The sequence below is a fragment of the Blastomyces dermatitidis genome, assembly GCF_000003525.1.
Source record: "Blastomyces dermatitidis ER-3 genomic scaffold supercont1.7, whole genome shotgun sequence".
NCBI lineage: Eukaryota > Fungi > Ascomycota > Eurotiomycetes > Onygenales > Ajellomycetaceae > Blastomyces > Blastomyces dermatitidis.
The window spans coordinates 1,716,250-1,968,184 of NW_025544780.1; the positions used below are offsets into that span (position 1 = coordinate 1,716,250).

The 251,935-nt window shown below is 39.1% G+C and overlaps 44 protein-coding genes across 50 annotated transcripts; 24 read left to right on the forward strand and 20 right to left on the reverse strand.

Moving 5' to 3' along the window:
• Positions 1-104,671: 104,671 nt before the first annotated feature.
• Positions 104,672-105,025, forward strand: BDCG_06781 (TAM domain methyltransferase; the record flags this gene model as incomplete). The annotated part of the gene is made up of 1 exon (XM_045422531.1): positions 104,672-105,025. The coding sequence occupies one exon, from the start codon at positions 104,672-104,674 to the stop codon at positions 105,023-105,025; it is 354 nt and encodes a 117-aa protein (XP_045278155.1).
• A 2,274-nt stretch (positions 105,026-107,299) lies between these two features.
• On the forward strand, positions 107,300-109,153 carry BDCG_06782 (vesicle-associated membrane protein 4). The gene is made up of 3 exons (XM_045422532.1): positions 107,300-107,730; positions 108,030-108,261; positions 108,390-109,153. The coding sequence occupies exons 1-3, from the start codon at positions 107,623-107,625 to the stop codon at positions 108,404-108,406; spliced, it is 357 nt and encodes a 118-aa protein (XP_045278156.1). The 5' UTR covers positions 107,300-107,622; the 3' UTR covers positions 108,407-109,153.
• A 416-nt stretch (positions 109,154-109,569) lies between these two features.
• On the forward strand, positions 109,570-112,536 carry BDCG_06783 (protein Arg-6, mitochondrial; the record flags this gene model as incomplete). The annotated part of the gene is made up of 3 exons (XM_045422533.1): positions 109,570-112,026; positions 112,121-112,361; positions 112,481-112,536. The coding sequence occupies 3 exons, from the start codon at positions 109,570-109,572 to the stop codon at positions 112,534-112,536; spliced, it is 2,754 nt and encodes a 917-aa protein (XP_045278157.1).
• A 1,555-nt stretch (positions 112,537-114,091) lies between these two features.
• Positions 114,092-117,059, forward strand: BDCG_06784 (Rad21/Rec8 N terminal domain-containing protein; the record flags this gene model as incomplete). The annotated part of the gene is made up of 7 exons (XM_045422534.1): positions 114,092-114,110; positions 114,331-114,367; positions 114,521-114,661; positions 114,749-114,883; positions 114,988-115,474; positions 115,536-116,135; positions 116,220-117,059. The coding sequence occupies 7 exons, from the start codon at positions 114,092-114,094 to the stop codon at positions 117,057-117,059; spliced, it is 2,259 nt and encodes a 752-aa protein (XP_045278158.1).
• A 501-nt stretch (positions 117,060-117,560) lies between these two features.
• Positions 117,561-120,117, reverse strand: BDCG_06785 (glucose 1-dehydrogenase). The gene is made up of 7 exons (XM_045422535.1): positions 119,799-120,117; positions 119,563-119,743; positions 119,336-119,424; positions 118,736-119,275; positions 118,454-118,637; positions 117,862-118,312; positions 117,561-117,786 (listed from the first exon to the last, which is right to left on the reverse strand). The coding sequence occupies exons 3-6, from the start codon at positions 119,380-119,382 to the stop codon at positions 118,256-118,258; spliced, it is 828 nt and encodes a 275-aa protein (XP_045278159.1). The 5' UTR covers positions 119,383-119,424; positions 119,563-119,743; positions 119,799-120,117; the 3' UTR covers positions 117,561-117,786; positions 117,862-118,255.
• BDCG_06786 (glutamine synthetase) lies at positions 119,560-122,173 on the forward strand. The gene is made up of 5 exons (XM_045422536.1): positions 119,560-120,525; positions 120,597-120,853; positions 120,906-120,958; positions 121,055-121,744; positions 121,843-122,173. Exons 1-5 carry the CDS (start codon positions 120,099-120,101, stop codon positions 121,871-121,873), a joined length of 1,458 nt encoding a protein of 485 aa, XP_045278160.1. The 5' UTR covers positions 119,560-120,098; the 3' UTR covers positions 121,874-122,173.
• A 611-nt stretch (positions 122,174-122,784) lies between these two features.
• Positions 122,785-123,240, forward strand: BDCG_17388 (uncharacterized protein; the record flags this gene model as incomplete). The annotated part of the gene is made up of 2 exons (XM_045426519.1): positions 122,785-122,795; positions 122,904-123,240. 2 exons carry the CDS (start codon positions 122,785-122,787, stop codon positions 123,238-123,240), a joined length of 348 nt encoding a protein of 115 aa, XP_045281830.1.
• A 104-nt stretch (positions 123,241-123,344) lies between these two features.
• On the forward strand, positions 123,345-124,448 carry BDCG_17389 (uncharacterized protein; the record flags this gene model as incomplete). The annotated part of the gene is made up of 1 exon (XM_045426520.1): positions 123,345-124,448. The coding sequence occupies one exon, from the start codon at positions 123,345-123,347 to the stop codon at positions 124,446-124,448; it is 1,104 nt and encodes a 367-aa protein (XP_045281831.1).
• Positions 124,365-128,992, reverse strand: BDCG_06789 (the record flags this gene model as incomplete). 2 transcript variants are annotated; one of them, XM_045422539.1, is made up of 6 exons in its annotated part: positions 124,365-126,951; positions 127,086-127,380; positions 127,484-127,804; positions 127,877-128,102; positions 128,172-128,368; positions 128,485-128,992. In XM_045422539.1, 6 exons carry the CDS (start codon positions 128,551-128,553, stop codon positions 126,923-126,925), a joined length of 1,137 nt encoding a protein of 378 aa, XP_045281832.1. The 2 variants fall into 2 exon arrangements, with proteins under 2 accessions (XP_045281832.1, XP_045278162.1); XM_045422538.1 differs by having other exon boundaries at positions 126,923-126,951; positions 127,877-128,368; positions 128,485-128,553.
• On the forward strand, positions 124,761-125,311 carry BDCG_06788 (uncharacterized protein; the record flags this gene model as incomplete). Its single annotated transcript, XM_045422537.1, has 2 exons — positions 124,761-124,770; positions 124,819-125,311. 2 exons carry the CDS (start codon positions 124,761-124,763, stop codon positions 125,265-125,267), a joined length of 459 nt encoding a protein of 152 aa, XP_045278161.1. The 3' UTR covers positions 125,268-125,311.
• A 622-nt stretch (positions 128,993-129,614) lies between the features above and the next one.
• Positions 129,615-132,475, forward strand: BDCG_06790. Of its 2 annotated transcripts, XM_045422541.1 has the most exons (2): positions 129,850-130,051; positions 130,150-132,466. In XM_045422541.1, exon 2 carries the CDS (start codon positions 130,491-130,493, stop codon positions 132,231-132,233), a length of 1,743 nt encoding a protein of 580 aa, XP_045281833.1. In that variant the 5' UTR covers positions 129,850-130,051; positions 130,150-130,490; the 3' UTR covers positions 132,234-132,466. The 2 variants fall into 2 exon arrangements, with proteins under 2 accessions (XP_045278163.1, XP_045281833.1); XM_045422540.1 differs by having other exon boundaries at positions 129,615-132,475.
• On the reverse strand, positions 132,200-136,630 carry BDCG_06791 (DNA repair ATPase SMC5). The gene is made up of 6 exons (XM_045422542.1): positions 136,017-136,630; positions 134,977-135,888; positions 134,020-134,910; positions 133,887-133,959; positions 133,710-133,837; positions 132,200-133,656 (listed from the first exon to the last, which is right to left on the reverse strand). The coding sequence occupies exons 1-6, from the start codon at positions 136,542-136,544 to the stop codon at positions 132,490-132,492; spliced, it is 3,699 nt and encodes a 1,232-aa protein (XP_045278164.1). The 5' UTR covers positions 136,545-136,630; the 3' UTR covers positions 132,200-132,489.
• Positions 136,631-137,924: 1,294 nt separating this feature from the next.
• Positions 137,925-140,326, forward strand: BDCG_17390 (uncharacterized protein; the record flags this gene model as incomplete). The annotated part of the gene is made up of 5 exons (XM_045426521.1): positions 137,925-138,230; positions 138,423-138,968; positions 139,006-139,314; positions 139,558-139,788; positions 140,015-140,326. The coding sequence occupies 5 exons, from the start codon at positions 137,925-137,927 to the stop codon at positions 140,291-140,293; spliced, it is 1,671 nt and encodes a 556-aa protein (XP_045281834.1). The 3' UTR covers positions 140,294-140,326.
• A 23-nt stretch (positions 140,327-140,349) lies between these two features.
• Positions 140,350-141,046, forward strand: BDCG_17391 (uncharacterized protein; the record flags this gene model as incomplete). The annotated part of the gene is made up of 1 exon (XM_045426522.1): positions 140,350-141,046. The coding sequence occupies one exon, from the start codon at positions 140,350-140,352 to the stop codon at positions 140,641-140,643; it is 294 nt and encodes a 97-aa protein (XP_045281835.1). The 3' UTR covers positions 140,644-141,046.
• BDCG_06793 (uncharacterized protein) lies at positions 140,563-145,881 on the reverse strand. The gene is made up of 3 exons (XM_045422543.1): positions 143,388-145,881; positions 142,227-143,192; positions 140,563-142,090 (listed from the first exon to the last, which is right to left on the reverse strand). The coding sequence occupies exons 1-3, from the start codon at positions 143,556-143,558 to the stop codon at positions 141,764-141,766; spliced, it is 1,464 nt and encodes a 487-aa protein (XP_045278165.1). The 5' UTR covers positions 143,559-145,881; the 3' UTR covers positions 140,563-141,763.
• Positions 145,457-150,301, forward strand: BDCG_06794. 2 transcript variants are annotated; one of them, XM_045422545.1, is made up of 3 exons: positions 145,457-146,503; positions 146,616-147,746; positions 147,840-150,301. In XM_045422545.1, exons 1-3 carry the CDS (start codon positions 146,183-146,185, stop codon positions 149,766-149,768), a joined length of 3,381 nt encoding a protein of 1,126 aa, XP_045281836.1. In that variant the 5' UTR covers positions 145,457-146,182; the 3' UTR covers positions 149,769-150,301. The 2 variants fall into 2 exon arrangements, with proteins under 2 accessions (XP_045281836.1, XP_045278166.1); XM_045422544.1 differs by having other exon boundaries at positions 145,475-146,503; positions 146,616-150,109.
• A 1,113-nt stretch (positions 150,302-151,414) lies between these two features.
• On the reverse strand, positions 151,415-152,960 carry BDCG_06796 (uncharacterized protein). The gene is made up of 3 exons (XM_045422546.1): positions 152,558-152,960; positions 152,290-152,479; positions 151,415-152,045 (listed from the first exon to the last, which is right to left on the reverse strand). Exons 1-2 carry the CDS (start codon positions 152,678-152,680, stop codon positions 152,303-152,305), a joined length of 300 nt encoding a protein of 99 aa, XP_045278167.1. The 5' UTR covers positions 152,681-152,960; the 3' UTR covers positions 151,415-152,045; positions 152,290-152,302.
• A 138-nt stretch (positions 152,961-153,098) lies between these two features.
• Positions 153,099-155,223, forward strand: BDCG_06797 (2,3-bisphosphoglycerate-dependent phosphoglycerate mutase). The gene is made up of 4 exons (XM_045422547.1): positions 153,099-153,492; positions 153,603-153,857; positions 153,934-154,155; positions 154,287-155,223. The coding sequence occupies exons 1-4, from the start codon at positions 153,311-153,313 to the stop codon at positions 154,351-154,353; spliced, it is 726 nt and encodes a 241-aa protein (XP_045278168.1). The 5' UTR covers positions 153,099-153,310; the 3' UTR covers positions 154,354-155,223.
• BDCG_06798 (uncharacterized protein) lies at positions 153,158-155,255 on the reverse strand. The gene has a single exon (XM_045422548.1). It carries the CDS (start codon positions 155,014-155,016, stop codon positions 154,579-154,581), a length of 438 nt encoding a protein of 145 aa, XP_045278169.1. The 5' UTR covers positions 155,017-155,255; the 3' UTR covers positions 153,158-154,578.
• A 36-nt stretch (positions 155,256-155,291) lies between these two features.
• Positions 155,292-160,730, reverse strand: BDCG_06799. Of its 2 annotated transcripts, XM_045422550.1 has the most exons (6): positions 159,483-160,730; positions 159,075-159,195; positions 158,914-158,954; positions 158,394-158,823; positions 156,863-158,312; positions 155,355-156,794 (listed from the first exon to the last, which is right to left on the reverse strand). In XM_045422550.1, exons 1-6 carry the CDS (start codon positions 159,517-159,519, stop codon positions 156,777-156,779), a joined length of 2,097 nt encoding a protein of 698 aa, XP_045281837.1. In that variant the 5' UTR covers positions 159,520-160,730; the 3' UTR covers positions 155,355-156,776. The 2 variants fall into 2 exon arrangements, with proteins under 2 accessions (XP_045278170.1, XP_045281837.1); XM_045422549.1 differs by having other exon boundaries at positions 155,292-158,312; positions 159,483-160,647.
• Positions 160,731-165,742: 5,012 nt separating this feature from the next.
• BDCG_06802 (uncharacterized protein) lies at positions 165,743-166,078 on the reverse strand (the record flags this gene model as incomplete). Its single annotated transcript, XM_045422551.1, has 1 exon — positions 165,743-166,078. One exon carries the CDS (start codon positions 166,076-166,078, stop codon positions 165,743-165,745), a length of 336 nt encoding a protein of 111 aa, XP_045278171.1.
• Positions 166,079-167,520: 1,442 nt separating this feature from the next.
• On the reverse strand, positions 167,521-169,687 carry BDCG_06803 (ATP-dependent RNA helicase SUB2; the record flags this gene model as incomplete). Its single annotated transcript, XM_045422552.1, has 5 exons — positions 167,521-167,566; positions 167,633-167,890; positions 167,956-168,316; positions 168,383-168,793; positions 169,432-169,687. The coding sequence occupies 5 exons, from the start codon at positions 169,685-169,687 to the stop codon at positions 167,521-167,523; spliced, it is 1,332 nt and encodes a 443-aa protein (XP_045278172.1).
• Positions 169,688-170,143: 456 nt separating this feature from the next.
• BDCG_06804 (RNAse P Rpr2/Rpp21 subunit domain-containing protein) lies at positions 170,144-171,712 on the forward strand. Its single transcript, XM_045422553.1, has one exon. It carries the CDS (start codon positions 170,188-170,190, stop codon positions 170,869-170,871), a length of 684 nt encoding a protein of 227 aa, XP_045278173.1. The 5' UTR covers positions 170,144-170,187; the 3' UTR covers positions 170,872-171,712.
• Positions 171,114-174,561, reverse strand: BDCG_06805 (uncharacterized protein). The gene is made up of 2 exons (XM_045422554.1): positions 173,603-174,561; positions 171,114-173,418 (listed from the first exon to the last, which is right to left on the reverse strand). The coding sequence occupies exons 1-2, from the start codon at positions 173,885-173,887 to the stop codon at positions 173,188-173,190; spliced, it is 516 nt and encodes a 171-aa protein (XP_045278174.1). The 5' UTR covers positions 173,888-174,561; the 3' UTR covers positions 171,114-173,187.
• Positions 174,562-175,945: 1,384 nt separating this feature from the next.
• Positions 175,946-176,938, forward strand: BDCG_06806 (uncharacterized protein; the record flags this gene model as incomplete). Its single annotated transcript, XM_045422555.1, has 1 exon — positions 175,946-176,938. The coding sequence occupies one exon, from the start codon at positions 175,946-175,948 to the stop codon at positions 176,936-176,938; it is 993 nt and encodes a 330-aa protein (XP_045278175.1).
• A 1,006-nt stretch (positions 176,939-177,944) lies between these two features.
• Positions 177,945-182,156, reverse strand: BDCG_06807 (NEK protein kinase). Its single transcript, XM_045422556.1, has 4 exons — positions 181,769-182,156; positions 181,655-181,707; positions 181,176-181,590; positions 177,945-181,116 (listed from the first exon to the last, which is right to left on the reverse strand). Exons 1-4 carry the CDS (start codon positions 181,818-181,820, stop codon positions 179,468-179,470), a joined length of 2,169 nt encoding a protein of 722 aa, XP_045278176.1. The 5' UTR covers positions 181,821-182,156; the 3' UTR covers positions 177,945-179,467.
• Positions 182,157-183,480: 1,324 nt separating this feature from the next.
• On the forward strand, positions 183,481-186,395 carry BDCG_06808. Of its 2 annotated transcripts, XM_045422557.1 has the most exons (3): positions 183,481-183,792; positions 183,917-184,002; positions 184,074-186,395. In XM_045422557.1, exons 1-3 carry the CDS (start codon positions 183,559-183,561, stop codon positions 185,821-185,823), a joined length of 2,070 nt encoding a protein of 689 aa, XP_045281838.1. In that variant the 5' UTR covers positions 183,481-183,558; the 3' UTR covers positions 185,824-186,395. The 2 variants fall into 2 exon arrangements, with proteins under 2 accessions (XP_045281838.1, XP_045281839.1); XM_045422558.1 differs by lacking the exon at positions 183,917-184,002.
• A 74-nt stretch (positions 186,396-186,469) lies between these two features.
• Positions 186,470-189,820, reverse strand: BDCG_06809 (C2H2 finger domain-containing protein). The gene is made up of 2 exons (XM_045422559.1): positions 188,162-189,820; positions 186,470-188,100 (listed from the first exon to the last, which is right to left on the reverse strand). The coding sequence occupies exons 1-2, from the start codon at positions 188,433-188,435 to the stop codon at positions 187,334-187,336; spliced, it is 1,041 nt and encodes a 346-aa protein (XP_045278177.1). The 5' UTR covers positions 188,436-189,820; the 3' UTR covers positions 186,470-187,333.
• A 1,233-nt stretch (positions 189,821-191,053) lies between these two features.
• On the forward strand, positions 191,054-191,537 carry BDCG_17392 (uncharacterized protein). Its single transcript, XM_045426523.1, has one exon. It carries the CDS (start codon positions 191,163-191,165, stop codon positions 191,472-191,474), a length of 312 nt encoding a protein of 103 aa, XP_045281840.1. The 5' UTR covers positions 191,054-191,162; the 3' UTR covers positions 191,475-191,537.
• Positions 191,538-200,174: 8,637 nt separating this feature from the next.
• Positions 200,175-200,550, forward strand: BDCG_06810 (uncharacterized protein; the record flags this gene model as incomplete). Its single annotated transcript, XM_045422560.1, has 2 exons — positions 200,175-200,345; positions 200,413-200,550. The coding sequence occupies 2 exons, from the start codon at positions 200,175-200,177 to the stop codon at positions 200,548-200,550; spliced, it is 309 nt and encodes a 102-aa protein (XP_045278178.1).
• Positions 200,551-201,993: 1,443 nt separating this feature from the next.
• BDCG_06811 (uncharacterized protein) lies at positions 201,994-203,866 on the reverse strand. The gene has a single exon (XM_045422561.1). It carries the CDS (start codon positions 203,712-203,714, stop codon positions 203,229-203,231), a length of 486 nt encoding a protein of 161 aa, XP_045278179.1. The 5' UTR covers positions 203,715-203,866; the 3' UTR covers positions 201,994-203,228.
• Positions 203,867-203,968: 102 nt separating this feature from the next.
• Positions 203,969-204,581, reverse strand: BDCG_17393 (uncharacterized protein). Its single transcript, XM_045426524.1, has one exon. It carries the CDS (start codon positions 204,534-204,536, stop codon positions 204,312-204,314), a length of 225 nt encoding a protein of 74 aa, XP_045281841.1. The 5' UTR covers positions 204,537-204,581; the 3' UTR covers positions 203,969-204,311.
• Positions 204,246-207,916, forward strand: BDCG_06812. Of its 2 annotated transcripts, XM_045422562.1 has the most exons (8): positions 204,246-204,894; positions 205,009-205,063; positions 205,121-205,220; positions 205,283-205,400; positions 205,494-206,437; positions 206,507-206,598; positions 206,662-206,948; positions 207,009-207,916. In XM_045422562.1, the coding sequence occupies exons 1-8, from the start codon at positions 204,726-204,728 to the stop codon at positions 207,332-207,334; spliced, it is 2,091 nt and encodes a 696-aa protein (XP_045281842.1). In that variant the 5' UTR covers positions 204,246-204,725; the 3' UTR covers positions 207,335-207,916. The 2 variants fall into 2 exon arrangements, with proteins under 2 accessions (XP_045281842.1, XP_045281843.1); XM_045422563.1 differs by lacking the exon at positions 205,009-205,063 and having other exon boundaries at positions 207,009-207,846.
• Positions 207,917-208,461: 545 nt separating this feature from the next.
• BDCG_06813 (nascent polypeptide-associated complex subunit beta) lies at positions 208,462-209,289 on the forward strand (the record flags this gene model as incomplete). Its single annotated transcript, XM_045422564.1, has 3 exons — positions 208,462-208,507; positions 208,774-208,944; positions 209,039-209,289. The coding sequence occupies 3 exons, from the start codon at positions 208,462-208,464 to the stop codon at positions 209,287-209,289; spliced, it is 468 nt and encodes a 155-aa protein (XP_045278180.1).
• BDCG_06815 (uncharacterized protein) lies at positions 209,224-212,641 on the reverse strand. Its single transcript, XM_045422565.1, has 2 exons — positions 212,320-212,641; positions 209,224-212,135 (listed from the first exon to the last, which is right to left on the reverse strand). Exons 1-2 carry the CDS (start codon positions 212,400-212,402, stop codon positions 210,959-210,961), a joined length of 1,260 nt encoding a protein of 419 aa, XP_045278181.1. The 5' UTR covers positions 212,403-212,641; the 3' UTR covers positions 209,224-210,958.
• Positions 212,642-223,332: 10,691 nt separating this feature from the next.
• On the reverse strand, positions 223,333-224,823 carry BDCG_06816 (uncharacterized protein). The gene is made up of 3 exons (XM_045422566.1): positions 224,704-224,823; positions 224,334-224,555; positions 223,333-224,247 (listed from the first exon to the last, which is right to left on the reverse strand). The coding sequence occupies exon 3, from the start codon at positions 224,096-224,098 to the stop codon at positions 223,562-223,564; it is 537 nt and encodes a 178-aa protein (XP_045278182.1). The 5' UTR covers positions 224,099-224,247; positions 224,334-224,555; positions 224,704-224,823; the 3' UTR covers positions 223,333-223,561.
• A 141-nt stretch (positions 224,824-224,964) lies between these two features.
• BDCG_06817 (short-chain dehydrogenase/reductase) lies at positions 224,965-227,527 on the reverse strand. Its single transcript, XM_045422567.1, has 2 exons — positions 226,652-227,527; positions 224,965-226,530 (listed from the first exon to the last, which is right to left on the reverse strand). Exons 1-2 carry the CDS (start codon positions 227,013-227,015, stop codon positions 225,647-225,649), a joined length of 1,248 nt encoding a protein of 415 aa, XP_045278183.1. The 5' UTR covers positions 227,016-227,527; the 3' UTR covers positions 224,965-225,646.
• Positions 227,528-227,541: 14 nt separating this feature from the next.
• BDCG_06818 (metalloreductase) lies at positions 227,542-231,021 on the reverse strand. The gene is made up of 2 exons (XM_045422568.1): positions 230,030-231,021; positions 227,542-229,960 (listed from the first exon to the last, which is right to left on the reverse strand). Exons 1-2 carry the CDS (start codon positions 230,185-230,187, stop codon positions 227,899-227,901), a joined length of 2,220 nt encoding a protein of 739 aa, XP_045278184.1. The 5' UTR covers positions 230,188-231,021; the 3' UTR covers positions 227,542-227,898.
• BDCG_06819 (copper transporter) lies at positions 230,604-232,684 on the forward strand. The gene is made up of 2 exons (XM_045422569.1): positions 230,604-232,277; positions 232,380-232,684. The coding sequence occupies exons 1-2, from the start codon at positions 231,817-231,819 to the stop codon at positions 232,489-232,491; spliced, it is 573 nt and encodes a 190-aa protein (XP_045278185.1). The 5' UTR covers positions 230,604-231,816; the 3' UTR covers positions 232,492-232,684.
• An 801-nt stretch (positions 232,685-233,485) lies between these two features.
• Positions 233,486-235,354, forward strand: BDCG_06820 (expression library immunization antigen 1). Its single transcript, XM_045422570.1, has 3 exons — positions 233,486-234,333; positions 234,474-234,939; positions 235,048-235,354. The coding sequence occupies exons 2-3, from the start codon at positions 234,517-234,519 to the stop codon at positions 235,315-235,317; spliced, it is 693 nt and encodes a 230-aa protein (XP_045278186.1). The 5' UTR covers positions 233,486-234,333; positions 234,474-234,516; the 3' UTR covers positions 235,318-235,354.
• A 298-nt stretch (positions 235,355-235,652) lies between these two features.
• BDCG_06821 (acyl-protein thioesterase 1) lies at positions 235,653-237,552 on the forward strand. Its single transcript, XM_045422571.1, has 6 exons — positions 235,653-235,881; positions 236,010-236,021; positions 236,169-236,259; positions 236,376-236,429; positions 236,529-236,914; positions 237,008-237,552. Exons 1-6 carry the CDS (start codon positions 235,805-235,807, stop codon positions 237,111-237,113), a joined length of 726 nt encoding a protein of 241 aa, XP_045278187.1. The 5' UTR covers positions 235,653-235,804; the 3' UTR covers positions 237,114-237,552.
• Positions 237,553-237,569: 17 nt separating this feature from the next.
• BDCG_06822 (uncharacterized protein) lies at positions 237,570-239,065 on the forward strand. Its single transcript, XM_045422572.1, has 3 exons — positions 237,570-237,696; positions 237,770-238,132; positions 238,256-239,065. The coding sequence occupies exons 1-3, from the start codon at positions 237,685-237,687 to the stop codon at positions 238,352-238,354; spliced, it is 474 nt and encodes a 157-aa protein (XP_045278188.1). The 5' UTR covers positions 237,570-237,684; the 3' UTR covers positions 238,355-239,065.
• BDCG_06823 (AGC/NDR/NDR-UNCLASSIFIED protein kinase) lies at positions 238,775-243,449 on the reverse strand. The gene is made up of 3 exons (XM_045422573.1): positions 242,309-243,449; positions 240,912-242,226; positions 238,775-240,830 (listed from the first exon to the last, which is right to left on the reverse strand). The coding sequence occupies exons 1-3, from the start codon at positions 242,883-242,885 to the stop codon at positions 240,740-240,742; spliced, it is 1,983 nt and encodes a 660-aa protein (XP_045278189.1). The 5' UTR covers positions 242,886-243,449; the 3' UTR covers positions 238,775-240,739.
• A 3,810-nt stretch (positions 243,450-247,259) lies between these two features.
• BDCG_17394 (uncharacterized protein) lies at positions 247,260-247,514 on the reverse strand (the record flags this gene model as incomplete). The annotated part of the gene is made up of 2 exons (XM_045426525.1): positions 247,260-247,360; positions 247,394-247,514. 2 exons carry the CDS (start codon positions 247,512-247,514, stop codon positions 247,260-247,262), a joined length of 222 nt encoding a protein of 73 aa, XP_045281844.1.
• Between the last annotated feature and the right edge of the window lie 4,421 nt (positions 247,515-251,935).

Here is a 251,935-nt window from a genome sequence, read left to right on the forward strand (position 1 = left end):
CCTGCAGCAGTCTTAACTGAACTTGAGAAAATATTCTGACTCTAATTCATCTTAAGTAAGATCAGATTATTCTCAGTCATTTTCATTAATATAGTTAAGAAGTGATATATTCTCTTTCTCTGAATCTGAATCTGATAAGTATTGAAAGAGAGTTCTCATAAAAGCTTGATATTTTTTCTTAAAAGAGTTTGCTGTATATGATTCATTCTGAAACTTATATTCTAAGATTGAAAGTTTTGCTACACTTCTTGTTTTAGTATAGTTAAAAGCTTTAAAAACTTCTTTTTCTTATACTTCTTCAAGAAATTTATTCTAGCAGTCTGTTTTAGCTTTTTTAATATCTGAAAAATATTCATTTCTGACAGCTTTGAACTCTTTATCAGAAATTATATCATTCTTTCAATCTCTTCTAACAGTAGTCAATTGTTTTCTTTTAGATGTGATATTCTTATTTTATCAAGGTTTTGAATACTCAGAAGAATTTTCTCTTTGAAATATTATCTTTAACACTTATCAGAATAATAGATGTAATGAGCTTCACTCTATTCTCAAGCATTTCATTTGAGATATCTTGATCAGAATTTCAATACAGCTCACTCTATCTTTCAGATTTTAACAGTTTTATACTTTCTTCAACTGTCTTTCAGTCAGCTTTTTCAAAGTTAAACTGATTAGAGAGAAGAGGATTTTCACTCATTTATTTCTCACTTAGTTCAATATTAAATTGAATAATCTCATGATCTGATTCTGATGTCTCATTTGAATTAATAAATCAGTTTACAAGTCTTTTTTCTATTAAATTTTGTGATATAAAGATTAGATCTATAATAGATTTCTGTTTCATATCTTTTCTAAAGAATGTTTGTTGATCAGACTTGTTAACTAAATCTAATGAATGTTCAAAGATTTATTCAATCAGATTATCAACTTTTACTGCTCTTTTACATTCTGAATTTCATCAGAGATGATATGAATTGAAATCTTCTGTAATTATAGAGTTTCTTAATGAAGTTATGTTTAGAAATTCTCTATTAATTGTTCAGATATTATTATTTTTCTTCAATGACTTTTCATTATAGATATTTATGAGCTGTATAGTATTAAACTCATTCTCTTTATCTATAATATCACTCATCAGAATATCAGAGTCAGACATAATATTAAATCTTAGATTAAATTAATATCTTAATCTCTTTCTTTCATAGATCACTACTCTTGACTTTATCTCAGACTTTTGAGATAAAAAGCAGTAGTAGCTTGAATGAGAAATAACATATTTTTACTCAGCATCAAAATTCAGCTTCTGAAGCAGTATAAAATTAACTTTTTATTCAAATGTAATTTGAAGATAAGAATAAATGCAATTTGAGTTTCTATTCAAATTATTTTGAATAAATGTGATTTTTGAAGAGTTTTTAAACTTTTTTTATTGTTTTTATTGTATATTCATACTAACAGAGAGTAGAGTAGAATCTAATCACTATTATCAGATAGTAGATTATAACTATTCTGAAAAGTAGAAATCTCAACTGCTTGTATTATATCTAGTTTATTATCAGAGTCATTTCTCAATTCTCTAATCTTAACAGAAGTTTAAGAATTCAAATTCTATTTACATTTAGCTGGAGAATTAGAGTTTGAACAAACTATTGAGCTCATCTGATCTGTGCTAAAGTCTCATTGATAAGAGATAAGAACCACGAACTCGCTCGATTTTTCGAATAAGAACCCGCCGATAGATCCATCGAAAAGCCCTCGATCATACGAGCATTCTGACCCCATCGCCGACCGCATACCCTGTGTGGTGGTGGAGTTATCCAGCCAAACGTGAACCGGACGTTGTTTGAAACTCCTGTGTGGGAGTATCCCCCGTTCTCCTCTACCACACCACAACCCCGGGCCAAAGTGCCATACAAATTGTAAGGTGAAGAGACCTAGCCATATGCACCAATCTTCTCGATTTTGAAAGATCCCTGATCTGTAGTTGTGGAGATATCTGAGGAGCGACCTCCACGAAAACCCTGTCCATCTTTGATGTTTCAAAACATCAACACCAAGTCCCACTGTTGTACCGCCCTTCCTAATCTGGCCCATCCCCGGCAGAAAAATACAAAAAGATACCTCAGTGATAATATCAAGCACATAATCAACAGTCACTTCTGAAGTGCAATCTCTGCAGTCTGTCTTCAGTGTATCTGAACATCAACACCAAGTCTCGCCCTTGTATCACTTCTCTCAATCTGGCTCATTCTCAACAGAAAAGTATAAAAAGATATCTCAGCAACTGTACTCAATACATAATCAGCAGACATGACAACTATAAAATCAGTATACTTCAAGATCTGACTGAGTCTTTGATCTCTGCACAGTGAGATATATTAAATCTAGTTTTAATATCTCAATATTCAATAGATTCTGTAAGGAATTGAGAACAGCAACACTAGGTTTCTATTGAATTTAAGAATTAACTCTATATTGATATAATCATTGACAAAGTCTTCTATTTTGAGATATAAATAACCAGTTTCTCTACATCTCACTGACAATATTTATATTATTATATAGAAACAGACTTATATTCTCTATAATATCAAGACTCTGAAGAGGGAAAGTCTTGATAGAAGATATATAGTAGTGCATATCTTAGCAGTTTCTATCTCATTCTTCTGCAGCAGTTAATACAAAAAAAAGATTTTAGAAATAGTTTTTTACTTCTCTTAAAAAAGTAAGATGTTTTTCTCTGAGTTTTACACAATATTCTTACAAAGAATTAAAAACAGAGTTATTTTCTGTCATAATTTCATATTCTTTTAAGTAAGAATTACTTTTTCAGTGGCTGAAGAGCTTTCATTAATACTTAATTCTTTTTTATACTCTTTATTAACTGATTTGAGTTGTACATCTGTTGTGTAAGAAGAATTGAATAATTTAGAATAAAATTGAATAGTTTTAATCAATTTCTCTTTAAAAAATTGATTTATTTTTTGTCAGTTTTTCTCTCAAAAACTGTCATATCATCTGATTTACTATCAATTGATATCATACTTTTTCTCACTGTATCTCAAGAAAGAGATTGTAAAGATTTTATTGATTTATCTTAAAGATCAATTTTAGTTTATTAGATTCTCTTCAAAAATCTAATCTAGTTACTGAACTAGTGTGAAAAAAATCAGGTGTTTTATACATAAAAGTCTGTGATTCTTCTTTTGAAATAGTCTGATCAACTTTTCAATTGAAAACAGATTTAGAAATCTCTTAATTGAAACAGTCTGATCAACTTTTCAATTCAAAAGAGTTTAATAAATATCTCAATTGAATTAGTCTGATCAACTTTTCATTGAGTAAGAACAATGAGTTCAAAAGTACACTCAGTTAATGTGAAAAAAGATGCTTTCTCAAATACTATTCCTGAGATTGAAATTCTGAAGAGAAGAAAGAAAGAAGAGATAGAGAAATAACAAGTTCTTGAAATACAGGAACTTGAAAAAGCAAGTAAAATTCTTGAAAAGCAGTATCTGAGTGAGATAAATGAAGAAGTTCTGTTAATTCTTCATACTCAGGCTAGATAACTACAGAAAGTGATCAAGTTCAAACTTGGAATTTCAAACACAGTTCAGAAAACTTTGAAAATTTCTAATACAATCACTGACTCTTCAGTTTGCTCTTCTTTCTTTTCTACTTCTTCTTCTTCTTCTTCTTTGAATCAGAAGAAAACATATACTCAAGCAGCTGAATCTGCTGTCTCTAAACCTGCTGTCTCTAAACCTGCTGTCTCAAAACCTGCTCAAAATCCTGAGAAAACTGAGAAGAATACTGCTCATGCCTCTATTCATAGAAAAGTGAAAAAGAAAATGCAAAAAGAGAAAAACTTTCAAATCTTCAGAAATAGAAGACTTATTCTCAAAGTCTCAAACCAGAACATTCTGCAAAGAAACAAGCTAAACTCAAATCTCATTTTCAGAATTAGAAATGAAATTAATCAGCAGTTTTTTTCTCAGTTGATGACTGATATTGAAGTTCAAAAACCAGTTATAGCTTCAATTGAATCATCATTCTTTGAAAACTTCATCATTCTGACTACAATGCCTGAATTCAGTACTGAATTCCTTATTCAGAATGAGAATCTCTGAAAGTCAGCAGTAGAATCTTTGTTAAACACAATAATTCTATCTGAAAGAGATGAAAAGTGAAGCAAATTCATTCTTCATGATATTTCAGTTAAAATTTTTGACTGTGAAGAAGAAATGCTACTTCTCAAAAATGAATTGAAAGAATATAACTCTATTCAACTGAGAAAGAAGTCTGTATGACTAAATTCAATTGAGTTCAGACAAAGCAGAAGAAATGCCTCTGTTCTAGTATATATAAAAACACTTGAATAGTCAAAGATCTCTGAAGTAAGAGTAGCAGGTTTGAAAATAAGAGTTCATGAATACAAAGACTCAAGGATGAATCTCAAAGCTCAAACACAGTGTTCAAACTGTCAAAGATATAAACACTTTACAATCTCATGTTTTAGAGACTCAAAATGTGCATTCTGTGCCAGAGATCACAAAACTAGTGAGTATAAATGTGAAACATGCTTAAAAAGAGATGAAATTTGTCAACATACTCTGCTTAAGTGCTCTAATTGCAAAGAAAAACATGCATCTAGCTCAAAAGAATGTATATTTACTTCTAGAACTCAAAAGAACTGAAGAAAAGATGAAGCTCAAAGTCAATCTAGAACTGAAGAGAAGAGTCAAGTCAGTAAACTCACAACTGCAAGCTCAAAAAGAAGAAACTCTCAACTATCTAAGTCTTCAAACTTCAACTCTTCAGCTAAATGTAAATAGAACTTGAATTCTCAAACTTCTGTTAAGATTAGAGAATTGAGAAATGACTCTGATGATAAATTAGATATAATGTAAGCAGTTGAGATTTCTACTTTTCAGAACAGTTATAATCTACTATCTGATGATAGTGATTAGATTCTACTCTACTCTCTTTTAGTATGAATATACAACAAAAACAACAAAAAAAGTTTAAAAACTCTTCAAAAATCACATTTATTCAAAATAATGTGAATAGAAACTCAAATTGTATTTATTCTTGTCTTCAAATTGTATTTGAATAAAAAGTTGATTTTATACTGCTTCAGAAGCTGAATTTTGATACTGAGCAAAAATATGTTATTTCTCATTCAAGCTACTACTGCTTTTTACCTCAAAAGTCTGAGATAAAGTCAAGAGTAGTGATCTATGAAAGAAAGAGATCAAGATATCAATTTAATCTAAGATTTGATATCATGTCTGACCCTGATATTCTGGTGGGTGATATTATAGATAAAGAAAATGAGTTTGATACTATACAGCTCATAAATATCTATAATGAAAAGTCATTGAAGAAAAATAACAATATCTGAACAATTGATAGAGAATTTCTGAACATAACTCTATCAAGAAACTCTATAATTGCAGGAGATTTCAATGCACATCATCTCTGATGAAATTCAGAATGCAAGAGAGCAGTGAGAGCTGATAATCTGATTGAATGAATCTTTGAGTATTCAATAGATTTGGTTAATAAGTCTGATCAACAAACATTCTTTAGAAAAGACATGAAACAGAAGTCTATTATAGATCTAATCTTCATGTCACAAAATCTAATGAAAAGAAGACTTGTAAACTGGTTTATTGATTCAAATGAGACATCAGAATCAGATCATGAGATTATTCAATTTGATATTGAACTGAGTGAAATATAAATGAGTGAAAATCCTCTTCTCTCTAATCAGTATAACTTTGAAAAAGCTGATTGAAAAGCAGTTGAAGAAAGCATAAAACTGCTAAAATCTGAAAGACAGAATGAGCTATATTGAAATCCTAGTCAAGATATCTTAAATGAAATGCTTGAGAATAGAGTGAAGCTTATTACATCTATTATTCTAACAAGTGTTAGAGATAATATTTCAAAAAGAAAATCTTCTGAGTATTCAAAACCTTGATGAAATGAGAATATCTCATCTAAAAGGAAAGAATTAGCTACTGCTAGAAGAGATTGAAAAAATGATGTAATATCTGATGAAGAGTTCAAAGCTGTCAGAAATGAATATTTTTCAGATATCAAAAGAGCTAAAACAGACTGCTGAAATAAATTTCTTGAAGAAGTATAAGAGAAGGAAATTTTTAAAGCTTTTAACTATACTAAAATAAGAAGTGTAGTAAAACTTTCAGTCTTAGAATATGAGTTTCAGAATGAATCATATACAGCAAACTCTTTTGAGAAAAAATGTCAAGCTTTTATAAGAATTCTCTTTCAGAACTCATCAGACTCAGATTCAGATTCAGAGAAAGAGAATATATCACTTCTCAACTACATTAATGAAAATGACTGAGAATGGCCTGATCTTACACAAGATGAATTAGAGTCAGCTATCTTCTTAAGTTCTGTTAAAACTGCTGCCGGTCCTGATTCAATTAATACTTAATTATTCAAAATACATATTCCTACTTAAAGAATGAATATTTTAAGCTCTTTTTCAATCTCTTGAACAATGAATATCATTCTGAATGCTGAAGAGAAGTCACTGAAGTGATTCTTGCAAAATCTAATAGAAAAACTTCAATTTCTAAGTCATATAGAGTAATATCTCTATTGAACTGTTTAGAAAAGGTTTTAGAAAAGATAATAGCTACTTGACTATCTTTTATAAGCTCTATAGATGATTCTCTTTTATTCAGTGAATAAATGAGAGATAGAAAACAGGTGTTCTGCGATTAACACTATTCTCTCAGTTGTTCATGATATTCAAATAGCAAAGCATGAGGATCTGGTCTCAACTGCAGTTTTTATTGATATAAAGAAAGCATTTGATCATGTTTCAAAGTCAAAGTTAATTCAGACATTGAAGATATTAAAACTGTCACTTTCTCTAATAAAATGAGTTAACTGTTTTATATCTAAAAGAATTATACAACTCTTCTTTGATGAAATGAAACAAGACAAGACTGAGATAAAAATAGAAGTATCACAGAGATCTTCAATCTCACTCATTTTATTTGCAATATACACTGCATATCTATTCAAAAATAGAATTATGAGAATAGTGTGATCTCTGAGTTATATGAATGATATTGATCTAGTCTACAGCTCAAAAACTATCAAAGAGAATTTGAAAGTAATTAAAGAAGCTGCAAAGAAAATCTTTGTTAGAGCAGATATCAATCAAATTCAATTTAATATGAATAAAACTGAGTTAATTCATTTCTTTTCTAGACTCAATGAGAAAGAACTATCTCTAACTCTTTTAAATAGAGAGATTAAACCCAGTGTAAATGTCAAATGATTAGAAGTATGGTTAAACTCCAAGTTGAATTTTAAATATCACATTCAACAAAGAACTGTCAAGGCAGAAAGACTATTGAACAACATAATCAGACTATCAAATACAGAGAGAGATCTATTCTTCCAGGCTATGAGACAGTTATATATAGCCTGTATTACATCAGTAGCTGATTATGAAGTTCAAGTTTGATGAAATAATCAAGAGAATTTCACTGAACTCTTTCAAAGTCTGCAAAACAGAGTCTTGAGAAGAATTCTGAAAGCATTCAAATCATCTCCTATTAAAGTAATGAAAATTGAAGCTTCAATTTCTTCTTCTGCTATTAGATTTGAAAAGGCCTGTATGAACTATGCTCTGAGAGTTGTAAAGATGAGCTTAAATCATATAATCAGAGAAAGAGTCTCTTCTTCATTTCCATCAATTAACTCTGGAAATGAACTGGATTGGAATAGATTTCTTAATTGAAATGAAAATAATTCTTTAAAGAAAATGTCTTCTCAACTGTACAGACTATGCTCTCTGATTAAAAATCAATTTTCTTCTTTAAATGTTGAAAAAGTTGATCATGAGAAGTTATCTCTCTGGAGAGAAAAGCTTGAATCTCTTATAGACTTACAAATAAGTGAACTATTAAAAGAGAAAGAATATGAACAGCATTTGAAGAGAATTTCTACAATCAATATAAAAGACTCTATTCTGATTTATTCAGATGACTCAAAAAATAAGAACTTGAATAGATTAGACACAGGCATTGCTTATACTGAAGATAATATTAATTTTATCTCAGATTTCTGAAATCTAGACTCTGAATGTGAAGTCTTTGATGCTGAACTATTTGCAATAGTGAAAGCTTTCAAACTCATTGAAATAAAATCTCATAAAAGAGGAAATTGTTTGAAAGAGGCATGAATATTCTCTGATAGTCAAGCTGCTTTAAAAAGACTTAGAAATAGTCAGATTCATAATGATCAAATGAATCTTGAACTGATCTTAAACTCTGTTTTGAAAATTCAAAAGAGAAGAATATCAAAGCTGATAATTCATCTACACTGAGTTCCTGCTCACATGAATATTCATGGTAATGAATTGGCTGATTCAGCTGTAAAAAAGGGTGCAGAATTAAGCAGATCTATTCAAAAAATTATGTCCTGGTCTTTTATAAAGAGAAAAATAAAAGAATCTTGTTTAGACAAGTGAAATGAAAGCTGGCAGAAACAAAAGAAGAGTATACATTATTCAAGATTTGAAACAAAACCCAAGTGAAAATCTTATTCAATTAAATGTAAAAAGAAAATATTCTCATCTATAATACAGCTGAAACTAGGACATGACTATTTCAAATCTTATATACAAAGATTTGATGATAGATTTGACTCAATAGAATGCTCATTCTGCAATACAAATAAGAATCCTGAGTATATTGTAATACACTGTGCATTATACAATAGTCTCAGAGTCAGATTGAAAGAGAAGTATGATCTAAATCAATTAAATATGAGATTCTTATTCTCAACTGAGACAGGAATTAAATACTTAATAGACTTTCTATCAGAAACTCAAGCAGCTACAAGAAAATGACTAAATTCAGAATTATCTGAGTATGAAGAGGAGGAAATTAATCAGATATAGTCTGTTAAAACAGCTATACACTCTCTTTTAATAATTTGTTTTATTATAGTCTCTCTTTACTTTATCTTTTTCTTTATCTTTTTCTTTCAATTTCTTTCTATCTATTTATTTAATGTGTCTATCTTTGAGACTGTGTTCTTTTTCTCTTTTCTTTTGTCATGATATTGTCAAATGGTTTCAAAGTATCAAAAGATGTTAAAACACTGCAATTTGTAAACAGTTTTTGTATTCTGGGCTGAAATTTTCTGATTTTGCATATCTGAAATTGATGAATGTATAATAGTTAACTTTACAGACATAGAAAAAACCCTGAGAACTAAAGTTCTCAGGTAGATGTCATAGTCTCTGACTGTATACATCTATAATTGAAGAATAATAATAATAATAATAATTAGAGTTTGAAGATTTAAATAGTTAAGAGTTTCTTCTTTTTGAGCTTACAGTTGTGAGTTTACTAGCTTGACTATTCTCTTCAGTTTTAGATTTGCTTTGACCTTTATCTTTTCTTCAGTTCTTTTAAGTTCTTGAAGTAAATATACATTCTTTTGAGCTAGATGTATGTTTTTCTTTGCAGTTAGAGCATTTAAGCAGAGTGTGTTAACATATTTCATCTCTTTTTGAGCATGTTTCACATTCATGCTCACTAGTTTTGTGATCTCTGGCACAGAATGCACATTTTGAGTCTCTGAAACAGAAGATTGTAAAGTGTTCATATCTTTAACAGTTTAAACACTGTGTTTGAGCTTTGAGATTCATTCTTAAGTCTTTGTATTAATGAACTCTCATTTTCAAATCTGCTACTCTTACTTTAGACATTCTTGATTATTCAAGTATCTTTGTATATACTAGAACAGAGGCATTTCTTCTGCTTTATCTGAACTCAATTAAATTTAGTTATACAGGCTCTTTTCTCAGTTGAATAGAGTTGTATTCTTCTAATTCATTTTTGAGAAGTAGCATTTCTTCTTCACAGTCAAAAATTTCAACTGAAATATTATAAAGAATGAATTTGTCTCACTTTTCATCTCTCTCAGATAGAATTTTTGTGTTTAACAAAGATGTAAGAAATCCCGCTTCTCACGGATTCTTTACCTCTATTTCTATCTCTCATATAATTAATAGGGCTAGCGGCCCTTGACTACATACAACTATATAGACTGAAGTTCATGAATACTATTCATAACTCAGCTTGAATACTATTATACATTTGATCTCTACATTTTATCTTTCTACTGTGAATACTTCTAGTAGTTAATAGTACATATCACATCAAGCTGCAAACACCTGAATAATCACCTGTGAGCACTTATTCTTACATTTCAAGCTCAGTCAGTCAGCAACTGTCTGTTATAACTGAAAGAACTAGAAACTCACATACTTCAATCTCTGCAAACTCTACTACAGACACTCAGAAGCAGTCACTCAAACTATGAATAACTCTTATAAAAGAAGTCTCAGAGAACTTATTAATTACTCACAGAACATCATTCTCTGCATCTGTGACAGAGAAACTCTTCAAATTCATAAATGAATCAATCTCAGTAAAGAATATTCTTGAGCATCTTTTACAGAATCAAGCTATTTTTCTATAAGAAATGCTTACTGTCTGCAAACATTCTTGAACTGAGTCTCTAGATATAATCTTTAGAGATACTTACAAACTGAAAAGAAACTTTCTTAAGCTGTAATTACTTAAGATCATCTATTAAATCACAATCTATAAAAGCTTTTACAAGTTTGTATTTGAAATTGACTTATAAGTCTGACTGTGTGATATAAAAGATGAAGAAGCTGTTATCTATACAATGACAGATCTCTATTACACTGAAGTCAAGAACTGACTGAATTATCTAGAGAATGATTATAAGAGATTCTGCTGATCTGTTCTTAAGATTTATCTAGAGAATAAGTTAAGAAACTCTGTAAGCTGAACAGAGAACATCTGAACTGTGATTATTAATATTAGAAAAAAAGATGAGAAATCTGATAAAGACTACTTACAGCACTTTATAAAATTATAATATGAATTGAGATCTGTGAAAACAGAGTTCTGAAATAAGACCTGAATAATAATATTTATAAAGAGACTGAATAAAGATATGTAGAATAAGCTCATTGAGTAAGACTCTAAGCTCTTGACTCTGAAGAAACTGATAACTCTTATTCACTACTTACAGATCACTGTGAGAGTCACAGACTCACAGAGAGTGAATCATTGACTGATCTTATAAGAACTAGAACAACAGAGAACAGATTTATCAGAAAAAGATAATAAGATATAGAGAGATTTACATCTGACTACTGAGTAGAGAGAGAGAGCTTTACAAGCTCTTATAAATAGAGTGTATAATAGAAAGATTAAGAAAAAGAGACTCTGCTTTATCTGTTCTAAACTAGAACATCTCTGTATAAACTGTTCAGATAAATTAAAATAGAAATTTAAGAAGTCATGAACAGAGTTAGTAATAGTCTTCTTAAAAGTCTTAAAACTGATATCTGAATCTGTTACTTCTCTGATAAAAATACTTACTTACAGAGAGAGACTGCACTACAGTACTACTGTCTCACAAGTATAAGAAGTATTAATGAACTCAGAATCTCAGATCACTGTGATGTCTCTAAAGCTCACAGAGTAAATAAGCTGAAAGATGAAAACTGAGAATCTGCTCTTATAATAAGCAGAGTATAAGAACTCAGATCTGAGAACTGAGAGACTTATAAGAGTTATCTTTGAATTATAAGATCTCTCTGAAATCTGAAGAAGATTTGTAGAAACTTGTAAGAAATCCCGCTCCTCGCAGATTCTTTACCTCTATTTCTATCTCTCATGTAATCAATAGAGCTAGCAGCCCTTGGCTACACACAACTATATAGACTGAAGTTCATGAATACTATTTACAACTCAGCTTGAATACTATTATACATTTGATCTCTACATTTTATCTTTCTATTGCAAATACTTCTAGTAGTTAACAGTACATATCACATCAAGCTGCAAACACCTGAATAATTGCCTGTAAGCACTTATTCTTACATTTCAAGCTCAGTCAGTCAGCAACTGCCTGTTATGACTGAAAGAACTAGAAACTTGCATGCTTCAACCTCTGTGAATTCTACTGCAGACACTCAGAAGCAGCCACCTGAACTATGAATAACTCTCATAAAAGAAGTCTCAGAGAACTTATCAATCACTCACAGAACATCATTCTCTGCATCTGTGACAGAGAAACTCTCTGAACTCATGAATAAATCAATCTCAGTGAAGAACATTCTTGAGCATCTCTCACAGAATCAAGCTATTTTTCTACAAGAAATGCTTACTGTCTGCAAACACTCTTGAATCAAGTCTCTAGACATGATCTTCAGAGATACTTATAAACTGAAAAGAAACTTTCTTAAGCTATAATCACTTAAGGTCACTTATTGAATCACAATCTATAAAAGCTTTTGCAAGTTTGTATTTGAAATTGACTCACAAGTCTGACTGTGTGATATGAAAGATAAAGAAGCTGTCATCTACACAATGACAGACCTCTATTACACTGAAGCTAAGAACTGGCTGAACTATCTAGAAAATAATCATAAGAGATTCTGCTGATTCATTCTCAAGATCTATATAGAGAACAAGTTGAAGAACTTTATAAGCTGAACAGAGAACATCTGAGCTATAATCATCAATATTAGAAAAAGAGATGAGAAATCTGATAAAAACTACTTACAGTGCTTCATGAAATTGTGATATGAATTGAGATCTGTGAAAACAGAACTCTGAAACAAGACCTGAATGATGATATTCATAAAGAGACTGAATAAAGATATACAGAATAAGCTTATTAAGTAAGACTCTAAGTTTTTAACTCTGAAGAAACTGATGACTCTTATTCATCACTTACAGATCACTGTAAGAGTCACAGATCTGCAGAGAGCAGATCACTGACTGATCTTACAAGAATTAGAATAACAGAGAACAGATTTATCAGAAAACAATGATAAGATACAGAGAGATTTATATCTAACTACTGAGTAGAGAGAAAGAGCTTCATAAGCTTCTGTGAACAGAGTGTATAATAGAAAGATTAAGAAAAAGAGACTCTGTTTCATCTATTCTAAATCAGAACATCTTCATACAAACTATCTGAATAAATTAAAATAGAAATTTAAGAAGTTGTGAACAGAGTCAGTAACAGTCTTCTTAAGAGCTCTGAAGCTGATATCTGAATCTGTTACTTTCTCAATGAAAATACTTACTCATAGAGAGAGACTGCACTGCAGTACTAGTACTCTGCAAGCATGAAAAGCATTGATGAACTCAGAATCCCAGATCACTGTGATGTCTCTAAAGCTTGCAGAGTAAATGAGCTGAAAGATAAAGACTGAAAACCTGCTCTTATAATAAGCAGAACATGAGAACTCAGATCTAAGAGCTGAGAGACTTACAAGAGTCATCTTTGAATTACAAGATCTTTCTGAAATCTGAAGAAGATTTACAGAAACTATGATTGTCATGAACATTGCAGATAATATATACTTAGAACTTATATAACTTTAAAGACATAATCTGCATATAGCTGTCTGTGAGTCAGGTTTATACTTCTGATCAGTGTTGATAGACTCACTTACAGAGATAAAATCAGTTGATGCTGTAGAGTTAATTAGAGAAGACAAGCTCATCTATATAATGACTTTATAAGTGTCTGAGAATCTCACAGTCATGAAAACTGAGCTTCAGATATCAGAGAAATACTGAGATCTTACAGAGATATTCAGCTCAGCAAAGACAGCTGAGATTTCTTCTCACTATGAGAAGAATCTTATAATAGATTTAATAGAAGAGCAGAAACTCTTCTGAGAATCAATCTATAAGCTCTTTCACTATGAGACAGAGATCTTACAGATCTATGTGAAGAAGAATCTGAAGAATGACTTTATTCAATCTTCACAGACCTTCACAGAAGCCTCTGTGATATTTATAAAGAAGAAGAATAAAGATCTCAGATTGTGTGTAGATTACTGTAATCTGAACTTCAAGATAATAAAGAGTCACTACTCTCTATCTCTGATTAAGAATGTGATCAACTGTCTTATAAGAGCTGTTATATTCACACAACTGAATATGATTAATACATATACACAGCTGTGAATACAGTCTGAGAATGAATAAAAGACTGTCTTTAGAACTGCACTGAGATTATTTAAATATTTAGTAATGTCTTTTGATCTGACTAATACTCTCACAGCATTTCAGTCTTTCATTAATAAAACACTTCATGTATATCTGAATATCTTCATAATAATATATCTGAATAATGTGATGATATACTTCACAAAGAAGAAAGAATATACTGAGTATATGCAAAGTATATTAAAGATCTTAGATGAGACAGAACTGTATATTAAGCTTATAAAGTACAACTTCAGTGTCTGCTGAATTAATTTTCTAGAATATATAATCACTGCAGATGATATTCAGATGAAATCTTTATAAATTGAGACTATTCTATCATGATCAGAGTTAACTAGTATTCATGAGATTCAGATCTTTCTGAGCTTTGTAAATTTCTATAGACAGTTTATCTTTATATTCATGAGAATCTTCTTGACTCTTACAGATATACTGAAGAGTGAAAATAAGAAGAAGTTATTCTATGAATAGAGAATGAAAAGATTATTAAGAAGAGAGAACTGTGAGAACTTTCTTATCTTAGAAGCTTATAAGGTCTTTGCAAGGTTAAAACAGATATTCACAGACACAGTGATACTGTTTCACTTTGATCTCTTGCTCTTAATCAGATTAAAGATAGATATCTCTTTCTTTACAATTTCAGAAATAGTCTCATAACTACAGTCAAATGAGAACTGGGTTTCAGTGATCTTTTTCTCACAGAAGATGTAACTTGTGAAGATTAACTATGATATTTATGATCAGAAGCTTCTTATAATAGTGAAATTCTTTCATCACTGATATCACTACTTTGAGAACCTCATGACAGTGATTACTGTTAGAACTGATTATGATAGCTTATAACAGTTTACTTTAATTAAGAAACTCTCACAGTAGCAGATTTACTGAGCTCAGAGACTGAGTGAGTTCTGATTCAAGATAGAACATATCAAGAGAACTAGGAACTCAGTGAATAAACTCTCTCACAGATCAGACTATATTAAGAAGATCAGAGTGACAGATACAGAGAGACTAGAGAAGGCAGAAAAGCTTTGCAGAATACTCAGACTGAGTGTTATAAAGAGATTGACTGAAGAGTCTCTCAATTCTCTGTGAGAGAAGAGAAAAGAGAGAGAGAAGAAGTCTGTATAACTACTCTCTACAACACTGAGAGTCAATACTCTGAAAATCTCTGTGAGAATTCTTGAAGAGAGTATCTATAATCTGAAGAGTTTGCAGACTTTGAGAAGCATTACAGAAGACCTGATATAAGAGAAAACAGAGTATAAGTCTTTACAAGATCTTCTATTCAGATTGTCTGAACTGTAACTGAAGAATGAATATACTCAGCATATTTAAAAACTACTTATAACAGAGATCAATCCTGCAGAAATAAAGAATTGAAGAGACTTAAATAATCTCTTATAAAGAAAGAGCTGAATTTATGTATCTATGAATAAGTTTTTATACATAGAACTTATTAAAAGATATCATGACTCTTCTCTAGCAGATCATTTTACAGACACTAGAACTCATGAGTTACTTATAAGAAAATACTTCTGACTGAAGATGCAAGAACTTGTGAAGAAGATAGTGAATTCTTACACTGTTTATCAGAATTTATGAGTAGTGCAGTTCAGATCATATGAAGAACTTACTTCTCTATCTATTTCATAAAAACCTTGAGAATAGCTAGAAATAAATGCTCTTGTAAGTCTCTCTGAAAGCAAGAATATATATAATATCTACTTTGACAGTGTGCTGATGATAGTGAATTACTTTATTAAGATGACACACTTTATACTCATCTGCAAGAACTTGAAGTCAAAGAATTTGACTTATATCTTTATTCACAATGTGATTCAGTTGCATGAGTTGTCTGTAAACATTATCTTAGATAGAAGATTAATCTTCATAGAAGAGTTCTAGTCTGATCTGATAACTATACTGAAGATCTTATAAGATCTAAACACAGCTTTTCATTAACAGACAGATGATCAGATAGAATATCTGATGAGTATATTAAAACAGTATCTGCAGTACTTTGTCAATTACAATTAGAATGACTGAATACATTGATTATCACTTACAGAGTTTATATACAATAACTTAAAGCATGTCAGCACAGATAAAACCTTCTTTGAGATGCTTACTGAGACTTATTCATGAATAATCTTGATGAACCTGCGAGAGTACACTATAGAGTGTGATAATACCTGTGAATGAGCTGAGAGAATTCAGAAGATTTAGAAGAAAGCCTGTAAATTCTTGAGAAAGACTTAAGAGTATTAGAAGAGATACTATAACTTTAAGTATATTATAAAAAGTTTCAAGAAAGATAATAGAGTCTGACTGAGTCTAGAAAACATTATTATACAGAGATCTAGTAAGAAGCTGAATCTCTTACAGACAGAGTCTTATAAGATTATAAAGAAAGTTAGCTCACAGTTCTATAGATTGAAACTGTTATCTGAGTTACAGATATACAATATTTTTCATATCTCTTTACTCTGTGAATATAAGAAATTCTTAGAAGAGAACTCTGTGATTCATCACTCTGTTTATAAAGTACTAGAGAGTGAAAGAGAATATCAGATTAAAGAAATTATTAACTCAGAGAAGTGAGATTATAAGCTCTGATTCAAGGTTCAGTGATAAGAATATTCTGATAAGATAAATAAGTTCACTTGAGAATTATCTGAGCAGATAAGATATCTGTAGAAGCTGAGATATGACTTTTATACTGTGAATTCTGATAAGTCAGAATGATACAGTCTTTGCTAAGAACTTGATTATAACAAAGATATTAACACTGTCATTTGTAAATTCTAGTCTATAAGATAATGAGTTTCTACTGAGATGAACAGTCTGCAGTGTATACAAGAGAAGAAGAAATCATATTCTTATTAAAGTTAAAAAATAAGAAAAATAAACAGAGCTGTGAACACAATTTAGAGATTAATAAAGAAAAAATAAAGAAAACTCATACTTATATTCTCAATATCTGTGACACTCAATTCTCTCACAACTATCAATTTTCTTCTTCAAAGAAGCAGAAAGTATCATGTCTGTGATACAGATAATTGTTGTATTTAGTGTGAAGACTGTCAGAAATGCACAGACTTCAGAAGAGCTGAACATCAGAGTATACATAGTTATAACAGAGTCTTGAAGACTGATTATCTGTGTATGTGATTAGATATCTCTTATAAAGCTGTGTTCACTCTCTCAGTTGTACTGAAGTATTCAGCCTGAAAATAATTAAGATACAGAGAGAGAGCTCATCTATTCAGATTAACTTCTGTCATGAATTCATGACATTTGTATTACCTTAATTATTCAGATTTTACAGGTATCTGAGAACTCATCTCTCATTGACAATGAGATTGTGAAAATGCACCGCGGCATGAGGATCATTGATAGAAAATCTAGACATATTTGCATATGCCTGGTCAGAGATTGTGCAGGCAGAAAGAGAGTGATTATAGATCTGCAGAGTCATAGAAGACACTGATAACACTAAGAGCTTTGTAAGAACTGTCAGCTAGAGTCTGTAAGAAACTACTTATAAGAAGACTTACAGTAAAGAGAGAAACTGCACTACTTGAAGTCAGAAACTGATCTGAAGAAGAAATGAAATAAGCTGCTGATCTGAAGATTAGATGTGATGATAAGACTGAGAGAGATAAAGACACAGTTATAAACAGCAGCATCTCTGCTTCATCAGCTAGTAAAAAGTGATCAGAGAAGTCACAGAGACACTCACAAGAAGCTTAACAGTAGTCAGATATTATTTACAAAGATATTGAAATTGAAAAAATTTTTTATTCTTGAGAAGTTCTTGAATTAATATACAGATATTGTCAGGAATACTCTCTCTCTATTATCTGAGTGAAAACACTTTGCAGATGAATGAGAATACTCACAGTTTATGAGAATAAAAGCTATTACAGAAAAAGAGAAAAGAAGATAAAGTTCTACAGACAGATCTGAGATATTTATACTACTCTAGAGAGATTTGCTTACACTGTGAATAATTCTGCAGAACAGTCAGATCACTTTAATAAATAAAAGTGATTATGAATTATAGATCTGAATCTTTCTATATAACTATAAAGAGTGATTGCAGACTGTGAACATCTTGATTCTACAATTCTACAAAGTTGATGAAAGAATAGAAAATTCCTCACAATTCTACAGTGTTAAAGAACAATAATTTATAAGAATGAGTGAAAGATTAACTTATAAATATTTCTCTTTAATAAGAATAATCTTATAGAGAGTGATTCATCTGTGAGATGAATCTGTATAATGATTATATAAGAATCTTGTGAAAATAGTTGAGAGTTAACTGAAATTCTTCTGTATAAAAGATATGAGATAAATCTGTATAATAGTCAGAGAAGAATCTGTAGATTATAAAGAATCTTGTGAAATAAGAAACTGAGTGACAGACTCTTTTCTCTTTGTGATAACAAGGAATTTTTCCTCACTGAGGTTTTTATAGATGTGAAGAGTTTTTAGTGAGTATTACTTCAGTGCTGAGCTGATTCTATGAAGTCACTCAGTGAAAGGCTTCGCAGATAAAGTCTTAGAGAGAGAGAAGTATATAAGAAATCTCACTTCTTACAGATTCTTTATCTCTATTTCTATCTCTTGCATAATTAATAGAGCTAGCAGCCCTTAGCTACACACAACTATATAGACTGGAGTTCATGAATACTATTTACAACTCAGCTTGAATGCTATTATATATTTAATCTCTACATTTTATCTTTCTACTGTGAATACTTCTAGTAGTTAACAGTACATATCACGCCAAGCTGTAAACACCCGAATAATCGCCTGCGAGCACTTATTCTTACAAAACTATGATTATTATAAATATTACAGATAACATATACTTAGAACTTGTATAACTTCAAAGACATAATTTATACATAGCTGTTTACAAGTCAGGTTTATACTTTCAATCAGTGTTAATAGACTCACTTATGAGAATAGAATCAGTTAATGCTGTAGAGTTAATTAGAGAAGACAAGCTTATCTATATAATAACTTTACAAGTGTCTGAGAATCTCACAGTCATGAAAACTGAGCTTCAGATATCAGAGAAATACTGAGATCTTACAGAGATATTCAGCTCAGTAAAGACAGCTGAGCTTTCTTCTTATTATGAGAAGAATCTGATAATAGATTTGATAGAAGAGTAGAAATTCTTCTAAGAATCAATCTATAAACTCTTTTATTATAAGACAGAGGTCTTGCAGATCTATATAAAGAAGAATCTGAAGAATGATTTCATTCAATCTTCACAGATCTTCACAAGAGTCTCTGTGATATTTATAAAGAAGAAGAATGAAGATCTCAGATTATATATAGATTATTATAATCTGAACTTTAAAATAATAAAGAGCTGCTACTCTCTGTCTCTGATTAAGAATGTAATTAACTGTCTCACAGAAGCTGTCATATTCACACAACTGAATGTAATTAATATATATATATAGCTATAAATACAGTCTGAGAATGAATAAAAGACTGTCTTTAGAACTGCACTGAAATTATTTAAATATCTAGTAATGTCTTTTAATCTGACTAATATCTCTGTAGTATTTCAGTCTTTTATTAATAAAATACTTCATATATATCTGAATGTCTTCATAATAATATATCTGAATAATGTAATAGTGTACTTTACAAAGAAGAAAGAACACACTGAGTATATATAAAGTATATTAAAGATCTTAGATAAGACAGAACTGTATATTAAGCTTATAAAGTATAACTTCAGTGTCTGCTGAATTAATTTTCTAAAATATATAATTATTACAGATGATATTCAGATGAAATTTTTATAAGTTAAGACTATTCTATTATGATCAGAGTTAACTAGTATTCATGAGATTCAGATCTTTCTGAGCTTTGTGAATTTCTATAGATAATTTATTTTTATATTCATAAGAATCTTCTTAACTCTTACAGACATACTGAAGAGTGAAAATAAGAAGAAGTTATTTCATAAATAAAGAATGAAAAGATTATTGAGAAGAAAGAACTGTAAGAACTTTCTTATCTCAGAAGCTTATAGAGTCTTTATAAGATTGAAACAGATATTTATAAATACAGTGATACTGTTTTACTTTAATCTCTTACTCTTAATCAGATTAAAGACAGATATCTTCTTCTTTACAATTTCAGAAATAGTCTTATAACTATAGTTAAATGAGAACTGAGTTTCAGTGATCTTTTTCTCATAGAAGATGTAACTTACAGAGATTAACTATAACATTTATAATCAGAAGCTTCTTATAATAGTGAAATTCTTTCATCACTGATATTACTACTTTGAGAATCTCATGACAGTGATTACTGTTAGAACTGATCATAATAGCTTATAATAGTTTACTTCAATTAAGAAACTCTCATAGTAATAGATTTACTGAGCTCAGAGACTGAGTGAGTTCTGATTCAAGATAGAATATATCAAGAGAACTAAGAACTCAGTGAATAAACTCTCTCACAGATCAGACTATATTAAGAAGATCAGAGTGACAGATATAGAGAGACTAGAGAAGGCAGAAAAGCTTTACAGAATGCTCAGACTGAGTGTTGTAAAGAGATTGACTAAAGAGTCTCTCAATTCTCTGTAAGAGAAGAAGAGAGAGAGAGAAAAGAAGTCTGTATAACTACTCTCTATAACACTGAGAGTTAACACTCTGAGAATCTCTGTAAGAATTCTTGAAGAGAGTATCTATAATCTGAAGAGTTTGCAGACTTTGAGAAGCATTATGAAAGATCTGATATAAGAAGAAACAGAGTATAAGTCTTTATAAGATCTTCTATTCAGATTATCTGAACTGCAACTGAAGAATGAATATACTCAGTATATTCAGAAACTGCTTATAACAGAGATCAATTCTGCAGAAATAAAGAATTGAAGAGACTTAAATAATCTCTTATAAAGAGAGAGTTAGATTTATATACTTATAAATGAGTTTCTATGTATAGAACTTATTAAAAGATATTATAACTCTTCTGTAGTGAGTTATTTTACAGATACTAGAACTCATAAGTTACTTATAAGAAAATACTTCTAACTGAAGATATGAGAACTTGTGAAGAAGATAGTGAATTCTTGTACTATTTATCAGAGTTCATGAGTAGTGCAGTTCAGACTATATGAAGAACTTACTTCTCTACTTATCTCACAGAAATCTTGAAAACAGCTAGAAATGAATACTCTTATAAGTCTCTCTGAAAGTAAGAATATATATAATACCTGCTTTGATAGTGTGCTGATGATAGTGAATCACTTTATCAAGATAACACACTTTATATTCACTTACAAGAACTTGAAGTTAAAGAATTTGACTTATATCTTTATCTGTGATATAATTCAGTTGCATGAATTATCTGTGAACATTGTCTCAGATAGAAGATTAATCTTCATAGAAGAGTTCTAATCTAATCTGATAACTATACTGAAGATCTTATAAGATCTAAGCACAGTCTTTCATTAATAGACAGATAATCAGATAGAATATCTGATGAGTATATTAGAACAGTATCTATGATGCTTTATTAATTACAATCATAATGACTGAGTGCATTGATTATCACTTATAGAGTTTGTATATAACAACTCAAAGTATGTCAGTACAGATAAAACTCTCTTTGAAATACTTACTAAGACTTATTCACAGATAATCTTGATGAATCTGTGAGAGTATACTATAGAGTATGATGATGCTTATGAACAGACTGAGAGAATTCAGAAGATTCAGAAGAAAGCTCATGAATTCTTAAGAAAGACTCAAGAGTATTAGAAGAGATACTATGACTTCAAGTATATTATAAAGAGTTTTAAGAAAGATAAGAGAGTCTAACTGAGTCTAGAAAACATTATTATATAAAGATCTAGTAAGAAGCTGAATCTCTTGCAGATAGAGTCTTATAAGATTATAAAGAAAGTTAACTTACAGTTCTACAGATTGAAACTGTTATCTGAGTTATAGATATATAATATTTTTCATATCTCTTTACTCTGTGAATATAAGAAATTCTTAGAAGAGAACTCTGTGACTTATTACTCTGTTTATAAAGTACTAAAGAGTGAAAGAGAATATCAGGTTAAAGAAATTATTGACTCAGAGAAGTGAGATTATGAGCTCTGATTCAAGATTCAGTGATAAGAGTATTCTGACAAGATGAATAAGTTCACTTGAGAATTATTCAGATAGATAAGATATCTGTAGAAGCTGAGACATAACTTTCATATCATGAATTCTGATAAGTCAGAATAACACAGTCTTTGCTAAGAATCTGATTGTATTCTGAGAGCATTCAAATCATCTTCTATTAAAGCAATGGAAATTGAAGCTTCAATTCCTTCTTCTGCTATTAGATTTGAAAAGACCTGTATGAACTATGCTCTGAGAGTTGAAAAGATAAGCTTAAATTATATAATCAGAGAAAGAGTCTCTTCTTCATTTTCATCAATTAACTCTGGAAATGAACTGAATTGAAATAGATTTCTTGATTGAAATGAAAATAATTCTTCAAAGAAAATGCCTTCTCAACTGTACAGACTATGCTCTCTGATTAAAAATCAATTTTCTTCTTTAAATGTTGAAAAAGTTGATCATGAGAAGTTATCTCTCTGAAGAGAAAAGCTTGAATCTCTTATAGACTTACAAATAAGTGAACTATTAAAAGAGAAAGAATATGAACAGCATTTGAAGAGAATTTCTACAATCAATATAAAAGACTCTATTCTGGTTTATTCAGATGACTCAAAAAATGAGAACTTGAATAGATTAGGCGCAGGCATTGCTTATACTGAAGATAATATTAATTTTATCTCAGATTTCTGAAATCTAGGCTCTGAATGTGAAGTCTTTGATGCTGAACTATTTGCAATAGTGAAAGCTTTCAAACTCATTGAAATAAAATCTTATAAAAGAGAAAATTGTTTGAAAGAGATATGAATATTCTCTGATAGTCAAGCTGCTTTAAAAAGACTTAGAAATAGTCAGATTCATAATAGTCAAATGAATCTTGAACTGATCTTAAACTCTGTTTTGAAAATTCAAAAGAGAAGAATATCAAAGCTGATAATTCATCTGCACTGAGTTCCTGCTCACATGAATATTCATGGTAATGAATTGGCTGATTCAGCTGCAAAAAAGAATGCAGAATTAAGCAGATCTATTTAAAAAATTATATTCTAGTCTTTTATAAAGAGAAAAATAAAAGAATCTTGTTTAGACAAGTGAAATGAAAGCTGGCAGAAACAAAAGAAGAGTATACATTATTCAAGATTTGAAACAAAATCCAAGTGAAAATCTTGTTCAATTAAATGTAAAAAGAAAATATTCTCATCTATAATACAGCTGAAACTAGAACATGACTATTTCAAATCTTATATACAAAGATTTGATGATAGATTTGACTCAATAGAATACTCATTCTGCAATACAAATGAGAATTCTGAGTATATTATAATGCACTGTGTATTATACAATAGTCTCAGAGTCAGATTGAAAGAGAAGTATAATCTAAATCAATTAAATATAAGATTCTTATTCTCAACTGAGACAGGAATTAAATACTTAATAGACTTTCTATCAGAAACTCAAGCAGCTATAAGAAAATGACTAAATTCAGAATTATCTGAATATAAAGAGAAGAAAATCAATCAGATATAGTCTGTTAAAACAGCTATATACTATCTTTTAATAATTTGTTTTATTACAGTCTTTCTTTATTTTATCTTTTTCTTTCAATTTCTTTCTGTCTATCTATTTAATGTGTCTATCTTTAAGACTGTGTTCTCTTTTCCTTTGTTATGATATTGTCAAATGATTTCAAAGTATCAGACAATGTTAAAACACTGCAATTTGTAAACAGTTTTTGTATTCTGAGCTGAAATTTTCTGATTTTGCATATCTAAAATTGATGAATGTATAATAGTTAACTTTACAGATATAGGAAAAACCCTGAGAACTAAAAGTTCTCAGATAGATGTTATAGTCTCTGACTACATACATCTATAATTGAAGAATAATAATAATAATAATAAGAACCTGATTGTGATAAAGATATTAACACTGTTATTTATAAGCTCTAGTCTAGACTGGCCGCCGGAACCATGAATTTCACATTTGATCTCATTTGGTCTGGTCTCATACATTTCTTGGCGTAAGTCCTATCAGAACCAAGCCTTAAAAAAATCTGAAAATGAATCATTTCTGAGAGAAATGATGTGAAAAATGACCAGATTTAATTCAAGAACAGTGAAATGAGAGTAATTTTCCAGAATAAACTGTGAAAGATGATCATTCTTTTAAAATCAGAATGAGACTGAGACTGAAGATCAAAATCAGTCTCATTCAGTTCATTCAGTGATTGCTTATATAATCAGAATTTGGTAATGATTATTGATAATGCTCATGAAACAACTAAATATATTCTTGTATAAGTTTATTCTTTACTTTCTCATAAAAACTACACTTCTCTGATATACTGTGATCAGAGGTATTAAACTGTCTGATAATTTCATGTTTTACAATCATGAGTTTCTTGATTGTTTCTCCTTGTAATTGTTCTCAGTGATAGTGATAAATATCTCAACTTGAGTTGAACTTTTACTTCATTTTCACCTCTGTCAATGAAATTATCAGAATATCATGTGTCATCAGTGCAACAGTTGAATATATACTCTCAACAATTTTTCATAACTCTAGAATTGATTTAACATATAAATTCATCAGATTATCTTGAAGATAGCAGTCAAATTAAGTTTTATAAGTATATAGTTTTGTCTGATTTTCAGTTGTAATCAATGTATATAAGTTCTATTTCAAAGTTAGTATTATAGTTCTATATGATATGAAGTGTTATCAAAGATTGTTACTTACTAGAGAATTGTATTTCACTGTCTCTACATCTTGAACATCTGCTTGTTCAAATCTCTAATAGTTAGCATTGTAGTAGTCTCAGACTAATTTGATATATGAGTCTTATTTCTTCTCTGTTCAATCTTGAGAAGTGTAGATGTTAACTTAATGAGAGAGATCTAGTAGAGCTGCTACAGCATAGTACTCTGTAAAAGATTGTTCTATTTTACTGTAGTAATATGCCAGTTTATTTCTTATAGCAATAATAGCCTGCACTATAGCATCATTTCAGACTGAATTTCTTTTTAAGTGATTCAACTGCTTCTCAAGATGAGTAAATAAACTATTATACACTCATCAGACTGACTGCAGTATTGATGTACAAGTGATTGAGACTGTCTTTGTTATCTTATAAAACTGAAACAGTAAATCAATCACATATTTCAACTGAGTTCACTTCATATCAGAAAGTTTCAATATCTGAATCTTTTTCTGATCAGAGTGTTGTACTTAATAATCAATTATCTGATGCAATCAAAGAGTCTGAACAGTCATCTTATATATTGAACTTTATCATATTCTAACATTCTGTATCATATTCAGTGATGTGACTGATTTATTTATTTATTGAATATTATGAAATTATTGTTGTTGTTTAGAAGAGATACAAATCACATTAACAATGTTTCAAATCTATGATATTTAAATTATTAATCAATCTATTCAAAATTAATAGTAGTATTATCAAAAAGTGTTATCAAAAAGTAATATTAAAAAGTGTTATCAAAAAACATTATCTTTTGTAAAGTGAATATAAAAGTTACTTGAGTAATTACTTTCATCTTATTCTCATTTCAAGAATCAGTCATCTTATTATTCTTTATCTCAATGTTAAGATTCTTTATCAGTGTTTGCATCACAAGTTGAATCATATAAGCAATGCAGAGAATATGACCTTGTTTATCATTTCAGAAATACAAAGTTAATTTTTACTTCAAGCTCTTTATTATAGTGTAGTTATTTACAGTATTATCAGTTATAATTATAAGAAGACTGAAACTAATATCTCAATAGTCATTTTTAATCACAGTCATTAATATCTCTGTTATATAATTCTCAGTATAACTACTGATCAATGATTCAAATTCAATTAATATCTCTCAATAAGTTCAGTTCTCATCAATGTAATAACATGTAACTCTTATAAATGCAAGATTATTTATACTAGTTCATGCATTCACTGTGAGAGACACTCTTCAATGATTCTTCAACTCTGATTCTAGATATTGTATATTGACTTTGTAGTATATCTTGAGATTGAACTGAAGACAGAATTGATGTAGAATATGAAGATTTGAATTAAGTATTTAAAGAAGTGTTCAGAATTCAGAGTTTTTAATTGATTGAAGAGAAAGATTCAGAGATATACACATGTGAAGTAATTATTCACAGAAGTTATCAGATAAGAGTTATGAAATCAGAGTATTAATACAGAGTCATTTTCACATGATTTTCTTCAAATTAGAAAGTTAGTATTATTAAAAATCATTATCTGATAGAGTAACTTATCAGCTCAGTAGTAATTTTCTGATTATTTTTCTTTTATTGTCTGTATTCTGATGACTTCAGATGTCAGAAAATTTCTTCAGAGTTATGATCAGTTTATGATAAATGTTTCTGAATAAAGTTATAGTAATTGTAGTAGAGAGATGACTCTTCAGTAATCTACAATGCAATCTATTGATAATTATTTCATAGTTCATCTTGATATTTATGTTGAGTTTTTCATAAATTTTATGACCTGGAATCAGATGTGAAGAATGAAGTGATTATTCATTATAATTAAAAGAGAGTATTCTGTGTTGAATTGTAAATAACATAGACTTTGTGATTCACAGTGATTTCTTGAAGAGTTTATGAATCTTCAATAGAAATAAAAGAAGTGAAAGAAGTGAATTCAGAAGATATGATAATAATTTAAGAAAGATGATAATTTATTTTCAATAACTAATCACTGATGTGTGTAAGAAGAATTAATATAAGAGAAAATAATCTTGTTTCTTAACTTAGTTATAATTTTAGTACTAACTCAGATTGAATATCATTGATGTATAAAAGTAAACAAACAATCTTGATTAATCTCTGTCATATTTCTTGAAATATATTAATATTATGAAAGAGAGTGTTACTAAATTGTGTTATCAGATGATATCATTAAAAATATATTAATATTGTGAATATCAATGTTGAAAAAATGTTGATACTTATACATTATAGTGATTTGTGAATCATGATAGTTAAATATATATATATATATATATATTGTTTCTGACTTGATTACAACTTGTATAATAATTTTTAAAAACTCAAAATATCTGAGATAATAATCATCTCAAAATCTCTCTTCACTGCCTTCTCAGAGAAGAGTTCTCACTGCTTTCTCTCAGCCAGGTCAACCTGCATCTCAAAATCCTGCATTTTCTAGTCTGCTGTCTTGAGTTTCATCTCAGCAGTAAGCAGATTAGCATGCTCAAAGAGCAGAGCTGTCTTCTCAATATTCTGAATCATGAAGCATATTCAAGATCTGAACAAGGCCTTAATTCTCTTCTTCTCTGCCAGCTTCTGCTAATCAATTAGAGAACAGAAGTATTATTAAAAATTATTATCTCTTAATAAATAAAAAACTTATCAGTTTTAATTTCTTTATCTCTCACTTTAATACTCTCTCAATCTTCTTCTGCTGCTGCTTATTTACAGTAACACTCTTCTTCTCTCTCTCTCTCTTTATCTTGATCTTAAATCATTCTCAGAACTTCTTCTAATTCTATTACTACTATATGAGACTCTTCACTATCTTCTTCTTCAATCTCTTACAGACAGTGTTATCTACATTATTTCTATACTTAGTTCAGTCTAAATCTATCAGAAGTGTTACTTAAAATTATTATTATTCTGCTTTCTTACAGAGCCTCTTCAAGGCATTATAATATATCTTACAATCTGTCTTCTCTCACTTGAATATCTTCTTCTTCTCTCTCTTCAATCTGTGACAGCGCTCACGCGCCTTGGTGATTCACAGAACCGCAGAATATTTGAAGAGAGATGACATGATTAGTTTCAGTGAGTATTAAAGAGAGATAAAGACAGAAGAGACAGTCAGAAATAATATAATAATAATAATGATGAGAATAATGATGATGATGATAATAATGATAATAATAATAATGATGGTAATAATAATGATAATAGTGATAATGATAATAATAATAATAATGATGATGATGATGATGAAAGAGAAAGTGCATTGAAATATATTACTGACTTATCAAATATAAAGAGACTCAAAGAAAATATTAACAGCTTTCAGCAATGTACAGAAACAGCTACAGTGTTATATAGTAATATCATCTTTATTCAATACATGCACTGTTGATATTCTTTGTATACAGTTATCATATAATCTGTATCAGAGATACATACAGAAAACAGATCTTTATTACTAGAATAAATGATTGCAGCAATTCTCTATTTTCATATTATAAAGATAAGTTATTCTTATTTCTTTCTTCTCTCTTTTCTCTTCTTCAATCAATCAATAATTCCAAGCTGATATGAAAACTATTAAAACACTCTCAGAAATTCTCAAATTGAAGAGTATAGACTAATTAAATTTCAAATGTAGAAGAAATCAAATTATCTTCTACAGATTCAATTACTCATTTTGTCTCAAATAAAACAGCAGTTGTGTTTCTTCCTCCTCTCAATCAAATGAAACATGGCCTGTGAAAAGCAAGTATCATGTCAGACTATAATGACTAACACAGTCTCAGCATGCAGAGCTGTATATACACAGTACATGCTGAACTGAGAGACTGCATGAGTTGTAAACTGATAGTAGCATCTCAGAGAGAACTGTGCAGCGTGAGAAAGCTGTAACTCTCAGTTATATGCACAGAGAGTGAATCACTGTAGTAAGTGCATATGCATTGAAGTAACACTTTTTAATAATACTCAGTCTCTGATATGATGAAAATAGAGTCTCTTCATGAGATCTGTTTCTATCAGAAGTCAGAGAATCTTATATTTTTCAAGATCATCTTCACACATCTGTCACACTCCCGGCCGCGCCAAGGCCCTGTTGCGGTTCCACACGGCTCATTGCTTCCATGCGGATGATTTCATCCTGTCTGAACTGGTTTCCAATCACTCTATGACATCATTCAGATGTATCATAGAAAGATCTGATTGATGAATATGAGAACCTCACTTTTATATGAGGTCAGCAGATTACTCTTTCTTGATAATAAGGCGCCGCTGAGGTATCACTCTAACTATTCTCACTCATGGAATGAGAGGAGGATATTCACTCATTGTCTATATAGAATAGCTAGATACTGACTCCTCATCAAAGAAGCTAGCAATTTATCTTTTTCTTCTACTGAAATATATATGAGAGTTACTGCATGCCTTATACAATCTTCTTAGTATACTAAGTATCATATCTGTGATATTCTCACAATAACCTTGTAGCCTATGAGCTCACTATTCAAGTAAGATAGTCAAGCTCATTCATACAGCTTCTTAAACAACTACTTCTATGTGATGCTGCTGACTAGTCATCACTTCAGCTCTGTTACATTATAATTCAAATTACTTAACCTGATTACATGTTTGAATCAGTTGAGCTCTAACAGACTGATATGACCTCATGCACCTGTACTGAGACTGACTCAACCTCACTCTCTGAGAAAAACACTATATCATTCTCTAAAGTATGTACATCTCTATCTCAGCAGAAATCTGAGATTTCTGAACTCACTGCACATTTTGACATGAGCTTTTCAATTACTCTGCCATCATCACAGTCTCTACATACCTACATCTATCATGAAGATAGAGAGATTAAGATTGAAGATTCTCTGAGATATAAGAAAAACATCTTATCTGAATTTCACAGCTTTATCTATATTCTTGAACAGAAATTCCGCCTTAATCTGAGCTAGTATAATACTCATGAGGTATAAGTAATATACACTGTCAACCTTCTTGAAGGTATCTCTGTAACTACTTGAATCATTAAGAAGAGAGAGCTTGAGTGTATCAATACTGCTGTGACTTGAGAAGAATTCAAGAACTTTCTACTGAATCAAATTAAAGATTACTGTAATCACAGCTTCACAGCAGTGCAGTGATTCAACTCATTATATCAATAAAATAATAAGAATTCTTTCAATTTCAATACAAGATTTGAAGAATATTGAGAGAAACTGACTGATGATTTGAATCAATTAAAAACACAGCTTTATCTCATAAAGCTGACTCACAAGGTGTGAATAATAATATTATAATATCAGAGTTCATCAATCAATCACACTGAGCTTGTCAATCTGGCTTCTCAGATCTATTTGAATAATCAATTCTCTGAGAAAAAGATTAATAAGATCTCTTCTAAGTAATCAATGACAGAATCTAAACAGTGCTGTGACAGCTTCAGTGTGAAGAAAGTAAAGAAGAATTCTAAATATTCTGATTCTTCACTCACTGTAAAGAAATGTTAAAAAAGATTTAACAAAGATCTCTATTTCAACTGCAGAGCTGATGATCACTATATTAGTGATTGTAAGAAGCTGAAGAAGGAAAGAAACTGAGAAGACATCTTCTCAAAGTTGACTTCTCTTCTGACAAACATATCCGCAGAAGATAAAGAAGAGAAAGACAAGAATTGATAATTCTCATATCTCTGAGTTCATGTTATAATCACAATGTATACCTCAAATGAGAAGATATCAGTGAGATGCCTACTTAACTTTAGAGTGAATATTAACTTCATATTCTATTCCTTTTCTTTGATGAAGAATTGAAAGAAGATAGATTCATCAGATTATGTGAAATTTACTGATGAAATAAAATATCACTGTTTTAGCATAATTCAAGTGAAGTGTGTGATCACAGACTCAGAAGAAATCTTCAAGAAGAGCAGTCTGCTTCTTCACACAGTTAATATTATAAATAAGAACATCATTCTAGGTCTTTTGTAATTGAGAGAAAACAATCCTCTCATTGACTGAGTCACTCAGGTGTGATGATACTGTCTCACTGATGAAGAGACAGTAATAGAGAAATCTGAAGAGTTTCATTGAAAGAATCTTGAGAAAAAGATTGAGTTGATATACTGTGTAGCAGGTGATTGAGACTTAGAAACAGATGAAGAAGTCATCACTCTTACTGCAAGATTAGCAGCAGTATTCATCATTGAAGACAGACATATATAATATCTCTTTACAGATTTTAAGAATGTCTTTTTGAAAAGAGAAGCAGTGAAGTTTTCTGATATCAAGATATGATATAAGATTTGTCTTGAAGACAGTGCAACAGCACTGTACAGGCCTCTTTACAACTTGTCTGTAAAGGAGTTGAATATTCTGTGTAAATATCTTGAAGAAGTGTAATCAAAGAACTGAATACATTCATCAAAGAGTTCAGCAGAGACATCTATACTCTTTATGTCTAAGAAGAATGATAGACTACATCTATGTGTAGACTACAGAGGCCTCAACAAGATGACAGTTAAGAATTGCTATTCATTATCATTGATTGACAAGATAATCAATCAATTATCTGAAGCAAAGATATTCTCAAAGATTGATATACAGAATATCTATCATAGAATCAGGGTTAATGAAGACAATGTTTGAAAAACAGTCTTTCATATCAAGTACAGTAATTTTGAATATCTTGTTTTATCTTTTGATCTCTGTAATGCTTCAGTCATCTTTCAGACCTATATAAATGAGACACTGCAGGGCCTTGTCAATGTCTTCTGCATAGTATATCTGAACAACATTCTAATCTTCTCAAAAACAGAGAAAGAACACAATACCCATGTTTAAGAAGTATTAAGTCACTTGAGACAGTATCAACTCTATGCAAACACTGAAAAATACTCATTCTACATGCAGGAGATTGATTTCTTAGATTATATTATTGAGATGAATGGCATTTCAATGAACAGAAGCTGAGTCTCTGTCATTGAGAACTGACCAGCGCTGCAGACATATTACAAGATGCAGATGTTTCTAGAATTTGTGAATTTCTACAGATAATTCATCTATACATATTCACAGATTACTGCCTCTCTTACAGATCTGTTGAAGAGAAGTGTGAAAGACAGAAGAATAAAACTATTTATTCTCACTCAAGACACTGTGCAGGTGTTTACAGAATTAAAACAAGCTTTCACAGATGCTATGATACTGAATCACTTTAACTCTGACTTATTCAGTCAGTGTGAGACTGATGTATCTGAGAATGAGATCTGTGAAATCTTTTCACAGTTGACACTGAAGACCTTTCAATATTGAAAGAATCAGAGAATAATCATTTCTGAAGAAACAGACAATGAATTGTCTGTGAGAGAAGGCTTTTTCACAGAGTCTATAAGATACTGTGAATAAAGATCAGTGATCTTCTTCTTCAAGAAGTTATCACTCATACAGAGAAGATATGATACTCATGATCAGAAGATGTTAGCAATTGTCAAATTCTTTAAGATCTGATGATATTATCTTTAGAGTAGTAAGTACTCAGTGTAAGTTCTCACTGATCATGCAAATCTGCATTACTTCTTGACAATAAAGAGCTTGACAGAACATCAAGCCAGGTGAGTGAAGCTGCTTTCAGAGTATGATTTCTATATCTGATATTATTCAGATTAGCTTAACCCTGCTGACATGCTGTCTAGATGGCCTGATTATAATATTGTTAATATAGAGAAGAATTCTACAAAAGAATCTCTGTCATCACTGCAGAAGAAGCTGGCTGCAGAGAGTTGAAGTTCTCTAAAGCTCAGAAACAGTGTCAGAGAGACAGCTGCATGACTCAGTATAGAAGGTGAAAGAGAACTCAGATCTCTGTGAAGAACTGACACTGAAGATCATAAGCTTCTCATATCATATCTTGCAATCATTGAATTGACAAAGAATAAAACAGTTTACAATCTTTCAATCTGACTACTTTTGAAATTCATTGATAAGTTATAGAAGAAGAATGTCTCTACTGCAGCTCAAATTCAGAAGTTGAAGAAGAAAGAATTCAGTTTGAACTTGAAAGAGACAGATTTTGAGCAGGGTGATGCTGCTAAGGAATCAAGTCACTGATAACTAGAAGAATATGAACTTCTACTGCTGAATGATTCAGTCTTTGTCCCTTGTAGCAGGGCGGTGTGTCAGAAGTTATTAAGAATTCATTATAATGATTTCCATGCAGGGCACTTCAGATTAGAGAAGACTGAGAAGCTTCTAAAATATAAATACACTTAAGACAAGCTTCAGACAGATATCAAAGAGTATATTGAGACTTACAATGTCTGTCAAAGAATAAAGGTTCTGCAGTATAAGCAATATGATGAGTTAGTATCACTGTCTGTTTCAAAGAGCTCATGACAGAATCTATTGATGAATTTCATAGTTAATCTGTCAAAGTCAATAAGAGTCAAAGAATATGACTTAATTTTGATCATTGTTGACTGCTTCATGAAGATAATCAGATATATTTCTACTTATAAAAAGATTAAAGCCTCTGAATTGACTGATCTATTTTTAGATATTATCATTTATAATCACAGTGCTCTGAAATCATTGATAACAGATTAAGAATTTCTCTTTATCAGCAAGTACTGATCAGCTTTTTACTATCATTTTATAATAAGATATCTTCTCAGTACTGCATTTCATCTGCAGACTGATGATCAGACTGAACATTAGAATCAGATACTAGAACAGCATCTTTAAGTATTCTGTTCATATTATTAGAATGATTAGCTTAAACATCTTCTGACTACTGAATTCATATATAATAATACAAAGAATGCAATCTTAAAGATATCTTCTTTCTATACTTATTATAAATATAATTCTTTATTACTCAGTGACATTGCAGACAATGTTTCAAAGAAGAGAATAGACAGTCAGAATATTAAACAGATACAGAGAATGAAGTATCTCTCAGTGTCAGAAGTAAAAGTGAGATTGAAACTTTTAAACAAAATTCATAAGAAGACAGTGAAAAGCATTCACTGTGCTCAGAAGTAATAGATGAAATACTATAATTGAAAATATCTTCTAATGAAGTTCTCAATAGAGAATCAAGTGCTACTTTCAGCAAAGAATATCAAGATAATAAGACTGTGTAAGAAGCTCAGTGAGTGATGACTAGAATCTTTCTCAGTAACAAGAGTGATGAGTAAGCAGATATATGAGTTGAAATTACTCACAGAATTGAAATCAATTTATTCTGTTTTTTATATTTTCTATTTAAAGCTCTATAAGTAATGTTCTGAGATGAAGCTGTCTCAGCTGAATGATATCAAGATTGAGAGTGATACTGAATATCTTGTGAAGAAAATATTGAATAAGTGAATATATTATAACAAGCTTCAATATCTTATGAAATGAGAAGAATATTTATTATCAGAGAATTTGTGAGAACTGCTTGAGCATTTGAAAAATGCTGAGAAAGAGATTACAAGCTATGAGATAGCTAGTAGAGACTGCTCTGTTACATATCAGAGATATTGAATAAGAAATACTGCTTAAGACTTCTCATTTTTCTCAAAGAGTTTTTTAGAGATAATCTCACAGTAATGAGCTGATATCTTATAGACTCTGTAGCACTCTTCTTCTATTTTCTTTCAAAGGATTTTTTAGAAGTTTAATGAGACTACACAAGTGTAAAAATTCTGAAGCAGTTAGAGAAAAGAGATATTTAAAATCAATAAAAAAGATTAATATTAATTGACTCATGAGCTACTGCTAACCTAATGAGGCTGCAGCCTGCTGAAAAAGTAAAAAGAGAGAATTTCAGAGTCTACTTATCAATAATTACACTCTCATCAAACTCATTCTTCACTGTTGAAGTCTCTGACACTGATATCTTTATCTGCTGAGAAATTAGTACTGTGATACTGCAGAGAAGCATACTGCAGAAGAGTATAAGAGATACTGAAAGTATCAACTTATAAAGTATCTCAGTCATCTGCTTCAACTGAAGTGAGATTCTCTTCAATCAGTGATTAATCTCTGTAATACTTTTAACAGCAGTGTCAGCTAATCTCTTCTTAAGATTAGTCATTCTGAGGTGTTTTTTTATCTTGAAGACTCATGCTTTCATCTTCTTTTACAGATGAGTAAGAGAGACCTCTTCAGCCTTGATAGAATCTGTCAACACTTGAAGCTCTGAGATTCTCACTCTGTACTGCTTGAGCATCTGAGCTTCTTGTCAGAGCTGATATAATACCTTCTTGTAGAGTAGATAATACTTACAGAGAGATAGAAGTTATTGTTACAGATATAACAGAAACAATAAGAGTGAGAGAAGAAGTGAGTGCATAGAATTTCTCTCTTCTTCAGCTGCTTAACATAGTGTAGATAAGTAGTAGTACTGATCAGAGGCTGCACTGAAGCCTTCTTACAGAGAGAAGATGAAGAAATCATGAAATTCTGTGAACTCAACTCAGCAGCATTCTGAGCAGGGCTCAGGCATGCCACAGAAGAGGAACTACAGATTGAGCTTCTCAGAGTCACTGTTTCTGAAATCAAGCTCTCTCTGAGTTCCTCTCTGAATGATCACATGAGGTCATATGCCACTGTATTGACTGAAAGGGGTGGCAGCATCACAATGGTGATGAAGAGAGCAGAGAACAGACTAAACATGAATAAACTGACTGACAGAAGAGACAACATCTCACTGTAAGACACAGTGACTATCACTGCAGCTGCAAAAGAAGCAGAAGAAGAAGAAGATGTGACAATGAGAGTGATGCTTCTGCAGCTCATTGATGCCACTGTCTTCATCTTCAATCTGGCTTTCTTGACAGTCACAGAGGCCACCACTGCATCATGAAGACATTTACTCACTAGAAAATGTCAGAATAAGTCCTCTACTGTTCTTCAAGAATGATACTCTCATACACTCACTATTACAGATGAGAGAGAGAGAGAGAAAAAAGTGTCATGAGAAAGAGAAATCTTTTCAAAAAAATCCTGTTACTACTGTTAACTTTGTCTCTAAAATACACTACTTTTGCAGAGAATTTCATATATAGAATGAAATATATTGAAAGATCTGCAAGTCACTTATTAATTACATTTTTCATCTTTTAAATCAATATATAAGAAACTCACTTATCACATGTTTAATTTGAATGAAGATGAGAAAAGAAAGATCTATACAGTCAGCAGAAAAACTCATCTATTTCTTTGTATCACATGCAGCACATGTGCTGTCAATTGATTGACAACTGTTGCTATACAACAAAGATAATTTCTAATTCAGTAATCTTGAGAGCATAGAGACTATGCTCTTAAAGAGAAGAGCATTATCACACTTTCAGCTGTATTAAGACTCTGTTACAGTTTCACACAGCTCATCACTTTCATACAGATAATTTCATCTCATCTGAACTAGTTTTCAATCACTCTATGACATCATTCAGATGTATCATAGAAAGATTCAATTGATAAATATGAGAACCTCACTTTTATATGAGATCAGTAGATTACTCTTTCTTGATAATAAGATACTGCTGAGGTATCACTTCAGCTATTCTTACTCATGAAATGAGAGAAGAGTATTCACTCATTGTCTATATAGAATAGCTAGATGCTGGCTCCTTATCAAAGAAGTCAGTGATTTATCTTTTTCTTCTACTGAAATATATACAAGAGTTACTGTGTGTCTCATACAATCTTCTTAGTATACTAAGTATCATATCTGTGATATTCTTGCAATAACCTTGTAGCCTACAAGCTTGCTATTCAAGCAAGATAGTCAAGCTCACTCATACAGCTTCTCAAACAACTACTTCTATGTGATGTCACTGACTAGTCATCGCTTCGGCTCCGCCATGTTACAACATCTTATTCATGAAATCAATGAGAGAAATCATCAATTTCAGTGTTCTATTCTTGATATTATTCAAGTGACAGCAGAGTTCACCCTGGTCACACTTTTTAAGTATATGTTTTCTAATTATTCACATTTATATAGATATATACTGATTATTTATTAGATAGTATTAAGACAATAATCTATTACAGCTGTGTTACTCTCACTGTAAGAGATACACAGTTAGTGATGAATATTATAAAGACTCTGAGAAGTAAGTATTTTGAGAATACTGCAGCTCTGTGATCTTGATTTTTTTTGTTTTTATTTTTTATTTTTTTCTTTTTCTTTTCTTTTTTTTATTTTATTTTTCTTTCTCTTTCTGTCTCTTTTTTTCTTTCTCTTCTTTTTTTCTTTCTCTTTTTTTTTTTTTTGTTGTGATTTTTTCTTATTGTTTTATTTTTTATTTTTTTGTTATTTTTTGTATTTTATATTTTTTTTTTAATTAAAATGATATTGATTATAATCTGTATTCAGAAAAGTAATGATATTTAATAACACTCTTTATTGAATTTTCAACAAATGAGTACTATATTATGATATTATGTAAGTGAGAAATAATTTCATAATCTCATTTAATGCTATTTTCAATAATGAGATCAGAATGAAAATGTAACTAAGAATTTAAATATATTCTTTATCTAAGACTAGATTTTTATTTGAAAAGTGAATCTGAAATCTTTAATATTTGAAATAATAGAATTTAAGATCAATATAATGAACACAAATTATAATCAGAAGTAATACTTTTAGATAATATAATAACTGTAAAGTTTGATTCTGATCTCAGATATAATCATATGATCAGTCTACTCTAGTCTATAAGATAATAAGTTTCTACTGAGATGAACAGTCTGCAGTGTATACAAGAGAAGAAGAAATCATGCTCTCATTAAAGCTAAAAAAAAAAAAAAAAAAAAAAAAAAATAAGAAAACAAACAGGTCTGTGAACATAATTTAGAGATTAATAAAGAAAAAATAAAGAAAATTCACACTTACATTCTTAACATCTGTAACACTCAATCTCTTTATAACTATCAATTTCTCTCTTCAAAGAAGTAGAAAGTATTATATCTACAGTACAGACAATTATTGTATTTAATATAAAGACTGTTAGAAATGCACAGACTTCAGAGAAGCTGAACATCAGAGTATATATAGTCACAGCAGAGTCTTGAGAGCTGACTGTCTGCATATGTGATCAGATATCTCTCATGAAACTGTGTTCACTTTCTCAGTTATACTGAAGTATTCAGTCTAAAAATAATTAAGATATGAAGAGAGAGCTTATCTATTCAGATTAACTTCTATTATAAATTTATAGCATTCTGTAAGAAATCCCGCTCCTCGCGGATTCTTTACCCCTATTTCTATCTCTCATGTAATCAATAGGGCTAGCGGCTCTTGACTACACACAACTATATAGACTGGAGTTTGTGAATACTATTCATAACTCAGCTTGAATACTATTATACATTTAACTTCTACATTTTATCTTTCTACTGTGAATACTTCTAGTAGTTAACAGTACATATCACATCAAGCTGCAAATACTTAAATAATTGTCTGTGAGCACTTATTCTTACATTTCAAGCTCAGTCAGTCAGCAATCACCTGTTATAACTGAAAGAACTAGAAACTTGTATACTCTCATCTCTGTGAACTCTACTGCAGACACTCAGAAGCAGCCATCTGAATCATGAATAACTCTCATGAAAGAAGTCTCAGAGAACTTATCAATCACTTACAGAACATCATTCTCTGCATCTGTGATAAAGAAACTCTCTGAACTTATGAATAAATCAATCTCAGTGAAGAACATTCTTGAGCATCTTTCACAGAATCAAGCTATTTTTCTACAAGAAATGCTTACTGTCTGCAAGCACTCTCAAACTGAGTCTCTAGACATAATCTTCAGAGACACTCATGAATTGAAAAGAAACTTTCTCAAGTTATAATCACTTAAGATCATCTATTGAATCACAATCTATAAAAGCTTTTACAAGTTTGTATTTGAAATTGACTTACAAGCCTAGCTATATGACATGAAAGATGAAGAAGCTGTCATCTATATAATGACAGACCTCTATTACACTGAAGTCAAGAACTGACTGAATCATCTAGAGAATGATCATGAGAGATCTCAATGATCTGTTCTCAAGACCTATCTAGAGAATAAGTTGAGAGACTCTGTGAGCTGAATAGAGAACATCTGAGCTGCAATCATCAATATTAGAAAAAGAGGTGAGAAATCTGATAAAGACTACTTACAGTGCTTTATAAAATTGTGATATGAATTGAGATCTGTGAAAACAGAGCTCTGAAACAAGATCTGAATGATAATATTTGTGAAAAAGCTGAATAAAAATATGTAGAACAAGCTCATTGAGCAAGACTCTAAGCTCTTGACTCTGAAGAAACTAATGACTCTCATTCATTACTTACAGATCACTGTGAGAGTCACAGATCTATGAAGAGCAGATCACTGACTGATCTCATGAGAGTCAGAATAACAGAGAACAGATTTGCTGAGAAAAGATGATAAGACACAGAGAGATTCATGTCTGACTGCTGAGTAGAGAGAGAGAGCTTTATAAGCTTCTATGAATAGAGTGTATAATAGAGAGATTAAGAAAAAAAGACTCTGCTTTATCTATTCTAAACTAGAATATCTCTGTGTAAACTATCTGAATAAATTAAAATAGAAATTTGAGAAGTTATGAACAGAGTCAGTAACAGTCTTCTTAAGAGTCTTGAAGCTGATACCTGAATCTGTTGCTTCTCTGATGAAAATGCTTGCTTATAGAGAGAGACTGTATCACAGTACTGCTGCTCTGCAAGCATGAGAAGTATTAATGAACTCAGAATCTCAGATCACTGTAGTGTTTCTAAAGCTCACAGAGTGAATGAGCTGAAAGATGAAGACTGAAAACCTGCTTTTATAATAAGCAGAATGTGAGAACTCAGATCTGAGAGCTGAGAGACTTATAAGAGTTACTTTTGAATTGCAAGATCTCTCTGAAATCTGGAGAAGATTTGCAGAAACTGTGATTATCACAGACATCACAGATGATATGTATTTGAAACTTATATAACTTTAAAGACACAATCTGCATATAGCTGTCTGTGAGTCAGATTTATACTTCTGATCAGTGTTGACAGACTCACTCACAGAGATAGAAGCAGTTGATGCTGCAGAGTTAATTAGAGAAGACAAGCCTATTTATATAATGACTTTGTAAGTGTCTGAGAATCTCACAGTCATGAAAACTGAGCTTCAGATACTAGAGAAATACTGAGATCTTACAGAGATGTTCAGTTCAGCTAAGACAGCTGAGCTTTCTTCTCACTGTAAGAAGAATCTAGTAATAGATTTGATAGAAGAATAGAAACTCTTCTGAGAATCAATCTATAAGCTCTCTCATCATGAGACAGAGGTCTTGCAGACCTATATAAAGAAGAATCTGAAGAATAACTTCATTTAATCTTCACAGGCCTTCATGAAAGTCTCTGTGATATTTATGAAGAAGAAGAATGAAGATCTCAGATTGTATGTAGACTACTATGATCTGAACTTCAAGATAATAAAGAGTCACTATTCTCTGTCTCTGATTGAGAATGTGATCAACTGTCTCATGAAAGCTGTTATATTCACACAACTGAATGTGATCAATGCATATACATGGCTGTGAATACAGTCTAAGAATGAATGAAAGACTGTCTTTAGAACTGCACTGAGACTGTTTAAATATCTAGTGATGTCTTTTAGTCTGACTAATACTTCTGTAGCATTTCAGTCTTTTATCAATAAAACACTTCACATATATCTGAATGTCTTCATAATAATATATCTGAATGATGTGATGATATACTCTGTGAAGAAGGAAGAACACACTGAGCATGTGTGAAGTGTGTTGAAGGTCTTAGATAAGACAGAACTGTATATTAAGCTTATAAAGTGCAACTTCAGTGTCTGTCAGATTAATTTCCTAGAATATATAATCACTGCAGATGATATTCAGATGAAATCTTTGTGAGTTGAGACTATTCTATCATGACTGAAGTTAACTAGTATTCATGAGATTCAGATCTTTCTGAGCTTTGTGAATTTCTATAGATGATTTATCTTTGTATTTATGAGAATCTTCTTGACTCTTACAGACATACTGAAGAGTGAAAATAAGAAGAAGTCATTCTGTGAATGAAGAATGAAAAGATTATTAAGAAGAAAGAACTGTAAGAACTTTCTTATCTCAGAAGCTTATGAGATTTTTGTAAGATTGAAACAGATATTCACAGATACAGTGATGCTGTTTCACTTTGATTTCTTACTCTTAATCAGATTGAAGACAGATATCTTCTTCTTTGTAATTTCAGAAATAGTCTCATAACTACAGTCAAATGAGAACTGAGTTTCAGTGACCTTTTTCTTGTGAAAGATGCAACCTGCAGAGATTAACTATGACATTTATAATCAGAAGCTTCTTATGATAGTAGAATTCTTCTGTCACTAATATCACTACTTTGAGAGCCTTATAACAGTGATTACTGTTAGAACTGATCATAATAGCTTACAACAGTTTACTTCAATTAAGAAACTCTCACAGTGACAGATTCACTGAGCTCAGAGACTGAGTGAGTTCTGATTCAAGATAGAATATATTAAGAAAACTAAGAACTCAGTGAATAAATCCTCTCACAGGTCAGACTATGTTAAGAAGGCCAGAATGACAGACACAGAGAGACTAGAGAAGACAGAAAAGCTTCATAAAATGCTCAGACTAAGTGTTGTGAAGAGATTGACTGAAGAGTCTCTCAATTCTCTATGAGAGAAGAGAGAAAAGAGAGAAAAGAAGCCTGCATAACTACTCTCTATAACACTGAGAGTTAACACTCTGAGAATCTCTGTGAGAATTCTTGAAGAGAGTACTTATAACCTGAAGAGTTTGCAGACTTTGAGAAGTGCTGTGAAAGATCTGATATAAGAGAAAACAGAGTATAAGTCTTTACAAGATCTTCTATTCAGATTGTCTAAACTGCAACTGAAGAATGAATATACTCAGTATATTCAGAAACTGCTTATAACAGAAATTAATTCTGCAGAAATAAAGAATTGAAGAAACTTAAATAATCTCTTATGAAGAGAGGGCTGGATTTATATATCTGTGAATGAGTTTCTATATATAGAACTTATTAAAAGGCATTATAACTCTTCTCTAGCAGGTTATTTTACAGACACTAGAACTCATGAGTTACTTGCAAGAAAATACTTCTGACTGAAGATATAAGAACTTATAAAGAAGATAGTGAATTTTTATACTGTTTATCAGAATTTGCAGATAGTGCAGTTCAGGTTATATGAAGAACTTACTTCTCTATTCATCTCACAGAAACCTTGAGAACAGCTAGAAATGAATACTCTTATAAGTCTCTCTGAAAACAAGAATATATATAATGCCTGCTTTGACAGTGTACTGATAATAGTGAATTACTTCATTAAGATAACACACTTTATACTCACCTGCAAGGACTTGAAGTCAAAGAATTTGACTCATATCTTTATTCACAATATAGTCTGATTGCATGAATTGTCTGTGAATATTATCTCAGACAGAGAATCAATCTTTGTAGAAGAGTTCTGATCTAATCTGATAACTATACTGAAGATCTTATGAGATCTAAGTATAACTTTTTATCAACAGACAGATGATCAGATAGAATATCTGATAAGTATATTAAAACAGTATCTGTGATACTTTATCAATTACAATCAGAATGACTGAGTGTATTGATTATCACTTACAGAGTTCATATATAACAACTTAAAGCATGTCAGTACAGATAAAATTCTCTTTAAGATACTCACTAAGACTCATCTGTGAATAATCTTGATGAACTCATAAGAGTACACTATAGAGTGTGATGATGCCTGTGAACAGGCTGAGAGAATTCAGAAGATCTGAGAGAAAGTCTGTGAATTCTTGAGAAAGGCTCAAGAGTATCAGAAGAGATACTATAACTTCAAGCATATTATAAAGAGTTTCAAGAAAGATGATAGAGTCTGACTAAGTCTAGAAAACATTATTATGTGAAGATCTAGTAAGAAGCTGAATCTCTTGTGAACAGAGTCTTATAAGATTATGAAGAAAGTTAGCTCACAGTTCTACAGATTGAAACTGTCATCTGAGTTGTAGATGTACAATATTTTTTATGTCTCTTTACTCTGTGAATATAAGAAATTTTTAGAAGAGAATTCTGTGACTTATCATTCTATTCACAAAGCACTAGAGAGTGAAAGAGAATATCAGATCAAAGAAATTATTGACTCAGAGAAGTGAGATCATGAGCTCTGATTCAAGATTCAGTGATAAGAATATTCTGATAAGATGAATAAGTTCACTTAAGAATTATCTGAGCAGATAAGATATCTACAGAAGCTGAGATATAACTTTCATACTGTGAATTCTGATAAGTCAGAATGATGTGATCTTTGCTAAGAACCTGATTATGATAAAGATATTAACACTGTTATTTATGAACTCTAGTCTACAAGATGATAAATTTCTACTGAGATGAACAGTCTGTGATATACATAAGAGAAGAAGAAAACATATTCTCATTAAAGCTAAAAAACAAGAAAATAAACAGAGCTGTGAATACAATTTAGAGATTAATAAAGAAAAAATAAAGAAAACTCACACTTATATCATCAATATTCATAACACTTAACTTTCTCACAACTATCAATTTCTCTTTTCAAAGAAGCAGAGAGTATTATATCTGTGATACAGACAATTGTTACATTTGATATGAAGACTGTCAGAAATGCACAGACTTCAGAAGAGCTGAACATCAGAGTGTGTACAGTTGTGACAGAGTCTTGAAGACTGATCATCTGCACATGTGATCAGATATCTCTTGTGAAGCTGTGTTTACTCTCTCAGTTATACTGAAGTATTCAGCTCAGAAATAATAAGAATGTGAAGAGAGAGCTCATCTGTTCAGGTCAACTTTCATCATGAATTCATAACATTTGCATTGTCTTGATTATCTGGATTTTATGAGTACTTGAGAACTTATCTCTCATTGACAATGAGATTGTAGAAATGCACTGCAGTGTGAGAATCATTGATAGAGAACCTAGATATATTTATATATACCTGGTCAGAGATTGTGCAGGCAGAGAGAGAGTGATTGTAGACTTATAAGACTGTAGAAGACACTGACAATATCAGAAGCTTTGCAAGAACTGTTAGCTAGAGTCTGTAAGGAATTACTTATGAGAAGACTTACAGCAAAGAGAGGAACTGTACTGCTTGAAGCCAGAGACTGATCTGAGAGAGGCAGAGGGTTGATCACTGGCCTGAAGATTGAATGTGATGATGAAGCTGAGAGAAGTGAAGATGTGATTGTAAGTAGCAGTATCTCTGCTTCATCAGTCAGTAAAAAGTGATCAGAGAAGTTACAGAAACACTCATAAGAAGCTCAGCAGTGATCAGACATTGTTTATAAAGAGATTAAAATTGAAAAAATTTTTATTCTTGAGAAGTTCTTGAATTAATACACAGATATTGTCAGAAACACTCTCTCTCTATTATCTGAGTGAAAACACTTCATGAATGAATGAGAATACTCACAGTTTGTGAGAATGAGAGCTGTTACAGAAAAAGAGAAAAGAAACTGAGATTCTGTGAACAGATCTGAAATATTTATACTACTTTAGAGAGGTTTGCTTACACTGTGAATGATCTCACAGAACAGTCAGATCACTCTAGTAAATAAGAGTGATTATGAATTACAGGCCTGAATCTTTCTATATGACTACAAAGAGTGATTACAGACTGCAGATATCTTGATTCTATAATTCTACAGAGTTAATAAAAGAATGAAAAATTTCTCACAATTCTACAGTGTCAAAGAGCAATGATTTGTAAGAATGAATGAAAGATCAACTCATAAATATTTCTCTTTAATAAGAGTGATCTCACAGAGAGTGATTCATCTGTGAGATGAATCTGTATAATGATCACACAAGAATCTTGTGAAAATGATTGAGAGTCAACTGAAACTCTTCTATATGAAAGATACAAGATGAATCTGTGTGATAGTCAGAGAAGAATCTGTAGATTATAAAGAATCTTGCAGAATAAGAAACTGAGTAACAGACTCTTTTCTCTTTGTGATAACAAGGGATTTTTCCTCACTGAGGTTTTTTATAGATGTGAAGAGTTTTTAGTGAGTATCACTGCAGTGCTGAGCTGACTATGAAGTCACTCAGTGAAAGGCTTCACAGATGAAGTCTTAGAGAGAGAGGAATATGTAAGAAATTCTGCTTCTTGCAGATTCTTTATCTCTATTTCTATCTCTTGTATAATCAATAGAGCTAGCAGCCCTTGGCTACACATAACTATATAGACTGGAGTTCACGAATACTATTTACAACTCAGCTTGAATGCTATTATATATTTAACCTCTACATTTTATCTTCCTATCATGAATACTTCTAGTAGTTAACAGTACATATCACGCCAAGCTGCAAACACCTGAATAATCGCCTGCGAGCACTTATTCTTACACATTCACATTGCCTTGATTACTCAGATTTTATAGATATCTGAGAACTCATCTCTTATTAATAATGAGATTGTGAAAATGCACTGCAGTGTAAGAATCATTGATAGAAAACCTAGACATATTTGCATATATCTGATCAGAGATTGTATAAGTAGAAAAAGAGTGATTATAGACCTGCAGAGCTGTAGAAGACACTGATAACATTAAAAGTTTTATAAGAACTATTAGCTAGAGTCTGTAAGAAATTACTTATAAGAAGACTTACAGTAAAGAAGAAGACTGTACTGCTTGAAATCAGAGACTGATCTGAGAAAGATATAGAGTTAACTGCTGATCTGAAGATCAGATGCAGTGACAGAGCTGAGAGAAGTAAAGATACAGTTGTAAGTGACAGTATTTCTACTTTATCAGCTGATAAAAAACAATCAGAGAAGTTGTAGAAACATTCATAAGAAGCTCAGCAGCAGTCAGACATTATTTATAAAGATGTTAAAATTGAAAAATTTTTTATTCTTGAGAAGTTCTTGAATTAATATACAGATATTATTATAAACACTCTCTCTCTATTATCTGAGTGAAAACTCTTCATGAATAAATGAGAATACTCACAGTTTATGAGAATGAAAGCTGTTACAGAAAAAGAGAAAAGAAGATAAAGTTTTATAAACAGATCTGAGATATTTATACTACTCTAGAGAGATTTACTTATACTGTGAGTGATTCTGTGAAATAGTCAGATCACTCTAGTAAACAAGAGTGATTATAAATCACAGATCTGAATCTTTCTATATAACTATAAAGAGTGATTATAGACTACAGATATCTTAATTCTACAATTCTACAGAGTTGATAAAAGAATAGAAAATTTCTCATAATTCTACAGTGTCAAAGAATAATGATTTATAAGAATAAGTAAAAGATTAACTTATAAATACTTCTCTTTGATAAGAGTGATCTCATAGAGAGTGATTTATCTGTGAGATAAATCTGTGTGATGATTACATAAGAATCTTGTAAAAATAATTAAGAGTTAACTGAAACTCTTCTATATAAAAGATATAAGATGAATCTGTGTAATAGTCAGAGAAGAATCTATAGATCACAAAGAATCTTACAGAATAAGAAACTAAGTGACAGACTCTTTTCTCTTTATAATAATAAGAGATTTTTCCTCACTGAGATTTTTTATAGATGTGAAGAGTTTTTAGTGAGTATCACTGCAGTGCTGAGCTGATTCTATAAAGTCACTTAGTGAAAGACTTTGCAGATGAAGTCTTAGAGAGAAAGAAGTATGTAAGAAATTTCACTTCTCACAGATTCTTTATCTCTATTTCTATCTCTTATGTAATCAATAGAGCTAGCAGCTCTTGACTATATATAACTATATAGACTGAAGTTCATGAATACTATTCATAACTCAGCTTAAATGCTATTATACATTTGATTTCTATATTTTATCTTTCTACTGTGAATACTTCTAGTAGTTAACAGTATATATCACATCAAGCTGCAAACACCCGAATAATCACCTGTGAGCACTTATTCTTACAAAAGATTCTACTGCTAATTTTCAGAGATTCTCATTCTGAATAAGGAATTCTGCACTGAATTCAGGCATTGTAGTCAGAATGATAGAGTTTTAAAGAAGAATGACTCAATTGAAGCTATAACTGATTTTTGAACTTTAATATCAGTTATTAACTGAGAAAAGAACTGCTGATTAATTTCATTTCTGATTCTGAAAATGAGATTTAAATTTAGCTTGTTTCTTTGCAAGATGTTCTGATTTAAGACTTTGAGAATAAGTCTTCTATTTCTGAAGATTTGAAAGTTTTTCTTCTTTTGTATTTTTTTCTTTACTTTTCTATCAATAGAAGTATGAGCATTATTCTTCTCAGTTTTCTCAGGATTTTGAGTATGTTTTGAGATAGCAGGTTTAGAGATAGCAGATTCAGCTGCTTGAGCATATATTTTCTTCTGATTCAAAGAAGAAGAAGTAGAAAAGAAGAAAGAAGAGCAAGATAAGAAGTCAGTGATTGTACTAGAAATTTTCAATGTTTTTTGAACTGTGTTTGAAATTCTGAGTTTGAACTTGATCATCTTCTGTAGTTGTCTATTCTGAGTATGAAGAATTAACAGAACTTCTTCATTTATCTCACTCAGACACTACTTTTCAAGAATCTTGCTTGCTTTTTCAAGTTTCTGTATTTCAAGAACTTGTTATTTCTCTATTTCTTCTTTCTTTCTTCTCTTCAGAATTTCAATCTCAGAAATAGTATTTGAGAAAGCATCTTTTATCACATTAACTAAGTGTATTTTTGAACTCATTTTTCTCACTCAATGAAAAGTTGATCAGACTGTTTCAATTGAGATATGTATTAAACTCTTTTGAAAAGTTGGTCAGACTTTTTCAATTAAGAGGTTTCTAAGTCTGTTTTCAATTGAAAAGTTGGTTAAACTGTTTTAAAAGAAGAATAAAAGACTTTTGTATATAAAATACCTGATTTTTTTCACACTAGTTCAGTAACTAGATTAGATTTTTGAAGAGAATCTAATAAACTAAAATTGATTTTTGAGATAAATCAATAAAATCTTTATAATCTCTTTCTTAAGATACAGTGAGGAAAAGTATGATATCAATTAATAATAAATCAGATAATATAACAGTTTTTAAGAGAAAAACTGATAAAAAATAAATTAATTTTTTGCAGAGAAATTGATTAAAACTATTCAATTTTATTCTAAATCATTCAATTCTTCTCACACAACAAGTATACAACTCAAATCAGTTAATAAAGAGTGTAAAAAAGAATTAAGTATTAATGAAAGCTCTTCAGTCACTGAAAAAGTAATTCTTACTTAAAAGAATATGAAATTATAATAGAAAACAGCTCTGATTTTAATTCTTTGTAAGAATATTATATAAAACTCAGAGAAAAACATCTTACTTTTTCAAGAGAAGTAAAAAACTATTTCTAAGATCTTTTTTTTTACATTAACTGCTGCAGAAGAATGAGATAGAAACTGCTAAGATATATACTACTATATACTCTCTATCAAGACTTTCTCTCTTCAGAGTCTTGATATTATAGAGAATATAAGTCTGTTTCTATATAATAATATAAATATTGTCAGCAGGATGTAGAGAAACTGATTATTTATATCTTAAAATAGAAGACTTTGTCAATGATTATATCAATATAGAGTTAATTCTCAAATTTAATAGAAATCTAGTGTTGCTGTTCTCAATTTCTTACAGAATCTATTGAATATTGAGATATTAAAATTATATTTAATATATCTCACTGAGCAGAGATCAAAGGCTCAGTCAGATCTTGAAATATACTGATTTTATAGTTATTATATCTACTGATTATGTATTAAATACAGTTACTGAGATATCTTTTTATACTTTTCTGTTGAAGATGAGCCAGATTGAGAGGAAAGATATGAGAGTGAGACTTGATGTTAATGTCTAGATACACTGAAGACAGACTGCAGAGATTGCACTTCAGAAGTGACTGTTAATTATATGCTTAATATTATCACTGAGATATCTTTTTGTATTTTTCTGCTGAGAATGAGCCAGATTAGAAAGAATGATATGAGAGTGAGACTTGGCATTGATGTTTTGAAACATCAAAGATGAACAGGGTTTTTATGAAGATTGCTTCTCAGATATCTTCACAACTACAGATCAGAGGTCTTTCAAAATCAAGAAGATTGATGTATATGACTAGATCTCTTCACCTTACAATTTGTATGGCAATTTGGCCCGGGGTTGTGATGTGGTAGGGGAGAATGAGGGATAATCTCACACAGGAGTTTTGAACACTGTCTGGTTCATGTTTGGCTGAATAACTCCACCACCACACAGGGTATGCAGTCGGCGATGGGGTCAAAATGCTCATATGATCAAGGGCTTTTCGATGAATCTATTGGCGGGTTCTTATTCGAAAAATCGAGCGAGTTCGTGGTGGAGCGGTTTGAGTTAGTATAATGTAGATAAGTAATAATATCAGTCAGAGATTACACTGAAGCCTTCTTACAGAGAGAAGATAAAGAAACTGTGAGATTCTGTGAACTTAACTTAGTAGTATTCTGAGCAGAGCTCAGATATGCTGTAGAAGAAGAACTACAGATTAAGCTTCTCAGAGTTACTATCTCTGAAATTAAGCTCTTCTCAGATTTCTCTCTAAATGATTACATGAGATTATATATTACTGTGTTAACTGAGAGAGAGAGTAATATTACAACAGTGACAGAGAGAGCAGAGAAAGAATCAGACATAAATAAACTGATTAGTAGAAGAAATAACATCTCACTACAAGACACAGCAACTACTACTACAGCTGTAAGAAAAGCAGAAGAAGAAGAAGAAGATGTAATAATAAGAGCAGTACTCTCATGATCTGTTAACACTGCTGTCTCTGTCTTTAACTAAGCTTTTTTGCCCCGGTGGCCGAATGGTTAATGCGGCCACCTGGTAGCGCCTTGGCTTGGGAAACCAAGGCGCGTGGGTTCGAAACCCACAGGGAATACATTAAATCCGGAACTCAAGCACCTCAGATTTCTAATAAATACAGAGGTGTACAAATCGCTCCAATGAATCGCTCTATGTTCCTGGGCTGGGAAGTTATTATCGCATGTATCTAATTGTCACTTCTTTGTATTTTTCTATGTTCTTGTTATCTTGGCGTGGTCTCAACACCTGTATTTCCTCCTGTATAACCAACACTTGACCTGTATTTAACATCACGCAAGGACTCATCATAAGCTCCGCTTGCATATGAGTATAATGGAAGAATAATAATAAAATAATACTAAGCTTTTTTAATAGTTATGAAGATTATAGCTGTATTATGAAGATATTTACTTACTAGAAAATGTCAGAATAAGTTCTTTATTATTCTTTAAGAATAATACTCTCATACACTTACTATTGCAATTGAGAGAAGAGAAAAGAAAAATATATTATAAAGAGAAGAGATCTTTTCAAAAAATTCTATTACTACTATTAGCTTTGTCTCTAAAATACATCACTTTTATAGAGAATTTTATATATAGAACAGAATATAATGAGAGATCTGTAAGTTACTTATTAACTATGTTTTTCACATTTCAAATTAATATATAAGAAACTCACTTATCATATGTTTAATTTGAATAAAGATGAGTAAAGAAAGATCTATACAGTCAGCAGAAAAACTTATCTATTTCTTTGTATTATACACAGTATATGTACTGTTAATTGATTAATAACTGTTACTATATAACAAAGATAACTCTCAATCAGATAATCTTGAGAGTATTAAGACTATACTTTTAAAGAGAAGAGTATTATCACACTTCTAACTGTATTAAAACTCTGTTACAGTTTCACACAGCTCATTGCTTTCATGCAGATAATTTCATTTATTTCACAGACTGTCTGAACACTCTATAATATTATTCAGATATATTATAGAAAGATCTGATTAATAAATATAAAAATCTCACTTCTATATAAGATTAACAGATTACTCTTTCTTAATAATAAAACACTGCTGAGATATTACTCTGACTATTCTCACTCATGAAATAAGAGAAGAGTATTCACTTATTATCTATATAGAATAGCTAGATACTGACTTCTTATTAAAGAAGTCAGTGATTTGTTTTTCTTCTACTGAAATATATACAAGAGTTACTACATATCTTATATAATCTTCTTAGTATACTAAGTATTATATCTGTGATATTCTCATAATAACTCTGTAGTCTATGAGCTCACTATTTAAGTAAGATAGTTAAGCTCACTTATACAGCTTCTTAAACAACTATCTCTATATAACACTGCTGACTAGCCACTGCTTCAGTTTCATCACATTATATAAAAGCTCTAATAGTTGAAGTTTATAAAGATACTCTGATTAATATAGAGATTTAAATATTTACAGTTAGAAAAGCTCTGAAGATATCTTAATAAATATAGAGTCTTATCAGTCTGCTATCTTTATAGTAGTTTATTCATTTATTTTACTATTTCTTTATTTTCTTATTCTTTAAAATTCTTGTTAGTTCTTCATGAAATCTTTGATAAAAGACACTACTATTTTTATATGTAATATTTCTTCTCTAGTTACAGAACTACTCTGCTGAGTGGCAAATATCTGCTTAGTCAAGCAGCAGCTAAGAAAGATATTAGATTTTCTCTGCAGATTAATCACTTCTGTCTAAGTAAGATATTCACTGATTACTTAGTAAATATCTATCGCATATAAAAAGCTGTATAATAGATAGATCTCAATAATACAATTAACTACTATATTATATTATCTTCCTTTGCAATCTCATGTTTTAGAGACTCAAAATGTGCATTCTGTGCCAGAGATCACAAAACTAGTGAGTATAAATGTGAAATGTGCTCAAAAAGAGGTGAAATATGTCAACACACTCTGCTTAAGTGCTCTAATTGCAAAGAAAAACATGTATCTAGCTCAAAAGAATGTATGTTTGCTTCTAGAACTCAAAAGAACTGAAGAAAAGATGAAGCTCAAAGTCAATCTAGAACTGAAGAGAAGAGTCAAGTCAGTAGACTTACAACTGCAAGCTCAAAAAGAAGAAACTCTCAACTATTTAAATCTTCAAACTTCAATTTCTCAGCTAAATATAAACAGAATTTGAATTCTCAAACTTCTGTTAAGATTAGAGAATTGAGAAATGACTCTGATAATAAACTAGATATAATGCAAGCAGTTGAGATCTCTACTTTTCAAAATAGTTATAATCTACTATCTGATAATAGTAACTAGATTCTACTCTATCTCTACTCTCTTTTAATATGAATATACAATAAAAACAATAAAAAAAGTTTAAAAACTCTTCAAAAATTACATTTATTCAAAATAATATGAATAGAAACTCAAATTGTATTTATTCTTATCTTCAAATTGCATTTGAATAAAAAGTTGATTTTATACTACTTCAGGAATCAAATTTTGATGCTGAGCAAAATTACATCATTTCTCATTCAAGCTACTACTGCTTTCTATCTCAAAAGTCTGAGATAAAGTCAAGAGTAGTGATCTATGAAAGAAAGAGATCAAGATATCAATTTAATCTAAGATTTAATATCATGTCTGATGTGATTCAAAGGTTGCTTAAGCCAGCGTATGATTACAGGCATACGCCGGCTTCTTATATATTGTAATATTGTACGCTAATTTAATTAGCAGCCGCTATGACCCCTTTACACTTGTACGCGTACACTAGTAGTTCGGAAGCAGCTGTGTTATTATCTGATGATTGTATGTTCTTTCAAACCACATTCTCTCTCATCAGATTCAGTCACACTTACATGATTATGTTGTACACTCTAGCTTCATGTGAATTAACTCATCACTAGTGTTTCATGATTATGTAATCTATCTCTGATTCAGCTAGTGTTCTGTATACACTCTCACAAAGAAACTTTCACTATATTACATCACTCATTCACTAACTTTTTTCATTCTTCAATCATCTTCTTCATTTCATCATTATCAAATGCTATTATCATTCAAGATTTCTATCTCTTCTTCTGTTCAACTCTTTCTATCTGTTTATCTATCACATTGTATGCATTTCTGGCAATGACCTCTCATTCTCATAACAAGTATTATCATAGTGCTCATACCAGGCAGTTCATTAGCAGTGAGTGTAACACATTGTGAAACATATATGATCAGAACTTGTTTATCTTCTAATAATTATCAGAACAACATATTATTATGAATAATAACACATCTTCTTCATCTTCTTATACACTCTTGACTGTTTCTTCTTCTCAGCAGGTTTCTGATTGTGTTTCCTGACATAATTTTATATAAATACAGATGCTGATATGTTTGTTTTTATTCATATAGAATTATCACATATTAACAGATCTGCATTCACTGATAATAGTGAATCTCATGTTGAATCATTGATTGAGAACTTGAAGAACATGATAATAAAGAAATTGCTTATGTTATGTATGACTGAGTCTTCAGTATTTCTTTCTATCTCTTCTATCACTTCTTTCCCTGCTGCTCTCTCTCAATCTTCTACACTTGTCTCTGTGTCTGATTCTCCCGCTCCTGCTACCTCTGTTCCTGCAACCTCTACTTCTGCTACTTCTGATTTTATCATCTCTGTCTTTCTTACTAGCTCTCTCTGTTTCAAGAAGATGTTGTATAGACTTAGTGAATCATATTTCTCAGTGTGTACACTCTCACTCTTCTTACTGATCTCTAGAACAATTTATTATATAAAGACTGTGTATAACATGACTATCTGAAGCTCAGTCACAGATGTCAATTATTACATTCATTTTAAATATTTATAATAAGATAATTATTTATTTATATCAGAGAATCATCTTTCTCTTTAACAGTATTAAGATTATAAGTCTTTTTCTTTTTCATCTTTTCTTTCTAACACTGATTTTTCTGTTCTTAGAAGAAATTATTATGAGTTTTACTGTGTATGAAGTTATGATATTCACAGATATTAAGAAACTTTTTACAACTGTAAAGTTCAATATTACAGAGACATTCACTCTGATGAATTTCTTCAGAATGATAGATCTGTATCAGTCTATTCTCTGATATCTATTATTCAACTTCATGATGCAGACAAAAGATATTCATGTTTTCAGAAATAGAAATACAGATGTCATACTCTTTTACATCTGTGAGTGTGAGACTTATATGTCTTATCTGAGATGTTGTTGTGAGAATGAGCTGTTTGCATGCTGTGTTCTACTTTCTGCATTTCTCTGTATCTCTCTCTCTCTTTCTGAGAAGCCTTGTGTGTGTTGCAATTGCATGTACAACTCTAAGGCCAGTGAGTATTCATTCAGTAACTGTTCTTATCTCTGATTTTGTAATTTTTATATGCTAATAATGATTCTTAGTTGCTCTGATATCAGAGGTCATTCTGATCAAAGATGACAATGTCACTGAGACTACTTTCTTCTGTCTTTAAGCTTCTTCTGTCACTTTCTCTCCCTTCTCTGCAGGGAAGGTTGTGTATATATCAGATTATAAGTGTTCAGCTCTGAGTGACTCTCACTATCATTTATTCAGTTCTGTATCTTCTTCTTCTTCTGTTTCTTCCATCTTCATTCTCTCTGCTCTGACTTCTAGTTCTGCGGGTCTCATGCTCTTCTTCAATTTCTCTACATATACATGTACATATTTCTATATTGACATTTCAGTCAATCTTGCAATAAATGACATTAATGTCATACACAGAGCAGTAGAGAAATCAGAGACATGCATAGTATTGTTATAAGAGTGACTTACAGCTCTTGAATCTCTTGCAGATCTCAAGTTTTGAGATTTCCTTTGTTTTTAATGTTTTTTAAGTGATGTGATGTTAAAAATAGATTAAACATGTGATATATGAAAATGAATAAGATGTGTATGATAACATTTATCTTTTTACAGCTGATTCTTACAGTTGATGACTAATTCATTATCTCTTTTCTTACACTTTTTCTTTATCTGCTAGTCACTACTCTTATGTGATCTCTATATAATACAGTGTTCAGTGACTAGGTTCAGCAGCTTTCATCTTTTGTGATTCTGTCTTGTGTATTATACTGTCTCTCTTCACTCACTCAGATCACTACAGTGAATGACTTATTAAAACTAATCTCACTCAATCTCTGAGCATTCTCAGAGATTGAGATAGCTTAGTCTCACATGTCTGTGAATGTTTCAGATAGTTCATTCTCTGTGATCTGCAATTGAACTAATATAAACAGTTGAATTCAACTCTGAATTTCTTTTTCTTCTGTGATCTGATTCATGTACAAGTCTGCTACTTTGAGATCACTCTTTATCACATTGTGTCTGCTGTCTGCAGTGTGTTATTGTACAATCAGTTACAGTCTCATTACTTATTGAAGTGTGATATTTACCTGATTTCTTCATTGCTTCTCATTCTTTTCTTATAATTGTGAAAAGATCAGAATAAGTGAGATTATCTGATTTATAAGTGTCTATAATTTCTCTTACTTTGTGAGACTTTTTAATTATAAGCTTCTTCTTTTTCAACACTGATAATAGTGCTGTGAATAATTATAATTTACTCAGATCTTATATCTTTACTTTTATAAGTTATAAACTATTGACTAAGTTGTGTAAGATCTGTCTCTCTGATTCTTTCAATACATACATTCTCAGAGAATGTGATTTAAGTATCTTATATGACTCAAATTATCTAGATTGAAACTTCTCAGAATTCTCATTATATACAAGAACTTACATTTTCTGTAAGAAATCCCGCTCCTCGCGGATTCTTTACCCCTATTCCTATCTCTCGTGTAATCAATAGGGCTAGCGGCCCTTGACTACACACAACTATATAGACTGAAGTTCATGAATACTATTCATAACTCAGCTTGAATGCTATTATACATTTGATCTCTATATTTATCTTTCTACTGTGAACACTTCTAGTAGTTAACAGTACATATCACACTGAGCTGCAAACACTTAAATAATCATCTGTAAGCACTTATTCTTACATTTCAAGCTCAGTCAGTCAGCAACCGCCTGTTATGACTGAAAGAACTAGAAACTCACATGCTTCAATCCCTGCAAACCCTACTGCAGGCACTCAGAAGCAGTCATCTGAACCATGAATAATCTCTGTGAAAGAAGTCTCAGAGAACTTATCAATCACTCATGAGACATCATTCTCTGCATCTGTGACAAAGAAACTCTCTGAACTTACAAATGAATCAATCTCAGTGAAGAACATTCTTGAGTATCTTCTGCAGAATCAAGCTATTTTTCTACAAGAAATGCTTACTGTCTGTAAACACTCTTGAATCAAGTCTCTAGACATGATCTTCAGAGACACCTGCAAACTGAAAAGAAACTTCCTCAAGCTGTAACTACTTAAGGTCATCTATCAAATCACAATCTATAAAAGCTTTTACAAGTTTGTATTTGAAATTGACTTACAAGCCCAGCTGTGTGACATGGAAGATGAAGAAGCTGTCATCTATATAATGACAGGCCTCTATTACACTGAAGTCAAGAACTGGCTGAATTATCTAAGAAATGATCATGAGAGATTCTGATGATCTGTTCTCAAGATCTATCTAGAGAATAAGTTGAGAGACTCTGCAAGCTGAACAGAGAACATCTGAACTGTAATCATCAATATTAGAAAAAGAGGCAAGAAATCTGATGAAGACTACTCACAGTGCTTCATAGAATTGTGATGTGAATTGAGATCTGTGAAAACAGAGCTCTGAAATAAGACCTGAATGATGATATTTGTAAAGAGACTGAATAAAGACATGTAGAACAAGCTCATTGAGCAAGACTCTAAGCTCTTGACTCTGAAGAAACTAATGACTCTCATTCATCACTTACAGATCACTGTGAGAGTCACAGACCTGTGAAGAGCAGATCATCAACTGACTCTGCAAGGGCTAGAACAATAGAGAACAGATTTATCAGAAAAAGATGACAAGACACAGAGAGATTCATGTCTGACTACTGAGTAGAAAGAAAGAGCTTCACAAGCTTCTATGAACAGAGTGTATAACAGAGAGACTAAGAAAAAGAGACTCTGCTTTATCTATTCTAAATCAGAACATCTCTGTACAAACTGTCTGAATAAATCAAAATAGGAATTTGAGAAGTTGTGAACAGAGTCAGTAACAGTCTTCTTAAGAGTCTTGAAGCTGATACCTGAATCTGTTACTCTTTTAATGAAAATGCTTGCTCACAGAGAGAGACTGCACTGCAGTACTGCTGTCTCACAAGTATGAGAAGTATTGATGAACTTAGGATCTCAGGTCACTGTGATGTCTCTAAAGCTCATGAAGTGAATGAGCTGAAAGATGAAGACTGAGAACCTGCTCTTATAATAAGCAGAGTATGAGAACTCAGATCTGAGAGCTAAGAGACTTACAAGAGTCATCTTTGAATTGTAAGATCTCTCTGAAATCTGGAGAAGATTTACAGAAACTGTAATTATCACAGACATCACAGATGACATGTATTTAAGACTTGTATAACTTCAAAGACACAATTCACACATAGCTGTCTGCAAGTCAGGTTTATACTTTCAATCAGTGTTGACAGACTCACTTATGAAGATAGAAGCAGTTGATGCTGCAGAGTTGATTAGAGAAGATAAGCTCATCTATATAATGACTTTACAAGTGTCTGAGAATCTTGCAGTTATGAAAACTGAGCTTCAGATATCAGAGAAATACTGAGATCTTACAGAGATATTCAGCTCAGCTAAGACAGCTGAGCTTTCTTCTCACTGTGAGAAGAATCTGATAATAGATTTGATAGAAGAGTAGAAACTCTTCTGAGAACTAATCTATAAGCTCTCTCATCACAAGACAGAGATCTTGTGAATCTATGTGAAGAAGAATCTGAAGAATGACTTCATCTGATCTTCACAGATCTCTGCAGAAGCCTCTGTGATGTTCATGAAGAAGAAGAATGAAGATCTCAGATTGTGTATAGACTACTGTGATCTGAACTTCAAGATAATAAAGAGCTGCTACTCTCTGTCTCTGATTGAGAATGTAATTAACTGTCTCACAGAAGCTGTCATATTCACATAACTGAATGTGATCAATGTATATACACAGCTGTAAATACAGTCTAAGAATGAATAAAAGACTATCTTTAGAACTGCACTGAGATTGTTTGAATATCTAGTGATGTCTTTTAATCTGACTAATATCTCTGCAGCATTTCAGTCTTTTATCAATAAAATACTTTGTACATATCTGAATGTCTTCATAGTAATATATCTGAATGATGTGATAATGTACTTTATGAAGAAGAAAGAACACACTGAGTATGTGTGAAGTGTGTTGAAGGTCTTAGATAAGACAGAACTGTATATTAAGCTTGTAAAGTGTAACTTCAGTACTCACTGAATTAATTTCCTAGAATATATAATCACTGTAAATGATATTCAGATGAAATCTTTATGAATTGAGACTATTCTATCATAGTCAGAGTCAACTAGTATTCATGAGATTCAGATCTTTCTGAGCTTTGTGAATTTCTATAGACAGTTTATCTTTATATTTATGAGAATCTTCTTGATTCTTACAGACATACTGAAGAGTGAAAATAAGAAGAAGTCATTCTATGAACAGAGAATGAAAAGATTATTGAGAAGAGAGAACTGTAAGAACTTTCTTATCTCAGAAGCTCACAGGGCCTTTACAAGATTGAAATAGATATTCATGAATGCAGTGATACTGTTTCACTTTGATCTCTTACTCTTAATCAGATTGAAGACAGATGTCTTCTTCTTTACAATTTCAGAAATAGTCTTATAACTACAGTTAAATGAGAACTGGGTTTCAGTGATCTTTTTCTCACAGAAGATGCAACTCACAGAGATCAACTATGATATTCATGATCAGAAGCTTCTCACAATAGTGAAATTCTTTCATCACTGATATTACTACTTTAAGAGCCTTGTGACAGTGATTACTGTTAGAACTGATCATGACAGCTTATAATAGTTTACTTCAATCAAGAAACTCTCACAGTGATAGATTCACTGAGCTCAGAGACTGAGTAGGTTCTGATTCAAGATAGAATATATTAAGAGAACTAAGAACTCAGCAGACAGACTCTCTCACAGGCCAGACTATATTAAGAAGATCAGGACAACAGATATAGAGAGACTAGAGAAGATAGAAAAGCTTTACAGAATGCTTAAACTGAGTGTTATGAAGAGATTGACTGAAGAGTCTCTCAATCCCCTGTGAGAGAAGAGAGAGAAGAGAGAAGAGAAGTCTGTACAACTACTCTTTATAACACTGAGAGTTAACACTCTGAAGATCTCTGTGAGAATTCTTGAAGAGAGTATCTATAATCTGAAGAATTTACAGACTTTAAGAAGCACTGTGAAAGACCTGATATAAGAGAAAACAGAGTATAAGTCTTCATAAGATCTTCTATTCAGATTGTCTGAACTGTAACTGAAGAATGAATATGCTCAGTATATTCAGAAACTGCTCACAGCAGAGATCAATCCTGCAGAAATAAAGAATTGAAGAGACTTAAATAATCTCTTATAAAGAGAGAGCTGAATTTATGTGTCTGTGAATAAGTTTCTATGTGTAGAACTTATTAAAAGATATTATGACTCTTCTCTAGCAGATTATTTTGCAGACACTAGAACTCATGAGTTACTCATAAGAAAATACTTCTGATCAAAGATATGAGAACTTGTGAAGAAGATAGTGAATTCTTATGCTATTTATCAGGATTCGCAGGTAGTGCAGTCCAGATTATATGAAGAACTTACTCCTCTACTCATCTTATGAAAACCTTGAGAACAGCTAGAAATGAATGTCCATGTAAGCCTTTCTAAAAGCAAGAACATATATAATGCCTGCTTTGACAGTGTGCTGATGATAGTGAATTACTTCATTAAGATGACACACTTTATACTCATCTGCAAGAACTTGAAGTCAAAGAATTTAACTTACATCTTCATCTGTGATATGATTCAGTTACATGAATTATCTGTAAACATTGTCTCAGACAGTGAATCAATCTTTGTAGAAGAGTTCTAATCTGATCTGATGATTATACTGAAGATCTTATGAGATCTAAGCACAGCTTTTCATCAACAGACAGATGATCAGATAGAATATCTGATGAGTATATTAAAATAGTATCTGCAGTGTTTTGTCAATTATAATCAGAATGACTGAGTATATTGATTATCACTCATGAAGTTCATGTATAACAACTCAAAGCATGTCAGTACAGATAAAACCCTCTTTAAGATGCTCACTGAGACTCATCTGTGAATGATCTTGATGAATCTGTGAGAGTACACTATAGAGTGTGATAATGTCTGTGAACAGGCTGAGAGAATTCAGAAGATCTGAGAGAAAGCTCATGAATTCTTAAGAAAGACTCAAGAGTATCAGAAGAGATACTATGACTTCAAGTATATTACAAAGAGTTTTAAGAAAGATGATAAAGTCTGACTGAGTCTAGAAAACATCATTATATAGAGATCTAGTAAGAAGCTGAATCTCTTACAGATAGAGCCTTATAAGATTATGAAGAAAGTTAGCTCATAGTTCTATAGATTGAAACTGTTATCTGAGTTATAGATGTATAATGTTTTTCATGTCTCTTTGCTTCATGAATATAAGAAATTCTCAGAAGAGAACTCTGTGACTCATCACTCTGTCTGTGAAGTACTAGAGAGTGAAAGAGAATATCAGATTAAAGAGATTATTAACTCAGAGAAGTGAGATCATAAGCTCTGATTCAAGATTCAGTGATAAGAATATTCTGATAAGATGAATAAGTTCACTTAAAAATCATCTGAATAGATAAGATATCTGTAGAAGCTGAGATATAACTTTTATATTATAAATTCTGACAAGTCAGAATGACATAATCTTCACTAAGAATCTGATTATAATAAAGATATTAACACTGTCATTTACAAACTCTAGTCTATAAGATGATAAGTTTCTACTGAGATGAACAGTCTGCAGTATATATAAAAGAAGAAGAAAACATATTCTTATTAAAGCTAAAAAACAAGAAAATAAACAGAGTCATAAATACAATTTAGAGATTAATAAAGAAAAAACAAAGAAAACTCACACTCATATTATTAATATCTGTGATACTCAATCTTCTCACAACTATCAATTTCTCTCTTCAAAGAAGCAGAAAGTATCATACTCATAGTACAGACAATTATTGTATTTGATGTGAAGACTGTCAGAAATGCACAGACTTCAGAGAAGCTGAATATCAGAGTGTATACAGTTGCAGCAGAATCTTGAAGACTGATCATCTACATATGTGATCAGATATCTCTCATGAAGCTGTGTCTGCTCTCTCAGTTGTGCTGAAGTATTCAGTCTGACAATAATAAAGATATAGAGAGAGAGCTCATCTGTTCAGATCAACTCCTGTTGTGAATTCATAGCATTCACATTACCTTGATTATCTAGATTTTGTAGGTATCTGAGGATCTATCTCTCATTGACAATGGGATTGCAGAAATGCGCCGCGGCGCGAGAATCATTGATAGAGAACCTAGGCATATTTGCATATACCTGGTCAGAGATTGTGCAGGCAGGAAAAGAGTGATCATAGATCTGTGAGATCACAGAAGACACTGACAATACTGAAAGCTTTATAAGAACTGTCAGCTAGAATCTGTAAGAAATTACTTATGAGAAGACTTACAGCAAAGAAGAGAACTATACTGCTTGAAGTCAGAGACTGGCCTGAGGAAGAGATGAGATGAGCTGCTGGCCTGAAGATTGAGTGCAGTGACAGGGCTGAGAGAGATGAAGATGTAATCATGAGCAGCAGCACTCCTGCTTCATCAGCTGATAAAAAGCAATCAGAGAAGTCACAGGAACACTCACAAGAAGCTCAGCAGCAGTCAGATATTATTTATAAAGATATTGAAATTGAAAAAATTTTTATTCTTGAGAAGTTCTTGAATTAATATATGAATATTGTCAGAAACACTCTCTCTCTGTCATCTGAGTGAAAACACTTTATAAATGAATGAGAATACTCACAGTTTGTGAGAATGAGAGCTGTTATAGAAAAAGAGAAAAGAAGATGAGATTCTGTGAACAGATCTGAGATATTTATACTACTCTAGAGAGATTTACTTACACTGTGAGTGATTTCACAGAACAGTCAGATCACTCTAGTAAATAAGAGTGATTATGAATTGCAGGCCTGAATCTTTCTATATAACTATAAAGAGTGATTGCAGACTGCAGATATCTTGATTCTACAATTCTACAGAGTTGATGAAAGAATGAAAAATTTCTCACAATTCTACAGTGTCAAAGAGTAATGATTTATAAGAATGAATAAAAGATTAACTTACAAATGTTTCTCTTTAATAAGAGTGATCTCACAGAGAGTGATTCATCTGTAAGATGAATCTGTGTGATGATCACATAAGAATCTCATGAAAATGATTGAGAGTCAACTGAAACTCTTCTATATGAAAGATGCAAGATGAATCTGTGTAATAGTCAGAGAAGAATCTGTAGATCACAAAGAATCTTGTAAAATAAGAAACTGAGTGACAGACTCTTTTCTCTTTACAGTAATAAGGGATTTTTCCTCACTGAGGTTTTTTATAGATATGAAGAGTTTTTAGTGAGTATCACTGCAGTACTGAGCTGACTATGAAGTCACTCAGTGAAAGGCTTCACAGATGAAGTCTTAGAGAGAGAAGAGTATATAAGAAATCCTGCTTCTCATGAATTCTTTATCTCTATTTCTATCTCTCATGTAATCAATAGGGCTAGCGGCCCTTGGCTACACACAACTATATAGACTGGAGTTCGTGAATACTATTCATAACTCAGCTTGAATGCTATTATACATTTGATCTCTATATTTATCTTTCTATCATGAACACTTCTAGTAGTTAACAGTACATATCATGCTGAGCTGCAAACACCCGAATAATCGCCTGCGAGCACTTATTCTTACATTTTCATCTTGAGACTCAATTTCTTAACAAGTGAGTCTCATATTCTTTTCAATTGAATTGCTCAGTTCAGAAGTAACTCATTAGCTTTTGCACGTGTGTGGCTGATCTCTTTCAATCTTGATTCCATGTCTGTGACTGTTGTGTCTGCAACTAGACTGACCGTGTGACCATGTCTGAGACCAGGACCAGATTTTTTGATAGTTTCATTACCAATTCAACTGATCCCATTACACAGTTTTAACATTAGATAGTAGTTTCATACTGTCTCAGTGGGACTTACTGTCTACTCTTGTCACATTTTCCAAATGGGACCATGATTTCCACTTCTCAATTTAAATTATTTTTATTGCTTTAAATGACTTTAAATCTCATTTGAGTGTTATCAAAAAGCATTACTTTTTAAAAAATTAAAAATAGTCTAAAAAAAACCTTAAAATGTCTAAAAATAGTAACTTTATGCCAAGAATGAGACTAAATGGAATCAAATGGGACCACTTTCTCATTTTTTTCAAGTCATGGTCCCATTTTAAAATCTGATATATAGTCACTTTGCATGTTTTTTTGATAGCCAGTCCCAGCGGGATTCACGCCAAGAAATGTATGAGACCAGATCAAATGGAACCAAACGTGAAATTCATGATCCCGGCGGCCAGTCTATCTGCAACTGCTGTTCCCTCTCTCACCTTTTTCAAAGCATTCTCCAGAATGCGCGGATGCAATTCATACAACAGGTAGAATGATGAACACTTGAAGACTACATACTGCTGAATTCGCGTGGCTAATAGTGCCTGTTCAAAATATTCATTTCATAGTCTCATAGACTTGCTCACTAGATATTTCATCAGCATGTTACTCAAGATTTCATTCAAGTGTTTCATCTTTCTGTTCATTCACAGATGGTATGACATTGTTCTATGATGTCTTATCTGTAACTGACTCATGAAATATCTCACTGCTTCTTCTATAAGGTTCACACTGTTATTAGTTAGAATCTCATGTGACATTTCATAGTTAATATAGATCTTATTATGTAGGAACTTTATCATCACCTTCTCTATTGTCTCTGAAACTGCTTTTACAACTGATCAGCCAGTAGTGTAATTAATAGCAGTAATTATTCATCAATTTTCATTTGATATTCATGATAATATATCTATGAGATTCATCTCTCATCATTCAAATGATTGTATTATACACTTTATCTGATATTATACTTTCTCACATTCTAACTCTTTCTTAGATTCTTTCATGACCTGATAATTCAGACACTTATAAGTGTACATCTGAATGTTCTTGACCATGCTTGATCAGTATACTCTTGATTCAAGTACACTCATGAGTTCAGAACTTTCTAAGTGACTGAATTTCTTGTACATGTGAGCTATCAAGTCACATCTAAATGAAGATTCTAGATAGAAAGCTTCTACATATTCTAGATCACAGTAAAGCACAATATCATTTTTATTTCTCAATTTTCTCAGCTTGAAGTTTGAAAGTATCTCTTCTACTACTCTTGTGAGATACTTGTTATCTGATATCTTGTCATTCTTCAAGTGAGAGATCATGATATTCACTCATTCTGATTCCTTGCATTTTCTCAGCATATTTAACATGAACATTTCTTGTGCCTGGTTCACAGAACTCTCATTCATGAAATCAGGTCTGTGACTGATTGCATTCAGTATCACTGTATCTGATTTCTTTCAGTATTTGATATGAAGATTATACACTTGAAACTCTGAGATTCAACATGCTAAACATTTGAAAGGTTTTATTATTAATTATAGATAGATGAGACTTTCATGATCTGTGATCATCATTATCAGATGCCTGTTATTAATATATCTATCTTATAACATCAGTGTATACTTAATTGCTAGTAATTTCTTTTCATACACTGAGTAATTGAGCTCAGTGTCTGATAGTTTTCTACTATCATATGTCACTGAGTGCAGCTTGCTGTTCTTACTCATCTGTAGAAGAGTATCTTTAATAGCTCATTCAGATGCATCTGTCTCAATGTAGAAAGATTTATTACAATCTGATTGAATAAGCACTGAGAATGTTATTATACATTTTCTCAGTGTGAGAAAAGTCTTCTCACATGTAGTATTTCAGATGATTGAATGAAACTTCTTCTTTCACAGATTTGTATCTGTTTCTCTTAAGAGATCTGAGAGTGATGCAGATATTCATGTGAAATCCTTGATGAATCTGCAGTAGTATGAGACTAACTTAAGAAACTGTTATATATGATGTACATTTCTCAGCTGTGATTAATTTGCTATGATATTCAATTTCTCTGAGATGAGATATATACAGTCATCACTTACTACATGTTCTATGAACTTCAACTCTTCTGTTTCAAACACACACTTGATTGATTTAATATAGAGCTTATACTCTGTCAGAGTTATAAGCACTTCATCAAGATACTTCAGATGTTCATTATATAAGTTTGAAAAGACTAGAATATTATTGAGATATATGAGACATGAGATTTCATTCTGTTTATAAAGAATTGTATTCATCATTGTTTGAAAGATAGTAAGCACATTTATCAAACTGAATAGCATTGTCAGGAATTCAAACTTCTCTCATTGTGTATTAAATATAGTTTACAGAACTGACAGTTTGTCTACACAGATCTGTCAGTATTCTGAGAGAAGATTGATCTTTGATAGATATCAGATGTTTCTGACTGTATTCAACTATTGTTGAATTCATGACAGTGAATATTCATTCTTGATTATAAGCTTGTTAAGTGCTTAATAATTAATATACATCTATCACTTCTCATCTGTCTTTTTCATGAATAGAACTGAAAAGTCTCACACACTTAATGAGAATTGTATAAGATCATATTCTAGAAGATTAGTAATCTGATACTTCTGTTCTTTAAGATGTATTTGTGACAGAGAATACATGTTCTGATTGACTGATTTTGTGTCCCTCATATCAATCTCATATACAAATCCTCATTCCAGCAGTAATTTCAGTGAAAGATCTGTTTGAAAGATCTTCTCATGCTTCTTCAGAAGCTTCTTCATATGCTTGTCCTTTCATATATTCTTTATCTTGGTTTTCTCTGCTTCTGAATTCTGTATGATATACAGAATGCTTTTAAATGAGATCTTATAATCATTCTCTTTGCTTATTGATGTGTAAGCAGATTTAATCCTTCTATATCAGAGATATGAAATATTCTTCTCATATCAGTTGATAGAATTATATGAATCATTTTCTTTCTATCAGTCAACTGTATATAACATGTACATCATTGAATCTGTGAGTTGAATCTTTGAAATCAGTTAAGTCTGAGAATAAGATTGTATTTCACATTCTGCAGCTCTTGCACTCAAATATAGCAAGATCATTTTTCAAAGTGTAAGAGAACTCTTACTCTTACAGATGATATCAAATATTGATTATCAGATAATCTTATACATCAGAGATTCTTCACTCAGCAGACTTCTTTCAATCTTCAGATTATATGATCATTAATATATTATGTAGAAGCTTCTATATTCACTAACACTTTTGCAGTCATCTCTTAATTCTTACTCAAGTGCTCTCTATACATTAACATTTCAGGTCTTAAGACATTGAGATGAGTGTTCACTTCATTCTCATCTGCATCTCATTCAGAAGCCTGCTTCTTCTTTATATTTGCAGAATTCAGAGAATCATCTAATATGAGCATCTCTTTCACTTTGAAGACTTTTTATAGAATATCAGTGAGTGTCTTTAAGCTCACTGATTCTGCTAGTTTTTTAACTCTCTTGCTTCTCTTAACTGTGCATGCTGAGTGTAATCTTTTATATCATGATTTTGACATCTGCAGTTGAAGCAAGCTTGATACTCATAATATCAAGATTTTCACTCAGAAAATCTCTTTTTCAGAGAATTCAGTACTTTAGCAATAGCATTCAGATCTAGATTTATTATATCTGAGTGTGTGACTTGTGTTATAGAAGTCTGATTACTCATTCTTCACTAAGATATACTCAATTGCAGTATTTTCTGTTATAATTAACTCACTTGTTCTCATACAATGAGAATATTATATGCTTTCTTCACTGTGTCTGATTATAAGATTAAGTATTTTCATTCTGCTCTCAACTCAGATGTAAGATCATGAATAAAGATCTGTAAACAGAAAGATATTGAAAGCTCTTCATTTAACATAAGATAGTATAAGCTGAAGTGTGTGAAGTATAATATAAGATTACTTACTTATCTACACTCAGTGAAGTATTTATAATACTTATCTCATACATTCACTTTCTCAAAGTTATGTAAGATTCATTTGAAAAACTCATTTCATATTTATAAGAATGAATATTACTTCAGATCTGTGAGATTCATCTTTTCATCAGTTATTTATAATGACTTTACTTTTTCATGTAGAAATGCAGCAGATCTTAAGACTTGTTGAAATTCTGTTAGCTGTCTGTCTATAAGTTCATATTCAATCTGATAATATAATCATATCTGACTTAGTCAGCTGATTGCAGCATTATTTTTTCAGTTGTTATTAAAGCTTAATAACTTCAGCAGATCTCTCAGCTTAATATATTTCATACTCAGATTCTCATTCTGCACAGTGATCTCTGATAATGTGTATACTTCTGAAGAGATTGTGAATAATCATGATAAGATCTTCAGGTTCAGTGTAGTTATCTATCTGTGTAAACATTTGATCTTCTGCTACAGGTCTAAGATCTGATTTTCTCTATTCTTATTAATGATGATAATTGCATCAGCAAAGCTCTTTATAGTGAATACTTGATTCACAGTAAATGTCAATTATTGTTTAACTTTCATCTCAGTCTGTCACTATATACACAAGGCCTCAATCTTGTTTAGAATTCTTGTATGTGTACAGAGCTTCAATTTCAGTTCAGTGATTTCAGCTACTTTTCTTACTGCTTTGAGTAATCTCTCTGAGAGGTTCTGCATACCTTTCAGTTCAGATAGCAGAGAAGAGTGTTATTTATATCAGCTAGAGAAGATATTCATTTTAGTGATTTCTGATTGATTGTATGATATCTATCATTATATTGCTTTTATCATTATATCACTATATCACTATATCACTATATTATTATATGATTTCTGTTATCATTGTATGACTTCAGTGATGGTCACTCTCTCTTTTATTCTTCTTTTGAGTAGAAAGTGAACTTCTTTGAATCTGATTCACTGCTCTCATCTCCTTTCTCACATCTCATCTGTTTGCATATGTGGCATTCGCCTGAGTGTGAAGTTTTCCCTCAATAAGCAAAGCAGCATTAATTGAATACTCTTTCACTCACTATTCTTCATACACTATCTTTTGAGGCATTCTAGAACCACACTGACATGATAACTATAAATTGCTTCATAGATGAAATTATCACACTCTGAAGAAGTCTGCACTTCTCACTGGTTTTTAGACATGCTATCAGATGTGATTCAAAGGTTGCTTAAGCCAGTGTATGATTACAGGTGTACGCCGGCTTCTTATATATTGTAATATTGTACGCTAATTTAATTAGCAGCCGCTATGGCCTCTTTACACTCGTACGCGTACGCTAGTAGTTCGGAAGCGGCCGCGTTATTATCCGACGGTTGTACGTTCTTCCGAACCACACTGACTCTGATATTCTGATGAGTGATATTATAGATAAAGAAAATGAGTTTGATACTATACAGCTTATAAATATCTATAATGAAAAGTTATTGAAGAAAAATAACAATATCTGAATAATTAATAGAGAATTTCTGAACATAACTTCATCAAGAAACTCTATAATTACAGGAGATTTTAATACACATTATCTCTGATGAAATTTAGAATGCAAGAGAGTAGTGAGAGCTGATAATCTGATTGAATGAATCTTTGAGTATTCAATAGATTTGATTAATAAGTCTGATCAATAAATATTCTTTAGAAAAGATATAAAATAGAAATCTATTATAGATCTAATCTTCATATCACAAAATCTAATGAAAAGAAGACTTGTAAACTGATTTATTAATTCAAATGAGACATCAGAATCAGCTCATGAGATTATTCAATTTAATATTAAACTGAGTGAAAAATAAATGAGTGAAAACCCTCTTCTCTCTAATCAGTTTAACTTTGAAAAAGCCGATTGAAAAGTAGTTAAAGAAAGTATAAAACTGTTAAAATCTGAAAGACAGAATAAGCTATATTGAAATTCTGATCAAGATATCTCAAATGAAATCCTTAAGAATAGAGTTAAGCTTATTACATCTATTATTCTAATAAGTGTTAGAGATAATATTTCATGAAGAAAATCTTCTGAGTATTCAAAACCTTGATAGAATGAGAATATCTCATCTAAAAGAAAAGAATTAGCTACTGCTAGAACAGATTGAAAGAATGATATAATATCTGATGAAGAGTTTAAAGCTGTCAGAAATGAATATTTTTCAGATATTAAAAGAACTAAAACAGACTGCTGAAATAAATTTCTTGAAGAAGCATAAGAGAAAGAAGTTTTTAAAGCTTTTAACTATACTAAAATAAGAAGTATAGCAAAAATTCCAGTCTTAGAATATGAGTTTCAGAATAAATCATATACAGCAAACTCTTTTGAGAAAAAATGTCAAGCTTTTATGAGAATTCTCTTTCAGAACTCATCAGATTCAGATTCAGATTCAGAGAAAGAAAATATATCACTTCTCAACTATATTGATGAAAATAACTGAGAATGGCCTGATCTTACATAAGATGAATTAGAGTCAGCTATCTTCTCAAGTTCTGTTAAAACTGCTACAGGGCCTGATTCAATTAATCACTTGATTATTTAAAATACATATTCCTACTTAAAGAATGAATATTTTGAGCTTCTTTTTCATTTCTTGAAAAATAGATATTATTCTGAATACTGGAGAGAAGTCACTGAAGTGATTCTTATAAAACCTAATAGAAAAACTTCAATTTCTAAGTCATATAGAGTAATATCTCTATTAAACTGTCTAGAAAAGATTTTGAAAAAGATAATAGCTACTCAACTATCTTTTATAAGCTCTATTAATAACTCTCTTTTATTCAGTGAATAAATAAGAGATAGAAAATAATATTCTGCAATTGACACTGTTCTCTCAGTTGTTTATAATATTCAAATAACAAAGTATGAAGATCTGATCTCAACTGCAGTTTTTATTAATATAAAAGAAGCATTTGATCATGTTTCAAAGTCAAAGTTAATTCAGACTTTGAAGATGTTAAAACTGTCACTTTCTCTAATAAAATGAGTTAACTGTTTTATATCTAAAAGAATCATATAACTTTTCTTTGATGAAATGAAATAAGACAAGACTGAGATAAAAATAGAAGTGCTGTAAGAATCTTCAATCTCACTCATTTTATTTACAATATACACTGTATATCTATTCAAAGATAGAAATATGAAAATAGTGTGATTTTCAAGTTATGTAGATGATATTGATCTAGTCTATAGCTCAAAAACTATTAAAGAGAATTTAAAAGTGATTGAAAAAGCTGCAAAGAAAATTCTTGTCAGAGCAGATATCAATTAAATTTAATTTAATATGAATAAAACTGAGTTAATTCATTTCTTTTCTAGATTCAATGAGAAAGAACTATCTCTAACTCTTTTAAATAGAGAGATTAAACCTAGTTTAAATATCAAATGATTAGAAGTATGATTAAACTCCAAGTTAAATTTTAAATATCATATTCAACAAAGAACTGTCAAGGCAGAAAGACTATTAAACAATATTATCAGACTATCAAATACAGAGAGAGATCTATTCTTACAGGCTATGAGACAGTTATATATAGCCTGTATTATCTCAGTAGCTGATTATGAAGTTCAAGTTTGATGAAATAATCAAGAAAATTTCACTGAACTCTTTCAAAGTCTGTAAAACAGAGCTTTGAGAAGAATTCTGAAAGCATTCAAATCATCTTCTATTAAAGCAATGAAAATTGAAGCTTCAATTCCTTCTTCTACTATTAGATTTGAAAAGGCCTGTATGAACTATACTCTGAGAGTTATAAAGATAAGCTCAAATCATATAATCAGAGAAAGAGTCTCTTTCTCATTTTCATCAGTTAACTCTGAAAATGAACTGAATTGAAATAGATTTGTTGATTGAAATGAAAATAATTCTTCAAAGAAAATGCCTTCTCAACTGTACAGACTATGCTCACTGATTAAAAATCAATTTTCTTCTTTAAATGTTGAAAAAGTTGATCATAAGAAGTTATCTGTAAGAGGCCTACGCCGAATAGATCAGTATAATATTATAGGTCTTATATAACAAAGATAAAAACATTAAAGAAGGAAGAAAAGAGAAAGTGTGAGAATCAGTGATTGAGATGAATATTTATACATGTATGTGATTGAAGCTTCGGGGCGGAAGAATATACACATGTTTGTAGTGGCTGAGAATTGACAATCAAGAATGGCTGAGAATTGAAGCGTACGCGTTCATGATGGCCGAAGATCAGTGATCAAGAATGACTGAGAATCAGAGTGTACATGAAATCTGTGAAGTATAACAGAATAGTCTATATAATTGATCAGGTGCAGCCTGCTACATTAACTTCTTCTTTTCAGAAGCAGTTCTTCTCAGTCAAGAACTGCTGTTTCAGATAACATGAAACTCAGAGTTCAGATTGATTGATTGTAGCTAACTCATTTCACAAGATATTATCAGTCACAGCTGTGTGATCTCTTATCAAGAATTTCTTCAATCTCTCACTCAAGTTCATTATCTTCTTCTATGATCTCTGGTGATTGTCAGTCAGAAGTCAGTTAAGAAGAGAACAGATTGATGATGATGTAGCAGAGCAAGCTTGTATAAAATACATTATAAATCTCTGATGATGTGTCAAGATAATAGTTGTGACTATCTAGAACTTCTATTACTTTATACCTGATATGATGATAATCTAGCATACAGAATGAATGTGTGATTTATATATTCTTAAGATTTAATTATATCAGATCTTCTATCTTATATTGTTCAGTGAGGTCTCAGTGAATATTGATTTGATTCTCTTAATCTTGTTTCATAGTTGTCATGAAGACCTCTGCTCAATTACAGGCATCTCAGAGCTTCATTACTATATTATCAGTAATCTGAATTGAACTGCAGAGATTCAGTGTGAACTGTGTAATCTCTAGAAGATTCAACACTTTTATGTGATATTCATGTATAAGAAAGAACAGACTTATATCTATTAAAACAGTATCTTGATCATTAATAGTAATCTCTGTATGTAGAAGAAGATTATATCAATTATCTTATAAGTAGTTACAGAACTTATAAAGATAATTCTTCACAGTCTGAATTGTCTGTTCTGATACATTATCAGTCTCAGAGTGATAGATAGTTGACAGACAGTATGTAATCTTAAGAACTTGACAGATTCTAGTTCAGAAGGTGCTCATAAATTAACAGTTCTAATTCAATACTATGAATCTCAGCAATTCATACATCTGATAGAATGAGCTCTGTAGAAAGACTTCAGTGACTTGTTCAGTATTTATCTTATTACAAGATTTCAATATTATATCTTTACTCAATTGATTCACAATGATCAGAATGTTTCTACAACTCTTACTCTCAGATAGATTGATAGTAAAGTCAATTATCACATCTCATCAGATTCTATTAGAAATATTGAGTGATTTCAGTAGATCTTTTCTACAGTTCTTTTATAAGATACTAGAAGAACAGTAGTTACAGTTTCAGATGAAGTATCTGATACTGTTTAATATCTCAGATTAATAGAATTCTCAGAAGATCATTCTATACAGTTATTCACAGTCTGAATAATCAGTTATACATGAATCATGTATCTCTTGCATTATTCAGATATGTAAGAGTTCAGAGTGAGAGACTCAGCATTATTCATAGAATTGTAGAGTGTTATTATCATTGATTGAATATTCTGAGATATCAGTTCTTACTTATAATTCTGAGAGAAATCAGAGTGCTTCTTATTATACTGCTTCAGTGAGTGTTTAAAGAAGTTCATCAGTTTAAGCTACTGTATGTCATAGCTTATCTAATATAGGTTCAGAAGAAGTTGAGATATCAGTGACAGTTCTAATCAGAGAAGTATGTATAGTGCTATAAGCTGTTTCATCTTGATCAACTAGTATCTTCAGATTTAAGAGTCAGTGCTCTCAGTTCATTCAGTAAGTATCTGTTACATTGAATAATATATCTTGCTCTCATTATAAAAGAGCATCTGTCATCAAGTTCTGACTGTCAGAATGATAATATATTGTAAAATGAAAGCAGCTTAAGAACTCAGATTATCACATCTGTTATTTAGTAAGTTTATAGATAATTGTAAAGTATTTGAGATTCTTATAATCTGTGACTATCTCAAACTCAGAGATACTTTGAAGTTCAGAGTTTCATTCTTCTAAACAGTGTACAATTGTGAGAAGTTTCTTATCATAGATCTTATAATTGCATTCAGTAGAACTCAGTTTCTTAGATATAAAGATATATAATTATAGAACATCTTTATTATTATATTATAATATCACTTTTTCTGTTATATAGTCAGAGAAATCAGCTTCAATAACTATCTTATAATCAGAATCAAAGATTATCAGTAGAGAAGTATTAATGAATATCTTCTTTATCTATATAAATGCAGTTTCAGTGTCTGCTGATCATTGAAATACTGAGTCTTTCTTAGTGAGATCTGTAAGTGATCTCATGATATCTGAGAAGTTTTGTATAAATTGCTGATAGAAGTTAGTAAATTTGATGAAGCTTTATACATCTTTCACAGTATGCAGAGCTTCTCATTCAAGAATGACAGAGACTTTCTCAGAATTCATTCAAATCTTCTTATCAGCTTCTATAATAAAACTCAGATACTTGATACTCTTGACTTTAAAATTATACTTATCAATATCTATTAGTAGTTCTGCTTCTCATAGCTGTTGTAATATCTTCTACACATATTCTTGATATTCTTTTCTGAATTTATCAGTGAAGATGAGAATGTCATCTAGATAAGCAGATACAAACTTATCAAGAAAATCTCAGAGTGCTCAGTTAATATACTTCTGAAATGTACTAAGAGTGTTAGTCAGTTCAAAGAGTATGACTATTCATTCAAAGAGATTATAATATATTCAGAATACTGTAAGTCATTTATCTTCTTCAGTGATATAAATCTTATAAAACACAGTGATGATATCTAGTTTTATAAATTATTGAGCTCATCTGATCTGTACTAGAATTTCATTAATAAGAGATAAGAAATATCAATCTTTCTTTGTCAATCTATTCAGATCTCAGTAGTTCACACAGAATCAGAGTTCTTCATCTGATTTCTTTACAAAGAGAATAGAGGCTGCAGTAGAAGAGTTACTAATGTATATGAATTCTTTATTCAACAGATCATTGAGTGTCTTTTAAAGAAGAAGAAGTTCATCTCAGAACATATTATAAAGAGAGTCTTATAACAGTTCAGAGTTCTTATCATTCTTTTTCTCTAACTTAATACTGTGATTCACTTCAGAATCTTATAAGAGAAGAATGTTTGTAATATTATCTTATCAGAAGATATCTAGATATTTATGATATTATTGAGAAAGTTTTATATAAGAATCTATTATTATAATATGAAATAACTTTTCTAGAGTCTTTTTAATATCAGTCAGACTGATGAAATAGATTAATATATAGTCTTACTGTCAGTAACTCTGTCAGTGATTTTAATGATAACTTCTTTTTCAGAGTATTTTATACATATTGACAGAGATCTATATCAGATTCATGATCTTGTAAATATCATCTTTATGAACTCTATTATTGTTAGAGAATATCAAGCTTCTGTTTTAAGTATTTAATAAGATGCCTTGTTCAGATAGTCAGACAAGTTCTAACATAAGATTGTAATTAAGATTATCAACTTCATATATATAGATATCTTCATATTGATATTCTTCTACATCTATGATCAGCTTTATCATGTAACAGATACAAATATCTTTTAAATTATCAAATTCTGTGAGAAGTTGAGGTTTTGATAGAGAGATATGCTGAAGATTATAATATCTTATAACTGAAGATTTTATCATTGCATAGTGACATAGATTACTGTCTATCATGACCTTCATATTATACATGTTATTAATCATAGTAGATATAAGAATTGCATTCATTGTCATCTTCTCTTCAAATTATTGTCATCTGATCTTTTCAAGCTTCTGTTTACAAATTTGAATAAAAGCTAATCTTTTCCCTGTTTCACTGAGACATTCTTATAGTTATTCTCTGAATCTTTCTCTAATGTAATATAATTGATATGAACAGACACTGATTCATTCTTTGAATAAGAAGACACTGATCTTTCTCTTAAATATAAAGGTACATAGATTAATCAGCAGTTGAAAGCAATGTATTCTGATCAGTTACAGTTGATGCACACTTTATATTGATATCAATCAGCAACTTCTTCAGAAGTGATCTCAGAGACTTAAAAGCCTGTTCAGACAGTGAAGACTCTTGCTTATACATAGATATTCAAGTCTACTCAATTCATAGCATCTGCATCATTGTTATTTCTCAGTGCAGGTGTATGAGTTGCTGAGATGTAACATCTTCTATCACTGTTCTGTATATTCTTGAGCTTGATAAGACAGTTATTTATTGTCTGAAGCTGTGTATAGAAGTCTTTATAAGTCTGATCTTCATCTGCACTTACAAGAGTCTGTAAGAGTTTGAAAGTTAATGTCTTTTTGAGCATGCTAATCTTCATTCAATTCTTTCAAGATTGATCATCTGCTTCTAGAATCTTGATGTTGAAGTCAGAGATAAATGTTGTAAGAGAAGTGTTTCTCTGTTAGATACTCTGTAATCAATCTAATACTTTCTATTGTATGACAGTGTCTCAGAATAGAATATCAAGATATTTTATAATATTATCAGATGTTTATAATACTGATTCATATGCTTTCATTCATGAATGAAACTTCTGTTTCACTTGATTCTTCAATCATTCATTAATATATCAATCTTGATTAGTTAATGAACTGATGAAATCTTCATCTACACTCAGTTTCATAAGCATTTTCATTCTTCATAATGAGTAGAGAGTGAGATTGAAAGTATTAAAATATATAGAAGTATCTGAGTGTTTCTTCAGTACTTTTATATTTAATTCTGTAGATGTTGAGATTGCATGAGTTTCTTATTATGATAATTGTTGAATCTCTTCATATTAACATTGTTGAGTTGCATATATATCAGCTATTTATTATTGTTATAGTTTCAACATTACTCAGAGTCAGTGTGACACTACATTTATACTTGTGTTCAAGAGTTTCATATTATTATTAGACATGATTATATCAATCATCAGATGTATAATATCTGTGAAATCTGAAGAAGTGTAATTATATGAATATCTCATACATCTAAGTATCAGAACTCTCAGATCTTTCACTGACATTCTCTTTATAAGATTTTACTCTCTTTATAGAATCTTATTACAGAGTCAGAGTGACTGATAAATAAGCTTCTATTTAAGAACTATCTGAGAACTCAGTGTCTGCTTAACTGTTTGACTGTTTCTTACATGTTATTACATATTCAGATATCTCTCAATGAATAATTATTTCTGATGAGAAGATAATGTGTGAATAATTGTTTTTTAATAAGAAGATAATGAATGTTTTTATAGTGTAAGAGGTCTACACTGAATAGATCAGTATAATATTATAGGTCTTATATAACAAAGATAAAAACATTAAAGAAGAAAGAAAAGAGAAAGTACAAGAATCAGCAATTAAGATGAATATTTATACATGTATGTGATTGAAGCTTCGGGGTGAAAGAATATACACGCGTTTGTAGCGGCCGAGGATCGGCGATTGAGAATGGCCGAGAATTGGAGTGTACGCGTTCGTGGCGGCCGAAGATCGGTGATCGAGAATGGCTGAGAATCGGAGTGTATGTGAAATCTGTGAAGTGTAACGGAATAGTCTATATAATTGATCGGGCGCAGCCCGTCACATTATCTCTCTGAAGAGAAAAGCTTGAATCTCTTATAAACTTATAAATAAGTGAACTATTTAAAGAGAAAGAATATGAACAGCATTTGAAGAGAATTTCTATAATTAATATAAAAGACTCTATTCTGATTTCTTCAGATGACTTAAAAAATGAGAATTTGAATAGATTAGATGCAGGTATTACTTATACTGAAGATAATATTAATTTTATCTCAGATTTCTGAAATTTAGACTGTGAATCTAAAGTCTTTGATGCTGAATTATTTACAATAGTGAAAGCTTTCAAACTTATTAAAATAAAATCTTATAAAAAAGAAAATAGTTTGAAAGAGATATAAATATTCTCTGATAGTCAAGCTGCTTTAAAAAGACATAGAAATAGTTAGATTTATAATGATTAAATAAATCTTGAACTGATCTTAAACTTCATTTTAAAAATTCAAAAGAGAAGAATATTAAAGCTGATAATTCATCTGTACTAAGTTTCTACTTATATAAATATTTATAGTAATGAATTGGCTGATTCAGCTGTAAAAAAAGATTCAGAATTAAGTATATCTGTTCAAAAAATTGTGTTCTGATCTTTTATAAAGAGAAAAATAAAAGAATCTTATTTAGATAAGTGAAATGAAAACTGACAGAAATAAAAGAAGAGTATACATTATTCAAGATTTGAAACAAAACTCAAGTGAAAATCTTGTTTAATTAAATGTAAAAAGAAAATATTCTCATCTATAATACAGCTGAAATTAGAATATGACTATTTCAAATCTTATATACAAAGATTTGATGATAGATTTGATTTAACAGAATGCTCATTCTGCAATGCAAATGAGAATTCTGAGTATATTATATTATACTGTGTATTATACAATAGTCTCAGAGTCAGATTGAAAGAGAAGTACAATCTAAATTAAATAAATATGAGATTCTTATTCTCAACTGAGATAGAAATTAAATACTTAATAGACTTTCTATCAGAAACTCAAGCAGCTATAAGAAAATGACTGAATTCAGAAATATCTGAATATGAGGAGAAGGAAATTGATTAGATATAGTCTGTTAAAACAGCTATATACTATCTTTCAATAATTTATTTCATTACAGTCTCTTATTATTTTACTTTATCTTTTTCTTTCTATTCTTTTCTATCTATCTATTTAATGTGTCTATTTTTAAGACTGTTCTCTTTTCTTTTGTCATGTCAAATGATTTCAAAGTATCAGAAGATGTTAAAATACTGCAATTTGTAAACAGTTTTTATATTCTGAGCTGAAATTTTCTGATTTTACATATCTGAAATTGATGAATGTATAATAGTGTAAGAAATCCCGCTTCTCACAGATTCTTTATCTCTATTTCTATCTCTCACATAATCAATAGAGCTAGCGGCTCTTGACTACACATAACTATATAGACTGGAGTTTGTGAATACTATTCATAACTCAGCTTGAATACTATTATATATTTAATCTCTATATTTTATCTTTCTACTGCAAATACTTCTAGTAGTTAACAGTATATATTATGTCAAGCTGCAAACACCTGAATAATCACCTGTAAGTACTTATTCTTATATTTCAAGCTCAGTCAGTCAGCAATCACCTGTTATAACTGAAAGAACTAGAAACTTATATACTTCAATCTCTGTGAACTCTACTATAAACACTCAGAAGCAGTTATCTGAATTACAGATAACTCTTATAAAAGAAGTTTCAAAGAACTTATCAATTACTTACAGAATATCATTCTCTATATCTGTGACAGAGAAATTCTTCAAACTCATGAATAAATTAATCTCAGTGAAGAACATTCTTGAGCATCTCTTACAGAATCAAGCTATTTTTCTATAAGAAATGCTTACTGCTTATAAACACTCTCAAACTAAGTCTCTAGACATGATCTTCAGAAATACTTATGAACTGAAAAGAAACTTTCTTAAGCTGTAATCACTTAAGATCACTTATCAAATTACAATCTATAAAAGCTTTTATAAGTTTGTATTTGAAATTAACTCATAAGCCTGACTATGTAATATAAAAGATGAAGAAGCTATTATCTATATAATGACAGATCTCTATTATACTGAAGTCAAGAACTGACTGAATTATCTAGAGAATAATTATAAGAGATTCTACTGATTCATTCTCAAGATCTATCTAGAGAATAAGTTAAAGAACTCTGCAAGCTGAATAGAGAATATCTGAGCTGTAATTATCAATATTAGAAAAAGAGATAAGAAATCTGATAAAGACTACTCACAGTACTTTATAAAATTATAATATAAATTAAGATCTGTGAAAACAGAGCTCTGAAATAAGATCTGAATAATAATATTTATAAAGAAGCTGAATAAAGATATATAGAATAAGCTTATTGAGTAAGACTCTAAGCTCTTAACTCTGAAGAAACTAATAACTCTTATTTACTGCTTATAAATCACTGTAAGAGTCACAGATCTATAGAGAGTAGATTATCAATCAGCTCTGCAAGAGCTAGAATAATAGAGAACAGATTTGTTAGAAAAAGATAATAAGATATAGAGAGATTCATGTCTGACTACTGAGTAGAGAGAGAGAGCTTTATAAGCTTCTGTAAACAGAGTATATAATAGAGAGATTAAGAAAAAAAAACTCTACTTTATCTATTTTAAATTAGAACATCTTCATGCAAGCTGTCTGAACAAATTAAAATAGAAATTTAAGAAGTTACAGACAGAGTCAGTAACAGTCTTCTTAAGAGTTTTAAAGCTGATATCTGAATCTATTACTTCTCTGATGAAAATACTTACTTATAAAGAGAGACTGCACTGCAGTACTGCTGTCTTATAAGTATGAGAAGTATTGATGAACTCAGAATCTCAGATCACTGTAATATCTCTAAAGCTTACAGAGTAAATAAGCTGAAAGATGAAAACTGAGAATCTGCTCTTATAATAAGTAGAATACAAGAACTCAGATCTAAGAGCTGAGAGACTTATAAGAGTTATCTTTGAATTGTAAGATCTCTCTGAAATCTGAAGAAGATTTACAGAAACTGTGATTATCACAGATATCACAGATAATATATACTTAAGACTTATATAACTTTAAAGATATAATATGTACATAGCTGTCTATAAGTCAGGTTTATACTTTCAATCAGTGTTGACAGACTTACTTATAGAGATAGAATCAGTTAATACTGCAGAGTTGATTAGAGAAGACAAGTTTATCTATATAATAACTTTATAAGTATCTGAGAATCTCACAGTTATGAAAACTGAGCTTCAGATATCAGAGAAATACTGAGATCTCACAGAGATGTTCAGCTCAGTAAAGATAGCTGAGCTTTCTTCTTATTATAAGAAGAATCTGATAATAAATTTAATAGAAGAGTAGAAATTCTTCTGAGAATTAATCTATAAACTCTCTCATTATGAGACAGAGATCTTATGAGTCTATATAAAGAAGAATCTGAAGAATAACTTTATTCAATCTTCACAGATCTTCATAGAAGTCTCTGTGATATTTATAAAGAAGAAGAATAAAGATCTCAGATTATATATAGACTATTATAATCTGAACTTTAAAATAATAAAGAGCTGCTATTCTCTATCTCTGATTGAGAATGTAATCAATTATCTTATAGAAGCTGTTATATTCACACAACTGAATGTAATTAATATATATATATAACTGTGAATACAGTTTGAAAATGAATGAAAGATCATCTTTAAAACTGCACTGAGATTATTTAAATATCTAGTGATATCTTTTGATCTGACTAATATTCTCACAGTATTTCAGTCTTTCATCAATAAAACACTTTATATATATTTAAATATCTTTATAATAATATATCTGAATGATGTAATGATGTACTTCATAAAGAAGAAAGAACACACTGAGTATGTATAAAGTGTGTTAATGATCTTAGATAAGACAGAACTATATATTAAACTTATAAAGTATAACTTCAGTGTCTGCTAAATTAATTTTCTAGAATATATAATTACTACAGATAATATTTAGATGAAATCTTCACAGATTAAGACTATTCTATTATAATCAGAGTTAATTAGTATTCATAAGATTCAGATCTTTCTGAGCTTTGTGAATTTCTATAGATAGTTTATCTTTGTATTCATAAGAATCTTCTTGACTCTTACAGACATGCTGAAGAATGAAAACAAGAAGAAGTTATTCTATGAATGAAGAATAAAAAGATTATTAAGAAGAAAGAACTGTGAGAACTTTCTTATCTCAGAAGCTTATAGAGTCTTTATAAGATTAAAATAGATATTCATAAATACAGTGATACTGTTTCACTTTAATCTCTTACTTTTAATCAGATTGAAGATAGATGTCTTCTTCTTTACAATTTCAGAAATAGTCTTATAACTACAGTTAAATAAGAACTGAGTTTCAGTGATCTTTTTCTCACAGAAGATGTAACCTGCAGAGATCAACTATAACATTTATAATCAGAAGCTTCTTATAATAGTAAAATTCTTTTATCACTGATATCACTACTTTGAGAACCTTGTAACAGTGATTACTGTTAGAACTGATTATAATAGCTTATAACAGTTTACTTTAATCAAGAAACTCTTACAGTGACAGGTTTACTAAGCTCAGAGACTGAGTGAGTTCTGATTCAAGATAGAATATAACAAAAGAACTAAGAACTCAGCAGACAGACTCTCTCACAGATCAGACTATATTAAGAAGATCAGAGTAATAGATATAGAGAGACTAGAGAAGACAGAAAAGCTTTATAAGATGCTCAGACTGAGTGTTATAAAGAGATTAACTGAAGAGTCTCTCAATTCTCTGTAAGAGAAGAGAGAAAAAAGAGAAAAGAAGTCTGTATAACTACTCTCTATAACACTGAGAGTTAATACTCTGAGAATCTCTGTGAGAATTCTTGAAGAGAGTATCTATAATCTGAAGAGTTTGCAGGCTTTGAGAAGTACTGTAGAAGATCTGATATAAGAGAAAACAAAGTATAAGTCTTTATAAGATCTTCTATTCAGATTATCTGAACTACAACTGAAGAATGAATATGCTCAGTATATTCAGAAACTGCTCACAGCAGAGATTAACTCTGTAGAAATAAAGAATTAAAGAGACTTAAATAATCTCTTGTAAAGAGAGAGCTGATTATTATTATTATTATTCTTCAATTATAGATGTATGCAGTCAGAGACTATGACATCTATCTGAGAATCTTTAGTTCTCAGAGTTTTTCCTATATCTATAGAGTCAACTATTATACACTTATCAATTTCAGATATGTAAAATCAGAAAATTCCAGCTCAGAATATAAAAACTGTTTACAAATTGCAGTATTTCAACACCTATTAATACTTTGAAATCATTTGAAAATATCATGACAAAGGAAAAGAGAACATAGTCTTAAAGATAGACACATTAAATAAATAGATAGAAAAGAACAGAAAGAAACAAGTACAGTAAAGAGAGACTATAACAAAATAAAATTATTAAAAGATAGTGTATAGCTGTTTTAACAGACTATATCTAATCAATTTTCACCTCTTTATATTCAGATACTTCTGAGTTGAGCTATTTTCTTATAGCTGCTTGAGTTTCTGATAGAAAGTCTATTAAGTATTTAAGTTCTGTCTCAGTTGAGAATAAGAACCTTATATTTAATTAATTTAAATCATACTTCTTCTTTAATCTGACTCTGAGATCATTGTATAATGCACAATACATTACAATATACTCAGAATTCTCATTTGTATTGCAGAATGAGCAGTCTGTTGAATCAAATCTATCATCAAATCTTTGTATATAGAATTTGAAATAATCATGTTCTAGTTTTAGCTGAATTATGAATGAGAATATTTTCTTTTTACATTTAATTGAACAAGATTTCCACTTTGATTTTATCTTAAATCTTGAATAATGTATACTCTTCTTTTGTTTCTGCCAGCTTTCATTTCACTTGTTTAAACAAGATTCTTTTATCTTTCTCTTCATGAAAGATCAGAACACTGTTCTTTGAATAGATCTGCTTAATTCTGAACTCTTTTTTACAGCTGAATCAGCCAATTCATTGTCATGAATATTCATATGAGCAGGAACTCAATGCAGATGATGTGAAAGGTGTAAAGCTTGTGTGATTGAAAGGTTGCTAGCTTGTGAAAAGTTATATAATGAAAGAATTAGTAAGCCAGATCATATGACCTGACACTCTCACTCACCAGAGTAACTATACACGATGCTATATACAAAATTCGCCTTCAAATCAAGTACAGATACAAAAAATGACTGGAAAATGTGAAGTAATGAAAAATCAGTCATGATATACATCATTTTTTATCTCTCTATTCCTTCATCTTCATAATCTCCTTTCAACGTGTATATTTCAACATTTCAAGTGGTTTAGTAAGCTCATCCGCCGTGTTCTCAGCAGATGAAACATATTGAATAGATATCTTGTTCTTGTGAACAAGATTCTGAAGAATGTGAAAACAGACCTCTATATGCTTTGAGCAGCATGAAATTGCTTCAGAAGAGAATAGCTCTATGACAGACTTATTATCAGCATGAATTGTATAAGCCAGATCATTGACTGTAGTAGAAATGAGGTGATCATCAGCATTCAGATTGTTGAGATGAGATGAGATGAATTCAGTGTCTTCTAGAAGCTCTCAGAGACAGACAATCTCATATACAGCCTCAGAGAATGCAATATATTCGGCCTCTGTTGATGACTTGAAGACCTCTGTTTATCAGCAGCTCCGTCATGCAACGGGGCCACCTGCCATGTAGATGATATAACTGGTGGTTGAATGAGATTCTGAATCTCTACCGGCTCAATCAGCATCTGTGTATGCTACAGGTTCAATTTCAGCATCTCTGTGATAGGTTATACTCTCATTGATTGAACCCTGTAGATATTGAAGTGTACACTTGTATGCAGCTCAGTTCTTTGATGTAGACTGAGAGCTGAATTGTTCAAGAAATCCTGCAGCAAAGCTCATATCAGAATGTGTATTGAATGCCAGATATTGCAGGAATCTGATACTGAATTGATAGAACTGTAGGATAAATTCTGTTATGTATGCAATTGATTTCTCATCATTATTCATGAAATTGATGTTCTTCTTCATAGAAGTGAATGTAGAATGACAGTCATTTATTGAGAACTTCTTCAGAAGATTTCTTATAAAGAGAGATTGAGACAATGTTAATGAAGTTGAATCTCTATCAATCTTTATTTCTAGATAGCAGTTGGAATTCTCTACATCCTTGATCTTGTAATTAGCAGTGATTTCAGCTTTGACTCAGTTCAGATCTTCGATTTTCAGACTGTAGAGATGGACATCATTCATATAGATAATTATATAGACCTGTCTTTCATCATGAATAAATAGTTCAGCATCATAGAAACTGACACAGAAGCCTGAGTACAATAGCATCTTTTACAGCTTCTCATATTATAAGAGTGCTGCTTGCTTAAGACTGTAGAATCTCTGCATCAACTCACACACAAGATCATCATGATCTTCGCAGAATTCTGTGAGTTGATTCATATATATCTGTTCATCAGCAGGCAGCTGAGTGTTCAAGAAAGCAGTCACTATATCAATCTGCAGAACATATCATCCCCGGGATGCTGAGATTGTTATGAGAGCTTGTGAGATGAATGCAGAGACAACAGATGTAAAGATTCTTAAGTAATTGACTTTCTTCTGTTGAAGATTTTCATAGACAACTCAGCAGGTCTTATAGTGAATAACATCACTCATATTATTGAACTTTTTATCAAATACTCATTGGCTGTGAAGGACACTCATTTATGATGTTCTCTCAATCAGTCATCAGACCTCTATCTGTTTCAAACAGTTGATCTCTTTAACACAGGTCTTGTAATAATACTTTTATTCCATGGAAGCTTTGATGCATGTGAGGTTTTTTGAGATCAGAAGTGCAGTGATCTTGGAATCAGTGAATAGGTCTTCAAGACTGTCTCTCACTGAAGCTTCCCTCACTGTAGTGATATCTCTTTTAAATGTCAGAGAATCATCTGATTCAACTGTGAGTTCTGAGGAGTTCAGTGTATTCTGCACTAAAAAGATAGATATTCTCACAGAGATATCATAGTCAATCCATCAATTATTAGTGAGTATGAGAAATAATGAACACTCAGGTTGAATTTTCTCATCAATGAATAGATCAGGAATCACTGCAGTCTCTTAACAGACTGCAGTGAATAGGTCTGATGTCACTGAAGAAATCACTGCAGCCGCTTTACAGGCCGCATTGAGTAGAACCTTCAGATTGTGTGTTGTTGATATTGATGAATCAGCAAGATGAAGGTTCTTCTGAAAGATGACATCTTTTGATATGTATAAATGCCTGTTGAAGGGGTTCATCAATCTATAATTGATAAAATCATCATATCTCACAAAAATCAACTCTTTGAAATGAGAAGCCATCTTATTAATGAGCTTGAGAACTATCTTTAAGAATGCTTTGCAACCTCATCAGTGAATGCTGCATGCAGAGAATAGAGCTTCAAGCCAGGCCTTATACAGTGTAATCAGCTTTGTATTTTCAGAGCTCTCATACAATATTGTTGAGATTGGCATAAGATTAAGTAGCTCTGTGGCTAGACTGACCGTGTGACCGTGTCTGAAACCAGAATCAGATTTTTTGATAGTTTCATTACCAATTCGACTGATCTCATTACACGGTTTTAACATTAGATAGTAGTTTCATACTATCTCAGTGAGACTTACTGTCTACTCTTGTCACATTTTCCAAATGGGACCATGATTTCCACTTCTCAATTTAAATTATTTTTATAGCTTTAAATGACTTTAAATCTCATTTGAGTGTTATCAAAAAGTGTTACTTTTTAAAAAATTAAAAATAGTCTAAAAAAAACCTTAAAATGTCTAAAAATAGTAACTTTATGCCAAGAATGGGACTAAATGGGATCAAATGAGACCACTTTCTCATTTTTTTCAAGTCATGGTCTCATTTTAAAATCTGATATATAGTCACTTTGCATGTTTTTTTGATAGTCAGTCCCAGCGGGATTCACGCCAAGAAATGTATGAGATCAGATCAAATGAAATCAAACGTGAAATTCATGATCCCGGCGGCCAGTCTATCTGTAGCTGCAATAACTATCTCATTTCACATCTTTTTCAGAGCTGAAGAGTCTATTAATAGTGATTGAAACTTCTCAATGATTAAACTGATTGATTATTCAGATACTTCATCTTGCTGTGAAGTATGAGAGAGAGTCAGCTCTCATTTTATATCTTCACTGAGCATATATGCTGTGACTGCATTTGAATTCAATTCTCCATAATCTGAGTGAATGATTGCAATGCCATGTCCCAGCAGATTTTTGATGAATTGATTGAAGATCTGTAGATATCTCAATGTCTCATTCTTGCATTTCAATAGGAATATTCATCTCATATGAGTGACATTATCTGTTATCATCATTACAAGCTTCTTGCCAGTGTAAGATGATATATCATTCTCAGTTTCAAGAGTCTCATCATCACTGAATATATTCACTCAAACCTTCAAGGCCTTGCAGGTAGCATGACGTGATGTGAAATTCTTGTAGAAAGTGTGTTTCTGTTTAACCTTAATACATGTGGCACAGATAGACTGACCGTGTGACCGTGTCTGAGACCAGGACCAGATTTTTTGATAGTTCTATTACCAATTCGACTGATCCCATTACACGGTTTTAACATTAGATAGTAGTCTTATACTGTTTCAGTGAGACTTACTGTCTACTCTTGTCACATTTTCCAAATGAGACCATGATTTCCACTTCTCAATTTAAATTATTTTTATGGCTTTAAATGACTTTAAATCTCATTTGAGTGTTACCAAAAAGTGTTACTTTTTAAAAAATTAAAAATAGTCTAAAAAAAACCTTAAAATGTCTAAAAATAGTAACTTTATGCCAAGAATGGGACTAAATGGGACCAAATGAAACCACTTTCTCATTTTTTTTAAGTCATGGTTTCATTTTAAGATCTGATATATAGTCACTTTACATGTTTTTTTGATAGCCAGTCCCAGTGGGATTCATGCCAAGAAATGTATGAGACCAGATCAAATGGGACCAAACGTGAAATTCATGGTCCCGGCGGCCAGTCTAGGCACAGAATGATAATTTCTTTGAACTGATAATAGTAATATCAAATCGCGGGTCTCTGATCATTTTCAATATACTATTTTCACTGATATGATCAAGTTGATGATGCTACTTATCTATCAGAAGCTGTTTCAGAAGAACTGCAGATAATTGAGATGAAGATAAGATAATAAAGAAATCAGTATCTGAATTCTTAGAGTTGATTAACTGTTCAACCTTCTCATGGCTGAAAGATTTCAAAGACTCTGCATTTGAATTGTAATCTGTTGAGATTGTCTTTGATTTCAGAACAGTCACATATGTCACTACTTCATACATTGAGTTATTCATCATCTCATGAAATGTCAGTGAGCTGTTGAATAGAATGTAAATATTATTGTGAGACAGATTGATGTAGAAGATATCACTGTTGATAGATGACAGAAACTTAAAGTAGTTCTTAGCATTAACTTGCATATCACAGTGAATATAGCTCTGACATTCTATAAGCTCAGTGAAGATCAGATTTGTGAATAGTTCTGATATGTAGTATACATGATTGAATTCTATCAATCTTTCACTCACTGAGATGAATACAGTGTCAACACTCTGAATCTTTATAATGACCTTGTTAGTCACTTGAACTGTTGAATCATTGATTGCTATAAGTTCTGAAAATTGTGATCTATCACTCACTATGTGGCATCCAGCATCACTATCTTATATAGTGAGGGAATTCTTATGAGGTTTTATAAAACAGACTGATACATTGATAATCTCTGTGAGGTTTGTCATCTGATAGATGTCTGATTCATCTGTAATGAATAGTTGAGTTCTATTCTCACTATTATTCTTTTTCTTCTTTTCCTTGAATTTCTTTATTCTTGCAGTATTGTTTATTCTTTAATTATCTGAAGCACTGTCTGAATTGATCAATCAACAGATGTCAAAGTGAGATCTCTCATATTCAGAACAGATAGATGAATTTTCTGATTCTCAATGATTTCAGAAGCTCTCTTGAGTACTATTATAATCACATTCAGTACAGCCTTCACAGGCTGAATTCAATGTATTGTTATTAGAATTGATAGATGTAGTGATTATTGTAGCTATTGTAGCTGTGTTAGTCATAGAATCTATATTCTGCAGATTCTTTTTATCTTTTGAAGAATCAAGTCATGAACAGATTTCCTCTATGAGAAGATCAACATTCAATACCACAGCTGTGAATTTGAAATCCTGTATCTTCTCTATCTTCTTCTGAATGTAATTCCTTCAATTGTTGAGTAGAACTGAGTAGAAGGTATCAAATGTTCATGCATCTGAGAGAGAAGCATTCAATATCTTCAATTTTGTAATAGCGGACTGAAACTTATCAAAGAATGTGTGTAGATTGATGACCTGTGTGTTATCAAGAGACATGAATTCCAGAACTGCTTCATGATATAACTGTGTTTTAAGAACAGAGTATTCCTGTTCAATTGTGTTTCATAGAGTATAAGTGATCTGATTTTCATTATACTTGAAGAAATGTGATCTGACTCCTGCACTCAAGAAGTTTGAGATGAATGTGTAGAGTCACCGGTTTCTGGCATCTCAGAATGATGCTCACTTGTCATCTCTTTGTAGAGGGTTCTGAGTCTGTTATTTCTCTATCATATATCAACACTGTACATCAACCAGTTTTGATTTCATGAAGATGCTTCATGTGATGTAATTGAATGTGTCAGTTAGACTGTTTGATCTCACAGTATTCTTGACATCTTTCTTGAATTGAGAGATTGCCTTGCCAACACAGCTATTCAGTTCATAAAGGTTGAATTCCAACCTTTCACTGAGATTAGAATTCCATGTGACTGTACAGGCTGTTGATGTAGTGACAGAAAGATTGTTGACATTCTGTGATCAATCTGTAGAGAATCTCTGTTGATGAAGTTTTTCCAGTTGTAGTTTGAGTTCTAAGACTCTTTGCTTCCTCTTGTTCATCTCAAGTATTATCTTGAGATGCTTCATCTGTTGATCTGATATTGTCTCATCTGAATGATAGATACCTGAGTGTTCAATATTCTCATCAAGAGAATCAGCTTCATCAAGCTGTCAAGTAGATTGAGAGGCCGGCCTGACTGTGTCAGAAGCTGTATTCAAACCAGCTTTGAATTGAGAGAGTGTTGCGGGGTGTTCTTCAATGAAGCTTTTAAAGGCTTCAGAAGAATGTTCACTGACAGAGTGTGAGTGTGAAGAATCATCATCATCATCAACTGCAACTGATTCAGTGAAAAGAATGCAAGATTGCAAATGTGTGTGTGAGCGAGATTGTATTAAATCCGCCATCTTGATATTTGTTTATTGAATCCTTGCTAATATTATTCTCTTTTTCTTGCTTTTTTTTGCAAGTGTGATGCGTTTTCTGCAAGCCTCTTTTTTTTTTTTTTTAGGCGAGCAGTAGTATTATTGATCATCAAGATCTCAAATGCATCAATACTGATAGAATAAGATGATTTTAACTCCTGATGAGTGTATCGAATGAAGCAGTAGTTCAAATAATGAATATATTGACAAGGAATCCCGAATTGGCAGCGATTTTGCACAAAACAGGTCTCATAACCTGTGAAAGGTGTAAAGCTTGTGTGATTGAAAGGTTGCTAGCTTGTGGAAAGTTATATGATGAAAGGATTAGTAAGCCAGATCACGTGACCTGACAGATGAATTATCAGTTTAGATGTTCTTCTCTTTTGAATTTTTAAAACAGAGTTTAAAATCAGATCAAGATTCATTTGATCATTATAAATCTCACTATTTCTAAGTCTTTTTAAAGTAGCTTGACTATCAGAGAATATTCATGTCTCTTTCAAACTATTTCCTCTTTTATGAGATTTTATTTCAATGAGTTTGAAAGCTTTCACTATTACAAATAGTTCAGTATCAAAGACTTCAGATTCACAGCCTAAATTTCAGAAATCTGAGATAAAATTAATATTATCTTCAGTATAAGCAATGCCTGTATCTAATCTATTCAAATTCTCATTTTTTGAGTCATTTGAGTAAATCAGAATAGAGTCTTTTATATTGATTATAGAGATTTTCTTTAAATGCTGTTTATATTCTCTCTCTTTAGATAGTTCACTTATTTATAAGTCTATGAGAGATTTCAGCTTTTCTCTTCAGAGAGATATCTTCTCATGATCAATTTTCTTAACATTTAATAAAGAAAATTGATTCTTAATAAGTGAACATAGTCTATACAGTTAAGAGAGCATTTTCTTTAAAGCATTATTCTCATTTCAATCAAGAAATCTATTTCAATTTAGTTCATTTCCTAAGTTAACTGATGAAAATGAAGAAGAGACTCTTTCTCTGATTATATGATTTAAGCTCATCTTTATGACTCTCAGAGTATAGTTCATACAGACCTTTTTAAATCAAATAGCAGAAGATGAAATTGAGACTTCAATTTCCATTGCTTTAATAGAAGATGATTTGAATACTCTCAGAATTCTTCTCAAAGCTCTGTTTTATAGACTTTGAAACAGTTCAGTGAAGTTATCTTGATTATTTCATTAAACTTAAACTCTATAATCAGCTACTGAGATAATACAGACTATGTATAACTGTCTCATAGTCTGAAAAGATAGATCTCTCTCAGTATTTAATAGTCTGATTATACTATTCAGTAGTTTCTCTGTCTTGATGATTCTTTATTGAATATGATATTTAAAATTCAACTTGAAGTTTAATCATACTTCTAGTTATTTAACATTCAAACTGGGTTTAATCTCTTTATTCAGAAGAGTTAGACTTAGTTCTTTCTCATTGAATTTGAGAAAAAAGTGAATTAACTTAGTTTTATTCATATCAAATTGAATTAAATTGATATCTACTCTAACAAAGATTTTCTTTACTGCTTTCTCAATTACTTCTAAATTCTCTTTGATTGTCTTTGAACTGTAGAGTAGATCAATATCATCTATATAACTTGAAGATCTCACTATTTTCATCTCTCTATTCTTGAATAAATATGCCATGTATATTGTAAATAAAACAGATAAGATTGAAGATTCTTATAATACTTCTATTTTTATCTCAGTTTTATCTTGTTTTCATTCATCAAAGAATAGTTGTATAATTCTTTTAGATATGAAACAATCAACTCATTTTATTAGAGAAAGTGACAGTTTTAACATCTTCAAAGTTTGAATCATCTTAGACTTTGAAACATGATCAAATGCATCTTTTATATTAATAAAAACTGCAGTTGAGACCAGATCTTCATGCTTTGCTACTTGAATATTATGAATAACTGAGAGAATAGTGTCAATTGCAGAACATTGTTTTCTACCTCTCATTTATTCATTAAATAGAAGAGAATTACTAATAGAGCTTATAAAAGATAATCTAGTAACTATTATCTTTTCTAGAACTTTTTTCAAACAGTTCAACAGAGATATTACTCTATATGACTTAGAAACTGAAGCTTTTCTATTAGATTTTGCAAGGATTACTTCAGTAGCTTCTCTCCAGCATTCAGAATGATAATCATTTCATAAGAGATTGAAAAAGAGCTCAAAATATTCATTCTTCAAGTAGAAATATGTGTTTTGAATAATTAAATAATTGATTGAATCAGGCTCTTCAGCAGTTTTAATTGAACTTGAGAATATTACTGACTCTAGTTCATCACCTGTAAGCTCAGACTACTCCCAGTTATTTTCATCAATATATTCATGAAATGACATATTCTTCTCTTCTAAATGTGATAAGTTTTGAAAGAGAATTCTCATAAAAGCTTGACATTTTTTCTTAAAAGAGTTTGCTGTATACAATTCATTCTGAAATTTATATTCTAAGATTGAAAGCTTTGCTACACTTCTTGTTTTAATATAGTTGAAGGCTTTAAAAACTTCTTTTTCTTATACTTCTTTAAGAAATTTGTTTCAGCAATCTGTTTTGACTTTTTTAATATCTGAAAAATATTCATTTCAAATAGCTTTGAACTCTTCATCAGATATTAAGTTATTCTTTCACTCTCTCTTAGCAGTGACTAATTGCTTTCTTTTAGAAGTGATATTCTCATTTCATCAAAGTTTGAAATACTCAGAAGACTTTTTCTTTGAAATATTTTCTTCAATACTTATTAGAAGAATAGATGTAATCAGCTTTACTCTATTCTCAAGTATTTCATTTGAGATATCTTGACTTTGATTTTAATAAAGCTTACTCTGTCTTTCAGATTTCAGCTGTTTTACTCTTTCTTCAACTGCTTTTCAATCAGCTTTTTCAAAGTTATACTGATTAGAGAGAAGAGGATTTTCACTTTTTTATTTTTCACTCAGTTCAATATCAAATTAAATGATCTTATAATCTGATTCTGAGGTTTCATTTGAATCAATAAACCAGTTTATAAGTCTTTTTTTCATTAGATTTTGTGATATAAAAGTTAGATCTATAATAGATTTCTGTTTCATATCTTTTCTAAAAAATGTTTATTGATCAGACTTGTTAACTAAATCTATTGAATGCTTAAAAGTTCATTCAATCAGTTTATCTACTCTTACTGCTCTTATACACTCTGAGTTCTATCAGAGATGATGTGCATTGAAGTCTTCTACAATTATAGAGTTTTTTAAGAGAGTTATATTTATAAATTCTCTATCAATTGTTCAGATATTGTTGTTTTCTTTCAATGACTTTTCATTATAGATATTTATAAGTTGAATAGTATCAAACTTATTCTCTTTATCTATAATATCACTCACTAGAATATCAGAGTCAGATATAATATTAAATCTCAAATTAAATTAATATCTTGATCTTTTTCTCTTATAGATCACTACTCTTAATTTTATCTCAGATTTTTCAGAAAGAAAGCAGTAATAGCTTAAATGAGAAATAATGTACTTTTGCTCAGTATCAAAGTTTGATTCTTGAAGAAGTACAAAGTCAACTTTTTATTCAAATACAATCTGAAGACAAGAATAAATGCAATTTGAGTTTCTATCCACATTATTTTGAATAAATGTAATTTTTGGAGAGTTTTTAAACTTTTTTTATTGTTTTTATTGTATATTCATACTAAGAGAGAGTAGAGATAGAGTAGAATCTAATTTCTATCATCAGATAGTAGATTATAACTATTTTGAAAAGTAGAAATCTTAACTGCTTATATTATATCTAGTTTATTATCAGAGTCATTTCTCAATTCTCTAATCTTAACAGAAGTTTGAGAATTCAAATTCTGTTTACACTTAGCTGAAGAGTTAAAGTTTGAAGATCTAGATAGTTAAGAATTTCTTCTTTTTAAGCTTACAGTTGTAGATTTACTAGCTTGACTTTTCTCTTCAGTTTTAGATTCACTTTAAGCTTTATCTTTTCTTCAGTTCTTCTGAGTTCTTGAAGTAAATACACTTTCTTTTGAGCTAGATGCATGTTTTTCTTTACAATTGAAGCACTTAAGCAGAGTATATTGACATATTTCATCTCTTTTTAAGCATGTTTCATATTTATGCTCACTAGTTTTGTGATCTCTAGCACAGAATGCACATTTTGAGTCTCTGAAATAAGAGATTATAAAGTATTCATATCTTTGACAGTTTGAACACTGTGTTTGAGCTTTGAGATTCATTCTTGAGTCTTTGTATTCATAAACTCTCATTTTCAAATCTGCTACTCTTACTTCAGAGATTCTTGATTATTCAAGTATCTTTGTATATACTAGAACAGAGACATTTCTTCTACTCTATCTGAACTCAATTGAATTAAGTCATACAGACTCTTTTCTCAGTTAAATAGAATTGTATTCTTTCAATTCATTTTTGAGAAGTAGCATTTCTTTCTCATAGTCAAAGATTTCAACTGAAATATTATAAAGAATGAATTTATCTCACTTTTCATCTCTCTCAAATAGAATTATTGTATTTAACAGAGATTCTACTGCTGTCTTTCAGAGATTCTTATTCTGAATAAGAAATTCTACACTGAATTCAGACATTGTGATCAGAATGATGAAGTTTTCAAAGAAGAATGACTCAATTGAAGCTATAACTGGTTTTTGAACTTTAATATTAATTATTAACTAAGAAAAGAACTGCTGATTGATTTCATTTCTAATTCTGAAAATGAGGTTTGAGTTTAACTTATTCCTGTGCAATATGTTCTGATTTGAGACTTTGAAAATAAGTCTTCTATTTCTGAAGATTTGAAGATTTTTCTCTTTTTACATTTTTTTCTTCACTCTTCTATTAATAGAAGTATGAGCAGTATTCTTCTCAGTTTTCTCAGAATTTTGAGCAGATTTTGAGATAGCAGATTTAGAGATAGCAGATTTAGAGATAGCAGATTCAGCTGCTTAAGTATATATTTTCTTCTAATTTAAAGAAGAAGAAGAAGAAGAAGTAGAAAAGAAAGAAGAGTAAACTGAAGAGTCAGTGATTATATTAGAAATTTTCAAAGTTTTTTGAACTGTGTTTGAAATTCCAAGTTTGAACTTGATCACTTTCTGTAGTTATCTAGTCTGAGTATGAAGAATTAACAGAACTTCTTCATTCATCTCATTCAGTCACTGCTTTTCAAGAATTTTACTTGCTTTTTCAAGTTTCTGTATTTCAAGAACTTGTTATTTCTCTATTTCTTCTTTCTTTCTTCTCTTTAGAATTTCAATCTTAAAAATAGCATTTGAGAAAGCATTCTTTTTCACATCAACTGAGTGTACTTTTGAACTCATTATTCTTACTCAATGAAAAGTTGATCAGACTAATTCAATTGAGATATTTATTAAGCTCTTTTGAATTGAAAAGTTGATCAGACTGTTTTAATTAAGAGATTTCTAAGTCTATTTTCAATTGAAAAGTTAGTCAGACTATTTTAAAAGAAGAATAACAGACTTTTGTATATAAAATACCTGATTTTTTTCACACTAGTTCAGTAACTAGGTTAGATTTTTGAAGAGAATCTAATAAACTAAAATTGATTTTTAAGATAAATCAATAAAATCTTTACAATCTCTTTCTTAAAATACAGTGAGAAAAAGTATAATATCAATTGATAATAAATCAGATAATATGACAGTTTTTGAGAGAAAAACTGATAAAAAATAAATTAATTTTTTACAGAGAAATTGATTAAAACTATTTAATTTTATTCTAAATTATTCAATTCTTCTCACACAATAAGTATGTAACTCAAATCAGTTAATAAAGAGTGTAAAAAAGAATTAAGTATTAATAAAAGCTCTTCAGTCACTGAAAAAGTAATTCTTACTTAAAAGAATATAAAATTATGATAGAAAATAACTCTGTTTTTAATTCTTTGTAAGAATATTATATAAAATTCAGAGAAAAATATCTTACTTTTTCAAGAGAAGTAAAAAACTATTTCTAAGATCTTTTTTTTTTTTTACATTAACTACTATAGAAGAATGAGATAGAAACTGCTAAGATATACACTACTATATACTCTCTATCAAGACTTTCTCTCTTCAGAGTCTTGATATTATAGAGAATATAAGTCTGTTTCTATATAATAATGTAAATATTATCAGCAGAATGTAGAGAAACTGATTATTTATATCTTAAAATAGAAGACTTTGTCAATAATTATATCAATATAGAGTTAATTCTCAAATTCAATAGAAATCTAGTATTACTGTTCTTAATCTCTTACAGAATCTATTGAATATTAAAATATTAAAACTAGATTTAATATATCTCACTGTGCAGAGATCAAAAGCTCAGTCAGATCTTAAGATATACTAATTTTATAGTTATTGTATCTGCTGATTATGTATTAAGTATAGTTACTGAGATATCTTTTTATACTTTTCTATCAGAGATGAGTCAGATTGAGAGAGATGATATAAGAATAAGACTTAGTATTAATGTCTAAATATACTGAAGATAGACTGTGAAGATTACACTTCAGAAGTGATTATTAATTATATACTTGATATTATTACTGAGATATCTTTTTGTATTTTTCTGCTGAGAATGAGTTAGATTGAGAAGTGCAGTATAAGAGTGAGACTTAGTGTTGATGTTTTGAAATATTAAAGATGAGCAGGGTTTTCACAGAGATTATTTCTCAGATATCTTCACAACTACAGATCAGAGATCTTTTAAAATTGAGAAGATTGATGCATATTACTAGGTCTCTTCATCTTACAATTTGTATGACAATTTGGCCCGGGGTTGTGGTGTGGTAGAGGAGAATGAGGGATAATCTCACACAGGAGTTTCAAACAACATCTGGTTCATGTTTGGCTGGATAACTCCACCACCACACGAGGTATGCGGTCGGCGATGGGGTCAAAATGCTTGTCTGATCGAGGGCTTTTCGATGAATCTATCGGCGGGTTCTTATTCGAAAAATCGAGCGAGTTCGTGATGGAGCGGTTGAGAGAGAGCTGAATTTATATGCCTGTGAATGAGTTTCTATGTGTAGAACTTATTAAAAGACATTATAACTCTTCTCTAGCAGGTCATTTTACAGATACTAGAACTCATGAGTTATTATTATTATTATTATTATTTCATTATACTCATATGCAAGCGGAGCTTATGATGAGTCCTTGCGTGATGTTAAATACAGATCAAGTATTGATTATACAGAAGAAAATACAGGTGTTGAGACCATGTCAAGATAACAAGAACATAGGAAACAAAGAAGTGACAATTAGATAGTTACATGCAATAATAACTTCTCAGCCCAGGAACATAGAGTGATTTTATTGAAGTGATTTATACATCTCTGTATTTATTAGAAATCTGAGGTGCTTGAGTTCCAGATTTAATGTATTCCCTGCGGGTTTCAAACTCACACACCTTGGTTTCTCACATCAAGGCGCTACCAGGTGGCCGCATTAACCATTCGGCCACCGGGGCGAACTCATGAGTTACTTATAAGGAAATACTTCTGATTAAAGATATAAGAACTTGTAAAGAAGATAGTGAATTCTTATACTATTTATCAGAATTCACAGATAGTGCAGTTTAGATTATATAAAGAACTTATTTCTCTACTCATTTCACAGAAATCTTGAGAATAGCTAGAAATAAATGTTCTTCTAAGTCTCTCTGAAAGTAAGAACATATATAATATCTATTTTAACAGTATACTGATAATAGTGAATCACTTTATCAAGATAACACACTTTATACTCACTTATAAGAACTTAAAGTTAAAGAATTTAACTCACATCTTCATCTGTAATGTGATCTGATTGTATAAATTATCTATAAATATTATCTCAGATAAAGAATTAATCTTTATAGAAAAGTTCTGATCTGATCTGATAATTATACTGAAGATCTTATAAGATCTAAGCACAGCTTTTCATTAACAGATAGATAATTAGATAGAATGTCTGATAAGTATATTAAAACAGTATCTGTGATACTTTGTCAATTATAATCAGAATGACTGAGTGCATTAATTATCACTTACAGAGTTTATATATAATAACTTAAAACATGTCAGTACAGATAAAACTCTCTTTAAGATACTTACTAAGACTTATTCACAGATAATCATGATAAACTCACAAGAGTATATTATAGAGTGTGATAATACTCATGAACAGACTGAGAGAATTCAGAATATCTGAGAGAAAGTCTGTAAATTCTTGAGAAAGACTTAAGAGTATCAGAAGAGATACTATAACTTTAAGTATATTATAAAGAGTTTTAAGAAAGATGATAGAGTCTGACTAAGTCTAGAAAATATCATCATACAGAGATCTAGTAAGAAGCTGAATCTCTTATAAATAAAGTCTTATAAAATTATGAAGAAAGTTAGCTCACAGTTCTATAGATTGAAACTATTATCTAAATTATAGATATATAATGTTTTTCATATTTCTTTACTCTGTGAATATAATTAATTCTTAGAAGAGAACTCTGTGACTTATCACTCTGTTTATAAAGTACTAGAGAGTGAAAGAAAATATCAGATTAAAGAGATTATTCACTCAGAGAAGTAAGATTATAAGCTCTGATTCAAGATTCAGTGATAAGAGTATTCTGATAAGATAAATAAGTTCACTTGAGAATTATTCAGATAGATAAGATATCTGTAGAAGCTGAGATATAACTTTCATACTGTGAATTCTAATAAGTCAGAATAATACAGTCTTTGCTAAGAATCTGATTGTGATAAAGATATTAATACTATCATTTATAAATTCTAGTCTATAAGATAATAAGTTTCTACTGAGATGAACAGTCTGCAGTGTATATAAGAGAAGAAGAAATTATACTCTTATTAAAGTTAAAAAATAAGAAATAAAAACAGAGTTATAAACACAATTTAGAGATTAATAAAGAAAAAAATAAAGAAAACTCAAACTTATATTCTTAATATCTGTGATACTCAATCTTCTTATAACTATTAATTTTCTTCTTTAAAGAAGCAGAGAGTATCATGTCTGTGATATAGATAATTATTGTATTTAATATAAAGATCATCAGAAATACACAGACTTCAGAGAAGTCAGATATCAGAGTATATATAGTTATAGCAGAGTCTTAAAAGCTAATCATTTATATATATAATCAGATATCTCTTATAAAGCTGTGTTCACTCTCTCAGTTATACTGAAGTATTCAGTCTGAAAATAATTAAAATATAAAGAGAAGACTTATCTACTCAGATCAACTCTTATTATAAATTTATAATATTTATATTATCTTAATTATCTGAATTTTACAGATATCTGAAAACTCATCTCTCATTGATAATGAGATTGCAGAAATGCATCACAGTGTGAGAATCATTGATAAAAAACTGAGACATATTTATATATATCTGATTAGAGATTATATAGATAGAAGAGAGATAATTATAGATCTGTAAGACTGCAGAAGACACTAATAATATCAAGAGCTTTATAAGAACTATCAGCTAGAGTCTGTAAGAAATTACTTATAAGAAGACTTACAGTAAAGAAGAGAACTACACTACTTAAAGTCAGAGACTGATCTGAAAAAGATATGAAATTGACTGCTGATCTGAAGATCAGATACAGTGACAGAGCTGAGAAGAATAAAGATATAATTATAAGTGATAATATCTCTGCTTCATCAGCTGATAAAAAGTGATTAGAGAAGTTATGAAAATATCTATAAGAAGCTCAGCAGCAGTCAGATATTATTTACAAAGATATTGAAATTAAAAAAATTTTTATTCTTAAGAAGTTCTTGAATTAATATACAGATATTGTCAGAAATACTCTCTCTCTATTATCTGAATAAAAACACTTCATGAATAAATGAGAATACTCACAGTTTGTAAGAATGAAAGCTGTTATAGAAAAAGAAAAAAGAAGATAAAGTTTTACAGACAGATCTGAGATATTTATACTACTTTAAAGAGATTTACTTACACTGTGAGTGATTCTGTGAAACAGTAAAATTACTCTAGTAAATAAAAGTGATTATGAATTATAGATCTGAATCTTTCTATATAACTATAAAGAGTGATTACAGACTGTAGACATCTTAATTCTATAATTCTACAGAATTGATAAAAGAATGAAAAATTTCTCACAATTCTATAGTATTAAAGAATAATGATTTATAAGAATAAGTGAAAGATTAACTCATAAATACTTCTCTTTAATAAGAATAATCTTATAGAGAGTGATTCATCTGTGAGATAAATCTGTATAATAATTATATAAGAATCTCATGAAAATAATTAAGAGTTAATCAGAACTCTTCTATATAAAAGATATAAAATAAATCTATATAATAGTCAGAGAAGAATCTGTAGATTATAAAGAATCTTATAGAATAAGAAACTAAGTAACAGACTCTTTTTTCTTTATAGTAATAAGAGATTTTTCCTCACTAAGATTTTTTATAGATATGAAGAATTTTTAGTGAGTATTACTACAGTACTAAGCTGATTCTATGAAATCACTCAGTGAAAGAATTCACAGACAAAGTCTTAGAGAGAAAAGAGTATATAAGAAATTTCACTTCTCACAGATTCTTTATCTCTATTTCTATCTCTTATATAATTAATAGAGCTAGTGACTCTTGACTATATATAACTATATAGACTGGAGTTTATAAATACTATTCATAACTCAGCTTAAATGCTATTATACATTTAATCTCTACATTTTATCTTTTTACTGTGAATACTTTTAGTAGTTAATAGTACATATCATACTAAGCTGCAAATATCTGAATAATCATCTGCAAGCACTTATTCTTACAAATAGTTAACTGTATAAATATAGGAAAAACTCTGAGAACTTTTAGTTCTCAGATAGATATTATAGTCTCTGACTGTATATATCTATAATTGAAGAATAATAATAATAATAATTATAAGATTAGATTAAATAAAATTAAATAAGAAATTTATAGTCTTATTAATCAGTTTAGTAATTATAAACTCTTATAAAAAATTACATAGTAGTTAACTTTTTATAATAAAATTAACTATTTCAAGAACTTCTTTATTAAAAATAAATATTAATACTAATATAAATATAACAGAAAATAATAATAAAAAAAATTTAAAGAATTTGAAAAAAATTAAATAAAAATATAATAAATTTTCAATAGAGAATAATTTTTAATAAATAAGATATTTTTTAAAAATTAATAATTATATAAATAAAAATCAGTGATATTATTAATATAATTCTGTTTATAACTTGTTTACAATGATTTCACAGCTTATTCACTATTATATAATTATTAAGATTTATAATTCAGTGACAGTGTCACTAACTAGTATAGTGAAACAATCATAACTCAGTCATATAATAAGCCTACTTTTTTCCAGTATAATGACACTACAGGCGGTCACGTGAGAGTGTGCATTTTTTCAATCAATTATATCACAGAATAAGGTCTACAAGATCGCACCTTCTATTATAATCAGGTTTTGAAAGCAGTATCTAACATATTGTTTCGCTTCGCTCCGTAAATAATTGATGACATGTAGACTGACTGTCAGAACTATGAATTTTATATTTAATCTCATTTAATCTGATCTTATACATTTCTTGATGTGAATTCTACTGAGACTGACTATTAAAAAAACAGATAAAGTGACTATATATCAGATCTTAAAATGAAATCATGACTTGAAAAAAATGAGAAAGTGATCTCATTTAATTTCATTTAGTCTCATTCTTGATATAAAGTTACTATTTTTAGACATTTTAAGATTTTTTTTAGACTATTTTTAATTTTTTAAAAAGTAACACTTTTTAATAACACTTAAATGAGATTTAAAGTCATTTAAAGCAATAAAAATAATTTAAATTGAGAAGTGAAAATCATGATCTCATTTGAAAAATGTGACAAGAGTAGACAGTAAGTCTCACTGAGACAGTATGAGACTACTATCTAATGTTAAAACTGTGTAATGGGATCAGTCGAATTGGTAATGGGACTATCAAAAAATCTGGTCCTGGTCCCAGACACGGTCACACGGTCAGTCTAATGACATGTGACACACATGGAATGATGGATTCAAAGTGGAATCAGTGAATCACTGAGAAATGAGCCCTACGAGAAGTCAACCTCGACAAATCGAAGAAAAACAACAAAAATAAAGAAGAAGAAAAAAGTACCCATCAATCAACCCGAGGCGGCGTCAAGTTCGCATGGCATTTCCACCACGCCTTCATCCGTGATGTGATGCAGACAAAGGCAGGTTGAAAATGGTTCACCACTTGCTCTTGTCTGCACTCTGGTTTAAATTAAATACCTTGCGACCATCCCCCTCTCACACGGGTCTTTTTAGGAGTTTCGGTGCTGATTATTATATATATTATTGTTATTCCTATCTGTGATAGTATTTCCGAGGGAGAATCATCCAATTTCACCCCTACCCTACCAATGATTTAAGTTGCCTTTCCCTCCCTCCTTTGAAGCAGATAACTACGTCAACAGAGGTAGATTATCTTGTGCTTTTTGTCAAAAAATGGCCACCGACTCCCAGAACACTACCCTAGACATTGATCATGGCGAAACTAATTCCAGCTTTGGAGGTGACCTATAACTTTAAGATATATACCTTTTTTTTAGAATTCCTTTTTAGAATTCCTTTTTAATATTTTATATTTCAAAGAATTATGGCCGAAATCCATCTTCCATTACTTCCATCTCAAAATTGTCAACTTAAGAAGCGCACGAGTGCCCACCACCATCAATTATATACTTATCCCCCACCTGTGCTTCAGATGGCGACATGAACACTAACCAAAATCTCCCGCGGGAAAATACAAATTAATATAGAGAGAGCTAAACCACCTCAGTTACATCAAGCATATATAAATATCGCCTTGAGCAAGGGAGAAGATACCATGGCTATAAAGACGGCGCCTACTATGCCCCTAATGACGAGAAGGCGAACGAGGTCTTAGACATGTCCCATCATTCGTATCTCCTCATGCTGAATAAGAAGTTATTTCTGGCGCCCGTTGAGAAACCTCAGGTATATTTGCAGTTCTCCAGTCTTTGGTTCTTCCCGTACATTTTGTACAGTTCACCGATGTCATCGAGGTCGATTTTGCTGTTTGTTTGGTTTTGGGGGTCGCCTGTGACTGGGAGAATTGGGCGATGTTGGAACCATATAAAAGCGCCATTGGTGGTTATGTAGTAAGGAGATATGCTAACTATGTTATGCTACGGATAGACAGTCCTCGATCTCGGAACTGGAACGGGTATGTTGAGACGATATGTTTCCTATGTTCCCCCTTCCCATAAGTGTTTTGTAACTAACTGCAAACCCCCCCCCCCCCCCCCCCCCCAAAATAATGTCCCACCAAGTAATAGAGGCGTCTTGAGTCGCGTATTAAAAAAAAAAGAAAAAAGAAAAAAAGAAAAAAAAAAAAAAAAAAAAGAAAAACTAGGCATCTACGCAGGTATGCCCCGGTGTTTTCATTAGTGCCGCCCTAATATTTTAGTGGCATTCTAACATTCATTCTCGGGGGATCCGTGGCATTCTCGCGTTTGAGCGCGTTTTTCATTATGAAGCAGAATACATAGAATCAATGTAGAATCATATTAATATCTAGTATAGCCACCACCTGCCTGTATAACAGCCTGACAGCGAGCTGGCATCTCTGCTATAAGTTCTTGTAATTGCTCCTCTGTTATAGCATCCCAGACAGCTCTAATCACTTGTTAAAGTGTATTAGAAGAAAGATTCTTCTCATCTCTATGATTCTCTTGTATTCACTGCTTCATAAGATTCCATACAGATTCAATTGGGTTCAAATCTGGTGAATATGGCGGCCAATCTATATAGAGGTGATTTCATGTTCTTGAAGATCTTGAGAAGTCTCTGCTGCAGCATGCCCTGGAGCTCCATCTTGTATTAATTTCAATCCAGGATTCATCTGTATCCAACCATGGATAAGAGGGACTATACATTCGTGATAGGAGGTCTAGAAGGAGAATAGATTAGCACTATTTCTAGAATATTGTTAATCAATCATATTATCTTGTTGATGAATCTTACCTTGTTAATGATTCCTCAATCCTTTTCCCAGAATAAGCAGGGTCTCTTTGTAATTTCATTAAAAGCTCCCCAGAACATCCACCCCCGTTTTCTCTGAATCTTATCCATTATACAGGTAGGATCAAGTGCTTCTCCTGCTCTGTGAGTTACCCAGGTTCTTGTATAGTGGCCAGATTTAACCCAAGTCTCATCAGTTCAAAGAATGACAGATCACTGCTCAAATATTCAATTCTGATGCTTCAATACTCACTGAAGTGAAATACTCTGAACATGTATGAATAGAGGTGACTTTTGTAGAGCTATTCTGTGAGAATAACCTCTTCTCTTTAGTGCTCTTCTCAGACACTTCTCATTGACCTCAAGATGAAGAACAACAATGAGCTTTTTATATGACCTTTGACAGTTGATTTTGAAGACAGAGATGAATTCTATAATCTTATTCATCTGCTCCTCAGAAAGTTGACTAGGACAGCCAGTATGCTTCTTAGAAGTAGCTATTTCATTTTCACAGGTGTATTGAACTCCATGATAAGTAATCTCAAGATGATCAGAGATCTTTTGATAGGTCCAATTCAGTCTGTGAAGAAGAAGGATATCTTGATGTTGATCGCGGGTCAATCATTTTGGAGGAGTAGCAGGAGGTTCAGGAGGTTCTGATGGTGGAGGTGCAATAGCAAATAAGTCCATATTGAATCAGAGAATGATAATAATGAGTATAGGAATCGCGTACGTATGGAATAAGAATAATGAATGAGAAGCTTGCTTCTTATATTATATGAGGATATTTAGAGACGCGGCACCCCAGAATGAACATTAGAATGCCACTAAAATATTAGGGCGGCACTAACGAAAACACCGGGGCATACCTGCGTAGGCCATCGATTTCGCCGAAGAGCACCCACAAGCCAGAGTAATCGGCACCGACCTATCCCCCACCCAACCCACCTGGGTGCCCCCCAACGTCTCCTTCATGATCGACGACTTCACCGAATACCCCTGGACCTGCGAGGACAACTCGATGGATTTCATCCACGCCCGCGACCTCTTCGCTTGCGTGCCCGACTGGTCTCAGTTCCTCGCGCAGTGCTACCGAACCACCAAGCCCGGTGGTTACGTGCAGGTGTTCAACCGGGCGGTGTGGCTGGAATGCCACGACGGCTCGATCCCCGCCGCCGAGAAGCACGCGATGAAGCGCGAGTTCCGCGAAGCGGGCGAGCGGCTAGGGAAGACGGCGACGATCATCGAGCGGCAGCGCGAGGAGATGGAGAAGGCGGGCTTTGTGGACGTCACGGAGACGAAGTTGAAGATGCCCCTGGGCACCTGACCGAAGGAGAAGGCGCTCAAGGAGGCGGGTAAGTTTTATTATCTGGAGTGTCTGCAGGGGGTGGATGGGTGGGCGTTGGCGCTGTTGACGTGGGTGATGGGTTGGGATGTGAGGGAGGTGCAAGTGCTGCTGGCGAAGCTGCGGGAAGCCATGGCGGATCGGACTTATTCATTCGTATGTGCCTCTTTCGATTGTGTATGGACGGAAACCGACGGCGTGAAAGGGCTGTGAATAGAGGTTTGTGTGTTTGTGCACTCATGGAAACCCGTTGAAACGGGAAATACATAGTGGACACGATCCGCAATTATCTAGGGGTTGAAAAGCGACGGCGCCAAAGGCTACTGCGCCGGAGATGAATGCCCCAGCGGGCCGCGGGTGACAGAAAAAGTTAAAAATTAGGCGTTGGTTAGGTTAGCCTTAGAGATATCCCACAGCAGTTGAATTAAACTAGAATCTAGCGAGAGGGCTTGAAAGTTGAGAGGATCTGGCAGGTTAGAAAGCGCCTATTTATGTGAAATGGGAACCGTTCTCAAGAACAAAAAGTCGTGATTTGAATTATTTTCTGTTCTTGTCAGGGTACGAAAGAAAATATTACATTTGCTGGTGTCCGACTCTCTCAAGGCCATGTTTTATATATGTTATTTCCAGCGACGCCATGAATGCTAAGTGAACACACTTATGTATGAACTCCAGCACCTATTAGTTTTATAAGATCATTAATCACCTCAATTTGGCAGTTCGATTCTGGCCCATCTTAACCAGGCAGAGTTTCTTCATTGGGGGGAGCTATTAATAAGAAATAAATAAATAAATAACAGTCATGCTAACCCTCAGCTCCCTCTTATACCCTAGAAATGAAAGAAACCGAACCCTAGCAGGTCCGTAAATTTGCCTGGAGATTTCAACACACAACACCAGCAGGCAATTGGGCCCGTATCGTCTCCTTTTTTCCCCTCCCAGTCTCCTGGGGTATTTATGTTTCAACTGCCAGGAGGACAACAGGAGCATGGATTATGTATATTAACCTGTGGCTTCCCAAGAGTTCATTGCTGTTCAGTGTGACTGTTCATAGCAAAATTTGCATCTCATACTTCTTTAAAAAAATGATGGATGGATTTTATGGCCATTATAGAGATAGACATGTCTATAATTCTTTATTTTGCTGAAGGAGGGTAATTAAGATAAAAAACATTACGGAGTAAATATTAAGTTATTATCTCCAGCCACCCATAGCTCTAGTGTTTGTCCACAACAGACTCTTTCAAGTATGGAGTGATTAGTTAAATGTTCTCTCCTTTGTATATCAAGAAGTTCTGTGAAAATTCAAGGCCAACTTTTTTCTTGAGCTTGAGGGGTATTAGATTTGGCTCTGGCCCAAAAGTATGACCTTCAACAAAAGGGCTGATATATATGAAGCAGAGAAAGGTATTTCAGGTCTGCTTGTTGTCTATGATGACAAGGCTGTGCCTGGCTCAAAAGGCACGTCATCGTCAAGACATTTCAAAGGGCTTCTTTCTTTCATTCAGGGAGAATGTTGTGGTATTTTTAGCACTGCGCTCAAGCCTCAAGTATATAAAACACACAAAGATGAAGAATCCTGGACAACTCCTTGAAGTGTAACAGAAATAAGAAAACAGATAAATAGATAAAAAGCGCAACAAGGAAGAGTAAGGGAAAAAGAAAGTAAAATTACTGTACCATGTCCAGGAATGAAAGAGCCCCTTTTCTCCCAGAGCAATAGTTAAGAACAACAACAATAGCATCTAAACTGCTCTTTTGTATCCAGGCCAACACTAGGATAGGTTGCTTGGTTGGTGTCCATTGTTTCTCAGCCCCAGCCAAGTAGGAATCATAATATTGGATCGAACGATTCAGATGAGGAAGTGCAGGCCTAGAGCACAAGGTCTTTTTGCACATCCATACGCATACATATATACATATATGCTGCTGCACAATACTTCCAGTCCATCAAGCAAGCGAGGAGCTTCCTTCTTCCATGATTTGGTCAAGTCAATAATGAGTGTTTTGGTTTCATTGTTCCTCAAACCGCATCCAGCCCCTTGTGGGGGGTGGTTGTGTTGGGGGTATTTTTGGAAACAACGCCGCGCCGTATGTAACTTTCAATACACAGCCCTGTACCATACATATATAGGTCTTCTTCCCAGGGTCGGGTAACATCCGTACGCGCGTAAAATATCATGTGAAATACAGTACCAGTAAGGTTACGCGGTGGAGACGGGGATGGGCTTATATAAGCAGACTTTTCTGGAACACGCCCAGTCCAGATCCGGAAAGTCTTGGCTGTCAGAACCCCCATCGCTTCGCCCATCGCTTCAATCAACTTCCAACTACTTCATCAGCTTCATTTCGTTTCCCATCCTCCGCCTTTGCCTCTATCCCCCAACTGCTATCCCCGTGATACCCGCCGTGTGCAGTCCAGAGACAAGACATCCCCAGACACACCACAACATCGCTCTCGACGTAACGCTTTTATCTTTGCTGGCCAACGAAAAAAAGATCGCTGTTGTTATCCAACTGCCACGCAACCGGCCCCTTCTTAATCGCTGTTACCTAGCCCTTCACATTCCTCATCAGCCATGGCCGACCGTGAACAACCCTACGATCCTTATATCCCTTCCGGATCAAACCAACCGCCAGGAAACAGTGCAAATGGTGGAAATCAGAGAACAGCAGCGCTCCAAGCGGTGGGTTCTATTCCCCCTCCCCCCCTCTCCTTCGTGTAACTGTCCGGCGTGCGCGGCTCAGGTCAACATCCGTTCAATTTGCGATCGCAGGAAACTACTTCGCCTAAATCGAGAAGGTTCTGCGCCGTTATGGCCCTCTTTCGCAAGTCGATGGACTTGATTCTATCCATCGATTTGTGGGAGAAGGAGAGAGAGAGCCTTTTCCCCTCTCCGATTTAGCCAACAATAATTCGCTCTTACTTCTTTAAAAAAATCCATTTCGCTGACCTTCATTATCCTTGTCGTTTCTCTCCTTCTAGCAAATCGATGATACCGTCGGCGTAATGCGCGAAAACATCAATAAAGTCTCGCAGCGCGGCGAAAATCTCGATTCGTTGCAAGACAAGACCGATAACTTGGCTGTTTCCGCCCAGGGATTCCGTCGCGGCGCCAACAGAGTGAGAAAGCAGATGTGGTGGAAGGACTTCAAGATGCGCATATGCATAATTGTCGGCATCATTATTCTGCTTGTTATTATTATTGTGCCTTCTGGTATGTGACATTCCCTTTCTCCCCCCACTCTCCTGGATGGCTCGGATATCTCCAGCACTGTCTTTTTATCACCTTGGCGGACGTTGTTTTGGTGCGTAGAAACTTTAATAACTAACTGTACTTTGTAGTTGTATTGAATAAGTAATTTGGGCCGGCGGTCGCATTCTTACGCATGCTCGCTCAAGCACGGATCTTAGTCCGTTCCCTAACTGTACTCCCTCTGACGTCGGTAGCGAAGTGGCTGGTTTTCACGGATTGCGTTCCTTCGGGTCGATGAATTTTGTGTCCGATGGTTTTTGATACTCCTTGTTCTGTCTTGTTATTCCTGTCATGTCCTTGTCCTGGCGCAAGTTGCTTTTTAATTTTTCTTGTTTCCCTTTTTGTTCTTGGTCATTTATGCTGTTCGTTTTCCCTTGCGTTTTACCCTTCCCCTTGATACATGCGCGAGCTTTTTGGCCAGATCCCGTGAAAAAAACAAACGTTAAAACGAACTGGGTGGCCTAGGGGTAGACGCAATGGAATTGTATATGATACTGGCGATTTTAAGTTGTTGTTCCCTTCCCGCTCTCATTCTTGTGTGTCATTCCTTGCTGCTAGAAGCTATACTAATGAAATGTGAAAAAGCCCCACAATCAAGCATACAAGTGAACTGTAAGGCCACTCAATGGTTGAACCAGCGGTGAGGGATAGCAGACGCTGCAAGGCTGGGTGGAGAGTCAAAATGTACCCCCTTGCAGAATCCTGGGTTTAATTGTAATACATGAAATTTGAAGATCCAAATCTAGACTAGACACGGCAATAGGAGACGTTCTGGAATCATAGCGCTATAAAAAAGTCAATGGCTCCACACAGGTCTTGCAATCTTATCAATCAATCTCCGTCATTTTTGCCCCAGAAAACTGAGTTTCGAAGCGACAACTTTTCTAGCCTGAAAATTTTGACCAAAAGCCCAGCCAGCGTCAACATCTGATTTTTCAGTTTTCTACTGATAGATAAAATTATTGGAGACTTTAAGCGGATTTTGTAGTTTTTCTTTTCTTTTCTTTTTTTTCTTTTTTTTCTTCTCTGTCCCTCGCTCTGTTGTAACTTACCGCTTGCGCAGATTAGCTCCGGGAACGGCCCACCTCGACGTCCAGTCATATTTATCCCTCCAGTTCACAAAAATTTACCCTCAACAAACTCCCCAAAAAACCACAACATCCCGTCTGCCACCCTTTCCATTAAGATACCAAGGTGCATCTAATCTCTCCGTACTCAATTTGGCTATAGTCTATTCTAGCATTGCCTTACCTCTCTGAAAGCTGCCGCATGTTTGTCAGCAAGATGGTAGCAGCTCGGCTCGGTGCGCATGGAGCTCTCGCACACCCCCTCATATCCCTCTCCGTCCCTGCCAGACGACTCCTGTCCTCAGCAGCAACCAGGCGATTTACTCCAGCATGTACTGCTCTTACAGCCGCGTCGTCTCATCTGTCTCTATCCTCCTCCTCCCCTTCTTCCCGACTTGAACGTCGCCATTATTCCCCCCAATTGCCGCCGCATCTCTCCACCCGCTCGACCGTTGTCCAGCTACTGAGCAACATTGGGTCCAAGAGGGAGGTCCAGCAGTACCTATCCCACTTCACTTCTGTCTCTTCGCAGCAGTTCGCCGTCATCAAAGTTGGCGGGGCCATCATCACAGAGCATCTGCAGACTTTATCGTCTGCTCTTGCCTTCCTCAACCATGTCGGGCTCTATCCGATTGTCGTCCACGGCGCTGGGCCACAGCTGAATAAAATGCTTGAAGCTGCCGGAGTAGAACCGCAATTCGAAGACGGGATCAGGGTTACGGATGGGAAGACGCTGGCGCTTGCGAGGTCGTTGTTCCTGGAGGAGAATCTGAAATTGGTGGAGGAGCTGGAGAGTCTGGGTGTGCGGGCTCGACCGATTACCACGGGCGTCTTCTCGGCGGACTATCTTGACAAGGAAAGGTATAACTTGGTCGGCAAGATTAATGGCGTTAACAAGGCTCCCATTGAGGCTGCAATTAACGCTGGATGCCTGCCCATCTTGACTTCCATGGCTGAGACACCCGAGGGTCAGATTCTGAATGTCAACGCGGACGTGGCTGCTGGTGAGCTTGCGAGGGCGCTGCAGCCGCTGAAAATTGTCTATCTTGCGGAGAAGGGAGGGTTGTTTAATGGTGATACTGGCGAGAAGATCTCTGCCATTAACCTGGATGAGGAGTACGATCATCTGATGAAGCAGTGGTGGGTGCGTCATGGCACCAGACTAAAGATCAAAGAAATGAAAGAGCTGCTTATGGATCTTCCTCGAACGTCCAGCGTGGCTATCATCCATCCTGCGGATCTGCAGAAGGAGTTGTTTACGGATACCGGAGCGGGGACTTTGATCCGCAGAGGCAACAAGGTTCATATCAAATCTTCCCTGGATGAGTTTGAGGACATTAAATTGCTTAAGAATGCCCTCGTCCGTGACCGTGAGGGATTGGATGCCAAAGCCACCGTTGATAGATATGTGGAGTCATTGAAAAACAGCGAGTTCAAGGCCTACCTGGACGAGCCTATGGAAGCGCTAGCTGTGGTTTTGCCTCCAAAGCCTGGCTCGTCTCTTGCTCAATTGACGACTCTCAGCATTACCAAGGCTGGATGGCTGAAGCAAGTTGCGGATAATGTTTTTGCCAGTATCCAGAAAGACTTCCCCAAGCTCGTCTGGACCGTTAATGAGAATGATGAAAACCTAACATGGTTCTTTGACAAAGCCCAGGGGAGTTTGAGCCGCGGTGGTCAAGTGCTCTTCTGGAGTGGTATTGAAAGCGGTGACGAAATCAAAGAGCTCATCGCGGAATTCAGCAAACATGGCAGCGACATGCTTGGCGGTAATGCTCTCGAGTCCAAGTTCCAACAGGCTGCACAGGCTGCGTCCGGACAGCCCGTCGCCCCTGGACTAGCAGGCCAACAGAAACGCACATTCTCAACCTCTCCCGCGTCGAGCATCCTCCGTGCGGAAAGACAGCGACCATTTGGCGCTGGTAACTACCAGTCTTCTCGATCATATACTACCACCAACCCAAACCCCCCTCTTGGCCAGAAAAATGTGTCGAACACCAAGCCCTCCAGTGTAGCCCTTATCGGCGCGCGGGGATACACGGGACGCGCTCTCATCAGTCTTATGAACGAACACCCACACATGGATCTCCGACACGTCTCTTCCCGCGAACTCGCCGGCCAAGAGCTGCAAGGTTACAGCAAACGAAAAATCATCTACGAGAACCTCAGCGCCGACGATGTACGGCGTATGGCCGAGAATGGCGACGTCGATTGCTGGGTGATGGCGTTGCCCAACGGCGTCTGCAAGCCGTTCGTCGACGCCATCGACCAGGTCGACAAGGAGAAAGCCGTCATCGTGGACCTCAGCGCTGATTACCGGTTTGACAGCAGCTGGACCTACGGCCTGCCCGAGCTAGTGAGCCGTGCCTCCATCGCTCAAGCGCTCCGCATTTCCAACCCGGGCTGCTACGCCACGGCTGCCCAAGTAGGCATCGCGCCCCTTGTTCCGCACCTTGATGGGCGACCCACTGTTTTCGGTGTGTCTGGGTATTCGGGGGCGGGGACGAAGCCCAGTCCGAAGAATGATGTCGAGCACCTTACCAACAACCTCATCCCGTATAGTTTGACCGACCACATCCACGAGCGGGAGATTAGCACACAACTTGGCGTTGAGGTTGCGTTTATTCCTCATGTCGCGTCGTGGTTCCAGGGTATTCATGTATGTTTCTTTTCTAGGGAAAAAAAAAAAAAAGAATCCTAATATCTCTGTGTTCTTATTTATTCTGGCGGTTGGCTGACATATTTTTGTATAGCACACCATCAACATCCCCCTAAAGGACACAATGTCATCCCGTGACATCCGTAATCTCTACCAGGATAGATACGCTGGCGAGAAGCTTGTCAAAGTCGTTGGCGAGGCGCCACTTGTGAAGAACATCGCCGGTCGCCACGGAGTTGAGGTTGGAGGCTTCGCAGTCCACTCGGGAGGGAAGAGGGTGGTCGTTTGCGCCACGATTGATAATCTGCTGAAAGGAGCAGCAACTCAATGTCTTCGTAAGTTTCCTAGCTACATATCTTTTTTTCTTCTCGTGTTCTATTTAACCATTTGAGCTTGATACATTTTGTGTTGATATAACACACAAAGTTTTGTGCTAACACTTGGCCAAAACTAGAAAACATGAATCTCGCACTTGGATATTCAGAATACGAAGGCATCCCGTTGGACTAAAGCGAAGGTAGTGAGCGAGCTCAATTTAGCCTGAACCAGTTTCAAACAAATTATGTCACAAGCAGAAAAAAGAAGAAAGGCTATTCATGTCACAGTATTTCGCGCATGCTATTTAAACGATTTTCCAAGATCATCCTCTTTGTCCTTTCCGGTGTTATGTCTCTATATCATCCTTGTTATATCACCCTTTTTTTCCGTCAGTGTGTTGTCTCCTTATCTGTGTAACTGAGCCCTGTGCAGATATACCGCGCATACCCCCCCACCCCGGCGTGGCAATCAATTATTTTGGTTTTGGTATCTCTTCCTACCTCTCTCGCCCTCTTTTTTTCTCTCTCGGTAATTGATCCCTACATATGATCAATTTCCCTTCCCCCCTCCCTCGTTTTCTTCTCGTCAACTTACTTTCCTTAGGGGAAGAGGACCACATACGTTTCCACCTATCCACCCTTGACAGTTTGGGCTCGTTTGCTGTTTTTGGGCGTCATTAGAAATTTCTATTTCTTGGAGCTTGATCTTCTTCGTTGTCGTCGCCACATGCATAGACATCTGTTTCTTTTGGGGCCGTGGCTGTTGTCCCCCCCCCCCCCCTCCCCTGTCCAGGTTTGTTCTGATTTTTCTCATCATTAGATGTAATTCGGGAAGAAAGAGAAAAAACAAAAAGAAAAGAAGAAAATGGCCAGAGATGGTATAGGCTAAAATTCCAAGATACCCTTCCTGCGAAATTCTTTGTTTCTATTCCTCCCCTGCCGAATGGAGGATGGAGATGGCAACGGGCAGTTGTGAGCGTACCATCTTCGGGCGTATATCTAGAAAAAAGATATACAACCTCCCCCCTTTTCCTCTTAATTTTTCTCTCTCCCGCTTCCGACACCTCCACAGGCAGGGGGAATTAATGATCAATCAGATAACTCGGCTATACCTGGTTGCTTGATTAGGTATCTGTTTCCTCTTGTTGTTTCCTACATAATCCCCATCCTGTGAACGAGGAGCTGGCGGAGTCCTATGCAAATAGTCGGATCAAGGAAGGACAACTAAATGTAAGCCTACCTATATATCAAGTGGTTTTGTACAGGACACTTTTCAGTATGTACATGTACATCTCCCAATATAGAATGGCATTCCGCGAGCCGTGGCCCCGTGACTCCGCTCCGCCCAACGCGGGTTCTTGTCACGCGTTTCCCCCCCCCTCCCCTTTTTTTTCCGGCTCTTCTACTTCATTCTTCCTCCGCCACGTCGCTCTCTCATCTTCACTCGACACGCCTCTCGTCTCCTCGTTTTTACACTCGTGCAGTCTTTTCATCGCACATATCATATCTACTTACGTTTACAGGTGTCTACATTTAGTAGTCCCTTGCCCCTATTGTTCAGCATAGTTAGGGGGAACAGCACGTAAAGAGAGGACAGAGGGCGACTTATATCTACAGGCGATTGCAGCATACTAACAAAGGTTGGGCTAAGAGACATTACATCAAAATTACCCCTATATCATTCATTCTGCGCGTTGCACACGAAAGCAGCACGATAAGAAGTGCGGGCAGGTGATGACCTTGGCAAGATGTTCTACAGCCATGAGAGTGAGTGCTTTTTCGCAATTCGAGACACCCTGATTTGTTGCTCTGAATCCGCATGCACTGCAAATTTTAGCAGTTGGGAACGCGATGGTTGGACAAACGTGTTATTTTGAAACCGCTAAGAAAAAAGGGCGGCGGCGGGGATTTCATGTGTGCGCAGTATCACATACTCTGTGAGAGAAGACGGAACATATTGCTGATGAAATGTGTGCCTGACGTGCAGTCCTCACGTCCCGCGAGCATGGCGTCGCGACGGTTTGGTAGGTCGATGCTATTTAATCCCGGTTCCTGTCCCGTTTTTCGTTCGAGTAGTCGTGTGTTGGATTTACTCTATTGCATATGTCTATGCATTTTCTCCCTTGATGTCAAAACCCCCTAACTGATGCGTTGTACTATGAACACTACATTTACAGGCTCGTTGCGACCCTCGGTGCAAAATCTGCGGCGAGAAAAGTTAATCGCAGGGCCATTCTTGATGTCGATGTCCCCAAAGCTTGCGAAACTATCATACGTCCAGAGGCACCGATGGCCTTGAGGTTACAGGGCAATTTACTGTGAGTTTAAGGAGGGAAATCCTATCATCACTCTGATATTTATGCCAGTTGGCCTTCTACTAAATGGACTGGGGCTTCGATTTATAGATACGGGGTTTCGAGAGTGTATCACCAGCAGTGCGGATATGCGTTGATGGACGCACAGGCAATGCGGGATAAGATGCAAGCGATGTTGAGGGAGATCCGTTCAACAGGATTGGATCCCAGTGCTGGGAAGGCGAAGTATGTGACTGTAGCCCCCATTATTCAGGGTTTCCCGTGATCAAGTCCATGGCCTTGTTTGTTGAGATAAAACGTATAGTCAATTACTAACCCATCCATTTCAGACCTAGCCAGCTCGTTCTTCCGGATGACCCTTCCTTTATACCCGATCTAATGCTCCCAGGATTAAACGTAGATTTATCTGTTCTGGACATCTCCTTAGACATCGGATCTCCTCGAAAATCCAGTCTTTTGTCAAGTGTCTTGGCCCCATCGAGCAAATCTAGCCAATTTTCTGATGGCCAGCTTCAGTTAAACATCTCGTCGTCCGATATAGGGGGACATTGTGCTGGTGCCTCTGGGTTCCCCAGTGATATCGGCAGCAGTGTTAGAAAGGAAGCCCAATTTGAGCTTCCAGCTGCCTTCGCAGAAGAGACTGGTGTTTTGCTGCAACCGGACTTCGAGTTCGATGGCGACGGAAATATAGTTGAATTACCAGTGAATCCAACTCTCAAAGATAAATGCATAGCAGTTTCTGGCCGCAGTGCCACCAACGTCAACTCCAGGCTGAGGACAGAGGAAGAGGCAGAGTATCAAGCTTTTCAAGATCAGGTGAGCTCCATTTGACAGTGGTATCTACCGCATGCACTGACATCCCCCTCCCCTGCTACAGTTCCAGGACCAGATGGTTCTTCACGATGATGTGGAAATAAGGGATGGAGGGCATAGCAACTTTGGTTCCGGCGATCCGGTTTCAATACTCGATTCCGCTGCCGATCCTAACTTCGAGCCGGTGGTTGAGGCATCATCGGAAGCCCCCGAAGTGGAGCAGCGTTTAAGGAAGAGGACTATCAAAACATTGGGATTCGATGACCCCCCAGAATTGAGGAATTCTGACCTAGCACAATGGAATTCAGATTACGCACAGAACATGGCTCTCGCTACAAAACTAAAGCAAAACAATAGGCTTATAACGCTAGCAAAGAAAAATGCTGTATCCTGGGTAATGGGGGACAGAATTTGCTGCGTGGACATTGGTTTGGGTGTTTCGGATTTTGAGCATCCTCTGGACATATTCTCCGGAGAGCAACTGCTAGCCGCATTAACAGGAACCAAAATTCGTACAACCCGCCGCAAACGAAGCTGGGATGAGGACAAATGCGCTGATTCAGGAGATGAGGAAAGAAATGTGCGTATGAGAGGAGCTGCGGAGGATGAAATTGGGCGCGGATATGCAGCTGAACATGACGATGGCTATGGCATCGGATTTGAGGTATGACAGGTTGACCGATATACTCTCTTCAACCGCTGAGTTATTTCCATCAAACTAACAGAGCAATTAAATCCACGGCTCCAGGACATTGAAGTAGGCCGCCATGCGCCCCTGCCTATGTACGACGATGCTTCATCCCAGATGCCATGGAATATCACCGCCTCAATCCGAGGATCCCAGCCAGGCTCTTCTATCCACTCTCGTCAATTCCTCCCGAGCGTAGGGGGTTATTCCAGCATTGGTGGACCTCGCTCCATCGCCAGCGGCGGCGGTCATGACGGAAGCGTCATGGGCGGCCCATCAACAACAGCATTAGGAAGGCGCATGGGGCGGATGACAAGCGCCAGTCCCTTGGCCGGCCGCGGGATGATGGGCCCTGGTATGGGGGATATTTCAATCATGGACGACGGGGAATTCGACATAAGATCCAATCTAGGGGATAACATGGACCTCGACAGCTCGGTGACTGGGCGCGGTGAATTGGCTAGCACCCGTAGCCATCATCACGACTCCTTTGAACTCTACGGGCCCTCCGCAGCGGTTGATACGCAAACGGCCGCTGAGTCACAGTGGCTTGCAGCAACCCTTGATCAGGAGAGTGCGAATTTCCTCGACTTTGTCAAAAGTAAAATTGGAGAAGCGGGCGAGAAGAAGGTAAACGCCCCAGCTGCTGCTGCTGGTACTGTTGAGAGCGGCGGTCATGAAAACGATCACGACAATGCTATTGCTCCCACTACTACCGTGGAGATTTCATTTTCCACCCTCCTTCCATCAACAGTCAACAGTCGCATCGTCGCCACGCAAGCACTGCTTCATACCCTCACTTTGGCGACTAAGGGGGCATTGCACGTGCGACAGGAAAAGGGTATTCGATCCGAGGGTGGTCAGGGGGAGTTCGGGGAAATTTTCATGTGGCTCGTGTGATGGAGGACTAATGCTATACACGCCCTCCTTCTCACCTTTTATTCTTCGATTGTTCAACTGAGGATGATAAGCAAGTGAAGTGTTCTTTTTCTTTTCGAAACCCGCCTTATTTACGAATAGTGGGAGAAGTTCCCTTTTCCTCCTCTCTCCCTGGTATTTTCGTCCCTTCTACACAACAAAACCGGTCGCTGAGTACTCTTTTTTAATACTTTCCCGCGTTGTTGATTGTCCTCTCGTAGCTTGCTTAACGAGGCAGGATCCCTTTTAAGTTACACTCCCGTCCCCACTTATCCACTTTCATTTTTTAGCAAGAAGGGTGCATGCATATATCCGCTATTGTTAATTTCAGTACTGTTATTTCTGTTATGTATCTACGGTCTTACCTTCCCTATTTAATATGCAAATACAACTATATGCAAATACGGGGCAAGGCACACACACGCAAGCACTGGTGATAATATTTCAAGTTTGATGAGAAATTTTCTGTATTTTCTGTATTTTCGTTTTCTTCTTTTTTTGCTTCAATTTATTTTTTAATTCCCCCCTACTCATTTCGTTTACATCTTCCTACATCGGCTTTACTTATTGTTCTTGCCAGGACTCATGGTTTGATATATACCTAATAGTACTTTCGTTTAATGAGAATGCATTTTTTCCGGAAGAATTTGCTCGAGTTTCAGTTATTTCTATCTCTTGACTGCCGCGTCCTCAAGATCTGATGCAGGCGCTGGTCACTTAAATGACAAACTTTGTTTTCCTCCCATGTGATCCGTGGATGTATTGTATGTAGTTAAAGCGTAACTACGGTACATGGTACTGTACGCGCATATCCGCAGAATTACTTACACTGAAAAATATACCCATACGGTACCCAAATTGATGAATAATGATGGTTTACCAGTGTATTCCCAAGTAAGTTACACCTTTTCTTTTACCCTTTCAATCTACTCCGTAGTCAAGCCAGGTGGGTTTACTTCAAAAAAAAAAAAAAAAAAAAAAAAAAAAAAAAAAAGTTTATAAAGAAATGAACATATATATATATATATATATATATAAATAATTTCTTGTCGGGCTTGTCAGAATTTGTCTTTTTACACGCAGATAGTCGTTCTAACAATGCAAGAAGGAGATTTCCATTCTATGTATTACTAGAAATCTATCATGCAGTATTATTTATTACTTCCTGTAGGATGTACTTAGCTCGCGTTGTTTTTGGGAGCTGACGTTGGGGGTCCTTCGGGGGTCACGTATGCCTATGTACAAATTGATATTTCATGTTAGATGATGTAGTTAAATCTATATGGGGAAGGTTGATTCTGAGAAAGAGATCGTGATACGGGAGAGAGAGGAAAAAGAGAGAAGAGAGAGAAAGGTTAAATATGCAGGTAACGGACCTTGGTCATTCCGCCATCAACTACGAAATCAGTGCCGTTTACGAAACTGCTCTCGTCGCTAGCTAGGAAAAGAACAGCTTGAGCTTGCTCGATCGCTTCGCCGAAACGGCCCGTTGGGAAATGGATTTCGCGTCTCTGGCGCTTGGGAATGTCATCGCCCAGCCAGTCTTGCAGGAGAGGGGTGCTGGAGGTATTGTTAGTTTAGGCTCTGTAGTTGTGCTCGTTCAAAATCAAATGATAAAAAAAGAAGAAGGGTGAGTGGTGGAGGGAGGAATTATTTACTTCAAAGGTGCAGGACAGAGAGAGTTGAATCTAAATCCCTCACGAGCATGGACGATTGCTAACTCCCTCGTCATTGCAAGGACGGCCCCTTTACTAGCGGTATAAGCCAACTGAGGAGTTGCACTTCCAACCAACCCTACGACACTGGCGGTGTTGATGATGCTACCCTTCTTCTTCTTGTGCTTGCGCAGGCTGAGAACTGCATGCTTGCATCCGTACCAGACCCCCTTGACATTGATATTCTGAGTCAGATCCCATATTTTCTCGGGGGTATCGACGGCATCCGCATCGTCTGCATGCATGATGCCTGCATTATTGAAGATGATGTCGCATCCACCCCACGAGTCCTGCGCCTCTACCATGGCTTTAACATCGGCCTCTTTCGACACATCGCATTTGATGGTTTCGAGCTTGACAGCGTTAGGGACCAGTTGCTTTACTTTGGCGAGTGCTTTTTCAAGGGCGGGCTCGGAGATGTCCGCCATCAGAACGGAAGCACCTTCGCGGGCAAAGAGGATGGTGGTTTCGAGTCCGATGCCGCTAGAAATTGTCTCGTTAGCATGGCTATGTCGTCATTTCCCATAGATCAAGGAGCTTTACCCCGCGGCGCCGGTAATGATGGCATTTTTCCCGCTGAGTCGTCCCATGGCGCCTGATGTTCTTTTTTCTTAAGAATCGAGGCCGGTAATCTAAGAATATGAAGAATTATAAGTTAATATCAATGAAATGAATCACATATCCTCAATTATTAAAACTGTGATCACCCATTCCATTGCGGGATGTGGATCGGGTATAGATAGCCGAATATCCGGGTAAGGGGAGCTTACTCAGGAGCCAGGAATTTAGAGTAGAAATGGGCGTAGTCAGCTCTTTTTCTACGTGTCCCCTTCCAGGAAACTTGGAGAGACGCGCACAATGGCCACACAACAAGTAAAGACGAGGGTTGCTGTTCAGGAGGGGAGTGTTGTCACCGCTGTCTTATCTAATTGACTGAGCACCGAGATACCGCTAAATCAAAACCGGTTAGCTGCTTTCGGTGCCTGAGTTCAACTAACTTAACTACCCGATCACATGATGGCAATCGAAGCCGATGAGGGACGCGTTTCCGGCAGATGCAACCGCCGGCTAAACGACACCCCATTCTTGATCCCGGCCGACAGGAGAAGTACGAGTGTTGTTGCAATAGCACTGATAAGCGAGTCCCCCAGCCTCCCTGTCTCTCGCGCCAACTTGGGGATCAACTGTGGCTGCTCGAAACCGTGGATTTCCAGCCCGCAAAGCCTTATCCCGTTCCCCAAAAGACGGCCCCTCGATTGCCCCTCCTTCACCGCTTTCGCGAATAACGGTATCGACCGGGGTCGAAATGTCGCCGGAAACTGAGGTTACTCTGGATAATCTTAGTATAATTCTCGAGCAGGATACACAAGTAAAGCTCGCCGGAATCGACGCAGATGGGATCCTTCGTGGGAAACTTGTATCCAAGCGGAAGTTTCTCAGCATTGCCCAAGATGGATTCGGGTTCTGCTCTGTCATATTTGGGTGGGATATGCACGATCATACATATTTCAAGGAGCTAGGGATAAGCAATAAGGAGAATGGATATAGAGACATGCTAGCAATCCCGGACCTGACTAGCTTTCGGAGAATACCGTGGGAGGATAATGTACCCTTTTTTCTGATAAACTTTTTCGACCCGGATACCAAGGAGCCTGTATCGGCCTGTCCGCGCGGATTGTTGAGGACAGCTGCTGAGAAAATGGAGAAGCTGGGCTATAGAGCTATGGCTGGTGGTATGTTGTTTTCACTTTCCCCGCTGATTGCGCCAGAACCTAATGGTCTTTGCTAATTGGCCTTTTCACAGCGGAATATGAATTTTATCAATTTCGCGCGCCTCCGAATCCAAATGCTCTCGAACGAAACTCTTCATCAACAGCTACTTTTCTCAGGGAGAATCCAGTGGATGCTCTCCCACCACTAACGGAAGGGATGTTTGGTTACAGTCTTACGAGGACGGTGCATAATCAGGAGTATTTTTATAGGGTCTTCAACACCTGTCATGAATTTAAGTGTGACATTGAGAGTTGGCATACTGAAAGCGGTCCTGGCGTATTTGAAGCCGTATGTTTTGCATTGAACACACCTTCGTATTGCAATTCCTAACCTTCAACAGGCTCTTGAGTTTGGAGAGATCAAAGAAATAGCTGATCGCGCGGGGTTATTCAAGTAAGTTAAATATTCAGTTCAGCCCCAATGATTCATGAATTTACAAACATAGAAAGCATACGATATGCGAGGAAGACTAACATCCCAAAATCCTAGATACGTTGTGAAATGCCTTGGCAGCAAATATGGAATAACACCTGTATTCATGGCTAAACCACGGCAGGGACTCCCGGGAAACAGCGGACATATGCACGTCTCCCTTGTCTCAGACACGGGGATAAACTTGTTCAGCCGCGACGAACCCGATCCTTCACCCCCATATTCCGATGTAGCATACCTTTCCGACATGGGCAGGCACTTTCTCGCAGGCGTCCTCGACGGCCTGCCTGACATCATGCCCCTTTTCGCCCCGACCATAAATTCCTACAAGCGTCTGGTGGAGAACTTCTGGGCCCCCGTCACCGTTTCCTGGGGTCTAGAGCACCGAGCTGCATCTATCCGTGTCATCACGCCACCCACTTCGTCTCCGAAGGGCACACGTCTTGAGGTGCGGGTCCCCGGTGCAGATGCTAACCCGCATTATGTCCTCGCGGCTATCCTCGCGCTGGGTTGGCGCGGGGTGGAGAAGAAGCTCGCGCTTCCTGTTCCGCCGCTGCCTCGAGGGGCGGAGGTGGGCAGCTCAACCGACCAAGGGGCGCGGTTGGCTAAAAGTCTCAAGGAAGCGGTTGCCGTTTTCACACGAAAGGAGAGTGTTGCGAGGGAGGTTTTTGGAGATGCCTTTGTGGATCATTTTGGGGGGACGAGGGAACATGAGATCCGGCTGTGGGAGGAAGCTGTGACTGATTGGTGAGTTTGGTTTTGATCTTTCTGGGGTTCCCCTTTCTGTTCTTGACTCATATATATTACCTTTGGAAAACGCTAATCACTCCTGGACCATGTTGTAGGGAAGTTAAGCGGTATATCGAAACTGTTTAGAAGGTTGCGTTTCGAGAGAGAGAGGGGCGACGGACGGGGGAATCTTGTTATTGTTAACCTATGAATGTGCTTTTATAGATATACCATCCTGAACATTATTGAGCGACATACACCGTATAAACCGTATGGCCAATTGACATTCCATTCAAAAATCCCCATTCAATGCATGGGTAGATATATTCGTAGTTCATCGTATTTGTCACGAAACGTATATATATTCCTGTTTTCTAGCTCCGAGTTTCTTCAATCACATGACTAGGAACTGCTCTTGTTATGGGTTCGGTTCTAGCGTGGCTACCAACTTCACAACCAACATCCAGAAAATTATCTGACTGCCAATCATCTCTATTATGTTATGGCGTCCTCGAAATTGGAGATAATTTCTCATCCTATCGGCAGTCGACTAAAAGAATATCGCGATTTGTACAACTGTTTGAGTGCTGGGCATTCAGCTTGTGGTGCTGACAAGATCAAGAAGCGACTGCTTCAATTACTGGCAGTTCTACAAACCCATCCTGTTTGTTTTGAGCTTCCTTCTGGCAGAGGACGTGGAACTCTTTTTGATGATATATTGGCCCTTCTTTCAGAAGTTCGCTCAAGCCTATTTGAAATCAATTGTCTACACCCCCTTTTGAAATTGATCCACAAACAATCTGATGAAACAATCTGGAACAAAGTCTATGATGTTGTTACAGAGACTACTCCCCCTCCTCACTTGCCCTTACCTCTCCTCCAAACTCCCTTGCTATGGAATACAAGTAGCTTTGTCAACTCAACTGAGTACAGGAAACATGTGCAGTGTTGAAGGAGAAGCTTGATGCTATGATGTATGTGGATATACCGGGTTTCTACAAGACATATTTTGGAACCATTGAGTGGCTAGAGCCTACAGCCCAGGTAGTTTTTGCAAGATGCAAGGGAGGTGAAGATCCTTTTTACAGTGAGGAGACTGGCTGGAGAGGGTGGCCTGAAGATGCCAAGGAACTAGATGTGTTGCAATGGCTGTCGGCCCTTATTGACAACTTCATAGGGGAGTTTCAGGCTTAGTATGCTTCTTTGAGGAATATGCAGCTGATCAAAAGATTCAAAGAAAGCTACTTGTGCAGCTGTACCAACCTCTCACAGGTTCCACTGCAGACTGCAAGCTGGACATAGGCTTTGTGAACAACTCCAATGCCAGTGAGGATTCCAGCTGCCACTGGTCACAGATCCTGGGCCTGGGAGAGCTGAAGAATGACATCTCATATGATGTCCCATCAAAGGCATGGCTTGACCTGGGGAGGTACATCAGAGAGGTTATGACAGCCCATGACTCCTGCAGTTCTGTGTTGGGTTTCACCCTCTGCAGATCAAAGATGAGGCTCTGAAATTTTGGTCATCTGGGCAGGATAGCTTCCAAGTCATTTGATATCAATAAGAAGGGCTTTCAGTTTGTATCAGTGATACTTGAGTACCTCAGCATGAGCAGCTGATGGACATCGAGATAGAGAGAGACAGCCAGATAAAGAGACTTATTTTTGAAGAAGTGGTGAAGCGGGCTCCTTGTGTCACCGGGCGGGCGACGACCTGCTGGAAGGCACATCTAGATGGAGATGAGTCCAGGATGCCTCTCGTTATCAAAGATTCGTGGCAGTATCCGGAGCGCGAGGAGGAGGGAGTGTTGCTGCGGGAGGTAACAGAGAAAGGAGTGAGCAATGTGGCAAGGTACTACCACCATGAGACAGTTTGTGTGAGGGAAAATGACAATGATATCTGCAACACTGTTCAGAGAGGCCTAGATGTCACAAAGTCAGGGAACTACAGAACCAGCAGCTCCAGATCAGTGTTGAGCAGAAAGGGTTCTCATGCTGGGAGAAAGGATGGAGGGAGCGGCGGCGTCGCCAGTCAGAAGCATTACTCCACTTCAATTGATTCATCACTGCGGCCGAGCAAACAGCAGTCAATTTCTTCAACAAAAGCTGGTACTCACAACTCAATGCCTAACTGGATTCATCGCCGTGTCGTTGTTCGGGATTATGGAAAACCAATATATAAGGCAAGTTCGAAAGTCTCCCTGCTTGCCGCCCTGGAGGGATGCATTGAGGGGTACAAGGACCTATATAAACAGACCGGCTTGCTTCAAGGAGATATCTCTCCAAATAATCTCATGATCAATGAGGAGGCAGATAATTTGTCATGGAAATCTTTCTTAATTGATCTTGATCTTGCAATCAGGGAGCAGTGGGAGGGTTTCTCAGGAAATCAAGGAAAAACTGGAACACTAGTGTTTATAACAATTGATGTTCTTTTAGCAGATGAGAAACACACCTTTATGCATGCTCTTGACTCATTTTTCTGGGTACTCTTCTGGATATGCATACATTACAAAGGGCCAGGCAAAGGCAAGGTGATTGAAGAGTTTGAGAAATGGAATTTTATGGACATGGAGGCACTAGCAAAAGCAAAAAAAGAGGAGATTTCTGATGAAAGAGATTTCCTTATATCAGGAGAGAAATATTTTACTGAGTACTATCAACCTCTGCTACCTTGGGTTAACAAACTACAGAGAGAGGTTTTCCCTGGTGGGAGCAGATAAAGAAGGCCAGATCCAAACCTGGGTTAATTCATGAGAAGGATACTGCAGGAAGCAAGAAATGATCCAAATGTTATTGGCTCAAATTAAGTTTGTGCGGTCTTCTGCCCAATAAACATCATACCATACCCCCAAGGGCCTGGAAGGAAAGCCGCGAATATATTTGGAGATTATCCATTGAACAAGAATTAGATGTAATTGATTACGAAGGACGGAGTGAGGCACTTGAAATGCTATATTGGCGCGTTCTAGTTTGGCATTGAGATCTTCCCATTTCCGCTTGCGCCCGCGATTCTGGGCAATCGGTATCACATCATGGCCCATGGTGTGTCTGCCACCATATCAAAATATTTCTTCTCTCATATACGCACAGTAATCCCAGAGCACCATAGGAGTGGAATAAGGAACTGTGCACAAGAAATACAGGCCTACTTGTCCCACGAACAGAGCAATGTGCGCTTTGTTTTGCTATTCTATCTAATAAATTATGGATTTGAAGTTTATGGTGATCAATGTGTCGGTGACAATCGCTCTGGTAAGGAGCACAGGCCTGTTGTCATGGATCTGCTACAAAAGATGATATTTCCAGAGTTGAACCGGGAGCCAATGATCGACTCCATAATCAGGAGATGTTGGTACAGTGAGTACGAGACAGTGGCAGAATCGACCGCGGATACAGAAAGTTTATGTGGCATGGGCAGTGAGGCTTCCAGGGGCAAGATTGAAGGAGTTAAGTGTTTGACATCCATATCTGCAGACGACTTTTCATCGCGGAGGAAATTGTGTGAGGATTTACTCTGTAGTCAGGTGTTGAATCCCTAAGGCTCTATCTTTGCAGAATACCCGGCAACTTGGGCTCCCAATAAAACGCAGACATGTTTGTTGGGAACTACTGCGGTAGGAAGAGAAGATAGAGCAGGTGTGAGCAGTGTCTTTATGTTTAGTAACAGGCGGCCGCTGTCTAACACATGAGATGTATAATGCAGATGGTTTTGACAAAGCTATGCGCGGCCGAAAACTTCGTCCCTTCGCCGATTTTGCTTCGCGCGTTGGGCTGGAATATTTCGCAGCTGCCATGACAAATAGCGATATAGCGCTGTAGATAGCAATTCCAACCCTACCATCAACAGTTGAACAGCATTTTCACCTACAGAGTATACTTATATAGATCGGGAGCCTATAGGGCGTCGTCCACCTAAGCAGGGGATTTTATCCTCTAGAAGCCGGATAGTTGTATAAAAGAGCAACCGTTTTAGCTTCAGCCCACTCAAAGGAGCTGTTTTCAGCACGAGGCGTAGCGTGCAAGGAATTGGCCTTGGACCGTGAATATTGCTTTTGGGTTCGTCAGTCCGTACAAGGAAGAGCGTCCGTGCTAATAACTATTTTGAAGAAGGTTGCTGTGCTAGATTGTTTTCATCACCGATATGTGCAAACGATGCCGGGTGAAAAAGAGAACATGACAATCGCCGGACAGGTGATCTCCTGCATGGCGGATATCAGGAGTTGAAAGGAAGAAGGGTGGAGTTTAAAAAGACAGACAGACACACTTTGACCACCTGAAGTAGCTGTTCCTTCAACGAACGTAACCACTAGTTAACAGTTAGTTAGTTACACATTTTCTCGCGTCTCGTATGTGTCGCACTAGTAATAAAAAACAATAACCATGCTCCAGATACATGTAGAGAGTTGTCAAACTATGAAGACTGCTGGTTGCAATACATGAAGTGGTTAAATAGTAAATAATGGAATTGAACATGAAAAGAAAAGAATAAGCAAAAAGATACAAATTATAAGAGGATTGGAAGGAGTCGAAAAAGGAAAAAAAGGTAAAGGAAAAAAAGGAGGGCTAGGTCTCAGGGTGGATTAGTCACAGCCCTAAGTCATTCGGGGGAAACGAGAAGGAAGCAAAAGGCGCATCAAAACCATGTCGAAAAAAAATAGTAGCAAGCTAGAATTAAAGGAGGATAACATGAGATAAAAGGGAAGATAAAAGTAAATAAAATGGAAAATATAAAAGGTGGCGACGAGACATAAAATAATATCAAAACACAAATTTGAGAATGAGAGCACGATAGGTGGTATTTGTTTGTTTGCGCTCGTAGAAGATCAAGGGAAAAAAGACTAGAAAGTAGATAGACGGGAGAATAAAAAGGATTTTTCAAAGGGAAAAACAAGATATCATCACCCCATCACTAAAGCGCACGGAAAAAACGCATCCCGGGCAAGAGGCCCAGTTTCTCTTAGCCCCGAGAGATCAAATTGAAAATAAATATTAAAAAAAATCGAGACATCAAGACATCGTCCTAAGTTCGCCACTGACACCATCCTGTTTCGACTCAAAAAGACATAGTGAATAGGGGATGGGGAGAGAAAGTTGTTTGATGTAAAATCCTAGCTTTTACCCCACATAGAAAAGCCAAGTAAAAATATAAAATCAAATCACAGGGAACGAATACAAGGATCGTCGCTCGTTCCATTTAGGTGATGCGGAAAGCATCGAAAATAACTGTTCGGTAAAAAAAATAGCGGAGTTAGCCACTAGAACAGATAAAACGCGTTGTCGACTACGAGAGGGAAATATATATATATTATATAATGGTCGTAAAAACGATACAAAAAATATGAGAAGTCTTTGCTTACCCTCTGAGGAACGACGGCAACCACTACCAACCCACATGACAGTGTTGACGAATGCGTAGCGCTCGTCGCCCGTCTCCAAAGATATGTTAATGCGATATTTATAGGTGGTGGGGTTAACGGAGTCGGCCATAGATGGGTCTGCGAGTTTCTCCAAAACGTCCTTTGCGCCCGTCATCCAGCCGGTGGTCTTTGCGACGATGAACGCTGGCGGTTCATCTGCAGTTTGCAACAGGTAGTTTGCTTTAATGTGTGTGGATAGCTCCTTGACGACGACCTGCGAATCTTGTCCTCCGGGCTGAAAATGGTTGGATGCAGTTAGTCTATATATTTGGAGAGAGAAAGAGAGATTGAAAGAAAAACGTCAGGAAAAGGTGTTAAAGGAAGGCTTAATAGTTTACCAGAACAATTCCTTTACCCCATCTTCCCGCCCATTGACCACCAACAAACGTGACCCAGTCTCTTTGTCCCCAGAGGCCCTGTCCAACTGTTACCGTTGGATTTAATTTGAGACTCATACGGAAGTCAAGTTCCAATGTGGGAATAGGGAGCTGGAGAGAGCGGGCAATATCCCCTTCGGGGAACGAGTGTTGGAGGTTATTGGCGGGGATGGAGTCTTTCATCACATTGAGATATGGCGGGCATTCTAGCAGGTGCTGGCGCTGTCGACTCGTATTTTTCGCACGGACTTGTTGACAGTATATGCATTGGACAGAGAGACACTGTTTTTGCAAACTAGTCAGTCTTATACACAATCCAGTATGCGGTTACTCGCGCGAGTGGATCCTACGCACCTTATCCTCTTCCTTCGCGCGGAACTCAACAAAGGCGGCGTGTACATCGTCGAGAGGGGGAGCCGGCAGGCTTGAGGTGCTCTGCCTGGGCTGCTTCGAAGACTTGGGGGTGCTGTGGGCTCGTTGCTGCGCCTGGGGAGCTGCGGAGGATGCGCTAGGGGGAGGAGCAGCTTGCGAAGGGAGAGACGGGCGACTGGAGAGATTCTGCATAGGAGTCTGCAGAGCACTGCTATGAGGGTTAACTCCATTGGCCATCATGGAGCCACTGGCAGAGGGGAGGGTGGCTGTCGCTGACCCAGCACCGGGGCCACCAGCAGGCCCGTTTGGAGCCGCCCCGTAGCCATTGACGGGACCTACGCCATTGGTAGGGGCGGACTGCGGATGGGGAGGATTATGGCCGCGAAGCGCGGGACATTCGAGTAGATGTTGCTTCTGTCGACTCGTGTTCTTTGCTCTGATCTGCTGGCAGTATATGCATTGAACGGAGAGACACTATAGATACAGACAGAGCACCAGCAAAGGGTGGTTTATTATATCTGGTCAGTAAAGTTATTGTTCGTAATTATTATTACCCACGATAATTACAAGCAAATACAGGCAAATTTCACCTTATCATCTTCCTTGGCACGAAACTCGACGAACGCCGCGTGGACCTCTTGGTCAACGGTGCGACCCATCGTATTATTCGAGAAAGCAACGCGATGCGGAAGGAGAAACGACGGATCCAGGAGGGACGACGTCTTGACGGTTAGAAGAGAGTCAGGGGAGGGACAAGACACGGTGCCTGGTGGGCAGCCGGGCGGGCAGAAAGGCGGCAGCAGAGGGAGGAAAGATTATAGGGAAGAGATACAGCGGAAACAAGAGGGCGAGGGAAGAAACAGAGCGAGATAACACACGAGAACGAGGGATACAGGCGGAGACCGAATACAGCAGACGAATACTGCGTACAACACGAGGAAATATTTAGCAAATGCTGGGAAGCGTTTTGGGTGTTTTGGGTGTTTTGGTGTTTTTGAATGTTTTGAACGAGGTCAAAAAGAGTTGAAGAGTTCTGTCAGGTATTATAACTCGGGGTGGGGGTCAGGTTTTATTTCACAGATTTCCGGTTTTTTTCAGCGTCACCTGCCCGCGTTTTCATCAGCAGTGTTCGGCGTATCTTTCGTCATTACAGCGTATTTATCAGTCTAGGGTTGGGTAAGAATAGTACCGAGGCAGGTAAAAGCGTAGGACACCGTATTGGTTGGTTTGGGATCTGTGTTGGGCGATGTTTGACTTCTGTATCACCCCATACATACGCCGTACCCTGTTCGATTACCGTCACACATGCAACCGGTTTGTATGTACATACCCCGGTACAGAACCGAACCAGTCGTCAGTTTACTCTAGTAAATACCATTCATTCATTTTCTTCTGTACTCCGTGAAATCATTTGCGATATATCTGGTGAGAGAGGGGTGCTAGAAGAAACACAATCCGTGAGACTATCACCTTGCTCCCGTACAGAGTAGTGGCGATCAAATTCAACCACCCCCAAGCAAACGCTGTTTGTTCTGTTGAATTATCTGAAACATAGCGCGTAACTCAGCTGTCTCGTACACAGTAGTCCGTACGGGGGTATGGATACGCCCCTTCCGAATTACAGATCTGGCTGTCTTGAACTTTCCAATACGTCCGTTCCGACGCTTTACCAATACGTATCAATATCCTCTTTCACAGGGCAATCCAAACCTCTTCGCCAGCTCCCCCAACCAAGATACTCTGTCTGTTAGTTAAATGCCGTCAAAGGGATATTTATTCTTTGCACGGCCTACATAGATGAAAATGTTTAATGCTTTCATAAATCAAGGATAAAAAATATGCAAACACAATGCCGAATATTGGATCTTGTGAGAAGTTACAATCACGTGATTTTCTCGCATATCCAGATCGCCCGCTCCACTACCAGGTTAGGAAATTTTCAACGTCACTTTCAATTTAGATAGGATAAAGCTCCTTAACGTATTCGTTGCTGAAACCCATGCTGAGTGAAATAGCAACTCTTGACCAATTCAAACTAGATGGACGCCAGAGCCAGATCAAATCGAATGTTCTTCTTGAACAAATCTGAGTGGCTGAGGGTGGTGGACATTCCCCAACCCGCCCTTGACATTCTCCCTTGAAAGCTCATACCCCGCAGTGCGTGCGATTGCGTTGACGAGAACCCCCGGGGCTTGTGTATAGGCTGGATTAACCTGGCTGACTGTTTCTTGAAAATTTAATCATGCATTCTGCAGAAAATTCTAGTTCTGGTGAGGGGGCAATCACGCCCCCTGATGTTGCCTTTGGGGCGACTCTCCGACCCTCGCTTCTATCATCTAGTAGATCTTCAACAACTTGGATTACTTCCCCGGAACTTAGCAGCTCGGGGGAGAAGTTTTCTCTAGAAGCTTTCCTAGGAGTGACGACCCACCTTCTGGCAAATCCTAACATAAACTGTAGCCATGTTTTCCGAGCCGACATATTATACGATAGCGCCGATGTTATTCAGACTCAAAGGAGCAAGGAAAGAAGTTATTACCGCCTCCCCTCGCAAACGGTGGATGCTGGTCAAACAAACAGTGATGGTCCATCAACTATGCCCTCGGAATCGTTTTCTGGTTTCCGCCTCAACAGGACCGTTGTAAGACGATTCGTCCCCAGAAAGCAAATTGACCGTCCAATAGAGCAGACCTGTCACTTCTATGAAGGGACGTGCAATGTAGATATATCGGGGGTTGCGTGCATGGAGCGGCAACGTTGCCTTGTGGTTTACACACCTCACGTTCGTTCGGAGGATAAGATACCATATTATCATCCACAGGTACGAGCATTAGCTCTATTATACGATATCGATCGGTCAACGAAATCTGAATCTGAGGATTCGGGAACACTCTCCATTCATTTCTCATTGTTCATTCCAGGACTCCCGCAGTTCATTACATATCGCCTACAACGGACGCTACTGGCTCTTGTATCAACCCACGTTCGCCTCTCGCGCAAGTCGTTAGCTGCCGCTGGACCACCCAGATCTAAAACCGTAGCACCAAAGGATAATCTCATCCCACAACATGTTGTGCAGAATACATATGCTCGCTTGAAAGAGGAACACGCCGCTCATCTAATAAACAGTTGGGTTGAAACTACCGAACCTTCGAAGCATGTATTCGAAGATATTTCAATCGCAGCCTTTCTAATTGAGCTGTGGCGGGGCATGTACAGTCTACCTAATTCGAAACAAACGGATAATACTAATGAATCGAAAGACGGCCTCCCCCCTTTCCCTGGGTTTGTTGATATTGCATGTGGGAATGGTGTCTTGACGTACATATTACTCACAGAAGGGTATAACGGTTGGGGTTTCGATGCTCGTCGGAGGAGGTCATGGTCTATATTCCCTACATCAATCCAAGACCGACTTAAACAAATTATATGCATTCCCAAGCCATTCAAAGATATCCTTAATCACATGGAAGGCGAAACCTCGATTCTAAAACGCGCCCAGGAGAGTCCTACGGACGTACATGAGGGGGTTTTCGACAAAGATACTTTCATCATCTCCAACCACGCTGACGAATTGACAGTGTGGACACCGCTGCTCGGCACCCTCTCGAACCCGGAGCGTCCCTTGCCATTTCTCGCGATACCTTGTTGCTCACACTCCATTTCCGGCATGCGCTATAGATACCCAGCCCCAAAACCACCGTCAACAAAGGACAATGATTTGATCAAAACATATATGCCTGCCGAAAAAAACCACCACAACAATAATGGTCACATTGTAATCAATGGCATTACGGAACCAGTAAAACAACATCAGAAATCAGAAGTAGCAGTCGAATCAATACCACCGGCGCCAGTAGCAGCAGCAGCAGCAGCAGAAGAAGAAGAACAGCATCAAAACCCCCAATCCTCCACCGGCGATCTCAAATCGCTCCGTGCGGTAAAACTCGACGAGCGCACCAAGCCAGACTGTCAAAGCTCCATGTACGCCTCCCTTACTGCGAAAGTGATGCAGGTGGCTAGAGAGGTCGGGTATGGGTCTGATATCGATAAAACGCTGCTTCGCATACCGAGTACGAGAAATGTTGGGATCGTAGGGGGTGTGAAGGGTGTGATGCTCAAGAATGGAGGGGCGAAGGAGATGGAAGAGCAAAGTTTGTGTTTATGTTTGAATGGGGGAGACGATGTGATGAAGCGAGTGAACAATGTTGTGGAAAGGGAATGTAGCAGGGATGGTGGGCTGGAGGTTGCGGCGAAGCTGTGGGTGGAGAGATCATTGGGGTTGCAGGAGCCCCAGGGGCGAGGGAGGTTGAAGGGGGGAGATGGCCATGTGCATTGATGAAGTTAGATGGTAATATAGTTACAATTAAACATACCACGGAGAGTATGGGATTATTTTGTTTGCGGGACATATTTCGGCTATGTATTACATATGGAACCTGTTAGGTGTAATTGAACGTCTTATTAAATATGTAGTGTACATTTCAATCAAATCATTGAATGGATATCAGCAGTAAAATAGCCACTCAAAGCTGCCCAATCCACATCAATGGATACACCCATCCACAGAACCAAACCCCATAACATTTAACCTGTCATGCCCCAACGTCAACCCCGTCCCTCCTACTCCTATCCATCTCCCTCCCCTTCCCCTTCCCTCGCGTCCTCAACACATCCTTCATCCTCAAAACACATTTCCCAAAATCCATCTGCCGATAATCTTCCGGCACATACTCCCCACTAACAATACACAACACCTTCATCCCCCTCTTATACTTCAACCCACTCAGCAACTTGGGCGTGATGAGGAAATATTGACCTCCACCCTCACCATTCTTGCCCGAAGCACACGCAATATCCACCATCCGCTCATGCACCATCCGCTCGTTTCGCGGGTCCATGCCCTGGTTAATTTCATCCACGACACGGAACGGCGAGGCTGATAGCGACTGTAGAGCCATGAGGTAGAAGATCGTGCTCACTGCCCGCTCCCCACCAGACTGCCTATGCGAGTCTAGAACGGAGAGGTTCTCGTTTTCGCGGAACTTCACCTGGATGCGGATGGACCACTGGTCGAAATCGCTCGTGCGGTTGGTGCTGCCGTTCCCGTTCCCGTTACCGTTACCAGCCTGAGTAGAGTTAAGAACAGAGCTGCCATGTTCGGGCATGACATCTTCAGCCTTGTCGATGCTCACTTGCCCCGCGCACCCGATGCGGGCGAAGGACTCGCTAAAGGCGTCACTGATTTGCTTGACGAGGGCTTCAAGCTTCGGCTCCCATTTGCCTCGAATTTCGGCAATTGCTTCGTCTAGTTCGTTGAGGTTTGTTTGGAACTCAGAAAGATGGTCCTTGAGTTTGTCGATGCGCTGCTGGCGCTCTTCAAACTCTTTAATCACGTTGGTGTTGCCTTCACCGGCTAGTTCGAGAGCGGCTTTTTCAGAGTCAATCTCAGCCTCAAGCTGATCAACGCTGTAGCTCTTTATTGTCTCGACAAGCTCCCTTAATTCCTCCGTCTGCATCTCTGGGTCGGCGTTGACGTATTCAACAAATTCCTTGAAATCATTCCGGCACTTGTCAACCCGCTCCTTTATTTTGGCACACTCCTTTATTGCTTCCTCAACTTCTGCCTTTTTCCTCTTGAGGGTTTTGTTTACTTCCGTGTTCCTCTCGTGTAGGGTGTCAAGGTCGGATACAGCTTCGAGGAGATTAACTTCTACTAAAGCAAGATCCTCAATTAAATGTTGGAATTCATCGACGCAGGTCTAGAAGGAAGTTAGCGTTCGGAAACATCCTCTGCTTGGGGGAGTAGACTTACAGCATATTCAAGAGCCACAGCAGCCTTTTCAAGAGAGAGCTGATCCTGTTTGTTCCGAAGCGCTTCAACTCTCTCCCTCACGCCCCTTATCGCAGCTTCCGACGCACGGAGTTTTTCCTCTTGCTGTGCTAAACGGGGAGTTAGTGGTTGAAGCGGCAAGAAGGTTGCAGAGCTTACCCTTTTTAGTAGGCAAAGTTTTATAGAGTGTCAGAGCGGTCTGCTTCGCTGACTTTTCCGACTCCAAATTCCGCTGGATAAAGATTGCTGTTAGCGGATGTTTGAAGGTCCTATGTCCATTATGGGAATATACCTTTTGTTCCTGTACATCTCTATGACGTCTTCTCAAATTTTCAAGTGTCTTCTTGTGTTCATCAATCACCTCCTGGAGCGTATCCACTTCCCTTTGCAGTTCTTTAATCCCATTCACAATGGTGCTCTTGGCAGAGAGATCGGCGGGCTGGTTCGTCCAAAATTGGGCAGGTCGAAGCTGCCGAACTCGAGTCGAAACGGCGCTTGGCCCGTATTCACGTCTGCGGATGACTTGGTATGACTGGCGTCCGGTCACCCAACTGCTGATTGGGCTGTTTGTCATCCTCGTATGCTCCTCGTCGGTGATATCTCGACGAGCTATAGGCGTCTGATTCAATCTGTTTTCGCTGCAGAGCATAGCCACGACAGGCTCAGGCCCAGCTAATAAATCTTTAGCCCAACAGTCGAATCCCAGAGCGCGAAGCTCCTCGTCTGTTATCGGAGTTCGGAGGTCGGATAAGGTGACAGAAGAAACCTTCATAGAAATGTCATGAAGTCCTAATTCTTTAGAGAATGCTTGCTGTAGCATTTTGAAATCAACCAGAGTCTGGACTGTGAAGGTTAAAAGGTCAGTCCTTTGGAATAGCGATTCCATGGCATCCACATATGTAGGGTCCTTTACAGAGCACTCCACAAGCGGCGGACCGAAGACCCTTTTTTGAAACTTGGGCTGGTTTGCATTTATCCATGCCCATGCTTTGGCAGTATCTGCAGACAAATGTTTCAGCTTCTCCTCTTGTCGTCCACTCTCAGTGTTTAAGTTCTTGAGGCGTTCATTTCCTTTCGAAATTTTTTCTAACGTAATCTCCTGGTCCCGAGAAGCCTTATTTTTGGCGTCATGGGCATTTCTCATCTCCTCCTCGATATCCCTAATCTTACGCACGGTCTCCCGCTACAGAAATATTAGTTAATGTGTGAGAAACGAAACAGTGGGGCTAGGGAAAAGAGCAAAGCTTACAATTTTCTCGGTATAGGCCGCAGCATCATATTCAACCGGCTCCTCCTCCATTTGTCGCGTGAGTTTGTTAATAATCTGCTGCGACTTTTTAAAAATCTCCCGATGCGTTTTCGTAGCCTTTTTCTCAGCCTCAATTTGCGCATCCAAGTCTTGTATACTCTCTTGTGTCTTTTCAAGTTTCAGGGCACTGTCCGCCACCACTCCTTCTTGTCTAGTAACCATATCTCTTTTCTGCGCGACAACCGCTTGGAGAGAATTCAAGTATTCCTTTTTATCATTAACTGACTTGAGAGCAGGGGCCAGCTGGTTTTCTAAATCACCGTGCTCTTGTTGAAGATTCCGTCTTTTGTGTTGCGCCTCTCTGAACGATTGGACGGCCTCCTGATACCTTGGTACTGGCCGCGAGCGTTCCAGCAAGGCAATCTTCTTCTGTATCCGTGCGCGTTGCAACAGCCTCTCCACGTCTTCCCTTTGCATTTCTTGGCGGCTTTCCAAATTTGCCAGTTGTTCGCGTTCGCCGGCGTTAGCAGCTTGCAATTTCTTCTGTTCGGCACGTAGTGTCTTTAGATTTTCATGCCACTCCAGCATCTCGGGGCCAGCTGCTGCTCGCTGGGTCGAGTGTAATAATTCAATTGGCGAAAGTGCAGCAAACTCAGCTACCTTGTCCTGTGGCAAGAATTGGCATAGATTGTCGATTTGAATAGAAAACGATTTCGCAAGCTCAAGGACAGAAGCCTTCGATGAGGGCTTCCCATTGATCGCAAAAGTGCTTTTGTTGCCCTTCCTTACGATGGTTCTGCGGATGACCGGGTTTTCGCGATGATTTATTCCTTTAGCTAGCTCAATTTCAATGATTGCCTCTTCGCAGCCATGTTTAACAAACTCGGCTGGATCCTTTGCTCTTCCAAGATGCTGTAGTACCGGGCTTTTGTCAGCATGTTATATAATTTCGCGCAAATCACAACCTCAGAAGTCTTTATCTTTAAGTTACAGGGGGGAACATCGTTTTCAACAAATATGTAGAAACTAAGTTTATTTACCTGTGGGCCCCATCCAAGTCCTAAGCAAATCGCACAAACAAGGGTACTCTTCCCAGTTCCATTGGGGCCAATCACCATATTAAGTCTCGGCCCAGGAAAGAACTCTGCAGAGGTATATGTCACAAAATCCGTGAGTTTAACTCTCACAATCGATCCAGGTCGATGTTCTGGATTCGACCCATTCCCGTGGGAGTGTTTTCGCCTGCCGCTAGAGGTGCGCTTGGTACGAGAGTTGGGATCGGTCTTGACAACGGGGACCTGGAGCGTATTGCCTGACTTCGTTGTTCGGTTTGCCCTAGCAGGTCCATCATCACTATCTTCTTCCAACGTAGAGTTCGCATCATTCTCGTCGTTTTCACCATCATAAGGTGCTGAAAGGCGAATGCGCTTGCTTCCATTAGACGCTTGGGAAAAGGGAGTGCCATCTCGAGAGATGCGAGAAGCCATATCGCTGTCGTGGCTGTTGCTGTCGGATTCTGGCTCTTCAGCTCGTTGTCGCCGTTGCGGAAGAGGCGCAAGGGAAGGCATGTCGTCTTTGAAGCCCACCGCCTGCGGCCTCAGTTTGCTTTTGTTGGTTCCTAGATGTTGAAGAAGTATCGAGTCCTGGACAGTTCTCCGAGCAACAACCCACAGACCACAACCGCGCCGGAACGCGTTAAGCACGAGACGCGCTAGCCCATATTAGGATAGATACCTTAAGTTAGCATTTACGTATATCTTAGTCAGCAAATCACGTTAACTAAGTTACCAGGCGATGCGCGAGTTCAATCCAATTAGGGATTGAAACTGTAGACGTGAAGAGAGATAACTCCTTGAAGTTTACAATACTCTTCATGTGTGACCTCCCAAAGTTAAATTCTTATATTCTCTAATATTTGCATTCCATACTTGTTGTAACGTTGCACCCAGAATGAAATATCTCAAATATATTCAATCACGGCCTTCATCATCAATCTCTCTAACATTGCTTGACTAATATAACATTTAGAAGTAAGTATCCCGTTATCTGGCAATGAATACTTAGGTATATCTCTTCCAAAATGTAAATCATTCAGACACAGCTGCTTACATGGAATGTAGGTCAATCAACAACGCGTCAGACCTAGGACCAAAACCATCCCCAGTCCGTGGGCGCCTATTTACCAGATACTATACTGCTCCCTCATTTGATATACATGATGATTCAACCATTTTGGAAGCATGGCCATCCATTTCGCCCGTAACCCATTGACTCTGCTACGCAGCTCTTGAAAATGGCCGCGAATGTTGCTACGCGTGATTTCTTTGAAATTAATTTCAAATGACTGGGCTTGCCTTGAACCGATAATTCCTAGCAAGCCTTGAGAGATCAACCGACAACACACCATCCCAACGATGATGATTGGGATGAGTTTGTCTCCAATTCCAAGGGCATGATATCTTCAAAAAATCACCAAATCGGTGTCTAATTTTCAGCCAGAATAACCAAGGCGTGCTCCAGCTTGAACTCTTGTCTCATACGTCACTCTTCTCATTCTATTTCTATCCACATATGAAATATTATCCGAATGACGTAAGTGAAATAATAATCACTGCTTAAGTTTTGAGTATATCTATTCTCGATATATGAATCCAGGCACATTTCTTCATGGTTCAGCCCGCCAATGCTGCAGCCATACGCTGCTGAATACTTTCATCGGTATATAATCATGCTGCGCAAGGTTCCTGCTATTGGTCCCTGTAACGTGGTGCTGCGACGTTTCATAGCGCGACATTGCGGTGACTTATAGCTAAACTGTTGTAGGGCGTACAGTTATGTTATTTAGTAAAGCGGCTGGGCCTGCTGAGATATATCTGAGAGGAGTTCAACTCAGCTGACCAAAAAAAACAACATTCACATTCACCCAAACTTTTTATTAAACATCTTTAATGGCTGATTCAACCACCCCGATCTCTACCCGTCCGAAATCCGAGGTAGTTGTCCCCCAGCCTTCTCAGCCTCCCAGTGAGGTGATTTCGAGGTGGTCAGACCACAACGTTGAGCTTCCAGCAATGGTGATCGTACCAAATTCAGAAGAAGATATTTTTGATGCTATTAAGCTTGCCAAAGAGCGGAAACTCACACTTATCCCGGCAGATGGTGGTCACGGCTCCTTTGTGCCAATCACATCGAACACCCTGTATCTAGACATGAGGAAGTTCAACAGCGTGGTCGTTGATACGTCTACGGGGACTGTGCGTGTTGGCGGCGGTACTTCGACTAGCCAAGTGATCAAGGCTGTCACGGCGGAGGGCTACTATACATTGTGACCCAACTCTAATGCCTTTGGCTACGTCGGATGTGTCTTGGGTGGTGGAAATTGTTCTTTGAACGGTCTGCACGGCTTCATGATTGACGATGTGGAATCAATACAGCTCATATCCTAGAACGAGGAGAAGTTGGATGTGAGCTCGTCATCGGAAGGAGAAGGAAAGGCTCTGTTCAACGCTCTCTGCGGCGCCGGTCATGGACTCGGAGTTATCACATCAGTGACAATGAAGATTTTCCCTCTAAAAAGTTTGAACCTGACCAACGACTGCATTTGGACTCGCAGAGCCGTCTTCCCATCTACTGCCATAGCGGCTGCTGCCGAGGCATTCGCGCAATTCAGTGATCCACCACCTCCTCTAGCTATCTCCATGGTCTTCTTCAGGACCCCTCCCAATGCCCCCGTTCCAGATTCGCATACGATCATGCTCTCAGCGTCATATTATGGGCCTGCTCATGAGGCCGAGCTCGCAGTTGCCTTACTCTTTGAGCCGGAACTCGTCAGCAAAGCCAACAAGGTAGAGACTCTCTTTGTTCCGATGGCAACCGTTAACAATGGGCTTGACTTTATGGATGTCCATGGAGGATACAAGGGTATTTCCTCCTGCTACGTGAGCTTTGTGAACATGGAATCTATCAAAGAGAGTTTTGAGAGCTGGGCTCGGGTAGGTGAGCAAAACCAGGATGCGAAGCGAACCATAGCTGTCTGGCCGGTTCAGCACAAACAAGGCCGTTGGACTAGGGCGAAGCGAAGAAGGGCAATTCAAGTTTCTTGGGATTCGGGGCCGTAGCATATTCGCTAATACGATCCGGTGGGCCCAGAGTTGGGAAACGAATAAGTCTCTTGATCAGTTTTGTGACGAGTTCATGGAGATCGCCAGACGGAATGACGCAGGGCCGCCGAGGACACTGGCCAATAACCAGTATTCGGGGATAGATCTAGAAGAGCTGTATCCCAGCGGCAGAGTTGCCGAATTGAAGCGTGTGAAATCAATATGGGATGCAGAACGAGTATTCTGGAGTCCATATTGAGCATCACATAAGCCTCTTGATTTTATCCTCGGACTGCAGGGACTGAGGCCCTTCAAGGTTATGAAACAATGTGAGGATATGAAGATATATATTGGAACATTAAAGCTGTTCACTAGCCCTCCTTGAAGTTAGAGGTCCAGCGGGATTTTTTATCTATTCTTTTATAAGTCAATGTATGCTGCAGAAGCTTACACTGACCGAGGTCACCTTTGAATCACATAGATGCTCAACCTTGAAATAGATGTGATCACTTTTCACAGCTTCCGACACACCTTCGCAAATCTAAAAAATACCGATGGTCTGTTCCATGCAATAATAACGCTGGTGTTCATCTTCCCTGATGCCAACGACGTGGTCTGGGGTATCGAGGAGCATATGCTTCTGTGTAAAGGCGAAGAGCCCATGGTGCTTAAGAAATCTTTATCTGATGGTTGTTCCATGCTTGCAGTGGCGGTGAGTATATGAACAGTGGTATTATGCCATGGTACCGGAAGGAATAACTAGTTGCTAAACATTACGCGTGAGATGGAGTCCGCTATCATCGCTCAGGTCGCCATAAATTCTTTTTCGCTGCAAAATCTTAGCTCAGTGCAGCTCAGTGCACTAGACTTCTCGAGCTGCCTTTGTCATCAGTCTCGTAGCTGTGCTTCTGTCTGTATTCTATTCGTGTCTTCTCCAGTGCAGACTGAGCAGTCTATACAAAACGGAAGACGTGAAAGATTGGCTCAGCGAACCAAGTGGAGCAAGTGAACGCGGTAGAGTGAACGCTGCAATTAACAATCTTGAATTTATTCCGAGAGATGAGGAACAAACGGCGACGACTACTGGGGAAGATATACAAGAGACCCTTCGTCAGAAGCGGAAAAATTGGTTATTGAATTCCGTGATAGAAATCGTTGGGTATTATCAGCCTCCCTCAACTCAGCTTGTACGATTCAAGCTCCTGCTCTTCTCTTAAACTACTCCGTCGGAGCCTTTCTCACTGGCTTCGGGATATACCTGGGTTGTGTCGCTATGGCAAACTTTGATCCTGCTGCAGGTGAAGATTTGTCCTACAAAGTCCTGATTGTTTATTGTTGTAGTAGGAGTAGCGGCATTATCATTCTTTACTGTGCTGAGGGAACTCGAACTATCCCCTCTCCGCCGTTGGTAGCCACTTTTAAAAATGGATACTACGGGCGAGAGCATTCTGCTAGAAAGGACGCATCTTTTAAGCCAAAGCTGGACCTGGAACTGGTTTTCCGTGGTCAACGTCAACGTAGTAGGGGATCAAGTGTCCGCTCCGATGTTCACGGGAAATCACAATAGACAACAGCAGAAAATGCCGAAAACGATAATGGTTATTGATATATTGCGGAGAACATCTGGCATAACTAAGTTCTGAAAAAACAGCCAGATTTTTCTTTGTTTCCTCCGCGTAAGACCAATCCCTGGCAGCTTTATGAGCCTCGGTCGCTGCTCAGGGGTAATGCACATCTTTCTTACAAGCTTTGCAGCTTGGATACCAGAAACTTCGGAGGCAAAGAGGTTACATCATGCATCTAGTTACTTGTTGCAGCAGTGACTTGGGTGCTGGGGCTAACTAGTTTGAGCGCAGGCAAAGTAAAGCGCCATATGAGCTCAATGAGTTTCTCGCGCCTCTAGCGTCCTCGGGCATGTATGTCGTAGTTAATTTTTACTACATAACTTAATAAATCATAATTAAATTTACGCTTTCAGAATTAAAGAAAAAAGAAAAAGAAAAAAAGAAAGAAAAAAAGAAAGAAAAAAAGAATACGAGTGTACAGAAATGAAAAGAACTTGTCGTGAGCACAAAGGGATTGTGCAAAAACAAAAGAAATGAGTGATATCTCAGACAGAGCATCAACTTGCGTTCGAAGTTCGAAGGGTTCGATAAAAAAAGGGAATTCAGGGTATCCAGAAAAAGTATATAGAAGTGAAAATGTGCCTCAAGAGGGAGAGGTAAGAAGATTATTTAAAACATGTAGGAAAATATGAGAGGAGATCTCAGAGTCCACGCCGTTCAGGGAACCGAATATCGGGGAATGTCCGGCGAGAACTGGGGGGCCCCAAATATTGCTCTCCGCCGCCTCTTGCTGCTTTCGTGGTTAAGACCGTGTCGTCACGGTCCATGGTCTCGTAGGATTGACATGGTCTAAAAAGTTCCGGGAAAAAGGAGGAAACGGCTCCTTTTCTTTCCAGTTCCGTCAAGGTGGTTAATTGAAGTAAGAAGAAAGAAGAAAATTCCGGCCAACCGGTTATATAAAGCCCAAAAGAAAAGAATAGTGATGATAGAACATTGATATCTTGCCCAAGGTCCCCCCCCCCCAATCAAGGATTATCCCATTTACCCAAAAGAAACGCCGCGTCTTCCTTTTCCATGAAACCCAATATGTGATGTGATAGTATATGAGAGCAGTGATTTGTTTCAGAAATAATTGCACTTGGGTATGGAGAGGAATATAATCAGGAGGGCGGCGGTTACGATGGCAGCGACGGTGAGAGTACGGAGGAGGATAAAGAGGTGTATGCGGCGGAGGATAGGGTCTTGAATCCTAGTATCTGGATCGAAGACTTTTTGGAGGAATTTGCGTCTCTCATAAGTGGGTATCCAGGGCTCATCTTCGTAGGAGTTGCTCTCTCCGACACTAGAGAAGATCTTAGATTGCATTCCTAGCTTTTGTCGCACGTGCTCATCTTCGTCGGAGAAGAGTTCCCAGGGATGCAGATGGCGGCGGTTAAGGAAGAGGAAGAGCTGCAATAACTGTAAGCTTTGATATTATGTTTTGACCCCTTTTTTGGTCGAAGGTCACGATAGAATCGCACTCCTCCAGTCCGTCCTTTTGTGTTGATTTCTCGAAGAGAGAAGCAAAAAGAAACAAAAGACTTACGATGCATCCACCGTCCCAGGACGTAAGAAAAATAACCAAGCCAGGCAAGAGAATTAATGCGGAAATAATCCTCCAGGCCCGCGTGGCGGAACTCAATATTGGAATGATGCCAGCTATCAGACCACAAAACATTGCCACGCAACTAACTATGCGAGCCGCGATAATCCGAGAGCAGTTGCAATTATTCATGGTCCAGCGGATAAAATTGGGATGCGATTGCTGGCGGAGAGTCCATTCTACTTGCCCTGCCACTTGTTTGAACGCTGATGGATGCGTTGTGCTGGCCAGGGCACGGTTGAGATTATCTCGTTCTTGAGACGTCAGGTTCAACTGCCGGCTCGCGCCATCCGCAATATATGTCGCATAAATTCTGGTGAGTTCATTTCTATAGGGTTGTGATAAATTTGGTTTTTGAGGATGATCGGGTTGTTCTCTCTTTGTCTTTCTTTGGCTTTCGCCTGTGCCTACGTGGGAATCGTTACATTTGGTTTCGGACGAAGCTTCAGTTCTTGCGGCGGCAGCCGGCCCTGCGTTTATCGAATCCATGTTTTCAACCACATGGCCAGGCAAGTTCTCCTGTTCGCTCTTCTGTGTGCGCGGACTTGAGGTGCCGTCAACCTTCCCCGTTCTTGATGGGGTGCTCCGGTCGCCATCTGGATGAGCAGGACTTCGTGGGGGTGTACTGAACGGTGCGGTATGGATATATGTGGGAAGATGCGTAGATTCGAACTGCTCTTCAGCGACAATAGTGACAGCTGGGGACAGCGGTACCGTTGGGGTTGGTTGACCTGATACGTCTCCCGGTCGCTTTTCCTTTCCAATCCACTCTGGGGAGAGCTGTCTTTGGTTATCGGCAATCAAGGCAAAGCGTCGAGAATAGTCGCGATACCATAGGAAAAATTGCAAGTTCTCCGCGTTCCGTTCAACATATTTTAAATAGTTCATGAAATCCCGAAGGGTGCATGGCTATAAAGGCAATTGTCAGCAATGAGTTCGAGACTGTTAAACAACATATATATTTCTATTTACGTTATCTTAACGACAACGGAGCTGACAAGCGAGTTCGATGTATACATGTAGAATTCGAAGTGGGCAAAACGGTGGACATTGGTATAGGTGCTGCGTACTAAGATGAAGGCATTTTTCGCGGTTGGTACTTACAGGACAAGTGCAGCCACCAACGATCATATCAAAGGATAATCCTTCTTGCCCACGCCATGCTCCTGGTAACTTCGTCACTCGCGATTGCTTGTTTGGTTCCCGTGCGCCCCTTACATTCGTCAGACGTTCATTGGGAGGAGGACAGCAACGCCCAAGAATACGGCACGCCATCCTGTCGATAAGAAAGGATATGGGGAGCAGGAAAAGGAAAGGAAAAGGAAAGGAAAAGGAGGAGTGGTCAAGAAGGATCACATTTTAGGGAAAATGAGGAGTCAAATCACGTTCTCGAGTTATGGAGCGCCGTCCGTCCTGCGCAGGGGATCGAGTGGTCAAGTCGTCGATCAATAATGGGCACTCTCTGTCCACCAACTCCGGTCCAGCGCGACCGCGCGGAGATTGATGGAAAGACTATTGGGAGTGTGGGGGGGATGGATAAAGTAATACCCCGGGAGCAAGAAGCAACTCAGCAGGGGATTGTTGGCCATTAACAGGGTACACCCCCCCAGCCTGTTCCATGAGGCAACTCTAGTTACTAGCTAAATAAAGTAGCATCGCATGGATAATCGAGGGGAAGAATTATTATTTTCTGCGGCTACCTGGGATTTCACAGGAATCCCTCAAGCGGCGATGGACTTGGCTTGGGGGCATTTCTTAATGGCTCCACCCAGGCGTGTTCAATAGCATATCTCCATTTACCCCGACATGGATAAATAGCTTAAGCCGCCAAGCTCGTAAGCATACGACCTTGGCGAGACCAAAGGGTATTTTTACGATCAGATTCCTTGTGCGTGCTTTTGTCCGTCCTCCGGGCACTTTCTATCCTATCATCGACATGGAACTGGTCATGCATGGCAACTGGGATTCATCAGGGATCCATCTGCCCTTCCTGCGCATCGAAATCGAACGGAAAAATGAAAGTATGTTACCTCACCTTCTATAGATCCGGCCATCGGCGTGCAGAGATGTGTCGCACCAGATCGATAAAACCAGCTTTCATGCAGAAGAAAGAAGAATGATCGGTTGGACTCTTCTGCAGCGCAGCGCAGTCGTGCTGTGAAGATATGCCTGGCAAGACGGAGTGGCGTACCGCTGCGCCCACACAACCATGGATAGGGAGGGAAAACCAACCTTTAGTTAGTTCTAGAGAGTTGCTAGAAGCAGGTTTCAACCATGGGAAAAGCCGGGCCCTTGAATCGTAAAGTCACCTCCTATCTCCCTGAAAGATCAGCGTGATCACTCGCTGTGCTGGCGCCGTTGCTGAACGCCTACGTGCGCTTTGGGGAGACCGGGGTCCGCTCGGGAACAAATCAATAGTAGGCCACCCACGACACTAATTGCCGCTTTACCCAACCACTGATGATGATGGAGCTGAAGAAGTATCAGGATAAATATATCCCACCTCACGAGTGTACGACGCAGAGAAGTGAAGCCCTCTCCGGGTCGAGCAAAGCAATCTGTGACACTGAAAAGAATTCATTGGTAACCGAGAAATTCATCGTTGTTTCTTGTCATCTGGACGATAGCTCAAGGTGTGTTGCATAAAACGGAGGGCACGGAGTAACTAAGGAGGACGGTTGTTTTGGACTGGTTGGGCATCCGAGCTGGGGGCTCGCGGCCTCCAAGGGCAAGGTTATTATTCCGTTGTTCAACGGTGCCAAATTTTATGGCCGAAAATGGGCGCTGATAACTTTTGCATACTACGTACTGGTGAAATCAGCCCAGTTGAAACCTTCTCTTGGAAGAAATGGTCTTAGTAAATAACAATCAGAACTCATCTTCAGCCACTTTGGCGTCAGCGTTGCAATAATAGCCTGGGGTGGGATATTTGTATTCCAAACAAACCTGGTTCCCGCAGATAGCGTAGACGGACCAGGGGTAAACAATCCACTTGTGCGGCTCGCGGCTTGGCGGAAATGCACCGGACGAACCAAATCCAACTAGACCAAGAATGAAATGAAGGCAGATTTCCTGCGACAGAATCCCACGAGTGCATGCAATGGTTGCTAGCATGAAGTACGACTGCGTTGTACTGCGTGTTTCGAGGCAAAGGAAGCGAGGATATCAACTCCTTTTTTTTTTTTTTGGGGGGGGGGGGCACGTTGGCACATTTGCCCACCCACAGCATCTGTGAACCTTTGTTTTCGTGAATCATCGGCTTCGTTGCGATCGCGTGGAAAAGCTGTTGGCATATAACTAGTTAATCATTTAGCCGGGGGAAGATCTGGTTCTCCATCCTTCAGCAAACCGGAAGCTTGGACTTCTCCTGGCTCAAAACTTCCAAGGTTGAAAGCTGGCGTCACAGAAACCTTGGCTTGGAGATGGTGCAACCCATCCCATGCTCACCTACGGTGGTTCTGAACACGAGCATGAACAAGACCGTCCCTCTCGCGTTGCATAACATCAATTGACATCGGCATTGTTATCAGAATCAGAATAATCAAACCGTCTCCACGCTGTGGCTGACTGATGGAAGCGATGCCAAGCTCCGGCTGTCCGGTTGTTGGCCAGATGGGGCTCAACAGAACAGGGGTCACATGTTCCACTCCAACGGCGAAAGACGACGCTCAACATCCATCATCGGGTCAACTGCACAATCTCCGCCATGATACATACGCAGACAGACAGACCCGTGGACATTGCTGGGTACTGATTGTGGACTGAGTCACATGTCGCATATAACTTATCAAATCTGGTTGCATTAGACCAACCGTCTGCTGTTAGATCGATGGACCCTCGTCGTAGGAAACTCAGCGCTTTGGACCGGAACACGAACTATATACACATCAGATTCCGCTATGCCCGGAGTTGACTCTGGTGACAGGGAGGACGATGCCTGGGAGGTTGGGAAGAATATCCCCTCACAATCCAGCAGAACTCTTCTCCCGCGACCAGTAGCTTCCCTTGTGTCGCTGTTCACTCATTCGACGTCCTTATCTCTCCGTATCGGCACATTCCTAGGCGGCTTTGCTCTCGATAGTGCGAGGGCTACGACTCTCACGGGCTTAGAACTGAGCAGAGCCGTTGTCGAGAGTATTTTGGTAAGAGCCGGGAGGGATGTGGCCTTACAAAGTACCGAGTATGGAAGGGCGCAGGCTGAATCGTTGTTGGAGCGCAGTGTATGTGTATCCATCTACGACTTCTTTTCTTTCGTTTGGCTGGCTTTTTCATTTTATTCATTAAATAAATCTAGCTCCGTGCAATACTAACTAGTGCTAACATACTTTGTAGCTGGCAACATTACACTCGAGTATAACCTCCGCCTCTTTTTTTGCCTCTGCTGGCTTTCACCTTTCTTCGATGACCCTGAACTCTTTCTCTGACTTCTCGCAAAACCTCCTATCAACACTGGATGCTATTCTTGGATCGTCTGAATCTTCTCGTGCCATTGCGGCGATAATCACGCTTATTATAAGAGAATTTCGCAGCAAAGAAAGCAAGTATGGCGGGCAGAGAGCCGGCGTAGCTGATCTGTTGGTGGGTTCCACGGGTTTTGCTTTGCTCCAGCGGTGGGGTCGAAGAGCAACAGAGAGAGAAATGCGGGACAGCGGCAAGGAAGAGACCGTTTGGGATGTGGTAATCCTCGACAATGGACTTAGAGCGGATGTTGTAGGAACCCAACAAATCGGATATCCCGAGGACATTGATACCGGACCCACGCGTGCATCTACCCGTGCATCATCTTTTATATTGCCAGATGACACTGACCGCGCTGATGTCTTCAGATCAGTGGGACATGACACTGCTAGACGCAATACTCTGGGTACTCTTCTGCCGCATGTTTCTCTCCCCGCTGATCACCAGCATGAGCTTTCTGATGAAGAGATCCGAGTATATATCATGAACCAGTTACCAGAAGGCACCAGGGCTTCAATAAATACAGATACCGTCACATCTAGAACTATAACTGTGGACTTCTATGACGACGATGTTGTGGATCTATCTCCCCCACCGGGAGCTGCAATGATAGCGGAAAGATTTCACCACCTTCATGATGTTGATCCAGGAGATACTACGAGGGGCTTTGTCAGCCATCTACTTAAACATACGGTTGTATTTCGAACCTCCTCAAACCATTCTAATAGCGCAGAGCTACGCAAAGAGCTCAGTGGTACATTATATTCTTCTGCCGATCGCAGCTCAGCCTCCGGGCCTCATTCTTCGAACAAGCGAAAACCGAAAAAGCGTGGCGATATTTCGACAACCTCGGACCCGTCTTTTAATAATACGATGACCATACCAGATTCTTGTGCGGAAAATACCAATTGCCCATATGGTGCAAACTTGTCCTCATCGATGATTGATTCTGGATTGCAGCAAGGCTCCCTTGGAAAGGGATCCCTTTCCAACTTTACGCAGAAGGTCGTATCTAACACGGAAGATAAAGCGAGCCATAGGCTGCCACCTTTGAAGAAGATTTTTACAGGTTTAACTAACGTAGCCCTATCCTCACAGGACAAACAAGACAACAAATCTGACGACGAAAATATCGCCCTTCATAATGCTTCAAGAAATCCATCGCTGAAGAATCCAGCTGGTAAATCAAATATTACCGAAACTGCACAGCCTACTTCGCCAATGGCAAAGCGATTATATTATACCGAAAAAGCTTTGCCCCGGGTACCATCAAAGCACGAGTCTTTAAATCACAAGCGAAGCTTCGGCAATTTAATAAACCCGCATCCCAACGGTCCTCGAATGAGATCGCCTTCCAGATCCAGTTATATCTCCGTTCAAGGGAAAACCGTCGACTCATATACTGCCCAAACCGACGCATACTCCCTTCATCCTACTGGATCCCCTCCCAGCTCTCCCACCAAGGCCAGGAATCATGTTCGTAGCAGCAGCGCGCTCTCCAGGACACTGTCCGAGAAAGATATAGCCATCCTCGTTAACGATGACGAGAACCCACGGCCTCTGACCCCTCATCGCAAAGGGTCTATCAAATCACTGGCACCTAGCACTTACTCTATTGCCGATGCAGGATCTGAAACTTCCTTGGTACTTGCCACACGACCTACAAAGAGCGTGTACGAGGATCAGGCTACGATTCTGGCCCTCCAGCGCGATGGACGGGTTCCAGGAGTATTTCCTGATGACCATATTGTGAAAAACATACAGAGATTTTCCCGCTTCTCGTCGGCATCGTACGGCTCCAATTTCCTCCGAGTGATGGGTATTGGGAACAAACAGCCATGGCAAAAAGACGAATTTATTAGCGATGATCATCACGAGCACTGTTCATTTTCCAAACATACGGGGCTCCCAGCGTCAACTATACTTCTTTCATCATTTGTCGATCCTGCAGGCGGATCAAATGCAGCCGGAGAAACAGCTGAAGGATTCCCTTTAGTCCACTACCTGTCCTTGGACCACGCTTCCAAAGCTGTTGTTTTGACGCTTAGAGGCACGTGGGGATTTGAAGATATCTTAACCGACATGACATGCGATTATGACGATCTCTACTGGCTAGGAAGGACCTGGCAGGTCCACAAAGGGATGCATGCGTCAGCGAGGCGGCTCCTTGAAGGAGGTGGCGGGCGCGTCATGGCGACAATCAGAGCTGCCCTGGAAGAGTTTCCAGAGTACGGTGTCATTTTCTGTGGCCACTCGTTGGGTGGAGGTGTTGCTTCGCTTCTTGCAACCATGATTTCGAGGCCCAAAGATGCAGATAAATCGGGCCCTTCGTTCGTAACGGCATCTAAACCTTCATCTGGTATCTCCTTGCTTCCCTCATCTCAACAACGTGGTCAGCTCTTCCTCCCTGCCGGACGCCCAATCCATGTCTACGCCTTTGGCCCACCGGCAGTGATGTGCCCCTCCCTCCGACTCGCGACAAGGGGCCTGATCACAACCGTCGTCAACGGCCAAGACGTCGTCCCTACTTTATCTCTCGGAGTCCTCCTTGACTTTCACGCCGTTTCCATGGCGTTCAAAAGCGATATGTCCGACGCCAAGGCCCATGTCCGCTCCCGCGTCTGGGAAAGCATTACCGCCAGACTAGTGAACAAATTCTACGTAGACCGGCCCCCACTCCTCGTTCACGCAGGTGATAGGGTCGGTGAGGATTCCTGGGCGTGGGCTACACTGAAATCGCTACGCGAAACCTTAGTGGCGCCTAAATTACTCCCACCCGGCGAGGTGTTTGTCGTGGAGACGATGCGTGTTTTGCAGCGTGATGCCTTTACACTCGACGCCTTCGGTAGTGCGGACGGATCACCGCGTCTAGGTCGGCCTGCAACGCGCGTTCAGCTTAAATTCATCCGGGATGTGGAAACGCGGTTCCGCGAGGTCAGATTCGGGTCTGGGATGTTGGGTGATCATAGCCCTGGCAGGTATGAAGCCAGTCTGGCGGTGTTGGCAAGGGGAGTTCTGGAGGATTGATTCTTACAGGCTATATTTCTTTAATTCGTTCATTTTGGGATTTGGCTTCCTTTGGGTTTTACCTAAATCGTTATAGATGGTCTTCGACATTTTACATTTCTCTCAGCTGCGTTATGATTGTGTAGAATTTAGATACATGGGTGAACGGTTTTTGTGAGAAGATGGTCATGTTGGTGCCTGCTTCTATTACACACGGTCTTCATACTACTTTTCTTCATTCCCTTTTACTCTATCCTCCTTGGTGTACTTTTCTATTATACCAATTTATACGTAAATAACAAATATATACCCAGTATTAACATAGATTCGATAGCTAAGGCACTTAGATATAAATAACTCCAGGGGTAACTATCTTTGAACATTCGGAGATACCCTCTTTTCATCTTTTTTTATCATCGTTTTATTCCCCCTTTTCCTGTGTAGCACCTATAATATATTCCGAACGGCTACCTCGTTTCCAGTCCTCCTATTCCTATCAACATTTTTCTAAGAGTTTTCGACAGAACAACGCTATATTGTAGCGCTCCCTTGGCTAGCAAACAGCTATTCGAGCTCTAGTAACAACGGCGACGAAATAATGAAATCTGCACCAAAGCCCAACGAATACATGAGCCAACATGCAATAATTACAGAGCGTATAAAAAAAATGAAACTTAATGACTCCTATATAAAATGTTTACTGATATTTGTAAAAACTGTCTGGAATAATTCTCTTGTTCCCACACATGCACATTTATTGTACGCTACATAATTATCCTCATCCATCATACCATGCTTCCAGCACACCGAGGAAGCCCAAAACAGATAAACACCCCTCACGCGCCCCCTCTGCTAAAAGCACTCATCATCGTCCCACAGTCATCCCGCACCAGCCCCAGGCAGCGATTAAAAAGCCCACAGCTGCACGGAAAGCCGCCTTCCCAGGCATCCCTTCACGCCAGCACACGTAACCATCCACCAAACCCAGGTAAGCGAGGATTACAAGGATGGTATCGAATTCAGTGAGCTTGTCTTGGGAGTAGAACGTCAATAGCGTAATTCCAATGGCAGTGGTGCGTGCTGACTGTGTGACCATCACCGATTGGGCTTGTTTGGAGACCGCAATGCGCTGTGGAAGACCGAATTCTTTGATCGCCTACTCGGCATTGAAGAATGGTAGTAGTCCGCCGAAGGTGGTGGCTGACGCGACGAGGAGGGCTGGTGTGTGCCGAGGAGTAAAGTGCGAAAGCATTATGCTTTGGATTTATGGGAGATACGGATGGTTTCGAAGAGAAAAAGTTGTTTTGTAGTGTGCTTGTTAAGAATACTGAGAGGCAATGAATGGCATTAATTCTAAATAGAATGAGACATGGCCAAATATTTGAAGCCCTTGGAAAATGAAGCAAAATGTGCTGGCGATAACAGGATTAGCAATATATTACTGTACAAACCAACACCACAGAGCGATCGAATCGGGGGAGTTCCTTATTGCATTGTGAAAAACCCAACGGCTTCTTTATAAATGCCTGTTCAGAAAACCTATTAAATAGTTAGAAAGCATCTTCAAAGAGATTTTAAACAATTCAAGACCTTAGAACCTTCTTACACTAAAAAAAAAAAAAAAAAAAAAAAAAAAAAAAAAAAAAAAAAAAAAAATTCAAACTAATTATGTATCCAAAACACGTTTGTATTCATTGTATGTGGCTGCATAGGACTCAGCCGAAGCTATTCTTGAAATCTCACTCATTTCCCAGGCTAACAGAACTGGAGCTCCTCCAACCCGATCATTTCCATCCGCAGCTCCCCAGCATGAAAGGCATATACACAACAACCACCTTTCCTTTTGCCCTCCTTTTCTGGGTATGGTTTTGGTTGGGGACAGCCAAAATTCAGAGATCCCATCCCGTGGCATATAATCTCGACCATTGATCCGCGGTGACAGGGAGCACAGCTCGGGAGTATTTCTCTCTCCCTTTGACGTCTGGTCGTCACTAGCCTCCCCCCATAAAATGAAATGCTTATCCGCGAGTAGCATGTACCAGCGGATGTAGCAACAAAATATCATTCCATTCTGGAAGACATAACAAACGAATGTTATTTGAATCCGCAGAATCTCGGCGAGCGTCAACAAGTACCGGTTGAGTTCGAAGGGTGAGAGGAGGCCGTGAGACTCTAGGGGTGGCGTAAGTCGCATGCGGAAACATGTCGGTAGTCCCAGCAATTAAGGCTTTGTTTAAGTCTGTCCCCTATGTAAATTGACTCGTTCATTTGCGATTGCGATCGTTATCCGACGTAACTCTACTCAAATAATAAGATATGAGCACGGTCCTTTACGCGCATCGGGAGCCGTACCACACAGACCAAAAAACCCGTCCACACTTAGACGAATTCGAATGCGAGGGCGAATGTAAATAGGAGATATTTTCATCACTATCTCCTGCCGGTTGTCCTTATTGTGCACATCCATTAAAGCACAGCCGGGTGTGCTCTCCGTGGGCAACTGGCTAGCCAAAAGGACTTAATAATCTTTAGCTCAGATTACCTTATGCTCTATTTCACCGCTCCCGCCCACTGTTACCAATGCTCTCATTCCTGCGCCTGCTCTCCTGTCTGGCCCGCAGCTCCCCTATCTGCTTTTCCAGCGACGCTCGACGCTTAACGAGTTCCTCCCGGGTTGCTTCGAGAGCTTGAATTTTCTCCGCCGGAGTGGCGGATCGTTGTTTCTCAGCTTCCTAGAAAATTGGAGCGTAATGTTAGGGATGCTGTATACTTAACATCCATGGGCGAGAGGAAGATATAAAGACACGTACCTTCTTTGCATCCTGATCCATTCTCAAGCGTGCTCCGTATAACGAGCCCGTAATTGTGCATATTGTGACGCCGGCTGTGAGGATAATCCGTCGTGCTTTGGGAGAGATAGCTGCTGAGGACATTTGCGATTGACAACTATGAGAGGATTTCCCACGGAGCAAGGGTTGGGCTACTCAAAAATATGCAATCGAGTATATTTTTCTGAAGCTGAGATAAAGAAAACTACATGCATTGTTTGCATTGTTTGCATCCATATGAAGCCCTAATTCATTTTTCCCAATTTGGACGGATTGGTTATGTCCACGGGTCCAGAGGCAAAAGGACTTATCCTTATCTCTGTAGACTATTCAATATTCTCATCTGAAGCGAGGTGCTTACAAAGTGAATAAATATCCAAAAAAGCTATACGAGTATTCGCTGTTACCTTCCTTTCTCATCCAATCATTCGTAAACGGCGCAGGCTGGCTCCCTGCTGCGTCCTGAATAAGCTGAACCTAAATATCCTCGTAACTTGTGAGCAGGGAATTTATTATGGAGAAGATAGGCCCGCCGTGACGATATTGTGGCACAGTCCTGACATATAAAAGAAAGAAAGGAATGTCTGTATACTCTGCAAGGCACATTGTACAGGAGAACCGTTTTGTTAACCCACCAACTTTATTATATTTGTTTAACTTCGTTTCTTCTTACCATTTGATCATTATACATACATATAAACACACCGCCCGCACCTTACATCCACTAAAATAAAGATGCCCTCCACCCCGCGCTGCTTCATCATCCGCCACGGCGAGACAGAATGGTCTCTAAATGGAAAGCATACAGGCACTACAGACCTGCCATTGACCGAGGACGGAGAGAAACGAGTGAAAACTACCGGCAACGCGCTCGTAGGACATGATAGATTGATAGTCCCAAAGCATTTGGCACATATGTAAGCTAAAACATTTTATGGCTCTCTTTCTTCCCAATTTGCCCCGAATTAGAATTCGCAAACCACCTAACCTACGGCTCCCACTCATGTGATTGTGTTGTCCTTTTAAGATATGTCTCCCCCCGTCAGAGAGCGCAGAGAACCCTCGAACTTCTCGAGATTGGTTGCAAAGAACCGCTTCCCTGGTTACAAGAAAGACAGAAAACACCCTCGCGGACGGAAGCACGCGTGGAAATCACCGAAGCTATTCGCGAATGGGATTATGGCGATTATGAAGGGATGAAAAGTGCGGAAATCCGAGAGCTGCGTGCTAAGAACGGAGAGGGCTCGTGGGATATTTGGCGCGACGGGTGTCCTGGTGGAGAGTACGTTTACCGAAAGGCGGGCCGCTGAAACATTCCACTCTCTCCTCTTCTTGTTGTTAAAATAAAAGCAAAACAGATCAGCCGATGATGTTACCAGGCGCCTTGATGCGCTCATCGCCGAGATCAGATCGAAATATCATAGCAAAGCTATGACCAAGTTAGCGCACGAGCCTGCGAACGGCGATGTTCTAATTGTGGCGCACGGGCACATTTTGCGAGCATTTGCGATGCGCTGGATTGGAAAACCGCTTACAGAAACGGCGTTCATTCTGGAGGCTGGAGGTGTGGGAACGTTGAGGTATGTCCTACGTCTCTCTGTAGTGAGGGTTGACTCAAATTGGCAAAGGTCGAAAATTTCAAAAAAAAAAAAGGACTGCTCCTTTTTTTCCCTGCGGGACATAGCTGACACCGCTTAATCGATTTTCCTAGCTACGAACATCACAACATTGACGAGCCAGCCATTATTCTTGGAGGAGCATTTGTCGTTGGTGACTAACGGATTTGCAATTCGAGGAGTGATCGAGTCGCGGTGGATGATGAGATGAGATCGCCTCATTGCTGGACCAATCGAGCGTAGACTCTTCGTATACCATATTAGATAGATATAGGAACACCATTCCCCACCCTCCTAACACTCCACCTCCCACGGTATGAGAGAACCATAAGAATACCTTTATCCTTTCATTCTGTGACATCAACTCCCAACCCTTTAACAACCTCACTAATCATCCCCTTCCCTCCTACCTCCACTCTCATCCCCACACGCAGCAGCCGTCTTCGCACTCCCCTCCTCCCCTAGAACCTTAGCAGCCCCCATAAACAATCCTCCCACATATCCGCCCAGAAACCGCATATCTCCCGCCTGCGCCGCCGTCATGCGCATGAGATTCTCCATGTCGGCCAGATGTGCGTTGAGCTGTGCGAGTTGGGAGTGTAGATGGGCGTATTGACGCGTTTTGGCTGTGGACATAGACGTTTGGTGTTGTGTGAGGGTGTGCGAGGTTGAGTTTGATGAAGGGTTGGTGCTGGTGAGATTGGCGGTATATCCGGCCATGGCGGTGGCGGAGGAGGTGCGGGAGTGGGATTGGTAGTTATTATTATTATTATTATTGTGGTTATTATAGAAGGATTGTTGACGTTGGTGGTAGGGTGGTGGCATTTTCTCCAGTAATGTTTTGTTGTTGGTTTGTGTATTTTGTAGCGTTAGCTGGCGAGGTTACGGGAGTGATAGTCGGCTTTGCTTTGCTGTTATATTATTTTGCTTCTATGCTTTCATGGAGATTAGTGAGTGCACATTAATGTACAATGTGAGAATTGAATGAACGGCTGGTTTAGCTGTTGACCTGCTGTTGCTGAAGATGGACGGTGATGTTTCGTTGGTAGCCAAGTTTAATATCACGTGATTCAGTGCATTCAGTCAATGAAACAGCAGGGATAGAGTTTACTCAATAGGTAAGAAAAGAAATAGTTAAAAAGGAAAATCGAATAGATAATAACTTGGAAACCAATAGGGGGAATTCACGTGCCGGCTATAGACAGGAATACTTGACAATAACGACTCGCACGAAGCAGTCCGTATTTCTACCCACGTTGATAAATACAGAGGGGAAAAAGGGAGGGAATCTTAAGAAGGAAAAGATATCGCCAAAGAAAGTCATTTCTACAACCATACACTCTTTCCCATATCTATATTCTCATCTTATATGTATGTTATATACTATTGGCGTCAGAGCACCCCAGGAGGGCAGTGGGAGTTTTGCGCCATACGCTCCTGACAGGACTAATAACCCCCATACAAAAAAAAAAAAAAAATCACGAAAGAAATAAAGTCTGACTCGAAACTGTTTTCATTACCAAGCCAGGTTAAGTTAAGGTTGGTCTCTTCCTTCTCTTCTCTGAACTAACAGCCAGCTCATATGTATATGTGTAGGCAACAGAATAGTTTTCTGGCCAAAAGCAAAAAAGGGAGAAGAGAGAAAAGAAGCCAATACAACATAGGATAAAAAAGTGAAAAAAGTAGGTATAGGAAGGAGAGGGGGAGATGCAAAACATTAATTCAAGTGTAGAGGGCTTAGAAAACAAAAAAAAGGGGGGGGAAGGGGGACAACAGGGAAACACTAGGTTCGAAGGTTTATGAAAAGTAAAAAACAATACGGGTTTGTTAAGAAAGGGACGTAGAAATGGAAATAAAGGATATGTATATTGTGTGCGCATTTGGTTATAGTGATTATTTTATGATCCGCCCAAATGACTCGTGATAAAAACAATGCATCCTTGAAGTACTGAGAACAGAGGAAATTCAATCAGCTTATTCTGAACACTGAAACACAAACAAGCCCCAACGGCGCAAAAAAGGTGGAAAAAAAAGGTGAAAATTGAATGTTTGGGTATAAACCGGTAATTCAGCAACGAAGCTATATTACTCTTATCAGCCCCCCAGTTACCAGCCATTGAAGAAAGAGCTGCCATTAATATTTAGTTGTGAGGGAAACGGTTATGCCTTGAGAAGGGGAAAGAAGGAAAAGAAAAAGAAAAGTATGCAAATGGGGGGTGTAGAGTTAACAAAGGAGAATGAGAACAAGAGAAGAGCAATAGCAGCAGCAAGTAGAATATGTAATGGTTTGGCTTATATAAAAGTTAAACCGTCTATCCGCAATCGACTTTTATCACGATCACGGCGGAACGGGTAGGGTGAGGATATCATCAATGCAGAAGACGTCTAAAGTCGTATCGTAAACTTAGTTTTCTGGTTCGTGGGAATCGCAGCGAGGGTTTCTCAATCGAGAAATCGAGCATTAACAAAATGCGAAGGTCGAATATTTTTAATTGGTTCATCGAGCGAGCGATGATTGACGAGGACCTAGACTGCTCTGACTGCTGTGGGCGGAATTTTCGGAGTCGATATTGGCGCTCACGCCGCTATCGCCACTCCCCGCGCTGGCGCTCGCACTCCCTGTCAGACTTCGAACTTTTAGGGTGCCTTTGGCTGGATACGAGTTGCTCACCCCGACATGTTGCTCGACTTGCTGCGGCGCCGCCACGCTTCCTTGTCCAGGAGGATACTTTGGAATTGGCGCTCTCTTCGCCCCAGGAGGGGATGGTCTCCTCCCTGTGGGCAGCATAGGTTGCCCGTTATACGAGTCGTGACCGGGGGGTGGCCGGCCCATACCACGTCCGGCAGGGTGAAAAGAAGTTCCAGGAGATTGGCTAGTTCGTCTACTTGGCGGGTGGAAGTTGCCCTGTCCTACCTCATTCATCCGACTGGCTGTCAGTGAGTTGGCTCTTGATTCGTCGCGAATCTCTTTCCTGTCGACATTTCCATATCGATTGGAGGAATAGCCCATCATGGGATTATTTAACAAGGAGTCGTGTACACCAGGTATCTCATCCATTAACCGGGAGGTCGTACGGCTTCGTCCACCGCCGCCAAAGTGCCTGCTGAAAGCTGAGGGAGGTCTACCACCACCACCCATCTCAGGATTCTTGCGGAACTGGCCTGGATTTTGACTTTGTGTTTTCCGATTTCTACGAGAAGTAACGCTCAGCATGTCAAAATTGTCGGGATCGATCTGAGGTAGGGGTGGGCCACGGTGATCCATTGGGTCGAAATAATCATCGTCGTCCATGTCGTCGAAACCGTCACGCGCCGCCGACGTTCGCCGTCCAACTCTTCTCATGCTAATTTCTTGCTCCCTCAATTGTAGTTCACGTTGCCGTAGTGCTAGCTCGCGCTCTCTCAGAGCAAGGTCCGGAGGAGGGCCTCCACCGTTTGACATAGGACCGTATCCACCGTTCTGCGCCCCGTCCTCTAACACGTCATCGTACAGCATAAGATGGCTAAATTCGTCCAGGTTATGCTCTTCTGATAATTCTCGCTGCATGGGCGGCGGCGGGCCCCTTGGAGGAAATCCATTGGGAGGTGGTCTCGGGTGCATACCCATCGAGGACGGGCCACGTCGAGGTGGGGGCATTCCCATACCAGGTCCAGGTCCCATTCGACTGCCCCGCATTCCATTCATCGGGGGACGGGGAGGAGGCGCAGATGAAAGTCTTGGGGGTGGGTGAACGGGGCCTGGTGACGTTGGTTCCTGCGGTTGCCTTGCCTGATTGCTGGCGTTGAGGTGGTGTAGCATCGCATATAGCGTCTCTATTCGAGGGATTTTAATACCAGTTTCGGTTGCTATCCTTACCGGCGATCCCAGGTATGTTTCCACCTCCATTGGACGCCTCGCTAAGAAATCTTGGTACATGGTGCTCGGTGCATCTGAATGGGCGATCATCTTCTCAATTATCGATTCTTTGAATTTCTCGGAAAAGGTGCAGCCCTGAGTTTTGGCTAGGCTAACGAGCTCTTCGATAACATCAGAGATTAATTGGCGGAGCCCAATTTTCTCTAAGAGGTCTGCGTGGTTTGGGCGTTCGAATATCACGCTCGCGGGATGGAATGCGATGGGCCTGCGATCATATATCGGTTAAGAGTCATTACCCAAAGGGGAAGAGAAAAAAAAAAAAAAAGAGTCAATAATCGTGGCTTACCCGATCATGCGTTCATACTGCTCTTGTCTGATGTTTTCTGACACTTTGCAGTCGACTTGGCCTGTACTTAATGTGATAGCCAAGGCTACAGCCATATCGTTCTGAATAGATGAAGGAATCATGGCATTTTTTGAAGAAGGGCCTACCCAAGTATTTGTCGATGATGTAATTTCGAATTCACTGGGCCCGGTCTGGATTATCTCAATTCCAGACACTAAAGAGAGAACAACATTTGTAGGAAACCGGTGCTCTAGATGAGCCTCGACACCCAATGTGTTTGTGGTGTTAACCAGAATACAGGTATGTTGGGGTGTCACGACCGACTCAATGACGGAGGCAAGATCGTAGACGTCTGGTAGAGCCTTCACGCAAAGAATAACGTAGTCGAAAGGTTGGTCGGTCGAACCCGCTTCTTCTGGAGTGCGCACGACTATTGAAAAAAAAAAATGATTTGAAATCAGCGGACGATCTCTCTTGCAGCTGCACTCCAATGGGGTCCGAATTGTAAGGGATTACATACCCCGAAAGGGTTTGAAGCGTTCATTTCCAAATACTTTTGATCTAAATGACGCAAATCATGAATTAGTTAAAAAACTAGGTCCACACGATTGCTTTGAAGGAGGTTCAAAAGGATGTTCAAAGGGGAGGGAAGCGGGTTCAAAGGTCTAGTTGCTTGCATACCTGAAAGTAAGACCATATTGAGAAGCAGATTCAAAGCCTGATTTCCATACGAGGGTCACATCGCAGGCATTTGTAGCTTGGAGCCGCCAGGAGAGAAAGGCAGATATCGCATTACCTCCAACTACAAGGCAGTTAGTATCGCGGCGCTTCGACATTGAGAATGCAAATGGGACAAGTGGAAATCAATGGATCAAAGCTCTCTAGCATTTAGGCATCGAGAGACTATGACCAAACAACCAACGATATACATGGATAGATTTGGCATATAGTGGTATTTTGAGGGGGTTGAAAGGGGAATTGAGGGACAAAGGACAAAGGACAAGATCTCCAGCGGTTGAAAAGTTCTGAGACTGTGGGCGACCCAAGCAAAGCAAAGCAAGCCACACAACGCATGCAAGCAAAACGCACCTGACAGAATCCGCAGTCTGGGCGGCGAAGGAGTCATTGCCGGCAACGCAGCGACGAGAAGGAGACCCCGAGGTCCAACGCGGGCCGCAGGAGCGACGCGGAATGGGAATTAAAGAACGAAAAAGAGCACAAGTTCCCCCAGCAATCGGCAGGCGGTAAACGGCAAAACTCTCCCTAGAACGCAGAAGTGGCTGACACAGCCATCCAGCTTGGTCTTCTCGTATGGGGAGGGGGGAGGGAAGTCGAAGGGCCGGAACCGAGGGCGGGAGGGGAGCTGTAGTGAGCGGCAACGAGAAGAACAATTATCGACGAACGAGAGACAAGAACGAGACACAGAGAAAGGGAGAGAGATTAACGATCTCGAGGTCGATTAGCAGAGTGTAATGGGAGAGAGAGAGAGAGAGAGAGTGTGTGTGTGTGTGTGTGTAAACTGAAGCGACAGTAGGAGGAAGAGTATAGAGGCGTTATGACGACGAGGACGACGACGATGTCAGACCAGACCAGCGGGAGCGGAATAAGGCCTCTAGTTCGAAGCAAGCAAGCAAACACAAAGAGAAGAGGAATCCTAATCCGACAGACAGATTGAGACAACTTGCTGCTATGGAGGTGCGGATGGCGATGGCGATGGGTGAGAGGTGTACAGAGAGTAGTTGGCCGGGAGTTGGAGCAGGCGAAGTCAGTGAAGTATTTAGCTCGATTTTTTTTTACTTTTTGGGCAATCAAGGCCCAGACACGACACGACGACGACCAACGAACAAATCAAGAATAAGTGGAACAGCGGACAGCAGAGCAGCAACAGTCTAATAATTTACTGCTACTAACGCGACGACCACCTCCAGAGAATAAATGAACGGCCTGGGGTAAATTAGAGATGGGGAAAAAAGTACACCAAGTATTATTATATATAACCCAGCTCTCTTCTCTGTCTGCGGGATCAGAAAGGAGGAGGGAAAAACGAGTGTGTGCAGAGAGATCCAGCAAGTGAGCAGAAAGGGGAGATGGATTGGTTCTGGTTGAGAACTACTTCTTACTATGTCCCTGATGCTGATGCTGAATTGTTGTTACTTCACTCCTAACTTATTACTACTGTTGCTAACTAACTGATGACAGGACTCTGCCGGGCCGCCAGGCATACATACATACGCAAGGCCACCCACCGGGACTGGCTGGAACTACTTCCACTACGATTGAGCTTGGACACAACACAAAACAGAGACCTCTTTTTTTCTTTCTCTCTGCTAAATCCGAACGGACGGGACAAGGAAGGCCAAACTTGGGCTGGGCGGTGGCAAACCGGTTGCAAGGTAGGCGGCTCGAGGAAGCACAAAAAAAATTCGTTGGACTTGGAACCAACAAAAAGTCATGCTGTGGAGCGTCATCTGTGTTCCGTGGGATTTGAGATCTCGAGGAAGTTTTGAATTTAGAAGGAAAGGGGAAAAAATATTTATTATTAATTTTATGGTGAACGGACAGCCCAATCGAACAAACTTGGCATTATTATTATATACGCAGCGTATGCCATGCCTGTGGTTCTTCCATCAGCATTGGCATCGTTTTACTTCAAGGAATCCCCTGGATGCCAGCCGATTTCGCGGAAATTTGATCTGGCTTTGATTCTTCTTCGTTGGTGCGATTCTTGTCATGTCATACATACTCCAAGAATATCAGGCAATATGCGCGTTGACAGTTGAAGTGTCGCCTGTCAACTATGGGAGCTTTGACATTCAGAACTAGCAAGGCAGAGTGACACACTGTCAACACGCTATCTTCCCTAGCTTTTTCGCCGATCAAGAAAGGAAAAAAAAAAAAAAAACATATAACAAGAAAAGAAAATCCTGACGCATTTCGAGAACAGCACCGTCGCTGATTGTCCTGATCGTCGTCTGAGCCTCGTGTGTTTGTACTGCAACACCCCATCCTGTTCGCCTTTTCCCTCTCTTTTACGAGGCTCGACTATTGTGGGCAATTCAAGTCTTCAATATAAGGTCGTTGCAACATTGTACAGGCACGGGTACAGGTACATGTCTGTACAATGACTGCTCCCACAAACGACTGCTCTTGCACCGCTCAAAGGGATGCTTTTTCAATAGTCCGGCTAGTTTCTTTGAGTCCTGACGGATATTGTTCGCAAACCATCGAAATGGACTCCGCCATACAACTTTAACTGTGCAACTTCGCAGCTGTACCAACCATTCATTTGGAAATCCCCGTCATAGTCAATAATAATGTCATTGTTTCGTTCGGCTTTGTGGTGGGATGTCTTTGTTTTTGTACTAACCAATGGTCGCAGGGATACTGAGCTGAGATAGTCTGCCTGATACATACATACGTGCCCACTTTCTGCGTGCGGGAAGGGCGAGGGTGTGGGCCTGCAAGGAAAATCAGGGAGGATTCAGGATGGCTCAGTCCAGGACCAAAAAACTAACTAGCTTCAAACCTTTAGATTTGAAGCTAGCCCGGATAGTTGTTCCTTGATTTTGATGTTTTTGTTTACAGGGCGCACAGCCCACACTGGTCCCCTCGCTCCAACCAACAATCATCATCATCATAGCCGGCTTCAACGAAGCTAAGAAGAGCCTAAGACCGAGGCAGGCACAAGCGTGGCCAGTGTTGCGTCAGGAATGCAGGCCAGGAAAAGAAATTATTATATAACTATTATTAATTCTTATTATTTCCAGACGGCTTTCCAAGTTTCCATGTGTTTTTTCCGTCCCCGGTTGGCTGGCTCTCAGCTCACAGGGCTACAGCGTAGGAACCGGTGAACACTGAACAGACAATATTCGGCCTTAAGCGCTCCATTTCGCCGCTATTTATCGCAATGCCAACCAGACCCTAAAGGTACGGTACTTATTACTGTGCAAGTTGTATTATTATTATTATTATTATTTATTGTACTCCGCACACAGGGCTAGAAAACTCGCCACAAAGCGAATCTATGATATTCTGTACTCCGTACTCCGTACTCTGTAATAAGTTAATCCGTACCTCGCAGAGGCAATCGCCCAATCAAGCCTCATTTTATGTACGGAGTATATATCATCGATACGCTTTTTCACAGGCTTTGCAGCCCAGGGCTCACAGAACTCTGTCCAGCGTGCAGGGAAAGCAAAATGTCCTGACATGGAATGCTATATACCCAGTCTCCCTTTTCTGCTTGCAAGAAATGAACCCTTGCACGGTAGGCCTTTGTTAGCATCGTTATCGAAGTACTGCATATAGTTAGTTACTCAACTCACTTGCTCCCACGACACCTCTACTATTAGTTAAACCCACCCCCGTTTTGAAATCATTAAAATGTCCTGACATGAAATGCTATATACCCAGTCTCCCTTTTCTGCTTGCAAGAAGTGAACCCTGCCATTTGAATTCTTCAATACCAAGCTACAAAGACAACCAACCAAATACCTTTCATCTTCCGAAGCTTTTCCCCGTACTGTACTGTACTCGGACTCGGCTTCATCGCCAATTAACGGCGATCTTCTGTTGGATAACAAAACCCCCAAGCTACGTTCAAGTACAGTACATGCATAGTAGTTACGTCCTCCCTTCAACCCGCTCCTACTCAGTAACTGCAACTACTGTTCTTTTCCTTTCTTTTTTCTCGGATCGTGACGGAAGTGGCACTTGCACTGTGGCTTGCCAGCAGCTACAGGCGCAAGGGGAAATGTGGCGCTGACACTAGCAGCTATGCATGCTTTCTTTTTTTTTTCTTTTTTTCTTTTCTTTTTCTTTTCTTTTTCTTTTTTTCTTTTTTTTTCTTTTTTTTTTCTTTTTTTTTCTGACACAGAGAAGCAAGCTGTAAGAAAAAAGCTCAAATCCTCCAGCGCCGTATGGCATATATAGTTATTTATCACCTATATCTGTATCTTCAGTCATGCAAGATAGCTCTCAATCAAAGGCTGCGAGGTTTCAACTCCATTATTATTAAAATGTATGAAGCAGCAAAATAGACCTTGATAGACTCAAAATATAAGAATAGAAAGTCAAAAAATAAATAATAGATCTGCAATCGGTTAAGTTACCACCACCCGGGATGGTACATGTATGTGAGAGCTCTTCAGTTATAAAAATGGAGCTCAAACCATCCAGGTACACACTGCATGGCCAATCATGCACATGCATAGAGCTTACTCTGTACAGATTTCGGGATTTACTTAACCTGGACTCGAGCTTGTTGCACGGTGTCATGGTCCTTTTTTAGCCACATTGACATGTATCAACCAGCAGACTGTCCTTTTTCTCTCTCATCTATGCAATTGAGATGTAGTACATATTTTATGAATGATAGTTAGATAACCAGATAGGCCATTGACAGCCCATCAAGAGGCAAGCTTACTGCTCCCTGGGACAATGTTTTTCATATGAAGCTGATGGGACATGGGAGGATTTGCTGAAGCTACAGACTGCATGCATGCATGGTTCATTCAATCTTTGGATGAGGGTAATCAATGTCTCGGATTTGATTTTGATGCGCACTGCCTACGAAGCGTCAAGAAAAAGGTTTTCCTGTAGCACAATGTCAAGCATTATTAACTCTGGCAGTGCTCCGTACTCCGTATCCCCATTTGAATTATGAATGAGCATCAGGGCTCAGAATGTTTGTCCACCGCTCACAGCCTCTGTTGTTTCGTTTGAATCCTGCAATACTCGGAGGTGGGTGTCATGAGCACATGGCTCTTGGGACAGCACAGCATTGACATGAGGAGGATAATAAAGCGAAAAAGAAAGGAAAATTGTCTCCCGGACGGACATTCCATGGGTGAACCGTTATATCTCTCGTTACATGCATACAAACTCCCTTGCATAACATGATATCTCCACACCTTCGCTTTTACATTCCTTCAAAATGTGGTATGGAGTCTATGGAGTAAATTCGCCCATCTACCTAACAAAATATATCATCCACAGTTTTATTTTTAGAATTTCTCTTTTAGTTCCCAATAATAATAATAACAGTAGAGTAGAGTAGTCAACCCCTTGTCCTGCAGACTGCAGTGCAGTGCAGTGCATCAAATTCGTCATTTTTCTCTTGCATTAAAACTTGGGAAAATCCTCGTCGCAATGATGCCATCGATTGGCGATCCCCTCCACTTCCCGCTTTTCACTTTTCTGATGACCCTTTTTACGCTGTAACTAAAAACTTGACTCAGGAGGTCTTTTAACTAAAAGGTTGTCCCGTTCTCATTAAAGCCAGCCCCGCCCGAGGGATTGCTCGGTTGTTTCAACCCTGGACGGACTTACTATATATGACTGCGTCGTCGTTTCGGCTCTTATAAAAAACCTTTTCACGGCTGAACGCACGCTTGTTTTTGAACTTCTCTTCTGAGAGGGTTGTTTCTAAGTAGTAAACTGCGTGCAATATGTGAGTGAAAAACTAACTCTGTGATGTCTCCCTTGTCCATCTTAGCCCGAGGCCGGCCATCATATCCGGATGTATGTAAATAATATTAAATGTTCGACCCTTCTACTTCCCCCACTCCCCACCCGAGCGAGGACGAGGGGGATTGAATCATAATAACGGGTCGAAAATCCACAAGGCTAGCAAATAATTATGCTAGCCATAAATGGCGGGTGCCTGCTACGTATATTCTCCACAGAGGATTTGCCATTATTTCCCTGCAGGGATCCGAACAGGAGACACGCAACCATGTAAGGTCAAGGATGGCGAGTGTAGGCTGGGCTGAGGATGCATGCATGGGAAATAATACTATGCGTATTGGGAGCTTCGCTGAATGACTTGGATCATGGTGTTGTTATAAAGGGCTTTCAGCTAGCCAGGGTCGTTGAGCTCGTGGGGATTTCTGGATCGTAGTTCTCTCTATCTAGACGACGATGAGGTCAACTTCTCCTTTTTCTCAACAATGTATGTGAACATACATGAGTTGCATTTTCTCAGGTTTCTTATCTGGATATATGTACGGGACACGTACATGTACAGTACTTTTTACCAAGGGGGATGTCGAGAATGACTTTGGTGCCTTCTCCCGACTCGATACCACTCTCGTGATATATAGAGAGGCTGGTTGGAAACAGTGCTTTGCCAGACAAGCTCCTCTTTTCTTAATTATTCGGAATACCGTAACCCCACAATAATAATGCCATGCATGGTATGTTTATGCAGCAATCCTTCGGGTTCTTCACGTCACGGTTCGCCAACTCGTGGCTCCGGCGGTTAACCTCGATGTCAAACGGGTTCAGAACCAGTGAGTCGGGTCGCTCGCTAACAGACAGTGGGTCTGAACGAGCCATTTATTATCAAATTATAACTCCTCCAAATCTCTAGGAGATGGCTCAAAGACGCTAGATAATGAATGCTCTCTCAACACAACAACCTCGGTGGCCATCGCAATGGGATGTGCTGCACCTATGCGTGCAAGGTGCACGACATAATACGCACTGCGGAGTCCACCCTCTTCCAGAGCTGGCCACGCTTTGTTGGAAGAAACATACGAGACCCCGTTTGGCTTCGACGATGCGTCACCGGGTGGCTGCGGCTGCAGGTTCGTCGTTCCTTGTGTGATTTTGTCTCCCTTATTGCTCCAGGAGACAGCCCTACCACCAAAAAGGGGGTTGGTTTTCGGAGTTAGTTGCTGCATATTTTCTGCCTGTCACTGAGCCGATTGGTAGGCCGAGCATTCAGCCATTCCAACCCCGTTAACGTAACAGACGGGCGGGCCTTCATCTATTGTAGCATGAATATTCATTCATACCCTAGCACCGCAAGTCGAGCTTTGGTTGTTGTTTTGGTACCATTGAGGTGCTTCGTTGCCTGCATCACTCAAAAACCTCCCGCGTGGTCTGGCTTCTAGCAATCTTCTGGGTTAATCTGCGTCTAGTTACACATCAAGGAATCAAGGGCGAATGAAAAGCTTACCACTTCTCATAACTCGCCCCCTCAGATGCCAAAAGAAATTACTGGAGGCTTATGTCACGTCGGTTCGAGCTCCCCGGACTGTGATCACCAAAACGATTTGTTTGGTCGATGGGCAAGAACTACAAATGATGTTGTATTTATGACTATAGACAACTCTCGCACTGAAGAATCTGCACAACCTACTTCATGTCAGCAACACTTTCCATGGGACGAATACATGGCCCACTAGAATCAAACCTCTCATAGCTGGGGGCCATGATGCGAAGTGCATAATATGAAGTTTGAAATGCCTAGAGGTGTAGAGAGTATAGTATCAGAAAATGGGGGAGAGTGTCGTGATGTCGATGATGTATACTATCCGTATATCCAAAGCATTGCGCAAAAAAAGGTCCCTAGTTATCCGATACCTGGCTTAATTTGTGTCAATAAATAAATTCCAAGATCAGGCAATGAAATGCACCGTACCGTCGTCCCCTAACGCCTCTGGAAAATATTTGGGGGAGATCATAATGGACATCAAAAAGTCATTTTGAGTAACTAGACGAGTAGGCATGTATTCTTTTTCTTCCTCTCTTTGCATAAACATCCCGCTGCCCAACCACCCAATCTTCCCATCAACCTTGGAATCGAATTGAAGCAAACAGGATTCTTCTGTAGCCTTTCCGGATAGCGAGGAGATAAAAAATAAAATAAAAAGAAAACACCCCACAGTAACTAACCATATTCCCTCTCCCGTCTTCTGTTTCCCTCCCTGACGCCTCGCTATTTTCGCAAAGTCACTTGTATGTATCCATCGTCCGCCTTAGAACCCTAATCACGGCAAGAGAGTAACGTAACATTTTGAGAGCTTTGTAGATTTTGCCGGCATTAGAAGCAAGGAAGTTTTGAGATAATCTAGGATTAAAAAACAGGCAAACCATAAGAGTACAATACGAACACACAGATTTTAACGAGAGACAAAGAGGAGCAGGGAAACAGCAAAAAACAATACGGAACAATCTCTGACCGTTATACGACACACGCCAAATTGTATAAGAAAACAAGACCGGTTTTAAAGTTAAGACGGCCGTGGTTGGGCCCAAGACTTCTTACACCTCTACACGCCATCCTACTATGGTGGTGAAATAGAGGTCTTCCTCGGTCCACGGTGAAAGATGACATGCTTTATGCCATGTACGCACTGGAGTCGACACCTCCCTCGGGGTATTCACTGCCAGGATTGTTAGTGTGCTGACGCTACATCAAGGTTTCCTCAAAGGGGAACTGTTTTACTTACGGAAGTGCAACTTCGAATCGTTTCTCAATGTCCTTGAGAACCTCTTGGTCCTGCTCACTGCTAACGAAAGAGATGGCAAGGCCCTTGGTACCGAAACGACCGGCACGGCCGACGCGGTGAAGATACGAATCCGCATCCGCAGGCAAGTCATAGTTGATGGCCAGGTTGATTCGTTCAATATCGATACCACGGCCGAAAACGTCTGTTGCTACACAGATACGCTTGTTGAATTCCTTGAACTCCTTGTATCGTTTGATGCTTAATTGAAGGGTGAAAAGTCAGCGACCAAAATTCGAGAGACGGTTAGGGAAAATAGAACCTACCGCTCTTCCTGGGAAACTCCGGAGTGGACTGCGATGCTAGGGAAGTTGCATTCACGGAGGAGCTTGTCCAGCTCGCTAGCACGCTGGGTGCTCTTAACGAAGATGATGACCTGGTTAAATTCTAGGCTGTCCAATAGCTCGTTCAATTTCCGGTTTTTCTCCGACTCGCTGAGCTTAATATAGTATTGTAGAAGGCCGTGAAGGGTCAGCTTCGTGTCGTCATCAACATACACCTCGAGAGGATTGCGCATGAACTTCTTGCAGATCGGCCGGACTTCCTGGGACAGGGTGGCACTAAACATCATGACTTGTTTATCGGCGGGAGTCGCACGGAAAATCTCTTGGACGTCGCGTCGCATATCTAAAGTAACAAGTCAGTATCGCTGACCTAAATGGTTAAGATGTGTCCCGAATCTCAAATACTAACCGATCTGATCCAACATCTTATCACATTCGTCGAGAACAAAGGCCTTGATGTTTCGGAGAGACAGTTTCTTGTCGCGAACAAGGGCGTTCAACCGACCAGGGGTACCAACAACGATGTTGGGATATGTGTCCTTCGATGAGAGCAGTTCAATGTCTTTCTGCATTGGGGTTCCACCATAGAAAACAGCAGTCTTCACATCTGGAAGATATTTGCTGAATCGGGCATATTCGTTTTTGATCTGATACGCTAGCTCCCTGGTGTGGCACATAACAAGTATCGAGCATTCGCCAGGAACTGGTTCCAGTTGGTGGAGAGTTGTCAGGACAAAGACAGCGGTTTTTCCAAGACCAGATTTGGCCTGGCAGAGGACATCGACATTCAGAATGGCAGTCGGGATGCAAACTTGCTGGACTGTAAAGAGGAGCGACGGAAAAAAGTTAGACTGATTCGACCCATTTAAAGCTTTGATGGCAAGTCCGCATTGCGAAAACGTCCGTCCATCCCATAATTCTGACAAGAAGACGCAAACATGAAGAAGGCTGGCCCGGGAAATAAAAATGACAACCAAGAGGGTTGTAAGGGAAATCCGTAGCAGAAGATAAGAGAACGAGGATGATTGAAGATGACAGATACAGGCATTTGCAGGTCGGCACGAGGATAGCCATTCCTCTTTCGAAGGTATATAAGGTTAAGGAGTCTCTGGCATCTTAAATCGCGGGTTCTGGCGCATTTCCTTTTACCGAAAACGACCAAGATTGACAGACAGTTATGCCACGCGGCAGAATATTGCCAGCCGTTGTTTGAAATAGTCCCTTTGACGACGCGCAATCCCGAGTGCGCTGACTGCCGTTAAAACCCCTTTGATTATACCATAGCTAATTTGCGAAGAGACATCCTCGTGCCGCCTGCAGGCCCCGCAAAACACGCGTGTGGATTCCGGCGTACATCAAAAAAACCCCGAGGAGATGGACGGACGTTGCAAGATGGAGCAAGTGGAGGGAGGCTTGGGAGAAATGATATATATTTTTTTTTGGTTCAATAAAACTAACCCTCCGATGGATGTTCGAAACCGCAATCGGTGATCGCACGCAAAAGTTCTCCCTTCAGGAGGAAATCGCGGAAACCAGTCGAGTGAATACCAACATAGCTTCCTTTCTTATCCGCTCGCGCGCCAGCCACTGTCAGGTCACCTTCTTTTTTAGGAGCGGCACCGTTGGCGCCAGCGGCAGCGGTAGTAGTAGCGGTAGCATCAGTTGCCTGAAGCTCCTCATCGGAGTAGTCGATGAGATCTTCTTCGTGAGACATGTTGGAAGGAGGCGAAAAAGCTGGACACGAAAAGTTTGATGGACTTGGACGTGGGCGGACGGCTGAACAGTCAAAGGCGCAGGATCCGGTGATAAAACCCCAACCTTGATGTTACAGGAGGGGGATCAGGATGGCGAAATACTTGCAACGGTGGTATACAAAGAACGATGAAGGACAAAGAGATGGAAGAGAGTCGCGTGAAGAGAGAGAGATGAAAGTTGTTGAGACACGGACGGGGTGAAGTTGTTGGTTTGTCACAGAGCCAAGCCAGAGCCTCAGTAACGCTAGCCGGTTTAAGCATGGCGTCTGCACGTGATAGGAAAAATCTAATTTAACTTTTTCCGATCCGGTGAGGTTCACGTGAAGTAGAAATTAGAGTTAATTACAAACAAGAAACAATGCAAACCAGACTACTTTAGGACTAGTGTAATTTGACTGGAAGTCATAACTCGGCTCTTCAAGCAGCCAACCCCAAAAGCGAAGCAAACCTTCGGCCCCCGATGCTCAAAACATATCCAGGAACCAAGGATACTAATATGGCAAAAGCCAAGACTCAAAGGGGCGGGGGAGCAGGTCAGAATCATATTCGAGTTCGGGTTGCGTTCTTATACAGAGCGTCGACGTATTTACAGTCCGCCTCTGTATCAAATCTTTCCGCCAAATGCATCACCAATCGGACCATCCAAGGTTCAAACCATGGATCTCCTACCCAGGAACAGGCACAAGGTAGTGAAACTGTTCCCAACGACAAAACCTCAACTACAGATGCCACCGGGGAGTCGAAACAGCCACACCCACAGCCCACACAACATGTTCCAGTCTCAAAGCTCTCTCGCCAGCTGGCTTCCCAGCTGCGCGGGGTATCACTCAAGTCGCAGCTGCGACTGTCCCGCGACATCAAACGATCAATCTGCAAATGCTGTGACTCGCTACTGATCCCCAACTCGACCTGTGTGGAAACGGTGGAGAATGCCAGCCGTGGCGGGTCGGAGAAAAAGCCGTGGGCTGACGTCCGCGTGGTTCGCTGTAATAGTTGTGGCTATACAAAGCGATACCCGCAGACAGAGAAGAGAAGCTTGAAGCTTGCGGAGCGCAAGCGGTTGAAAGAGGTGGGGGATGATGGCCGGACCGTGACGTCGCAACCGACCACGGCACAGTTACCCGCTGTTCATGTTGCCCGTTGAAGTTTCATTGGAGGCCTTGGATAACTTTGAAAAGAACACTCCGTCGAACGGGAATGAGACGGCATACTAGACGGGCAAAAATCCCGTGCCAATACGACTACGCCTCGGCGGCTGAACTCATAACAGTCATGCATCCGCGGCCAGCTAAGGATGCTCGGAGAATATTTGATCCAATTAGATCCTTCAAACTTAATATCCAGATTCTGGAAACGGTTACATCATGCTGGATGCTGCAGTGAGCCACGCACGGGGGAGGGATTCGCGGGTCACCGCCAAAACTTACGAACAACCTCTCGGTATGAGGCTACACGATCCACGTCCCACTCCGAAATACGGAAGTAGGTAGTCAGGACAGCGCATCGCGGAAACAAGCTTGATGGGAAAGATCCATTGATGCTCCCTGACAGGCAGTTTGGTGTTTACATATGTACGATGCAAAACGCAACGTATTATAGGAGAAAAAATGGGATGTCAGAGAGGGAGAGAGGGAGAGAGAGCGAAATAGCTAGTTATCTAGTAGCGATTAAACAAATAACCATAGCGCTCCATGATGTTGTCTCCCAGGTCATATTCGCTTTGCGCCGTGTGGCCTGGACATGGCCCTCAAGCACACATGTAAGACCGAGGGGAGATTCTCTAAGTTTCCCTTGACCGTTCCTATGCATAATAGTACAGTATATGTACATGTATATAGATTCTTAGGTCTAGAAGGGTGGAATTCATATTGGCTATTTCTAGTAATTCACCAATGTGAGCAATAACTGGCCATGCAGTGAGCTAGTCTATCCGATAGGTTCGAAAACAGAAGATAAAAACCAAAAAAAAAAAAAAAAAAAAAAAAAAAAAAAAAAGAAAAGAAAAGAAAAGAAAAAGGGGCGGAGAATTCGGGAGGGGCGGTATAGGGGCAGCTAGCTATATACGTAATCACTAGAAAAAATATCGAGCTTATAAGAATACCTACGCACATAATAAGAAGGCTAAGAGGACATGACAAACGGTGTGGGGTGGCGAGGAACTACAACAAAAAAAGAAAGGGTCTTGACATACGTGTGATCAATCGACAAAGAAAAAAGGGCCGAAGGGCAAATAAAATCAATAATATTCGCGTCGGATATTGAAACAAAATCTTGAAACAAAATCTTGAAACAAAACTGGCTGTTATGGAAATCCTGAGACTTGGATAAAAACGAAGAACCTGGTACCGTACCGCTTGAAAGGCTGGACGTAAGGAGGGAACAAAAAGGAAGAAAAAAAGAAAGAAAGAGGAAGAGAAATAATACATACGGATATTTACCAATATATAATATAATAATAATAGGAGGTAGGGGATGCAGGAGCGTAGTGTAGGTAGTAAGCAAAATACGCTTAAAGAAGGCCATAAAAAATACCAACATCCGCTGACGAAGCGGGGTTAAGCAGGATAGAGGGAAGAGGGCAAATGGCGCAGGAAGCTAGGGGAAGGGGGAAGGCATGAAATGGTATCAGATTCAGGTTCAGTCTCATCTTTTTTGTTTCTTCCACCCCCCCCAGCCAACCAGGCTTCCGTTTCTCCAATATTTACCTAGGCAGGTAGGGATCCAATAAGTAAAAACCAATCAAAGTGAAAAAAAAGAACGAAAATCAAAAGTTTCGGCCGTGAGGCATGTAACCATTCTTAGAAGATTTTGTATCCAAGACAGAAAGTAGATAGAAAGTTGCAAAACAGAAAAATAGAAGGTGTACAGGGTTAATTAAGTTCCACCTCTTCCCGATCCAGCAAACATTGCGGAAGTGGAATTTGCGGATCTTACGGGAATATAATAAGGGGTTATAATTCTTTCCACACTGGCTCGGAGCGGGTGGCGTACTCTACATCAATGCGGGTGGCTTTTGATTTCCGTACCCATGTCTGCGCGTTGTAAGCAACGTGGAGGAAAGATGATTGTCCGCGAGGACTAAATATCGGCGAAATTTGAATATCCGATATCCTGATTCTTTTTGTTTACGCTGAGCACGTGGGATATGTGTCATTTATTTTGTTTTCGAGGCTGCGGTAGCAACATTAACGGGCTGTGTCAGAGAGCAGGACCACCCAGCAGTCGAGGTGACGAATTGGGCCGGGATCGCGGTTTTCGTAACAGAGGAATATCGCTGCATATGTAAAAACGGAAAGGGGAAAATTGGAAAAGCGTTCTCTCGTGGCATCGTAAACGTGGGCTCATTCCGTCTCGCTGAGCTTTTCATTACGGGATTTAATTTCACATTTCCCCTCACTACCACGTGAAAAGGAATATAAACAGGTAGATGAGAGAATAAACAAGGAGGAGGAATGTCATATCAGCGTCTTCTGCGGGCGGCCTGGTCCAACCGGTGGTCTAGACTCTCCACTCTAGATCTGTATTGCTTGACGATGTCCCTGATGCGTCGGATCTTGTCGAATTCGGTTTCCAATTCATCGATGTTTTGTAATATTTGGTGCATTCGCGCAATCTCGATATCTGCATTCGCAACGACATTGCCCGCTTCGTCATAGGTATTTTGGATTGATAGTTCGGATTGTTCAGTCAACTATATAGGGGATGATATTATTAGCGCCAGCTCTTTAAAAGGCCCGACAAAAGATAAACAACTAATTAGTCACAAAGCGGCTTGAGGAACGTATTGGGCTCTAGAAGCGCAAAAAGCGATAGAAGCAATCTAGAATCTAGATATAAAATTGCAAAAGAACCAACGGCGGCGGATGGCAACCTACATAATCTATTCTTCGCCGTATATCCCTCAACAGATTCTCGAGTTGATAATAGAGCGCTTGCAAGCTATCCGGGTCGAGCAGCAGTCTGCCATGACTACTGGCAGCGCTGGCGGCACTGGTAGCCCGCGAGCTCGAATTGCTATTCCTCCCCATGCCTCTCCCCCGGGACACAAGGCTGCCAGCGCGGCTCCCCTGGAGGGCGATCTGCTGCTGGTGCACCGCCATCTGCATCTCGGCGGAGGTGAGGCCGAACCGGGCATCAGGAATGGACGTTGACGCGGACATCTGGTATTTGGCTGGTGTGTGCGCAAAGACATGCTCTTAAAACAGAAAGTCGTCGAACGCACGGGAGGGGATGGGGCGGGCGGATTGGTGGTAGTTCATGTTGGAGAACAAATGCGGGATGAACTGTTTTGGATAAAGGGAACCCGGAAGAGGGGGGAGGAGGGAAAGCGAGGTCTGTTGTATTTTAAGTATAACTAGATGATCTCCTGAATTCACCCAGACAGGCGTTATTCCGCACTAAGCATCAATAGTGGCATATGGCTAGATCCGCGAGAAGTCGCAGAACGGGTAATTCTGCGGATGACGAGCAGGATCGCAGCCACACCGGGATTTTAGCTCGGCGGAGGCTGAAGCCGTGGCGAAGGCGCAGTATGAGACGGGGAGGAGAGGGAAAGCAATGACAAGGTTGGCGAAGGGAAGGAGATAGGATATATATTTTGGCGATGGGAAGAAGGAGGACCAGGAGGATCTCAAGAGATGGAGATGGAGATGGAGATAGATGAAGATGAGAATGAGGTCTGGGGTTTGGGGTTTGGGGTTTCGAGGGTTGGCAGTTGAGCTGGTGACCTTTTTACCCCCAGGCAAAGGAAACACAACAACTTCCAACCAACGCCGGATATTTATCAATCCATGTATTCAATTTATCCATTATTATTTGAATTTGCTGAATTTGCATTTATTTTAACTAATATTATTATGATACTTATTCTACTTGTAGGTTCAAAAAAGAAAACATGTGACGGGGCCCTCACAGAAACAGCTACATACACTATGTAGCCAGGCCAAAAAATGCTCCATCGCCTGCTCCAATACATCCGTCAAGTTTCGACAAAACAAGTCAAACGTCCGTCTGGATTGGATGGAGCTAGAAAAAGAAATATATCTCCATTTCCCTCCTTGATCTGCCAGAAGAGAAAAGAGGGACATCGGAGGAATGCTGAAGCTATGGTATTTCCCCAAGCCCCGGAGTAAATAACTATCCTGGATATAACTAAAGCAATCAAATCCCCTCTTCCAGCGCCGTTATCAGCCGGTCAATTGGCATCCATGGAAATAATAATAATAATAACTAGCAGCTGGTCGCCGTGTGAACCGGATATGGCATCTCCCGCATCTCCCGCATCCCCCGCACATCCTCGTCCGCTATCACAGTCTAGCCTACTACCTCTACAAGTCACACGCGCATCTCGCCCTCCCAAAGATTGTTTTTTTTTTTTTTTGCAAGCTTTGCCGTTATCGTCAACTTGTCGCTGGGCACAGACGGCGGCCAGGCCTCAATTATTAAGAACCTCCATGTCCATTCCATCTGACGGGCAGGGCTTCACTGCGGCCATTGGCCATCGGTGGGTTGCTCCATTCCTCGGATATCCTGCCCCCACGGTCCCGCCATCGTAAAACATCCAAAGAATCCGAAACTACGGAGTAGTAGGAGAGAAGATGTGAAAACGAAAAAAAAAAGGTGATCTAGATCAGTAGTGGCTGCAACGCCTTCTTTTTTTCCATTCCCTTGCCCCTCCTTGTGCCTACTGCAGGGTGTGCGGCGTAGGGCTTTCGGCTGCCCAACCTGTGAGGCTCAGGCGGGAACAGAGCTTCAGGGCGCATTCGATTGGCCCTTGGAACAAGTTTCCGTTTATGCAACACCTGCATGGGTTGCTGTTCATCGTTTCTGTAAGCTGTACGGAGTACATGGAATGTACTGTACAATAAGTTGGTTGGACTGGAGCCGTTGGACTAGCTGCAAGCTTCCCCCAAGCTGCTTCCCCCGTGGGTTTGGGTGCTGGTAACTAACTTAGTTAACTAACTTACCGCATTTGCTCAAATCACTCTAAATATTTAACCGCAGACAACACCGGAACAAACCTCAAACTTCGTTCCAGCTCCCCAACCAGCCAACCAACCAACCTCTACAGCGCTTTTCTCCACAGACACCACCGTCCTCTGATAATTCACGCTACTTAACCTTTTTTTATTGCTTTGTTATTTTTCTAATTCTCGCCTTCTCTCCACCCTCGCGCCCTTGCCACTCGATTTCGCGTTTCTAAAGTCGTCGCTTTCTCGATGGCAAAGGATAAGGAACGCTCCATCAACCCCGCCCTAGCCCAACGGCGGCTGGAGAAGGCCAAAGCCTTGAAAAAGGGTAAAGCTGAGGTCCAAGCTCGTCGGAATGAAAAGCTCGCGCGTCGCAACCCAGACCGGCTCCAGCGCCAAATCGACAATCTCAAGGCCGTCGAGGAGTCGGGGCAGCCACTGAAACCGTCCGAGAAGCAACATCTTGAAGAGCTCGAGAGGGATCTCCGCGCTGTCAAGAAGGCTAGAGAGGCCCTTGGTGACAAGGCTCCGACATATGGTGGGGGTGAGGCTAGACAGGGAACGCATTCTCATTCTGATCGAGGGGGTCGCAGTGATGGTGGTGGTCGCGGAGGGGTTCTGGGGAAGAGAAGGCGGGATGGCCAGGAAAACAACCGGTGGCGGCGACGTGATAATGACGATGGCGAGGGCAGCAGCGATACAGACGAGAGCGTTCGACGGATCCCCATGCCAAAGGACACCCCTCCACCCATCCCGCGCCAGCATCATGCACCCCGCCGCGCAACCAATGCAAACATGGAACCCCTTGGTGAAGGTAGAGGACCCGGCGAAGCGCAAGCCACCACCACCACCACCACCACTGTTCCCGTTTCTCACCCACCTGCGGCACAACCCAAACCTGAGCCGAAAACAGTCTACGAAGCGGCCCCCGTGATCAAAGACCTGCGGAAGGAAGCTGTGAGCAAGTTCGTCCCGACCGTTGTGCGCATGAAACAGGAGGCCGCCAAGGGCCAACCCGGCAGGTTGTTGGAGCCTGAGGAAATGGATCGACTTGAGAGAGAAGGTTACATACCAGGTGCTTCTTCTCAAGCGTTCCAGCCTTCGCCTGTCGAATCTGGAGCTGCCACTGGAACTGGACCGGGAACTGGCTCTCCTGCACCGAATGCTACACCCCCTACGGAAGTTAATACGTCGAAGACGAGAACGGTGCAGATAGAGGACGTTGAGGACGAAGATATCTAACGGAGCGCTCTACATGGGAGTTCTATTATTTTTTATTTTTCCATTTTCCATTTCCATTTTTTTCATGTATCTTTACGGATCGGGGTTGCTGTCGATTATTCGCACAATGTCTTGGGATTTCTGGCGTCATATACAGGGACGTTTTAGGATTATGGCATACACAAAATGTCGGAGACGGAGACATTTCACGGAACTGCTTTTTTTAAATCTTTTATACCGGTGTATTTTATTACTGCTTATCACCCATCTGTTTATTCAGAGAAAATGATTGCAAAGCAAAAAACACAACCGCGAACCACCTGACACCACCAAACCCGACCACCCTCCCTCCTAATATCTCCTTCTCCATGTCCTTCAAACCGAAATCATCCATGTCTCACCTTGCATCCTCACCCTCTCACCCCTCATCTCATCTTAATGCCGGCGAACCCACCTCCCATCCCGCGAATCAACATGGACCTCCTCATCTCCACGACGACCCCAGTTACGCATAATTACAGCAGATATATATGCAGGGGCGAAATGGGTGGCGGCAGCACTACACTACCCAGAAGCGTACAGCCGGTGTGGTGTGCTCACAGCTGAGGCAATGGCGGTTGCGGTTGCGGTTGCGGACGGAGTGATTCTATTCGCGTGCATTGTTTTTTGAAAGAATTTGGTTGGGTTGGGCGTTGTTGGTACTACTTTGGGAACCCGCTGAGTCGGGGAATGCATGTATAACTAACTACACAAAGCTATATGGATTGTGTCATAAGTGATAAGTGCTATTGATAACCTAGCCAACAAAACACTCACACTCACTTATCGTAAGCATTATTTTTCACAAGGTGCAATCAGTGGCCAGTGAGGGTTACAACCGTTTCCACATCCCGATCCCGAGTCGCGGCGCCCCCTCCCCCATTCCGAATCAGGAGCAGGCTGCGTTTTCTCCGCTCTGGAACGCTAGTTTGCGAGCGAACGGGGGAGTCAGCGAGCTCCCTTGGATTGGCAAAAAAAAAAAAAAAAAAAAAAAACTTCTTCCGCTTGAGGTTGAGTTTCCGTTGCCCGCATGCATGCCGTTAACTGAGTTTCGCTTGGGGGTTTATATGAAGGTGCTAGTTGCGCCGGCAATGGCATGCGGGATGGGTGGATGTCCAACGCGTATTTCAACAGGTATTTCAACACGAGTGTAGTGTACGGCAGTTTGGTTATATCAGCCGATGTGCTTTTTTTTTTTTTTTTTATTCCCTGGAGGGCTATCTGTACAATGCTAAGGGTAACCTCTCTCTTCTCCACGTCGTGCCGTACCTATACCAAGTTTTGGTGAGGGAGGTCTGCACCGATCACATCAGTATGGACCACGCTGCGCTGCCAGATAATTTTATTTTCCACTCGAGACAAAAAATAAATAAATGGAAAGCTATGTAGCAAACAAAAAAAGCCAGACAGAGTCTTCCACCGCTTCCAGTCAATCGGCGTTTGGTTTGAACCCGCGGACATTGTATGGCATACCCCTAACATTAAGGTGAGGTAGGCAAAGATAGTCAGTCAGTCAGGTATGAGTCAAAAGTCATGAGCCCAAGGACAAATGACAATGGGTAAAAAGGGTTTAGTACATCCGTAATGGAAAGTAAGGTGTGAATAAGAGGACTGAGCGATGAGAGAAGATAATCGATTGCTACCAATCAGGGAAAACGAGAAAATGACTCTGAAAGCGAGGAACGAAAGGGTAGGGAAGGAAAAGGTGCACACAGTGTATAAAAGGACTAGATATCATAGTTATTTTGATAAAATGGGAATGAAGAGAGAAGAAAAGCGAAATGGAATGAAATGAAAAAGCGCTATACATTTAAAAAAAATAGGGAAACCTAGAAAAAGAAAAGTAAAAGCTAAGTAGTAAACAGCCTCGCCATGCCAGTTATGTGGTGCAAGTATAGAATAAAATCAAATAGGAATGAGTAGGGGGGGAACTGAGGGTAAACAACAAGTATTTTTCCAGACGGCTCTGAGGTACGAAAAAGCGACGCCGTTTTAAGATAACATGCAATAGCATCGGTAATAAAGGGGTAAATAAAGGCCGTTTCCGGAGCCTATCGCATTGCAAACAGGTAGCTTCCCCTGAGAACCCTGATAAGCTACCGAACAGCGGTGGCTAAATTGCGAAAGGCACTTCCAACGCCGTGGAATGCAGCCAGCTGATAAAAACTCCTTGCGCCGTCTCGAGAGAAAAAGAGAGAGGGAGAAGGAGAGAAAAAGAGCGAGGAAAAGGTAAACAAGGAGAAATCCGACCAGGGAAACGCCAGGCACCTAAAAAACAAACTCATGTAGACATGGCCTCCTGACAAAGGAAATATGGTGAAGGAAAGAATTCGAGACGGCTCGTCGTGCAGGCGGCGAGACACGCCTCTCCAAAATACCAAAGCACACTGCTCCCCTGACATGTAATAACAAGCTTTGGACACAAAGGATAACGCCGCACAGACACCAACTGCGGACCCTACAAATGACGATTATGATGCGACGCTCAAACACGGATATAACACCGAATTCCTATCTAAGGTTTCGAATAACTTTGGCCCCCCTAGCCAAAAATGGGCTGGGCATCTCATCTCGCTCCGGATCCCATGTTGCTGGAGGGTCTCTTTCAGCGGTCTTCATGGCGTCAAAAACATGTGTATGAGGAGAAAATCCCGTTGTCGGAATCCTGGACTCGCTAGAATTTCGCTTCGTGTCTTCAACTGGCCTGCCACCTGCTCTGGCCTGGGCAAGCTCGACAAGTGTCCGACCGCCCATGTTCCGCTGCAGAACGGCTTTGAACATCTCCTCGCCGCCAGCGTTTCCTTTGAAGGTCGGCGGTTTGCTCCCTGCCCTGCGGGGAGATCCGCCCTCTCCAGCAAGATTTGCGGATGAGGGGATCTTCGTTAGGCGACGGGGGGATTTCACTTTTGCCTCTGAAGCAGCAGCGTGTCTAAGATCGTTGTGTGATACAGTAGTGGTAAGGTGGGGTAGACCCGAACCTTTAGAGGGGAACAGGCTAGGTTGCGTGCTCAGTTTCTGCATCATGGCAGTTGTATTTTGCCGGAGCAAGGGCCTTACAGGGGCCTTTATTGGGTCCGGTCTCACTCTCGGCCGGGTGGGAGAAGGCACATCGGGAATATCATCTTCGTCATCCGAGTTATATGCTAAACATGGTTCCAATTTGGGATTTGACCTTGCACCTTCCGCAAATATATTTCTGGAGTTCCCATTTCCTGTAGTGCGGCGCGGGGAAAGGGACAATGAAGCTATAGACATTGGAGACGGTTCAGCCATTTGTATATCATGGGGGGACTCGAAGGTAGTTTTTGAGCGGCTGAATGGCGTCCGGCCAGCTTTCTTCAGTAGTTTACTGCTCTCAGATGTTGGGGAGTCAATTGACAGCTCACTGAGATCCGTGGAGGAAGGGAAGTCATCGTCTGCAGTCCCGGTTCCAATAGATGACTGACAAGAGTGCTCCGCAGACGACGTAGTTTCACCTTCATCAATGGCTGGGGAGGCACTCTTTCTGTGCTTCTGCAGCTCTGTAGCAACTCTTTCTTGGACCTCCATGTCAAATCGTTTCCGAAGCCTCTCGAGCTCCATTTGAACCTGTCGATCAATCTCGAGCCTCGCTTTCACTTCCCACTCGCGGCGAACCTTATTTTCGATCTCCATTTTCATAGTTGCTTTCTCCTTCTCTAGACGTGCGTAGTTAAGTTCGACTTCCTTCAACCGCTGCGATACACTTTCCTCCCGTTTACGCAATGAGATACCCAAGTCCACGACTTCTTTTTCCTTCCGCATGAGGCGAATTACTGGCATGTTTAGCAGGGCAGCGGTGTCCGGCCGGTGGTCCGGGTTGACTCTTAGGCAACTCGCAACCACGCTTTTGAGCTCAGAAGAGTACATATCCGGTAGAGGCGCAAATTTCCCCTCGCGAATTTTCTGGATGAGTTGGATATGAGTCCGGGCATTGAAAGGAGGCTCCTTCTGGCATAGTTCATACATGATGCAACCGACCGCCCAGATATCAGAGTGGAGAGTATATTTTTCGGCAGCACATATTTCTGGGGACATATAAAAGGGAGTGCCAACGTAGGTTGAAGCGAAATCGTGGGATCTCATTTGTTTCGATAGCCCAAAATCGCCCAACTTGACAGACTGATCCGCCCCGAGGAAAACTGTCATCACTGGTTAGCCACGCCCAAACGGGGATACAGAGTTTTGTCCTTTTACATACTATTTTCCGGTTTCAGATCGCGATGTAGGATCATCATCTGCGCCTGTTTTCCTTTCAAGCCGGAAGGTTTATTATTCGGTGGTGGCCCCAGCACATTGGATCCAGCTTCCGGCGGGTCCACGCCGTAGTGACACCGATACAACGCGGTAACAAGCTGAGAAAATATCCGCCAAACGAACTCCTCTTCTGCATATTTACCCGTCGCCTTCAAGTTCTTGATAACCATTCCAAGGTCTCCACCACCACAGTACTCCATGTAGAGGTAAAGGTCCTGGGAAGCCTTCAGATGCTCTCTGTGATAGTATGCGACAATATTGGGGTGTCGAAGAGAACTGAGGATATTGAACTCGGTCGTAAGCTGCTCGCGCTCCTTTTGCGACATTTTGACATAGTTAATTTCCTTGCGGCAAAGGATCTGGTAACGTCTGTTAGCTGCTTTGACGAAGTAATATGGATACTGCAAGTCCCGGCGTCCATACGTAGCCATCGGCCTTGCGCCTAACTTTGCGGATGACCCCAAATGAGCCGCATCCTATAGACCATTAGCAATGCCATATTGCAGACTTCACGGCAAAATACGGGAACTTTTTTACCTATCCTTTCTAGTACATCATACTTGTCCACTTCGGCCAGCGCAATCGCCATGGTTCGCTAGGAAGAATGTAATAAAGAAACTAAAACAGAAAAAAAGAAACAGACAGGAAATTAATACATGGACAAAGTTTATTTGAATTGAAGTACCTGCAATGTTAGTATATTCCTCACAACGACGAGTGGTGATGTTTGCAGAGCAGAGGGAAGTTCAAAAAGTCACTGATCGATATCCCATCACCGAAGCTCGTTTTCACTCTTCGGACTGTTTCGTTTGGTGGTTGTTGCTAAGCAACCAGTGCCGATGTACATAATTAGCTGTTTCTGGCAGGCGGTGTGGATACTGCCCACTTCTAAGAGAGAGAGAGAGAGAGAGAAAAGCTACGTTCTGTACAGTGTATACATCCTATTCTAAGTTAACTTCTAAATTCAATTATATAAATTTACAGAACTACAATCTCAAGAAGATAGTATATAGTAAGTAATTCCTGGTTTTGTTTATTTAGAGCAATTAAAAAGTTTTGTTGGGAAATCACATGGCGTTAATTGGCTTGGTTAAACTTCAACCTTGTTCGACGAACAAGCCTGGTAAACGTCAAGCTTAATTGTTAAAAAAACAAGACTTCTATATGAGGTGACGAGAGACTAGGGGCACAGGCATGCAGAGGTTATTCGTTTATCAAGGAGAAAAGGCATCGCTTATTAGTTGTTCGTTTCTCAAACAGCAAAAGCCACTCCCTACCTTGGAATGCAAGTCAAATCCCAGGGTAACTAATGGTGGTCTGGCTGTTACGCAAACCCGCTATATTGAGGAGATCCTAGAAGACTTCGAAATGGAAAGAGTCAACCCACTCAGCACCCTGATGGCGGCCGGCATACGCCTTGAATTCACCCCCGATGAAGGGGGTGGCCTAGGATGATTTTACAACTAAGAGATATCATCAAGGATTTGGGATTGCTGCCGTATTTGGTCTTGATTCTGATTGGGTAGGGGCAGGGGCAGACGCCCAATACACATCAACTATGGGCTATGTCATTACGATTAATGGATCGCCGATATTGACCTCAATCACCAAGTTATCCATGGGGGCTGAATATATTACAGCTAGCGAAGGCTGCCTGTGAGCTAATCTGGTCGAATGATATGTTATATGACGCTGAGTTGGTCGATGGAAAAGGTAAGATATGCTTCCTGATGCGGATTGACAATAAGGGATCAATTGATCTTGTGAAAGGAGAAATCCTTGATGTGAAGATCGCGCCACATTGAGATATCACATCCTCCGCGAACTGGTTGATAAGGGTGAAATCACGTTGGAACATGTAGGTTCCATGGCCAATATAGCAGATGGCCTCACCAGGCCATTGGCAGGCCTGCTTTTGAAGAATTCGTCATGAGGATTTTCGATGAAGGATATGGATATGGGCAAGAAGGATCGAAAGGTTTGGTACTGGTATTACAGCAGGTTGATGGATTTAGCCCACACCCTTTTGATTTTTACAGTTATTGCCTTGCAGGCGTCTATTCCTAATGAGGGAACTAGAGTCTGAATCCTGTAATCTATTATTATTGCGTTTTTGAAGGAATTGGCAGCTAGCGGGTTGCCGGTTGAGAACGCCGTAGCAAGGGGGGGGTGCTGGTGCTCCGACTACCTAGGTAAGTACCGCAGTCACGTGTCCCCCTTTTTTATAGAGAACACTTTGTAGTGTCGCCATCGACGTCAACTTGGAATTCATAGTCTTCTCTGCTGTGCTGCACTTGATATTAGTGCTTTATACTAACCTGTCAGATATGCCCAAAACAGCTACGCTGCCCAAATATCAGCTACAGACAACCCTACAGAATGAAAGGAAACTGATCAAGGATGGCAGGCTCAAGGATGACAACCCCCTTGACCAAAGCCAGCCATTTCGGGAACTTTGCGAAGCATGTCGACGAGGCGACCTGAAAGTCTGCCAGGAGAAGATTACTGAGGGCGTTAATATCAATGCAAGAGATTTATTTGATTGCACGCCACTGATTCTTGTAAGCACTGGCCCTTTTCCATGATTTGCCTATCCTCCTTGTCCATCGTTGCGGCAGCCCCGGTCGGCTTTATTTCCTGCCGTAAACCATTGTGGTACTTTAGAAAGTGACTGTGCGTAAAAAGGCGAGCCTTTGCGGCCATTATGAAGTGGTACGACTTCTCCTTGACTCGGGGGCATTGTGTGAGCGTGATACTTTTCAAGGCGAAAGGTGCTCTCCTCCACTCACTTTCATTCGCTAATATGTTGGATATTTTCTGCTAACATTCATTTTTCTTTTAGATGTCTATATAATGCTCTGAACGATAGAATACGAAATTTGCTTCTTCAATATGATTATTCGAAATCCACGGATCCCTTGCAGCCGTTTGCTGCTCATCTGGCCTCCTTGTTATCACGAGACCACCCTCAAACTGCGGATATTGCAGTCACAGCATTGGACGAATCATTTCGATTACACAAATTCATTCTGTCTGCGCGCTCCCCGTCCTTTTCTAATAAGTTGTCATTTGCCCCCATGGTAAAATCGTGGAAACTTCCAAGCTCAATTCCCCCTGAAGCATTCAACGTAGGCGTAAGGTATTTGTACCTAGGGGAAGCACCGCGGGAGCTAAGATTCGGACCGGGAACTGACTACACCGAAGCAGAAATTTTGGCTGGTATCGAAAGGGTTGCCAAACACCTGCAGCTCCCGGGTCTAGTAGAGACAATTCTTGACAGTGGAGATAGAAGGCTGACCAGGCAACGAAGGGCAGAGGAAACTTCAAGGGGCCGTGACCAGATGGAATCATGGTTTCGAGAGAATGTCCTCCAGCATAAACTCGTTGTCGAAACCGACAAGGCCAATAAAGTGAAATGGCCAAGGGACAATGGGATATTTGCTGATGTCTTACTTCGTGTGGATGAACCCGTGGCCGAAGACAACATGCCGCGAACAAACGATGGTACGCACGAGCTAAATCCCGGGAACCTCGAAGCCACGAACCGTATTCCAGTGGGCCCAACGTCACGGCCATCGTCTCCTACCTCGTGGCCGCCGTCGCAAAAGCCTCGCAAGTCAATCCTCTTCCCCGTCCATAGGGCGATGCTGCTGCGCTCTGATTTCTTCAATGCGATGTTTTCTTCCACATTTAAAGAAGCCCAGATAACGGAGCATTTACAAATAATACCTGTGGACTGTTCACCCGAAACATTGGAAGTTGTCCTCACCTATTTATATACCGACAGAGTTGAATTCCCATTATCACTGGGTGTTGAGGTGCTTTGTGCTGCAGATTTGCTTTGTATTGAAAGGCTTAAGTCCAAAGCAGCAGTGTTGATTAGCTCCCTTGGTAATGGTAACATGAAGCAACAACAGGCAAGGAGGGAGGACGAAAAAGTCGCCAAAGAGACAGATGCTACCCCAAAAGAGACGCAACAAGATGACGATGAGGAGGAATTAGATATTTACGAAGTCATTCGAGCAGGATGGATGTTTCGAGTTCAGCGTCTCGAGGAATTCGCGGCCCGGTATCTTGCTTACCGCCTCGAGTCGCACATTGATCTACCAGAGTTTGCAGAACTAGTTGCCGAATCAGCGACCCGTATCTCCCAGAGGCAGGAAACAGATTCTATCGAACTCGTGGATGATATTCGATTCTACCTTAGCGAGAGATTCAGGCTGCGGTTCGAAGATTCGGGCCTGGACGAAATCATGATGGACGAAAACCCCAAAGTGACACAAGTTGGCGACGGCAGCAGCGGCGAGGCTGTCGACGGCGTCAAAGTGGATAATGATATTTCAAATGATAACCTGACAGCTGATATTCCCAATCGTGGCTCCGAATCGGAGCGTGACTCTGCAGAAGACGAAGCCACTGATGTCAGCAATCACAAATCCCAGCCAGTAAATGGCTTCCCTTCTAATGGTGCAGTTTTCAGAACTCTAGATGGACATGTTGCAGGGGATGAGTTTGCGAGGGACAACGCGGACTACCAAATTTTACTGGATAAATTGGATCGTCTTTTGGAGAAGCTTGGTTTGGAGGCATAGGTCGGCTTGCCATTAGTACCGAGATTATAGATATTAGACAAGATCCATCATTCTCAATTGCGTCAATATCTTGTTTAGTCTTTTTTATTATTTTTTTTTTTTATTTTTCATTTTTTTTTTTATTTCTGCTTCGCTGGAAGGGAAATTTTACCTTTCAGCCATTATTAAAACATATTTCTCTGTATTTGGCGTTGCTATTTCGTGCAAATAAATGAGACTGGATAATTCAATTTATGGGTTTATTCTTCCTCCCATAAGATATGTATACGGGCGGGTATATATGTACATGTACATACACTAAGCCACTTATCGGCCACTATTGATTGCCCCGTTCTCTTCCTCTTATGCCTGCCCATCTTAAACTGATTTCCTTTTTCTTTCTCAAGTACCAATAGGCCTCAATGAATATGTGGAAGAATTGTACAGTAAATCGCATGCTGCATGCATGTACAGTAGTGTCCAAGAAGTCAGCGTACTAGGGGCTCAGCGCTGAGCATTCTCTCATATACCCCTCTTCTTCCTAACAGAGGTTCATCTAACATAGATATATATATATACATACATATACTGGATCCAAAAAATGTAAATACATAATAGAAGTGAAAGCTGCCGGGAAAAAAAAAAAAAAAAAAAAAAAAAAAAAAAAAAAAAAAAAAAGGGTATGAAGAAAAAGGGAGACATAAGTATGAAAGAAAAAAAAATAGCAATCATAGTAATACATCGAATGCGTGAAAATGGCTATTCAATACACAAGTCGGCTTTCGTGACTTGGTCCAGAAGTAGCTAAGTGAGATAAGTGTCTGGCTCTTTTCGGATTCTATTTCTCCTCTATCAGTCCATGCCATCCCCTTAAAAGTCCCTAGGTCTATACTTGTTTTTCTGTTCATATTTTTCTTCCTCCTCCTCCGCTCCTTTTATTCCGGTGTAGCAATATGTCCCATAATTCCCTTCTGCTGTTTAACACCAATCAAGGTCTTAATTGTCCCAAACTTGTCGGGCCTAGTGCCCTTTAAGACATTCGAAGAGCGTGGAAGCAGTCAAGTGGATATCGCATATCCTTTTGGGGAGATATTCGGATGCACTGTGCCAAGTATATCTGATTCCCATAGCTGCGCCATTTCACTATAACATTTGGAAGTTTATCATTTTCGCCGAAGGGTTCGTTTTGGCTCTTGCATCATTTTCGCTTTTTTGCTCCTGCATATGGGCGGGTATGCAGGCCAAAAGGGGGCTTCGTGGACCATATAAACCGGCAGGATTTCGATTTCGCGGAAGAGGTGGTTTCATTTTCACATTATTAAGAACCTGATTTTTCCAGATTCGGTTTCAAAGTAAAGATGACAAACAGGGGAGAGAAATAAGGGACACCAACGGTCCTGACGGTGTATCTCTATTTTCAAGAACAATAGTGGGAATATTCGTCCTCCTGGCATTCATCATGCCCAATATTCGAACTCGTTTTGTGAGGTAGTTTTGCCAGAAACTGAATTTAGGCTGTTCTCCGATCTTCTCAACTCACCAGAGCTGCTTGCGTAGGTCTCCCAGTATGACAACCACGTTCGTGTCGTTTCATATTACTCCTGACACTGAACGATTTGCCACAGTTGACATGCGGGCATTTGAATGGCTTCTCGCCCGTATGGCTGTGTGAGTGAATACGCAGACTGGAAGGCCGAGAAAAGGCTTTGTGACATGTTCGACAGATGTACCTGTCATGATTTTGTGGGTAGGGAGCCGTGTTTGAGGGTGGGAAGTAGTGGTGGTGCTGCCAGGTTGAGACCATGGAATGGTGATGGTGCTGGTGGGCTGACGGGGATGTCAGAGGAATAGGTGGAGAGAACGAAGGGGCATGAGTTGGGCGAGGATAGTACTCTGTAGAGGTGGTTGGAGGTTCAACTGGAGAAGCAAATGGTGTTGAGATTGCGGGTAGACTTGAGGACGCTGTGTAATGCTTATCGGTAAGGGAGATGGGAGAACTCTGGGATACGGACGACCTGGCTGATTGTGGTGGGAATGGAACTTGGGACATCCCGGGCTGGTAGGAAGAGTCCGTAGATGACGCACTTGTGAGGTTTGCTACTGAAACGGGCGAGTTTGCGGACGATGGTGACGAGCCAGACGGAGAGTGTTTGCTTCCATCTAATCCAGAGCCTGGCCGTAAGGGAGGGGTCGGTGGTAAAATCATCCTGGGCCTGCTTATTGGCTTTTGGGAGGCTCCCTGGCCTTGAGACTTCAGGTCTACCTCTCCAGATGACAGTGGATTGCGGCGATGTTTTTCTATCACCGAGTGTTAGTACGTATATTTAAATGAGGACTCCAATGGAGCTTTCTTTCTTACTAGCTACGTGAACAGGAGCGAGTTGGTCCGCCCCTTGCAATAAGCTCGATATTGAAGGCAGAGAGAATCTGGCCTGGTCCTCGACAGGTGGGGATAACGGCGGTTGCGGAGAGCGGGCATATGCAAGATTTGAAGCATTGCGATCGTAGTATCCATTGGAAACAGATAACGAGGAAGGCTCGCTCTGTAAGGCTTGACGTTTCTGGGACGTGCTTGAATGAGAATACGTCGAAGGAGGACTATAGTAGCTGGTCACCAAGTGGGATAGATTCATCTTGTCCTCAACACGTCGGCAATGAATGAAAGTTGACTGAAAGTTGACTAGATATTTTTTATATAAAACCCTATAAGGTATTGAATTCACCAGTGTATTCGAAAACTCATTAATGTGGTGGCGGACGCGGAATGGTGAAGAAGCAGCAGAAGAAGTTGAGTTGAACAGGGTCAAAAGTCCAGGACAAAGGGCTCAGGCAGGTTGATATGGGATACCCAAGCAGGCAGGCTGGTGCAGGAGGCCACAGTGGACGGATTATTAGGGAAATATTTAGCTTGACATGGGTACACGAACGCTAGGCCCAAAGATCTTCCAGAACCCAGCCGGGGGGGGGTGGTGAAGGACTAGTGGGGATGATGCTTTTTCTTCTTTTGCTGGCGCACTCGGTAGTAGCAGCGGAGCAAGGAGAGCGGAAATGATAATCACTACCTACTACTCGGTAAGTAGTAGTAGTAGTAGTAGTAGTAGTAGTAGTAGTAGTAGTAGTAGTAGTCGTAGTAATAACGTTGAGCATCAACAACTTTGTGGGAATGATATATACTTTTTGTGCCCACTTGTCCCCAGCCGAATGTTGAACCATTCATCATTGTCCATTTTTTCAATCAATCACGGGATAATAATTCGTGGAGCCAGCCACTGTAGCCATTGAAGTCCCGTTTTATTGAAGATACTTCAACATTTGGAAGCTAGCCATGGCACATGCCTTGTGCGGTGTATAAAATACAGAATACAGCTGCATTCCTTCATAACCATCCTACCGGAATCGAATAGATCTGTAACTAATAATAATACTTGTATGCAGTAGTGATGAGATACTTTGCCGCATGCACAGGTTAATGGAGGCACGAGCAGAAAAAGCATTGTTGTTTTTTGCCCGTTGCGTTGTTTGAGACAATTCTCCTTTGAACCAGCGGCATATTTTTCGAAGTTCTGGGTCCCCTTCTTCTTCCCGTAGTTCTGTTTAACCTCTGACGCCCCCTTGGCTTTACTCGGTGCGTTGCGCCAGACGGGATGTACGGTTCGGTTCCAACCTCAGGAAACTTTAAGCTGCCTCGTGGCTACTGGCGTAGATGCAACACACATGACTCGTGGAGCCCTGGGCGCCTCCTGCTACTGGCTAAATTCGTGATCGATCTCCGCCCATCAGCCAAAACGACGGCCACGGGGGGGAAAGTTGAGGGAAGCGAGGGAAGCGAGGGCTTGGTTCCCAGCAATCCAGAGAAGCAGTTGGGCTAACGCTGCATAGGCCGAACTCTGTTCTTGCACCCCATTTTATTCTCGTAAGCTGAGTGGCTTAGTTAGCGAGGGCCCCCCAATGGGATGGATACGTGAAAAAGTAAAAAAAAAAAAAAAAGAAAGAAAAAAGAAAAAAGAAGAGAGAGAGAGAGAGAGAGAGAGAGAGAGAGAGAAAGAAAAAGAAAAAAGCGAGAAACATAAGTAATTTTACAAGTTCGTGGCGATCCATGTGTCCCTCCTCGAGCTACTCCCGTAGCGCAGATCCATAAGCGGCCAACAACGGACGGGATGCTCAATTTCCCTGGGAACTTGCTAAGCCGAGTGGATTTGGTGAGAGGAAGTTCACGAATAGTGAGCGCGCGATTGGACGGATCTTGCCATGGGAAGAGTAGTTAGGGTAGAATAATAATAATAAGACTGGCGCGCAGCCAGAAGTAGAACGAGGGTGAGAATGTTGCGTTATGTACGGAGTAGCGTAGCAACCTTGGGGCCAACCAGCGCATCAGCCTATGAACCCCCGTCAATCCCGAAACACAGCCTGGAGCGTTGGCGTCCTTTAGGGACGAGTTTGGGGGAGTCTTACTACTGGTACTGGTACTGGTAGATCACACAATGTTCAATAATAATCCCCCATGTATGGTATTATTTCCTGGACAACCTGTCTGTCAGGCTCTCTCACGTTTGACGGCTTGAGAGAGCCACGAGCAATCACCGTTCATTTTGAGCATCTGAGATTTGATGAGGGTGGAATAATAATAATAATAATAATAATAATGGCGAATGGTGGTGCTGGGAACATACATCATACATCATCAAATCCTCTGGCGGGCTCCAATGATCCATCCGTGTAATTTACCCTCGTACGTCCCCTAAAAACATACGTGACAATCAACGGCTTCAAATTAGTATTATTAGTATTATTATTATTATTATTATTGAATAATAACATGGCTTGTCTCTGCAAAATCGAATCCGGCGATCCCAAGCGAGAAATAGCGGGTAGATTTGCGGAGATCAGAGTGAGATGGGCTTTGTACGCAGTAGAACGACGAAGCAGCGCCCCTGTTTTTTTCAAATACGGATGAAGCGCGAGAAGCCAACAAGCCGCTCAACGATATGATATCTATCAACAACCAACGCAAAGGCAGGAGAAACAAAGCATCCAAGTTCCTTATTTCTCTCAAATCATGACAGGAGGCGTTAAAAAGGGGTTTTTGAAAGTTACAAACTTCCCATTCTGGGTTTAGCTGAAGGAGGTTCAAGAAATATACGACTCTTTTCAAGATAGATCTCAAACCAGAAGTAGTTTGTTGTCTTGACTTCAATAATAATAATATATCGCATCGTCCTCTTTTTTTCTTTTTTTCTCCTTTCGCAAGGGTTTATGATTATTATTAACCCTCCCGCCCACTTTGAGAACCCTGCCTACGATCCTCCTTGTCTACTCTACTTTTACCCGTCCGTGGGGCCAAGGAGCTGATTGTACGAATAATGAACAGCCATGGGGCGATATCATATCCTTTTTGCCTGACCTACCTTGCTTCCTGCTTCCTGCTTCCTGATCCTGGCATATCATATCCCAACACCTCCCCCGGAGCAATCAATTTCCGTGGCTCGATTGATGAAGGCCGCATTCATACGGTTATTTATTCAATGTATTTGGAACCGGGACCAACATTCTTTTCAAAGGTTGCCATTTTGCCCACAATTCACGAGGGAAAAGAGGCGGTGCAGCAATACAATAACTTACAGCGTAAGAAGAAGAATATGGGGGATAAAGGAGCAGCACCAACCTATGTTTGATCAGCTAACTTATTAGTTAACTTAGATGACAAGCCAATCGTTGAACAGACTGGCCGTTCCGTTCCATGCAAGGTTCAATATAAAATATTAATATTAATATTAATGGTTCCACTGCGGAAATGATCTGCCTGGTGAAAATGCGTGGGCCCGCCCGCAAGCATGCATCCGACACCCTCGAGGCCTGATGAAGATGAGGCCTGATGCACGGATATCATCACATCACATCAACCATCATATCATGCTTTGCCTTATGATAAACCAAACTGACAACAAGGCAAAGTGGCACGTTTTCTCTGCTGTTTCCCCGGTCGAATCACCTTTCAACAAACCTGCCGAAGGTTTTTATTTTAAAATTACACCTTGGCGTAGTTAACTAACTATCCTATCACACAAAGATGAAAGATGCAAGAATAAATAAATCCTTCGCTTCAAACTCCTCCCCCCTCTCCTCTCCGCAGCCACCACGCGACCTCGGAAATCTTGCAGCTCGTGAAGGCTTTCTCAAACTGAGAAATTGATCAGCCTGAGGCCAAAAACTGGCTTAGCTGTTGGCTTGTTATGCTGGGTCAGTCCTCCTGTCTTGCCGAGACGGGCAGAGAAAAAAGGAAAAGAACGTTCATTGCGTTTCAGAGTTGTGCAGGTTTGATTCTATCTTCGCGCACACGGTTGTTCACAATCTCTGTTCTGTGCCATAATTTCTCTGTTGGGGGTTGGTTCCTCAAATTCTTACCGTGCTCAGAATTGAACTAACGAACCTTGCCGAAAACTTCAGGTCGATCATTGATAGGGCATCTATCTATCTCTTCCTAATAATAATGATTCTTTACTGCGTATGTGCCGGAAGCGAAATCTTTGCCAAACGCTCCTTAGCCTTGTTAGATTTCAACAATCAATCCTCGGCGCACAAATATTATTACGATGTTCCTGGATTCTTCATCCAGTCCTTTTCCTGTCCCCAGATTCCACGCTCAATCTAAATCTGACAAATGGATTCTTTTGCAGACCCTGTTCGGTTCCGGAATCAATGCTCTTTCCGGCCGGGCTCTGGTCCTTTGTCATCGGGGCTAGAAGCGACCCGATATGAGAAAGCTCCACTTCGTAAATCATCCAGAAGACGATTTGCTCCACAGCCCTGTTTCACACTCATGGTTTTTGCCGAGGCTCATTCACTGCTGGCACCGTCCGTTCCAGAGGATTAATAGATTATTGATGGGGGGATCTTCGAAGATCCCATCTCATCCTCTTGGACCCCTGAAAGGATAAAAAGCTGCATTCTTTTCCACCTAGAGAAGCAAATAGATAGATACATCAAGAATAGAAAGATCTGCTGAGTCTGCCTTGCCCGGTTGCCCAAAAACGACCAAGCAGTCAAGAGGACAAAGGAAATCCAGACGCTACCAGCCACAACCACACCCAACCCGTTCTTTCTCTACCAGTTGGAAAGAAGCAATATGTGGAAAAAAAGAAAAAGAAAAAAGAAAGTAAATCAAGTGTGTCCAGGGTCGCGCCGGAAACGACAGACACCTACCAACAACCCTCAATGCCCATGTGGCAACCCTCATGGCCCGCCCTATATACGCCACCAAATCTTGTGTCACAAAAACACTAAATCAGAGCCTTTCAATTTTTAACCTGCTTCCAGGTTCCATGAAGCTATTTTTTTTTATTTAATTTTTTTAATTTTTTTTTTCCAAACTCCAGATCAATAATATTCTTAGCTCGCAGATTTGCAGATTTACAGCACTATATGAGGATGGTTGTCAGACACTGCGATGAGGCCATCCATCTATCAGATCTTCAACTAGAAGTCGACTGAAAAATGAGTCGGCCATCCTTCCCTCTCAGTAAACATCGTACGTACTGTTTGTTCCTGGATCGCTGAAATCCCATCTGATCATTGATCACCGCCTTACAAATCTGCGCCAGTGCGCCAGAACACTCGTTCGCACTACAGAATAATAATAGATAATCTCTGTCTCATTTTCGGGTTAAAAGCTTGAATATGCACGGTTTTGACGTCTCTCTTCTCTCTTCTACCACCGTCATAATATTGTACAGTAACTACGGATTACACTCGGACATGATGAGGTTACGTCTGATAATGTCGGTGAGGAAAATGCGATGAGCAACTAATAATAACTCCCAAACCTGCTGAATTTTCCTCCTCAACCCGTCCTCAAGGCAGGTTTTGTTATATCTCACCTGATTCTGCGCCAGTTCTAATCGCCCCGGCTTTCGAAGGGAGCGCCCATCTTCATTATTTTTATCTTGGGTGCGGAATGCAATCGATGAACCGGCGGAGTTTCTCCCATTTTATTTTACTTCATTTATCTGAACGCGAGATTTAAGCCAGTAATCAACATCGGAACAGCGCAATTATGGTTGTAAAATCTGCGAGTTCCTACGCTGTGATCCAATAATAATAATAGAACGATAACGCTACTCCCCATGTTGCAATACTTTAAAGCCGCCAAAAGAAGGTCGGCATGACATTCATCAACGTCGATGGGTTAACCCTCTGCATTAGCATGCATTTGGGGAAGATTACAAAAAATGCATCGTCCGAACTCCCTCTCGCCAGAGAAATTTCGGGGATGCACACAATAGCTAAATAATAGACTATTCGGGACATAATTTGTCGTGAGAATGGGGAATTGAGTACATGTAGGTGCTGTTCATTTTTGGAACTGCGGCGGTCTCAAGGCACCTGAAGAGAGTCGAACGTTTCAAAGGGGAGGAAGACCGGTGATATGGAAAGCGTTCTTGTCTCGATGCTGAAACTCAACGGATGTTGTTCTGGGCTCCCGTTCTGTGTTTTTACACATAGATTTTGTTATACCGCCGTCGACTGGGAATGCATGTGTGGAAGCCCGAGTGTAGTCGAAGCTTTTTGTTTCTCCGCGCTATGCTAAGTAGGGTAGATTCTACGAGAAAAAAGAGCAGTATCGGACGAAGCTTGGACAATAATAATAATAATGAGGTTTGTCTGGTGTGCAGGGTTCTTGGCGGAGCCTTGCTTATTTTCAATTGCTGTTCTTCGCAGTTTTGCTCTTGAAAAGCTGAGTACCAATCTAAAAATTGGATCCTCATAGTTGTGGACAAGCCCACGAGTGACGCTGGGGATTTGCTTCCTTCTCCTTTTGATGATGCTTGTTACAGTGCAAATCACTGCCTGAACCCCTATGGTATTGTTTTATCATCCTGCCGCATTCGCCGAGATTCTTGCTTGTTGTAAAAATTGTGATTATTTATGCAGGTGACTGATTTGTGAGATGGGTGGCCCCAGAGGGACGGGTAGCATTGCAGGAAACTTCCATCACATCACATCTCTGATACACACTGGGGGGGAACTTGGTGAGGGGAAGAATATCTCCGATCAAGTTCACCAATGATAGCGCGGGTTGTTCCACTTCCCAGATTCAACTTTCTGTTCTTTGTACTTTTCCAATCCGAATGTGCTATTATTAGTGTCCACCAAAGGGTCAACGATTCAAATGGTATGGTAGTATTCAAAGCCAACGACTGTTGGCCAATGCCCGAATATTGAGTATGACCATCATTCCCAACCTCTCGAGCATGCATCTTTGACATGGCAAATGCAGATAATTGCAAAAAAGAAAATATTGTTTGGGGCTGCCAAATGGCATGGCGGCGTGCTTCAAAACGTCCATATGTCGTCCATGATCATTTTTGCCAAAAACGAGCAGGATCGAGGTCATGGGCCCGAGATCAGCATCCTGGGATCAAGCTAAGAAATGCAGCTTTTTTGCCATTTTCCACTGGTTGAAGCTCATTGCTTATTATTATTCTTCAAAGCATGGGCGACTACGCAGTATTTTCATGATGAAAATTAGATTCTGTGGTTGTTCGTTTGCGGGAGCCTTTTTTGTCGTTTATGTGTTCCTATTTGGGGTTAGGCGCTGCATAATGAGATCTCCACTTCCCCATCTTCTGATTTGATGGCAGGCTGCATACTTCCCACGGCGATCCCTACGCCGTCATCGGCGCAGAGGCGACGTCAAGACGATCATCACTTAGCGCAGGCTCAAACAGCGTACCCTTTGGTGTTTCAGCGTTCGTAACTTTTCTTGGCAGCTTCTTTCCTTGGCTGGTGGTTCTTTGGGGCTCGAGCCGGATGCCATGCAAGTTCCGAAGTTTCCACCTCACCAACAAGTCTCGGTAACTAATCCACCATAGTATCAAGCACATAATTGATTGAGTTGAAACCGCAACTAATAATACCTATCAAACAAGGAACCCAAATATGACATAACATCCAGGCCAAGGCAGATGTTGCACCTATTTTCCTGCTTACTGCATACGACGTACGCCCGTAAATGTGGCACCAGTGATGCGTAGCGTCAGTCCGGCCCCAAAACTAAACCGAAAAAATAGGCCTTTGCGGCACCACTGGCACATGGGACGATCATCCCACGTGTCTTGGAAGCATGCTCCACTCAAGCCCTTGCTGTTAGCCTGTTACTTTTGGTGTGTCTTGGACACAGGCTGGCAGAGGTTGCACCCACCCGCTCGCCCGTCAGCGCCGCGAGCTAGCGCCTATTGAAGAATCTGAAATTAGGACCACTACCGTATTGGAAGGTATTTGGTAATATTTGCGGAAAGTTCGCGCGTTATGTTATGGGGATTATTCCCCTGAAATGTGCTGTAGATGTATTATGAAAATGCCATAAAATGTTCACATGTTACTGCCGATACCGACCTTCAAGTATGGTTAGATGCTGCCAGGTATCCATAGGACTCTTCTGTCGTTTCCCTGGATAATGGCCGTTCTCAGAATCAGGTACCAATTTCCTTGCTCTGCAATGATCCAAGGCCATGGGACAACATGGGCGCCATTATTACTTAACACGAGCGCGATCCCAAACTCTTTTCAAATTTCCGAGCCAAAGAGGGCTGACCGCTTTTCACCGCTAACCTCCTGCATTTTCTACCAATTTGGAACAGAAGCGGCGATAATCAGTTTCTCAACTCGTCCCCTATACTGTTAGTTCTCGGATCACCATGCAGCGGCAGCGCACGGAGTATTTCATCTAATGAAAGTTCGAAGGGATTATTGTTTGGTATTTTGAGCCCGGTTTATTTGGTGTGGGTGCAATTCTTCTGGACTCGTATATTATTATTAATCGAAGTTCCAGTAAATCATCCTGCACTTGGCCATCACAGCCAGCTAAGCCAAGTTCTATTGTGGATGCATGATCAATAGCCCCCTTTCTAACCATGCAATTCATTGTCACCCACCCAGACTTGGCAGGGAGCTGGGGTGGAGATCATGTTTGAGCATACGGATTATTTTATTCGACTGAATGTTTTTCCATCGTAGACACCTCTAAGAGGATTTCATATTTCAATGTCCAACTCAGGTTGTTGAAGAATGGGACCGGGGCCCGGGGCTTGGGGCTTGCTTGCTGTTCCTGTACGTGAATATGATATTTGTTAATAATGTAGAACCAGGGTTGATGGAGATGGTGGGGTCCCAAATTACCTTTCTGAAATAAACCTTGTTGGAGGAGGAAGCAAGTTCCAGAAGCTCAAGGAACGCCCCAAAGCGGGGAGTTTTAACGTGTCAGCCCGGAAGCGATCATCTTTGTTAACTTACCGACCATTGATCTTGTTTGGTTTTTGTTAGAAATTATCATGTCTCTGCTCGTATCTCACGCTGGAGTTTCTCAAATGCTGAATTGCCTTCTCAACCTTGAGAGAAAAGAGGAACCGACCCCGAAAACGTGCGACCTCCTTCACCCGTGATCTGCTGCTCATGCCCGCCTTGACAAGGCAGTAACTCAACTTAGCTATGTTAACTTAACAACTAGTTAGTTACATATGATTAATAATAATAAACTAAATATGTGCTTGGACCGGGGCCACTGGCCATTCAGAATCATCACGCGTTTCTTGCGATGAAAGGTCCGGGCAAATTCGACCAACCATCGCCCTATTTAAACGAAATTAACAAGGATAGACCGATCTCCAGACCATACCGTCCTTGTTATCGCACTCGCCAAGAAAGCGTGCGGCAGAAGCACAAACAAGCAACCATATGATTTTCTATTTTAAGGTCTGACTGAGCATCCGATGATGCACTTCTCACGTGGGAAGGCAAATCAAAACACCGAACCATGGAGAGAGTGGAATATGCGAGGAGGGTGGTCTGCTCTGCCAGCTGTTCTCGGGCGCTCTGAATAAGAAAATAAGATAGTTAGGAATCCAGTTCAATCAGCAAGGTTTGTCGGTAAAAGGATACTTCAAATCGAAAGGAGAGACGTCCTCGTATTATTATTCTTGCCAAACTGTATTATTGAATTAAGTCAGCTTTTCATCCGATGTGGATCCACAGCTCTCCGGGTAAAGATACTCTGTCTATTTGTCTGCATCTGACTTCCGATTTCGCTTGCCCGCTTTTGACTTCTGGCGCCAGTTTTCCTCCAGTTCTAACCCGCCCATTGCGTTCGAGTCACAGCTTCACAGAAAGACACAGCAAGAGGAGTTGCTTGCACTGGTTCACTCACAAGTTCCCATTTCATTCTTCTTATTTTTATCAACGCCTACCGTCGGTGGAGAAGACGTTTGATGTCATGGAGCAGAACCCGAGCGAGCTTGGATCCTGCGCTGGAAATAGGAAATACCGGAGGATTGGGCTCCCGGCAACGCTAGTAATCACGTGCTATGTAATACAGATACAGCCTCATGTATTGTCATCTTCAACTACAATCCATCATCATCGCTGTTCGTCATTGTTATTTCATTAAAGAATATAATTCTAGCTGGCACAGTGACAGGCACTGCAGTAGTGACTGCACTGGGGTGACTCTTCCGTTGACGGGTGTGGACAAGAATGCCAATCGCCGCTTAGGCCTCCGTTAGCCTCGCGCTTTGCTCAAGCGGTGCCGGAGAAGTCCCGAATGCCTGGCAAGCTTCGCCCTGACCACAGCGACCAGACCTTCAAGCGAGATATGCCAAGGGTTGTAGACCCTGTCTCAGATCCGCCTTTTGTTCTGCCGTCTCACCCCGATGCTCTTTAGGCCCACAGAACGAAATGAAAAGTCCCCGAGAACTCGAAAAGAACAAACCGAGGGCGGGGGTCCCGGCCCTGCTCACCCAGCTTGATCCTCCAACCCCTCGCCAAGGATAACCAACGAATCAACTTTGAGGGCTATCGGGCGCCCTCGAGAATTCAGCTATTTCGAAAGGAGGTGCGCAATTCATGGGCTTTCGGGTATAGCCATCTCTATGACACAAGATTTTCAGACTCGTCTATTTCACCAGCAGGATGATGCAGGAAGCAAAACGACTTCATTAAGTCATTCTGAGCGGGATTTCTGTTAAAACGACTTTCCCTCTTATCTTGAGAGTTAGGAAATGACTACCTCCGATCGATGTCTGCACCGGTCGCGGCCAAAACTTGGCGTCAGGGAAATTTCATCCGAAGCTTTCAACGCTTTCCCTGTCTCGTATGGCTCTCTTAGGCCGAAGTCTGTTTTGATTGGTGTATTGAACCTCTCCTGATAAATATTCTGAGATTGGCTGTGGTCAGGCTCATGTTGAAATACTTCGCCATAAACTCCTTGTGTTCTCCTCTATGGTCCCTTTTCAGAGGGCATGACTTTTCTCTTTGCCGTTTATAAAATGGGCGTTGACCATCTCCGATTTCGGCCTTGCGTTTTCCCCTCAGAGGCTCAGGAATTTGGCGGTGGTTTTTCTCCTCCCAGTGAAACAACCCTTTTTTATGCATGGAGATAATTGAGGCAGGGATACCCGAATTTTTACGATCCTGGTTTGGCCACTTGAGGTCTCCTCCAGAGCTGAGCATTTGCAGCTAAACGGACACAAATCTCAACCCCTGTCCGAAGCGCAGTTCACACGTCGCATATACTGGCGATAATTACGTCTCACCCCTCCAGACACGACTTACAGGGGATCAAATGTGCATAGACCTTTGAAGAGGACAACGACAATCCCCATCTTTCTAACACCAACCACTTTTGGCCACAACGAGGTATCTTTTGGCTAGTGTGTTGAGTAGCAAAGTGACCCCATGCTACTGCTCAAAGTGGTGCTTTTTGGACAGGTCCTGTATCTCACGAGTCCAGGCCACCTCATACAGAGCGGGAGAGCTCCTGTGACGTATTTAGATCAGAGATCTCCATGGAGGTGGACTTCCTGAACTGCCAGTCCTCGAGGCACCGGATATTTCCAAATTTCCCTCCCACCCACCCCTAGGGCAACAGCTTTTGCATTGTTGGTTTGCGTTGCCGCAAAAGGACGTCGTGCTCTTAGCTGGGTTAGCTGGCAACAGTGCCCTTGCAAAGCTTGCTCCACCAGGTTCTTTTTTTTATTTCCACCTGTCATTTGCTAGGTTGGCACCAGTTACTTAACCGCCTCCCCCACCTCTTGAGCGCCGGCCTCGTCATGTCATAAGTTTTTAACAATTCGCTCAAGTTTTTGCCTTGCAGCCTATCTTTTCAAAAGGGAGCTTTTTTACCTTCTCGGTCGATATCTATTTTTTTTTTTTTTTTTTTTTTTTTAAAAAAAAAAAAAAATTTCCGCCATCCCGAATACTATCGAGCTACTGCATTCTATTATTCTTGGACAAGACAAGATAGTAGATGCAGTTTCTTTCTTATGATCCTAGCTGATTGGATTGTCGCTGCTTGGGATTGCCAGGTTGGTATGTCGTCCATCATGGCCATATTTACCACTATTCTCAACCATTCTGATACATTGTCTCCTGAATATCTGCGCCCGACGAAAAGCGAGCTTCAGTTTTCTGGTGCCAATGTCGTTGAGTGTGACGGCTTCTGCAAGTTGGAAAAAATGACTGCTATTGCAGACCACTCGCAAGGTTTCGTACATGTACATGTAGTACATGCACACGGATGTTTAGTTGCTGATCCTATGACATGTTACTTTTCAAGTTCAGGTCGATCATTACATTGACTGGTGCAACATGTATGGAGTGGATCAGTTGATACAGCGGGAAGTTAGGTCCATTGTCAATAAAGCTGCGGGGATTTGCAACCAGTTTAATACTCGAAAGCGATTAAGGAACGTTTCATGACAAGCTGCCAAATTGAAAAACAGAAAATATTGCTGTCTTATTTCATACCTGTTTTCCATCCTCGTTTCGTTGCCAATCTATGTCAACCAACCCCACCCCACCCTCAAACTTAGGAGTATTTCGCGACTTTAGATGCCCGAGCCCCTTAGAATATTTGCCTCGAAATATACACATCGTCTGTATGGCACTCTTAATCTTGCACGTTCACCCATAGGGCTCTAATAGCGAGATTGCGTAATTCACATATTTCATGGTACCTCTGTTGCGCCTATTGTATCATTTGTGCCCATTTCACACCCCTTTTCTTTCATATTAATGGGTTTTTAGAGTCGAGGGACAACCTCCATTCGTCTTACGACTGAATCTACGGAATCATTGCTCTAGACACATAGCCCATAAAAGGGGACGTTTCTCCTTACATACAATACAAAGTCAACTATGTTGGATCATGCGTTACTTTTATAGCCACTGTGTCTTCTTGAAGCTGTGAATTATCCTATCTTGCAAATCTGTCATTGCCAGACTGACTGTCAATCATTCTCTCTTTTCCTGTCCCATTCTCTTGCCCCTGTATACACTTGGAGCAGGAAGAAATTTCAACAAGACAGACACTAAATTTTTTTTATTGAAAGCTTTTTGCTCTACAACATTGATATGTCTATATGTGAATCATCCATTCTTCATTAACATCCTCCACTATTTTATATCACCTTTGTAAAAGATATGAGCTTTTTCCCTTCATAATGGGCTCAATGTACGCCCCATTTTGCTTCCAGTGAGGAGTAGTTTCCACTTGACAGTCCTGCTGGAGCAAGATACAGGCGGTAACATTATGCAACAGCGACAGACAAGTCAGGTAGGTGTGCAAGGTAATATAATAGAAAGAACAACAACTACTTTGGGATGAGTGATGAATCTTCCTTCTTTTGACAATGGTATATGTATATACTAGGTATACCACATGATCAACTGGGAACAACAGGTGTCTCCATTGCTCTTCATCATTCACCTTGGGAGAGATATACTCCTGCAAAACATTTCAAGGAAGTGATGTCAGACTTCTCAGACACAGGCTGCTGCACTGGGATAGTATAGAAAAATAGCTGGTGTGGTGGTGCAGCAATGTCAGAGATTCAGGATCATTCCATTTGTATTTGAGGGCAGATAGAGCATCCGAATGGCAGACAACCAGAAATGCCTTTGCTCTCATCTTCAATCTTAAGGCACCTTTGGACAGAATAAATGTGGAAAGATGGTTTCCTGGGAACCTCAGTGTCTCCAGAAGGTTTCTGGGGCTGAGGTGCTGAACACTGTGAAGCTCTTTCAATATGCATCATGTATGACTTGCGGATTTTTGGCTAAATGGGGTGAGATCCGATACATCATTGCTCAATTGTTCCTTGTGAAAGTGTGTGAGGGACAGATGGCTGGAAAATAATCCAATGGCAATGAATATAAGCAAGCATATTGTAAGAAACCCTTGGATAATTACAATGACAAACCCAACAATGGTAGCAGTGATTCACCCCAGGTTGAATTGAGAGTCAAACAAGGAAGACAAAGGTACTGCAGACACCTTGCTGATTCTGACCAAGTAAACCATCAAAGCATTTATTCAAGTAGATTCAAATGGCCTAAACCAGCCAATACAGAATAGAGCAATACACTCAACTGCTAGGAGGCCAAATACTTGAGCTATTTAATAGGTCGTTTGAACCTGCTCTAACGAAGCACGCACGAATAAAATTCGTAGCCAACCCACGGCACAGACAACCACCAACGGGATTGACGGAAACGAGCAGAGAGCCAGCCAAATCTCCGGAGAAATCTTCCATCTTCGTGGATTGGAGGAGGCTGAGAAGCATGAGGTGAATTCGGATTGTGTTCACACGTCGTTCTCCACCAGGGAACAGATACTAAAATTTCCAGTCGTCGTCCTTCACACGACTTCTTCTAGACACTTGGTAGCAAGGGAAGCACCCAAAAATCCTGGTACGTATGACGAGTAGCTGATCTGGAGTAAACGTGGATCTGCCTGTCCTTGATGTGATAAAATAGGACGTAGCCCCCATCATTAAGCATATTCTGAAGAAGAACATGAGGAAAACAATGGAGCATATCCCAATGACTGTAGCCTGTCCACCTCGGGAAAGCTGGAATAGAGCAAGTGACGTGATCATGAAAAACCTGACAAACTTTGCCCGTAGGACGTCTGATGCGAGAAAGATAGTCCAATTATTTCAGGAATAAGCACATCATTCACCCTTGGTAGGATTCAGTTTATAATATCCCGCAAAAATGGCATTCATGAAGTTATCACACTTGCCACTGTCATCACCAGAATAAGAAACCAGAAAAGCCTCTTAGGCAAGCATTTGATGCCGGAATTTTTCCAGAGGCTAGAGTTCCTGCAATCCACTGTTGTCTCCAGGTTAAGGAAGCCCAGGCTTAGAGCCGTTCCGTGCCATGTAGGACCTGTGGTTGTGTGCGGACTTTCTCGCTTTGCCAACAGGAATTCGAAACGTGTCTGGAGTTTGCTCAGATCATTCACTTTTAGGGACGCGTTTTGGCTATATATCTTGGAGATATTGAAATAAACACCCCTAGTTTCGACAACTCCAGCTAACTGCGCTGCGGACCATTTTGTATCTGCTCTTTCAGGTCCAATAATTGATCAATCAAGCTTGCATCTTGTCATTGTAAAGCATACCGGAAAACCAAGCAAAATTCAACCAGAAGGTGACCAGAACGCTCGGGCAATTCATAGCCAGGGCACCAGTAAAGTATATATGATGGAGGATGGAAAATGCCACAAAGGCAGATGGTGAATGAGCATAATGTGCCCGCGTAGAGGCTGGATCTGTTCCATATATCGCCAGTGAGGTTGACAAGAGGATAGCTAGAACAACGAAGAGCTCCACGATACTGCTTACTGCAAGGGGCTGTCCGAGGGTAATGCCGTTGGTACTCGCAGCAGAGTAGCAGCCAATCTCCGGCTGAGCTGAATTTGCGAACAGTCGAAGAACAGCTGTACCCTCAAAATGTGCTATCTTCAAAGCGATCCTCGGTATAACAGAAATGTCGGACTCAGAAAGAGCGGTGACTATGTTCGACCTGATTGGAATACTCGCATTCAGGGGGCATAAACTATTGATATAAGCCATGTTAGACCCCACTATGACTTAAATAACGGCAAGGGAGGTGAGAGCCCGAATATATTCACCCTGTTGATCAGCAGTCTGCTTCCTTTGATGAGAACGAATCCTGTGTGAAGAAACCGGGCGGACCACGGGGGAGTGTATTTGAGTTGTCATGCACCCCCCTTTTCTTCAACTTTTCAAACTCCATTTTACCAACAAATCCACGCAGAAAAAAAGCGGCTCTGCATGATCTGCAGCCTAAATCCCTTCATGCAAGGACGGTCGAGGTGAGTCGTAGAAAAGGGCCGGTGATAACCATACTTGAATACTTGCCTCGCAATTCGGTTAAGGCGGGTAATCGTCCCTTGATAGAGTGATCGGCTAGCTGCCCTCTGGGGTAGTAACTGTTTGAGATTGAGCGGTTCAACGACCAAAGATGATATTTAGCACGAGAAGCAATATTAGAGTTGTTGCTCCGGTGCCAGTGCATGGTATTGTTGCCCGGCACTTGTACACCACAGGCTTGCACGATTCCTTCATTTGATTTATTTTATTCTTCTTTGTCGACCTCGTTCGTCAGCCCCTCAGTGGCGCCGATGGACAATCCTGAATCCCTAGTAATTAGCCAGAGACGTTACCGTCTAGTCTTGCTTTCCCCACAAAGATGCAACAGCTCTTCTTGAGCGTGGCCAGAGTAGCTAGCGAAGTATGGCCTCCGCCTGATGCGTAATCCGCAACAGTTACGAAGTCAGCACAGATGGCCAACCTAAGACTAAGAGAAGCCACAGCGCCCACATCCCGCAGATCTATCAAGATCGTTTCCTGCAGCGACTTCAACGTCTCCATGATCCACGGTGCCAGGCCGAAATCGAAGCGTTGGCGGTTGGCTTGTTCGAGTTTAGCTTCTCAGGGGCTAAATCCAACCGTCCACGTGCCTTTGGCCAACTCGAGCTAACCGAGCTGGAGTCTTTCCCAATTCTGCCATGAGCCCTAACTTATTATTTCTTCCTATTCTCTCCTCCGGCAGAGTTATATATGCGTTTCGATGCATTCAGGGTGCGTCTACATGCCACATTGAGCTGGTTACCGTGTCAAATGTCCCTCAACAGAGTCATGAAGCAGGCTTCCGAGAAGCAATTCAAATGCACTGTCTGTGACCGCTTGTTTACTCGTATTGACCATCTAAAACGTCATCAGCTCCGTCGTATGTGATTTTTACCTCCCCCCTTTCTCCCCCCTCCCGCAGTTTCTTCCCCTTTCCCCCAACTGTGACTGATGCCGTGACTCGCGGAGGGAATTATGCTTAAATGTAACATAGATTCTGGCATAAGACCCTATTCTTGTATATTCTGCAGCGCTGCTTTCGCTCGCTGGTGAGCTCCATCGTGTGTCTCCGCCCTTTATACAGTTTCTGATTATTTCGTCTAAAGCGATAATTTGCGCGACCATTATCATGATTGCCCCCAGCGCGGGGATCGACTTATCCCGGAGACTAGCCAAAGAGGCAGGAAGCGTCATGCTTGTGAATCTGTAAGTTCCCTTATTTTCCTAGCCTGAGAATGGCCGAATTTAGTAACGCTTTTCTTTTACAGTGCACTTCTATGAAGTTACGTTGCGATGGGGCTTGTCCATGTGGTGCGTGCCTGAAGAGAAATATTCCATGCACTCGTCAGAGTTCAAGGCCGTATGATGATAGTGAAACTCGGACCGGTATGTCATCATCCTTAATTCTGGTGTGATCAACTTCTTCATTCCTGGATGCGCTAATCACCGGCATTATACTATAATACTCTCAAATAACAGATTCAACGAAATCTGACGATTTTGATCAGACTTCTGAGCGGGGTTCAGTCAAATTCCTGCTCAATGGAGGCACGGATAGCTTTACAGAAGGCTTCCACCTCCCTTCCCGCCATGACAGAGCCCAAGTTCTTTCTTGGCCTGAGCATAATCATAATCATGTGGGAAACATGAGCCAAGCCATGAGCACGCGAGAGCCTGTGAATTTACCAGATAATGCTCACACCCATCATCCCGTTTCAGGAATTGAGAGCCAGCCTGTGGATGTGGCATTTTACAATGACGGGTTTCTTCAATTTTTTAATGGCGGATATAACACTGGCCCTCGATTCCAGCCTGACGAAACTCCAACTTCATTTGCTCACCCACCTGCGACTCCCATTCAAGGGCTTCCCCTAACATCTTCAGCAGAACCATATTTTCAACCAGAAAGCCCGTATTCGACGAACTTGATACAATCAATTCTATCAAAATCATGGGTGTTGGGATTGGATGAGATCTCGTCAATGGAACTCGCGCATGAGCTGCGATTTTTGTTAATGACCCAAAGAATCCAAAAGTTTGTCGCTCTCTATTTTCAGAGCTGGCACAATAACTGCCCAATGATACACCAGCCGAGTTTCAATCCTGAAACAACTGCTCCGACTCTGCTTGCTGCTGTCGTCCTTATGGGAGCTACTTATTCGGAGAACGCAAGCGAAAGGCTTGCGGCGAAAAAGATGTCCGATGTAATAGAGATGTTCATCTTCTCTACCGAAGTGTATTCCCAAGAATTTGAAATTGCCCAATCATATAAAGTAGCCCATGACCGAGTCGATATAAAGACAGACTGGAGGAGCTTTGAAAATTTCCAAGCGGGATATTTGATGTTTTTGATACAGTACTGGGGAGGTTCTAGGGCTGCGAGGAATCGAGTGATAGAGGTTAGGTTTGGAGAAGTGGTCAGGGTAGGTCCAACCCGACGAATATCTTGAATTCTGTTTTCAGTGCAATGAGTCAACTAACCCATGGAAAAGGTTGCACGTCAAATGCAGCTGACAAAGTGTAGGCATGGCCTTGAAGATCAAATGAGCGAATACCTTTGGCTCCAGAAAGAGTGTCGGATACGGTTGGTCGGCCTTTTGCCCCTCACTAATTGTTACTTGATGTTCTCCTAACTGATATCATCAAGGACGATGATTCTCGTATCGATGATCGACTCCGCAATGCCATTTTTCCAGAACTATCCTTCACGATTGACGAACATCGAAATCCAATGCGATTTACCTTGCCACGAATCACAATTTGCGGCTAGACATCCATTTCTGGAACCAGACTTCCGGCTCAGCCGCGAGATGACGGTATACCAGGCTTTTCAAAATTTGTTCGTGGAAAACGGGCCTGTCCGCCCCCTTTTCGTTCACTGCGGCACGAACAAATTACACCTAGGAATAATGGATATGTTTCTTCTCATCCATCGTAAGTCCTACCCCATTAAAATATCAATTACCCAAGGGAAACAAAAGCTTACATGCAAAGAAATCTACGCCCACATCCATATGATCATAAACCTTGCAATGCCACAATTTGGAAACCGAAACATCAACAAAACAGATTGCGCAACTGTTAGTGGGATTAAGGTCGCTCTTGAGCACTGGCGGTCACTATGGATCTCCCTCCGCACCGAGCTTCCCAGTACTGAGTGGGAGCGCGTGGGATTCTTCAAGGGAGCGTACAACTACTGGCTCGTAGCGCAGTTGCTCATTAGCAAAAATGCCAGCGTGGATATTCTGATGAGAATGGAGATCAACTGCGAGGACAAACTGAGCCAGCTGAAGGTCCTCCTACCAGACGACTATGATTAAGCTTTCCTTTCTCCCTATACGATTTTCTTAGTGTCATCTACGTGGCGTAAACTCGGAATTCATCTGGAGGTTAGATCTAGGACGAGATCCTTTTGTTGTTTTAGCGAGTTACCCGCCAGTTCCTTTATTGCATTACACGCCAAGCAAGCCAGGCCCCATACCGGACAGATAGGCGGGTTATAAATCTTCCTGTGTACATTGCTCTCCCTTCCCATACTTTGTACATTTTTATTCCTCTCGTTTTCGTTTTGCTTTTCAGCTCATTTAGCCCCAGTCGTTCATTTGCACAGGTTAATTCGAAAACTCCTCACCTTTTAACTAGTTTTACCCCGTCATATTTTTTCACTCTTTCCGCCTGCTTGGATACCCAGATGGATGTTGCAATCGCATTGTTATTTTTCTTTCCCGATGGTCTGTGTATATACCCGCCGCAATGCTTGTGTCTCTTGCTCCCACCATACCGCGAGATATAGATATTCATCCACTCAATGTATAAATAATACAATAATCCACCCTTCCCTCCCTTTTCATACCCCGTTCTGCGGGCGTACATTCTATTTTTCCCGCTTGTTTAGAAGAAACTCGCGCTTAAAATCCAAAATTTCTCAATCGAATTCTCCCTGCTATCCACTTCCGAATCGTGAGGTTAGGTTAAGCTCGACACTTTGTGCAGCCTAGCCTTTTATAGACTGGCGTACTCAACTTTCGGATAATAATAGATCCGACATACCCGCTGACTAATCTGGCCGTCAGAACCACCCAGAGCCGCGACCACAAGCAAAAACAATCGACGGCACGAATAAACCAGCAGCCATTCAGCTAATCCTGTTGTATACATCTGCTCAACGCTATCTTGTTCGGTACGTACCTCTACTGCTCTGCGAAGCCATATGCAAAGCGACCTTGTTGCGGCCCGCCTGCGTTGTTTGCTCGCCCCCACAAATCAGTCACCTTCCAATAGATAGTGTGTGTGCACTGTGTGCGGATGGGCTAATTAATTTCGCCGAATTTTCGTGCGCTGCTTTTTCCTGGCAAAAGACGGCTTGAACAGATTTACCATTCCTTCCTGACTCCTTCGTTCGTGCGGGTACTTGATTTTTTCTCTCCATCGCATTCAATTGCCCATCATGGATCAAGCGAAATTGGCCAGGCTCCAGCAGAGTGTGCGGATTGGTAAGTGTTGGAAAGCCCAACCTCCCCTCCCCCCATCTTTTTCCTGGGAGATACTATTGTCCGGGGAATATTAATTCTTTTTGAACGATTGGACGATCGCTGACTGCTATGGTGTTTTGTAGGGTACGTATCCTAATATTAGTTGCCGAGCTCCTCCTAGTCGCGTGACCGGGAAATGACCAGTTGATTCTTTATCTGTAAAGGGAGCAAGGTTGGGTTATATTAATTCGATGGCTAATGATTTCATGTCTTTCCTATGTATAGAGGCAAGGGTACCCCACGACGCAAGATGAAGAAGGTCCACAAGTCATCCGGAACCGATGACAAGAAGCTCCAAACGTCGTTGAAGAAGCTGAATGTGCAGCCCATCCAGGCTATTGAGGAGGTGAACATGTTCAAGGAAGACGGAAATGTCATTCACTTCGCTGCCCCTAAAGGTGCGTTTAGCGACCCCCTATTACTGGTATCTTTCGGCATTGGAATTTATATATCTAACGTTGGTTTTCTTCCCTTGCAATTTCCACAATATAGTTCACGCCTCCGTCCCCAGCAACACCTTCGCCATCTACGGCAACGGCGAAGACAAAGAGCTCACTGAGCTTGTACCTGGAATCCTCAACCAACTGGGACCCGACTCACTTGCGTCTCTCCGCAAACTGGCCGAGAGCTACCAGAGCATGCAGAAGAGGGAAGGTGAAGATGACAAGAAGGATGATGATGAGGACGATGACGATATTCCCGATCTAGTTGATGGAGAGAACTTCGAGAGCAAGGTTGAATGATTGTGGAGGACGGACATTGAACAAAAAAAACACCGCAACCTATCCTAAATACGACCTAAAGGGAATCCATTTTAACAATTTTCATAAAATTATATTTGCGTTCTCTTCTTACTCCCTTTTTGTTTTTATTATTTGGCGGTTCATTTTGGTGTCCCTGATCGAAAGCCAGAAATGATCAGAAAAGGGGAAACTGGAAAAATTGAGAATTATTTAAGGCGCCCGTGGAACAAAATAAAGCATCCCAATGAAAAACACACAGATTTAAAGAAACAGGCCCCAACTGGTGCCGCGTTGAGTTTGATGATCATTTTTCTTTACGATTTTCCCTCATTACTTTGCGCTCTCTGCCTATGACCCCTGATCTCTACTTCCTGTGCACAAGCATAGCCATGTGCTATGCGCAACATAGGCAAAGTAGCGTGCCTTGTAAGTCCTGGTTTATATCTCTCAACATACAAGCATCCATTGATCCTCATACCATGACGTCGCTTGCCACATTTACCCCTCATGGTTCATTACATGCTGCAGGGCATGAAATTCGACCCCCTATTTCAGAGGGCTGGGTGAAGGAAGACAAGAGTTGACTGACTACATTGGCGGTTTGTGCGCGAAAATAGCCTCCGCAGATGAACGGATTTTAGCGTTGGAATTCTATATGCTTCACACTAAGCAGGGTTAAATGTTTTGTATGCCTTTTTCTAATGATACTTTGTGTTGTTGTATCGATATCTCTCATTCGGTTCCTATCTGATCCAAAAAACCAACCTTGGTTGCCAACTAGAGATGCATTGGCAATCACAAGAAGGGGAAGAGTTACGGGAAGGGCTCCATCAACAGAGAAAAGGGAGACAAAATAAAACTTGGCGCTCAACGCAAGGCATTTATTTCTCTCTATGGATATGAGTCTTCAGGTACAGTAGTTCCAAGAGGACATCCAGTCATAAAGGGGGAATAAAACCGAGAGAAATTGCTTAAATAGGAGAGTAAAATAAATACATTAAGCAGTGGCAACATCTAGTGAATCATGTCGAAAGAAATGCCAGGCTCTGCTCTTCACCCGCCAGATCTCGGGGGAGAAGGGTCAAAGACGCAGGAGGGCGAAACGCGACAGGTGATGAAATAGGTACCTGCGAAATTTCGAACGCCATACATGACCCTTGTGTGACAAAACACTAAAACCTAGTAAGCTCATAAACGCACGAAGATAAAAAGGTATGGCAAAGGAAGATGTGTTTGTCATTGCACAAGTAAATATAACATATCGGGGGAAATATATCCCATGCTGGTAGACAAACGGCAAGGCGGAAACGATGGATATCAAAGCGCTTTAGTACTGTGTCATTTCAGATCGATAACAAAGCTCAAGTATGAAGTGTGTTCATTACTTTGGAGTGTATAAATACAGGGCCTTGCCAATGCAGCCGTAAGTTTATGTTCTGTGGTGCGAGTGATCACACATTTCCACGACCCTTGCTAAGCCATACCACGACCATTGCAGACGACCTTGGTCGCCATGAAACGTCGTCGTTCGAAGGGAGACATAACGGCTATCCAAAGCAGGGTCGAGAGGAATATGCAGCCGGATGTTGCATTTTGAGAGGCAACGCAGTAAGCGCGTCGTTGATGGTGATATGTATAAAGGCGACAGGTTGATATGGCAGTTGCGGGGTCAGGATTCTTCCTTCAGGGCGCACAAGTCAGTTCCAAGCAGCCTGTCTATCATGTACCAGAAGCGCCAGTAAGCGTTTGATTTGTCATGATCGAACGTTCCATCTTCGCCAAGTACAGGCCCATCACCAACGATGTCCCCAGTAAACCAGCTTAAAATTGGAATAGACCGAAGGATCCGTTCAATGACAGTTGGTTGGGGAGGTAGCGCTTCAGAGATTGGCCGTAAAACGGCACGACGAACTGTGGGAATATGGGTCATACATTCGGATTCAGGTTTTCGTGGAGGTTCGGATTGGGACTGCAATTGAGTTTGAGTTTGGCGCTGGCGCAGAGTGCTCCCTGAGCCTAAATCAGTGGCTGTCGCAGAGCTGGCAGTTACAGTGGATCCCTGAGAAGCAACAGAGTCATCTATAGTTCCGTCCGTCGAGATTGTATTGGTAATGAAGGAGCGAGGAAGGGTAGATCTGTCGAGATCAGATGGTTTTTGAAGGAATATGTTGGACTGAGACAGAGTTAAAGTATGTGGCTTCAGTTGCAGTCGAATAGATTCGGCAGAGTCTTTGGGAATCGGAGCATCATGTTGTGGACCCTGACCATGGTATGGTTCACAGAATACTAGGAAACCGTCTATATCTTGCGGGGAGAAGAAGCAGGCACGATCAGCGGCAACGGCTGAGTCAAATGTGACCTTTATCCAGTGATCTCCTCCAGCATATCGTTTCGCTTTCTTATTGGCATCAGCTGATAAAGTCGGGTGAATAACGACGTCACGACCGCTTAGTAGCTGGGGATATTTTGGTGTCAAATCAGGGTCGGTTCTGGAATAATCCTCGCATATCATGCCGTGAGATATTCGCTCGAATTTGTCAATGACTTTCCATTCAGAATCTTTGGTCTTGTAGCCATAAAGGACGCACTCCGTAGCAACTTTTTCAATAGACTTTCGGGGTGGATCGTTACAATTATTGGTAGTGGACGGAGGTAGGTGCTTTAATTGAGCCTGTTCTTGTTCCTGTTGCTGCGCGAAAAGCTTGCTGAACTCTGCCACGTTTGGGTTTTCTTTTCTGGCTGGAGTCCCCGTTCGAGTTCCCGATCGAGTAGAGTTGTAACGCGCATTCCGCCTCTTTCCAAAAGGACCACTCTCTTCTGGGGGCCGTCGTGGATTCCGCGACTCGCTAATAGATAGGTTAGTTTTGGTAGGGAAGCGGCGGGCATTGTAAACGAGGAGTAACAAAGATGGTGACAGCATCCAACAAAGCGAGAGTGAGGTGAAAGTGAATAATAATACATATATAATAATACATAAAACATAGCAGCAAAAAGAGAATAAAGCAGACGGATGTGGGGAGAATATCTTACTCTTTGTAAACATATCCCCAAGGGAGAATATTTCCTTTCTCGTCTCTGGCGCGTTCCTCTAAAGGAACAGCGTGGTACTCCATAGCAACGGTAAGCTCTCAGAAGTACACAATACGAACGGGCATAATAGCGGCGGCGATCAGCAACCGCTGGACTTAAGTACGATGAGAGCGGTGTTGATTTGCACAGCGGCGGCCTGTTTGTTCTGGTTGAGCTCTTTTTCAGGACGCAAAAGTTTGAAGCTGTATTTAAAACAATAACTACATATCACGTGTTTGACCAGTCACGTGTATCATCCGCCAAGCGAATCTATATCGATTGACACGACTTATCTCAGCATGCTCAGCCTCTCTTCTCGATATTTTCGGATTAGCGCGACCAACTAAACTCCTTTAGACTTCTGCCAAGTCCTGCTAACTTCTGGACCAATAAGAGACTTCACACATGCTCATAACCTAATATCTCATAGAGAGTCTGAGAAGAAACAGTTTCATTATATGTGAAAAATCAACTTCACTCATATAAAATATTCAATTGACTTTGAAATCATACATCTATTCTAAATATCTGCCTGATTATTATCAAACTGATATTTTTCAAATTCTCAGTCATTCTGCTATTATCTCTGCTATTTTACAACTTACTACTTCTTCTCATTATATCACAATCATTGATAAAAGACAGTGTGTCTTTTGAATCTCAAGACACTCAATATCAGACATACTTCAGTTAATATTCTTTATCACTTAAAGATGAATTCTCTCTACAATCACTACAGTCTCTCAACAATGTAGATGATGAATATAACATATTAGACAGTGACTTAATAGAGCTTAAATCTATTGATACTTCTTCAGAATTTGAGATCACTGATACTGATATCAATACTCTGTGAGCTTGTTCACAATCAAACTGCTATGGCTTACAGCACCTGTCTACAATGTCTTATAACTGACAGAAAAGATGATTGAAATTATCTCATATTATCAGAATATTACAGTAAAACAGTTGAGAAATGAAGATCTTTATAGAGACTTAGATTCAGAGTTCTGATATCTTGACTTATCAATAATACAGTACTTCTACAAAGCAGTGAAATACACTATATTCAGCACTTTTCAAAGCAGGAATATTCAATGATAATCAACATTATACTGTCTTACTTAAATAGAAGCTGAAATATCTTATTAACACTCTCTTCTTTATAAAATTCAATCATGATTCTGATCTGAATATTATTGACTTTCAGACTGCTTTTGAGATTATTCAGACTGATGCACTAATCTGGTTTGATCTACTTACTTCTGTTCTAAAAAATAAACATGTCAATCAAAAGAGCTATGAATGAGACTCAGATGAAATAACAGCTATCAAATAACTGTTTATTATTATGAGTATTATATATCACTCTTATTTCTTGAAAAACTTAAACTTCTTCAGCTCTATTCTCTCTGCATATTTTCATAACTCAGAAGTAAAACAATGAGTGATAGAAATCATTTCTGACTTTGAACTCTGTCACAGCTATGTGATGAGAAATAGATTGATAATGAAAATTACTAAATGAGAGAAGATATGACTTAATATTCTTAACTTATTAATATTTCTATCTAACATCTCAAACTTCTAGTAATCTCTGATAACATCTGTTATGAACTTCTCAAAGTGAATATTCTGATTCACTTCAGACACTCAAGATGTGAAATGCTGAATGATATCATTGATGAAAGAGATATCAGTATTATTGACATTCTACCTGTTATTCTGACAGATCTGAAGAAGTATTGATCAGAAATATTACACTGCTTATTGAATCTTAACATGACTGTCAATAAAGACAATAATCTTTAAAATGTGTTAAGATATGATCTTTCCATTTATATCAATGACCTCATTCAATAAAAAATATAACATATCATAGAATACAAGTTTACTGTGTGAAATCAGATGTATGCTGATAAAGATATCAGAATGATTAATAAAAGTTCAAATAATCTGAGTCTGCTGTGAGTTTATATCAATAGAATGAAATTCAGTCTCTTGAAGAATGATATTCTTAGCTTTACTGCTGAGAGTTGTAGAACAGTCAAATCAGATAATATTCTCATGAAGAAGCAATCTCAGATATCTCAGTCTGATAAACTGACTACAGAATTGACTTCACTGTGTGATAAGATAACACTTATTGATAGCTACAAGCTCAATCTTTTCTTGTAAAGTAGAGTCTTGAAGAACATGCTGAAATTACTTACAAAGAGCTTGCTCTGAACTGAGCAGTATATATATATACTCACTCTGTTAAATGTGTTTAAGTAAGTCTTCTTATCTCTGAAGATTATCAGCACTGATCAGACAAGAATTGATATCAGAAAACTGTGTTATATCTCTTATTTACTGATTATCAAGCTTGTTTAGAGAAATCAGTTGAATGATTATCTTTTCTGTCAGAATTATATAGAATTGAAGAATAAGACTCTTTTCATAGCTAGTTCTGACAATGAATAAAGTGTCACTATATTTATATATCATATGCTAAAGTATACAGACTTATTCTATACATGACTGAAGAGTACACTCAGAATCTGAATACAGGTCTTAAAGTATTCATTGAAGATAATACTGAATAACATTCTATTGCTTATTAATACTATCTGATTCAGCATAGCTTATAACAAGTTATGACATATCTTCAATGTTCATTGAAAGTATTTACTTTAATAATGACTTTTGAAGCTATTATTATAGCTGACTTATACATTTTCTTCAATTCTTCTTAATCATATTTGTGTAAGAAATCCCGCTCCTCGCGGATCCTTTACCTCTATTCCTATCTCTCGCGTAATCAATAGGGCTAGCGGCCCTTGACTACACACAACTATATAGACTGGAGTTCGCGAATACTATTTACAACTCAGCTTGAATACTATTATACATTTAATCTCTACATTTATCTTTCTACTGTGAACACTTCTAGTAGTTAACAGTACATATCACATCAAGCTGCAAACACCTGAATAATCACCTGTGAGCACTTATTCTTACATTTCAAGCTCAGTCAGTCAGCAATCACCTGTTATGACTGAAAGAACTAGAAACTCATATGCTTCAATCTCTGTGAACCCTACTACAGACACTCAGAAGCAGTCATCTGAATCATGAATAATTCTCATGAAAGAAGTCTCAGAGAACTTATCAATCACTTATGAGACATCATTCTCTGCATCTGTAACAGAGAAATTCTTTGAACTCATAAATAAATTAATCTCAGTGAAGAACATTCTTAAGTATCTTCTGTGAGATCAAGCTATTTTTCTATAAGAAATACTTACTGTCTGTAAACACTCTCAAACTGAGTCTCTAGACATGATCTTCAGAGACACTTACAAACTGAAAAGAAACTTTCTCAAGCTGTAATCACTTAAGGTCATCTATTGAACTACAATCTATAAAAGCTTTTGCAAGTTTGTATTTGAAATTGACTTACAAGCTCAGCTGTGTGACATGAAAGATGAAGAAGCTGTTATCTATGTGATAATAGATCTCTATTACACTGAAGTCAAGAACTAGCTGAATTATCTAGAGAATGATCATGAGAGATTCTGATAATCTGTTCTCAAGACCTATCTAGAGAATAAGTTGAGAGACTCTGTAAGCTGAACAGAGAACACCTGGACTGTGATTATTAACATTAGAAAAAGAGGTGAGAAATCTGATGAAGACTACTCACAGTGCTTTATAAAATTGTGATATGAATTGAGACCTGTGAAAACAGAGCTCTGAAACAAGACCTGAATAATGATGTTTGTGAAGAGACTGAATAAAGATATGCAGAACAAGCTCATTAAGCAAGACTCTAAGCTCTTGACTCTGAAGAAACTGATGACTTTCATTCATCACTTGTAAATCACTGTGAGAGTTACAGATCTGCAGAGAGCAGATCATCAATCAGCCCTGTAAGAGTCAGAACAATAGAGAACAGATTTATCAGAAAAAGATGACAAGACATAGAGAGATTCATGTCTGACTGCTGAGCAGAGAGAGAGAGCTTCACAAGCTCTTATAAACAGAGTGTATAACAGAGAGATTAAGAAAAAGAGACTCTGCTTCATCTGTTCTAAATCAGAATATCTTCACACAAACTGTCTGAATAAATCAAAATAGAAATTTAAGAAGTCATAGACAGAGTCAGCAACAGCCTTCTTAAGAGTCTTAAAGCTGACACCTGAATCTGTTGCTCTCTCAATGAAAATGCTTACTTATGAGAAGAGACTGTATCACAGTACTGCTGTCTCACAAGCATGAGAAGCATTGATGAACTCAGAATCTCAGATCACTGTGATGTTTCTAAAGCTTATGAAGTGAATAAGTTGAAAGATGAAGACTGAGAACCTGCTCTTGTAATAAGCAGAGTATGAGAACTTAGACCTGAGAGCTGAGAAACTTGCAAGAGTCATCTTTGAATTGCAAGATCTCTCTGAAATCTGAAGAAGATTTGTAGAAACTATGATTATCACAGACATCACAGATGACATGTATTTAAAACTTATATGACTTTAAAGACATAATTCACACATAGCTGTCTGTGAGTCAGGTTTATACTTCTGATCAGTGTTGACAGACTCACTTACAGAGATAGAAGCAGTTAATGCTGCAGAGTTGATTAGAGAAGATAAGCTCATCTATATAATGACTTTGTAAGTGTCTGAGAATCTCACAGTCATGAAAACTGAGCTTCAGATATTAGAGAAATATCAAGATCTCACAGAGGTGTTCAGCTCAGTTAAAGCAGCTGAGCTTTCTTCTCATCATGAGAAGAATCTGATAATAGATTTGATAGAAGAGTAGAAACTCTTCTGAAAATCAATCTATAAGCTCTCTCATCATAAGACAGAGATCTTACAGATCTATGTGAAGAAGAATCTGAAGAATGACTTCATCTGATCTTCACAGATCTCTGCAGAAGTCTCTGTGATATTCATAAAGAAGAAGAATGAAAATCTCAGATTGTGTGTAGACTACTGTGATCTGAACTTTAAGATAACAAAGAGTCACTACTCTCTGTCTCTGATTGAGAATGTGATTAACTGTCTCATAGAAGCTGTTATATTCACACAACTGAATGTGATCAATGCATATACACAGCTGTAAATACAGTCTGAGAATGAATAGAAGACTGTCTTTAGAACTGCACTGAGATTATTTGAATATCTAGTAATGTCTTTTAATCTGACTAATATCTCTGTGATATTTCAGTCTTTCATCAACAAAACACTTCATGTATATCTGAATGTCTTTGTGATAATATATCTAGATAATGTGGTGATGTACTTTATAAAGAAGAAAGAACACACTGAGCATGTGTGAAGTGTGTTGAAGGCCTTAGATGAGACAGAACTGTATGTTAAGCTTATAAAGTACAACTTCAGTACTCACTGAATTAATTTTCTAGAATATATAATCACTGTGAATGATATTCAGATGAAATCTTTGTGAGTTAAGACTATTCTATCATGATCAGAGTTAACTAGTATTCATAAGATTCAGATCTTTCTGAGCTTTGTGAATTTCTATAGACAGTTTATCTTTGTGTTTATAAGAATCTTCTTGATTCTTACAGACATGCTGAAGAGTGAAAATAAGAAGAAGTCATTCTATAAACAGAGAATGAAAAGATTATTGAGAAGAGAGAACTGTGAGAACTTTCTTATCTCAGAAGCTTACAGAGTCTTTGTAAGATTGAAACAGGTATTCACAGACACAGTGATACTGTTTCACTTTAATCTCTTACTCTTAACCAGATTGAAGACAGATGTCTTCTTCTTTGTGATTTCAGAAATAGTCTTATAACTACAGTTAAATGAGAACTGAGTTTCAGTGATCTTTTTCTCATGAAAGATGCAATCTGCAGAGATCAACTATGACATTCATAATCAGAAGCTTCTCATAATAGTGAAATTCTTCTATCACTGATGTCACTACTTCAAGAGCCTCACAACAGTGATTACTGTTAGAACTGATTATAATAGCTTATGACAGTTTACTTCAATCAAGGAACTCTCACAGTGACAGGTTCACTGAGCTCAGAGACTGAGTGAGTTCTGATTCAAGATAGAATATATTAAGAGAACTAAGAACTCAGTGAATGAACTCTCTTACAGATCAGACTATGTTAAGAAGATCAGAGCAACAGATATAGAGAGACTAGAGAAGATAGAAAAGCTTCATAAAATGCTTAGACTGAGTGTTATGAAGAGATTGACTGAAGAGTCTCTCAATCCCCTGTGAGAGAAGAGAAGAAAGAGAGAGAAGAAGCCTGTACAACTACTCTCTACAACACTGAGAGTCAACACTCTGAGAATCTCTGTGAGAATTCTTGAAGAGAATATCTATAATCTGAAGAGTTTGCAGGCTTTGAGAAGCACTGTGAAAAACCTGATATAAGAAGAAACAGAGTATAAGTCTTCACAAAGTCTTCTATTCAGATTGTCTGAACTATAACTGAAGAATGAATATGCTCAGCATATTCAAAAACTGCTCACAGCAGAGATCAACTCTGCAGAAATAAAGAGTTAAAGAGACTTAAATAATCTCTTACAAAGAGAGAACTGAATTTATATACCTGTGAATAAGTTTCTATATATAGAACTTATCAAAAGACATTATGACTCTTCTCTAGCAGATCATTTTATAGATACTAGAACTTATAAGTTACTTATAAGAAAATACTTCTGATTGAAGATGTGAGAACTTGTGAAGAAGATAGTAAATTCTTGTACTGTTTGTCAGAGTTTGTGAGTAGTGTGATTCAGATTATATAAAGAACTTACTCCTCTACTCATCTCACAGAAACCTTAAGAACAGCTAGAAATGAATGCTCTTATGAGCCTCTCTGAAAGCAAGAACATATATAATGCCTGCTTTGACAGTGTGCTGATGATAGTGAATCACTTTATTAAGATAGTACACTTTATACTCATCTGCAAGAACTTGAAGTCAAAGAATTTAACTTATATCTTTGTCTATGATGTGATCTGATTGCATGAGTTATCTGTGAATATTATCTCAGATAGAGAATCAATCTTCACAGAAGAGTTCTGATCTGATTTGATAACTATACTGAAGATCTTATGAGATCTAAGCATAGCTTTTCATCAACAGATAGATGATCAGACAGAATATCTGATAAGTATATTAAAACAGTATCTGCAGTGCTTTGTCAATTATAATCAGAATGACTGAGTGCATTAATTATCACTCACAGAGTTCATATACAACAACTTAAAACATGTCAGCACAGGTAAAACTCTCTTTGAGATGCTTACTGAGACTCATCTGTGAATAATCTTGATAAACCTGTGAGAGTACACTATAGAGTGTGATAATGCTTATAAATAGACTGAGAGAATTCAGAAGATCTGGAAGAAAGCTTATAAATTCTTAAGAAAGACTCAAGAGTATCAGAAGAGATACTATGACTTTAAGCACATTGTGAAGAGTTTTAAGAAAGATAATAGAGTCTGACTGAGTCTAGAAAATATCATTATATAAAGATCTAGTAAGAAGCTGAATCTCTTATGAACAGAGTCTTATAAGATTATGAAGAAAGTTAGCTTACAGTTCTACAGATTGAAACTGCTATCTGAGTTGTAGATATACAATATTTTTCATGTCTCTTTGCTTCATAAATATAAGAAATTCTTAGAAGAGAACTCTGTGACTCATCACTCTATTTATAAAGTACTAGAGAGTGAAAGAGAATATCAGATCAAAGAAATTATTGACTCAGAGAAGTGAGATTGCAAGCTCTGATTCAAGATTCAGTGATAAGAGTATTCTGATAAGATAAATGAGTTCACTTGAGAATTATTCAGACAGATAAGACATCTGCAGAAGCTGAGACATGACTTTCATACTGTGAATTCTGATAAGTCAGAATGATGTGATCTTTGCTAAGAATCTGATTATAATAAAGATATTAACACTGTTATTTATGAACTCTAGTCTATAAGATAATGAGTTTCTACTGAGATGAACAGTCTGCAGTGTATATAAGAAAAGAAGAAAATATATTCTCATTAAAGCTAAAAAATAAGAAAATAAACAGGGCTGCAAATATAATTTAGAGATTAATAAAGAAAAAATAAAGAAAACTCACACTCATATTATTAATATCTGTGATACTCAATTCTCTCATAACTATCAATTTCTCTCTTCAAAGAAACAGAGAGTATTATGCTTATAATACAGATAATTGTTGCATTTGATGTGAAGACTGTCAAAAATGCACAGACTTCAGAGAAGTCAGATATCAGAGTGTGTGTAGTTGCAGCAGAGTCTTGAAGACTGACTATCTGCATATATAACTAGATACTTCTTACAAAGCTGTGTCTGCTCTCTCAGTTATACTGAAGTATTCAGCCTGAAAACAATGAGAATGTGAAGAGAGAGCTCATCTGCTCAGATCAACTTCTGTCATGAATTCATAGCATTCACATTGCCTTGATTACTCAGATTTTGTGAGTACTCAGAGACTCATCTCTCATTGATAATGAGATTGTGAAAATACACTGCAGTGTGAGAATCATTGATAGAGAATCTAGGCATATTCACATATATCTGATCAGAGATTGTGTAGATAGAGAGGAAATGATTGTAGGCCTGCAGAGCTGCAGAAGACACTGACAACACTGAGAGCTTTGTAAGAACTGTCAGCTAGAATCTGTAAGAAATTACTTGTGAGAAGACTTACAGCAAAGAAGAAGACTGCACTGCTTGAAGTCAGAGACTGGTCTGAGAGAGGAATGAAATGAGCTGCTGGCCTGAAGATCAGGTGCAGTGACAGAACTGAGAGAAGTGAAGACACAGTTGTGAATAGCAGCATCTCTGCTTCATCAGTCAGTAAAAAGTGATCAGAGAAGTCACAGAAACATCTATGAGAAGCTCAGCAGCAGTCAGACATTGTTTGCAAAGATATTGAAATTGAAAATTTTTTTATTCTTGAGAAGTTCTTGAATCAATATATGAATATTGTCAGAAACACTCTCTCTCTATCATCTGAGTGAAAACACTTCACAGATGAATGAAGATACTCACAGTTTGTAAGAATGAAAGCTGTTATAGAAAAAGAAAAAAGAAGATGAGATTTCACAGACAGATCTGAGATATTTATACTACTCTAAAGAGATTTACTTACACTGTGAGTGATTCTGTGAAACAGTCAGATCACTCTAGTAAATAAGAGTGATTGTGAATTACAGATCTGAATCTTTCTATATAACTATAAAGAGTGATTGCAGACTGCAGATATCTTGATTTTACAATTTTACAGAGTTAATGAAAGAATGGAAAATTTCTCATAATTCTACAGTGTCAAAGAGCAATGATTTGTGAGAATAAATGAAAAATTAACTTACAAATATTTCTCTTTAATAAGAGTGATCTCATAGAGAGTGATTCACCTGTGAGATGAATCTGTGTGATAATCACATAAGAATCTCATGAAAATGATTGAGAGTCAACTGAAACTCTTCTGTATGAAAGATGTGAGATGAATCTGTATAATAGTCAGAGAAGAATCTGTAGATCATAAAGAATCTTACAGAATAAGAAACTGAGTGACAGACTCTTTTCTCTTTATAATAACAAGGAATTTTTTCTCACTGAGATTTTTTATAGATATGAAGAATTTTTAGTGAGTATCACTACAGTGCTGAGCTGACTATGAAGTCACTCAGTGAAAGGCTTCATGAACAAAGTCTTAGAGAGAGAAGAGTATGTAAGAAATCTCACTTCTTATGAATTCTTTACCTCTATTTCTATCTCTTGTGTAATTAATAGGGCTAGCAGCTCTTGGCTACACACAACTATATAGACTGGAGTTTGTGAATACTATTTATAACTCAGCTTGAATGCTATTATACATTTAATCTCTACATTTATCTTTCTATCACAAACACTTCTAGTAGTTAACAGTACATATCATGCCAAGCTGCAAACACCTGAATAATCGCCTGTGAGCACTTATTCTTACAATTTGATACAGTTAATGAGATATTGTTCAACTCAGCTGTTAAAAAGTAACTCAGCTATTAAAAAGAAGTGTTATATAATTGATTCAGAAGTTGTTGAAAGATCTCAGAAGTTATCAGAAGTTGTCACAAGTTAATATACTGTGTAAGATTGCTAAGAGATCAGAAGTTGTCAGAAGTTATCAGAAGTCACTGAAAAATACACTCAGTGCTTTAACTATAGTCTCTGATAACTGAATAGATGTTTTAATAGCAAGATCAAGATGTTGAATAACTAGATATAATTATAATTGAAAAATTAGCAAATTGTTCCTGTGTTTAAAATTATAGTAGCAGTTTTCAATACAACACTTCATACTCAGAATATATATATTTTCAGATAAAAATTACATTAATCAACAGAAAATTGAAAAATTAATTTCTCAAGATAATAGAGAAATAATCTATAAGTGATGTTACACAGTGATTCTATCTTAAATATTATAATTGAAGCAAATCATTCCTGTGTTACTAATAAACAGAAACTGTTTTTTCTCAGACACTCTGCAAAGAGTTTGCTGGGGATGTCCCATTTAGGTTTAGTGTAAGCCCTGTGACAGTTGATTGACTCAGATGTTAGCAGGACTTGGCAGAAAGTAGCAGTAGTTCGGATTGAGTTAGCTCGGAGTGGAGTGGCTGAGTTTACTGAGATAAGACACGACGACGACAAACGATAGCAAACTTGGGTGGAGGAACTGACCTGCAGTTTGGATCATCGATACATCTCTACGCGAACCGGGGAAGCTCCCGAATTGCCTGCTGTAGCAGTTCGACCTTATTCGATCCCTTAGACAAGTTTTTTTTAAGTCCGCCATTAGACGCCACTCCCGTGTCGATGCTAGATTGCAGCACCATCCTGCAAGAATCAGAATGTTTTCAAGGGCGCATTTGTCGTGCTCCATTTCTTCCGATTGCTATTGCTTGATACACCTGGGGAACAAGTCCTCATTTCCATCAAAGATTGACTCGGCAATGGGCTCCAGGAATTCCCCTTCCTGTCCTCCGAGTATCGTGTACAGAGCAGGCGCCTCAGCAGCACATTGTTCGCGAATATCCTACAAAGCCCAGTTCCACTCCCAATTTTGGCCCTTGAGAATTTCCTGAGCTTGTTCGTTATATCCGAGGTGTGCGCGTGGGTGTCTACCCTCGCTAAAATACACCCCCACCAGGATTTCTCACAGCTGTGGATGATCTCTGGAAATGGCGAGCAGGAAGTTAACAGCCTCAACTTCCTGCTCCTTCGTCTGCCATACCGGAGGCGGGATCGGGGCTCTCGGAGCTAACCAAATTGTGTAGGGCTCAGGTTTGGTTTCGAGAGGTGGCTCTAAAGGTTGCTGGATGCGTGGATACGGACTCGGAACCCCTGACCATTCCCAGTCCACTTTCTCCTCCTCTAGTATTTCTACTGGTTCGCAGCCTATCATCTCAATGTCTTCGGATATGCAGAATGAGTCCAGGCCCTGCAAAGGATTTAGACTCCCGCATCCTTGCTCAATGGCCGCCATCAAGGTAAGCCCTGTGTCATCCTCTGCAGGTGTTTGAGCGATGAACCAGTCACCTTTAGGAAGGGAATCATCGCCCAGGGCAGCAGAGTCAGGTGCAGTGTTTCGGTTACCTTTTGAAGACCTCCGATCGACGAACTCTTCATCATCGGGGTGGGAATCTTTTTCGACGGATGTCGTAGAATCGGATAGCTCGGCCTTGCCCGACATATAATAAGATTTTACCTATGTATCTGGACATCTGACTTCTTGTGCCCATCGGGAAATCCATGGGAAAGTCGTTGGGCCTTGGATTTGTTGTGGATCTTTAGGGTCATCGGCCCGTCCCCCCGTCGACGAAACATCCGGCTCCTCACCGGCTGGACAGACGTATGATTAGAATTAATCACTTTGAAGAGTCTCTAGCATGTTTCTTGCATGATTTTGTCACCAACAGCCCACTTACTCTTCTCGTCTTCTTCTTGCCAGCCAGCAGGCCCGTTCCATTGCCATTTACCCCAGCTAGTCGGTTTTAGCAAAGGGTATATGGCGAGCATTTCTGCTTGTATAAAGTGGCAGCGTCCATATTTGGCCTGCGTGGTTGGAATGATGTTTATGGGTCGATGTTTGTATGGCTAGGGCGAACAAGTGTGTACGACCGTGGAAGTTGTAAGAAGAATAATGATAACTGGAGAACAAGAGGTTGTTATAATGAAAGAGGTGAAGGACTACGAGAAGGAGGGAGATGATGGTATGAAGAGGGGCAGGAGAAGGAGAGGGAGAAGGAAAGGGTTAGAAGTAGAATATGCGGTCATAAACTCTAGTAGACGACGTACTTATCAAACATGCACTGCTTCTACCGTACACTCCTGTATATGAAGATTCGAAAGTGAATTTTCACAAATGCTCAGCATGTAAATGTACCAGTCAAGGTAGCCGGGTAGGATACACGTAAGTCCATTTTATTCGATCCTATGTCTCGAAACAAGAAGAATAGCATCGGCACATATGCTCATGTTCTCTACTCCCCACCCCTAGAGCAAACAAGCCGACAGGGGTTTTCAGAAACAAATAAATTAAGAAAAAAAAAGCAGGCGGTGGAAAGATCCGGCTTTGCCTCACTTTTCATACACTTTCCTTTACATTAGTAAAATCTTTCAGAAAGATATTTCATCATTCTGTATGTTTGAAGACATTATAAGGTCCACCATCTTCTTCCTTCCACAAATATTTCTCCTGAATTCAATTTCCGGTCTTTGAATCCACCCCAGGATGGGCAACATAAGTTAACATAGTTTATTTCCGCATCGTTCAACCATTTGAATCTTCACTCCTCCGCTCCGAATTCAATGCAACAAACCACCCCTGATTGTTTGCATCCCTCGTAATGATTGATAATACCATGTCCATCACAAGTTGCCAGCTTTTTGAGTTCTGTAGAGTAAACTGCGCTTAACATGGAGGGGAAATGAGGCGCGGAATTTACAAGGGGAAGTGGAAAAAGACGGGAAATGATATCAAGAGTAAATGGAGTCAGTCACCTGCCGAACACGTCTAAAATTTGAAAGTTATAGAACATACAAGTGACAAAGAAGAGAACACAGACCAAGCGAGTCATCCATTAAATATCTACTAAACAGTAGCAAGAATCCCGGTGACAGCCAAGAGAAGACTGGTCCATACCGGCGCAAAAAGGGAGAAAAATATTAATACGATATATCTAAACATCTCTTTCATCTTCATGTACGCGGGGACTGCCCCAAACAGCTCTGGTCAAACTCAAATCCAATCCCTAACCTCCCCCTCAGCCCACCTCCACAACCCATTCCCGACGGTTTCATCCTCGGCAAACCAATTCCTCGCCCAAACTCCAACAGGGTTGAAATACGCCCCATTCGTCAACATCTTCTTCTCTACCCCGGCAGCCCACAAATGATTAAGCGCCCCTTCCTCCTCACCTGTCAACAGGGGCCCCGCCGCAGCAGTTGCATACCTCACAAGCGGATTAGAGAACTTCGTCGGTGAGTATAGGTTGGTCAAGATTAGACCTGGATGGAGAGATACAGAGGTTATTTGCGGGTAGAGGCGGGCTAGTTGCGCTGCGAGCGCGACGTTGGCGGCTTTAGAGCAGCCGTAGCGCGTCCAGGTGTTCTCCGTTAGAAGCTTCGCTGTGGATGTCATGGTCTCCAGTGGATTGTAGGCTGGAGCTAGTTGCCAGGCCAGGGATGAGACTGAGATTACCCGCACGTCTGCTGTTGCTGGCTGGCGGGGGACATTCGAGGCTTTTGCAGTTTCGAGGAGGATAGGTAATAGGAGTTTTGTAAGGAGGAAGTGGCCGAGGAAGTTTGTGCCGAATTGGATCTCGTAACCGTCCTCGGTAGTGTCTGGCGGTAAGGCCATTACGCCAGCGTTGAGGATTAGGATATCGAGCCGGCTGTTTTCGGACTTGAAGGTGGATGCGGCAGTTTGGATGGACTGGAATGATGCGAGGTCGAGGGGTAGGAAACGGATGTCAGTAGCTGAAGTTTGTTCGGTGCTCAGGGAAGATTTGATATCTGTTATGGCTGCAAGCGCTTTATCTTCGCTGCGCGCGGCCAGGTAGATGCGGGATGGGCCGTGTTTGGCGAGTTGGAGGATAGTTTGTTTGCCGAGTCCAGTATTTCCTGGTGATATAGTTAGACACACACGCTAGGTGATCAGCGCACTTCGCACCGTCTACAGGAGACCATGGGCCCTCTATTATGTGATGAAAGGGGTAAAGAGAGCAAGTTGTCCGGAACATACCTCCTGTGAGAAGTATAACCTTGCCTCTTAGATCCCCCATATCTCTCTCCGGCGCAAACACTCTTCTACCCAATAGTTTTGAGCCGATATGGCTCACCGTCGATGCGAGATACATCAGATTCTCTACTGGGTAGTGCAACATGCCAGTTATAAACCGGGCTGTGGATATCACCTCCTGCCAAGCGCTGGGAGTTTTTCTACCATGAGTCGATGGGGTAGCTGAAGCTGAAGCTGAAGCTGAGAGATTCATGGTGGTTTTTCGACACTCGGCTACTTCACTGTTATCGATGCTACTATTAGTTTCGTTGCTTCTGCTCCCAGATTCTGGGGGAGAAGATGCGAAAGTATCATTTCCCTGAAGCATTTTGGGTTGTTCAAAAGTAAAATTCTTGGGAATCAAACTTTCGATCTTGCTGCTGGGGACGCTGGCCCATAAACCTCAGGGGATTGAAAGAATATCCTTGATCCGCTTGATGGTTCTGTACTTCAAGATTTTAAGCTTGAGTTGGCGCTTTAGTCTCTGGATCTTTGCCTTCGAGTATAATCTGGCTTTATATGCGCCAAGGGCAGCAGATATCTTCTTGTTTCCTCCTTTCTTTTTCCTCCGCAAAATCGAGAGATGGAAAGAAGAACTGCCCATGTATATAGATGTGAAGTTAATGTACGAAAACGAAACCCGGGAGACCGATGCAAGTAAGGAATAAAAAGTAAACCAATGGACAAGCAAAAGGAATATTTATGACTTCCTGAAATGTTAGGAATGTGCTAACTTGAGATTAGCAAGCGCGGTAGGTGTCTGGACCGCAACGAATGGCAAAGATAATCGGTGTATATAAGTCGTCGATATCAATACTTTCCCCTGCGCTTGGAATCCCTGTGATGAGGTTGTTGCTGATTGTCGTCAGTGATTTGAAGATGCGCCAGTTGAGCACGGACCATGCAGCTCCGGCTACGGAAGTGTCATCTGTACTATTTTTGTAACTAGAAAAATTCCGAGTTCATCTTAGCTCAGATAGATGTTATATACGGAGTATAGCCTCTTGACTACATACATTTATAAATTGAAGAAGAATAATATATTATCTAGGAATAAAAAAACAGAGAGAGAGAAATAAAAGTATCATAGCTGATGTCAAACACCAGATATCCAGCCTATGCTTAACGTTCATTCTAGAGAAAAGGTGCCAATGCTGTCCCAAGATACATACAGAGACTCGAAAATCCAAGAAGTCGAAGAAAAGGAGATATTAGAACTCAAAACTCTCTACATGTAAATATATCCCTTGGGCCCCCGTACCCTTATGGACTGCCCGCTCGTCACTTAGCGACACGATACTGCCACGTACATCACTATTAAGCCCACGTGGGCCACATACCACGACGCCGCTCTCGCCTTCAGCCACCTCGAGGACTTTGCGGATTATGCCACGCGAGTCGGGCCGGCCCGAGAGAATTCGGACACGAGGGTCGAGTACTGACTTTGGGAGTGGGTGGGAAGTGAGCTCTTGTGTGGTGGCGGTGGTGGTTGTTGTTGGGGAGGGCTTTTGTGGTGGAGTTGGGTTTGAGGTGAGGGTTGATTTTTCTTGGGTTATCGTCTGTTCTCGTTCTGATAGAGGAGTTTGTGGTGAAAAAGATGGGCCTGAGCAGTTGCAGGGTGGGAAGGAAGAATTTTCGTCGGTGACTTCGCGCGTGCAACAGCATCCGCCATCTGGTTGGCACTCGTTACGTCCCGTTTGTGGGCCGGATTCATCGGTTGTTGAGGCGGAGGTGATGGAGATAGTTTCAATGTTTTTCTCCAGGATTTCTTCTCTGGCTAGTTCACTTTTTAGCAAAGCAGGGTTGGTAATTTGCAGCTTCACTGATTGTGGTGATGGCAACTGCGGTTCGGATTTTGATGTTGAAGCCATCTCCTCGTCGCATGTAACATAGATGCTGATCTCGAGCTCCCCCTTAAAGGTAGGATTACGCTGCTGGCATGCATCTATATCTTGTAGGGCGGCATCTAAATGCTCAGAGAACCAGCTGAGTAGTGATCGGGATCTAATTACCCAGATAAAGCGGATCCGTTTGGTAACTGACCGGTTGGGAGATGAGAGGAAAGACCCACGCTGGGGGGCTTTGACTAGACATTCGCTCTTCCAGCCCTCCACAAGATCACGCATTAGGGGCATGGTGAATGTGGCGCCCATACCCCCAGCAAGTAGCACCAGGCTATCGAACTGCCGTAGCGGCCTTATCCTTCCGTACGGGCCTTCTACTCCGACAAGCTTAACATTCCCGGAACTAGTGCAGCGCCCGCCCAGAAGGTCATGATTTTTTGACGCATATGAGAAAAATTTCTTCGTTCCCCCCTTTTGTGCGCGCACTAGGAATTCTAGTTTCTTGTCCCCCGGAATCGAAGCTATGGTAAGAGGATGGCTTTGAAGTGGGACCAGGCCATGACATGATAGTAAAACATGTTGTCCAGGCTTCCAGGATATCACTGGGTTCGGCACTGTAATTCGTGTAACATTTCCGGGGAGAGGGGTGAAGGTGGCCTCGTGAGCCCAAAGGCGTTGTGCGGTTGTTGCGTTCCGACGCGGATGAAAAATTGAGAGGTTGGAGCATAATACCAAGGCATATCTAGCGAGTCGATCAAAGACGAGTAATCCAATCGGTATCCACACCCACTCTCTCACCTCATCCTGAGCATGATACCACACAGCTACGAGGAAGCCAACAAATGTAAGAACATGCACCAACACAAAGATCTCGTAGCTGAGTTTCCGCACGGGCGCCACCGAGACCAAAACAATGAAGGTCAAGATACACCAGGCAGCGAATCCTCGCTGTGTTATGGGGTCTGTAGTCAACTTTACTGTAATGTAATCATATCTGGCCCAGGAGCGGAACCAGAACCCCATATGGATGGTTGCGGTGAGCCACATTGTCCTTGCAACCCACCGATGAAACCAATTTAGTCTCTCATAGCTCGACCCGATGAGGAGGCCAATGATATTAGTTTTGTTAGAGAGGAGTATCACTAGAGGTAGCTGTGCGAAAGCGACAAATCCAGTGCGATAGCCCACACTCTCCCAGCTCCATTCGTCCAACATGTTCATTTTGTATGAGCAGAGGACCATAACCACGATTAGATTGGCAAGCATAAGCATCGTCGGCCCGAGAGGGGGTAGATGAAATTCGGCACGGCCTATAATGATCGGGGCAAGGGGGTAATTGGAAACCTCTCTCATCATGGCCGTAATGGTAGCATATATGCTAAAGAAAAGAGATTTCGGTTTCGACGGGGTCGGGCTCGAATCAACAAGTCTGCCAACTCGTTTCCGTTAGCAGTGAGATATCCATCATTGAGCGATGAGCGCAAGATGCATAACTCACCTCTGGGCTGCTACAATCTTGTTCAGGACATTGCCCACGGTGGCTACCCCGATGGCGCTCCCCACCACTGCCCAGTACATCTGTTGCATATAGAAGTAGCTGGGAGCATCTCCTGTAGAGGCACCTCCCCCTCCCCCTCCATGCCCGGCATGGCTCATTGTGCTGGTTGTTTACCCCAAAATGGGGGTATGGTATGTTCGACAGATAAAAAGTGTCCGATATACGAATATGAAAATATAAGGGATCAATGATATCTTTTGATGTCTCTAATTGCTGGGAGAAAGAAAGGCGTCCAATGTTGCTTTCTTTATGTTCCTCCCATTGCTGACAACAGACTAGAGCAGAGAAACATCTACCGTCGCATAAAAACAAGCAACACAGGAACGACAGGAACGAGAAGTTATGAGAACCGATTGTTCCGCTCAGCGCTTGAGAGCGGGGCAGGGTCCTTGGATAGGAAGCACAATGTGGAAGCACAGATGTCACAGATAATAATACACAGACAGCCGTTCTCCGCGAGGGCTGGAATCGCTCACGGTGGTAATTTTTTATTATCAGCAACTCAAAGCCCAGAGGCAAAATGAGCATAATATTACGCCATTATCAGCAGGAATTTGCCGGCAATATTCCAGCAAACATCTCAGACCTTCTCGGCGGGCTTTCTTTTTTTTTTCTTAGCCGCTGCTGTTGGAGTCAGCATACATTGAAAATGTGCTCAAGCGCGCCCCCGCCGCGTGGGCTAAACCGTATCCAGCGCAAATCTGGCCTATCCCCGTGGCCCCGCGACCAGGATGCGAGAAGCGAAGATAGAACGGCCTGTGCAGATATCGGATCTGGCGGGCGATTTCCTGAGAACCCTCGTGCCGGGTGGTTTGACTCAAGGGGTCATCATCATGCTTGGGTGCCACAGGGGAGCCCCACGCTGAGTCTGATACAAACGATGTCTGGACTCAAAAGAAGGTGATGGACGGGGGGGGGTTTGGTGAGACATAGGAAACTTGAACCCTTCCGGCGGCGCCAGATCATCTCGTACATCCGTATCTGCGACCAGCGGGGATCCAGTGTACCATTATAGCTCCCGGTAATCGTTGGGATCTAGCTCAAAAGTGCTCCTAAAAAGCACTCCGCCTTCTTCTCGTACTCTTTTTGCTCACCACCCCTCCAGGGCATATACGAAGACACCACGCCTCAATCGTTTCCTGCAGGTATATACATACACCAGGTCTCGCCCGCTTCGGCTTCCCTCTTCTCTCTTCCACTGCATAGTTGTCTTCGTGACCTGTTGCACTTAGTCCGTCCGACCTGTCGGGGTCAACTCTGCCCTTTACTGATTTCAAGGCCTGCCGATATAACAGATCTTCAAGCCTGGCGTTTGAAGTGCCGTATCCACCGCGCCCTTGGGCTAATTTTCCCGTCTGCTTTTAAAGAGGCATCCAAGGGCCAGCTTGGGACAGAGTTACTGCTTGTATCTGCCTCTCTGCTATACGCTCATTTTTATTTTATTTATTTTATTATTATCTTTCGAACCCATTCTTGAAAGATATATCATACTCTAGCGAACTGGTGATAGGAAGACAGAACATACGTGTGCGACGAACTCGCTGTTTTCATATATACTTCGTGTCCTTGGATACTTTCTCAAGGAAAGCAGAAGGATTTAATACCTCTTTCAATCGGCCCTGGTGAACACAATATACAACTAAACTCGCCTACGGATCGACATACACAGTGGAACTCCTCACAAACAAATCAACCAAAAGAAAAATCACGAAACAAATTACAGCAAAATGTCTCCCTCCCCTCAACATGGTGGCCACGGCGTATCCTCCCATCCCTCTGGCGGGGAACTGCATATGATAATGGCCTTCCAAAACGTCCAAGCAACTCCCCTCTTCGCGATCGCCTGGACCCCGAACTCCGCCGGTGCCTACGCCGGGACCTGTATATTCCTTCTTCTCTTCGCCGCCATATTCCGGGTCCTGATCGCTGTCAAAATCCAACTAGATCACCGATGGACCGCCGCGGCCTATTCGCGCCGATATGTTGTTGTTGCGGGCCATACGCCGGAAGCAGAGCGGATGCAGGATGACCCCAACGCGTCCACGGCCACGCTGATTACGGCGCATGGCGTCGAGGAGAAAGTTAAGGTTATCAAACGGCCGCTGAATCGTACACCACCTTTCCGGTTTAGTGTTGATTTACCGCGGGCTCTATTGGTGATGGTTCTTGCTGGTGTGGGATATTTGCTGTAAGTGTTTCGCCCTGTTCTTTCGTTGTTGGATGGATATTGGAAGAAAACAGTGAAATAGATATATAAAAGATGTGAAACTAATATGGTATTTTTATATAGCATGTTGGCTGTAATGACTATGAATGTTGGCTACTTTATGTCGGTTCTGGCTGGTGTCTTCGCTGGTGACCTTGCTGTTGGCCGATTCGGGAGTTCTGCTGAAGCCCATTAAAAATATGTTTCATTTTTCTTTGCTTTGCTTTCAGTATTACGAATGTTCTATGGCACGATACATCTTATTTTATTTGAGCAGTGCCTTGGGGAGGGTCCGCTCTTCGTTCTGTACATATTCCCCATTCTTGTTTATTGTCTTTTCTCTTCTAATGGATGTAGCATTATGGAATAGAATTCCGCTTCCATTCGCACCTACAGTCCATTTACATTTCCCCGTATCACTTCTGCAGGCCGCCCTCCTTTGTACGAGGGCGGGATAAAAATGACTTGACAACTTGACACACAAATATACAACGTGTCACGTATCATGAGCCAACTATTGGCTATTCCCCTTCCGACTGTTGCCTTATACCCCGTTTCGATTACCATTTTCCGTTATACCTCTCACAACGTATCCAATGACCTTCGGCGAGTTTCCAACCTTGGTAACCCTACGGATTGCTGCTCAAGGACATGACCGTTCACATCATAGCAACATCCCTTCATGCGTCAACCGAGCGCGGATGCATGGGCATTGCAGATCTAGCTGGGTAATTGATATGTAAAATGTGCATTACCTTCTGAGTATATAGCATATATTCCCAGCCGAGTGGAGTTTGATGGCTTACCTATCTTCACTTTACAGAGGTGTACATATATCAGCATGTTAGTATTAGGCTTAAGCCGCACCAGAACCCGGCGGGAGAGGGATTAAGGCAATGATATCCATTTGATAATCTGGATGAGAAATGTGGTACATGTTAAAAGTTGGTTTCCGGCGACGCAAACGAGATGAATAGATTATCTATGGTAATTTACACTGCTTTTCAAAAAGCCAATCGCGGGATTGGAGATGGCTATTCCAAGGTTTGACTTGACATAACCAAGATAGTTCAAGACAATATCTGCTACTTACTGAGAGAACCTTGCTAGCTAGATTATAATACACACAACATGAATTATATCTTAGTTACCCGCCTTTTTTGGTTCTTTTTTTTTTTTTTTTTTTCCCATCTATATATATATTATTTATTTTATTTATTCTTCCTTTTATTAACTTTCCTCAATTCTTCATCCCCCCTGCTCTTTTGCTTGGCGTCGTGCTAAATCCCCCGCCACGAGGCAATCAATCAACAAAACAAAACGCTAAGTAGGTGGGCTTCTTGTGTGGGTTTGTGACTCCACGCTTTGAGCACAATTGAGCAGATTCTTCTTGTTCTTTTCTTTTTCTTTTTCTTATCGTCTTGTGTGTGTATTTGTGTGTTTTTGTTGATCGTGGGCGTTGTGTCTGTTTGCGATAGTGTAGAGAAGTTACCGAGCATTCTTTTATCAATTCGATCTGACATGTGGAAACTTGCTGTTCTTCTTTTTTATGTACTCTAGGGCCGGATATATGGCGTAAAGATAAGTGTATCTAAAATATTCTGATGATTCAAGAGTTGTTTCTCTCCACTTGGAGCGTCGTAGGAGCATTATTATTGCATAACTAGATAACCAACGAATATGACCGCTGAAAGAGGGTGGTATGGTATACGTATTACAGGCACATCATTATTTCAGAACTCCGGCGGTGGAGCATGCGCACTCCACGCCCGAGCCATCTGGCGATCAGCCCGTGGTGGAGGAAGAATCACCTTGGCGGCATATCCCAGCCGCCTCTGCCGTGTGCTGCCGTAGGGCCATAAGCGTAGCTTGCTTTAAATATTTAATTGGCATGCCCCTCGCGTGTGTTTTCTATTATTTATTGTGACTCCGTATATGTTCATTTTCGAAGCAAATCCGCTTGTTGGTTGATACCCACAGGTTTCACGTTTTCACGAGCCACCGTGCTGACCGTCCTGTTTTTTAGCCTCTGTTCCTAGTATGTATAGGATCTTCAATGTGTTTGACTTGAGCTGCGCAGTTTCCCTGTCCCTAGCTGATTGGGGTTTACGTTTACTCCGTCAACGTTGTCCATCATTGCTCTCATAGATTATTAGTAAACTGACGCCGATTGCAAAGGCCCCAACCCGCATAGAGAAGCAACCACGCAGCGGCCGCAAACATGCAGCTCCCAACCAGCCTCCTCCATCTAACCTACCTCCTTACCCTCGCGTCCGCTCACTTCGAACTCATCAAACCAGAGTCTCGCGGCACCCAGTATGACAAACTCACAGAATACCCCTGCGGCGGCCTCCCCGTCTCCAGCAAACGCACGAGAGTCTCCCTCATGGACCCAGAGCTCAACGTCGCCCTGAAAATGGGCCATGACCACAGCGCCGTCCAGGTCCTGCTAGCCATTGGCCCGGATCCAGGCACGAATTTCAACGTCACCCTGGTCCCGACTTTCATGGAAATAGGCCTGGGTGACTTCTGTCTGCAGGACGTGAAGTTGACCGAGGAGAAACTCGGGACACAGTTGACGGAGGGTCTGGAAGCGACTCTGCAAGTTGTGACGAATGGGGATCCCAACGGCGGGTTGTATAACGTGAGTACCTCCGTTCTCAGATGGTAGATATATATCTGGGTATGCAAGGCTTAAGGATTAAAAGGCCATGAGCTGACAATTTCTCTCTCCTTACTTGTCAATCAATAGTGCGCAGACCTCGTATTCACCGCCTTCCCTTCCGATGACGACGACGATGCTTCCTGCAGGAACGGCACTGGTGTCACTGCCAAGCCTTTCCCAGAGTCAGTGGGCCGCATCAACGCTAATGAATCTACTCCAAATGGAGAGAGACAGGGTGGATCGGGAGGTAGAAATGGCGGCGACCAAGGTGGTGAGAACAATTCTGCAGCATCGTTGGAAGCTGCTGCGTGGGGAGTTTTGGGTGCGGCAGTTCTGGCCGCCGGTGCGCTCCTGTAGTTAATTTGGTTTGCATGGTTTTTTTTTTTTTTTTTTTTTTTTTTTTTTTTTTTTTTTTTTTGCTATGTTATTTATTTCTCCCATCGGTGCTCAGCTTCTTTTTTCTTTCTAGGATTATTTCTTCGGGTAGCGAAATGTTTCTTGCTTTTTTTATGATATTGGAAATGCCTCCTAGAATGAGTGCGCAGATTGAGCAGCGTATATATCCTGAATGAAATGCCATCGGTTGTCCCTCCAGCTATTTAAAAAAAAAAAAAAAAAAACCCATTAATGTTTCCGCGTAGGTTAATTCCCGTCCCAAAAGTATTTATTTATAGTTTTGAGTCAAACTTCCACCGCAACAAATAAAGGCGGTGAATCCGAGCAGAATAACTACCTCAGTGCGCCAAGACGTTCCTTTTGTCGAACCATATCGCATTGAGGTAAACTTGTGCTCGTATGATTATATCTTTTCTCCCTGTTGTCACAAGAGTTTACTTTACCGATCATGGCTGCACCGCTCGTTGTTCCCGCCCTGACAAGGCACACTGCCACCGTTATCATGGCCCATGGATTGGGTGATAGGTTCGTCTGCGATCCCTGTAAATGTCTCCAGGGGCTCTGTATTGATTAGAGGAGGATGGAAAAGAGCTGAAGGGAAAGGAAAGAGACTATTTGCTGACTTCTTATCTTCTTTATTTGTCAATGTACAGTGGTGCGGGCTGGTACGTTCCGTATCTCGCGCGACCTTCCCTTGCCTCGTCCTCTTTCTCCCCTATAACTACAATTCGCGCTGTGACGCGAAATGCAACAACAGACAATTTCGGCCATTCAACTGACGTACCGAATTTCATTGCTTTGGACATGTAAAGGATTATGCTAGCCCATAATTTCCGGCGTCGTGGCTTATTCAATGAAGTCGCGTTTATTTTCCCCAATGCGCCTGCTATTCCCATTACAATTGTACGAAAATATCCCCACCCACCAATAGAGAGGAACCAGAGAGAGAGCAAACCAATTGGATAGAATCTTTATGAATAGAAGTTCGCTGATGTGCAGGTGTGATGGTTGAATATTAGAACTTTGGCATGTCGATGCCCGGTTGGTATGATATCGTGAAGCTGGGAGCGAATGTTTGTTTTCCCGTCCAGCCGCCCTGCCTCAGGATCCTGCCGTTCGAGTGATAGTTGCTAAATAAAAAATGGCCGCCTGCAAAATCACAATACCAATAGGTACCCGTTGAAGAATTCTCTAAAGCCCAGGATGAGCGCGGAATCCTGAAATCACGCGACTATTTCAACAGCCTCATCAAAGCAGAAATGGACAAGGGCATAAGCCCTTCACGCATCGTGCTGGGAGGCTTCTCGCAGGGAGGTGCCATGTCACTTTTCACTGGCATCACACAGAAAGAGAAGCTGGGCGGCATCTTCGGTCTGTCCTGTTATTTACCACTCGGCGAGAAGATATCGACGTTCATGCCGGACGGGTTTCCGAATAAGCAGACTCCGGTCTTCATGGCGCATGGCGATGCTGATTCTACAGTGCTATTTGAATGGGGCCAGAGGTCAGCTGATAGTCTGAAGGCACTGGGAATGTCGGTGGACTTTAATAAATATGCGTATGTTTTCTTTACACTTTCTCCATTCCTCTTTCATTCTATTCAGACTTTTACATGCCCTGACGGGTGCGATAACGCTAATTCCAAATATAGTGGTATGGGCCATTCGGCGGACCCGGGGGAGATGGCGGACTTGGAGAAATTCCTGCACAGGGTGATTCCAGCAGAGGATGCAAAGACAGACGCACCTAAATCGTGACTATGGACACCCTCAGGTAGTAGTCAGCGGTGTCTTAGTACGTCGATATTGGCCTTGTTCATCTTGCTCGTCGTGTTGATCGCTTCAAAGCGATTCTCACGATCAGCAGCAAGCAAATGAAAGGCGGACGTAATCGTTAATTGGACATGGGGATAATAAAGCCGTTGTGGGGTCTATGTGCATACCTACCCGTAGAACCAACGAGCTTAGATATATATATTTGGATTTTTTTACTTTCTGATATTGTTGTTTTATATATCTCTTTTACATCATGAATCTGTTTAACTAACCATAGTCATTTCTAGCACCTATTTTACTGTTTATTCTTGTACACAATCTCAATTAATTACCTGGAATTGAATTGCTTGGTATGTTCGACCAGTAACTAAAACAGTGACGTAATTATGTTCACCGAGTTAGCCAAGCCGGCAAAGCTCACAACTCTGCATGTCATCATCTTCATCATCTTCATTACAACCCATTTCCACTCAACTGCCTACAATCCCAACAATATATAAAATAATTATACACCCTCTCTTAAATCTAACGACCAAGAAAAAATATCCTCAAAATGTTCCGCTTCGTACGCCAAATCACATCCCCATCCCCGTCTCCCATTTACACACTCCCAGTCCAACTGACCAAAAATAACACAGCACAAAACCCTCGACGTAATAACCCTCTTCCACAAACCCTCCCTCCCAGCCTCCACTCGTGTCCTCACCCTGCTCAAACAAGCCAACGCCGACGCCGCCGCCGCCGCAACCCTCGACCAAGCCTCCGACGCCCCCGCCAGCCGCCGCTCCGAGTTCGAGCTGAACGTGACAGAAGACCCGCCCACGCCCGACCAGCTCAAGAATATCTTGGACTACGTGGGTGCCGGAGTGGGCGGGGAGGTGGCGAAGACGAGGGGCGGCGCGGCGATGGCGAGGCCGGGTGACCTTGTGCGGGGGGCGAGGGATCGGTTGGATGCGCTGAGGAGGCTGAAGGAGGATGGAGGGCGGTTTGTGAGGCCTGTGGTGAGTTTGGTTTATGTTTTACTACTGTTGTTTTTGTGTTTTCTTTTCCATCACCGGTACGCAGTATATCTCGGATGGCCAGGCTGATTCATTCGTTCTCTTTTTGAACGACCAAATGAGAAGGTCGTCGATTGGAATAACGGTACAGCAGTGATTGGCGATAATGAATCCGAGATTCTAAAGCTGGTGCGCGAGATTCCCGCGGATACGTCGCCGCAATAAAATAGGGAGGCAAAAACGAGTTCGACGATTGGTATCATATCATGATGGATGATTATTCGAGATTTGTTTCAGGCGGTAGGCGGCCTGTTCGGAGAGGAGGTTGGGGGATAACTAGGCACGGGGACGGGGACGGAGGTGGCGAGGAGAGGCATTAAAGCATATAATTGCCCGGTTAGCATCCATACATTGTACTGTATATATATAATATTTTGGCTACGACGTGGGTTTTCCACAAAGGGGAAAGAAAAGGATCACGACACTTGGGCGCCGATGACCATTGAAACTTTTATCCGGAATCCAGGGGGCAAAGCGCTGGCTGCCATGCACGCGCCTTCTGGGTGCATAACTACGTTTGCCCACACACGGCATTGAGCGAACAAAAACGGAAACAGGCATCTTCTGTATCATACTATCAAGTCATTCCTATTTTTATTTTTATTTTTATTCTCTACTTTGGTTGATACTTTCTCTGGCCGTCATGAGAACATGTCCAGGACTGGAACAAAACTGTGTATTTCGCCCTCCTCCGTTATATAACTACCTAGGTACATATACTGGGCATACATATTCAAAGTACATACATGCAGTAGACATATCCAGCACAATCATCCTGAGGTCCCTACACCCCACGAGATACAGACATATAATTAGAATATTTGATCAGCAGTTCTATTGCCTATAATAAGAGTCTCATAATCTATAGAAGAATCAATGTTCTTGATCTTATAATCTAGTCCGCAAGGCTTTCTATATAGAATGTGGGACACATGACTGCAACAGTATCAGGTGTGTGAGATGTGTACACGGCGGCAGCAGTGTGTACTTCAGAGGGAGAGCTAAAGTTGAACATGTGCCCAGAAAAGTGATCAGTTTGTTGGCACCATGCTCACTCAACTGTTACCCGGTATATACTTCTCCCTACTGAATCGCGCTTCGACATACTGTACTCCCACGGCCTGCATGTCATACCATCTGACGGAAGGAAAATCCATCTCCTTCCAGTTATCATTCCGTCTCATTCCATCCCATCTTCGATTTAATATAAAGACCTGTAATCTCTTTCTAGCTACTCCACAAACAAGTAAGTCCCCGGAGGGTCAGGGGAGGTGGGGGGGGGGGGGGGGGGGGGGGTTTGTTTACTTGGGCGCCCCCTGTATTCTTGGGGGAAATATAAAAAGAGGGCTTGGGGGGTCTATGTTGGAGAAAAGACGGAGACGTAAGTTATCTAATGCAAACGGGAGAAAGAAAGCATACTTCTATTTTGCATCAAAAGAAAAGAACACGGAAGAAGAGAAAATAAAAAAAAGTAATAGAAAGCATTGATGGAAACTCGTGTAATTAACAAAAGCTAAAGTACGGAACGCCGGACAGGGAAGCACTAGAGATTTTTTTTTAAAAAAATTAAGAGGATAGAATAGGACCAGGGAACCATGATGTAAACATTAAAGACAAACCGAGTGCACGAAAGAAGAAATACAAATATCCTCTGTCAGAAAAGCTTAGGGGGACCAGTTGTCTGTAGGGTAAACCGTGCATGCCGAAACGAGGATAAGGGCGGGGGAAAGGAATATACAGCAGAGGAGCGCCCCATGATCGGATATAAAGTATGGAAGAAAATGGGGGCAAAAATAAGTTATGATAGTTTGAGTTGTTGTGGTAAGGAACATACAATGCGTGTTGACAATATCTAACTATAAAGATGGAAGCAAGGAAAAGCAATCGTACGCAAATGGATAGCAAAGAGATGACAGAGAGAGAGAGAGTCCTTAGGCGCATAACAGGCATTTATCGCGGAACAAGGAATAGGCCATAGAACGTCAAGGAGAGAGTGCTGGCGGGATATATAGGCAATTTTGTTATTGTCGAGCAGAGGACCAGCCACTAACTATTAGGCGTGGAATCTAAATTGATAATCCTCCCATTCGTGGGCTTCAACTCCTTTATAGTTCGCATGGACCGGATGATCGCCCCCCAAAATCAAAATAAAAATAAAAAATAAAAAAAGGCGCAAGATATTCAGTGGAAGAAGCCTGGAGAAGGAGAAACTCCTGGCTCATAACAATGGTGATAAAAAGAAAAGAGAGAGAACAAAAAAAGGAAAATCATTCACAGTGTCACCGGCTCTCGGTAGCGATATTTGGGGGGAAATATTAAAACAAAGTAAACTGGCAAGAAGCAAGACCGCGATCTCTTCCACTTCTGTGAGGAGTTATGAATTTTGAAAACCAGTCGACGAAAGAAAAACGAGCCAGCTCTGAAATTCAGGGAAAAGAACTGAATGGAGAAGGCTATGGTAGTATGCGTCAATGAGGAAATGGGAAGGAGGTGCAATGCAAGTACTCCACACCAGGAGTATTTTGAAAGTGCATGGTTAGTCAGATACATTTAGAAGATGGTCCCAAATCCTCCGTCGTCGGTGAGGATGGGTTTGCGAGGGGTGCTCCGACCATCGCTGTCAACGGCTGGTTTGCGGTGTCTAAGCGGAGAAAACGTTAATACCCATGGTATTCAGCCAATACGCCGCGAGAATTGGGAAAGATTATCAACGGAATCATACCTGAAAGTGAAGCCCACAAATAAACCCTTGCCCATTTGATCTTCCCTATCCGCCATCTGCTCAAGAGCTTTCTGCTTATCATGTACCTCCTTATACTTGGCCATGTCAGCCTCACTCCCGAAATCATCGAAGTAGCCTGCGTCAGTCTCTGAGTCCAACTCAGGCACAAACGGAGCTTTCTGCTCTCGCAATGTGCTGAAATCCACCTCTGCGAAGTAGTCGTGCTCATGGATCTCCTTGATATTCTTAAATCGTTGTTCTTTGGCAGCTACCAAGCGAACGATGAGATCCCAGGTGCGCCTTGACAAGAAGTAGTTGGGATCCTCATACTGCGGCTTGCGCAAGACCTTCTGCCACCGCTTGAGATTCTGCCAAGTTTCGTCGACAGTTGCTCCCGCAAATGGAGGGTATCCAGCTAGAGCCTCGAAGAGCATACAGCCCAAACTCCAATAGTCAACTGTGAAATCATACTCCTCTCCCTTGAGGACTTCCGGAGCCATGTAATCGGGCGATCCGACAATAGATTTCGCGTAGTTAACTTCGCGTTTTCGTAGTGAGCGATACCCCTCTCGCCTTTCTGCAGCGCTACGCTGCTCCATTGGTCTACCAAACGGCACACTTGTGTTTCCAACCTCCGCTAACTTGATGCGCATTGATTCAATTTTGCCGGGGTTGAGCATTCCAGCAGCTAATCCGAAATCTGTTAATTTCACATGTCCAGTTGAATCGATTAAAAAGTTCTCCGGCTTGAGGTCACGATGAATGTATCCTAGAACGTGAAGGGCATCGACACATGAGAACATTTCAGCGATATAAAAGCGGGCATGGCGATTATGAAGCACGCCGGTATTGTTAAGCAGCGTACGGAAATCACCGCCAGGAACGTACTCCATAGCTAGATAGATCTGATCATCGTCTTGGAAAGCGTAAAGGAGTTTCACTAGCCACTCACTCTTGGCAGCCGTGAGGATATCTCTTTCTGTCAAAATGTGTCTGATCTCGTCTAATTTAAACAAGAGCTTCTTACTCATCACCTTCAATGCGCACACTTCACGGGTATCTTTCTTCTGAGCAAGATACACCTGTCCATATCCGCCCTGCCCAACCTGTGTAAGAATTTGGAAATCATTATGCCGAAGTCTGGTCCGACGTTTGCGTAGATTAGCGCGTTCACGACCAAGATATTTTTGTAAAGCGGACTCGTATTCTTCAGTAGGGGTTTCTGGTGGTGGGGGATAAGCGGCTTTGAATTGAGCATGGCGGGTCTGGCGGTTATGCACGTAGCTCAGGATATCAAAGTAATGATCAAGGAAGTCTATCACGAATTCATAAGAGAATAATTAGCAACAACAGGCCTCTAACACAGCTGGCATTGACAAAAAATGGATTACACTGACAAAGTTGGGTCACATTTGCAAGCCGTTTCACATTGGGAAGCTGTAGCTTTTCTAGTTCCTCTGGAGTGAGACCACGAAGGTGTGATTGGCCCCTTCTGCTTGTTTCTCTGGTTTGATACGGTTCCTGACGCGACACCGCAGCCTGGTTTGTATTGACAGCCGAGTCTCTGCCAAACCGCAGTGCGCCAGGGGGCGTGTTCTCCTTATTTGATATCCGAGGCTGGTTCGCGCTGTCTTTGCTATGAATGACACTTTCGCTAAAAGATGGCAAATCCTCATCACCACCTAATGCTGCCCCTTTGCCTGGAGATAATGACGGCGCATTGAACGCTGACTTGGACGGGGAAGACGGTGTAAGTTTCAAGGCATGGTCGAATACGCTGGGAAGATCTCTTGCGCCGGGAGGAAGACGATTCTTGCTTGGGCTCCCCTGAGGGGTGCTGTAGGGGCTTGTGAAACCGCGTTGAATTGGTGTCTGCGGGCGATCGTAGAACTCGTTGCCGGAACGAGTGTGCAGGAGAGGGGGGATGCGTAAGTCCTGCTTTCCAGCAGGAGACGGAGGGATATTAACCGCCATCTCAGGGTTTTAGAGTGTGAATTGATTTGCGCGTGGGCAGTAAATGAGGTTGCTGGTATGTCGAGGTATCTAAATAAGTATGCGATTGAGTGTTATCGGGCCGCCTTGTTGATAGCGGCGTTGGGCTGTGATGTATTTAGTTACCCCGCCAAAAGCTGTCAACAAGCAGGCGCGCTGTGGTCAACCCTGAAGTGCAACACAACGGCGATGTACGCAGAGAGAGGAGAAGAGAATATATTGGTGGTATAGACAGTGGAAAAAGTCGCTTGGGCATATGGAATGGGAGATTGAAGCAACAAGCAACAGCTGGGCAGAAGAATTGTTCTGGGCTCGTTGGTATGGTATGTAAGGGTAGTAAGGGGAGCGGAGTTTAGCGCTGTGATGTTGATTGTCGGCGTTGTTAGCGGTGGCGGGCGATGCTTGCAATGCTCCCGGCGCGCCTAACGCAATCGGGGGCCGTTGCTGCAGCAACGAATCAAAAGGCAACAAACTGGATTTCGTGCAGCAGATTAAGCTTCCCGCGGCTGGCCAATTGGCTTCTGTTGCGAAGGGTTGCGATCTGCAATATGCCAAAAATAAAATAAATAAATAAATAAATAACTTAAATCATCACTCTATGCAAAAAAACTCTGTAATGTGACATCACGTGCACCTCATCAAAAATATGTAGTGGCGTCTCATCGTCCTAGCAATTGCTTCTATCTCACTTCTTACAGATTCTTTATCTCTATTTCTATCTCTTATATAATTAATAGAGTTAGCAGCTCTTGACTATATACAACTATATAGACTGAAGTTTGTGACTACTATTCATAACTTAGCTTAAATACTCTTTCTATTGTGAATACTTCTTCTAGTAGCTATTAGTATATATTACATCAAGCTGTGAATCACTAAATAATTGTCTGTGAGTACTTATTCTTACACTTCTCTACATTTAAAATATCTTAATGCATATGAGCCTCTGTGTGCAAAGATGTTGCAGAGCTAAGCTCAAAACAGAAGACTCTGCAAGATTGATTTTACAGCTTATTATTAATAATAATAGAAGGGATAGAACTAGACTGACCGTGTGACCGTGTCTGGGACCAGGACCAGAATTTTTGATAGTCTCATTGTCAATTCGACAGATCCCATTACACGGTTCTAACATTAGATAGTAGTCCCATACTGTCCCAGTGGGACTTACTGTCTACTCTTGTCACATTTTCCAAATGGGACCATGATTTCCACTTCTCAATTTAAATTATTTTTATTGATTTAAATGGCTTTAAATCTCATTTGAGTGTTACCAAAAAGTGTTACTTTTTAAAAAATTAAAAATAGTCTAAATAAAACCTTAAAATGTCTAAAAATAGTAACTTTATGCCAAGAATGAGACTAAATGGAATCAAATGAGACCACTTTCTCATTTTTTTCAAGTCATGATTCCATTTTGAGATCTGATATATAGTCACTTTACATGTTTATTTAATGATTAGTCCCAGCGGGATTCACGCCAAGAAATGTATGGGACCAGACCAAATGGAATCAAATGTGAAATTCATGGTCCCGGCGGCCAGTCTAGATAGAACTGTAAAAACATATAGAGATTTATTTTTCAGTGTAAAAGCATCAGCTAACTAAGCAAGGAAAAAAATAAAAAACATCTCACTCTGCTTCATCAGCTCATATATTATTCTCAAGAATAGTTTGAGTGATCTGAAGAAGGCTTGTAATAGTTCTGAATTTAATCTTCAGAGCTGTATTCTCCTTGCACAGAGTCTTATTTTCAATATAAAGAGTTAAAATCTCAATATTACAATCATTAACTGACTTAATACTTGTTATCTGTTTTTTCAAGACTCTAGTCTCTGTATTCTCAGCTGCAGAGTGTTTCTTGAATGAACTCTTCTTCTTGACTTTCTTTCTCTTTTCATTCTTCTACTTCTTTTCTTTCACTTTATCATTCTTCTTGCTGATATTGACTATGTATAACTATTAATTAATTGTATTAAAATTGATATATTTTATGTTGAAAAGTGACTCACTTCTATGATAAGAGCAGTAACTTTCAGTGCTATTATAATGATAACTGATACAAGCTTTATGACACTGATTCAGAGTGCTGATACAGATGATAAAAGAGTCTTCTTCTCTAATACAGTGACTGCAGAGAACTGCAAAAACAGCACTGCAGAATTATAGAAGAAGAACTTTATAATTTGTATTAATTTTTATATTGATCTGACAACTCTTTCACAAGACTGGCTCACAAGTATAGAACAATTTGATGAGAGTCTGTAGCTTCTTTGACAGCTTCTCAGACATTCTTTCAGTCAAATGAGTCAACAGTTGACTTGATAATCTAGAACTGACAGATACAGCAGAGGCAGATGCAGGTGCAGATACAGAACTGAGAATGAGATTAACAGCTAATGACTTGACAGACTGAACAAGATTATTGAGAACTGTGCTGACTGTTAGAATTGTAATTTTCATCATTTTAAGAATCTTACTTATAATAAATGTGTTTTGAGATATTGTTTTCAGTCATAATAGCAGTATTGATGATTTTTTGAACTTCTGATGAATTAATAGAGATAAATGACATGATTTCTGAAAAAAAAAAAAAAAAACAGTTGACAGAGATGAAAGATGAGAGATAAGATGAATTCTTTAAAGAGAAAGAGAACACTCTGAGATTCATTTACTTTTTCTTATATATGTGTTGACAGCTGCAAGAATTTAATATCTCTTATCATATAATACAACACAGGCCTTAATAACACAGGTCTCAGAAGATTCTCAATCTCTCAGATTAAAGATATTATTATATTAAATCTGAACTGTATAGATTAATATCTGAATTGTTTTAATATCTTCTATAGATCACTAACTGCTCATTCTCAGATTCAGTGATTATAATAGAATCAGCTGTAATAGATTCATTAAATTCAATGATTGAATTCAGTGAATCTGCAAGCAGAACAGGCAGAGAGAATGATAGAATAGAGAATGAAGAACTTGCAGTAATAAAGAATGAGTGAATAAACAGATTAAATGTGAATTATGAAAAAGATGAAATAAAGAGCAGATGAAGCTATATAGAATATAGATTAGCAGAGATCTATAAAAAGAAAAGAGATATAACTTAGTTATCTGTTAACTTTGATATCTTGTATAATCAATCTTATGTATCTGTATGCTTCTGCTTACTTCATTATCAGGTCAGTGAAATCTGGAATAATCAAAGAGTTATTTAAATAGAAGACCTTGATATATTTTGACCTGTGAAACTGTAACATATGTGAGATCAGTCTGAAATTCAGTCTCAGAAATATCAAGAACAGTCTGATTAAGTGATAATTCTTGAAATTTATAAACAGTAATGATATATGCAACTGTAATAGAGAACTGCATGCAGCTGCAGACTTAATTAACATGAGAAAAGTCATAACAGCTGTGAAAGATAGACACAAGTTTAAGATTCTTTCATTCTAAATAAGCAGAGCTGTCATATTTGTCAAAATTGATTAGCAGTGTAAATGAAGAATCTTGATGAGAATTCTTCATATCTGAACTTCATACAATATTATGAAGAGTCTTAAGAGCACTGTTAACAAGACTGCAGTCTGTTCAAATATTCTGTAGAAGTATGATTCAGCAGCTGATAAAGAGAGAAAGATTCTGATGAAGATTATCAGTCTTATCAGAATCTAACTGAGAAGTGTCTATATTAACATTTATAGCCTGAATATTAATAACAGGTTGTTTACAGCTTTGAATAGTATTATTATTATAGACATGAACATGATACTTCTTTGTATAAATGTGAATTGCATTCTCAAAGACTGAGGCTTCATGAGAGATAAGAGTCTGCACACACTTTGAAAAGAACTCTCAATCATTCAGAGTTAACTGATCAAGATGAAGATTTTTCAAGATCTCATGAAACTGACAGCTGATGATATCTTCACTCACTTATCATTGAATCACAGTAAGTTGAATGATTTTACTAAAAGCTAAGTAGATTTAACAGCTCTGAATGTCTTCTTTATAATCAATATGTCTGTTATGATAGAGTGAAGTTTGAAAAACAGGTGAGAGCTGATAGAAATCTTCACTGAGAATGACACTGAGATCATTAAAATGAGTATTTTTATAAGAGAATATATAACAACAGATCTGATCAATTCATAAGAGTTACTGTAAATTAATCATTAACTTTTCATTAATTAACAGATAGTGAACATCCTTAAAAAGAGCCTGTAAAGATCAAAGATTTTGAGAATTGAGCAGTTTATATAGCATATTCTTGTATATGAGGAGCTGAAATAATGCATGCAAGATTTGAGTGTTAATGAAGTGAGCAGCTACATCAGTTGACACAGCTTAAATGATTGAGATTGAGAGATCTTGAGTCTCTGCAAGATTTTGAAGAGTTGTAGACAAAATTATAATCAGATAAGTTTTATCAGTGTCATCTTCATTATCTAGATTAATTAGTAAAGAATCTGAGAACTCACTGTTAAGAATCTCAGTATAATAATAGAGAATAGTATCATGAAGAAGATGTTGATCAGAATCTAGAGTCTTGAGTGAGTCATGTTTATAAAGAGTAGTGTCTGCAGGGAAGTTGATCTTCATATTATTTCAAAATTCTGTGTCAAGATTGATATAAGTATTAATATGAGAGCTTCAATCATAGTTGAAATCTAAGAACTGATGATCAAGCTGTTCACAGTTTCAGATGTCAATGAGGTCATCATTATCACACTGTGAGTTTTGACAGATAAGTAATACTTAAGAGAGATTAAGCTTCTCTTCATCATTCTGATTATCTTCAAACTCAGGTTCTGGTTTCAGCATGTCTTCACTATAGACATTAACTGAGTGATTATGAGAAAGACAGCAATAATTAAAGACCTCTGTAAAAGAGGGTCAAGAGATGAGAAGATCAATAATCTTGAGATCTTCAATTTGATAAAAAGAATAATGAAGAAGAAGTTTGATATGAGCATAGTTCTCTGAATCAGTTTTAAACTGATAAACAGAAAAGTAGATCAATACTCAGAGTTTTACATGAGAATATCTCTTAATTTAATAACTGTGAGAAAAGATTTGAAGAAATTCAAGAAATGAAAGATCTTCAAATTCAGTTGACTACTGCTTATATTTTTTTAAAAAGAATGAATCATATTATAATTTATCAGATTCAAGAATATAGCTATAGTGATGTTGAGATTCAGACTGACAATTAACTGTAATTAACTCATGAGAACTCATTTATAAAGAAAGATTTAAAAGAAGATGATAAATCTTCTGAGCAGATCAATCACACTCATTAATGAGCTGATTCATAAGTTTAATAACTGTAGAGAGCAGTGAGTGACTTAAACTGACTCTTGAAATCACTCATTGAATAATCTGATGATAGAATTCTGTGTCTGTTTCAGCCTTGACAATGTACTTAGATAGATAATTAAGAACAGCATAGCTGTCAGTGCAGAAAACAATGTCAGTATTTACTAGTCAGCTAACTGTAATCAATCTGTTGTAGTTATTGAGAATTGAGTCATTATAACAGAGATGCAGCTGATAATATCTACTACTTAAAGATTTGAGAATAGCACAGTCAGTCTGACATTTATATGAGAAGTGAAATCAGTAATATAGATTGTCAGTGACTCAGTGTTTACAAATGCAGTACTTTTCACTACAGTGATGACATTGAACATGATTGAGAACTGCAGATAAATGTTCAATGACATTCATCTGATCAGAATGACTGAGAAAAAGAGATGACTGTGCATCTTCAGACTGAGTGTGATTAGGCTCAGAATTCTCAGCTGTAATAATGAGGTCTCAGTAGTCAGTAAAGGCTTGATAAGAGTCTTCATTCATGTTAAGTTCAGAATTCAGTGCATTCTTACACTAAAATACACTATGTGAGTGCACTGATCTGTGATCTTGTCACTTATAACAAGTTCAGTGATCTAGGATTTTGAATTTCAGATCTAGAATCTTTTTCTTGAAGATTGTAAGTTATAGATAAAAGTAATGTGTGACTATAGCAGAATAGTCATGAATACTATCTCTTACAAACTTCAATCTCTCAAGATCAGTGTCATGCTTTCAAATAACATAGTCAGAGAAGTAATGTATTAGATCATCTCAGTGATGATCTGCAGCTGAGAGAGTAAGAAATAGATGCAGAGATTCAATATTTCAAACATAGACTTGTAGCTGACAACATTTTACACCTTAAAAAGAACAGATTTCATGAAGACTCTCTACAAACTGTGTAAATGAATTCAAAATCATGACAGATTGTAAAGTATTAGTAGTAAAAGCAGTCTGCAGCTTCTCTAGAGTGAGATTCTTAATAAGAGAGTCAGTTTAATTGTAGAAAAAGCAGTTCTGATTATTAATCTATCTACAGAATAGAGAATTGAAAAGAATATATTAAAAACAGCTATAGCAGGCAAAGTGACTGTCATGATATTTAAGAAGAAACTGTGTATAATCTGTAAGACTAATTATTCTTTGTCTAGAGAGAATGAATTCAGCTTCATCTTATGAGAAAAGTGTTGAAAAGACTTAAGAAAAGAGTGAGTGAGTGTTGTTAAACTCACTAAGTAATGTATTACAGACTGAAGATAGAGTGAGATGATTAATCTGTTCTCACTATGATATTTTAAGTTTATGATGAAGTTGCTCAACTTTGAACTGTGAGATCAAAAGATCTGAAACATCAGAGTATTCAGATAAGATATTCAAGTTATCAAGATTTAAATAATTCTCATTCTCAATAACTGTCAATTCTTGCTTATCAAGCTCATGAAAAGAAATCTGATCAGAGACATCTTCATTTTCAGATAACTGATTTTAAGTCTCTTTATCAATTACAATGTTCTGATAACTGAAATGATTTTTACAGAGATAGATTAGTCATTGAGCAACAGCTTCTTTATGAATCATGAAATCTCAGTGAAACTGATATTATAAGTAGAGATCTGTATTTGAATTTAAAGACTTCAATATAATAATATCAAGATTCTTAGAAAGAAGTGAAAGAGTGTTATAAACACAGTCAGTGTCTCTAAGAAAGCTAATAATATAATCTTTATACTTATACTAATATTCTCTGACTTGACAGATCTTAATAAAGATATGTATGTGTGAAATTAACATCTCTTTAACCTGACTGAGAACAGAGAGATCTGAATCAAGATCACTGAGATTAAGATTATTCTCTTAAGAGAATAAAAACAGCTTATCAGACAGTCATCTCAAATCAACAGTATAATAATAAGTATAAATATTATCTTGAAGATTCATTCTGAATCAGTAAATTTAATAATAGCTACAGATCTTCATCTGTAAATCTTCAAGTATATGATGAAATTTCTGCATATACTGTTAATTATCAGAATTAACAGCTGAATCTGTAAGATAAGTAGAACTCTGAGAGTTTATTAAAGAGTCTGAAACAATTACAGTCTATAACTGATTATATTTCTGAAGAATTGTGAGAGCTTCTATATTTAATGTGTCAATTGAGCTTTCAGATCATATAAAGTGTCAGAATATCAAGAAGCTGCTAACTCTTTTATTAAGTTAATTAATAAACAGATCTACAGAGCTCTGAGAAACAGAGCTTTAAGAAGTTGAGAGTAAGAAAAATGATATAAAAGATATCTGCAGTGAAAGCATGTCTGTAAAAATAAAATGAGATTGACTTGAGAATGAATTGAAGAATGATACAGATAATTGATGAAAGACTGAAGAGAGATCTGCAGAACTGAGAGATGAATTAATTATCAAAGATAATAACTGCAGCTATTTTCTCAATTGAGTTAAGAATAAAGTTAATAAGAGATGTTCTCTATAACATCTGACAATATGATGAGCTCTTTAAATGACAGTTTTCTTTTTACAGACTGCTGTTAACAAAGACATATCAGAACTATGAATTTCACAGTGATAAAACTTAATCTCAGATAATATATCTGTTTCAATAGACTGTTCACAGACTTAAGAAACTGCTGTTAATTGTATGAAGTATTGATGTATCTGAAGTGATAGAGAGAGTTCAGACTTATTTATCACAGAATCTATAACTGTAGAAGAATCTGATTTCACTGTATACATTTATTTACAGTTCTACACAGTGTAAAGAGGTAATCAGCAATAGAAAAGATGTAATGAGAGAAGATTACAATATCTGAGTTCTCTGAGTGCAGTATTAAAGACAGACAGCTGTAGAAGTAGTAGAATACTGTAAAGAAATGAATTAATTAAGAGACTGATTTCATAAGCAGTGAATGCAGACTTTTAATGTGTTATTCATTCTTGAGAATCTATGAAAGATGATTGATCAGATACATTATCTATTCAAGAATCTGTATAAAGTAGATAGTTAATAAGATGCATGATTAATTATTCAAGAATCTGTATTCAAGAATCTGTATGAAGTAGGTAGTTAATGAGATGTGTGATCTATTATTCAAGAATCTGTACAGAGTAGATGATATGATTGATGATATGATTGATGAGATGAAAGATGAACACATTGTGAGTGTGTAGAAGAAGTCATAGTACAATGTCACAGAATTGTGCTTCACTTAATTCTATATCAATCAGTGAGCTGTATTCACATCAAGAACCTTAAAAAGAAAATTCTTCACTTTTAATGATCAGGGTTTTCATCATATATTTACTTCACTTTGCTCCGCAAATTACAATCTATACATTCATTAATATACTTATTTCATGCACTGCTGCTCAGTGTGTGAAAATTCTCATTCTCTCAGTACATTTAAACAGTTTCAATTCATTTATTATCTCTTTATTTATTATAGAAAAACCTCATCAAAAATATTTAAATACTCTGACTTATACAGCTCAGATCAATCTTCAAATCTTCATTCTTTTTTTCATTCTGCTCTTTTCATACATTCTTTACAGTATTTACATTTCTTATACATTTCTCTATATTCACTTTTGATCTCTGTGTTCATAGCATGCACTGCTAAATTCTCTGTAACATGATCTCATATGATGTG

What these genes read in the sequence shown, in the direction of transcription:
- BDCG_06816 (XM_045422566.1), bottom strand. Translation starts at nt 224,098, where the DNA reads ATGTCGGGCAAGGCCGAGCTATCCGATTCTACGACATCCGTCGAAAAA.
- BDCG_06820 (XM_045422570.1), top strand. Translation starts at nt 234,517, where the DNA reads ATGCAGCTCCCAACCAGCCTCCTCCATCTAACCTACCTCCTTACCCTC. An exon ending in CCAACGGCGGGTTGTATAAC is followed by an intron (nt 234,940 to 235,047) that starts GTGAGTACCTCC and finishes GTCAATCAATAG; the next exon opens with TGCGCAGACCTCGTATTCAC.
- BDCG_06793 (XM_045422543.1), bottom strand. Translation starts at nt 143,558, where the DNA reads ATGGCGTGCCGTATTCTTGGGCGTTGCTGTCCTCCTCCCAATGAACGT. An exon ending in TTGGTGGCTGCACTTGTCCT is followed by an intron (nt 143,193 to 143,387) that starts GTAAGTACCAAC and finishes TTGCCTTTATAG; the next exon opens with CCATGCACCCTTCGGGATTT. An exon ending in CCTGGGACGGTGGATGCATC is followed by an intron (nt 142,091 to 142,226) that starts GTAAGTCTTTTG and finishes CAGTTATTGCAG; the next exon opens with CTCTTCCTCTTCCTTAACCG.
- BDCG_06798 (XM_045422548.1), bottom strand. Translation starts at nt 155,016, where the DNA reads ATGCCACCACCCTACCACCAACGTCAACAATCCTTCTATAATAACCAC.
- BDCG_06819 (XM_045422569.1), top strand. Translation starts at nt 231,817, where the DNA reads ATGTCTCCCTCCCCTCAACATGGTGGCCACGGCGTATCCTCCCATCCC. An exon ending in GCTGGTGTGGGATATTTGCT is followed by an intron (nt 232,278 to 232,379) that starts GTAAGTGTTTCG and finishes ATTTTTATATAG; the next exon opens with CATGTTGGCTGTAATGACTA.
- BDCG_06823 (XM_045422573.1), bottom strand. Translation starts at nt 242,885, where the DNA reads ATGGCGGTTAATATCCCTCCGTCTCCTGCTGGAAAGCAGGACTTACGC. An exon ending in TGCAAATGTGACCCAACTTT is followed by an intron (nt 242,227 to 242,308) that starts GTCAGTGTAATC and finishes AATTCGTGATAG; the next exon opens with ACTTCCTTGATCATTACTTT. An exon ending in TTTGTGGGCTTCACTTTCAG is followed by an intron (nt 240,831 to 240,911) that starts GTATGATTCCGT and finishes TTCTCCGCTTAG; the next exon opens with ACACCGCAAACCAGCCGTTG.
- BDCG_06791 (XM_045422542.1), bottom strand. Translation starts at nt 136,544, where the DNA reads ATGCCTTCCCTTGCGCCTCTTCCGCAACGGCGACAACGAGCTGAAGAG. An exon ending in GACTTGGATGGGGCCCACAG is followed by an intron (nt 135,889 to 136,016) that starts GTAAATAAACTT and finishes CCGGTACTACAG; the next exon opens with CATCTTGGAAGAGCAAAGGA. An exon ending in GAGATGTACAGGAACAAAAG is followed by an intron (nt 133,960 to 134,019) that starts GTATATTCCCAT and finishes ATCTTTATCCAG; the next exon opens with CGGAATTTGGAGTCGGAAAA.
- BDCG_06797 (XM_045422547.1), top strand. Translation starts at nt 153,311, where the DNA reads ATGCCCTCCACCCCGCGCTGCTTCATCATCCGCCACGGCGAGACAGAA. An exon ending in GACGGGTGTCCTGGTGGAGA is followed by an intron (nt 153,858 to 153,933) that starts GTACGTTTACCG and finishes AAAGCAAAACAG; the next exon opens with ATCAGCCGATGATGTTACCA. An exon ending in GGAGGTGTGGGAACGTTGAG is followed by an intron (nt 154,156 to 154,286) that starts GTATGTCCTACG and finishes CGATTTTCCTAG; the next exon opens with CTACGAACATCACAACATTG.
- BDCG_06821 (XM_045422571.1), top strand. Translation starts at nt 235,805, where the DNA reads ATGGCTGCACCGCTCGTTGTTCCCGCCCTGACAAGGCACACTGCCACC. An exon ending in CTGCTATTCCCATTACAATT is followed by an intron (nt 236,260 to 236,375) that starts GTACGAAAATAT and finishes GTTGAATATTAG; the next exon opens with AACTTTGGCATGTCGATGCC. An exon ending in GTGGACTTTAATAAATATGC is followed by an intron (nt 236,915 to 237,007) that starts GTATGTTTTCTT and finishes TTCCAAATATAG; the next exon opens with TGGTATGGGCCATTCGGCGG.
- BDCG_17392 (XM_045426523.1), top strand. Translation starts at nt 191,163, where the DNA reads ATGAACAGCCATGGGGCGATATCATATCCTTTTTGCCTGACCTACCTT.
- BDCG_06809 (XM_045422559.1), bottom strand. Translation starts at nt 188,435, where the DNA reads ATGAATCTATCCCACTTGGTGACCAGCTACTATAGTCCTCCTTCGACG. An exon ending in CGCTCCTGTTCACGTAGCTA is followed by an intron (nt 188,101 to 188,161) that starts GTAAGAAAGAAA and finishes ACTCGGTGATAG; the next exon opens with AAAAACATCGCCGCAATCCA.
- BDCG_06811 (XM_045422561.1), bottom strand. Translation starts at nt 203,714, where the DNA reads ATGGCTTATATCAATAGTTTATGCCCCCTGAATGCGAGTATTCCAATC.
- BDCG_06805 (XM_045422554.1), bottom strand. Translation starts at nt 173,887, where the DNA reads ATGTCCGCGTCAACGTCCATTCCTGATGCCCGGTTCGGCCTCACCTCC. An exon ending in TACGGCGAAGAATAGATTAT is followed by an intron (nt 173,419 to 173,602) that starts GTAGGTTGCCAT and finishes TCCCCTATATAG; the next exon opens with TTGACTGAACAATCCGAACT.
- BDCG_06785 (XM_045422535.1), bottom strand. Translation starts at nt 119,382, where the DNA reads ATGGGACGACTCAGCGGGAAAAATGCCATCATTACCGGCGCCGCGGG. An exon ending in ATCATTACCGGCGCCGCGGG is followed by an intron (nt 119,276 to 119,335) that starts GTAAAGCTCCTT and finishes GACAATTTCTAG; the next exon opens with CGGCATCGGACTCGAAACCA. An exon ending in TTGATGGCGGAATGACCAAG is followed by an intron (nt 118,313 to 118,453) that starts GTCCGTTACCTG and finishes ATTTGTACATAG; the next exon opens with GCATACGTGACCCCCGAAGG.
- BDCG_06807 (XM_045422556.1), bottom strand. Translation starts at nt 181,820, where the DNA reads ATGGCGATTGCGCTGGCCGAAGTGGACAAGTATGATGTACTAGAAAGG. An exon ending in TGATGTACTAGAAAGGATAG is followed by an intron (nt 181,708 to 181,768) that starts GTAAAAAAGTTC and finishes AATGGTCTATAG; the next exon opens with GATGCGGCTCATTTGGGGTC. An exon ending in CGATCTGAAACCGGAAAATA is followed by an intron (nt 181,117 to 181,175) that starts GTATGTAAAAGG and finishes CAGTGATGACAG; the next exon opens with TTTTCCTCGGGGCGGATCAG.
- BDCG_06808 (XM_045422557.1), top strand. Translation starts at nt 183,559, where the DNA reads ATGCCCAAAACAGCTACGCTGCCCAAATATCAGCTACAGACAACCCTA. An exon ending in ATTGCACGCCACTGATTCTT is followed by an intron (nt 183,793 to 183,916) that starts GTAAGCACTGGC and finishes GTGCGTAAAAAG; the next exon opens with GCGAGCCTTTGCGGCCATTA. An exon ending in GATACTTTTCAAGGCGAAAG is followed by an intron (nt 184,003 to 184,073) that starts GTGCTCTCCTCC and finishes TTTTTCTTTTAG; the next exon opens with ATGTCTATATAATGCTCTGA.
- BDCG_06796 (XM_045422546.1), bottom strand. Translation starts at nt 152,680, where the DNA reads ATGTCCTCAGCAGCTATCTCTCCCAAAGCACGACGGATTATCCTCACA. An exon ending in TGGATCAGGATGCAAAGAAG is followed by an intron (nt 152,480 to 152,557) that starts GTACGTGTCTTT and finishes CCAATTTTCTAG; the next exon opens with GAAGCTGAGAAACAACGATC.
- BDCG_06822 (XM_045422572.1), top strand. An exon ending in GGCGGTTTGTGAGGCCTGTG is followed by an intron (nt 238,133 to 238,255) that starts GTGAGTTTGGTT and finishes CCAAATGAGAAG; the next exon opens with GTCGTCGATTGGAATAACGG.
- BDCG_06794 (XM_045422544.1), top strand. Translation starts at nt 146,183, where the DNA reads ATGCCCGGAGTTGACTCTGGTGACAGGGAGGACGATGCCTGGGAGGTT. An exon ending in AATCGTTGTTGGAGCGCAGT is followed by an intron (nt 146,504 to 146,615) that starts GTATGTGTATCC and finishes CATACTTTGTAG; the next exon opens with CTGGCAACATTACACTCGAG.
- BDCG_06812 (XM_045422562.1), top strand. Translation starts at nt 204,726, where the DNA reads ATGCGTTTCGATGCATTCAGGGTGCGTCTACATGCCACATTGAGCTGG. An exon ending in AAAACGTCATCAGCTCCGTC is followed by an intron (nt 204,895 to 205,008) that starts GTATGTGATTTT and finishes AATGTAACATAG; the next exon opens with ATTCTGGCATAAGACCCTAT. An exon ending in CAGAAAGAGTGTCGGATACG is followed by an intron (nt 206,599 to 206,661) that starts GTTGGTCGGCCT and finishes GATATCATCAAG; the next exon opens with GACGATGATTCTCGTATCGA.
- BDCG_06818 (XM_045422568.1), bottom strand. Translation starts at nt 230,187, where the DNA reads ATGAGCCATGCCGGGCATGGAGGGGGAGGGGGAGGTGCCTCTACAGGA. An exon ending in AAGATTGTAGCAGCCCAGAG is followed by an intron (nt 229,961 to 230,029) that starts GTGAGTTATGCA and finishes ACGAGTTGGCAG; the next exon opens with ACTTGTTGATTCGAGCCCGA.
- BDCG_06799 (XM_045422549.1), bottom strand. Translation starts at nt 159,519, where the DNA reads ATGACTCCTTCGCCGCCCAGACTGCGGATTCTGTCAG. An exon ending in CAGACTGCGGATTCTGTCAG is followed by an intron (nt 159,196 to 159,482) that starts GTGCGTTTTGCT and finishes ACTGCCTTGTAG; the next exon opens with TTGGAGGTAATGCGATATCT. An exon ending in CAATATGGTCTTACTTTCAG is followed by an intron (nt 158,955 to 159,074) that starts GTATGCAAGCAA and finishes TGCGTCATTTAG; the next exon opens with ATCAAAAGTATTTGGAAATG.
- BDCG_06782 (XM_045422532.1), top strand. Translation starts at nt 107,623, where the DNA reads ATGGCCGACCGTGAACAACCCTACGATCCTTATATCCCTTCCGGATCA. An exon ending in GAACAGCAGCGCTCCAAGCG is followed by an intron (nt 107,731 to 108,029) that starts GTGGGTTCTATT and finishes CTCTCCTTCTAG; the next exon opens with CAAATCGATGATACCGTCGG.
- BDCG_06786 (XM_045422536.1), top strand. Translation starts at nt 120,099, where the DNA reads ATGTCGCCGGAAACTGAGGTTACTCTGGATAATCTTAGTATAATTCTC. An exon ending in CTATAGAGCTATGGCTGGTG is followed by an intron (nt 120,526 to 120,596) that starts GTATGTTGTTTT and finishes GCCTTTTCACAG; the next exon opens with CGGAATATGAATTTTATCAA. An exon ending in GTCCTGGCGTATTTGAAGCC is followed by an intron (nt 120,854 to 120,905) that starts GTATGTTTTGCA and finishes AACCTTCAACAG; the next exon opens with GCTCTTGAGTTTGGAGAGAT.
- BDCG_17393 (XM_045426524.1), bottom strand. Translation starts at nt 204,536, where the DNA reads ATGGAGACGTTGAAGTCGCTGCAGGAAACGATCTTGATAGATCTGCGG.
- BDCG_06815 (XM_045422565.1), bottom strand. Translation starts at nt 212,402, where the DNA reads ATGGAGTACCACGCTGTTCCTTTAGAGGAACGCGCCAGAGACGAGAAA. An exon ending in TGGGGATATGTTTACAAAGA is followed by an intron (nt 212,136 to 212,319) that starts GTAAGATATTCT and finishes CCTATCTATTAG; the next exon opens with CGAGTCGCGGAATCCACGAC.
- BDCG_06817 (XM_045422567.1), bottom strand. Translation starts at nt 227,015, where the DNA reads ATGCTTCAGGGAAATGATACTTTCGCATCTTCTCCCCCAGAATCTGGG. An exon ending in GGTTATACTTCTCACAGGAG is followed by an intron (nt 226,531 to 226,651) that starts GTATGTTCCGGA and finishes CTATATCACCAG; the next exon opens with GAAATACTGGACTCGGCAAA.
- BDCG_06790 (XM_045422540.1), top strand. Translation starts at nt 130,137, where the DNA reads ATGCATTCTGCAGAAAATTCTAGTTCTGGTGAGGGGGCAATCACGCCC.
- BDCG_06804 (XM_045422553.1), top strand. Translation starts at nt 170,188, where the DNA reads ATGCTCAAAACATATCCAGGAACCAAGGATACTAATATGGCAAAAGCC.